The sequence below is a fragment of the Mustela putorius genome, unplaced genomic scaffold, assembly GCF_011764305.1.
Source record: "Mustela putorius furo isolate JIRA1106 unplaced genomic scaffold, ASM1176430v1.1 tig00000997_pilon_pilon_pilon, whole genome shotgun sequence".
NCBI classification, from domain to species: Eukaryota; Metazoa; Chordata; class Mammalia; order Carnivora; family Mustelidae; genus Mustela; species Mustela putorius.
This window is the reverse complement of record NW_025421527.1, coordinates 1,043,098-1,313,233: the sequence shown is the minus strand read 5'-3', so window position 1 is coordinate 1,313,233 and position 270,136 is coordinate 1,043,098. Positions and strand designations below refer to the sequence as shown.

Genomic DNA, 270,136 nt, shown 5'->3' with positions numbered 1-270,136 from the left:
ACTGGATCCTTATTTGTACGGCCTCTTGTTGTACACTCCCGGAATTCAGTTATTATCTTGGCAGAAGACTTCAGTCCTAACGCCCAGCACCAGAGAGTGCTGTCTATGGGCTACAGCAAGGAGCCCCTCCCCCAGGAATGCCCCGCTAATAGCATCCTCTTCTGTGTGGGCCGGGGTGCAAAGGTGTGGAAGCACTGACCCAGCAAGATTCAAAAAAAGGGGGTTGAATTAAATCAGATTCCATGAGTGAATTAATGAATGAACTCAAAGTACCAGCTTTGCCTCTTTTTTTTTTTTTTAAGATTTTATTTATTTATTTCACAAACAGAGATCACAAGTAGGCAGAGAGGCAGGAGGAAGCAGGCTCGGAGCAGAGAGCCCCATGTGGGGCTGGATCCCAGGACCCCGAGATCATGACCTGAGTCGAAGGCAGAGGCTTTAACCCACTGAGCCACCCAGGTGCCCCACCAGCTTTGCCTCTTAATAACTGCAAACCACCAGCCTCTCCAAGCCTTGATTTTTCCAACTGCAAGAGAAAGAATTTGCAGGGTTATGAGAATTAACAAGGAAGGGCTGCCTGGCATAAGTAAAAGCTATAAAACATTATGTACATTTAATTATTACCTTTGACATTCACAGTTACCCCACCGTTTCCCTAACTGACCACTCTCTTCACCCTCACTTCCCTGCCATATACCCTGCTCTCATCCACAAACAATTCTTCAGACACATTTCCCCCCCAAAATCTCTCCACATTAAAAACGTCATGGACAGCTCCCCTTTGCCTACTAGGTCAAGTCTAAACTCCTGCCATAAAGATCTTGGTCACCTGGCCGTCACTCCTTCTGTTTTCCATGAATCCCACATTGGATTCCATGAATCCCACATTGGAGGGGCGGGGGGGTTAGGGAGGGCTCCAAGTCCAAGGTACATGAGCCACTAGGGGCGATAAGGTCCCAGGGTCAGCCTATATTAGGCAGAAGTTCACCCAGGGAAGTCAGAAGCAATAGCACAGAGGGGCAAGTTCAGTAGATGAAGCAGAGAGGCTAAAGTCAGAGCAGCAGAAACAGCATCAGAATTGGATTTAGGTGGGGAACCTGGGTGGCTCAGTCAGTTACATAGCTGACATCTCAGCCCAGGTCTCGGGCATGAGTTCAAGCCCCGCATTGAGCTCCACACCCAGCATGGAACCTACTTTAAAAAAAAAAAAAAAAAGGCCACCTGGGTGGCTCAGTCGGTTAAGCCGCTGCCTTTGACTCGGGTCATGATCCCAGGGTCCTGAGATGGAGTCCCACATCAGGCTTCTTGCTCAGGGGAAGCCTGCTTCTCTCTCTCTGCCTCTCCCTGCCACTTTGCCTGCTTGTGCTCTCTCTCTCTCTGACAAGTAAATAAATAAAATCTTTCAAAAAAAGAAAAAGAAAAAAGAATGGGATTTAGGGGCAGGGGAAGGACATAAGCCATGTATTTTAATAAGGATGGGCTCAGTTATACTGTCTTAACAAACAACCTCCAAACCCCAGTAGCTTAACACAACAGAGACTTGTTATTTGTGAATGCAAAGTCAGCAGCGGGTCTGGTGTGGGGTGACTCATGGTAACTGTCTTCCATGAGGCAGACTTGACTGCGGAAGGGATGCTAACATTTGGCGGAGGGTGCAGACTTTGCTTTGCTTCAGCCTGGAAGAGAAACTTGTCACTTTTGCTCGTACCTCACTGTCCACAATTAGTCAAACCACCCCACCTTATTTGGGGAGGACTGGTCCATGTGGCTAAGGCGGTAGAATCCAAAAATGTCACCCACTGGGGGAGGGGCTCCATGGGGGATGGGTACTAAAGACAGGCACTTGTTAGGATGAGCACTGGGTGTCCATGTAAGTGAGGAATCACTGAACTCTACTTCTGAAACCAGTATTACACTAGATGCTCACTAACTCGAATTTAAATAAAAATTTGAAGAAAAAAAAAGTCACCCACAATCCCTCCCCTCCCTACACGGAGGTCACCCCTCCCATCAACAGTGCAGCCTGCTTCTCCTCTCCCTAAACTGGGGCTGGCGTGGTGACCTCCCTTGACCAAGAGAATGTAGCAGGAAGGACAAAAGTGCAGCCCTCAAGCCCTTCTGTTTTTGCTCTCTTGGAACCCAGCCCAAACCCTGGAGGCCCATGGAGGAGAATGAAGGAGCCCCCTCAGAGTTCCCAGCTGAATGCAGCGGCAGAAGCCACCTGTCTGACAGGGAATGAGATGCATCGCTCAGTCAACACACAGAATCCAGAGAAATAACCCAAATGTCCATCTGTCCCTGAGCTGACCCCTTCAGCTCGCTAAGCAACAGAAATCGACAAGAGGCGGGGGCTTCTGGATGGCTGGGTTGGTGAACTCTTGATTTCGGCTCAGGTCATGATCTCAGCGCTGCGCCTGAGATGGAGCCCGAGGTTGGCCTCTGCACTCAACGTGGAGCCTGCTTGAGGTCCTACCCCCACCGCCACCCCCGCCTCCACCCTCCACTCTCTATCAATAATAAATCAACTCTTTCAAAAAACAGAAAAAAGAAACTGAGAAAAGACCAAATGGAGTCTCAGGCAAGGCTTTATTGGGGTTTTTGCTTGAGCACAAGGGAGGCAGCACAGAGAATCTTCAGGCAGACTCCCTGAGGTGATCAGGGAGAGCTTTTAAAGAAACTTAGGTGCTGGGAATGCCATCCATTTCTGTGTCAGGAAGGACTTGGGGGGCTCCTGGGGGGCTCAGTCATTAGGCATCTGCCTTGGCTCAGGTCATGATCCCAGGGTCCTGGGATGGAAGCCTGCTTCTCCCTCACCCTCTCCCCCTGCTTGTGTTCTCTCTCTCGCTGTGTCTCTTTCTCTGTCAAATAAATAAGTAAAACCTTAAAAAAGAAAAAAGAAAAAAAAAAAAGGAAGGACTTTGGGTTTGAGCATCTCTTCAGCGTAGAAGAAAATAACAACCACAGCTTCCGGAGTTTCGATGAAACCTCAGATAAGAGGCCAACAGCCCCCGGGTCTGTGACTTCACATTTTGGGGGCATTCGTTGTATCCCTGAGGGTTCCAACCTTCTGTAAGTGTGGGGTGGCCACAAACCAGGAAAGGGCATACGCAGATTTCTATAGAAACGATGAGTCCGTGAAAGATTTTGAGAGACCAAGAGGCTGGTATGTTTCAGAGTGCAAAGTGATTTTGGAATGTGAAGAGCTTCTTTGGGTTGAGTTCCATTGAAGTTTGTCCCTGGCCTGTGTTCCTGAACTATGGAACGTGAGTACCGGGTTATGGAATAGCTTCTCTTGATAAATGAACAACTAACAAGTACTGTGGGCAGAAAAGGAAGGATAGAAGGAAAGAAGGAAGGAAGGAAGGAGGAGAGAAGAGGTGGGGAAGGTGACGAGGAAGCACGTGGATGTAGGGATTCGTCAGCACCCATGCGCTGAAGGGTCATGCCTCTTCATGCATGGTCATGTCTAACTAGCCTGTTAAATCTCCACCCCTGAGCATGACTTTTACTGTTATAATGAAGGGGAAAGTCCGTGAAAGATCAGCAGTAGCGTCCATCTGGGAGCAGACTGGTCTGGTCCCATCCTTGCCAGTCTTCAGAGCCCATGTGCTCCTCTCAGTAACCATTTTCCCTTTGCAGTCCCCCGAGATGCTACTCCAGAGCCCTGAGTTTCAGCCTTTTCTCTTCCTTATGGAGGCAGCCAAAGAACGCTGGATTCTGCGGTCGGGGCTGAGGGGACCCAAGTCCAGTCTCTCCGTCTCACAGATGATAGATAAATAAAATACGGCAAATCCACGACACGGAATATTATTTGGTGATTAAAAAGGGTTAATTTTCAGACACCTGCTACAAGAAGGATGAACCATTTATGTGAAATGTGCACAAGAGACAGATGCATACAGACAGGAAGTAGGTCAGTGGTTGCCTAGGCCTGGAGGGAGCTGGGAGCGGACACCAGGTGCGACTGCGGTGGGTGTGGGTGTTTTGGGGGTGATGGAAATGTTCTAAAACGGAGTATGGCCACGGTTACACGACGCTATGGATACACTAAAAACCATTAAATTGGGGGCGCCTGGGTGGCTCAGTCATTAAGTGTCTGCCTTCGGCTCAGGTCAGGATTCCCGAGTCCTAGGATGAGCCCCACGTCGGGCTCCCTGGTAGGTGGGAAGCCTGCTTCTCCCTCTCCCACTCCCCCTGCTTGAGTCCTTCTCTCGCTGTGTCTCTCTCTGTCAAATAAATAAATAAAATCTTTTAAAAAATGTCTAAAAGAAAAAGCAATTCACAGCTTTGCTACCCTAAGAACATTTTGTATTCATTCTTACCATCTCTCAATTTTTGACTATAACTTTTCTCACACAGATGTAATTATAAAATGGATGTTATTTTACATCCTCATTAGGGCCATGCATAAAATCATAAACATTATTCATGCTTTTACACGTTCTTCATAACTGTCATTTTTAATAGCTGCATATATTTCATTGGCTTTTGTGTTCTAACTTAACTTGCTGACTGTTGAGGATCTGGTTGCTTTCCAACTTTTTCCTCTTACAAAGCATGCTACAACTAATATCTTCCACATTTGTCCGTATAGGATCTTTTGCTTCTGTTTAATTATATCCTTAGGGCAGATTCCCAGGAGAGGGATTCCTGAACTTCAGAACGTGAACAGTTTTATGGCCATTGAAAGGTGAGGCTGTAATGCATCCAGAAAAAGGTTGTGACCACGCACACGACCTCCACCAGTCCACTGATGCGCCCCTTTCCCAAAGTGTCCCCACCCTGATGAAAGAGTGTAATTTTGTTTGTGTTTGTGTCTTGCTATAAACTAAGCCATGCAAAATAAGACTCTCAATTTAAATGCCGCTTATAATTTCCTGTCTTCTATATGAAGAAAAATGGGAGCATTTTTCTTCACTCTGGGTCACCTAACACAAGAAGGACTCCTCACGTGGAGCTCCCACATTGGACCAGAGGGACCCACCCAGTGGAAATGTAACCTGCAGAGGATCCCCAGCAGGGTATGCCTCCAAAACACAGGACTGGAGTGAGATTCCCGTGTGTGCGGAAAATCAGACTGCATTGTGAGTCAAGAATGAAGAGAAACGTGGACTGTAGCTAGCAAACTTCTCCTGCAGAAGCTACGACTGTGCTCAGGGGCACATCCTTAAATAGAGCATCACCTGTTTGCTCGGGCTGCCCTAACCCAACACCAAAGACTTGTGCAGAGCTTGTGCAGAAACTTACTTTCTCACAATTCCGGAGGGAGCTGGCAAGTCCAAGATCACAAGATGTGGGCACATTTGATTTCTACTGGAGCTTCTCTCCTTGACCTACAAAGGGACCTCCTTGACCTAGCAGTGTCCTCACAAGGTCATCCCTGGGTCTGCATTTATGTCCTCATTTCCTCTTATAAGAACCAGAGTCACACCGGGTTAGGGTCTACCCTAATGACATCATTTACCTTGATTACCTCTTTATAGGGCCTATCTCCAAACACAGCCTTCTTCACAGTCATCTTGCTGGGCTGGCAATCTGTGGTGACCAGCTGACTAGACTGTGTGGTGTCCCCATGGGTCCAAGTTTCCACTAGGACGAAGAGCCACCTGAACCCAGGGTCACCAGAGGGGCAGCTATGGGGGGGTGGGTAGAAGGAGGAGTGTGAGGAGAAGTGGTGCGAGAAATCCGCAACCGCGTGGGCCCCAGGGTTGGGGAAGTGCAGGCATCCTGTGGTGGGGCTGGTTTTAGATTGGAGATGTGTACCCATGGGTGGTGTCCTAGGAGTTTTGCCGCTGTGGGAGTTGTGAGAATAACAGTATGGGGGCCGGTCCACCTGGGCTGTAAGGACTTTGGGTGAAGTTCTCATAGGAGAACTTGGTCCCCAGGATTTAGGGCCTGGGGGAAAGAAATCTCTGCCAAGGCTGTTGGGGGCAGGGATGGTTGCATCTGCATGAGCCCTTAGGAGGGCTCTAAGAGGGTCAGATTGGGCAGATAGGATAGGAGGGGTGGGGGAGAGGCAGGCAGGTTGTGACTGAGTAGGAAGGGCTGCTGTACAGGAGCTCAACGGGGCTGAGTCCTAATGGGCTGCAAGGAGAGGCCCTAAGATGGGTGCTAGTGGGAGAAGGGTTGGCCTAGAGAGGCGGGTTTCAAGAGTGCATTTGGTGAGTTGTTCCTTGAGGAGGCCGTTGGCCTCTCGACCTTACCCGAGGATTGGGGGTGGTAGGGGATATGGAGTTTCCAGGTGATGTTGAGGCTCTCAGAGATTTGTTGTGTGATGCTGGAGATGAAGGCCAGTCCGTTGTCCGATTGTAGGGTTCAAGGGAGTCCAAATCTCGGGATGACGTGTTCAATGAGAACCGCGGCAATCACGCCTGCTGTTTCCCTAGTGGTGGGGAATGTCTCGATCCAGCCTGTGAAAATGTCCACAAAAGTTAGTAAGTATCTAAAGGTTTTGTGTTGAGGCATGTGAGTGAAGTCAAGTTGCCAGTCCTCCCCTGGCTGATGCCCTCTGAGCTGGTGGGTGGGTCCCGGTCTGAGGAGGTGGCCCTGGGCGTTGACCGCAAAACAGGTTCTGCAGGCCTGGTGTACCTCCTTAGTGGTCTTTTGGAGGAGGGGGTGGTGAAAGAGGTTAGAGAAATTGGTATAGGGCCTTTGGACCGATGCGGAGAGACTGGTGGATGTCAGTAATGAGGGTGTGGATTAGGCTGTTCATGTGGGCAATTTTGTCCTGGAAAAAATGCCATCCCTTGTCACCCAACCTGCCACCTAATGTTTTGGGGGCCCGAGTCTCCTCATCAGTGTAGGAGGGACTGCGGGGAGTGTTGAGAAAGGGGCTGGAGAGGAGTTTAAGGCCGTCAGTTGGGCAATAGAGTCGGCCTTGTCGTTCCCCAAAGAGATGGGTTCCTTGGAGGCCTGATGGCCATGGCAGTGGATAATAGCCACCCCGTAGGGTGATTGAGAGCCTCGAGGACTTTGGCAATAAGAGGCCCGTTGACTATGGGAGTCCCCTGATCGTGAGAAATGCCCTTTCTCACCAGAGGACACAGTGAGTGTCGGTAATAAGGAAAGCCTATTTGGAGTCAGTATAAATAGTGACCCATTGTCCCTCACATAAGTGAAGGGCCCTGGTGAGAGCCACAAGATCTGCCTTTTGAGAAGTAGTCCCAGTGGGAAGGGGGGCCGCTTCTATGTCAACGTCCAGGGCGACCACTGCATAGGCCACGTGTGGCTGTCCATCCGGCGCTGTGTGGGAGCTCCCAACACTGAACAGAGTGCAATCGGGGTCAGGCAGTGGCTGGTTCGAAAGTCCTGGATGGGAGGGACAGAGTTCTTCCAGGAGTTGAGAGCAGGAGTGGGAAGGAGTGTGGGTAGACGAAGGTGTCAACAAGAGAGTGGCGGGATTTAGGCGAGGGGAGACAGAGTGTGACCTGCGGGTTTTCTATGACTAGCAAGTGGTAGAGTTGGAGACGGGAAGGAGTGAGTTGTGCCAAGGATTTGTGGCTGACTAAGCCCATTAGTCGATGGGGGGCGAAGGCTGTGAGGGGCTGTCCTAAGGTAAGTTTGAGGGCCTCTTTTGTCAGAGAAGCGGCTGCTGCTAGGCAGGCAGGGCTGCCATCCCTAGGTGGTGACATCTAGTTGCTTGGAGAGTTAATGGGGATAAGGAGACCCTGCTGCCGGAGGCGGTCGATGATGGGCTTAAGTCCTCACCTGTGGGTTGCTACTATAGATCTGGAAATGTCCCAGACCTGCGGGTCCATGGAGGGGAGACAGCCTAGGATAGAGAACAAGTCAGAGGGGCGTAGAGGGAGCACGAGGTGAGCAGAAGTCGAGGGAGAGGGAGACAGACGAATGGTGGCCTGAGGTTTGTGGGGGATGTCCCTGCTTAGTAGGGGAACAGGGCAGGAAGGTATGAAGAGGAAGAAGTGTGAGAAGGGGAACCCATCCAGGCTGCACATAAGGGGTGGGGTGGCCTTTGGAGTGGAGAAGTACCATCGATTCCCATAACTGCAACTGGGGAGGGACGAGTAGGACCCGAGTAGGAAGGCAGGACAGAATAGGTAGCCCCCATGTCCAACAGAAAGGAAATGGACTTACCCACTACCTGGAGCGTGACCCTGGGCTCGGCATGGGTGAGAGGGGTGTCCGAGTCTGGGCTCCGTCAGTCATCCTCCAATATGAGAAATTGGAAGGCAAGACTTATCGTCTCAGGGTCTCCCCTGTGTGGAGACAGTGGGAATCCCCCGAGGCTGGGGCAGTCCGATTTCCAGTGGCCCATCATGCAGCATCGTGGGCACAGCCTAGTAGGCGCTTTTGGATTGGGGCAGTGACGGGCCCAGTGTCCCTCAGCTCCGCACTTGAAACAGGCCCCCGGAGGGACGCAGTTAGGTGCTCCCTTCTGTTGACCCCAGAACCTGCCGGCCTCAGGGCTGCTACCAGGGCTTAGGTCTGCAGTTGGACCTTCTGTTGGAGTCTGGCATGGCACTTAAGTTCTGCTGCCTCCTCTCGGGAGTTAAAGACTTTAAATGCCATTTTCACCAGATCAGAAATGGGAGTTTGAGGGTCCTCCTCCACTTTCTGACTGAGAAATAAAGTGGGTAGCTAAAACGGTCGCCCCTGCCACAGAGGCCGGGTCTAGGCGAGTGTGTTGAGTCAGCGCCTCAGTAAGTCGGTTAAGAAACATGGCCGGGTTTTCATTGGGTTCCTGAATGATTTCCCTTCACAAACCTTCTACAACTTTCCTTTGCATTCAGGTTTTGTCCCAAACAACCATCTCATTTAGGACAAAATTACCTCCTTTTACTTTCAACAAACTGTACTCCCGTTCCTTAAATCTTTCTTACATATCTTCTACTTTCCTACATACAGAGTTGCTTCCTTTATTTCCATCAGTCTTACAGTTCACAGAATTTTGTACTCTTAGAAAGACCTTTAGTTATTAACCTCGAGTCAGTTATTAATCAATTGTGAACGGTTACAACAGAATTCTTCAGATGCCAATTTATGAATCAGTTAAGCACAAACCATGCTTACCAACAGATTTAAATATTATTATTTGCTTTGCTCTGAGAAGTCAAAAGCACAAACCTATGTTCAGTAATCAATGACTTGGCATTTTATCCTCTTTGGAAAAGACCTAAATGTCCAACAAATTTAATCTCATTTGTCATCCAAGCAAAACTTTAAACTTTCAGGTTACCAAAGACTTTGAAAGCTATCTCAGCAATTACCCATTAAAACTTTGAGACAGACAGTTAACCATCAGTTTAGTCATTTCTTTGCTAATAGATTTTAACAAATAACATAAGCTTATTTGACCTTCAGTAAACTTTGATTGCAGTTTCACGTTTACTGCTAATAACTTTGTCAGGAGTTGGGATAGGAGTGGGGAGGGGGAGGGGGAGGGGTGGACGAGGGCGCCGGTTCAGAAATCCTGAACATAAGGGATCTTGGCCCATCTGCCTTGGTGTCTGCTGAGGTTATTTAGGTCCATGAGAACCTGAAAATTAAACTTGCCTGCTGGAGGCCATTGGGACCAATTGTCTAATTGGTATTGTGGCCAGGTGACAGTACAGTAACATCATTTCTCAAGTCCTGGTCAGTTCCAGGGTTCTGAGATTGGCCAACAGACCTAAAACACCCCCGGGATGTTTTAGAGTCAAATGTGGATTGGGAGTTCCCCATGATTCATTGCCAGGCAACCCAAGGGCTGGAGGAAGGTGTCTCCTCGTCCACCACTGGGTTGCAGAAAAACTGTGTCGACGACTGCCGTAGAGATTAGGACGCCTCCCAGCCTCTTGGAGTCAAGGAGGTCACCTGGTGACCGGCGGGGTCCGCCCTGACGCAGCCGCAATTAGGGCAGGGCTTTCCGGACGGAGGTGCGGAATCTGGGGAAACTCACCACAGCTTTGGAAGTGGCATTTGGAAAGGCAGATCCAGGTCTGGCTAGGAGAGGAAAGAGCCTCCTTACCGGGGTGGGGGCTCAATCTCCTCCCAGGTTTCATGGCACTAAATGTATAGTTTCACAGGCAAGGTGGGCGCAAGGCAAGATCTATTAAAGGCATCTCCAGCGAAGTTTCAGGGCTCAGGAGAAGGGGAGCCAGGAAAGTTGTTGCGCCGGGAGGAGGTGGGCACCCTCGGGCGATGTTCCTCGACTCCGGAAAGGGGAGTGGGGGAAGTCGCACTAGGAGGGAGTTGGTGGGGGTCTTTTATCAGGCCAAGGTAGGGCATGGGCTCACAACCATATATGGTAGGGTATTTGGTGATCAAAGGGTATGGGGTGGTGGGTCCTGATACTTCTGTTTCCTGCATAGGTATCGGGTTACCTATGGAGATGGGACCTGGGCACACATCCTTTTGGTGGGAGAGTCAGGGGTTTAAGGAAAGGGGGGAGGGGGCTGGGAGATTTCTGTAGTTCCTCCTGCACTCCCAGAGCCTGCCGACCCAACAGGGCTCAAACTCACAACCCCAGGATCAAGAGTCCCGTCCTGTACCAAAGCCAGCCAGGAGCCCTGAAATACTTTTATTTTTTAAAGATTTATTTATTTATTTGAGAGAAAGGGGCAGGGGAGGGGGCAGGGCAGAGAGAGAATCTCAAGCAGACCATGCTGTAATTGATGGTGGAGCTTATCCCAGGACCCTGAGATCAGGACCTGAGCCAAATCAAGTCTGGTGGCTTAAGCCACCCAGGCATCCTGAAAAGCTTTTTGTTTTTATTTTTGCTTTTAAGGTAAAATCATGGCTCCCGTAGAAATACAAAAGAAGGATGGAAAGAAAGAAGGGAGGGAGGGAGCGAGGAGGGAAGGTGTTAACTAATTAATGAATTAGTGTTAATTAATTAACTAATTAATGAATTAGTCATACAGGACAAGAATATAATTGATAGAAATCACCTCCTTTCTACAGAGGCAAACCCAATCAGATCAGTACCAGATAAAAATCATTCGCATTTCTTGGACCATCGCATCAACATCAGACTTCCCAGTTAACTCCTTTCCCCACAGAGTTGCAAAACAGTCAGAGATAATGAGGAATACACACTTCTCAGAGTCCACAAACCCCGAAAAGGGTCCTCTGGTCTAGACAGTTGCTCGGTATTTGCCATTTCAGAATCCTTCACAATTTTTCTTACCTAGCTGCAAGAATTTGGGTAGCAAAAGTCCCAAGCTGTTTCTTATTTTCTGAGTGTATTCCTTTGCCCCGAGCTTCCCTCCAAGCCCTGTTCCTCTGTATCCTGGTGGCTGGCAACAAAGGTCTCTGGAGCAGTGCTTGCTTTTGGCTGGTTGCCGAGGCCAATGGGCTATGAATCCTGTCACCATCTACCCACCACACGCATGCTCTAGGGCTTTGCCACCACACTGCCCACAAGAGCCAGGTGATGAAGACTCTCTCTTTGACCCCACTACTGTGAGATATTCCCCAACCCAGTAAAATAAGGGACTTGAAGTTCATTACGAAATTGTGTTGGGCTGGCAGGAAGGGGGCTACCAAAGATGGCGAAAGTTCCCACCACAAGACCTGAGCTCGGACAGGAGAACAAAGGCCCAAGCAGGAACCTGAGACCCCCGCCCCGGGCTCCTGTGGACCAATGGGATCCGGATGAGCGGCGGGATATCCAAATAAGGGAAACTTGCCCAAAGACCCCCTGAGCTTTCCCCAAGACCCCTTAAAAGCCCCCTCCTCCCTGCCTTGGGCGCGACTTCCGCCACTCTGCTTTCCAGAGTGGCGGAACCTCGCCCGAGGGTGCCCACCTCCTCCCGGCGCAACTTTCCTGGCTCCCCTTCTCCTGAGCCCTGAAACTTCGCTGGAGAGCGTTTTTAATAAATCTTGCCTTGCACCCACTTTGCCTGGTGTTGTGTTTATCTCGCCGGAAAAAACTTTACAAATTGTGTTCATTTTTGCTGTCCAATATGCCTTAATTTCTAATTTCCTGCTTCCGGAGACTTCTCCCTTTAATCAGTCACTTAGTGGTTCTTAAAGTTTGACCCCTCACCCAGCACATTGAACCATCTCTAGAAGTACCTTCTCCCAAAATGTGCAGCCCGGACTTGAGACCTTGGCCATGCTGTGTTTGTCTCTTGAGTGTGGTTTCCAGACTATCCTAGCCCAATCGTGACCAATGCTCAGCTCCTTCTCACAACTATGGGAGTCTCTTGGCAAGCACTCCCATGTAATTCCAGTTCTTTCACACTGATTTATTTTTTTTTAATATTTTACTTATTTATTTGAGCAAGAGAGAGGAAAAGACCACGAGTAGGGTGAAAGGCAGAGAGAGAAGTAGACGCCCTGCTGAGTGGGGAGCCCGATGCCAGCACCCTGGCACCATGACTGAGCTGAAGGCAGACTCTTAACTGATTGTGTTGGGTCCATAGTCAAAGGAGCGAGACTGATACAAAGCGAACGTCAAGCAAAGCTTTATTTCGCGCCAAGCATCAAGAATCAAACTGACTAGCGAGGGCCATCTCTTGCAAAGAGGCGACCCCTCCCAGCCTCACAGACTAACTTTTATAGAGTAAAGGTCATGTGGTTGAGCCTGGCCACACACAGGTGGCCAACTGAATTACAATTCACCCTATAGTAGCTATTTGAACTAGCCTATCACTCTGGTCAGAATTGGTGCCCAAAAGGCAGGGCCCACATTCTTGGGTGGTTAGGGAGGTGCTTTCCTGATTGGATGTCTCCACCTGGCTTGACTCAAGTGGCTTGACTCCACCTTGACTTGTATTCTGGGCTCTGTTACCTCCCCCTGACCTGACACGTTCTGGTATATGGGCTCTGTTATCAGGGTCTGGTCAGTCATATTTTTCTGGTTTCCCAGACTTGTTTCTAAGTAAGTTCCTCGGGGGGGGTGGGCAGCAGGGTCAATCTAAGTTTACTGCATAAACTACAAAATGGCTCACTCTGGCTAAGCAGGCCCTTACAATGGAGCCACCCAGGAGCCCTCACTGAGTTATTTTTTTATCTGCAAAACATTAACATGGTTCTGTTCAAAAGAAAACCAAATGGTGTCACTTAGGTTAAGGCCCCAAGTCAGTAGACCAAAACTTACTGCCTAAGCTAACAGTCATTTCAACCACCCCCAGAAATCTAACCTCTAACCAGTCAACAAAGGACTTCCGGGTCAGCACTAGGAATTTTACTGATGGACCCTTACCACTCTTAGGAGACTACCTTGCCTAAAGCAATAGATTCTTTATTAATTCCTTTTTCCCATGCCCTCTCTACCTTTAAACTAAGCACCAGACAAGTGTCTGACCAGACCGCTTTTTTTTTTTTAAGATTTTATCTATTTACTTGACAGAGACAGAGAGTTCACAGTAGGCAGAGAGGCAGGCAGAGAGAGAGGGGGAAGCAGGCTCCCATCTGAGCAGAGAGCCCGATGCGGGGCTCATCCCAGGACCCTGAGATCATGACCTGAGCCAAAGGCAGAGGCTTAACCCACTGAGCCACCCAGGTGCCCCCCCCACCTTTAAAAAACCTTTCAATTTCTGTAGCCCTTGCAAGGAGAGCGCCCCTCTACTTGGGAGAAGTGGTGCTTCCTATTCACGACTTGATTAATAAAACCCATTAGGTATTTTAAAATTTACTCAGTTGAGGGGCACCTGGGCGGCTCAGTCAGTCAAGTGTCTGCCTCTGCTCAGGTCAGGACCTGAGAATCCAGTCCCACAGTCCCACACAGGGCTAAGCAGGGGGTCTGCTTCTCCCTCTCCCTCTGCCTGCTGCTTCCCCGGGCTTGTGTGCTCTCTCTCTAACAAATAAATAAATAAAGCCTTTAAAAACATGAAATTTACTCAGTTGAGGGGCACTTGGGTGACCTGGTTGAGCATCCAACTCCTGATTTCAGGTCAGGTCTTGATTTCAGGGTCGGTGGTTCAAGCCCCATGCTGGGCTCCCTGCTGAGCATGGAGCCGAATTTTTTTTTTAATTAAAAAAAATTTTTTTTAATTACTCAGTTGAATTTTTACTATTTAACAGTTCCAAAAGTCAAAACTAGACAAACGGCAGCTCAGAGAAGTAAACTCCTTGTCCTCTTTCACCCTAATCTTATTATCACCTCTTATAGATAACCGGTCTCATTAATTTTATCATCCTGTGTGTTTCCGCAAAAATAATACAGTATGCCTTCTTACTTTATCTCCTTTTCTTACAACAAAGGTAGCCTTGCTTTTTTTTTTTTTTCATTTAGCAAATATATCCTGGAAAATACTTCAAATCGGTTAATACAAATGGTCGAGAAGGAAATTTTTTTTCCTTATTCTCTTCTAGGTTCTTTGTTCTAAAAATTAAATGGATATAAAACAGATTAACAGGGGGAAAAAATCAAGCAGAAGTTTACTGACATATACTTCCTGTATACAAGGGAACACCTAGGAAAATCACCTTAAAGGATAAAGAAGCTGTTGGGGGTGAGGAGTCCATTATCGGAGAGACCTAGAGAAGCACAGTAAACAAGACTTAAGGTTGTCATGCAGATTCACCTTGCTGGCCTTCTCCATTCAGAAATTTCTAAGAGTTTAGGTGATTCCCCCTTCGGGATACAAGCCCCAGAGACACCCTTACAAATGGAGATTTCCCTTATAAATGCAAATATCTCTTACAAAAGCGTCACTTCTCGGTTTTCACAGCTTCTCCTCGGCTTGCAAGTCCTTAAAAATAACCATTTTTTAAAAACCAGTATGCCGGAGGCATACTTTGGGGTGGGATATTTTCTCCCCTTCAAAATCTTTTTTTTTTTTTTTACAGTTGCATTGGATCTCATTGTATGAATATATCATAGGTAATTGAACCAAATGCCTACATATTTGAACTTTGGGGGGTAGTTTCCAATATATTGCAATTACAAATAATGCCGCGATTAAATAAATTTGTGTACATGTATTTTTGTATTGTTAAGAGCTCAAGCTTCAGAATCAATTCCCAGATATAGGGCTGCCAGGTTAAACGTTCAATGTATATGTTGTTTCATTAAGATGCTGCCACATTGCTCCTCGTCACAGTTATACCTTTCTGTATCCCCACCAACAATACCAGTACTTCTTTCCCCACAGCCTTGCCAAATCGAGCATCAATCACGTGAAGGGAAGCAGAATGTCACCGCCAAAAACGCCTCTTTGGCATAAAAATGACCTCGAGCGGGATGTTTTAAGGAAACATAGTCTGCAGGAAAAGCTCTGAAAAATTGGATAGATGTGACCTTTTGTAAGAGATATTTGCATTTATAAGGGAAATTTCCATATGTAAGGGTGTCTCCCGCACTGCACCAGGAAGAGGGGAGGGGCCTAATCACTAGAAACTTTTATCTTTAGAGAAGTTCAAAACTTAAATCTGTATAACCTCCTTACCCTGGTTTATCGTGCTTACCTGAAAAGCTTCCTAAAGAATGGCTCCTCCACCCCCACCCCCGCCGCCCCAACGTCTTTGTCTTTAGCTGGAGTATTTAAGATGCTGACTCAGCTCTCTTGGGGAAGTTACTCAGTTTTGCTGGGTATCTCAAGCACACAGGAGGTATACATGTTATTAAACTTGTTCTCCTGTTAAACTGTCTTCTATTAAAAAGGGGTCTCTCCCAAGAACCTAGAAGAGTAAAGGAAAGTTATTTTCCTCCCCTACACAAACATTTTAACTTTCCTCCGTCTGATGGGTGAGATGAACTATTTTTATTCCCTTTTGCTTAACTTACCTCCTGAAAACCCTGCCTGTAACTTAGCATCGCAAAGGAAGGGCCTTGCCAGAAGGGTCTAGCTCCCCCTGGTGGCAGCATCCAGTTGCAGGAAAAGTACCCTTTCTGCACGGATACCTGCCCTTGCACTTACCCTTACCTATTAAATTTCCTGTCCTTTCTTCTCTAATAAGCCTGCATCCCAATCCATTTCCCTGGGCTGCAGCACGTGCCACACTCCAAACTTTTTGAGTTGAGTACTAAACCAGTCTGCACCTGTGGGAGCAGAAGGCAAGCTGAGGACACAGCCCAAGCTGACACCCCGGAGACTCCCATCCCCAAACTCCCAGGTGACATTCCTCAGTCACTCTCAGCTGCCCTAAAACCAAGGGAAGGAAAAACAAACGGTTCGCTTACAGAGATCACAGTCCAGCAAGACAGGAGTCTCCCTCGGTTTACAGAATGTCTTCGTGATTTACAAGAAAAAAGCATTCTTATCAATAACTTAATTTCCAGAAGGGAACTCCCCACTGTCTTCATGTTAATGCTCTTCTAGAGGGAAGAACAACGTTGGCAGTTCAAGGCCTCCAATATCTTGTAGGTCCTCTTTAACATACAAAAATTCTTTTGAAAACCTCCCTTTTTCCTCACCCCCAACTCCCAAGAATATAATCAGTCACCTCTCACAATCCTGGGGCAGCAGCTCTTTCTGCCCACGGGTCCTGTCCCCCTGCTTTAATAAACCACCATTTTGCACCAGAGACGTGTCAAGAATCCTTTCTTGGCTGTGGGCTCCAGACCTCACCCCACCGAACCTCAGCTATATTCAAAAACCCACACCATTTGCTGTCTATGTTAGGTGACCTGACTATAAGGCCTGCATTATCAGACCTTAGTATTCTGCAAAACTCTGCCCAGAAGATGAAGTTGCAGGTAATTAGACATCCCAACTAAGCCTCATTAGAGTAAAATGGTTCTTCAAACAACGGTGGTTAGGAAACTCTCCCCTACCTGCTGCAGAGGCCCCACCACAATGACTTAGTTTAAACCAGACTCCAGGGGGAGACTCAGTTGTTAAGCATCTGCCTTGGGCTTGGGTCATGATCAAGTCCTGGGATCGGTCCCACATCCGACTTTCTGCTCTGTGAGGAGTCCGCTTCTCCCTCTCCCACTCCCCCTGCTTGTGTTTTCTCTCTTACTATCTCTCTAAATAAAATCTTTAAAAAAAAAAAATTTAAAAAAAAAAAAAAAAAAAAAGACTCCAAAACTCTCAACATCTTACCTTTGCCTGCCCCCGCCGAGCCTCTACTTTCTCAACGTTGTTCTTCCCCCAGCTACAGGAGACAATCAAGCCAGCTTCACTTTGTGGATGGTGATTTTCAGGGATTTGGCAGGGAGCCAGCATTCAACTTAAGACAGCAAGCAATAAAAAATAAAATTTGTGGTGCCTGGGTGGCTCAGTTGGTTAAGCATCCTACCCTTGAACTCAGCTCAGGTCTTGATCTCAGGGTTGTGAGCTCTAGCTCCACTGGGCTCCCTAGTTTAACAAAACAAAAACAAACAAAAAAAGACAGCAAGCAAGCAGGGCCTCTGTCACTAAGTTCCAGACTGGGAAAGGTACAGGAATTTTCCTTTGTCTTGCCAGAAATTGTGTTCACTTTTTTTACCAACCTTGTTTCACAAATCTACCTGCAGTTTTGTCCTTTTGCCTATAGACTCTTTAAAATGTTAGAGGATGTCTTCATCTATTAGGGCTGCCACAACCACAGAACATAGATTGGGTGGCTTGTAAACAACAGAAATTTACGACTCACAGTTCTACAGCTGGAAGTCTGGGATGAGAATGCCGATAGAATTAGCAAAGACCCTCTTCCAGAACACGGACTTTTTTGCTTTTGTTTTTAAGTAATCCTTTTACCCAGTGTGGGGCTCGAACTCACAACTCAGAGATCAAGAGTCACAGGCTCTTTTGACTGAGCCAGCAGGCACCCCCAGAATACAGGTTTCTTGCTGGGTCCTCACATGGCAGAAGGGGTAGGGAGTTCTCTGGCACTTCTCTGATAACGCACTAATCCTAGCGGCTCCACACTCAAGCCACAACCTCCTCCCAAAGGCCCCGCTTCTTCATACCATCCCCTTTAGAGGCTAGAACTTCCACAGAGGAATCTGGACAGAACACAACCAGCCAGACTATGTCAGAGAGCAACCTGTAGACCACCTAGAACTTAGCTCTATGCTAGCGTTGGGGGCTAGAGGTTGTGAGCACCTGCTCCCCCCATAATGCACTCTTCTCCTTTCTTTCTTTCTTTTATTTTTTTTACCCCCTGCTCAATTCCACATGCCCAAGGCCAAAGGTGACACCATCAGGCCATGACTTAGGACTAAAAAAATTTTTCAGTGAACAGAGAAATTTCCCAACATCCATAAGGAATGCTTTCTTGAAATCTCCAATCCGTCCTAGGATTTGAAGGCACTGGTGGGAGCCGCATGCTGGAGCCCCAGACTGTACTCCCCCAGGCACGACACTCACAATGAATTCTGGTAAGTGGTGCCTCAGGTCCCAAGTGAGTTTGTGAACCTGGGAGGTGGTGCCTCCCAACATGGGTTCTCTTATTTACCAATGGACCAAAAAGCATTCTGGAGTTTTGTAGAGTGACAGCGCTGGGGAGGCTTAGGAAAGCCTTCCTATATCTCTTTCCATACAGGTAACTAGCTTCTGTAATCTTGGTACAGGCAGCAAAGACTGTTCTTTCCAAATCGGGCTCTGGAGCCTGTCTATCCAGCTGACATTCTGGTACCACTTACATACAACTGTAGGACCCTGGGCAGAGCATTGAACCTCCACCTGCCTCCAATCCTCACCTGAAAATACAGATAATAACAGTGTCTCCTCTTGGGTGAAGTATTAAATGAGTTCATGCCTTTAAAGCACTTAGAACAGGGATGCCTGGGTGGCTCAGTCAGTGAAGTGTTTGCCTTAGGCTCAGATCATGTAGGATGGAGTCCTGCGTCAGGCTCCCTGCTCAGCAGGGAGTGTGCTTCTCCCTCTGCCTGCAGCTCCCCCTGCTGGTGCTCTCATTCTCTCTCTGACAATCAAATAAATAACATCTGTCTAAATAAATAAATAAGGCCTGTAGAACAGTGCCTGGCACTATTTGGACTCTAGGTTAACTACTATGCTGAAAGGCACTAAGCAAATACAGCTCCAAGCTCCTGCCCTCCAACCAGATTGTTGCTCCCTGTGGAACAACTTCAGCTACATCACTTCTTCTGTGACTCCTAAATTTGCAGCTCCATATAGGGAAAATAGAAGATGACCACTTTTCACCTAAATTGGCTTATCTCAAGCTCTAAAGAGTATGCATCCTTCTCACATCTTTTTTAATCTATGATGGTTCTTTCTTAAGATTTTTTTTTTTTTAAAGTAATCTCTATGCCCATCGTGGGGATCAAAGTTCCAAATGCCCCAATCTACTGCTAATGCCACCTTTCTCAGCCTGGACATCCTTAAGGATTTCAACCTGTGCTTCATAGAGTACTCCCCTCCAAAAAAATACACACTGAAGCATGGAAGAATATGCCACCCCAAAAGATGCCACTCAGATATATTAAAATTTTGAGCTGAAGGCAGCTAAGAAGTAGATACAAAAGAAGCTCTCTGCCCTTCCCCTATCGACTTAATGGCAGGACATCAATTTGTAAAATTGTCTCTCCCACCAGGAGGACAGAAGTTAATCACTGGTGACAGCTCTAGAACCTTAGCCCAGAGATGGCACCAGAAGAACTTACATAACAACCCTTACAAAACAGCCATTATCAGGGCTCCTGCCTGCTTAGTCACTAAAGCATGCAACTCCATCTTGGGGTTGTGAGTTCAAGCCCCATGTTAGGTGTTGTTAGGTGTAGAGATTAATTTAAAGAGAAATTAATAAGTAAAGTGATTACATAGGGAAGAAAAAATTATATATTAAAAAAAAATGTAGCCCTTATCTTCCATTCATTTTCTGCACATATTTATTTTCCCATAATTTGCTCCCCTAGAAATTCTTTTTCCTTTGTCTTGTCACATATCTAAAAATGTGTTATTCTTTTGTTAAGATGCTACAGAAGCCCAAGTCGTCATCGTCGTCATTGTTGTTGTTGTTGTTGTTCTTCTTCTTCTTCTTTAATAATCTTTTCATCCAACATGGAGCTCAAAATCACAACCCTGAGATCAGGAGTCACATGCTCTACCAACGGAACCAGTTGGGCACCCCACAGAAGCCTGAGTTCTAACCCACTACTTTGAGTTACTCATCTCAGAGGGCTCCCATGTAATTTCGTGATATGCCGGTTGATATACTTGTTAGTCTGGGGCCGCCTGAGTGGCTCAGTCAGTTCAGGGTCAGGCTCTTGATTTCAGCTCAGGTCATGATCTCAGGGTCATGAAATCAAACCCCATATCAGGCTCTGCGCTCAGCAGGGAGTCTGCTTGAGATTCTCTCAGTCTTGCTCTGCTCCCCACCCCTAACCCCTGCTCTCTCTAAAGTAAATATATTTACTTGTTAATTTGCCTTTTGCACTCTGAATCACAGGTCCCCTACCTGAGAACCTAGGAGGGTAGATGGAAAAATGCTTTTTCTTCCCCTACCATAGACATTGACTGCAGGTGTTCTGTTTGCAAATAATTAAAGTTACAACATCTTTGGAATGTTGCCCAAACATTGGTGGAAAGGGGTGAGGAAGGTCTGAACCTTGGGAGTTATTGTTGCTCCTCATCTATCCCCTTGGCTACACTCTCCCTGCCAAGGACCTTCCAAGGGCAGGTAAAGAGATCTCATTCTCAGCACTTAGATTTTTTGTGTGCAGGTAGTCTTCCAGGGAGTTTCAATGTGCTCCTTATTGGCCACCTAAGCAGAGGTAGGAATAGCACTCAACCCAGGAGCTCAGCCACCTAGAAAGGACTCCGTATGCCAGAGATAAGTAAATGAGTCCACTTCATTATTTTTCTTGGCCCTGCACCCTGTTCTGCTGTCTCCACTGCCCACAAACCAACAACAAAATGTTCGTGGTGCCAACCTTTAAAAATTCAGAGTCTGAGATCCTCTGTCCACCGTTCCCCTCCTGCTTATTTTCATTTGGCTTACATACAAATAACAAGAGGTAACAATACTGACAGCCAACAGAGCAGCTCTTTAGTTATCTCAATTTACCTCATTCAAATTTTGGAATGGGATACTTACTCATTCACCATTTAGTGATTGGCATAATGTACCAGACACTGGACACATACAATAACACAGGCTCCCCACCCTTAAGGAAGTTGGTGACATCATCTAAGGAGCTATAAATAATAGATTTATTACTGAAAACTATTGCATTATTTCCACATAGTTTAATAACTAACTAGGAATCAACTAGAAACAGAAACTGAATATAGGTGTTGTTCTAAAATGACTTAGGTGGCTGGATTGTTTGGGTAGCGCAGTTGGTTAAGCATCTGCCTTTGGCTCAGGTCATGATCTCAGGGTCCTGGGATCAAGCTCCATGTTGGGCTCCCTGCTAAGCGGAGAATCTGCTTCTCCCTCTCCCTCTGTTCCTCCCCCCTGTTCGTGCTCTCTCTCCCTCAAATAAATAAATAAAATCTTTTCAAAAAATAATAAAATAAAATAAAATGGCTCAGTCAGATGAGTATCAGAATCTTGATTTCAGGGGAGCCTGATTGGCTCAGTGGGTTAAGCATTTGCCTTTGGCTCAGGTCATGATCTCAGGGTCCTAGGATCGAGCCCCACAGCAGGCTCTCTGCTCAGCAGGGAGCCTGCTTCCCTTCCTCTCTCTCTGCCTGCCTCTCTGCCTACTTGTGATCTCTGTCTGTCAAATGAATAAATAAAATCTTAAAAAAAAAAAAAAAAAAACTAACAACTGCTTAAAAAAAAAAAAAAAAACGATAGGGGTGCCTGGGTGGCTCAGTGGGTTAAAGCTGCTGCCTTCGGCTCAGGTCATGATCTCAGGGTCCTGGGATCGAGCCCCGAGTTGGGCTCTCTGCTCAGCAGGGAACCTACTTCCTCCTCTCTCTCTGCCTGCCTCTCTGCCTGCTTGTTATCTCTCTCTGTCAAATAAATAAATAAAATCTTAAAAAAAAAAAAAAACGAGTGGATAAATCTTTTTAAAAATAAAATAAAATAAATAACTCAATGGGTATGGATCTCTCCATCAGTTAGACCTTCCTCCCCATCACTGCTCACTGGCATATTGATTTTTCCCTTCCCTCCTTTCTCTCTGCGCCCTCTGATGATTTCACTTTATACTTGTCCAGCTCCACCCACTCTGTCTTGAGTTCCTTTCTCCCTAGAGAGGTTACAGACCTGGACCAAAGGAATCTTAGTCTGCATTCAAAACCAAATGGAGTTACCTCTTATGATAACTGAGTGATGTATAGAATTGTTGAATCACTATATTGTATACCTACAATTAATACAACACTGTATGTTAACTATACTGAAATTAAAATGACTTAATTAGAGGGGCACCTGGGTGGCTCAATTAAGTGTCCAACTCTTGTCTTCAGCTCAGGTCATGATCTTAGGGTCCTGAGACTGAGCTTGGGATTCTCCCCCTCTGCTCAGGAGTGTGTACACATGCTCTCCCTCTCTCTCTCTTAAATAAATATAATGCCTAAGTAACCAAAAATCATTTAAAAATAATAAAATAACTTAATTAGAAAAAGATGGGGTCAGGCACTTTCTTTTAACCTCAAGTAAAATACTAATTGCTGTCCCATCACCTGTTCTTGTGCAGCCTAGGGTCTAAGATTGCTTTTTACATTTCTACGTAATGGGGAAAAAACCAAAAGGTCATTACTTTATGACATGGAAATTTTGAAATTCACATTTTTATGTGCATAAATGAAGTTTTTTAAAAAGATTTTATTTATTTATTTGACAGACAGAGATCACAAGTAGGCAGAGAAGCAGGCAGAGAGAGGAGGAAGCAGGTTCCCCGCTGAGCAGAGAGCCCGATGTGGAGCTCGATCCCAGAACCCTGGGATCACGACCCGAGCCGAGGGCAGAGGCTTTAACCCACTGAGCCACCCAGGCACCCCCATAAACGAAGTTTTAATGGAACACAGCCATGTTCATTCACAGTCTATGCATGTTTTCTTGCTATACAAAGTTGTATAGAGACTGTATGTCTAAAAGTCTAAAAAAATTTCTATGAAGGTATCTTTGAGCTTGCCGGGTGAATGCCCACATGCTGAGCTGGAAAAATTTATGGGCAAGAAGTTATCGTTGGAATTAAATGGTAGCAGCTACATCTAAGGAATATCATGATTGGACCCCTTCATGAAATCTGTGAGGATGAGTGTGCGAAGTGGCGGCCAGTGGGAGACAGAGCAACACTGGAATGATGATAATTGGAGGAATGACTATCATCACAGTAGGAGCCTTCCACAGAGTATGAACTAAACCAGAATATAAACCAGAGAAATCAAATGCGGCCATGTCTTTTTTCTACAGCACGTTTTAATGCAATATAAAAATTAGGTCAAGCACATTTCTTATTAAACTTTTTTTGTTAAATAAACTTTTGTAATACTTATAAAAATTTTATTCTCTGGTCATTTGCTGTAAATTTGCCAACATCTGGCTTAAAATACCCAGTTTGAAAGCAATCATGCTCAGCTCTTGTGTGATGTAACATAAAGTGCTTTCCAGATCTTGCCTCATTTGATTCTAAAAACGTCACAGGCTGGGTATTACCACCATTTGTTAGGTGACAAGAGACTGACAGAGAAAACTCTGCCAACATCAAAGGGGGGAGTCAAGCACGGTCCGCGACTCCAAAGCTGGCCCTCACCATGCTCCTGAGAGCTCTGAAGAGCACAGTCTGAATTATAAGCTGTCTCCTTCAGACATCCAGCCACTGGTCCTAATTTTCTTCCTTGAGCCATCCATACAGTAATCTTTAAAATCTATAGGCCATAATTTTGTCTTCCTAGAGTCTTTGACTCTTACCTTGCTGTCGACTCTTTTATACCATCCGCGTCATGTTTATGAACAGGTTCCAGTTGGTCTATAGTCCAAGATCTTGAAGTGTGGCACCTCAAGAAGCTGATACGGGGGTAAATGCCATCAGCAGACGGACTGCCTAGTTCCAGATGCTCTACATTTTCCCATCTTTTTTTTTTTTTTTAAAGATTTTATTTATTTATTTGACAGACAGAGATCACAAGTAGGCAGAGAGGCAGGCAGAGAGAGAGGAGGAAGCAGGCTCCCTGCTGAGCAGAGAGCCCGATGTGGGGCTCGATCCCAGGACCCTGAGATCACGACCTGAGCCGAAGGCAGCGGCTTAACCCACTGAGCCACCCAGGCGCCCCGAGATTTTATTTTTAATTCCAGTGTAGCTAATACAGTGTCGTATTATCAGGTGCACAACTTCATGTATTTCAGCAGTCAAGAGAGATGGACTCACTCCCCTTCACCTGTTTCACCCGTAGCCCCCACCCGCCTCCCCTCTGGTATCCACGTTTGTTCCATCGAGATGTTTTTGAATTCTCATTCTGCAAGCTGATGTTGCTCTTCTCTTTGCCGTCCACAAATATATGCATGCCTTGCCTCTGTGTCACTGGCAAACGTGCAGTGGCTTTATCCTTCATTCCAGAAGGTGGCACTCTTAAGCTATTCTGTCCTATAGGTGCTTTTGGGACGTCAGACTCAAGTGACCGTCACAGTTGGGGGTGGGGGGCAGGGAGCCCAGGTGGACATCATTACTTTCAATGTCCTCTCTCCGAACACCCACACATCCACTTCTAAAAAGAAAGTGAACTTGTTTCCAGCTCCTCCTCTTTTCGAATTCTTTCCCTTTCGGAACCTTCTCTCCCAGCTCTCTTGAATCCCAGACCTTTCACTTGCCGAATACTGGTTGTGAATTTGGTCAAGTTACTTAGCGTTTGTGCCTCTTTTCCCCACCTGTGCAATAGAGAAATTGGTAATACCAGTAAATAATTGAATGGGTGATAATAATCATTCAACAAGTTCCCGCTCAAGAAAGAAAAATTCCCAGTTCATTAAATTTTTACAGCTAATACCAAAGGGGTAATAAATCAAAGGATCTACAGAACTAGAGCTTTTTTTTCCTTAAAGTTGCATTTTTCTTCACTTATTCCCCTTAAGTTGTCCCTTCATTCTGAAATGGACCAAACCTATTTCCCTCCTGTTCTTCCTCTATAGATTCTGTTCTAAAGTTGTTTTTTAAGTAGGCTCCATGCCCAGTGGGCAGCCCAGTGCAGGCCTTGAACTCAGGACCCTAGATCAAGACCAGAGCTGAGATCAAAAGTTGGTCACTTAACCACCCCTTTTTAAGATTTTAAGTAATCTTTACATCCAACATGGGGCTGAAACCTACAACCTACAACCCCCAAATCAAGGGGTATATGTCCCACCAACTGAGCCAGCCAGGTGCCCCGTCTGTAGAATCTGTTAAGACAGAACACATCCTGGGGCACCTGGGTGGCTCGGAGAGAATGATCCCAGGGTCCTGGGATGAGCCCTGGGTCAGGCTCCTTGCTCAGTGGGAAGCCTGCTTCTCCCTCCCCCACTTACTCCCCACCACTCCCCCAACTTGTGTTGTCAAATAAACAAAATCTTAAAAAAAAAAAAAAAAAAAAAAAGACATCCTTGACAATCATTTTCTCCCCAGTCACACTGGGTTTGTCTCTCAAAACACCTGTCTCCATAGAACTGCTTCCCCCAGGTGCTACTTCAATTTAAGAGAATGTCCATTTGCATCAACCCCATTCAGGCACAGGCCAACTCTTAAGTTTAAGACACATTATCAGGCTCTGTGGAAGGATTCCTCAAATCTCTTAATATGGCTATCAGGAAGATTCTGAATTTCCAAGTCACTCCAAAGACCCTCTTCTTTTAACACAGACCCTCAGGATTTTAAACAAACTCAATGTGAAAAATAAACATTTATTACAAAAATGAGTTTTGACATTTCAAAATGAAAACAAGACAAGGTGTTTTCCAACTCATAGAGGCTGCGGTAAGCTGCAGAAGTAAATCCCAAGGCCGGTAATAAAGGACTCCAGCTCACCACAAGCCACTGAGGGAGTGAGGAACCCTTCCCCTCAGACTTAAAGGAACAATGAATCACCTACCTCTGCTTTCCTGTGGTGTTTTCTCTCTGCAACCCCCCCGCCCCCATCTCGCAAGCAAGACCCGAAGCTGAAACATACTTTAAAAATCTCACTTACTGAACCGTTCCATAATCCCTACTTTTATTGTTTCATTAAATTTTATTTCCATCTGGAATATTTACTTTTTATTGGTGCATGACCCTTAACTGATGGTCTGGTTGGTTTCGTTTTTCCTTTTGGATTCTTGATAGAACACTCGATTCTGTTAGGGATTTCCAGATAAGGGAATAAAACATGGCCAAGTGGGGCTCAGCGTCCTCCACAGAAAGAAGCAACGTCAGCCCTGGGAAACCCCGTACTTGCCCTCTTGCTGGTTAATGGACTGGGGGGGCCGTGGTAGATGGGGAAACAGAAATCTAAGGGCAGAAAAGGCTCCGGATGGACAGAAGGAAGCAACGACAGGCAGGCCGCCCTGCTCACTGCTGCTCACTCCCACCCAACCACCCAGTCTTCTGTCCTGCTCTCAAAACGGTCTTTTCCTCAAACAACCCCCCCCCCCCCACCATCCAGCTTAAATAAAGTAGTAATTGCTGCTTTAAACTACTACTAAAGAAGAACTTCTTCAAAAGGTTTGAGGAATCCTCCTGCCTCGGGCTCTGGAGCTTCCCCACAGCCGCAGATTAGTCTGTTAACGCATCTGGCTGGCAGAGGGGAGGTGGGCACATTCTCCTCCCACGCGGTGGAGGAGACCCTGCAGAAGCCCCGAGCACCGGCTCGGCTTCCCCGGGGCACCCTCCAGCAGAAGGCTCTGCCTCTGCCACAAGAGGGCTCTAGACTGAGGGTCGGACGCCCAGAGGCTCCACTTGGGACAGGAACCAGGAAGGGATGGGACAGGGAGCCGGGACCAGGCCAGGTTGCAGGCAAATGGCGCTTCGGGCAGCTTCCTGTTTGTACAACGGAGCCCGGGAACCTCACTTCCCCACTTCCCACAGCAAGAAGCTCTGATAAACCAAGGTTTTATTTCCAGCAACATCCAAACACACACCAACAAAATCTCACCGAAGAGCCACGAAGCCCTCCTGCACACACGGGATTTCAGCAACTGAGACCACGCACGCAGGCACACACGCGCTCCGCAAAGGGCTCAGAGCTCCTGCACACATTCCCACCGCCCTGCAGACGTATCCCAACAGCGTCCGCCCAGCTGCTGCAGCCAACGGCGACAGTCTGAGCTTCCAGCTCCAGCTTCCTTTTCTCTGTGGTTTTAAAGCGCTTCTGCTCCGTGTCCCCTGAAAGCTGGCTGTGCTCTCCACACAGAACCAAAGCTCCTGTTTTTTTCCCGAAGACACAGCTGGTGCCGGTCTGCTTGTGTCGAGGACAGTGCAAGAGGATCGCAGTGGCACTTCCCGAGGGAAGACAGAACAAACGGGGTGCGGTCCCCAAGCAACCTGTCAGCCGTCAGCAGCTCGGTCTCCAGTCTCCACCCTGGAACCGCAGATACCTCCTCAGCAGGAGGAAAGGGCCGGGGATAAGCTCAAGGTCACTACTCCTGGGCCCTGACACGGTTGGGGTGGGTGGGTAGAGAGTGCCTGCCACTGTTGCCGCCTGCCTGGAGGGAGGTCAACGCGTATCAATCAGGACTCCTGCCCGATCCCTCACAGGGTTGGGGATCGAAAGCTTTAAACAAGTCCCAGACCACTCAGCAGTGGTGGGAACAGAGGGGAGGGGCAGAAGGAAGGGGCCACAGCCGACATTATTAAAAAAAACAAAACAAAACAAAAAAACACATCCTAACTAAGATAAAAGTGGGGACCCTTGTGGGGCTAGAAGACACGTAAGGCATTCTGTGAAAGTACAGATATCATGGGCCAGAGTCTGGTAGCACCAGCGTAAGGCAAGCACAGAGGACAGGAGGTGAGCTGGACCAGGGTCACACCAGGAACGACGAAGTCTGTCTGAACTCCCCCTGGGGAAACAGAAACATCAAATCAACTCTATCCTGGCCTTTAGCTGCTCATCTCCCACGCGGGGGACACAGGCCAGAAGCCCCCTCCTCGTCCCAGGGTAGCACACTCACTTCGCTGCGGGCACTGGGCTGGCTGTAAATCGCCTTCTTACTCGAGGTCCTGCAGACAAGCCAGAGGATGGAGATGCTCAGTCCCTAGTGCTCCCCTTAGCCGCTGCTCGCCAGCGGGGGAGGCTGGACTCAGCGTCACAGAAGCACAGAGTTCTCAGACTACAGGGACAGGTAGAGAGCCGGATGTCCGCCCACACGGGGCTGCCCCCACCTCCGTCTCCAGCCCCTTCCCCTGGGCCCATCTCAGCTTCAAACCACAGGCGTCCACGTTCTCAACCTCAGGGATCCCCACGACGGCACCTCACTCACCCTTTCTTTGTTCCTGAAAGAGAAGAACCGGGACCATGAGCAAGAGCAGGGCAGAAGCAGGCCGGACACGCAAGAGAGGGGAAACAGCACGCAGGCGGTAAGTGGCGCTCACCCGGGAGAGAACCCCGCACGTGTGGGCTCACTATCCGCTCTGTGCTCAGGAGGCACCCAAGAACCGTGCCCTGAAACGGGGGCGATAAAAAGGACAGCCTCTGAGGGCAGATACTCACTGTCAAAGTAGCCTCGTCTATAGGCGAACCAGATGCCCAAAATCAAGAATCCAAGGAGAATGAGCGTCACAAGGACAGCTGCCACGATGCCCCCCACGTTCAACTCCGCTATGGGACACAAACGAGAGGTCAGGGCCCTGACGGCTCACTCCCACTGCTGACACCACCACCGACGCCAGGAGGGAAAGCAGACCCCGACCCCGACCCCCACCCCAGGTCCACGCGCCCGCCGCCGCTCCGCACACCCGCGCTCACCGGCCTCCATGCGCACAGCGTCTGACCGCATGGGGGTCCCGTGGCCGTTCTGTGCCTGACACATGTACTCGCCGGAGTCAGAGGCTGACACGGGGTTGAAGACCTGGAGGGAAGAAAACAGGTGGCTTCCTGCCCGAGAAGCCAAGGACCTACTTCTGCTTTTTCGTGTGTTTTTTTTTTCCGTGTGTGTTTTAAGTTCTACGCCCAACGTGGAGCTTGAACTCACGACCCCGAGACCAAGACGTGCAAGCCTCCAGTGACGGAGTCAGCCAGGTGCACCTCAGTTTTTGCTTCTTAACTGCACTAGCGGTGACAAATCACATCACGTTACTTTCAGGTGTACGACAGGATGACTCCACTGTTCTACGCGTTATGCAGTGTTCATCCCGCCATGTGTCCAAGTGCCCATCTTTGGTCTCTTGACCCCGAAGCCAAATCCACCTATAGCTACTCCTCCCCACCTTCAAGGGTTCTGTCAGTGCCCCCGCCCCCCCCCCCGCTACCCCAACCCTACCAGCTCCCCGGTCTTGTGATCCAGGCTATAGGAGGAGTTGCTGAAGGCGCGGCTGCTCTTGGGGTCCGTGGGCATCATGACCCCATCCTTGTACCAGGAGAACTCGGACGGGGGAGAGCCGTCCTTCTCCGAGCAGGTCAGCACTGCCCGACTCCCGATGGTGGCCGAGGACGGGATGCTGACAGTAGGCTTGGATGGAGGCACTGTAAGGGGACAGGAGGGGCTGAGCCCAGGTCAGAGGGCACTGCCTAGAGGCTACACCGCTGATACCCCATTCCTCAGCTCTGGCCTCCAACCCACACCATGCCCTCAGCCTCCCCCACCCAGGGGCTCAGCCCCTCTCTGCCGGCACCGGGACGCTGAATGCCCCCAGCCAGAAGCGTCCTCACCATCAGGGAGCTCCGAAGCTCACCAGAGCCTGTGAGGGTTTAGGGAAGCAATGAATGCCAAGACCACACAGAAAAGGTGTGGCGCATACCAAGCACGACGAGCTTGACGGTGACCTCCCCATAGGTGTTGCCGCCTTCGTCGGAGACCATACACGTATACGTGCCCGTGTCTTTCCGGGTCACAGAATGGAAAGTGATGCCACTGTGTGAGAAGGTAACTCGGTCCTCATAGGAAGCTACCAGGAGAGAGGAAGGACAGGCTGAATGAGTCGGGGAGATGAGAGACGCCGGTGATGGTGGCAGGACAGGCATGTGCCCCAGGCCGCAGCTCTCCCCTGGAATCCAGGCCCATCAGTCCCTCCACAGCCGGGACCATCAGAAAGGAAGGAGAACAACTCACCTGTGATCTTGTTGTTATAGCAGACGAGGCTGGTGATGTCACCTTGGGCAAACTTCCACTCCACGCGGGGAGAGGAGAAGCCGGAGTAGGAGCAGGACAGCTTGGCGGCTGCGGACGGGACAGAAGTGAAGAGGAGGAAGGAGCAGCAGCACATGGGAAAGGGGAAAAGGCCCCCAACAGCGGCCCGTGCTGGATGCTCTCCAAGTCCCTGGGGACCTGCACCTGCTCCCGCCCGCCCCAGACCCCCACCCCCGAGCTGCCCTGCACTCACGTTTGTTCTCAGCAACGGAGACTTCCCGATCCGACGTGTACACCGCCCCCCTGCTCAGCGCCGAGCCTGAGGAGGACAGGGGCAGCCCCATCAGGAGGGGACAGAAGAGCATCCCCGCTGACGGGGCTTCGGAGGCTGGGCACCTCCCATGGCTTCTCCAAGGTGAGGAGATTCTGTGATCCAAGCTCCTCCTGGGTCTCACATCGCCAATATCCTAAACATTTTCTTTAACTGCTTTCTGCCATAACCGCAGGCCAATCCTTCCATTATGAATGGAAATGAAGTATTTCTTTCTAATGTAATTTCTTTTACTCCTTCTGTTTCCCTCTACAACTCCCAATAATCTTTTTAATTTTTTTTTAAGATTTTATATATTTATTTGAGAGAGAGACAGAGCACAAGCAGGGGTAGATGCAGGGGGAGAGGGAAAAGCAGGCTCCCCGTTAAGCGGGGACCCCAACATGGGACTCGATCCCAGGCGCCGGGATCATGACCTGAGCCAAAGGCAGACGCTTCACCAACTGAGCCACCCAGGAGCCCCAGCAACTCCCAATAATCTAATTGGATTCCTCCTCATCCAAGAACAGCTTCCGCACTGACATTTCATGGTTCAGAGAAAGCTTCTCAACAAATAATTAATTGCAACCACTTGTCAGACACTCCTGGCAGGAAGCCAGCAAAGCTGGAGAAGGGGAAGGCGGGGAGGGGAGGCGGGGAGGGGGGGAAGGGGGAGGCGGGGAGGGGGGGAAGGGGGGAGGGAGACAGGAGGCAGGGAGTCGTGGAGGGAGGGAGGGAAGGAGCAATAATGAGGATAATAACAACACTTGACATTTGTAGGGCATTTTGTGCCTTTTTAAAGTGTTTTCACATGCATTACATCGTTTGATCCTTGAAAGAAGCGTGGCAGATCAGCAGGACAAGTGTTATTATCCAGTTTTACACGAGGAACCAAGCCAATGAGAAGGAAAGAATCGTGCCTAAGATCACACAGCCGGGCCTGAGAGGGAGCCAGGACCAGGCCTGGGCGAGATCCTCCCCCAAGAATCTCCTCCTGCCCAGTGGAGAAGGAAAGGAAGACATGGTGTGTACTGGGGGGAAGGGCTGGGGCAGGGGGGTGGGGGGGTGAGGGGGGCAGGGCTAACCAAGTGCGGCCACCACCGGCCAGTGGCGGGGAAGGGGGTCCAGCACTCGACAGGCAGCACCAGAGACAGACTCTGGGAGAGCCAGACTCGGCTGCAGACCTGCACTTGCACAAACATCCCATTCGGGGTTTCCACGCTCAACCACCAAGTGTGCGTTCGTTACAATTCTAAGAGTCCGTCTTCCTTAGATTAATGCGAGCACATTCTGCCTCTCTGTGATTACTCACGTAACTGAATTCAGTCTGGTGACTTCTGAGCCTCCTTTTTCTCACCTGAAACACTTAAGGTTTGAACTAGATGTTCTCTAAAGTCCTTGAGGGGTTTTGTTTTTGGTTTTGTTTTCGAACTAATATATAAAGAGTGCTTTTATACAGGGGTGCCTAGTAGCTCAGTCGGTTAAGCATCTGCCTTCAGCTCAGGTCATGATCCTGGGGTTCTGGGACTGAGTCCTGCATCAGGCTCCCTGCTCGGCACAGAGCCTGCTTCTCCCTCTGCCTCTGCCTCTGCCTACGGCTCCCTCTGATTGTGTTCTCTCTCTCTCTCTGACAAATAAAATAAAATAAAATCTTTAAATAAATTAAATTAAATTTTAGAAATACTTTTATACATTTTTCTCAACTTGACACAACACCGTGAATTAGTCCAGATTAAGTTTCTCTCTCTCCCATTTTACGTATGAGAAAATTATATATCTAAAAAGTTAAGGGGCTAGCCCATGTTTTCGTAACTATACAAGACCAGAGCTCAGATGAGCACACAGCTTCCCCCGTCACTCTCTTTTCTCCCTTTTTACTTTTATTTTTTAAAGATTTTTTATTTATCAGAGAGAGAGCGGGCTGGGGGAAGGGGCAGCTGAGCAGGGAGCCTGACTCGGGGCTCGGTCTCACCACCCGGAGATCATGACCTGAGCCGAAACCAAGAGTCTGACACAACTGCCTGAGCCACCCCGATGCCCTTTCCCCTTTTCATACCGCACTTTTATAAGCCATGCGGTTCCTCAGAAAAGCCATGGCTTAATGGGGGCAGACTACACAATAAATGTTATTCTTTTAAAAGTCAGGTCCGTTTCACCTGTGAATTATCTCTAATAGTATTATTACATTGTATCTGTACAACATTGGGCATTACATTTTAATGTCAAATTTACAACCAAACGTAATGAGAGACAAGAAACGAAATCACACAGCCTTCACTTAATTGAAAACTGGGCACGCTGACATTCTTACTCAGCTGTTATTGGGAATGCTGATAATGAAATGTTTTGATTTTCGCCCCAGTCAGCCTCCTCTGCTTTGATGATGGGAACTCTGTTTTTAAGATCCTCAAATGTTACAGCTTGCTACCTGTGATGTGCGGCAGGATGCTCGAGCAGGATCTCCCTTCAGGAATGAAGGACTAGTTTTCCAGCTGCTGGGACTTCTGCCAGATGAGGCCCTCGGCCCCCAGCCCTTCTGGGGACAGACAGCACACTGCCGGGCCCAGGGCATGCCTGGCACAAGGGCAGGGGCAGTGCCCCAGCAATGAATGAGAGCAGGAGGGCAGCTCCAGAGAGCCCCAGCTCTACTGCCCTGATGCCCCAACCCCCCAACTTGGGAAAACACAGAAAGGCTATTCCCACCCCAAAGCTCTGCTGGGGAACAGGCTGAGGCTTCGATACAACTGAACTTCTCCCTCTGCCCAGTCCTGCTTCCCTTCCCTTCCCTAGGTGTGGACCCCAAGAGCACTCCCTAATAAATGTCTTGGTTCAGTAATTGACATCTCAGGGTCAGTACCTGCCACACACCCCCCCCACCTCCCTCAGAGGCAGGATCGCAGCTGACCTCCTGTGGCCTGACCTCCAATACGCAAGCTCTACTGTGCTAGCGAGTCGCTGCATGCCCTGGCCCGGCCTCACACCACACGCCCTCCACACCTCACCATCGTGGACCACTCCCCAGCACCCCCCCCACCCGGCCTCCGCTCGTCCCTCCTGAACAAGCCTCTGGAACCAGGCTGCCTGACTCAAATCCCAGCTCTGGGACCTCCTAGGCTGAGGGACCCGGGCAGGCTACCTTAGTCACTCTGAACCTCGGTTCACCCATCTGTAAAATGGGGATAATAACAGTTTCTACATCAAAGGCCTGTGGTTAAGAGTTAAACAAGCTAATACAAATAAAGTGCCTACAACAGGAAGCACCAAGTAACTACTTTATCTTCTATTATTATTATTATTATCCTCATCTGCCCATAGATCCTCTGTACACACTTATTTTTCTGACCTCACAGTTTCTTCAGTAAGACATATAAATAGGGCACCTGGGTGACTCAGTGGGTTAAGCCTCTGCTTTTGGCTCAGGTCATGATCTCAGGGTCCTGGGATTGAGCCCCGCGTCTGGCTCTCTGTCTGCCTCTCTGCCTACTTGTGACTTCTCTCTCTCTCTGTCAAATAAATAAATAAAATCTTTTCAAAAAAGACATATAAATAAATATAAACTCTGCCTGCAAAATGCTGATGTCCCAGCCCACCAAACCACTGTCCTCTCTCATGGTATCTGCCTTGAAAAGGCTAACTCTTTTCTAGAACTTTCAGATAGACCAGCAGAGCAGAGAGCGGCCCTCACTGCACCCGACCTCCATCAGGACACTGCAGTCCCCCTCCGACTGTCCTCTTCTATTTCGTATTCCCCTTGCCCCGTCATGCCCCCCACTCCTCTGCCCTGAAGCCTGGACCCGTACTTGGCTCACGACACAACACTCAGATGCCCCCCACTCATGCATGTGCTAAACAAAGCAGAAGGAAAATTCGTCCTTTTCATGGTGATGCTTGATCTACTCTAAATTCACAATAAGAAAAGCCACAAAACTCAAAGGCCTCAGTCGATGTTTGGCCCTTCCCTGTGCACTGAGCCTGCCCTCAGCCTCCTGCTCCTCCCTCCACAGGCCTCCTGGGGGTTCCAGCCCCACACACTGGTTCACTGCTCAGCCTATTGCAGTAGTCTTGGGCTCTCACGTTGGAAGTAAAACTGCTTTTACTAAGATCACCAGCTATGGCATTCCTCAATTCTAAGAAGCCCTGATTATATGATTTACATTGATTTAATAACAGCTTCTTGGGGGGACATCGTATTAAATGCACGCCTAGGCCCTGCAGACGGCTGCCTTCCCCGAAAATGACTCCGGCGGCACCTGGGCAGCTCTGTCGATTGAGCACCTGACTCTCGACCTTGGCTCAGGTCATGATCTCAGGGCTGTAAGATGGAGCCCTGAATCAGGCTCCCAGCTCAGCACAAAGCCTGCCTGAAATTCTCTCTCTCTCTCTCTCAAAATAAATAGGCAGAGAGGTAGGCAGAGAGAGAGGAAGGGAAGCAGGCTCCCTGCTGAGCAAAGAGCCCGGTGCAGGGCTCAATCCCAAGACCCTGGCATCATGACCTGAGCCGAAGGCAGAGGCTTTAATTCACCGAGCCACCCAGGCACCCCTGATAAATAAAATCTTAAAAAGAAGTCACTCAGCCCCTAAGTTTCTGTGTGCCGCCCCCTCTGGTCCTCCCGCCGCTCTGAATTGGCTCGCTCTCCTTTTTGAATCTTGCTTCTTCTGTCAATCCCTTAACATGAGTGATTCCCAGCACTGCATCTCAGGCCTCTTTTCCCTCCCACACTCTCTCTAGGAAATCTCAAACACAGCCCGAAATTCATCTGCACCCACCTGGGGACAGCTCCGGTGCCCACCTCCCAGCACAGCCGCAGGTGCCTACCTGTCCAGGGCTGAGCCTCCTCCGGCCCTCTCCCCCAGGACTTCACACACCCCGTCCCGCATCAGCCTCCACCCCCGACCCCCGCTCCCCTCTCCAGGCTGGTGGTATCACCATCTACTACTTGCTCACTCAAACGGGAAGCCTTCCGCAGTCACCGTCTCTCCCTCACTCTTGTCAATCCCACAGCAAGCGCTGCGCCGTCCATTCCGACCACCGCTGTTTAGTACCACCAACATCTGAAGGATTGCGACTGGTGTCTCGGGTAAACTTGCTTTTCGTCTTCTTTAGTCTTGACCCATTCAAATCCGTCCTCCACTCCACTGCCTGAGGAAGAGCTGGTATTTCCTGAGCGCTTACTGTGTGCGAGGCACTGCTACAAGCATATTACCTGGATGTTCGTTTATCCCGACAACAACCTCGAGACTTGGGTGATACTATTATTATCATCTCCATTTTTCTTTAAAGATTTACTTGTGTATTTGAGAGAGAAAGAGAATGAACTTCCAGCAGACTCCCGCTGAGTGTGGAGCCCAAGGCAGAGCTCGATCCTAAGACCCTGAGATCATGACCTGAGCTGAAACCCAGAGTCTGCGATTAACCGATTAACCGACTGAGCCACCCAGGAGGCCCTGCCCTCTCTGTTTGCTAACCCAGGGAAACTGAGGCCCCAGGCAGCTAAGTGGTGGTGCATATTCAAATCGAGGCAGCTGGATACCATACACCCTTCCTAAAAACACTCCTCTAACACTTGCTTCAAGTTTTCAAGGATCGCATATTGCCTCTCAAGAGAAAATCCAGACTCTTCACCCAGGCAAGTGGTCTAGCACTACCTGCCCCTCTGGTAAGTCTCTACCCTTTCAGCTTCTCCTCCAGCGGCAGAGACTCCTTCAAACTCCCAGCAAAGGGCCCTTTCCCAAGCTCTGCTTTGCTCCTGCCGCTCCAGCTCTGCGGAGCACCCTTTCCCCTCTTTCTTCATCTGGTCAGCAGCTGCGCATCCGCACTGTTGCCCAAGGAATGACCCACCCACCCCCAATCCTACCAGAGCTGGCTTCAGACCTGGCTTCCGACCTCATTCCTCGTTCTGAGGCTTTAACTACCCCAGGCGAAACACTTCCCACTCTAATGACATCATCTGTGCCAGCGGACGGCTCCCCTACCAGACAGCAAACCCCCAGGGAGCAGGCACCGTGTGTTATTTATTATTCTGGGTACTCAGCACTTCAGCATAATGCCTGGTACGAGTTGACATTGAACAACTCAGAGTCTTAACAAATTAGGTCATAGCAGACCATTCACTACCACATCTACTTGTTAAAGTTTATCTACAAAGATAAGCCCATTTTTCAAGCTGGCAGACAGGGTAGGCCCAAATGAAAAACAAACTTGACCCACAGTTCAATTTTTTTTTAAAGTTTAATAAACTGTTCTACTTTCAGGGGGGGAAATGATGCTTTTCCATTAATTTATTTCTTTTCTATTTTTTTCTTTTTAAGATTTTGTTTATTTGAGAGACAGAGCAGGAGCGAGGGGAGTAGGGCAGAGGGAGAGGGAGAAGCAACTCCCTGCTGAGCAGAGAGCCCAGCTCGGAGCTTAACTCCAGGACCCCTAGGATCACAACGAGAGCCAAAGGCAGACTCCAGACTGAGCCACCCAGGTGCCCCTCCATTAATCTTTTTCTTCAACTTAGCTTCAGAACTTAATAATTAAATGGTCTGGTTTTTTGTTAAGATTTCTTTCATTTTTAAGTGATCTCTACACACAACGTGGGGCTCAAATTCACAACCCCGGGATCAAGAGTTACACACTCCACTGACTGAGCCCACCAGGTACCCCCCCAAATTAAGTGTTGTTGTTTTGTTTTGTTTTTTTAAAAGATTTTATTTATTTATTTAACAGAGATCACAAGTAGGCAGAGTGAGAGGAAGGGAAGCAGGCTCCCTGCTAAGCAGAGAGCCGGATGCCGGGCTCAATCCCAGGATCCTGAGATCACCACCTGAGCCGAAGGCAGAGGCTTAACCCACTGAGCCACCCAGGTGCCCCAAGTGTTTTAAAATCTCGTAGTTTTTAAACAGTCTCCAAACTTCTCTGCACATGCGCAATTCCCAACAGCCATTTTGCAACAAGGCCTGATTTCGGCCCCTGGTTGCAGAAGGTCTGTAGGCGCCCCCATGCACAAGGTAGAGGCTGCTTTTCTGCACCCATGCAAGTGTGCAAGACAGAAGTGCAAGTGCCAGGAGGTTGTTGATGCAAGCAGAGGGGCACCTGAGGGGCTCAGTCAGGGAAGGGGTTGCCTTCCTATCGGGTCATGATCTCAGGATCCTGGGATAGAGCCCTGCATCGGGCTCCCTGCTGAGCCCAGAGTCTAAGTCTCCCTCCCCCTCTCCCTCTGCCCCCCTACCCCTGCTCATACTCTCTCACTCTCTCTTTTGAATAAATATACAAAAGCTTAAAAAAAAAAAAAAAAAAGCATCCAACTCCTGATCTCGACTCAGGTCCTGACTTCACAGCCCACAAGATCAACAAGCCGGAGGCAGGCTCCGCCCTCGGTGGGGAGTCCCCCTGTCCCGCCCCCCACTCACACCTGCTCCTGCTCCTCTCTCTCTCTCAAATAAACAAATCTTTTTAAAAATGATAAAAAATAAAACAGCAGAAGAAAGTGGGGGAAGATGTGAATCCATTTAAAACACCTCCACCCTCTTCACGACAGATACAACCGAGAGGCGCCAAAGAAGCCCAGGTCAGTAGAGGAGGAGATCCTGGGGTTTTTTTTTTTTTTTTAAGATTTTATTTACTTATTTGAGAGAGAGAGAGAGGACACGTGGGGGTATAGAAGGCAGAGGGAGCAGGTCCCAACTGAGCACAGAGCCCCATGTGGGGCTCGATCCCAGGAATCTGGGATCATGACCCGAGCTGAAGGCAGACGCTCCACTGACTGAGCCTCCCAGGAGCTCCAGAGGAGATGCTCATCAGAGCACTGCCCCTTCTGCAGAGGGAGTCTCCACAATGGTTTATGCTTGTTAGGGACGGAACTGTGATCCCCCTAAACCTCCATATCTCAAAATAGGGCTGTATTTGGAGATGTGGCCTTTCACAAAATGATTAAGTTAAAATAAGGCCCTTGGGACATGTCCTAATCCGATCTAACCAGTGTCTTTTATACAGAGAGACAGCAAAGGTGCCTCCCGCAGAGAAGACCACCAGCGAAGAGTGTGGTTTCAGAGGAACAGAGGCCGTCAGCTCAGCCCTGTAGTCTTGAACTTCCAGACTGCAGAACTGTGAGAAAACAAATCACTGTTGGGGCGCCTGGGTGGCTCAGTCCATTAGGCATCTGATTTAAGCTCAGGTCCTGATCCCAGAGTCCTGGGACTGAATCCTGCGTCCAGCTCTGAGCTCAGCCCGGAGTCTGCTTCTCCCTCTCTTCTGCCCCTCTCCCGCCTCATGCTCTCCCCTTCTCAAATCAATAAATCTTCAAAAAAATTTTTAATTAAAAAAATCTTTAAAATTAAAAAGAAAATAAATAACTGTTGTTTAAGCCCCAGTCTGTGATCTTTTCTGATGGCGGACCAGGTGCATGAATACACAGGTCTACGTTGAATTTCAGCAGTGGACATTCTGGCTGAATCCCCAGTGACGACAAAGACAAACTTGACCTAGGTTTGTGATGACATTTCCACACAGTGCAAGAGTCAACATTCTGCAGAGCAAAGGAAACCATCATCAAATGAAAAGGCAACCTACTGAATGGGAGAAAAATTTTGAAAGTCGCCTATCTAATAAAGGATTACTATTCAAAAAATTGAGAACATATAAAGGACTCACAACTCAATAGCAACAAACGCCACAGAATCCATTTAAAAAATGGGCACAGGGGCACCTGAGTGGCTCAGTGGGTTGAGCCGCTGCCTTCGGCTCAGGTCATGGTCTCGGGTTCCTGGGATCAGGTCCCGCATCGGGCTCTCTGCTCGGTGGGGAGCCTGCTTCCTCCTCTCTCTCTCCGCCTGCCTCTCTGCCTACTTGTGATCTCTCTCTGTCAAATAAATAAATAAAACCTTTAAAAAAAAATGGGCACAGATCTGAATTGATGTTTTTCCGAAGAACTACAGACAGCCAGCAGGTACATGAAAAGATGCTCAACATCATGCATTTCAGGGAAGGCAAATCAAAACCACGATGAAATGTCATTTCACGTTATTATCAAAAGACAAGACATAACAAGTATTGGTAAAGATGCAGAGAGGGAACTCTCGTGCACTGCTGGCAGGGATGCAAATTGGTGCAGCCAACACGGAATACAGTTTGGGGCGCCTCAGGAAAGTAAAAACAGAACTACCCTAGGATCCAGCAATTCCACTACTGGGTGTCTCCAAAGAAAATAAAACCACTCCTTTGAAAAGATACACGCACCTCTATGTTGGCTGCAGTATTATTTACAATAGCCAAGATATGGAAACCACCTAGGTGTCCATTCATGAATGAATGGATAAAGAATATGTGGTCCATGTATACAATGTTTTATTACTCAGCCACAAAAAAGAATGATACCTTGCCATTTGGGTTAACATGGATAGACTCTGAGGCCATTATGCTAAAGGAAATACGTCAGACAGAGAAGGACAAATACCATAGGATCTCATGTATATGTGGGATCTACATTTATCTATTTATTTATTTTATTATTACTATTTTTTTTTTAGATTTTTATTTATTTGACAGAGAGAGACACAGCAAGAGAAGGAACACAAGCAGGGGAAGTGGGAGAGGGAGAAGCAGGCTCTCCGCCAAGCAGGGAGCCCAATGAAGGGCTCAATCCCAGGACCCCAGGATCATGACCTGGGCTGAAGGCAGACACCCAATGTCTGAGCCACCCAGGTACCCCTACATTTATTTTTTTTTTAATGACTGTATTTATTTATTTATTTGACAGAGAGATCCTGGAGTCTAGGCAAGTCTGATAAATCTCCAGGAGAGAAAAAGGGCAGGAGGAAAGGCCAGCACAGGTGACCTGGCGAGGACTGGAGCTGCCAGCAGTAGGTAGGCAGCGGCACAAGGGGGTGGAAGTGGAAGCGCAAGAGAAAGGGAGCCGAGGTGGTGATGTAGCCATTAATACTTCAATCAATCCCTGCATGCTTTCATACAATTCAGAAGAGAGCTGATGGTGTACAAATCTGTAAGACGGAGTGTATAGTTCTTGAAAATCGCTATGTATCTGAATAATAAAACTGTGACAAATTGTATTTTCCAAAATAGACATATGGATCTTCATGTTTATTTCATCCCACATGCTTTTCTTACACTGTGACTTGAGTCTCGGTTCCCTCCTCTTGAATCCTGGCAAGGTCTTGGGACTGCCTCGACCAATGGAGGTTCATGGCAGAAATGGCACAGTGAGCCCTCCCATTAAGGTTGGTGCCTTATGCATTTTTTTTTAAGATTTTATTTATTTATTTAAGAGAGAGAGAGCGAGCATGAATGGTGGGGAGTAACAAGGAAAGGGAGAAGCAGACTCCCTGAAAGGGGAGCCCAATGTAGGGCTCAATCCCAGGACCCCGAGATCAAGCCCAAGCTAAAGGCAGACACTCAACCAAGCCACCCAGGGGTCCGCACTGTCTCCTTAGATTCTTTTTTTTTTTTTAAGTTTTATTTATTTGTTTGTCAGAGATTGAGAGAGAGGAGCAAGAGCAAGCACAGGCAGCCAGAGTGGCAGCAGAGGCAGAGGGAGAAGCAGGCTTCCTGCGGAGCAAGGAGCCGGATGTGGGACTCGATCCCAGGTTGCTGGGATCATGACCTGAGCGAAGGCAGCCGCCTGAGCCACCCAGGTGTCCCTGTCTCTTTAGATTCTAATCACAAAAACGCTGTGAGACAAGTACTACTGTTATCATCTCATTTCAGATGAGAACACTGAGCTTAGAACAGTTGTCCAAAATCACACGGCTACAAACAGCAAAGTAAGACGGGCATCCTATTTCAATGTGGGGCTCAAACTCATCACCTGGGGATTAAGAGTCTTACAACTCTACCAACTGAGCCAGCCAGGTGCCCCATGGTGGAAAGGGAATCTTAACCCAAGTCTGTCTAATTCTGAGGCTCCAAAACTATGACACTACAGATCATCTCCATCAGACCAAGGAAAGCCCACCCAACCTCCAAGACCCTGTTCAAATGCCCCTTGATCCATGATGACTTTCCCCAGTCAACATTAATCTCTCCCCAAATTCCAGAAATGTAGTCTAAGAAAATAAGCTTAAAGATATGTGTACAGGGTGGCACCTGGGTGGCTTAGTGGGCTAAAGCCTCTGCCTTCAGCTCAGGTCATGATCCCAGGGTTCTGGGATGGAGCCCTGCTCAGCAGGGAACCCGCTTCCCTCTCTCTCTCTGCCTGCCTCTCTGCCTACTTGTGATCTCCGTCTGTCAGATAAATAAATAAATAAAAATCTTAAAAAAAAAAATAAAAGCAGCAGCTGTTTAAAAAAAAGATGTATGTCCAGGGACAATTTCACATTATTATTCATTATTCAGTATTCGTATTATTTAGCGCAGCGGAAGAAAAAAACCTGAAAGTCCGACAAAAGGTGAACAGTTCGTTCTGACATAGCCATGCAGTAGAATACTACAGAATGGAATTTGTTTAAAGCCCACTTTGCTTAAAAATACATGTACATATTATTTAAGGTATATATACATATATACTATATAATTCATAGAGAAGACTACAATTAAACACCAGTACTGTTTATCTCTTGATAATAGGATCACATGTAATTTTTAGTTTCTCTATATTCCCGTTTTCCCATTTTTCTGCACTGAACACATATTATTTCTTAATAAAAATGTATCTCTTTACTTGTATGCCCCCCAAACACTCTGTACTTTGATGACTGTGCCTGGCACATTCTGCTGTTTTTGGCTTAGTCAGTGCATGTTGTAGTTCCTTGGGAAGAGAATCCAAGCTCTCTGTGCTTCTCCGGCTCCGAGCACTGTGCTTTGCCCCGAGAAGCATTCCGTGCCCCCCACTGAAGCTCGCCGCGATGAGAAGGTGGTCACAGAGGGCAAAGGTGTCCACACTTAACAGAACCCACCACCAACCACCCCTGTACAGGCAATCAAACCCACCACAGGGAAGCTCCTCCCTTCTGCTGCTTTATCAAGAAACCTTATTTCCTTTATACATCCTGTTAATTATTAGAATGTTCCTTAAGCTGCTTTTGTGCCATGAGTTTGTTTAAATTCCGTGGGGTTTTGTTGTTCGTTTTTTTTAAAGGGAAGGAAAAGGAGGGAAACCAGCCGGCCGGCCTCTCTGGTTTTCTCTACGAATTCACCCAAACTTCCCCTCTAGGCATCCGAGCTCCACAGGACCCTCCCGCCGTAAGGAAGTTGGAGCGGTGGAATGAGGAGGAAGAGCCAGGGCATCTGGCTCTGAAAGGGTACTCCGTTTACCTAACGTGGGTTCCCAGGACCCACAGCTTCCCTCAGGACTTCTTGAGATGTTATTCACTGCTCTATTCCTACTCTCCAGCACAGTGCTCAAAACCCTGCAGACACCCATGTTTCCTAGACTAACAAATGCATTTGGCAAAGCAGTCCTATCAGAACCTGGACCCAGTCGGGGCGCCTGGGTGGCTCAGTGGGTTAAAGCCTCTGCCTTCAGCTCAGGTCACGATCCCGGGGTCCTGGGATGGAGCCCCACATCATGCTCTCTGCTCAGCAGGGAGCCTGCTCCGCGCCCCACCCCCCGCCCTGCCTCTATGCCTACTTGTGATCTCTGTCAAATAAATAAATAAAATCCTAAAAAAAAAAAAAAAAAGAGGGACGCCTGGGTGGCTCAGTTGGTTAAGCAGCTGCCTTCGGCTCAGGTCATGATCCCAGCGTCCTGGGATCGAGTCCCACATCGGGCTCCTTGCTTGGCAGGGAGCCTGCTTCTCCCTCTGCCTCTGCCTGCCTCTCTGTCTGCCTGTGCTTGCTCGCTCTCTCTCCATCACTGACAAATAAATAAATAAATAATCTTTAAAAAAAAAAAAATTTTAAAAAAAATAAAATAAAATAAAAAAAAAAGAACCTGGACCTAGGGCTTCTGCCCCCGGTTTCCCCTTTCCTCCCCACCAGTCACTCTGTAAAGAAGAAACTTGCTCCTGAAGGTTAGGGTAGAACAGATAAGGAATGCGTGGGCAAGAGGAAGGCTCTGCGAGCCCAGCAACAGGTGGGCTGAGCCTAAACCGCCCTTCTTGGCTGCACCTGGAGTGACGTCAGAGGTGGAACGGCCCTCAGGACAGCAGAAGATGGATTAGCAGTGTGGGACAGGAAAGCTTTCACTTCATGGCTCCCTCCTGCCCTCTCTCTGCAGAATTCCCATTTCTAGTTCTACCTGCTCCGCTCCTCCCCTTCCCCACCCATCTCCCCAGTACTAGGGAAGGTTGTGCCCCACCCGCACAGGGCTCTCTCCAGGGGCCTGGCGTCAAGCTTCCTTGTCAGCCAGCTGCTTCCTCCTGCCCTAACCCCAACGTTGCGAAACTAATGCCACAGCCGGACTTTAGACAGAAACCCTGCTTATCAGGGAGTCCCAGACAGATGAATTCTGGGTTTTCAATGCCTGGACAAGCCCAGTGTGCATCCACTCACGTGGCTTCCCACCATCCGCCCCCCCCCCCACAGTGCTGTACCCTCTTTCACAATTACATCTGACAAGTGGTCATCCAGATCTTTCCTGAACCACTGAAAGGGAAACAAATGAGTTTAGAGGCCCCCACAGTCTCTCAATACTAACAGATGTGAAAACTATGCTCCATTATTTCCTACTCAATCGTGCAAAATGGGTGTAGCTTTTCAATCTACAATCTTGAATCATAACAAAGGTGTCAGCCCTTTTGGTGTCCACAGAACAGGTGGCCCTTGACTGGGTGACTTGCAGGGGCACGGTGGGCAGCGGTGGGATCTTTTTTTTTTTTTTTAAAGATTTTATTTATTTATTTGACAGAGAGAAATCACAAGTAGACAGAGAGGCAGGCAGAGGGGGGGGGGAAGCAGGCTCCCCGCTGAGCAGAGAGCCCGATGCGGGACTCGATCCCAGGACCCTGAGATCATGACCTGAGCCGAAGGCAGCGGCTTAACCCACTGAGCCACCCAGGCGCCCATGGGATCTTAAAGACCAAGACCACAACGCCCCTAATGCCAACCGGGAAAGACCTCCAGGACATCCCAAGTGAAATAAACAAGGTGCCTGAGGTAACACAATGTCTGTAGTGTGTATCAATGTATCAACCTGTTCTAAGTAAATAAAACTTTTTTATTCTTTTATTTACAGGTGTTCTACCCCAAACCAAAACTGGCCTGGAGACCCCAGACATGCCCAGGTGACAAAGACACTAGCGAGAAACACCGAGAAGTGAAAGCATCCTGGAGCCGGGAGGTAGACAGAGGGAGGCACTGGAACTCCACTACCGCGCATTTGCACCATTTGCACATTTCCCAGTTCCTAGTTCCGGCTGAGCTCCGTCAGCCACTAGGTTTCAGGTTTCGAGGGACCGTCTCTGAGGAGTAAATTCAGCTGGCTAGCAGAGGGACGGAAGAGAAGTGACTCACCAGTTGTAGTTGGAGGCAAAGCTGAACAGCAAAGGTGAAAGGGCCTGAGTCAGAAGCATCAGCGGAGGAGACCAGCACACAGACTGACTCAGACACGGGGCAGCCGCTCCTGCCTTCTGGAATGTCAGGTGGGGTCCCCCACTCAAGTGGGATTGGGGGAGAGAACAAGGGTTCCAACCCAGGTTCTCCTTCTTCCCCTTGGTTACATGAGAAGTCATGCTATTCACACATGACCCTGTGCCGGGGAGATGGCTGGAAACTTTTCCAAGTGCAGGCTCCCCCGGGAGTGGGAGACGGTGCTTCTGGTCACTGGCTGTGCTTTCCCAGACCTCATTCCCTCAGTATGCGGGCTCCAATTCCTGGAGCAGCTCAGGCTTTCCTCTCCACAAGGCTTCCCAGGCTGGGGTTGGGCCTTTGCTTGACGTGAGCATATTCTGTCCTTTCTTCCTCCCTGATGGCAGGGCCCGCGATGAGCAATAGCCATAGTGGGAGAAGAAGGAACACAAGGGCACCCACATATGCTCCAGACATCCCAGGTCCAGAGGACAGACCAGACACCCAGGAAAGAACCCTTACCTTTTTAACCTTTGCCATTTGGGATCTAGCAGGGGGATACATTGCTTCCTTTGACCAACTCTCCTGGGGCAGTATTATTTCCTCCTCACAAAATCCAAAGGGGTTAACAGCTGCCCAATAATAGTTATCCCTTCCTGTACAGGTAATGTAGCTATTATCCTGGTCGACCCAAAGGGCAAGTATCATTACTCCTGCTCCACAGATAGAAAGACTGGGCACTAGCCTAAGATCACAAATAAGGCAGAGAGCCAAACTAGAACCCCGTGAGGTCACCTGATTCCTATTTCCATCCTCACTGTACTAATCAAATCACTCCCCCTGGGGTCCAGCCACATTGAAATGTGACATGGTCACTTCCCAGGACCCACAGTCCTGTCAAGCTAATGCAACAGGCCTCAGGCTCCATTTGAATCCCTGAACAGACTAGAGGACACTCCCAAGGTCAGGATGGGGGCTATCCCAACTCTTTCTGTGCCAGTATGTGCTTATTGGGGTAAGTCACAATGCCGAAAATGAGAGAAAAAAGAAAGAGGAAAAGGAAGAAAGATGCTGGCTTTGGAAAGCTTGTAAGCCCAACACACATGGTCAGACAATGCCAGTGATGGGAAACTTCAGGCCGGGGGGGGGGGGGGCAGGGAGGTGGGGGATGGGAGGTTGAGTATCACCAGGAGGACCACCCAGAACCAAAGAAGAACCATGGGTGTCCTGAGCAGTTTGAAGATACAGGCAGAAGTAAGAAAGGCGAAGAACAGGAAAAGAGCAGCAACTCAATCAAAGAGGAAAGTGGAGGCTGAGAATGAAAGGGACAAGGGAGAGAAGGCAGGAGAGTGGACCCGGGGCGTTATCCCAAGCTGATGTTTGAGATCATGGTTCCTGTGCCACAGGGTGCTTGAGATGCTGGATCCAGCAGTGGAAAAAGGAGAAGGGGCTCAGGAAAAATTGGTTCCATTCCCAGGTCCTTTCGTCAATCTGGAAAAGTCATTTCCCCTCTTCGGACCTATTTCCGTATCTGCACAATAGGGAGAGGATCAGACTTGCTTCTGGTCCAGTTTACCCCAAGAGCTTCTGTTTTTGTGTAGAGACAAAGTAGCTGTCTAAGAGCAGGGAATCCATTTCCACCCTTCAAACCTGAACAAAATGAACTGCCCTATTACCACCGATGCTGATTGTGACTGTTCATTTCTTTTACCTTTCCTAAAGCACAGACCTCGAGGGAAAAACAAAGATTCCTACAGATCACATACACAAGAATCCACGGAGGCACGGGCACTCAAGAATCTGACGGATCAAGCTGGGGACCCAGGCTGCCTCACGAGGTGACCCTAACCACACACTCGGTCCCGCCCAAACCTATCTATAGACAGCCGTGTGCCCCCGCAAGTGAGCCTCATTGTTCCACAGGAAAGGGAGTTTACAAAGGAAACAAAAACTCCCAGGAGCGGCTGGGGGAGGGCAGAGCCCTGGCTCTGAGAAGGACCCAGCCAACCCACAGGCAGGTCCTCCCCCTGGGAATAGTCACTCCGTCAACAACACTTAGGAAGGACTCTCGAGGTAGCTCCCCCAGGAAGGAACTTGAAGTCCCTGCTCCGAGAAAGGCGATATTTCAAATTTATTTCCTCTTCGGAGTTTGCAGCCAGACACTTTTCCCAGAGCAACCACCACCACCCCAAAGATCCAGGGGAGCTAAAGAGAGCCCCTCAGCAACAGCCAGGCAAAGAGATGCCCACCGCACCTGACCTCCATTAGACCTTCCCTGAGGACAGTCAGCGGTGCCAGGCTCAGGCTTCTCTCGGGTTGTGAGCTGTTGGTCGGGCGCCTGCTGGGGGGCAGGATGGCCCTTCCCAGGCGCGTGTGGAGGGGCACGCCTGGGTGGATGTGCGCAGGGCTCCCCCCAAGGAGTGAGGCTGGGGGAGGTGGGGCTACCCCCTCCGTAGTTTCTGGCTTCGTGCGGAGGCCGCGGCCCCCTCCCGGGGGTTCTAAGGGGACGGGTGTGGGGGAGGGGAGCCAGCCAGCGCCAGAGTGAGGGGGAGGGGAGGTAGCGGAGGGGAGGGAAGGAAAGGGGGACCAGGAGGGTGAGGCTGGCAGGTTTCTCAACTCCTCCCCTCCCGCGGGCGAGAGGCGTGGGGAGCGCCTCCTTCCAACCTCTGCCCCGACCCACCGATTCCTCCCGAAACTCCGGGAACTTACACAGGATGACCGATGTGAAGAGAAGCAGCTGCTTCCTCCCGGCTCTCGCCTCTGTCCCCATCACGATCAGGGTCCCGACACGACGCGGCCGCAGGAGCCCCGCGCAGAGACACAGCTTCAGCCACCGCCGCTCCGGGACTAAACTGCGGCCGCCAGGTTGGGCCCCGCCCGGCCCCGCCCCCCGCGACGACTGGCCGGCGCCCCGGCCCCGCGCGCTCCGATTGGTGCAGGGAGCCGCCACTCCGTTGAGTGACTCACCGCCGCCAGGTGCGACCTCTCGCACTCGGAGCGCCGGGCGCCCTGCCAAGCCCCAGCCGCCTCTGATTGGCCCAGGGGACTGTCGCGTCAGAGGCCGGGGCTCACCTTCCGCAGGTGAGGACACCCTGATTGGGCGGCGATCCCGAAGTCGGGACTTTCCGACTGGCTGGGTCCTGAGGCAGAGCGGGGGGCGGAGGGGCTACCTCGAAGGAGGAGGGAGGGGAAGCCGTGGACCCGCCTCGCCGCGTTTTCCTGGGTTTGTGTTTGGGTGTAAACTGTACGGAACCGTTGGCCGGTGAAAAACACACATTCATAGGCAGGGGTGGGGGGAGAGGGGGCGCCTGGGTGGCTCAGTCGTTAAGCGTCTGCCTTCGGCTGGGGTCCTGATCCCGGGTCCTGGGATCCAGCCCCGCGTGGGGCTCCCTGCTCAGCGGGAAGCCTGCTTCTCCCTCTCCCACTACCCCCTGCTTGAGTTCCCTCTCTCGCTGTGTCTCTCTCTGTCCAATAAATAAGTAAAATCTAAGTCAACCAGAGAAAGACAATTACTATATGATCTCTCTGATAGGAGGAATTGGGTGGGGGGTGGGGGGGTAGAGATAGGGTGATGGACCCTGGGACCGGTCTGTGCTATGCTGAGTGCTGTGGAATGTGGAAGCCTGATGATTCACAGACATGTACCCCTGGGGCAAATAATACATTATATGTTAATTAAAATATTTTTTTAATTTAAAAATAAATAAACAAGTAAAATCTTTTAAAAGGGGGGGGGGGTATGGGGAGAGGACTGGGACGTAAGTGGAATGATACCTTGACAGAATTCTCCAACCCCGGACCCCATTCACAGCATTAAGCTTGGAGCGGACTACACAGAAGAAAGGAAGGAGAAGGGGAAGGGAGACTTCAGCCCCAAAGTGGGTAAAGCAGGATTATATTCTCTCAAGAACTTTCAACACCCAATATATACACCAGACACACCCAGGTGATACAAATGGACCTACAGACAGATGTTCTGTAAACCTCGCTGTGAGTGACGGCAGTTGTCCCTTACCCATGTTCCATCCATCAGCAGAGCCCTGCATTTTAAAATTGTTGTTCTCTCTGTGACTAAGTTGGGTGCTACGCCCCCTCTTGCCAGAGGCTGTGTTAATACTCTAGCTTCCTCTTATATTGTGTCTCTTTTCATTGAAACTCATGCTCAACATCTTTACTATTTCTAGCTTTTATTTTACAATGGTTTAATTTTTTAAAATATTTTATTTCTTTATTTGACAGAGAGAGATCTCAAGCAGGCAGAGAAGCAGGCAGAGAGGGGGAGGCAGGCTTCCCGCTGAGCAGAGAGCCCAATGCAGGGCTCAATCCCAGGACCCTGGGCCCATGACCTGAGCCAAAGGCAGAGGCTTTAACCCACTGAGCCAGCCAGGTGACCCTACAATGATTTAATTTTAACAGATCTTGCATGTTGGACAAATTCCTGAACATTATTGCATTGCAAGTAAGAAGCCCACACCTTTATGCAAAATGGTAATATTTTTCAACCTTTTGCTTCTCCCACTTTTTCTATCAATCCTTGGTCCGCTCTAGTTCCACTCAGTTTAAAACAATGGTTATCAGGGCACCTGGGGGGCTCAGTCATTAAGCTCTGCCTTTGGCTCAGGTCATGATCCTGGGGTCCTGGGATAGAGCCCCGCATTGGGCTCCCTGCTTCATGGGAAGTTGCTTCGCCCTCTCTCACTTCCCCTGCTTGTATTCTCTCTTTCTCTGTGTCTCTATCAAATAAATAAAAATTTTTTTTAAAAGATTTTATTTATTTATTTGACAGAGAGAAATCACAAGTAGATGGAGAGGCAGGCAGAGAGAGAGAGAGAGAGAGAGAGGGAAGCAGGCTCCCTGCTGAGCAGAGAGCCCGATGCGGGACTCGATCCCAGGACCCTGAGATCATGACCTGAGCCGAAGGCAGCGGCTTAACCCACTGAGCCACCCAGGCGCCCCTAAATAAAATTTAAAAAAAAAATAAAATAATGGTTATCAAGCGCCTGGTGGGTGCTATAGGGAAGGAAATACAGATAAATATAAATCACAGTCTTTGACTTCAAATGGCTTACTCTCTACTTTCAAGACTTAATACAGGAAACAAGACAATATGTTACCAAAAGGAACCTCATGTTACTAAATCGAAACAAATCCTTGGGTGCCTGCCATGTGCAAAGTTCTGTTCTTTACCCTCAAAGGAATGTAGCCTTGAGATACAAGGGGGAGGGAACCAATCACTGGGGGCTGTGCGTGTCAGAGAAAACTTCAAGATGGGGAACTTGAGCAGGAGGTTAGAGGAGCTCCAGTACTGATCTGGAGTCTCTAGCAGGAAGGGTCATCTTAGAGGTTGAGTCATCTTCTTGCCCTAGATAGGAAGATCCATACAACCACAGAGAGTTTATACAGCCTCTGCTTAAACTCTTCTGAAAATTGTTAAGGCGGACCATTCTGCTTTTTGTACAACTCCTTTTTTTTTTTTAAGATTTTATTTATTTATTTGTCAGACAGATCACAAGCAGGCAGAGAGGCAGGCAGAGAGAGAGGGGAGGAAGCAGGCTCCCCACTGAGCAGAGAGCCAGAATCGGAACTCAATCCTAGGACCCTGAGATCACGTCCTGAGCCTAAGGCAGAGGCTCAACCCACTGAGCCACCTAGGCGCCCCAGTACAACTCTTAACTGTTAAAATATCCTTTCTGGAGTCTGCTTCCTAGTAACTTCCAGCCTCTGCTCTCTGGAGTTAGACAAAATCATCTCATTATTCTTTGCCAATGACAGCCCTTCCTTCAAATATTTTAAGATTCTTTTATGAGCCTTCTAAGTCTTTCCTTCTCCAAGCTAAACATCTTTAAATCCTTTGAAGAGTTTTCATTTGGTATGGTTTCAGAAGTCTCCCCCTCACTCCCACTATCCCCCTACCCCTATAACGCGCCCCCCCACCCCCGTGGGTCTGTAGATAATCTCTTGTTTTTTACTGTACCAAGATCTGAGCCAGGCACTGGAGAAACCACCTCTCCCTGAGAGGGACAGATCTCAATTCAAATCCAGTCCCCGGCTTCTAGCTGGTCTTCCGCCAGCTCACATCGCTGAAAATTTCTGCATCCCGAAAGTAGCTATGATAGTAATACCTTCCAGCAAAACAAGGATTAAATAATATAACATATATAATATGCTCAGTGCAGCACATGGTCCATTTTTAAGCCCTGCCATGATGGCTGTTTCCATCACTTGTACTTACAGCATGAGAATGCGGTCACAATTATAATAACCCTCACACCACTGAGTTAGCAACAGTCAACTTGTGGCAAACTAAAAGCCATGAGTGAAAATAATTATTTTCTCTTGGAGTACTACTAAATCAGGTCTTCCATACCCTATACTTGGGCAGTTGTTTCTTTTTCTGTTATTTTAAGATTTTACTTATTTTTTTGACAGAGAGAAATCGCGAGAGAGGGAACACAAGCAGGGGGAGTGGGAGAGGGAGAACAAGTGCTGTTGTTCCTTAGCTAAAGTACATTTGCTTTTAACCTTATTCAATTTCTTTTTTTTTTTTTTTTTTGCTTTGAAAATGAAATATTAAGAAAAGTAGACATAAAAGTACTGTCAGTGGGGGGCGCCTGGGTGGCTCAGTGGGTTAAGCCACTGCCTTTGGCTCAGGTCATGATCTCAGGGTCCTGGGATTGAGCCCCACATGGGGCTCTTTGCTCAGCAGGAAGCCTGCTTCTCTCTCTCTCTCTCTGCCTGCCTCTCTGCCTACCTGTGACCTTTCTCTGTCAAATAAATAAATAAAATCTTTGAAAAAAAAAAAGTACTGTCAATGATTAAAATTAAATGAAAAAAGTAAATACAAATAGTACGTATCCTCGTTATTTCTATACAAATACTTGTGTGTAAGTATAAAGCATGAAAGTAATTTTGGACCGTGCAAATGATTAGATATTCTCCAGGTTCCTTTTCCCATAAAGTTGCTTATGTAAATAATAAGTTCATAAATCTCATTGTCATTGACATTTGTTTCTTTTGTTTTTTTTTTTTTTAATTAGACAGAGATCACAAGTAGGCAAAGACATAGACAGAGAGAGAGAGGAGGAAGCAGGCTCCCCGCTGAGTAGAGAGCCCAATGCGGGGCTAGATCCCAGGACCCCGGGATCATGACCCGAGCCAAGGCAGAGGCTCTACCCCAATGAGCCACCCAGGAGCCCCAGACATTTGTTTCTTGTAGTTTTTTTTTTCCCCATTCCTTTTGGGAGGGACCAATCCAAATGAGACACAAGTCATATAGTCTTTTTTTTTTTTTTAAGCTTTTATTTATTTATTTGAGAGAGAGCACCAGCTGGAGGAAGGGCCGAGGGAGAGAGAGAAGTAGACACCCCACTGAGCTGGGAGCCTGAAATGGGGCTCAATCCCAGGATCCTGGGATCATGACATGAACTGAACACAGACACTTAACCGAGTGAGGCACCCAGTGCCCCCATAGACTTTTTTAAAAGGAAAAGATTTTGTAATTTTCAGACTGGTGAGTTTGCCTGCAAAATAGGAAATTCTGGAAGAGATTATTAAATATAAATCTCAATTCTGTGACCCAATACATTAGTAGTGGCCCCTGAAGTTCTGTTATATGCAAGCTTCGTAAGCATGCTTGCTATGGCATACTCCAATAGGTTAATAAAAATACTGAACAAGGGCGCCTGGATGGCTCAGTGGGTTAGGCCGCTGCCTTTGGCTCAGGTCATGATCTCAGAGTCCTGGGATCGAGTCCCGCATCGGGCTCTCTGCTCAGCGGAGAGCCTGCTTCCCTCCCTCTCTCTGCCTGCCTCTCCATCTACTTGTGATTTCTCTCTGTCAAATAAATAAATAAAATCTTTAAAAAAAAAAAAAATACTGAACAAGGTCCTAGTTGAAAACAGAATCCAGAAGTGACCTCCTTCCAGGCTGGCACAGTACACTAACACACTAACAGCATTCCAGGTACTGATACTCCCACACGCTCCTGTGGAGAGATGCCACGTTTCTGTCATATATATGTCTTGGGGACACCTTGAGTTTTACAAGCAATCCTGATAAGTCATTTTGCTTTGGTCTCTAGGAAAACCAAATCCAAATCCTCGATTCAAGTCCAAAAATTGATATGCATTCCTGACTCCATCCGACTTTATCCTGACTTCATCCAGCTCTCCTGACTGTGCTCTTCCATTTTCCCTTTGCCTTGACATATTTTTTAAAAACCCTTTTATCTTTTTTTTTAAATGCAAAGTTTTGTGCATGTACAAACACGGGTAGTGACATCCTTCCCTTCAGGAATAAGGACTGACTGCCCCAGTTGTTGGCTTCTTTGGGAGTTGTCTTCACTAAAGAGAGGCATCTAGTCCAAAGGCACAGCCCTTCCCGGGGTCACCGATATCTAATGACTATTGCCCGTGTGTCATTCACGGGTCATCTTGGAAGTTTCAGTGAAGTAGTGGCGTAGGCAATAAAACCTGCACGGAGTAGGCGGAGGAGCAAGTGTAAATTAAGGAAATAAAGACGGGGACTACAAACAGTTGAACCCAGACCTTGGTGGGAGGACAACAGAGAAAAGGAGCAGCCACCTGCAGGGCGGTGGCGGAAGTCAGAGGAAGCATTTCGTTTGCATGGAAACACTGTATGCAAATAGCAATGATCCAGCAGAAAGGAAAAAAATCCATCCAGGCTGTGGGAGAAAGAGGAAACAGTTGCAGTACCAAGTTCTTGAGGAGAAAGGAGGTAAGATGCTCAAGTTGAGTATTAAGAGGGAGGGGCGCCTGGGTGGCTCAGTGGGTTAAAGCCTCTGCCTTCAGCTAAGGTCATGGTCCCAGGGTCATGGGATTGAGCCCCGCATCAGGCTCTCTGCTCAGCAGGGAGCCTCCTTCCTCCTCTCTCTCTGCCTGCCTCTCTGCCTACTTGTGATTTCAGTCTGTAAAATAAATAAATAAAATCTTTAAAAAAAAAAAAAAGTATTAAGAGGGAGCAGAGCTAACCAGTCTTCGTAACAAAAGGGAAATGCTTGGTACAGTTGGTTCTTTTGTTCATGGGAAGCTGATTGATTTCTGTACTCCATGGAGTATAAGGCAAATCATTCGCAAAGAGTGCAGAAGAAAAAGGAAATTCGAGATATCTAAGGTGGGAGGACAGGGAGCGCTCTGGGCCACCACACTCCCACAAGTATGGTGAGCGTTCCTAGAACCTGCCAGACTTTCGGTGACAACTGCGGCGAGGACCAGCCCACAAAGTGACGCAGTAGGAGAAGGGCAGAAGATCCTCTGAAGGCTCGTAGGAAGTGACATGATGACAGGAAGCAGATGCAGATGGCCAGGGTGGGCAGACGAAGCTCATTTTCCAGTGAAAGGTATCAAAGTGCAAAGGAGATAGCATTGAGGTTTCAATGTGCTAAGCCCAACTGCAGATCTAAGAACATGCTGGTGTTAGGAGACTCCAGCATTTTGATTTGGGAGGAGATAAGAAGGAGAACCAGCCCTGAGGGAGCCATCCTCTGCTTTTGGCTGAGGTCGTGATCTCAAAGTCCTGGGATCAGCCCCAAGTAGGGCTCTCTGCTCAGTGGGGGGCCTTCTTCCCCCCCAACCTCCCCCTGCCCCCGCCTGCCTCTCTGCCTCCTTGTGATCTCTGTCTGTCAAATAAATGAATAAAATCTTTATTTTTTTAAAAAAGGTTTTATTTATTTATTTGACAGACAAAGATCACAAGGAGGCAGAGAGGCAGAGAGGAAGGGAGGAAGGGAAGCAGGCTCCCTGCTTAGCAGGGAGCCCGATGTGGGGCTTGATCCCAGGATACTGGGATCACGACCTGAGCTGAAGGCAGAGGCTTTAACCCACTGAGCCACCCAGACGCCCCTGTAACAACGCATCTTGAAGATTCTTCCCGAGTACAGGGAGAGCTTCCTCATTCTTTTCTCCAGTTACATAATACTCTGTTGTATGCTTACGATGTTTCTTTAGCCAGTTTTAACTTAGAGGCATCTGGATTACTTCCAGCCTTTTGCTAACGTGGGTAATGAAATGAGTAAACATGCACAGCTATCATTCCACGGGGGTGGAAGCTTGTTTGTAGGATAAATCTCCAGAAATGCGAACACTGGCTTGGTTAAAGGTATATGAAGATATTGACAAAAAGTGCTCCCTACAGTTTGTACCCATTTATAGTTACATAATCTATTAGTGTATCTATTCTGCCATAGTCTTGCAAGAGAGGGCTTTATCAAACATTTGCATTTTTGTTGATCTGATTAATGTGAATTAAAACTTCCATTTAGTTTTTTTTAAAGATTTTATTTATTTATTTGACAGAGAGAAATTACAAGTACACTGAGAGGCAGGCAGAGAGAGAGAGAGAGAGAAGGAAGCAGGCTCCCTGCTGAGCAGAGAGCCCGATGCGGGACTCGATCCCAGGACGCTGAGATCATGACCTGAGCCGAAGGCAGCGGCTTAACCCACTGAGCCACCCAGGCACCCAAAACTTCCATTTAGTTTTAATTTGTGTATCTCAAACTGAGTGTCCCCTAACTTAAGAGTTCTGTGTATTCTGTGAACTGTCACTTCACATGTTTTGCTCATTTTTTATTGGGGTAGTCTTCTTCTAATCCATTTGTAAGGGTTCTTTATACGTTCAGGAATTAGACCTTTGTATACACTCTGAGTTGATTTTTCCCCCAGTTGGCTGTTTGTCTTTTGACTCAATTTGTGTGATATCTGTCTATCTTTGCCAGGCAGGCAGAAGGCTTTCGGTTGCTTGCTTCGTACTTTATCTGCGTTTTCTTTTTTCTTGCTTGCTTGCTTTTTTCTTTTTTTTCTAAAGATTTTATTCATTTATTTGATAGTGAGACAGCGAGAGAGGGAACACAAGCAAGGGGAGTGGGAGAGGGAGAAGTAGGCCTCTCGCGGAGCAGAGAGCCTGATGTAGGGCTCAGTTCAAGAACCCTGGGATCATGACCTGAGCGGAAGGCAGACGCTTAACGACAGCCACCCAGGTGCCCCTTGATCAGTCTTTTCTTTAATGGCTTCTAAATTTTGACTCAAAGTTAAAAATATCTTCCCCACTTTAAGATAATGGAAAAATTCTTTGTGTATTAATTTCTTTGAGATAAACTTGACATATAATGTTAGGTTCAGATGTATAACAATGATTCCATATTTGTATATAGTATGAAATGACCTCTAATCTAGTTAATATCTGTTACCATATGTAGTTACGAATTTTCTTTTTCTTGTGATGAGGATTTTTAAGATCTACTCCCTTTACAACTTTCAAATATGCAAAACAGTATGAAAGAATTCTGGATAGTTTCCATTTTTACTTTAAATTTTTAATTCAGGGGTACCTGGGTGGCTCAGTGGGTTAAGCCTCTGCCTTCTGCTCAGGTCATGATCCCAGGGTCCTGGGATCGAGCCCCACATTGGACTTCCTGCTCAGTGGAGAGCCTGCTTCCTCCTCTCTCTCTCTGCCTGCCTCTCTGTCTACTTGTGCTCTATCTCTCTGTAAAATAAATAACTAAAAATCTTTTTTTTTTTAAAAAAAGAAGAAAAAAGAAAAAGAAAAAAATTTGTAATCCATATTATCCATTTGAAATTTAGTTTGGTGTATGGTGTGGGTTATGGATCTCATCTCTCTATCCATGGCCGTTGTTTTAATTACTAACAGTCGCTCCCCTTCACTGATGTTCTTTTTCTAGCTTTTCTAGCTATTCTTAATTTCACCTAAATGGATGTATTTAGGAAGTTGAATCTTCTCATCCAAGAATCTTTAAAGTCTTTTCTTTTGTATAAGACCTTTTTAAAGTTTTTTTTTTCATTGTGTTTTAACATTTCCTTTTTATAGGACTTGAACTTTTTTTTTAAGATTTTTTTTTTTTTTTTTTTTTAAGGAAATCTCTACACGCAACATGGGGCTCAAGCTCACAGTCCCAAGGTGAAGAATTGCACGCTCCACCAACTAAGCCAGCCAGGCGCCCCATGGTCTTGAACCTTTTTAAAAAGATTTTATTTATTAATTCAGAGAGAGTGCATGAGGTGCGGGGGTGGCGGGGGAGGAGCTGAGGGAGAGAGAGAATCTCAAGTAGATTCTGCAAAGCACAGAGCCAGTCCCGGGCATGATCCTACCACCCCAAGATCATGACCTGAGCTGAAATCAAGAGTCGGAGGCTTGGGACGCCTGGGTGGCTCAGTTGGTTAAGCAGCTGCCTTCGGCTCAGGTCATGATCCCAGCGTCCTGGGATCGAGTCCCACATCGGGCTCCTTGCTCGGCAGGGAGCCTGCTTCTCCCTCTGCCTCTGCCTGCCATTCTGTCTGCCTCGCTCTCCCTCTCTCTCTCTGACAAATTAAAAAAAAAAAAAAAAAAAGAGTCGGAGGCTTAACTGACTGAGTCACTCAGGTGCCCCTTGAACTTTCTTGATAAGTTTACTCCTAGTTATGCAAAGGAATGAGATAATGATGAACCAAACATAGAATCTACTGGAGTAGGAGGAAAACAAAAGAATAACTAAATAATAAATGGCAACATTTTGGTAAGGTCAATGGATCGGATGACTTGATAGGTTGCAGAATGATTAGGAATGAGAATGCGAGCAGAATGCATGAGTGGGAAGGCTATCCTATCCCACTGGGAAGTCTGACAACTCAACTTTTTTTTTTTTAAGATTTTATTTTTTATTTTTTTTTAAAGATTTTATTTATTTATTTGAGAGAGAGACAGTGAGAGAGAGCATGAGCGAGGAGAAGGTCAGAGGGAGAAGCAGACTCCCCATGGAGCTGGGAGCCTGATGTGGGACTCGATCCCGGGACTCCGGGATCATGACCCGAGCCGAAGGCAGTCGTCCAACCAACTGAGCCACCCAGGCGCCCCTAAGATTTTATTTTTAAGTCATCTCTACACCCAATGTGGGGCTCAAACCCATAACCCTGAGATCGAGAGTCACTGGCTCCACCAACTGAGCCAGCCAGGCACCCCAACAACCCAACTTTCTTGACTCAGATTCTCTTTAGAGTCTCTAGCCATGAGTTTGCTCACATTTCCTTTCAGTCTTAAAAATCTGCTTTCCTATAGTCCACTTCTTGTGTCTAACTGTGCTTAGTTTCTCCTCTTTGGGTAATAGGAATCGCAGGAGACATGAATGTAAATCCCATGTAAGCACTGACCAGAATGAAGCTGGTGTACTTGTCCTAGTATCAGACAAAACAGACTTTGGGGTGAAGTGAAGAGGACATAATGAGGAAAGGATCCATGAAGGCAGAAGCATTACAGTTCTAAATGTGTACAGTCTACTAACACAGCCGCCAAATAGAGATCAGAGAACTAAATGGAGAAATAGGCAAATCCCTATCATGGTGACAGATTTAAACATACCTCTGTAAGAAGCGGAGAGAACAAGCAGCCAAGAAAATTCTAGAGGGAGGTATAGATGTGAACATAATTAATTAACTGAACCTGACTGACATTTAGAGAACCCTGTAGCCCAAAACTGCAAAATATACCCTCTTTTCAAGTGTTCATGGAACATACACAAAAATTGACTGTACAATTGGCCAAAAGGCAAGTTGCAACAGAATTTAAATCCATGTGTACAGTGTAAGTTTTCTGACCACAGTGGTGCTAAATGAGTATGTCCACATTTTAAAAATCCATCCAGCTGCACACTTATATCTGGCTCTTCTATTACATATATTTTCTTTGTACTATGACATACATTCCTGCAGCCTGTCACAAGTTCCCTTCCACCAAGTATCAAAATACCTATGCTATTTTATATACCTCTTTGTGTTTATTACTTGCCTGTATATGTCTCTAAATCCCCATGTACATGGCACGTACTTTACATATATTGTCCTAATAAACTTCCACAACTATCCAAAGAGATGTCTTTTAACCCCCATTTTGCAGATAAAGAAAGTGAGAGTTGGAATAGCTAAAAAGTAAGTGGTGGTGGCCACTATGTAGCCTTTGCTTGTTACATAATTACACGCTACCCTTAGAAGTAACTCCTATAAGCCAGGTTCTGGTGGAGTTGTCCGCCATAAAAAATGGAAATCAGCAAAGGCAGAGAGCCATTGAAGTTACAAGACAGCATCCTAAGTGTGTACCGTATCTCGTTCTCCCAGTTTTCGTGTCCTTCATGGAATCCAGTTATATAATATTTTCTGGTTATTTTTCTCCCTTTTCCTTCAGTTTTAAAGCCCTCTGGATGAGGACAGCAAGTGTCCTGCCAAATACATTCTTCTAATTCTTGTGAAATTCAGAATAATAACAGAAGAGACTGGAAACTTCCCAAACAGGGGAAATGGTGAGCAAATGCCAGGGTCAGGAGGGAGTCAAGTCTATTTAGGCCACTAAGTGGTGGTGGCAGGTGCAGAACGAGAAGTTTGGATAGGCAGGGTGACGCCAGATTCCAGCTACCGATTGCTGAAAAGACCAGGCCAAGACATGTGCCTGAGCCACTAGGCAACAAGGACTTATTATAAATTATCAACTCCGACCAGAAGATAAAAATGTTATTTTTTAATTTTATTTTTTAAGATTTTTAAGTTATCTCTACACCCAATGTGATGCCCAAACTCACCCAATGTGATGCCCTGAGATTGAGAGCCACATGCCCCACTGACTGAGCCAGCCAGGCACCCCAAGAAATCAATTCTCTTTTTAAGTAAGCTCTATGTCTCCTGCTGAGACTCACCACCCTGTGATCAGATCTCATGCTCTGCTGACTGAGCTAGCCAGGCACCCAAAAATGTTATTTTAAGATTGTTCAGGTGGCGATGTTTCAAAAAGGCTGAAATTGGAAGATTCTGGAAGTTGGCAGGCTGATAAGGCTCGTCCAGAGCCTACTGAGAATTTGTGTCGTTGCTGTGGGGCTCTGCAGGTCAGGGACTGCTAGCTGGTTCCTGCCTTGAAGGAGCTCCAGTCAACTGGGAGGGGTTAACAACAAAACTGTCAGGTGGTGGATAGGGCATGGGTAGGGGCAGAAAAAGTCTGGGGAGAGGGAAGAGCTCGGTGTGGTCTGGAAAGAAAGGCAGAGAAGGCAAGGGGACGGAGATCTGGTAGACCCCGGCCCCCCAGGCTCACCTGCCAAAATAGTTAATGAGGAAAGGGAAGAACTTTACAGGGCAAAGTAATGGGTTGGAACAGCCTATCAAGATTATGAACGAAACAGTTAATGAGGGAGAAAGGAATGTTCTCTTAACATCGATGATCAGGCCAGAGGGCACGATCGGTCCTGCAGCAGGCCAGCTCGGTTTACCTCCAGGACCCTCTCTGACCCTCACTGGCTAAACAGAAGAATTCAAATCATGTAGGTTGGCAGGCTGGAATGGGAGCTAAAAAGCTAGTTTATGGTGATAGAAGACAGAAGAGATCAAGGATGTGGCACCTGGGTGGCTCAGGTGGTTCAGCATCTGCTTCATTTCAGGTCATAAACCTGGGGTCCTGGGATGGAGCCCCGTATCATGCTCCCTGCTCAGTGAGGAGTTTGCTCCTCCCCCAAGCTTGTTCTTCTGTCTCAAATGAATAAAATCTTAAAGAAGAAAGGAAGGAAGGAAGGAAGGAAGGAAGGAAGGAAGGAAGGAAGGAAGGAAGGAAGGAAAGATCCCCGTCTCTCTCTGTGCTTCTGCTCTTTCTCAAATAAATAAAATCTTTAAAACACACACACATGCACACACACACACAGTTGTTATAGAAAGAGAATCATCATCTCAGGAAACTGCTGAATGGAAGTGGAAAGGGTCTTCAGAAAAATTCTGGGGTTTTCTGTGTCCTAGATCTTATCAGGATAGTAGTTATAAGCGAGCATACAATTGTCAAAACTCAATGAACTGAACACTTAACTGCATTTTATTGTAGGAAAAATACACTTCAAAAAAGAGAGAGAGAGAGATTATAATATTTGAGAAGGGGAGGGAAGCGACCTCTTTGCAAACAAAGAGGTAAACTAGACCCCAGGAAAACCTTCCAACCAGTCTGAGAGCCAAAGGGATGTGGGTATTCAAGGAAGGGAGAACGGGTACCTTTTTGCCAAACCTTGGCCTAGACTCCCTTATTTCAATTTCTCTGCAGACCCAACACTACCCACCTAAGTTCAGATGGAGCGGCTGTGGTTTGCCCCGGGAAAGGAAGGGAGAGCCATGAGAAGCTAGAGAGCCCCGACGGAACGGCAGATTTTATGGTAGTGCAGGGTGGGCTGGGATGTAAAATCGTAGCAGGGCCTGGGTCCTCCAGCCCAAGAGTCAGAAGGGGAGAGAAAGGCAAGGAATGCAGGCTATGTCCAAAGGGATTTCTCGGAAACTTGAAAATTCAGAAAATTGGGCCCATCTGTAACCCAACTTTCTCTTCCACAAATAAAGGAATAGAATTTTATTCATTTATATTTTTTATTTGGAAGTAGTCTCTACACCCAACATGGGGCTCGAACTTCCAAGCCCCGGATCTAGAGCAGCATGCTCTACAGACCTGCCGGCCAAGCACCTCAAGGAATGAAAGCTTCTAATACCAAACTGAGGAAGTCAGAGCTCTGATGTGAAAATACATGAAAGGTCGGGGAAGACATGCATGGAATTGCGCTGCACACGCAAGGGAAGTTATACCCCGACTGCGTAGTGTTGAAGGTCTGTCAGCAAGCTTTCTCACTCCATCAGTTTTGTTCGATCCAGTGCTGGATCAAAGAGCAGCATTAATAGAAACTGGGGCCTGTCTTTGGTGGCGCCGGAGTCCCCCCTCCTCACACCTGCAATCCATGTCCGACAGACTTGTGGGCATGAAGAGTGACATCCATCGCTCACTACTGGGCACCGCCCTTTGGTTTCCTCAAGCCAGTGACAAACTCTCAGGGAGGTGAGGTTGGGGCTAGGGACCCAAAGGTCTGGGGCAAGGGCAGGCAAACTGCATCTAGGAAGGACTAGAGAGTAAAAATGTTAGGATCTGAAGGACATATAGTCCCTGTCGCTCTGTTCTGCCATTTTTGCAGAGAAGCAGCCAGAGACCATTTGTCACGAATAGTCACGGAAGCTGAGGGAGGCCTGTCTGCTGAGCTTGGAAGCAATGGGCTCGGCTCCAGACGGCGCATCACATTCACTGCAAAGGCTCACAAAACCACTACCACCCAGGTCCCACCCCCAAGATTCCAAATCTCCGATAGCGCCCAAACGTTTTTTGTTTTTTTTTTTTTTTAATTTGTTTGCTTTTAGGTACCAAGTGATTCTGATGTGTATCCTGGGCTGAAAACAATTGTTCTAGGGGTGCCTGGGTGGCCCAGTCCAGTGACGCATCTGCCCTCAGCTCAGGTCATGATCCCGGGGTCCTGGGATCAAGCCCCGCATCAGGCCCTCTGCTCACTGGGGAGTTGCTTCTCTGTCTCTCTCTGTGCTCCTGCTCTTTCCCAAATAAATAAAATCTTTAAAACACACACACACGCGCACACACACACAGTTGTTATAGAAAGAGAATCATCATCTCAGGAAACTGCTGGCGTTGGGTGGGCATGGGGAGTACAGGGTGCGGGACAGATGAATGGAGAAGGACCAGGGGCTGAACCGAAGCCCAGATCAAGATTAGGACTATTTGGCATCCACCTGACACATTCAGTGCTTCCAGGATTTTTATTAAATTATCTTTATTTGATACGCTTGTGTGCTCAGTGCTGTAAGGAGCTGCCCATTCTAAGTCTGCCCCTTCCCCACCCTTGGTTAGGGTTTTTGGCCATGGGAGTGGGGGAGAGGGGGTCATCAGTAAGCCATCTTCCACCTAATCTTCTTTCTGGGACCATTCTCTATAGGCTCCTGCGTAGTTTCGAGCGCTGTGGAAACAAAGTGGGTGAGGAAGGACTGGTCTAGGAGGCCGTCCCCAGTCCCTGTCCAGCTAGCACCGAGCCTTCCCCCTACCCTGTGTATCCAAGGCCTTGGGCCAGCTGCGTGGCCTGCAAGCCCCGCCTGCCCATCTGACAGAAGAAAATGAGGTTCTCCTCTTCCAGCTTCGGCTTCTCGGCGGAATACAAAGCCTGGAAAGCAGCGGGCTCCATCTGCAGGGCACTTTCCAGCTCAGATACTGGGAGGAGTAGAGGGGAGAGAAAGGAGAGCCGGCAGTGGGCGATATCAGGTTCAGACCCGGCCTGGAAGGACTGGGTCCTGCGGCCCCAGCAAATCTTCAGAAGGCCCTAGGAGGCCCACGCCCACTCCCACTCCCCTCCAACCTCCAGGACCAGACAGGCCCACCTGCGCGGGAAGGCAGCCAAAGAGCTGAACGGGAGCCCCCTCCCCAGCAGCGAGAAGCGGCGGGCGGGTACCCAGCCTTGGGGAGGTCAAGGTAGAAAAGCGGGTCCGCCCCTTCCTCGCCGCCTGTTACCCGCTCAAACTGGAAGAGCCAGTTCCGCTGCCAGGATTCGCCTCCCACCAGCCCTTCTCCAGGAAGCTGGGGTAGGGGGTCTTGAGAGGAATAAAGGCCCCCCCGGGACCGTGCATTCGCCCACGCGGCCCTAGGAGCCCCCTCCTGGACGGCCTCTAGGCCACCCGCGCGGGCGTCCCCTCTGTCCCATACCCGGGATGTTGAGCGCCCCCGGGATGGTCCCCGCTGCCGCCTCCTCCCGAGATCTCACATCGATGAGCCGGGCCCGGCCCGAGGCCAGGAGCGAACGCAGTTCAGGGAGCGAGACCGTGGGCGCTGAGGAAGGAGGCACGAGAGCCCTGAGCGGGGCGGGCTGCCCGGAACGGCCGCGCGGCGCCCCTCCATCGGGCGGCGCCCCAGCCCGGGGACGCGGGCGTGCGGGCCCCGGAGCCGCGCCCCGCCGCTGCACCTCCTCCCGCGGGTCCGCAGGTAGGTCGGGACGAGGTCCCAGGTTTGTCCCCGCAGGTACCTCCGGCCATGGTGCGCACCGCCACGGCGAGCCACAGGAATGCGGCGCCGGGCCGCCCCCTCGGTGCCCGCAGCATCTTCCCCGCCCTCCCGGAGCCGGGACCGGAACCGGAAGTGGAGGCCCCGCCCCCGCCGCACCTGTTCGCGGATACCAGCCGGCCGGGGACCGTTCTGCGATTGCCCCGCGCGGGCGGGGGTAACCATAGGCTGGTCCGGCCCAGGCACAGGCAGTCAGGGTAAGGACCACAGGAGCCAACACCCCACCCTAACCTCGGCCCAACCCTTACAGGGCAAAACGCAACGCGCCTCCCGCGCGCCCGCCCCGGGACCCACAAAAGGACGAAAACCAGGGATGACAGTGGCTCTGAACGTTTTATCTTAAAAAAAAAAAAAAAAAAGAAGAAAAAAGAAAGGAAAGAAAGAAAAAGAAAATGAAAATCCATCCCCACGAGGGGAAGGCCCCACGCGGGCCCCGGTCTGTTGTTCTCCCTGGCTCTGGAGACTTCTGCACAGGCCTCGGCTGCTTGCCCGCCGATCATCTCTTCCTGGGGCAACAGCCGCTGCTAAGCAGCCTGTTCCCCACTTCTGGCTAAAGCCTAATCCCCAGAGTCCTCAAGTGCACAGCTGAGCTCCGGGGGAAGTGGAAGCGCCCGAGTCCTGGGGCAAGCCAGAGCATCGCTTGTGGTCAAAGACCCATTGCCGGCACTGTCAGCAGGCACAGGGCGAGCCCCCACGTCCTGTGTGTCCGGTATCCAGCGCGGGGACAGCACATGCATCTGCGGGAGCACAAGGGCCCCGGGGGTTGGGTGGGGGGCTGTGTGGCGGGCGGGGCCAGGCTGTCAGTGCGCCCCCAAGTGTGTGTTTCACACTGGCAGGCAGCTCTGTCTGGGGCCTGGGTTCAAAGCCATGCCGTCTCAACTCCCCCGGAGCCCCCTCCAGAAGCGGGCAGTGAAGGAAAGGGGCAGGGGGTTATTAGCCTGTTGCTCCTGGGCTAGGTGCAGTTCTCGGAAAGGGGTGGCGGGACCCAAACCCCCCAAGTCCCCACAGTTAATTGCTGTCATTCTTGATGACGACCTCGACTCCGTGGTGCCGCAGCTGAGCTCGGAGCAGCAGGTTCTTGTTTTTCAGATCTTCCACCTGACATGGAAAAGGGGGCCACGGAGAGAGTGAGGAGAAAAACTGGCCCAGCCAAACCCCCGACCAGATTCAGACCCCCACTGGTGATGGGGAAAAAGATGACACCTGAGGCAGGTGTCCCACAGCAGCTCGCTGGCCATGGACTTGGGGAGGGGTCTGACCTGCTGTCGGAGCACGTCGTTGTCCAGCTGCAGCTGGTCAAGCCCCTGCAGTTCTTCTGACAACCGGTGGTTACTCTGTCGAAGCTCCTGGATGTAATCACAGGCTTTGGACAGAATTCCACCTTTACTCTGCAAGAAAAGGCAAGGGAAATGAGGATTAAAATAGGTGCTACCTGGTTCGCCTTCCCGTGGCGCACTCACACTCTGAACCTCATCTTCCCCTAAGGACAGCGGCAGAACGTTTCACAAGGATACAGGAACCTTGGAGAAAGGTCAGCAGGAATTCCTGCCATGTGCCCTCGCTACCATGTCTGGAAACACCACCAGGAGACAAAAGCCAGGCATCCTGCCCACTACCAGGGTCCTTCCATGACCTGGCCAGACTTGGTGCTCTCCATGGAGCAGTCCGGGACGATCTTGGACAGCTGCACTATCCAGTTGTTAATCTTGTCTCGGCGGCGGCGTTCAACTAGGGGGCAAAGGGGAGGACAAGGTGACTCGGTGAGAACTCACCACAGGCCTCGTCGAGCTACCGGAGCCCTCCTGCTCAGACACCGCGGCTGTCCCCAACCCCACCAACTAGTCCCCACCTTCATTGTGCTGAGCCCTGCGTTTCTCATCCCGAGTTGTCCTGGGAGCTTCTGACTTCCTGATGACAAACCCAGGGTGGCCAGAGTGAGGAAAGGACAAAAAATAAGATTAGAGGTTAGGGTCAGGAATGACACAGGAGTTGGTAGGGATCGAGACCACCACGGCAACGGAGAAGGAGCGGGGGCTACTCACGGGGAATAAGGGTGAGTCCTGGGGGCAATGGAGCGCTGGCTTCCTCCCTGCAACACTTCTTGGGGTGACATCATCACAAAGAATTGGCCTGTGAAGGTGGAGGGTAGGCTGTCAGGACGTGGGACTTAGGAACCGCATCACGCTCTGAGGCCAAGGTCCTAGGATCCTCCTCTGGAGGGATTCTCCTCTGGAGGGATCCTTCCTCCTAGGATCCTTCTGGATCCTCCTGCTGGAAGGGCAGCCCCAGACTCACTGCCTGCCCAGGTCTCGGTGAGCATTAAGGGGCCCCAGGAAAGGCCCACCCCTGATTCTAGCCCCTCCGGTCCGCAACCCCACGCAGCTCACCGGTGCCGGGAGGGGTTGCCTGCCCCAGCAGGGCCTCCGAGCCTTGGGTAGTAACAACAGCTGCTGTACTCCCCGATGTGGTACCCCCTGCCCCATCCCCCACTGCAGTGCTGGGGAAATAAGTATAGTGAGTCTCGGCGGCTGTCCCCTCTGTGTCAACAGCATCGTCACTGGTGAATGCACCCTGGATCACCGCCTGCGGAGGGGAACAACAGAACAGAGTCCAGTGTCTGTCAGGTGCTTCCCACTGAGCTACCCCGAAGCTTCTATCCCTGGGGGGAAGGAGGGAGAAACGTCCAGAAAGGGAAAACCTGGTGCCTTGGGACAACGCAACCCCACCTCGCCACCTCCAGCCCCGCCCCGATCTCACAGGTTTGGCTTCACCTTCCCCTTCGGAGCTCCAGGCCCCTCACCAGCCCAGGCCCCCATACCTGGGTCATGGACTGAGTGGCAGGATAGCCACTGATGGCGCCAGTCCCTTCAGTCTGGCCATCCAGCTGCCCCTCAGACACCTGGATCACCCTGTACATCACCTAGAAGCAGGAGGACATCGGAAAGTGGGGAGAGAGAATACAGGAGTCAATGCTGGGGACCCCAGGCTTCTTATAAAGCTTCTCTAGGACAGAGCCCCGAAATAAGAGTGCTTCAGGGACAAAGCTTCAGCCATTCCCTCTTCCGTCCCCAGAGGTTTTGGCCAAGCCTCCACCCCACTCGGATCTACTCCAAACCTCCTCCCCCTAGCCCCTCCCCCCCACCCCGCAGGCATCCCCGTGGTCACCGCCTCCTCCAAGCCAGGTCTCCCCCCCCCCCACACAGGCTCACTACCTCCCTCAACCCCAACCCCCCCGGTAACACCTGCAGGCAGCTGGCCCCCTCCCTTACCTGGCCCCCATTCTCAGTTCGGAAGACGTACTTGACGTTGGGGTCAGGGAAGGTGGCAGCTGACTGGATGCTGGCAATAGCCACGCTGGTGGGGTCCTCCCCAGTTGCCACTGCACCTGAGTTAGACGAGCGAGGAAGAAGCCTGCCCTGCGACTTACTGCCTCTCTCCCCCTTCCCAGCTGCAGGTCACTCAGAAGGACCAGGGTGCATGGCAGATGCGCCCATGGGGGATGGGGAGAGGCCAAGCTGGGCTCCTGGGCTCAGGTCTGTTTCGACCACTCACCCTCCTGAATCTGCACTGTCCCCTCTTCCGCTTCAGCTGTTTTCTGCTGCCTGTTTGTGACGGGACAAAGGAAAGAAGGAGGGAAGAAGGGAAGAAAAAGTTCACTGACCCAGTAACATACGGCTTCCAGACTCGATGGCATTCCCAACTGACGCTGGGTTAGGTTAGAATAACAACAGCTGGTATTTACTGAGTGTTTACTGTGGGCACAGCACTGAGCTAAGCACTTAACACACGTTATTATTCAGCACTCAGAACAGCACAGTGGGGCAAGCAGCGCATTCTGTGGATGAGACACCAGACCACGCAGCTGGTCAGCGACGGGGCTGAGATCAGAATCTAGGTCTGCCCGACTCCAGGGCCAGCGCTCTTAGCCGTTCTGCATCCTCCCGGCCTCCCGTCTCCCGCCCGCCGCTTCTTCACTCACCCCTTCATCTCTCTGTAAGGCGGCACATCCGAGGAGCCGGGCCTTCTTTGGAGTCTTCGAATCTCCTGCCTCACAGGCCTGAGTGCTAAGTCCTGACAGAAATCAGGGAGTTTGCAGCTAAGTCCAGGAAACTGAATAGTCTCTGTTTCAAGAAGTGGGGCTCCAGGAAGACTCAGCCAAGAACATAATGCAATCAATCTACAGAGGACAGTCGGTTTTCTCCATTCTGATGCTGAGAAGTGGGCTTGGGTGGTTGAAAAAGCAGCCCTACAGTGTTTCTCAGCCCTCCATTATCGCTTCAAGTCACAGTCTTTATACTTAAAGACGGAGGAACAACATATTTCTGGGGGGACCATGACTAAAGTTAGCACGATATGCCATGTTTAGACCACCACTATCAAAAACCAGGGCCACTGGACACTGGGGCTTCTTCCAGTTTCTGAGCCACATACAGGACCCAAAAATTTCTGTTCTCACACCTAGGAAGGGGAAACCTCCCTGAACCATAAAGAACATAGTTGGCCCCCTTGGGCCTCATTCTACTTGGCCCCTTGGGCTCCTGCTTTGGAGTGTCTGGATTTATGTCATTTGTTAGATACCCTCAAGTCCAAGTGTGTCATTTGCAAGCCCCTTCTGTTTCCTTCACCAAGCCTTCCCCTAGAACAACATGCTAAAATGTTGCCATGACAAGTCCAAGTCAACTGAACCTCAGCAAGAAGGGAAAAAACTCCAGGTTCAAGGTTCGGAAGGAGAGACAATGGAAAAGGAACTCATTTGCACGGTGCCCGCCTTAGGACCCTGACACCCAGCCAAGAGGACAGGAAAAACAATGAGCTGAGACTGATGCCTCCAGAGAGATACAGCTACCCTGTACAAAGGAACACATTTATCCCCGCACGAACGGTAAGATTTTGGTGTAGTCTGCACCCAGAAGGTCCCCGAAACCTTTCCTATCTAGGGAAAAATCTTCAGCGGATGGGCCCTGGAAAGTCCACATCGAAGGAAAGCGTTGACCAAAACAAACAAACAAACAAACAAAAAAAACCAAAACCCAGAAAACAAAAACAAAAAAGGAAAAAAGAAAAAGAACTGAAAGTGAAACTGTCCGGAGGAAGTCACGCTGCCAGAAGATCCCAGTCCCGAAGGGGAAGCAGCGCCAGCGCTGCGGGACCACCTACCTGTCCATCCTCCAACCGCCGGAGGCAGCGGCCCCCCGAGGCTTCTGCGCTGACCGCGGGAGGAGGCGAGGGGAGAGACGGCCGGGCACCGGAGGCGTCTCTACCGCCCACAGCTGTCAGCCGGGGGCGGCCTCGGAGGACGCCCAGCAGCCGGGTCAGGCCGCTTATTCCAATCTTAGCTGGACATCCGGAAGCATTTCCTGGGCGTTAGGGGATGCGACACGGAAACGCGGCCGGGCAGTCGTGGCGTGCGCGCTCGGGCCGGGAGGGCCCGGCGAGAGCCCCTGCTAAGTCTGGACACAAAGGGGGAACCACCAAGTCCCCAAGAAGCCCGGCGCCCCGACCGTGCCCGCGCGGGCGGCGTCTCCCCGCAGGGCCCGCGGCCGGCAGGCGCGAGCCCGCGAGCCCGCGAGCCCGGGAGCCCGGGCGGCCGCCGCGCTCGCCCCGCGACCCCGCGCTGCGCTCGGCGGCCAGGAACGGGCGCGGGGCTCGGCGGGCTCGCGGTCCCGGCCGGCGGCTGGCAGCGCAGGAGGGCGGGGACGCGCGCGCTCGGGGGCGGGGAGAGCGCTCGGCCCACAAAGGGGGGCGGGCGAGCGAGGAGCGGGCACGGCCCCCTCCCTCAAAACAAAGGCTTCCTCCCCGGGAGGCCCGCCGCCTGAAAACGAGAGCGGAGTCAAGGTTGCCCTGCCTACGGGCCCACCCGGCCTCCGGACCCCCGACTCGCGGCCGGGCCCGAACTCACCGGCCGAGGCCGCCGAGGCCGCGGATCTCCCCTGACCGAGCTCTGCCTCTCCCGGACTCGGCGAGCTCTCCATGGACAGCTGCTCATGCGCACTCCCGGCCTGCGGCCATGTTGGTGAGGGGCGGAAGTATCTCTCTGGACCCGCCCAGCCTCCTCAGCCTCTGAGCTGCCCCACTTCCGGTCCTTCCCTCCTGATGGGGCGGAAAGATGCCTATGGGTGGGGATGTCGCCGGGGAGGAGAAGAAGGAACTTCCTGGGATCCCCCGAGAGGGACATTGAAGACTTCGTCGCTTTCGGCAAGAAAGACAGACGACTAATGTGTGCTAGCCTCTTCCTACCGAACAGGGCGTTTTTACTGGTAGAAGGGAGCGAGGCTGGCTCCGATGGAGGGAAGGACGTCGGACGGAGGCGCCATCTTTAACAAGGGCTGCTTGGGAGGCCATCTTGGACCAGGACCCTGATTTGGCGTCCACTGGCGAGGAGGACGGTTCTGCGTAGGCTCTTTTGTACTAGCGTCTGCAGCTACTACCCAAAGACGCCCAGAGCTTCCAGTTTTTGCGAGGCTTTCCGCTGCTGTGAGAAGGACCTTGATTCCCAGTCTTCTCGGTTGAGACTTAGCCGTGGAGGCACCGGAGACCCGGAGTGTGCTGTGATGACAAGAGTTTAGCCTCTGGAGCCAGACGCGCTCGGATCTGCAACCTGCTTGATCAGCCTCCCTAACTGACCTCACTGTACAGGTCTCCTCTCCGGAAAATGGAGATCCCGGTACCAACCTTGCGAATTGTCACGTGGAGTAACTAAAACCAAGGGCACAGATTGTTTGCTTGTAGAGTACGCAGCCTGTGCTGATAGAGAGCGAGCATTATGTAAATACCAGTTTCTCTTCCTCGTTTCCTGGCCACCGTGAACCTAGCTCTAGTTTCTAGCCGCAGGTCTCCGTGACAACGACAGAGGAAGAGCACCCAGACAACTGCGAAAGGACGTTTTGCCAAATGTGAAAATGCGATCCCTATCACCTAAGACTCTATTAAGCATAATGAGACTCCACACTGTTTACATATAAAAGTATAACTTTTATTCTGAGACATTGCTTCTAACTAGAACAGAATCTGCAGCCCCAGCCTGTCTGGAGAAGCAGTCCCATGGCCTGAGTTATGCCGCTCCCCTTCCCCGAAATAGGAGGAAGTTATTCCGAAGGAAAAATGAGAAGCCAGGGAGATCCGTACAAGACCTCTCTTCCTAAAGGGGACTGGAGGCAGACAGTAGGGATGCTGGAAAGGGGGCCAGTCCGGCATTTGAGGCCCGAGGTCTTCAACGAGCCCCTTGACGTGGTCCTCCTAATCTAGAGCTAGGAGGGTCTGGAGGAATCCAAGAGTAGAGTCAGGATGGGCAGTTCAGAAGTGTTTGTGTGTGACAGGCTCTGATGTGGCCCTTTCCTCCCCTCCTCCACCCTGGACTTGCATGAAGGGAAGTGCACAGCCTCAGAGGAGGGCAGGCACTTTGCAGAGTTCCCTCTTCATTCTTCATGTTGAGAAACCTCTTAAGTATTCCGCCTACTCTTTGTTTCCTTTGACCAAGGCCCCAGTCCCTGGTAACAGGGTTTTGGTGACTTTCTTGGGAATATTCTAAGGGATAAGTGCTTTGTGTCTGAAACAAACTCAGGTAAACCAACTGAGGCAATGCTTCCCACAGTCAAGAAGAGAAGCTGGAGGGTCAAAGCCTATGGTGTTGGGCACTACAGCTGCTCAGGCTGCAGAAGAGACAGCTAGTTTGGGATCCTCGAGATTGGAGACCACCTACTACCCTCTTTGCCCAGTGCTATGGTCCTTCTCACAGTTCCTCACCTCTCCCAGGGGTAGCCTGTGTTTCAAATGCATATGATCGGCGCTGTGGGGACAGAAGAGGGTCAGGGGGCTGGTGTTCCCTGGGGGGCAGACTATGCCGACTCCGGTGTCCAGACCCTTCTGTGTCTTCGGGTGGGAGCTCCAGGCAGCTAAGTGGCCGAGGAGAATAGGCAGGGATCATACTACAGGGGGAGGTTCTGGGGATGAGGCTATAGTCCCCACCCCCAGTACAGGTCTGGGTCCGCCGAACTCCCTGAGCCTCAGTCCTCTGACGATCCCGGGCCAGGGCCACAGCAGCATCAAAAGAAAGACTGCCTCCATTCCTCCAAGAGGAACGGGAGGCTCTGGACCCCCAAGCCCTTTCCCCAGGAGTCCCATCGAGCCGACCAGGCCTTGGGCATGGGTTTGCAGGTGCCACATGGATCTTGCTACACATTGCACTAGGCATCTTGGCAAATTGTGGTTTGGGGGGCACCACGGGCACAGAGCGGATCTGTTGGACCTGAACCAGGGAGGAAGCCAGGCGCATGCCCACACCGCTAGGTGAGCCAAGAGGACAGGGGCACAGATTGCAGCCCTCTGGACTGGGCTGCCCCTCAGGCTCCATCTCCTCTAGCTGGGGTGGCTGTGGGGTTGCCTCAGAGGACTGGGAATTGCCCCCTTTGGCACTGTCAGTCTCCAGGGACTCTGCGTGTGACCCTTCAGGAGGGGAGTCCTTTCCTAAATGGTCACCTCCAGCCCTCTGGTCTCCCTCAGACTCTCCATCCCCACTCTCCCTGTCCATGCTGACCTCTCCTCCTCCTCCTCCAGCTGCTGCTTCTGGGCTTCTGCGATCTTCACCGTCTCCTCGGTCTTCTCTTACCTCTTGGTCCTTCTGCCCCTCCTGCCCTTTAACCTCATCCTCTCTGGCTTCTTCTGCCTCTTGTTTGTGTACAACTTCCCAGCTCTCCTCAGCAACTTGGTTTTCCTGGACCCCACACTCTGGGTCGCTTCTGGCTCGTACCTGGCCTTCCTGGCCTTCCTGAGCCTCTTCCTCTCTCTCAGTCTTCCTTTCCGTCTCATTGCCTTTGCTCAGCTCTCCTTCTGTTCCCTCCACATCCTGAGCTTCCTTCATACTCTCATTCTCCTGCTGGCTTTTAGACTCCTCTCCCTTGGCCTCTGTCTCTTTCCCACTCCCTTCTCTCAAACTGACCATCATCTCTTGGCTTTCCGCAGCCTTCCCTCCTTCCTCGCCGGTCTCTCCATCGTCCCCCTCGCTCTCCGGACTCCCCTCAGCCTCCTCCCTGAGGGCCCATGTGTTCTCAGGGTCAGCCTCCTTGGCCTCCCCTCCTTTGCAGCATGCATCTTCTCCCTCGGCCTGCCCTGGAGCCTCCTGTCTCCCACACCCTGCTGTCTCTTCCTCCGGACTTCTGGAACCCTGCCAGGTTGGGGGTTTGGGCATCAGAAGGGGACTTAGGTCATCATAGGCACTCAGGAAGACTTCCTCCCCACTTTCCTCTTCTCCTTCGGGCCTGGGGGCAGCAGAGTCCGGCGAACAGCAGCTGGGGGCCAAGACAAACTGCGCCTCATCCAGGGACAGGTCATCTAGGGGTGGCTCCACGGAGAACTCCTCCACCTGCAGACATAGCACTGGAGCTCAGGACCAGGTGGCCCTGTCCACCCTCTGGCTTCCTCACCACCCTCAAACCCAGCACAGCTCCTCCTTACCTGAGGCCCAACTCGCAAGAGCTCCTCCAGGTAGCCCATCCCAGGGTCGTCCTCCCCAGGGGAGAAGGCTGCTCCTGCTGCTCCTGCCTGGGCCACCTCCCCGTCCTCCACCCCCACCCACTCAGGCTCTGAGCTGCTTGAGTCCTCTAGGAAGGAGAAGGAATCCTGCACCTCCTGGGACAGGCAGTCCTCCAGGGCAGGGGCCATGTCCTCTGGGCCACTGTCAGCCAGGGGACCTGTGGCCGAACTTGCCTCCAACTTCTCATCTGTTGGAAGGAAAACGTGTCAGGAACACAAAGGTCAAGACCAGCCTTGACCCTTTCCAATGCAGATCTTCCTATCATTACTGCCATTTCAGGCCCAACCTCCCAGCCTAGGTACTCCATGTGGCTGACCCTCTCAGCTCAGTATCCCTGACTCCTGGCTTATAGCTGCCTTGCTGAGCTCCTACCAGGTGCCAGGCACCACGCTGTACCTTTCACAACACCTTATCTAATTTCACCCCCACAAAACAGCTCTATAATGTAGGATGTTTATCATTATTTTAAATATGAGGAAAATAAGACTCAGATTTGTCCAAGATCCTAGCTCGGTCACCTCCAACTGAAATGTATAACAAATAGCTTAACCTAGGTCCCCTGTCCTACTGCAAGCAACAATAACTGTGTCACAAGATTAGGAGAGAATGAAATAAGCTGATGCTTGCAAAGTCCTAATCATGGCACCCAGCACATAGTAAGCCTTCAGTAAATGTTAGCTGTTAGTATTAATACCATTATTATTATAACATCATCTATTGTATATCCTCACCTTGTACTTAGTGATCCCTACTGTATATATCTGACACAGACTCCCATTCTTGGGTATATCAGTGACCTGAAGGATGCCAGAGATCCCCTCTCCATGAACCACAGAACCTGGTGATATTACCAGATCCCTCCAACCCGGTATCCAGGAAGGCAGCTGAAGGTGACCATCCAAAGCCCGGGACCCGAGGCCTCTGCCATCCCCAGGACAGATCCCTGGCACCAGAGCTTCAGCTTAGGGTTCTAGCCCCTTCTCCCAGTTCTGAGAGATCCCTGAGTCCTCACCTGGGGGGCCAGGGCCAGGGCCAGGCCCAGGGCCAGAGGCAGGGCTTGGCCGGGGCTGTAGGGCGGGGCACTCAAGGCCACGGGTGAGTCTGGCCAAGGAGACGTTAGAGATGATATTTGGGGGCACGTTGAGGATGGAGGTGATGTGTAGTGGGAGGTTGACATTGTAGGGGTCTGAGATGTGCACCCCAACACAGCGCTCTGCACGGCTACAGCCCCCAGCACGGATTGCTGACCGCCCCGCTCGTGGCGTGCCTGGCTCAGAATTCGTGCCGCCCAGGGCCTCTGCCTCAGGCTCCTGTTCACCTTCTGCTGCCTCTGCAGAATCATTCTCCAAGCTATCCGGCAGCAGTGGGCTTGGCCGGGGACTGCCAGGTCCCACCAGCACCTCTGGCTCTGCGGAGGAGAGAGAAGAGAGTAACCTCAGCCGCAAGTGGCCCGGACACCTCGGGAAGGCTCTGGAGAATGCCCCCTGCTTTCTCAGGCCTGAGAGCCAGGACAGTTGGAAGGCACCCGGCCGAGCTTCCCTGGGCCACTCCTGCGCATGTTCCACAGCCAGCTCAGCACCTACACTTACTCAGGAACCCCCTTCCCTCCATGAAGATACACTCACTGGCCCCATCAGTGCCCCCCACCTCCACAAACACACACCACCCTGGACCTCTCTGTACACTCAGAGGCACACACCCACTGATCAGATGATAAACTCACTACTAACCCTAGCATCTGGGACTCTGGCTGGTGCATAACAGGAGCTCATTATGTATTTTTGCAAATAATGAGCACATCTGGCCACGTGTACAGACACACAAGCACACAGGAATGCACACACAATGGGCTCACCCATAATACTATTCCTTGGCTGACACATTCTCAGACAGGCTTGCACATGGGTATTCACCTGCCTACACTTGCACGTATGTATACACACACACACACACACACACACACACCAAGGGCACACCTAGACTCACCATCGCTGGCCCCAGCTGCAGCACTCAGTGAGTCCATGCTCTTGGCTGGCCGCAGAGTCCCCTTATCAGATTTGTCCTCTGCAAGACACGGATGTTTGTAGAGCCGGGGCCTCGTATGCCTTCAGCAGAGCTCCCCCTACCTCTCTTCAGACTCACCTCTGTCCTCAGCCCCCCGGGGGAGTTTACGTTTGGTCTCATGGCCAGAGCGACCCAAATTGAAGATAGATCTCCACTTCCTGACCTTCAAAGATCCCTTTCTCCTGGAGGGAATAGAGAGAACATGAGGGTTGGGCCTGGTGGTCAGTGCAGGAGAGGGGCCCAGGAAGGGGGCCTTACTTGTGCTCTGCAAGCTCAATGATAGTGTGGTAGGGCCGCATCTGTGGGGGTCCATCACCAGCCTGCAGGATGCTAGGCAGGTGGCAGGGCAGGGACCTGGGCATGAGGTCCTCGGGGCTGGCTGATGCCCGGGCCCCTGGAAGTGATCGCCATCCACTTTCCATCTCCCCACCTAGGAAAAGAAGAGGAATTGGCCGGGCAAGAACAGAGGTGAGAGAGGGCTTCAGGTATCCAGCTCCTCACAGCCCCCTCCCACTCACCAACTAACTAGCTGATTGGGGATATACTCGGAAGCCTTTGGAGGCAGATGCTCCATGTCTAGCTCCTCAAGAGGGAATCCTCAGTGGGAGGTTTGTGCGGGGAAGGGGGGTGTCTTGGTGGCTCAGTCAGTTCAGCATCTGCTTTTGGCTTGGGTCATGATCTCCAGGTTCTGGGATTGAGTCCCACATCAGGCTCTCTGCTCAGTGGGGAGCCTGCTTCTACCTCTTCCCCTGCTTGTGCTCTCTCTGTCTCTGTCTCTCAAGTGAATAAATTAAAAATAATAATAATAAAGGAATCCCAGGGATAAGGGGTAGGAGATCCCAGGACATTGGTGCGTTAGGGGTGGGAATAATCAGTCAGTAGCCCCGAGAACCCAGATGGTACTTAGCAGGAGGGGGCTGCTCAAGTACCGACCACACCATCATCTCCGTAGCGTCTTCTCCACGGGACCATAAGCAACATCCCTCTGTGACTCAGTTCCCTCACGTGCAGAACACGGAGACTGAACTAGGTGACCTCTAAGGCCCTCTGTCACCTTGACATGACTCCCCAGACAGAGTGTGGTGGCGTGGTGGGTGGCACACTGACCAGAGAGAGCGGCGCCCCCGAAGAGCTGGTCCACGTGCGTGAGGATGAACTCGACCACAATGGACTGCACACGCACCTCCATGAAGGCTGCTGTCCCGTTGAAGCCCGAGGCCTCTATGTCCTTGGACCTGTGGCAATATGGAGTTACTCCCCTGCAGTCCCGCCACACTTCCCCATCCGAATTCTCCAATAATAGCCTACCCCTTCTCCCCTGCACGCCCTTAACCTCCTCCCGACCTCTTGAACTACCTGCGTGATTCAAGTCTCAGTGCCACTCCCTTCGGGAAGCCCTCTCGGACACCCCCCTCAGAATTCATCTCTACTTCTTTTGCACACAGGAGTGCGCTGTTATAATAGCTCTCAGGACTTCTCAGAGTTGGCCCGGCACACAGAGATCTGCAGGCCAGTTCTCCAGGAGACTGTAAGATGTTTGCTCAACAAACATTCCACAAGGACTCTTCCTGTTCCAATCCCCGAGCTCAGTGATACAGTGTAAGAAGACACAAAGGCCTTGTGTCCAGTGGGTGAACCCCATCCCACTCGATGTACTTCGGAACCCTCCTGTTTCTCCCTGGGCCCCACGAGACCCCCGCAGCCCTCTCCAGTGCACCTGCGCAGCCACACCCATTCCTGGAGCCACCTCTGGGGGCTCAGCCTGGATCCCACCCGCTGCTCCTGCCGTGCCCACCTCAGCAGGTTGGGGGCCCACACGATGGCCAGGTTGCGGGCATGCATGTTGGTCTGAGCACTGAATGAGGCCATGTGCACCAGATGTCGCATGAGGAACTCCAGGGTCCTGCAGAAAGGAGGCATTGGGGCCAGGGGTCGGACGGAGGGATGGAGGTCGGGAGGCCGATGAGACCAGGGCTGTCTGGGCATGGTTGGGACTCCGGGAGCCGGGGATCCACACGCACCTATAGTTGGGGACAGGGAGTTCTCGAAGCACTTCTAGGATCTTGACCAAGCGCTCAGGCTCCAGCTGCACTCCCACGGCATCCTGATTGGGAGGAAGTGTTCAAGAAACAAGGAAGCACTGCCCCTGCCTACTCCTGGGAGCACTGAGCCCAACTCCCGCAAACAATGCTGCGCTGTGCCTCGCCCCATCCCCCACCCCAGATCCTTCAGAGGACACTGACATACCAGGCGGAGCTCAGAATTTGGGGCCCACAAGGCCTGCAGCTGGGTCTTGGCTATGCCACTCAGTAGCTTGGTGACCTCGAGCACCTTCCTGCCAGTCTCCCTCAGCACCCTCCTCAGAAGGCCCCGATTCAGGATCCCCTTAGCAACCCCTCCCTGTGGGTGCTCCCGGGCTATGGGGTTATTCCAAGGTGCCCAGGAAGGCAAGTGCCCACCCAGGCTAACCCGTGCGGGCTGAGTGCGGTGAGCTGCTGTTCTGGATTTCTAAATGCTATTCTGTTCGGTAAAAATGCAACTTATTTTTAAAATGTTACTGAATTCAAGAGAGCATTTCTGTCACATGTCTTCTTATTCAAAAGAGGCTCGACATACAATCTGCTCCTGGAGGGGCAGGCCTGAAAAAGGGTTGGCTTCTGAGAAGGGCTCCCATTCTCTTAAACGTAAGGACGCTGTGGTCTAGGTGATTTCCAAGGGCCCTCGGCTCTCGGCCTGGGTTCTGCCTTCCCCGAGTCCCACCCCTGTGCTGTGTGTGATCTGCAGGCTGATGGAGGAAGGGCCAAGAGAAGACAGACTCGAAGGCGCAGGTAGCAGCCCTCCCGGCCCCCCTGCACAACCCATGGAGGGACTTTGCAGGGAGGGACCTCTTCGTTCTCATGTGGTCTCAGTCATCGAGCATCACAGGACCCTGTCTGCCACTGGACGCACTCGGGAGATCAAAGCCTCCCCAGCGGTTGTCCCTCCGCCTTGGGTCCCGCCTTGCCTCGCCTCTCAACTCACCGCGAACTTGTCGTAGAGGCGGTAAGTGAGCAGGGGGTCTGGCAGCTCTCTGAAATAGGCCTTGCACAGGGACGAGACGCAGTGAATGTCTTGCAGGTAAACATCTTTGCGCAGGTCTGGCTTCCGCTCTGCCTCGAACTCCTGCCTGGGGAGGTGGAGCGTGGTCAGGAGTGGTGGGGCCAGGGCCCGTGCACGTGGGGCACAGCCGCCACGTGCACGGGCCCTGGAAGAAGGCTGTGGGACACGTGTGTAGGTGAGGCAGCGGGTGTAGATGGATAGCACACGGGGTTGGGGGGGGAGGACTAGGGACGTGGGCTGTGTGTGAACACGGAGACGTGTCAGGGATGGAACTGTGGGTGTTGCGTAGCAAGGTTGGGGTACGGAGGATTCAAGAAAAGCGGAGAGATGAATGTACATGTGTTTCTGGGTACGTGTAAAGATGGAGGCGTGTAACTCTCAGAAGGAAACATTGAGTGTAAATTTTCACGACCTTGGAAGAGGCAACAGTTTCTTAGATAAGACACCAAAAGCACAAGCAGCCCAAGAAAAAGCAGATACATTGAACAGCAAGTGACAAACTCCTGTGTGTCAGAGGACACGACGGAGAAAGCAAAGACAATCCACAGAATGGAAGAAAATCAGAGATTTGGTAAGTGTTTAATATGCGGAATATATCAGGGCACCTGGGTGTCTCAGTTGTTAAGCGTCTGCCTTTGGCTCAGGTCATGATCCAGGGGTCCTGGGACAGAGCCCCTTGTCAGGCTCCCTGCTCAGCGGGGATCTGCTTCTCCCTCTCCCTCTGCCCCACTCCCCCCGCTTCCGCTCTCTCTCGCTCACTCTTTCTCTCTCTCATAAATGAATAAAATCTTTTTTTTTAAGTGTTTTTTTATTTTTTAAAAGATTGTATTATTTACTTAAGAGAGAGAGATCACAAGTAGGCAGAGAGGCAGGCAGAGAGAGAGGAGGAAGCAGGCTCCCCACTGAGCAAGGAGCCCCATGTGGGGCTCGATCCCAGGACCCTGAGATCATGACCTGAGCTGAAGGCAGAGGCTTTAACCCACTGAGCCACCCAGGCACCCCAATGAATAAAATCTTTTTTTAAAAAATCCAGAATTTATAAAGAATTCTTACAACTCAAAGGAAACAAATAACCTAATTTAAAAATGAGCCAGGTGGGGCACTGGGGTGGCTCAGTCATTAAGCATCTGCCTTTGGCTCAGATCATGATCCCAGGGTCCTGGGATTGAGCCCCCCCATGGGGCTCCTTGCTCAGTGGGAAGCCTGCTTCTCTCTCTCCCACCTCCCCTGCTTGTGTTCCCTCTGTGTCTCTCTCTGTCAAATAAATAAAATATTTTTTAAAATAAGTAAGTGAGGGGCGCCTGGGTGGCTCAGCAGGTTAAATCTTTTGCCTTCGACTCAGGTCATGGTCCCAGGGTCCTGGGATCGAGTCCCGCATCGGGCTCTCTGCTCAGCGGGGAGCCTGCTTCCTCCTCTCTCTCTGCCTGCCTCTCTGCCTACTTGTGATCTCTGTCTGTCAAATAACTAAAATCTTTGAAAAAAAAAAAGTAAGTATGCAAATAAATTAAAAAAAAAAAAATGAGCCAGGGGTTGGAATAGAAAGTTCTCCAAAGAAGACATGAAGTATAAGTGACTCTTAATCTCACAAAACAAACTGAGGGTTGCTGGGGGGAGGGGGGTTGGGAGAAGGGGGTGGTATTATGGACATTGGGGAGGGTATGCGCTTTGGTGAGTGCTGTGAAGTGTGTAAACCTGGTGATTCACAGACCTGTACCCCTGGGGATAAAAATATATGTTTCTAAAAAATAAAAAATTAAAAAAAAAAAAAAAGAAGAAGACATGAAGTAAGTCATCTGTTCGCTACCAGAGAAGAGCCAAGAAGTGGAAACCACCCAAATATTCATCGACTGACGGACGGACAAACAAAGTATGATTCCGTCACACAAAGAGATGAAGGCCAACATCTGAGACAATCCGCATGAGCCCTAAAAACAAACTAAGGGAAAGAGCCAGACACAAAAGTTTCCAATTATACAATTCCATTTATCTGAAACGTGCAGAAAAGACACATTCGTAGAGATAGAAAGCAGACTAGTGGTTTCGAGAGGCTGAGGGAAAGGAGAAACATGGAGTGACTGCTTTTGGGTGTTTCTTTTGGGGTTGAGGAAATGTTCTGGAATTCGATAGTGGTGATTGCGGTGTGACCTTGTCATTGTAGTAAAAAAATCACTGAATTGCCCATTTTTAAAGAGTGAGTTTTATGCTATGTGAATTATAGCCCCAAATGTTTAAGCTGGGTGGTTGGACGGGGGAGCGGAGACATATGTGTCTGTGTAGACACATGCATGCCAGCCTGGCGGGAAATGGGGTGCATGGTTTCCGTCTTTCCTGAGGAGTCCGGAGCTCCTCCCTTAGACAGCACCCAGCACCCATGTTTCCTTCTACCCACTGCCCTCGCCCCTCTGGCTCCCTGGCCTCCCAGCCCATAGAGCTCTCCCCTCATTGCCTGACTCACCGGAGCTTCTGGATGTTGGAAGACACCCCCGAGAGGCGGTAGATGCCGTCCACCACTCCGTACTCCTCCACAAACTCCGCACAGCTCTTCAGCACCTGTGGCACTGGGGACACGGACGGAGCAGAGAGAGAGAAATCAGGTCTGGGAGGTCAGGGGACCTGAGAGACAGAGGGAAGGGGTTCGAGGGACTGGAAGCAGAGCTCATGAATAAAAACTTGTCAGACGGATTCTTAGAAGACATCAGCTCTCGCCTGTGCATCTCTCTGAGATCTCTCTGCCCAGGGAGTCCAGAGCCTCTGCCTAAATCCCCCCAAGGGAGGGGAAGCCCCCTGGCTCTCCAGGTTGCCCATTCCCATTAGAAAGCTCTGCCTTCGTGGAACTGAAATTTGTTGCTCTGTAATTACTACTTGGTTTCCAGAATTTTCCAAGAGGCAGCCGTCTGGTTGGAAGGGTGCTCAGAGTAGCAGGACAGGTCTCGGAAGTACACTTATTAAACACTCTGTGTATAAGATGAAGGAACATTCGTTGTCCTGACCCAAAAGGGGCAGAGCTGACGGGGACTATCGTGAAGCACCCCGTCTCAGAAGCAAGTGTGTGGGCGTCAGGTCTGTCACAGGAAAGTACACAAAATTGGGACAGGTCAGGTCAGGAGAGAAACACCTGTGTGCCAAGCGCTGTGCCTTAGATTTTCTAGTCCCCATTTTCCAGATAAGAAAACTGAGGGTCAAAGAAGTAACAAGTGCCCAGTACCACCCAGCTAGGGCCAGCATCCAAATCCAAGTGCGCAAAAAGTTGTATTCTCTCTCCCGACCTGGGCCCCCTCTGCTGTTACTAGACTGTAAGCTCCTTAAGGACAAGATCTCATTGTGACTTTTTTTTTTTTTTTTGGTCCCCTCTCTGAGTAACCAATCTGATGTCTCATGTTTTCTGACATGGTGTCTCAGACACAGGAAACTCTAACCCAGGGGTGAGCTCCCATTTTCACGAGGCCACATGTTTCTCCTTCTGAAGCCTTCCCTGCCTTAAATCATTGCTTCACCCCAGTCTCCACTGCTCACCTCACAGGTCTAGAATGAAGTATAAACTCAGCGCAGGGTGTTTAAACCCTTCACCAACCAGACCCCGCTGTTGTCCCGGTCTGAGAGCCAGTCACGCCTCCCACACACCCTCCCATCCAGACGATGGGAAAACCAGAGGAAACCCTCTCCTGTGTCAGTGTCAGAGCTGTTTCTCCTCAGCCATCTATTTTTTTTTTTTTTTTTCCTGCTGGGTTTTCTGAGTCTTACTCCTGACGATGTTTATCTCTTTACTCGAATCACTAGGAAGCTCAGAGCCGTATCCAGAAACCATGTAGCATTACATGATACGCATTTCCGGAGACCGATCTCACCTGCTCCTCTTGTTTCTCCTTCAACCCAATTCCCTCAGTCATTTTATTCCACCCTTTCATAAAATTTTGGGATTTGGATCACAACTTTACCACAGTTTTGTGTACCTCCCTGTGACAGAGCTGAATTCCATGCACCCGCTAACCGCCACACTTCCAGCCCAAGTTCTTGGTGGAATTGAGTAATTAAGTAAGATGGAAATAGAGGATGAAGGGAGAAATCCATGAGCCCATCAACCACGACTGTAAACCCTCCTTGTATGAGCCGGTGTCCACACCCTTTGTCCTCCTGCACCCCAGAGCCAGGAACTTGGGTGAGACCAGGAAGGCATGGGGGTGGAGAATTTCAGGAGGCACCCAGTCCTAGGGCTGTGCACGTGGCAACTGCGCGCACACACAACCTTGGGAGTGAGAGCATCCTTAAGAAAGAGCTGCCGGTCTCTAAATTCCAGGCCCACTCATCTCAGGATTGAGTTCAAGCTCCACACTGGGGGTAAAGACTACTAAAATAGGGGCACCTGGGTGGCTTGGTCAGTCGTTAAGCATCTGCCTTCAGCTCAGGTCATAATCCCGGGATCCTGGGATGGAGCCCCGCGTTGGGCTCCCTGCTACCTCCCTCTTCCCCTCCCCTGCTTGTGCTCCCTCTCTCACTGTGTCTCTCTCTGTCAGATAAATAAATAAAATCTTTTAAAAAAAGATTACTAAAATAAATAAACTTAGAAAGGAAAGAAAGAAAGAAAGAAAGAAAGAAAGAAAGAAAGAAAGAAAAAATTAAAAAGGCACCCAGGCACTGGTTGCAGCCCCAAGAGTGAGGGCTTTGTTAAATTTCATGCCCTGTTCCTTTCTCTTGTCCTCAGTCCTAGCGCTATAGTTCACTCCCCATCCCTCCTTCCAAGACCTGGGCCCCTTTGCCAGCCTCGCCCTACCCTCAGGTCCCCAACCCTGAATGCAGAAGCGGGGTGGACCCTTCTCCCTTGGCTGCTGCTTGACGCTCAGGTTACTAATGGCACCTCAGCTCTTTGGGCCACCATGACACTCTGTTGACGCATAGCCCAGGATCACCTAAAGCCTGGGCTCTCTCCACAGGACGGCAACCAAGCCAGATCTTCCCTCCTCGTGCCCTTGTCTGTGGATTTTGGATCTCCTGAAAAGACCCTTATAGGGGCACCTGTGTGGCTCAGTAGGCTAAGCATCTCCTGCCTTTGGCACCAGTTTTGATCTCAGGGTCCTGAGATGGAGCCTGGTGCCTGGCTCCGTGCTGGGCGGGGAGCCTCTTAATGGTCTCTCTCTCCCTCTCCCTCTCCTTCTGCCCCTCCCCCCACCTCTCTAAACAAAAAAAAAGAAAAAAGAAAAAGAAGGTATTCAAGAGCCTAAGGAATCAGAGCCGCAGAGGAAAGGAAGACAGGAAGACAGGGCCGAGGTATGGGGCCAAGGAATGGAGACGTCAGGGAATGCGGCCTGGGAAGAGGGCCCCGAGTTTAGAGACCGGCAGAATCCGAAACCTGAACAAGGCAGCCAAGAGAGAGAGTCTGGGAAAAGGAAGAACTCAGAACAGGTCGGGCTTGGAGAAGGAAATGACCACCTTCCTAGGGCCGGGAGCGGGGAGAGGGCGCTGAGACCGAGCAGATGAGCACGGGGAGAATTAAGCTAACCAGGGAGGATAAATTAAGCAGGAACACAGATCTCCACAAGTGTGGCCTTGATTCTGTGCGGACTCTTGGGTTAAAGGGAACAGCCATAGCCAGGCTGGCTCGGGCTCTGTCCTCTCACTTCCCACCTGTCTGGGGTTGGGGGGGGGGGTGATGGGGAGAGGCTGCCCCTGTTGCATAGGGTGCTGGACATCCTGCCACCCTTGAGCTCAGGTAAGGTTCTGAGGAGGGGCAGGACGGGCTTCTCTCCTCCTCCAGAGTCCTCCAGGACCAGACGTCTAAGCCTTCCAGAGAACGGGCCCCTCACCGGCCGGGAATGCAGACAGAGGCCGGAGGGGATACCGGATCCGGGGTGGGGGTCTATGTTTCAGCACTGGGCTGCCAGGGGCCACAGAGCAGTGCAGCACAGGGATGAGACCGAACTGAGAGTTTGCAGAAAGCTGGAAGAATGTCAGCCCCATTGAATCCTGTGGCCCTTGGCCAAGAGTCCTGGTTCTTAAGAGGAGTCCATGAGCCGGGCTCTGCAGGAGGGGAAGAGAAAGGCAGAGCAGGGCCTCCACAGCTGAAGCTGTGTAAGCTTCTACTCTGGGGCCCGGGGTTTCCCTTAACCTGGGCGGGTGGGGATGGGGGCCTCTGGGGGAGGAGAAAAGGGGAAGGAGGTGTTTGGGGACAAGGGGGCGGGGCTAAGGGCAGGAAATGAGCTAGGAACCACCATCACCTTCCCCTCCTCGACAGGAGCCACAGCCCAGAGCAGCAGAGAGGACAAAGAGGAAATGACAGATTGGGGTGGGGTGTTGGGGGGGGGGGGACGTGCCCTGCTCTGGGAGGAGCTCCAAGTGCCAAAAACAAGCTGGACTGGGCAGCCAGGGTCCCTGCGGTCAACTTCAAATCAAATCCAGCTCCGTTCACCAGGGGCTGCTCCATGCCAGATTGAGCCCAGGACTGCCCCTGCTCCTGCTGGCTTCCGAGCCCCTCTAGGGAACCCAGGGAGACAGTAGACAGGCCCCAAAGACAGCCCCACACCCACTCCTTTGCACCCTGTACCCCTACCCTCCAATCAGCCTCAGGCATCTCTTTTAGCCAACTAGCGGCCCCCCCCCCCACTTCAGCAGCTTCTCCCCCTGCCCTCTGCTTTGAACCTGTCCCTCCTGTGCCCAGGGAGGGCCATGGAGACTGTGGGAGGTCCCAGCCCACGCCCTCACCGGCAGCGCAGCAAGGCTGCATGAGGGTCGGAGCGCCGGAGCCCCTCAACCACGTTCCTGGACGCTCTTCTCCGACCAGGAAACCCCCGTCCTCCCGTGCGCCACCGTCAGACTCTCCTAAGAGCCCTTCTCCGGGCTCCTTCCAATTCAGGCCCAAGGATCCTCCCTTGGCCTTTCCATCACTCCTCCGCTGGCCGCGTCGTCCCCGCAGCCTCCGGCTCTGTCCCCAGCAGTGGTGCCGTCGCCTCTCTTTTGCCTGCTTCTCTCGGTCTCTCATCTCTCCATCCTCTCCGCGCCCCCCAGCCTCCCCATGCCCAGGTAGTTACACAAGGGGGCTCCCCGGCCTTCTCCGCTCAGCCACGTTTCCTGTAGCACCTGCTCCTCGGGCTCCTGGGTGCTGACTCCACACCACTGCCCCGAGCACCGGGGTGCTGCCTCTGCCCCTCGCTCCGTGCCCCCCACCCCACAGCTGCCCTGAGCCGCCTCCTTACCCTCCTGGCCCGAACGCTGCAGCTGCTCCTGCAAGTCACACCCGAACACCCTCTCCTTCGAGCTGCCCTTCTTCTTTCCCTTTTGCCGAGACTTCATGGCTGGAGCCCCCGGGGGCCCTGGCCCAGCCCCCTCTGCCCCCCCAAGACCTTTGCCCTACCAGTCCCCCATAGGATCCTAAGCCGGCCTCTGGGCTTGGCCCGGCCCCAGGGGGCAGGGCTCCAAACTGGGGAGGGTGGAGGGTGGCCTGGGCAACAGGCAGCGGCTCCTGCCTCTGCCTCTGGGGCCCCCGGCTACACGGAAGTAGCTGTGGAAGAGGAAGCTGCCAGGACCCTGAAGAAGCTGGGTCTCGTGGCCCAGGCTGGCACTCGCCCCTCTGGCCCAGCTCAGCCCTAGGGGAGCAGGAAGCTGTGCAGCTCCTCCAACCCGCTTCCTGTTAGAGCATCTTTGCAACCACAGGGCCTGGGGTGGGGGAGGCAGCTGACATTCACATCCTCAACCCATCACTGGGACTTCGCTCATTGGTCAAGGCCACGTGACGTCAGAGCCCCAGGGTGGGGTGGTGGCGCCTGGGGCGTAGGCAGGTGACTGACACCCTTAGAGACCAAGATTTGGGGGGTCGGGGCAAAGCCCAGAGGCTGGCCCAAGAGCCAGGTGGCCCAGTGCCCTGCAAGGGGAGGGAGGATGCCCAGGCTCAGCCCCAGACGGGCCCGTGACCTCAGCCCAGGCACGTTACCTTGCCGAGCCTCAGTGTCCACACGTGTGATCATGAAGAGGGTAAACTGGGTAACCTTTAATCCTTCCAGCTCTTTCTGTGGAACTCACTTAAGTGTCAGCCTCTTTGTCTATAAAGAATGGAATCTCCTGCCCACCTCCCAGGTCTGTTTTGGGGAGACTCCAATGTGACCCAGGAGTGACAGCACCACCCACGGGGGCGCTGGCTGTGCCGGAAGGGGCTTTTCACTCTATCCGCCTACCCGGGAACTCTCAGCGGCGGCCCAGGGCGTCTCGTTCCCTTCCCCTCCCGGCCACTACCGTCCCAGTCCCAGCCCCTCCCCTACGTGGGGCCACGGGAAGGCTGGTGCCGAAGGGTGCTGAGTGGTTCAGGGCTCACATAGTCCAAGGGTGAGAGACGAACCAGGCACAACAGCTTTTATCTGTTTATTTAAAAACAGAATATCATTTTATGTACAAATATGCACATATTTACACAAAATGTACAGACTAAGACCCCAGATCTTTGGGCTCCACATTCAAATTCCTGGGCTGGCTGGGGAGCAGGGGATGGCGTCTCTCTGTTGGTCCAGAAATCCAGAGGATTTCAGGCAAGCAGGGTTCGGGCACACAACCTAGGTGTTCTGGCTGAGCGTATTCAAGTGGATCAGGTGACAATCCACAGTGTCTGACCCCAGTCCAGACCAGCAGAAACCGTGGGAAGAGCCCCAAGGGAGTGATCCCGAGGCTCCTGGGGGAAAGGAGACATTCTTGTCCCCAGCAACTCCTTCACACCACCCTAACTCCCCCTCCCTCGGGCTGTAATCACTACCCTATTTCCCTGACACTACAACCAAACCAGGAGCCCTTGTCCCCCAGTCTCTGCAACCCCCCCACCCCGACCCCGAGGGACCACAGACCACTGTGGATGCAGTGAGGAGAGAGGCGGCTGGGGGAGGGGCCGGGACCCCACCCTGTCCTCCTGCAGCCAGGGACCCCACAGCGCCAGGCTCCCACCCAGGAGACCGCCTCAGTTCAAGTGCTTTCGAAGAAGCACCTTTCCAAAGCCCGGGCATGGACCCCTTGCCAGGGTCTGAGCAAGGTCCAGGTTTGCTGACTTCCCATGGCGGCTGGCCTCGAGCTAAGCCAACCAAGTAATAACAAACATCCAGATAAATCAAAAGTTTTTTTTGCTTTTGTTTTTGTTTTTAAAGATGTGTTTTCTCTTATTAAAGTATTCGGAGCAGTATTCCTTGAAGAAGCTCCCCCAGCAGGCTTAGGTATAGAAAATATGCACATGCAGCAGGCCCAGACGCCAGCAGAGGCCACCAGAGAACACCGGAAGGCCAAGGGCTTCTCCAGTAAGAGCGCTAGTCCCTGGCTGTCCCCTGGGCCGGCCACTTCAACATGTGCCCCTGGGCTCCCCAGTGGTGGGAGCCCGGCTCCCCAACTCAGGAGGCCGGAATCCAGTTCCAGCTCTGCCTGCACACCTGGGTCGGACCCCCAGTCTCCGCCTCTCGCCTCCAACCTCTGCGTCATTAATACTGCTCTGGGGTCTGAGGGGATAACCTGGGCTTCCAGGTAGAGGGCACGTGGCCACGCCATACACAAGCCAAGCCCATCTTAGTTCACTTGGCCTGTCACACACACACACACGCGCACACGCATGCACACGCACACACGCACAGGGTCCGTGAACAGTCACACAATCGTGTGTGTGCACACGCACACACCGGAGGGCGGGGAGGGCTCAACCGGCAGAGCCCCACCCCCGCCGAACAGGAGGGTTGGAGGAATAGGTCGAGCAGTCAGTGGGATGGGGAGCAGCTTCCTCAAGAAACAAGGTGTGTAGGGAGGCCCCGGTGATGAGTAGAGATTCCCCAGGTCAGCAGAAGGAGCCGGGTTCAGGGGAGGGAGGCAGGCCTGGGTCAGACCAGATGCCCCCGCCCATTGATGTAGATGCCATTGCCCGTGGGTTTGGCCCGCAGGGTCCCATTCTCTTGAACGAAATGGTTCATGGCGTGTTTGATGCCTTCATCCCGGTCTTCCTCCTCCTCGGCCCGCCCAGAGCCCGGAGACAGCAGTTCTGTCTGTGTTTCGATCTCCCTCACCGTGGTCAGTGTGGAGTAACTGCGGCCCTCTGGCTCTTCACTCTGGACACCGAGGGCGGAGGGAACGTCAGGAACCCAGGCGGGGCCACCAGACGGGATGGGCGGCGGGGACAGGGAGGGAGCCGAAGGGTCAGAGGTGAGGCGAAAGCTCCGGGGCTCGGAGCTGGGGCCCGGGAGCGAGTGTCCGGCACGGGGAAGGACGGCGGGAGACACAGGCACGGCAGACGTGCGGGGGCAGAGACACAGGGACTGGGGCGGGGCCGCTGGCCGGCCACCTCCGGGAGCAGGAGAGGGGCCTGAGGAGAGCAGTGGGGACGCCGGTGGGGCCGGGGGCCTCACCATCACAGAGCAGCTACTGTTGTCCTTGAGACTATCAGGGTGGCCCTCGGCTCTCAGCCCTACACTCTCCTCCGGCTGTGGGTCCCGGACACGGGGGAGGAGTCAGAACAGGGCTCCCCGTCCTCCCTCATCACCTCTTCCCCCAACCCGACCTGTGCATTCTCCCTGACACGGGCATCCCCCGCCAACCACTCAGCCTCACCCGGAACCGCGGCAGCGGATGGTGGCTCTCAGCACAGCCCCCAGGCCCGGGGCAGCCGCGCCCCCAGGTCCCCCACGCCAGCCCCCGCTGCGAGTCAGGGGCCGGACCCCGGGGAAGGCTGTGCTCCTGGTGTGCAGCCCCGGGGATGCACCCAACCCCGGCACGCACCTGGCTCCTGGGGTCCGCGTGATGGGAATGCAGCCTCCGGATGGAGTTCTCCCTGGTCAGGGTCAACTCCTCCTCACTGGGAAAGACAGGCTCCCGTTAGCTGCTGACGCAGGTCCTGGGCTCCCAGCGTGGGCCCAGCTGTGGCCAAGCCTATGTGAGACGGCGCTGGGGAGGGCGGGTGCTGTGCTGTCCCCACGCGTGAGTGAGTGGCTGCAGGTGACAGCGTGTGTGCGTGCGTGTGCTGGAGTGTATGTGCTCGGTGATGCCCGGGCATTCGGACTGGACCCTCACTCAGCAGTGCGGTTGTGCCCCTCCGGCTGTGGTCCAAACCCTTCCCACTTCCCGAAGCCCTTGGACCACCTCCCGACCACAAGCTCCCAGTCTCCCCTCTCTCCCCTGGCCTGGCCCCCACCTCCCGCTCACCTGGTCTTTGCTCCCAGCTTAGCTCCACCCGCCGGGGACAGGCGGTACTCACTACTTCTGGGTCATCTGCTGAGCCTTGCGCCGGTGGTACCGAGACATGAGCAGCACCACGACGACCAGGAGGCAGAAGAGGAGGGCGGCGATCACACCCACCACCACCACAGAGGCCGACACCAGGTCCACCTGCTTCCCGGGGGCATCCTGAGGGTCTGCCAGGGACAGGCCTCTGTCTAAGGAGGATGCTCAGACCCCTGACCCACCCGCAGCCCTCACAAACCCTGCAGCCTGGTCCTCCCCGAACACATCCCAAACCACCGGCTCAGCCTGACCCTCTGCAAAGTAGTCGCACAGCCCCGTCCCCCCCAATCAGCACTCCCACAGTTCACCCTCTCTGTCTGGTTTGCTAGTGGCCCTCCAGGCCCTTGGCCCAGCACCCGCCACCCCCCCCCGCCCCCGTGTCTGCCCTGGGTGCTCACCAAGAACATCCACAGTGACCTGAGAGTCCCTGGAGGAGAGCTCATTGCTGACATGGCACACGTAGATGCCACTATGCTCTGTGGTCAGCGGAGGAAAGCCCAGCGTGTCCCCTTCCGCTCGGACCCCGCTGGGCAGGGGCCCGTCCAACCTGGAGGACAGGGAAGCTGGGGTGGGTGGAGGCTGCCACCACCCGACGTGCCTGGGCAGCTCTCCACCTCCCTCCCCCATGACGTCACCCAGAGCCGCTGGCTGTTCCCACGGTGCCCCTCCCTCCCCTGGGCAGGTCCAGGCAGAGGCCCCTTCTCCCCGCCGCCCAGCCTGACCCGGGCACCCCCCACACACACCCGGGGAAGATCCACACGCGAGCCATCCCACAGGCTCCCACAGGCCTCAAGCCATCTGGCGCCGGGCACCAGGCCGACATGGTCTGAGGGCCACACGACAGGACACCCCTTTCCTATCTGGGCTCAGCCGTACTTGGAAAATGTGACCGCACGCCCCAGCACCCGGCATCCCTAACGTCAGGACATTGGAGCGGAGCCCAAGGCACGAGGTCACGTGCACGGCTCAGCGTACAAGAGCGCGCCTGTCGGGGGCTCCCATGGGGGCGGCTGACCCCTCCCTGAGCCCCTGGACGGCTCTGACCCGATCGGGCGGAGGCGCCAGCCATTCTTGGGGGTCATGGTGTCGCTTTAAGAGCAGTCACAGCCAGCTCTAGCTTTTTGTCTCGCCCACTTTAGGCACTCACCTAAATACATAAAATGCTAATATTTAAGACAGCGTATTGTATGTCATAATTCTAAAGTTAGGGGGAAAAAACCCCCAAGGACTTACTGTCTTACTCCCTCCCAGTGACCACGTATGGTAGACTTCCTGGTAGGAGTTAATGATAATGTCCTTGTGACCACAGGTAATCTTGCACAGGTCTGGGCATGGGCCCCCATGAATCTGGGGTTCAGGATAGATAGTCCCAGCCCATAAGGTGCACATGGCAGCCCAGTAAGGCAGGGACTGTCCCCCGGGGCTATGCCCTTACCGTGTCCAGTTGTACGAGGGTGGGGGGTGCCCTTCGCTCAGGCACTTGAGAGTGGCTCCTTCTTTGCCAACCTGCCACAGCTTCTGGTCTTCAAGGCCCCTCACCGAGGCCTCAGCGAGGACTGGCATGGGAGGTGGGAGGAGAAAGCAGGGGAATGAGGCTTTTCTCAGGCCATCAAGCTGTTCCTCGAAGGCGCCGAACCTGGCCTGCCCACCCTGGCTGGGTCCTTGCGGCACGGCCCCCTCCCCTCTCCGAGCTCCGTGTCCATATTGATTCATCTGGGCAATGAGCCTCCAAGTCCCTCGGAAAAGATTCACACTTTTTCTGAATCCCTGTGGTTGCCCGCGGTGGGCGAGTCACAGAACAGGTGTTGCATAAACGCTCCCTGATTTTCCAAAGGCTCAATGATCCTGCTCATTCACATATCTCTTTAACAACCATTTGCTGAGGACCTACTTTGGGCCAGATGCAGAGTTAGTATGAACAGAAAAGAGTCCTCCGCCCGAAGAGGCTGAGACCCGAATGCCAGGAAAACCCTATCTGCCACTCCCTGAGGACCATCTAAAGCTCTCTGTGTGTGAGGGCCTTGGCCTTCGTGGCTTCTGATTCCGATCACAGCCCTGTCAAGTCCATATAATGACACTCCTGCCGCTGCCGGGGACAAGGCAGACAAACAAGACTGAGTAACAGCTGGTAGGTAGCGGAAGGAGGGCTTGTCCAACCAGCACGAGGGCCACGCGGTGTGGCCGGCGGCCCTCGGCAAGCCTGTCTGTCTGCACGTATTTCAAAACGGGTTTTCAATCGTGTGTTTCTACCCAATTCTCCCCACAACCCTGCGGAGCAGCGCAATCTCCCTTGTAAATAAGGTCCGAAGGTCAGAGCGGTCTGAGTGATCCCTCAAGGTCATCCGGGACGGGCTCATCTCCCTTTGCACCAATGCTCTCTCGGCCACACAAGAGGGGGCCTTCGGGATCCAGCCTGGCCAGGCTGCGGTGGCTCAGAGTCTTTCTTCCCAAGATCCATGTACTCACAGGCCACATGGAGGACGTGGGTGATCCTCTGGTCCTGGAGCAGGCCGGGGTGGGACACCACGCAGGTGAGCGGCTGCCCATTCATGCTGCGGCTGGGCACCAGGTGGAACTCGGACGTGACAGCCGCTGAGCGGGAGTGCTTGAACGAGCGGCTGGACGCGGTGCCCTTGACCTCCGTGTCCCAGGTCACGCTGGGGGCTGGGCTGCCCTCTGCTGTGCAGGAGGCTGCGAGCGTCAGGCCCTGGCCCTCTTCTAGCGCGGGGCCGGGGTTCAGAGAGGGCAGAGGAGGCACTGCGGGTGGCGGGAGGCAAGGATCGAGGTCAGCACACCCACCAGGAGGCCCTGCCCTGTCCCAGCTGTGTCTTGCACAGGCAAACGTTTTCTGGCCCTTTTTCTTCTCTTATTTCACCAACATAGACACCAGATGAGTGGTAGAATTTCAGCTGACTTCGTACCTTTCTCTATTATTTGATTTTTTTTTTTTATCATGAGCATGGATCATTTTTTAATAAACTAGTGAAGTAAACAAAAAGCTAATCAGACAACATCTGTACCCTAATAATCACAGCCACCACCTCCAAAGCACTCATTATGTGCGGGGTATTGTGCTGAACACTTCATAAATGTTATTTCATTTAATCCTGTCAACAGACCAGCAAAATAGGGATCATTACCCCTGAGTTACAAGAGAGGACACTGAAGCTTGGGCAGGTGAAATCATTTGTCCCAGATCATCAGCTGTGAGGGGAGGAAGCCAAGATTCACACTCGGCATTTTCACCCCCAAGGCTAGTGTTACTAAGTTCCACGTGGATAAGGGGAAACTAAAGGTCTTTATTTTTTATCTTCCTAACATGTCCAGCTCAAGCTCAGAATGGAAAAGACTTAACTAGACCACAGGTCTGGGGCATCTGTGGACCACAAGTGCCCACAGTGCAGAGCAGTGGTTTAAAAGTGATTGTGATCTCCAATCCAGCCTCATTCACAGAAGGTCCAGACCGAGAAAAGTATCAGCCACGCTAGTCAAAGCTGGGTCTGTGTGTCCCTATCTCAGACCCATGATTTTGTTTGTTTGTTTGTTTTGCTTTATATTTTATTCATGTATTTGGGAGAAAGAGAGCACAAGCAGAGGGAGAAGCAGGCTACCCCAGTGAGCAGGGAGCCCAATGCGGGTCTTGATCCACAGGACCCTAGGATAGTGACCTGAGCCTAAGCAGACCCTTAACCCTCTGAGCCACCCAGGCTCCCATCAGCCCCATGTTTTAAAACCATGGAACCCAGGATGGCAAGAGAAGCTGTGAATGAGTGGTTTTGGTAGAACTGTCACAGAAACTAGCAAATGTAGCTTCCAGAAGAGGAGATGGGAGGTGGGCTGGGGAGAGGAAAGGCCTCTGGAAGGCCGGGGTGCAGGACCTCTGGAAGGCCGGGGTGCAGGACCTCTGGAAGGCCGGGGTGCGGAAGGCGGAATGAGTCTGGGCCTCCTTGCTTCGGAAGGCCAGAGTGACCAAGGTGTGAGTGCTGGGGGATGCTGTGAGTGTGCAGGTCAACAGAAGGAAGAACGTTCTAGTAAATGGATTCTTCCCCAAGGCTGACAGAGCTGTAGGTAGCAAGCTGTTGAGGTCACTTGGAGAGAATTTCGAGACTGGGTGGGAGGACGGACTGGGTGAGGCCTCCTCGCCCCCGCAGGGCCCTCCCCCTTAGTCTTGCTCTCCCTCGGCCCCGTGCAATTCTGCAGACCCCGTCTCTGCGTCCCCGGGCCCCTGCCTTCGAAGGCGCGCGCTGCGCGGACCTGGGGCAACTGCACCCGCGGCACCCCCCAACCGCCCCCGGCGCCCCCACTTACCCAGCACGCGGAGCCGCAGCCGCGCCTGGAAGCTGCCCGCGGGGAAGGTGCTGACGCGGCACTCGTATTCGCCCTCGTCGGCCTGCACCGCGTTGCGCAGGAGCACGGAGCCATCCAGGGGGCTCCGTGGCGGAGGTGGCTGCTCCACGCGGCCCTCATAGGCCGCGCCCACGTGCAGCCCGTATTGGATATGCAGCAGCGCTAGCTCCCGGGGGCCCTCGCCCGCGTCCACCCGAGCCCAGGCCACCTGCCCCACCTGCTCGCCGGGGTCCCCTCGGTAGAAGCAGGGCAGCTTGGCGTCCTGGCCCAACACCACGGTCACCAGGTCCGAGGTCTCCAGCTCGCCCGGCCGGCACCGGCCTGCAGGGGGCGGACAGGAGCGGCCAAGATTAGGGGTGTCGCAGGAACCGGGGTGGGGGGGTGAGGGTGGGGACACACTTATGCATGATAACAGAGAAGGCCACCAGAACTCACTTTGTGCTTGCCAAGCACCTTCTGTCCATTACCTCATTAGATCCACAAAACCTGCCCAAGAGGTGGGCGTCATTATCACCATTTAACAGATGAGGAAACTGAGACCCAGAGACAGGAAGTGCTTGCCTAAGGCTACCGGGTCCCTGGCTGCAAGAGTCACACCCTCTTCCAGCCCAGGATTGTGTCCCGGGGAATCCTGAGGTGGGAGGCGCTAACTGAAAGAGAGATACCCAGCTTCTGCCCTCGGGGAGCTCATGGTCCTGTCCCAGAAATGGTTTTTACGCGGAAAAGACAGGGGAAGCCTGCGACAAACTTTCACAGAAGGTTCCACCTACCAAGGGGAGGTGGGGCAGGGAAATGAATGTTTTCAGGAGGTGTGGCCAGGAGCCAAGGCAGGGGTGGAAAACAGCACTGGTCAAAAACAGCTGGCTTCTACGATGGGGCATGTAGTGTGGGAAGGGTCCAGCCCAAGAAGCCTTTCAAAACATTCTTTTCATGGCTTGAAGATGAGAGACCTGGATTCCCAGAGAGAAGAAGGTATTCTCTGTGGGAGGAATGGCACGAACCAAGGCTCAGAGACAGGAATGAGCAAGTCACAGAAGAACAGAGAGGCCCCAGGTCAGAGACCCAGAGAGATGAGGTCAGGGCAGACACACGGCGACAGGGTCAGGACCGGGGCCAGGAGCAGAGGACCAGAGACAGGGACCAGCGAGGAAGTGTGCATCCACGAGGCTCCCCGGTGTCGCTATCATGTCCCCTCATTTTCCAAGAAGGATCCCTTCCTTGCCCTCATGTCACCTGAGATCTGTTCAGAAAGAAGCAGTAGATTTGGGGACAAATATGGAAACATGGGACAGATTCGGGTCTAGTGCCCAGTGGTGTGTGGCAGGCTAGCTGTGGGATGGGACAGTCACTGGGGACCTGAGTCCTGTGGGAGGGCCGCATGCAGGCGTCAGGGAGGACCAGAATGGGGAGAGACCTGGAAAGGAATTCCGGGTGCGGGGCCGAGGTGGGCAGACCTGAGGGCCGGAGAGGCTGGCTGGTGCAGGAAGCAGAGAGGGAAGGACACCCCTCAGGCAGAGGGTGTGTGTGGAGCTTGAGTGGGACACGAGGTCAGGCCTGCCACACCAGGCAGAGGAGGTCCTGGGGAATCAGCGCAGTGAGGGGCCAGGGGCGACGTGCCCTCCAACGGGAAAGCAGGGACGCTGAAGACCAGAGACACTAGGAACGTTCGTGCTGTGTGACAGGGGGGGGGCGGGGGGGTGGCTGCGGGGGGGCGCCCCTGGGAGACTGGGCAGGATTTGATCACTGACCAGAAGGAGAGATGAAAGACAAAAGACAAAGACAAGTCCCTGGTTTCTAGGCTGAGTGACTCAGGAGGGAGGCAGGGCCTGGGGCAGCTTGGGGTCAGGGAGACATCCACGGGGAGCTATGGAATAAAGCGTGGGAAGCACAGTGTAGGGGCAGAGTAGGGGCTCTGCCTGGGGTGGCGAGAGCTCCTTGCCTTGGAACGGACATCCCGCAGCCCCTGCCTCTGGCCAGCACTGCACACGCCTCGCGCACCCTGGGCCCCTCCTGGAAGGCCCTCCTCCCTCTCTGTCTGGTAGCTCCGCTCGTTGGGGCTGGGACTAGTCATCCTTTAGGACTCCGCTTAGACATCACTTCCTCCGAGAGTCCTCCCTCCCCCACCCCCATCCCGACCTCGGGCAGGGCGAGGTGCCCTCCCCTGTTCTGCCCTGGCACCCTGCTCTTGCCTCACCAGAGTCCTGCATCCCCCGGATGGCGTTCGCTCTTTTCTTGTCTGCCAGTCCCACTGGACAGAGCTCCCCGAGACATCACGGTGGGAAACCTGGTTTCTGATTTAGCGCTCAGTGGCACTTAATGGGTGTCCGATTCATTGTATCGACTGAATGAATGAATGAGAGAGAAAGAGAGAGAGGCAGAAGAAGGAAAAGGTAGAAGGAAGAGGAATGAGTCTTCAGCTGGGCTGGGCAGACAGGGAAGGGGTTGGCACGGCAACCAGGGGTGTGGGCTGGATAGGCTGGCTACCTGGGTCTGCGGCTACAGGGAGCAGCTCTGCACCGCACAGAGGGAGAAAGAAGCGAGGCGGGGGTGGGGGGTGCAGTTCTCCAGGGAGAAGGTGAAGCCCCACGAGAGTGGACCAGAGGGTTCCAGGGACTCAGAGCCCGGGCCAGGGGCAGGGGGTCCCACGGCCCTGCCAGCAGGGGCGGAGGGAGGATGCCGTTGGGAGGACCCGAACAGGACGGGACAGACCTGCAGGGCCAGATACCAGGGCCCTGACCTGCCTAAGCTGGTCTTGGTCCCACCCAGCCCAGCCTGGGGAGTCCAGCTAACTACCCGCACCCCTTCCAGACACCTCCTCCCGGCACTGGGGTGAGCCAGGCTGCCAAGGAAGGGCTGGAGGTGGGCTTGAGATAGGGGATCACCCCCAGCACAAGCTCCGCTTCAGATGCTGCTGTCTGTGGGCGCCGGGATTCCAAGCCCTGGTCCACTGGACCGCTCTAACCTCCCTAAAGACTCTTTCTGGGATGATGTCGGATGGCATGTTTCCATCCCTATCCCTACCCTTGCCAACCATCTGCCCCTCTCCACAACTGATCAGCCAGGTTTTCCCTGACACATACCTTCTTTAGGGTACAAGGCATAAATGCCTGAGTCGTAACCCTCCCAGTCCCTCCCAGTCCCTCCCTGTGAGTCCAGGATCCCCGCTCCCCAGTAACAAGCAGGAGCCCTGCAGGATGAGGTAGTAGGCAAACAGGGGAGTCCCTTCAGGACCTCTCCCACAGCCCCCCACTGTCCTAATCCACTGTTCAGCAGGAGCACACTCTCCTCCAGTTCACGTGCACACACACACACACACACACACATACTTGCACACATGTACACGCAAGTGTGCTCCGGCTACAAAGGAAGAAGAGGGAACTTGGGATCTAGGATCCCTGCCTGGGATAACTGGACCCAGAAGCCCAGACTTCCAGGCCAGGGCAGGCCAGGACTGCCTCCTCCTTCTCTCCCCCACCCAGTGCCCGCCCGGCGTCAGCATGATGATGTCACCAGAGCAAAGGAGACACACCGCCTGCCTGGTGAGGTCACCCTGCGGGCATGTGGTTGCTGGGCCCGGCCAAGACCACGGACCCTTCTACTGCAGATCGTTTGCTGAGGCCGGTGGGCTGTGCTGGCTGGTCACTCCCCCCTCTGACCGTCCCCACCCCTCCTCCCAGGGGAGCCCCGGGACGCTGGTCAGGAGCCCTAGTGATTCAGACGCTGCCGCACGGTGCCTAGCCGCAGCCGCCACCAGCCACCACCTTGCGCAAGGGAAGGAACAGGCCCAACTGGCCAGACGGGATCCCTGCCCTCAGCCTCCCCCACCCCTGGCCGGGCCCCCACGGGCCTCTTTGTGGCCCTGCCCTCCGTGTACCCCGCCCGCTCCCAGACAAGCCCTCCATTCCTGTCCTGGGCTGGCTGCTGGCTCCCCTATACCAGGCCTGGGTCTCAACCTCCCTCTCTGGGTGAGGCCCCGCCTCCGATCTCCGGAGGGGACACTGAGGCAGGCAGCCACGGATGGCAGAGTCTTTGGGAAAGGAGGCTCTCCTCCAGGGGGGGGACTTTCTCCATCAGCATCCCGGCTGGTGCAGATGGGGTGGGGACACGCAGGGGGCCTGGAGGAGGGTGTGCCAGGAGGGGGAGGGAGTCCGTGGGAGCCCCCACGTGTAGGGCATCTTCAGGAGAGGGCCTGGCAGGTCTCAGCGTGGGGCTCACCGGTGAGGCCGGCACCTTCCGCGAACTGGGGAGTGTTTCACACGCGTGTGTGCTCACAGCTCATCGTTAGGGAAATGGAGGTGCTTGTCTGCGCGGGGAGAGGGGAGCCAGTGGAGTGGCAAGTGCGGGCGAACGTATGCGCAGACACGACTCCGTGCACGGCTCTCATGTCCGCGTGCACGGCACGCGTCCTCGGCCCGCGGGGCTCTGAACACCGAGGAAATATTTTGATGTCGGGTTCTCCTGGCTCCGCGTGTCTGGCTGTCTTAGCTGCCCTCCGTCAGGGGCATGTGGCTCTGTTTCTTCACCTCTGCATCTCAGCTGGAGTGTTGCCAGGCACCCCTCCCCACCTCACCCCAGACTTGAGGGCAGATTCATCTCAGGTGGAGGTAGGTACCCAGAGATGAGGTCACTGTCCCTCCAGGTGATGGGAAATTGCCATCCAGGACTCCCCAGCAGAGCAAAACAAAAGCTCACCCTACCCTTGCTCCTCAGGTTCCTACTAGAAGGACTCCCACCTTTGTCACCACTCCCCCACTCCCCAAGTGCCCCCCCCAGCCCCTGGGGGGGCCCCCCCAGGAGCCCTCTCTCTCCCTGGGAATCTGTCAGGCCTCTGCTGCCGCTGCTCCTGCCACCACCAGAAAAACCAGCTCTAGCTCCAGGCCTGGGGTGAGGGCTGTCTGGTGTGGGTTTGGTGGGAAGGGGGGGTCGTGCCTAGGGCTAAGGGGAGGGGTCCAAGCTGTGCAGGGGCTCATTCTCCTTTGTTAACACTTGCTGCCCTCGCCCCACAGCAGCGGCCTCTACCAGACAGAGCAGGAATCCGTGGGAGAGTCTGGGGTGAGACAGAGGACCCGGGAGGAGCCCTGAAGCCCCCCCTGTGGGACGGGTGGCAGCAACAACCTGGGAGCCCATTTTCTTCCACCCTTCCCCCCACAACCTTGGCCTTGGCTAAGGATCTCAGAAAACTGGGAGATTCTCCCTCCGCCTTCTTCCCAGCCCCTCACTTAGCCCCCATGGTCCTAAGCCCCCCAGCTTAGTGAGAGCTTCCCAACCCGGGCAAAGTGCCCGCCCACAGATTAGTGTCTGGGGAGGGGGCCACACCGATGCCAGGGGGGAGGCGAGAACAATGCGGGGGACAGGCCTCGAGGCAGCCCGGCTCTGGCCCAGACACAGCTCCCAGCGCAGATAAGTCCCCTAAACCCCCCCGGAGCCAAAGTCTGAGCCCGGCTGAGTCACCACAACAGCCACACTGTGGGTGGGAGACCCAGAATTCAGCGTCTCTCAAACTCCTGAGATCCTAGCCGTCCCCCACCTTGAAATCCTGCCACCCCCCCCCAAAGTGGGGGCTAGCTCTGCCTCACCCCACATCATCCCTCAACCCAGCTCTCGGGACTCAACCAGTTTTAAAGGCAAGCAGGGAGGGGGGTGCCCAGCGAACCTGGGGAAAAACTCCTGAGACCAGAGGCCCCCCGTCCCGTGGAAGATGGATCCAGTCCCCCTCCTTCACAGGCCCCCAGTTCTAAACTTGACCTTCAACCTTCGGTGAGATTCAGTGTCAGACCCAGCTCCTCTGCTCCTTTCCCTCCTGACTCAGGTCCACAGCCCACTCCCAGCCCTTCGCTCAACTAGGCTTTGGTCAGTCCCAGGGGAAGTCGTGGGGGCCAGAAAGTCCAGGCCCCTCCCTTCACGCGGCTGCTCCCCACGGGGGCCGTCCTCCTCGGCCTGCAGCACTCCAGGGCCCCGACACCCCGACGCTGCGGTCTAAAAGCTGGGACCATGGGCTAGGGGCAAACTCCTCTGCCATCTCTGGAGCTGGGGACCCCTTAGCCCAGCTCCCCTGAAACACTATGGTGGGACCAAGGTCACTGGGGACAGGGCTTCCGTGGGATTCTCCTAGTCTCCGCCACCTTGGGTGGGGAAGCTGGCCTCCCCTGCTGGCTTCCCTAGGTCTGGGTACCTCCTGCCCGACTAGGCCTGCCCCCCTCGGCCTGCCCCCCTCTGTAAACAGGAGTAGAAAAGCAAGGATGGGGCCCCTCCCTTTCTAGGAAACTAACCTCCGGTAGAAAGCTGATCCTAATCCTCGGAGGGCAGGCCATAGAATTCAGGGAAGCCCTCACCCTCTGGTCTTACAGGACCCAGTGGGCCCAGGCATCTAGTGGAGGGGTGCCTATAGATTTGGGCCCCTGGGCCCTGGGGCAGGAGATGGGGAAGGGAGAAGGGAGGGGACCTCACCCGGAAACTCATCCCATTAAGGAGAGACAAAGAGCTGTGGTGTCAGGCGTCTCCCTGGCAGGGGTGGGGCAGGGCCCTGAGGCTCAGAGCTCTAATGGCGGGGAGTTGGGGAGGGTGGGCACTGATTTGCAGCCAGGCAGGGGCAGAAGGCAGCATCCAGAGTAAAGGTCCCCTTGGTCCCCCCACCCAAGAGATGGGTCAGGACAGCCCTGCTGTCACGTGGCTGGACTGACCACTTCCTCCAGCACCGCACCGCCCCCCGCCCCCCTGCCCCAGTCAGGGGCTGGACAGCCACAAAGCCCTAGGCCTACAAAGCTGGAAGGTCCATGGAGATCAGCAGGTCCTACCTCCTGGTCTGCTGAAGTCCACACTCTCAGCTGCCCAAGGTCACCTAGCAAATTCATAGCAGAAATGGGGCCAGAATGCAAGACTCCTGACCTCCTGTCCAAAACTTTTTCAGAAACAAAAACAGTCCTGCTTCCTGGGGGGTTACCCAGAGAGGAGCCAGAATGGGGGTGGTGGTGGAGGGGGTCACCAGGCTGGGAACTGAGCTCCAGGCTTCAGAGTACCCTCCAACCCTGCACACGTCCTGGCAGCCCCAGCGGAGTGGTGGCTGGCTGGGCACCGGGTCCCCGGGATAATCCTGGGGCCAGGATGTTCCCATAGCCATAGCTCCCCCCCATCAGGCAGCGAGCAAGGTCAGGGTGATGCCCTGACTACAGGACGTCTCCTTGCCCCTTCCCTGGGCTTCTCAGCAAGAACAGCTTTGTGTCCTGGAGAACAAAAGCGGGGACCCAATGTGTTCCCCACTCTGTCTCCAGCAGCTAGCACCCCAGCTGCACCCAGCATCCACCCAGACGTGCGAGCCTTTAATGGGCAAGGTGCTGGGAGACGAGGACACTCACCTTGGTCATACTTCTAACACTCGTCATCTTTTTCTTTTTTTTTTTTTTTTTTTGAGGGAGAGCGAGGCAGAGAGTGTGTGAGCAGTGGGTGGGGGAGGGAGAAACGGAGGGGTAGAGAGAAAATCTTAAGCAGACTCCATGCCCAGTGTGAGCCCAGTGCAGAGCCCAACACGGGCCTCGATCTCACGGCCCTGAAATCATGACCTAAGCTGAAGTCAAGAGTCTGACGCTGAACTGACTGAGCCAGCCGGGTGCCCCTAACATACAGTCATCTTAAGATGTCATTTGCCTACCTTTTTCTCTTAGGTAGTTTTCCTGTCTGCAAAATGAGGCAGTTCTAGCGGGGGCCTGTCCAGCCCCTTCCATGTCCTGAGACCCCATGATGCCATCATTCCGGGGTGGGTAGATCCCACAGGAGAACGGCTGCCAATTTCCCTGGCCCCAGGGACCGGACCCCACCCTCTGAGCCTGAGCAGGTGAGGAGGGTCGTCTGGAAAATGGGAATTGAGATGGCGTGGGAGGCAGGGGTTGAAGCTCAGTATCCTGTGATTGGAGGCTGGCCAACGACCCGTCGCCCCCATTAGAAGATCAGAGAAAGTGTGGCACCCACCCACCCGCACATCTGTGCCTCATTCTCCCCCCAGCTTCAGCGGGGGACAGAGACGGGAATCACTGCAGTGCACTGCTCAACAATGAGATTCCTTTGCAGCTGGGCCTGGGGCCATCCGGACAGGGCTCTGTCTTCCAAGGACAAAGATTCCTCATTTACTCATTACCCTGGAAGCAGCCTAGGGAATCCCACTGTGGTCTCACTGTGCACCCACGGGCATAGACACACACGCGCTCTCTCTCTCTGCCTCTCTGAAGATTATAAATTCCGGTAACTCGTACGCATCAGGCAAGAGTAACAGAAGGCATCTAGTCAAGGAAATAAGGGGAGAGGGAATAAACAAAAGGAAGCCACACCCCGTCTAGAAGGTTCCCTACCCTAGATCCCCCTTCATCCAAGTATCACGCCCAACTGACCACCCAGATGGTTAACAGTGTGCCCAGGGAGAGAGAGGGGCCGGAGTGGAGGAGCTTCCAGCTCCCCAGCTGTCTCCCAGCAGGTGCTCTGGTCTCGGAACTCTCGGACATCAGGGAGCGGAGAGAAGGAAACAGGAACGCCCTGTCTCCTCTCTGGGCATCAGGCTTCCTACCTCTGATGATTCTAAACCGGCTCAGCCCTGAGTCAGCCCAGCACCAGTCAGCAGTTTTGGAGCCTGGGGGGCGGGCGAAGGAGCCTCCAGGGAGCCCTGGGGTGAGAGGGTCCCTACCTGCTCCCCCTACCCTGCCCACCTGCCCGGGCCACCATGTCTTGTTTCTTAGGCGAGGCTACGGCAGAGGTGATCGGGGAATCCAGACAGGGCGACATGGCCTGGGGCTGAAAGAGGGTACGAAGGGGAAGAGCGACCCCGGCTCTGCGGGGGGCCCTACTGGCAAGTGGGGGCGGGAGAGGCAGATCGGTTCGGCAGTCCAGAGTCAGAGGAAAGAGAATGTTTACGTGTATGCGCGTGTATGTGTGTGTGTGCGTGTGTGTGCGTGTGTAAATGTGTACTGGCTTGGCCTCAGAAGCCAGGGTCCTGATGGCTCAGGCAAGTCCTACCTGTAAATGATGCCAGCAGCAGCAGCAGCAGCAGGGCCTCGGGCCCCCACATCTCGGCTCCCAGGGACAGGGGCATCGTTCAGAAGGCGGAGCTGCCCGGTGTTTCTGAAGTTCCACCGAGTTCTCCCTGGGAGCCGGCTCTAGAGCTGGAGAGGGCACCGACCGGGAGACAGGAGATCACGGCGTCTTCAGGCCTGAACACACCTGCCTGTCCCTCTGGGGTCCAGCCCTGCTGTGCCCACCCAGCTAGAGCTACCCCCCAAAGGCCGTGATCGGGAGCTCGGAGCTCCCCTAGAGCTGCTTCCCACGCCGTGGCCAACAACGATGGCAGAAACCTGGGAACCTGCTCAGCAGGTCAGAACAGGTGCGTCTCCGGGGGTTGGGCCTGGCACGGAGACGCAGCAGCCGCCGCCCCCATGGCCTGGGCTAGCTAATGGGCGCCAGTGAGGGAGGGAAGAAGCCAGGACCTGGTGGGGAGGGAGGGGGGGAGGGGGATCCCGTCGTCGGCTCCAGGCTTTACCTGGCAGCATGGAAGAGGCTGAGAAGGGAGAGGCAAGGTGCGGGGCGGGGGGTGGGGGGCTGGGAGGGGTCGAAGAAGGCCCAGGGTGGCTCAAAGAGGGAGGCACTAGGCCAGGAGGAACAGGGGCAAGGCCCTTGTGGGTGGAAAGGAACCCAAGCATCCCACACCCCGGCCAGCTTTGCTGCCTCCCCAGGGCCTTGCCAAGTTCCCCAGTCACCTGGAGGGGTTCAGCCTGGATGCTGAGAATCAAAGACCGGAACTGAGAAGTCCGGTACTGGCCCAAATGAGAGAAGAGGCCCAGAGAGGGGACCAGGCTTGCTGGAGGACAGACAGCTTCGATAGTAACACGGTTTTCTCAGGCATCTCTATCCCTGAGACAGGGATCGAGTTCAAAGATCCCGGAGAAGGAGCTTAGGTGGGGCCCTCCTCCATCCCACATTCTGTAGCAGAAGCCGAAGGACTGACGGAGAAATTAGCCCCCGCCTCCTGGCCTCTCTAGCGGGACTCTCTCAGCTTCAGCACCTCCCGTCACCCCGCCAGGAGTCCCAAAAGCGCATCAGCATAACTCTCCATGGTTCATTTTACCCTTTTACCCCATGATCATGTCATGAGAGCACGTCCGGACTTTGTGAGGGTAATCTTTTTTTTTTTTATATAATTTTTTTTTTAAGATTTTATTTATTTATTTGACAGAGAGAAATCACAAGTACACTGAGAGGCAGGCAGAGAGAGAGGGAAGCAGGCTCTCTGCTGAGCAGAGATCCCGATGCGGGACTCGATCCCAGGATCCTGAGATCATGACCTGAGCCGAAGGCAGCGGCTTAACCCACTGAGCCACCCAGGCGCCCTGTGAGGGTAATCTTCATTTCAATACTCTGTCCTTGAATCCTTGTAAATATATGTACTCACACTCGTAAGACCTCGAGCATCAAATGCCACCACCAAGTCAAAGACAAAACCCTCCTGGCCAGTCTGGGGTAGGCAGGGGAAGGGAGCCAGCTCCCGTAAAACCGTAAAAACCGGGTGAAGGAGAGGGACAAGCTCATGGGCAGACTGGGGTTAAGAAAACCAGGTAAATACGGAGGGAAACATGAGAAAAGAAAATATAGGTTAAGTCTGGGAGCAGGACCCTTTTGCCCGGCCAGAGACGGGAAGGAGGACCCCAGAGCAAGAAGGGAACGTCATCTCGTGGGAGGGTCTCCCACACCCCACAGCCCACGCCCTCAACTCTGCCAAAATCAAATTCATCTTTCCAAACGGACCTCAAGGGCCACATCATTCACGAAGCTTTCTCAGCTCCTCCCACCCGAAATGAATCTTTCTCCCTCTGTTCTTCCCCAGTCTCTGCTAGTCCCTTTATTATAGCTTGTGTCCCCATAATTTGTGCACATCTTATCTCCTTTACTAAATGTAAGCTTTGGTTCACGAAGCATGGATTGGAGCCTGCTGCGTGCCAGGGACTCGGCAAATATGTGAAGCTTTAGGGACGGGACCAGAGCCGGGGTCTGTGAGCTGCTGGAACATCAGGCTTGTTTAATGACCTCATCTCCGTCACCCCTGCTAGGTCAGCCCGCAGCACTTGGTGGGCACTGAACACATTTTTGTCGGAGGCAAATGGTGAATTGGTGAGTGAAGGGAGGTCAGTATGGAATGGGTGGTCCAGGAGGGCCAGTAAAGGGGAGATCCCGACTCTCCTGAACCTGGGCCGTCACCCAGACTCGCACCCCCGCCTCTGGACCATGACCCCCTACTCCGGTCCAGATCCAGCTCCCGGCAGTGGCCATACTGGTGACCTCTTCTTCGAGGACTATTTCCAGCAGGTCAGGGGTGGCCTCGAGGGCCAGGCCAGATGCCCGAACTCCCCAGTTTCTCTCCGCCTCCACCTTGGCAAACCCCCTCCCCTCCTTAGGACGCAGGTCCCTGCCTGTGCCCGAGGAAGAGCCTCACCCCGATGCCGCTTTGAGATCCGCTGCAGCAGGGGTGGAGCAGGGCCAGGGGGGATGGGAGGGGGGAGCATCCTGTGTTATAATTATAATTATCACACCTTGGATCCTATCGCATGGTTTCAGAGGAGCTCCTTTCCTTCCCACGGATTCACCCCTCCTTGTCCAGGAAACCGGAGGAGAAACTGAGGCATGGGTGTGGGAGAGCAGTGAGGTCACAGGGTGGGCATCCCGCTCCTGTATCCCCCGCCACCCCTGCCTTCCCGTTCTCAGGATACCCCCACCCCTCCACAGTGCCACTGGCCAGAAGTCTGCGAGCCCCTCCGTTACTCACCCCTGCTCTGGCCATATGGAGCACTGAGGGGAGGTGGGACTTACCAAGGCCAGGATGTCCCCAGGGCAGTCAGGCCAGGCAGCCGCTCCTGGCTTTGGCTTGAGGTAGGAGTCTGGCCCCCCTCACCCAGGGATCCCCAAGTCGCTCTTCGTGCCCTGGTGCATCTCACGAGAGCCATGCTCTTGGGGGAACGGGTCCTCACACTTAGGCCTGCCCTTCCCTCCTCTGGGACGAGGCCTCGGGGAGGGCAGATTCCAGGGCTGGGGCTGGAAGAAAATCCTGGCTGGGGGAAGCCTTCTAGACCAGTGCCTGATTTCCTGGGTTCTGTTCTTTCTTCCTGATTGAAACCCTATTCCCCTCGTGCTTCACGCCCAGGCGGCTTCTTGAGCGTGTGTACCATCTGGGCGGCAACACCGTGCCTGCCTGCCTTAGTTTACCCACAGACACTCAGTGGGCACCTCTTTGCGGAAGCTCCAGGGAGGGGACAGGGACACCTCGCATGCAGTCGCTGCCCTCCAGGAGCCCTCAGGGAGGCGAGCTGGGAAACAAAGCACGGAACGCTGTACCCCGCCAACCTGTGTTCCCTTCGTGTCTCTGTGCACCTGCTGCGTCCACACTTGGGGCTGTTGCCGTCAGCACGATAGCCGACATGCACAGTCTGCGTGTGTCCAGGCGTCTGGTTACAGCTCATCTCTGTCCCCATGGCAGGCTGCACACCTAAGCCAAACCGGTCGGAGTGGGTTGTGCTGAAATTTTTTGTTTGTGTCAATGGGACGTGGATGTGAGTCAGGGAGGGACAGGGATGGGTGGGGTGGGGAGAGGAGTGAGAGTGAGGGTCAAGCCCTGGGAGGCTGGGGAGGAGCTGGTCAAGGCGGGGGAAGGGCCGGGCTGGGGGCGGTCGGGTGCGTGGGTTGGGGTAGGAGTCAATCAGAGAGCTCCTTAATGAGTAACAGCCCTAGTCCAGTGAGATCAGAGAAGAGTCGGAGGCTTGGGGGGCGGGACGGGGGGAGACCCTCAGGCTTTGGGAGAGAGGAGAGTGGATTATAAATCAGAGTGTCCCCCCAGTGGGGACAAAAGGTCTGTGACCCATGTCTGTCTAGCTTTGTTTCTCCGTGTCATAGAAAGCCGGCTCTGATCTGCTCATTGCCTCGGTCTCTCCGGTTTGTAGAGAAAGGGTTTGGGCGTGCTGACGGACACTGTGGTGGAAGATTGCGGATGCGGGAACTGATGCTGTGGCCCAGGACCAAGGCTGTTTCAAGCTTTAAGCTTGCTTCTCCTCCTTCCGAGGATGCCCCCCACATGCAGAGATCCCATACAGAGAACAGGTTCCGGCAGCTTTTCCTCCCCTGGAAAACACGTTTGCCCCCTGGGGCTGGCGCATCACGGTGCCCATGTTAGGACAGTGGCATCCTGTTTTCCAAGAGATTTCATCTGAAGCTTCCGTCCGACACGTGCTGCGCTGTTTCTATCTCCCCAGGCTGCAGGCTCCGTGAAGCCTAGTCCCCGGCCCCATTCCTTCCCGGCAGCCACACTTCCTGGTTGCCTCCCAACTCCCTTGGAGCTCAGGGGGCTGGAGTTGCTTGTCCCTAAAGAGGTCTACAGCTGGAGTGACCCACCGGGGGCCGTGGCTCAGCAAAAGGCACATGTGGACCCCGTTCCTTCTGGGATGGGGTGCAGAATCCCCTCCACCCGGCTCTCACTCTACGGGCTCCCCAGGCACCGGCAAGTACATATGAACTCAGGGACGGGGGCCTGGAGTAAGAGAGAGATGCTTTGATTCTTTGACCCTGGGTCTCTGGATGGCCGGGCACTTTTAGAAGGCTCCAGAAATAGGTCATGGCGGGTCTAGGACAAGAGAGGGAGCCCTCATGGAAATCAGAGTCTTCCGGGCGGTGACAGCAGCGGCATAGCTGCGGCAGGAGATACAGCAGCAAGCAGTAGGCGCAAAGTCAGGCAGGGTCCTGGGAGCCTGGTGAGAGAACGGCTCCTAGTGAGGACCCCAAGCTGGGCTCCCCTGCGCTCTCCCGGTCTCCACCCCAACCACAGAAGGCGCCAGGCTCCTCCCGGGAAGCCCACCTGCTGGGAAACGGGGAGGCAGCCCCCAGGGGCCAGCCTGGCTCGGCTCGCAGAGCCCACACCGCCAGGGGCGCCTTCGGGAAGCTCCAGGCCTTTGGCGCTTCTCCCGCTCATCCAAACCCTCTTCCAAACGCTCGGCTTGGACGCAGCGGGTCTGCTGTCTCTGCCAACCAGACAGCCTGAGCCACTTCCTGGCCACCGGCCTGCGCTCCTGTCACTCCCGACTCAGCCGCCCCCGCCCCCGCCCCCGGGGGGGAAGCAAGCCTGCCCAGGCGCTACAATCCAGCCTCAACCTGGGACCAGGCAGTGCGGGTGGCAGGGCGGCTGAGGAGTCCAGGAGGCCCAAGGCTGTGGGGAGCCTGGAAGGGCTGGGAGCTACTCCAAGAGTGGGGAAGGCCCTGAGGGCAAAGGCGAGCGTTCCTGGCGGGGAGGCCTGAGAGGAGCAGGGCCAAGGCAGAGAGGACGGGAGGGTGAGGGCGACACCAGTGGGCTGGGGGAGGAACTGGGGACTCCCGAAATTTGAGGGCAGAATTTCTTTTGAAGTGTGTTGGCGCATCTTCCTTCTGCGTGGCTCGGAACGCCCGCCTGCCGGTCTCATGAACCCAAGGTCCGTCCTGTTCTCCCCTCCAAGACCCAGACCCCGGGAAGCAGGGACCCGTTCTCCTAGTCCCCAGACACCCCCAAGGCCTCACTCCCACTGCCCTTGGATACGGGGCCGCAACCCCGCCTGTTTGCAGCCCCGCAGACAGTGAGGCTGGGAGACGTCCAGGTCTGCGGCCGAAGCAGGGGCAGGCCTCTGACTCCCCTCCGAGCAACCCCCCGCACCCAAGAGGCACCACAGGCCTCACCTTGCAGACAGCCCTAGTCCCTGCCCTCCAGCATCACCCTGAAGCCTTTCTGAGACTATTTCACTTTCAATTCTAGAAGTGGCATTTAAAAAAAAAAAAAGGGAGGGCTAGGGAACAAGAAACAAAGAGTTCCTTCCTGTGATAGTTTGCAAGATCCAGAGGCACTGGTCCATGAGCCAGAAGGAAAGGGTCGAGGAGCAGAGACGGGTCTAACTCCCCCTGCCAGCTTGCTTCCCTCCTGGGCCCGGGCCTCCCTGCTCTAAGGTCTCTTGTGGGTCAGTCCTACTCCCTGGAAAGGGCCCGTACACTGTAGCTCACTCAGTCCTCGTCAGGAACCCATACCCTAAGACTGTGCCCGGGGACAGTCCACAGTCTACAACACAGCCAAAGGGGAGACGCCTGGCCACTCCTGGAAGGTTCCAAAGCAAAGTCAGACAGTTGGCTCTGTTAACCAGGACAGAGAGAGAGAGAGAGAGAAGGGCAGACTCAGAGAGAGAAACACAAAAGTAGAACTGGCAAGAGACAGATCTCGGGGCACAGGGATACAAGCAGACACCAAGAGAAAGAAAGGACTGGGGCAGACGGAGACAGACGCAGAGGAATGGTGAGGGTAATTCAAAGAGACAAAGAAGCTGAGACAAAGTCTGAAACGGACCTAGGAAGACTAAAGAGAAATTTCTGAATGCCTCCTCCCTCCTGCTTCCCTCTTCTGCTCTCAATTTCAACCGCTCCACATGGACCCAGTGGCATTTACCTATTCAGATTCGCCAAGTCCCTTAGCAATTCAGGTTTTTCCCCATTCTTAGCGCCCCTCCATCGTCCTCGAATCTCCTGATTGCCCCCACCCCCACCCCTCTGCACACCATGCCACCTTTCTCTCGACGAGCCCTCAGGACCTGGCCTCTTGTCATCTCTTTTCCTAGCCATCCCTCTGTCCTTCTGTTCATCCCTGTCCTTATTCTGGCTGAACTAAGAGCAAAGAGCTAGAATTAGGGCCAACAAGGCATGGGGCCAGGCAGTCCACTGGCCAGAATGAGCTGGGGAAAAACACAGAAAGTCAGAGGACAAGGGAGAAAGGGGCGGTTGGGGGGAACGACACAGGCAGAAGGGTTGGAGTCTGGAGAGCATCACCCTGAACGGTGCTGAGAACCGGACACGGCTCCAGGGTCAGGGCGAAGTTCAGGGAACTAGAAAACAGAGTCGGAGTTCTGTGAAGGACTGAAGCGAGCAGGTGATGAGCTGGGGCTGGGACCGACGACGTCGGGGCCTGGGAAGCTGGGCTGTAGGCCCCGTCGCTCACCAGAAACAGCCACCTGAGGCCCAACTCAGAGGACCCTGTCGGGACGGGGAGACCGTGAGGACGATCTGCTGCCAGCCCCCTCTCCTGCGCAGAGGCTGTCCTTGTCCCTGGCCCTAGCAGGGGAAGCAGGGCCAGAGAAGGAGGGGCCCTTCTGTTCTCACACAGTCCCCTTTCAGATCTCCCCTTCACTTTATCCGAATGCTGCTTCCTTCCTGGAGCGCGGACAGAGCCAACGCGGACCGCTCCAGATGCTGCTCCGGGTGTGAAGTAGACGTCCGGCAAAGGCAGCCCGACTTTTCTTTTTTTGTCTTGTTCTTCCCTCTCTCACTTTCCCCTGGGTTCTTTTCCGCCTCCTCCAAGATACGGGCTTGACTCCGACCAGCCGGAGGAGGCAGGGGAGGGGAGTGACGGGCAGCTCATCTCCTGGGTCTCTGTCATGGAAAAAAGGCCTCTAAGACACTAGATGGACTGGGAGTGGGGGTGGGGGGCAGCCAAAGAGTGTGTGAGGTTCAGGTTCTACGTGCAAGCCAAGTGCTAAGGGCTGAGGCCGCAGAGTCAGAGTGGAAGCCCGGAGGAGGAACAGCAGCTGTGAGGGAGAAGCTGGAAAGGCCCCTGGGGTGGGGAGTTCCCTGTTCTACTCAGTAGAGGCAGAAAATGAGTCTGTGCCCGGGCATCTGGCTGGGTCGGTCAGTGGAGCAGTAACTGTTGATCTTGGGGTTGTGGGTTTGAGCCCCAGGTTGGGTACAGAGGTTACTTAAAAAAAATAAAAGCTTTGCGGGGAAAAAGGGAAGGAAATGAGCCTGGCAACATGGGCATATAGGCCACCAAGGGCCACCCCCCAGGCAACTCGTTGCCTAAATCCTAGGAGCATGACAGATTTCAGATGGGCTGTTAGGAGGGTGGCTGACTCTCAGATTTCAGTCAGGGACATTATAAGTTGGGGGTCTGGGAGGCACCTGGGTGGCTTTGTGCGTCTGACTCCTGGTTTTGGCTCAGGTCATGATCCGGAGGTCCTGAGAGGGAGGCCTGTGTCAGGCTCTGCCTCTGCCCTCAGTTCCGACCGCCTCTCTCCCTTGCCCTCTGCCCCTTGCTCACTCGTGCTCTCTCTCTCTCTCTCAAATAATAAATAAAACTTAAAAAAAAAAAAAGTTGGTGATTTTTTTAGAGATTTTGTTCCCATGATCTGGGAAAACTGAGGACCCTCTCTGTTAGACCCCGCAGACCCCGGGAAATCTGGAAATGAACGGGGAGTGACTTTCAAAGCTCTTATGGGGTCTCGGCTTCAGGGACAGGTGGGAAACAGGTACTGTGACCTTCCGGTCTCTGTCCCTTCCTGCCCATACTCTGTCCATGCTGTTTTCTCCGAGGGCCAGAAGCTAGGGTCAGAGGCCTGTGCCATCAGACCCCCGAATTCCACGTCCGCCGCACTGCAGCCCGGGCAACTCGATGCGTCCATCCTGGGGCATGATGGGGAATGAACTGATGCACAGAAACCAAAGGTAGAAGCAGCAGCCAGCCTCCCATCGGCAGCCCGGCGCTGGGGACACGCGTTCGGCTTCTGCCCCACACTGCTTCTGCGGAGGAGAAACCTGTCTGCCGCCAGATTTAGTCGGCTCGGCTCTGGGCCTCTCCGATCCTCACTGGGTCCTCCCGGAGGGACAGAGCTGGGAAGAGGCTCGGGGACCGGCTGGAATTAGAGGGAGACGCCGGGGAGGGGCGCCGGCCCTTCATCTCCAGTTCCAGATGCCACCGCACCTCAGTCTCCTGGCGCTGCGTGGGCCTAAGCGGAGATCGGGAAAGATTCTCCCCAGGGTTAGGAGTGAGTTCTCCGAGGCGGGCGCATCCTCCCTCACCCGCCCGCCAACCCCGCGCACGCGACGTCGCGCCCCGAGAGGCGGGCTCCGGCGCCCCCTAGCGGCCAGAGCGGAGCGGCTGCTCCCGCAGCGGCGCGGGCAGGGACCGGCTTCCGAGAGACCCCGCGACACGCAGCCCACAGCACGGTGACAGTGAGAACGCGGAGGCGGCCTAGAGAGACTCACCCTGAGAGTGGGGCGCACGGCCGGGACCAGAACCCAAGTCTCCTGACTCCCAGGCCAGCGCCCGGCCGTCCGCGGCCTCGCCCTCGCCCTCCTCCCTGGGGAGCGCAGGTGCGGTTAGAAGCCGGTGTCGCTCTCGCCCCTGCAGAGCCCCGCCTGCACCTCAGATCAGCTCGCAGCTCTGATAACGCAGCAGTCCCGCGGGGGGGCGGGGGACCCGGCCGCGATCGGACCGCCGGCGGCTGACAGTCTTCCAGGATTGTCCCGGACCTCGCCCAGAGGCCGGCGCCGCCGGCGGCTGACAGTCTTCCAGGATTGTCCCGGACCTCGCCCAGAGGCCGGCGCCCTCCCGCAGCGACCCGGGTCTCCGGTCTCCACGGTAACCCGTGCTTTGCGACCTTCACTTTGCAGCGGTCGCGCTGCCGGTGCGGCGGCGGTTGCTGGGCGACCAGGGGGCGGCGGGGAGCCAGGGACCCCGGCGTCCCGGGGTGGGGGGTGGGGTGGGGGGGCGCATGGCGCTGGAGGGGTCCCCGGGGGGTGCGGGCTGGACCTGGCGGCCGGTGGCTCGGGACGCGCTGCTGGCGAGAGCCTTCCACTCGTGCACTGAGCTGCAGGGCCGCTTCTACCTGGTGGGGGGCCTCCCGGGCGGGGGGGCGACAGAGCCGAGCGGCGACACGGTGGTCTTCGACCCGGCTGCGGGGCAGGCCGTGCAGCTGGGCGCCCGGGGCTGCCCGCGGCGCAGCCACCATGACGCGGCGCCCGTGGGCGGCCGCTGGCTCTGCGTGGTGGGGGGCTGGGACGGGGCGCGCCGCCTGGCCACGGTGGCCGCCCTGGACACGGAGCGCGGAGTGTGGGAGGCGTGGAGCGCGGCCCCCGGCAGCCGGCCCCCCGCCGGCCTCAGCAGCCACACCTGCACCCGCGTCTCGGACCGAGAGCTGCGGGTGGCGGGCCGGGAGGGCGGGACCCGCACTCAGCGCCGCTACGGAAGCATCTACACGTTGAGGCTGGACCCCAGCGCCCGCACCTACTGGTACGCCCCCCCCCCCAAACCCTGCCCCCAACGTGTCACCCGCCCTGCATCTCTGCTCTAGAAAAGCGAAGGCTCGGCGGGAGCGCGCACGCTCTCCGCATCCTGACCTCCCTCCCCCCGCAGCCACCCTGACGGGGAGAGCGGAGCGCGCTCCCTGCGGGTGTCCCCTCCTGTCCTCTGCCCACAGCTGCGTCCCGGCCTCCTTCCCGCGCTTGCCACCAGAGAGGCCAAGGGAACAGGCAGGACAGCCCTCCTCTCTTCCGGACAACCCAACTCAGGCCCGAACTTCTGCACACCCCCAGCTATAAGGAAGAGGGCTGCCACACAGCCTCCCGCTCGGGTCACTGCGCCGCCCTGCTCCCGACCTCGGGGCACCCCCCTGCTCACCAGCTGCTTCTCTTTGGGGGCTGCAACTCCGCGGAACCAGAAGTAGCAGGGCACTGGGGTCAGGGGAAAATTAAGGTAGTATCTGCTCACATGTTGCTGAGGGTGGAGGGGGCTGAAATGGCGAGGCCCAAATCCTTCCAGCCAACCCCTTCTTTCTCCCCGAAGGAGGAACCACCTGCAGCGCCCCGTTTGATGGAACAGCTTGCCAGGCTTGTGAGCACCGGGCAGGGCTCCGGGCAGGGGCCCCGGGGCCTGCGGCATCACTCATGCTCTGTGGTGGGGCCCTTCGCTGTGCTCTTTGGTGGAGAAACTCTGACCAGGGCCAGAGACACCATCTGCAATGACCTCTACGTCTATGACACCCGTGAGGGGCGCTGGTGGAGGGGGCAGAAGGTGGGGAGGTGGGAGCCCGGGAGAACCTGCAGGCGTGGAAAGGATGGGTGGGGTAGGGCAAGATAAAGGAATACACAGCGTATTAAACTGTGAGGAGGCCCACAATCAAGTGAGGAGGGAAAAAATGGGCAAACCTTCCGTCTTGTGAGGAACAGAAGCCCCACGGTGCCAAAATGCTGCGACCTCAATGAGCACTTTCTTACCCACCAGGCAAGTCCCCTTCTCTGTGGTTCCACTTCCCCAGTGCAGACCACGGGCTGAAACGTGTGGGCCATCGGACCTGCCTTTGGAACGATCAGCTTTACCTGGTTGGGGGTTTTGGTGAGGACGGGAGGACACCGAGGCCACAGGTTTGCGTCCTGGACCTATTTATCTAAAGAGCAGTGCCAAGACACAAGCCTCTGCTTTGTGGCAAACTCATAAAGCATCATCCCCAGAGCTATCTGCCTCACTTCAAATGCTTATTAAAATTTCAACCTGAGAGTCAACATTTGTCTGTGAGTCTTTTTGTGGGAAGGGCAGTCAACAAGCAGCCACATCTTTATTTGCAAGGGAAAGGATAAAATATGGGACCTCCTCTCGTTTGTGAGCCCGATGGACCCAAACTCCCCAAGTCCTAGGCTTGCCATGCCTCATGCAAATCCCACCCCTAACACTGGGAGAAAGCTTCAGGCTAGAGCTGAGCATTCTGACCAAAACATTTAATTAACAAAAAAATATTACAATAGCAGAGAAAATAATAATAATAACAATAAAGAGAAATTAGGAGAAGTGGGAGTCAGGGTAGAAAAAAATGCAAAGGCCTTGGTCCCTAGGAGACCAACACTCCCGCTGAGCTGGACTTCGCTCCGGCCCCTTCCGAGCTCTCCTTGGCTGGCGGCTTCTCATCTTCCCCCACCAGACGAATGTTGTGCTTTTCCCGGAATTCATTTAATTCTCTTCCCTTTGCCTGAAGCTGCTGTGTGAGTGCCTCAATGATCTTCTGTATCTAGAGGGCAAGCGACAGGGATTACAGAACAGGATTTTAGCACTCCCTGCCCCTGGCTGGGATGGCTGGCAGTGGCTGGGGACTGACTGGAAGGGTGATACCTTGGGCCTCACCCAATATTGACAGCAGAGCCCAGACCCTGGAAGTCTGCCTCTCTCAAAAAATCAAAACTGATTTATAGACTTTAATGTACATAAGAACCACCTGGGCTGTGGCTGTTTTTAAAACGCCACTCCATGGGGTACCTGGCTGGCTCGTTGGTAAAGCATATGACTCCTGATCTCAGGCTTGTGGGTTCAAGCCCCACGCTGGGCACAGAGATTACTTTAAAAAAAAAAAAAAAAAGCCACTCCACAGGCCCCACCTCTAATTGTCCTGAATCAGTGGGTCCAAAAATGGTATAAAAATATCATTTTTTAAGAAAGATTTTAATTTATTTATTTGAGAGAGGAGAGAGCATGAGAAGCGAGAAAGTCAGAGGGAGAAGCAGACGCCCCGTGGAGATGGGAGCCGGATGCATAACTCCATCCTAGGACTCCAGAATCATGACCTGAGTCGAAGGCAGTTGCTTAACCAACTGAGCCACCTGGGTGCCCCAGGAAGCTGCACTTATTTTTTTATTTTTATTTTTTTAAAGATTTTATTTATTTATTTGACAGAGATCACAAGTAGGCAGAGTGTCAGGCAGAGAGGGGGTGGGGAAGCAGGCTTCCTGATCCCCAAAGAGGCCGATGCAGGGCTCGATCTGAGGACTCTGGGACCATGACCTGAGCTGAAGGCAGAGGCTTTAACCCACTGAGCCAGGCGCCCCAGGAAGCAGCATTTTAGATGGTCGTCCAGAGGACCCGGATGCAGGCATCCACGGACTACACTGGGAGAAACACGGCTCTTGCCGCCTCCTCTCCCCCAGCTCAGCCAGGTCCCAGGGCGCAGGGCAAGAGGCTGGCAGCGCGCACTACTGCCGTCTGAGTCTAGACTTAGAGCATCCTAACAAGCACAGGCCGACAGGCTGCTTACACGGTCTTTAACGGGGGCTCCTACCTGCTCGCCTGCACCCGGCTCCCCTCCGCTCCCCTCCACGCCCCTCGGGCGGCTCCGCTCACCTGCTCCTTGTTGTTCTCCAGGGCCGGCAGCACCTCTTTGACCGTCCGCTCCACCAGCACGCCTCCCACCATGCGGTAGCACTTGCGGGCCTCATCCACCTCCTTCAGGGTGTCGATCACCAAGCTGCGGGGTGGGTGGGTGGGGGGAGCGGGCGGCTCTGAGCAGTTGGCCCACCCCGCGGCGACCGCCCGGCCCACTCTCCCGTCGCTGGCTGCTCCCCCACCTCCTCACCTGTGCTCGTTCAACTCCATCTCCAGCTCGGCGGCTTTGGACGCCAGCCCCCGCTGCTCCTGCCGAAGGCGGTTGAAGCCAGCGATCACCTTAGAAGAGGAGAAAGCGAAGTGAGAGAGGAGACGGCGGACATGGCAGAGGCTCCAGCAAAACACAGAAGGGAAGCTCTGGACACTACCTCAGAAAAGGGGTAGAATCCAAGTCTGTGATTCCTGCCGTTAATCTGTCCGAATTCCACTCTCAACGCTTCCGGAGAGCCCACTGCGACTGGGAGCTTGCCCGCCCCTCCTGCAGCTTCCAGGTGGTGAGGGACAGACGCAGGTGCTACAGATGGGGGGGTGCGGGGAGGAGAGCTCCCCCAGGAGCTCGGACTTGCAGGGAAAGAAGGCTGTGACCTAAGGCTCCGTAGTGAGGAACTCTCGTCGTAACCCTCGTTCGGGTCCGCCCAGGGCAACTGCCCTTCCTGAGCTCAGGGGCTGCTTGTGGGGCTACTAGTCACAGGACCCACGCTCCCTGGCCACGGGGGTGGCGACCTATCCTATACCAGAGCTTCTGTTCAGGAACTGATGGGGGAGAGACAAACAGGTTGGGAAGACAGCAGGCGCGAAGACAACTGTCGCGCACAGATGATCCTCGGTTCCTCTTCCTGAAATCCCCAAAGCTGCCCTAGTTCTTGAACTCGGTGTGACCCAGTTCTTGAACCTCTCCTTTCATTGTGTTCAATTCTCTGAAAGACCCACTAGCCTTCCGAAATACTGCTTAAAAAGAAACCCAAAAAGTTGGCCAGAGTCTGTTTCTGTAGCCTAGAAACCCTCACTAACACAGGCTCTTGGAGACGCACTGCCCTCCCTGAAGCCTACAGGATGAGAAACGGGGAGAAAGGGGGGCAGGGGAGGCGCAGGAAGTCGCGTATGTAAAAGCCAGAGGAATAATCACCGCCAGTTTCTTGCTCCCCAGAAAGGGAGCAGGGAATTAAAACGGCGTGGAAACCTGACCGGGCACCACGATCACCATCCCTGTGACTCTCAGTACAGGGCTCGGAGGACGGTTTGGCGAGAATATCACAGGAAGGGCAGAAAATGTAACGAGGGCAGAAAATTACAGGGGTGGGTGGGAGGGGAGCCGAAAAGAGAAGGAAAACCTGGGGCCCGGAGACAAAAGGCCAGGTTTCGGGGTCTGTCTCTGCCACGTACCAGCTCCATGGCCTCAGATACTCTATCTTCCGGCTCTCAACCCTGGCTACTCGTCAGCATCCCCAGGGGAGTGAAAGTGTAGAAAAGTGGCGCCTCTGGACATTTACACAATCACTGGGTGAGGCCCAGGCTTCAGTTTTTCTTTCTTTTCTTTTCTTTCTTTCTTTCTTTTTTTTTTTTTAAAGATTTTATTTACTTATTTTTAGAGAAAAAGAGAGAGAGAGTGCCACAAGCATGCAGGGGCGGGGCAGAGGGAAAGAGAGAATCCCCAGCTGACTGCACTGAGCCCGGAGCCTGGGGCTCCATCCCATGATCCTGAGATCCTGACCTGAGCCGAAATCAAGAGTGTGAGAAGTGGGACACTACCCTGCCCCAGACCTCGGTATTTGTCAAAGCCCTCCCACATAACCGTAACGTGCACCCAGAACTGAGAACCGCGGCTTGCCCACTCTGAGCCTTAGTTCCTACATGTGAAACGCACACGGGACCTACTCTATTGAGCTCGAGTATGAAAGGACTCTGTACGCAGTAAAGTACATTCGCTACTATCACGGCCCTCTCTCCAAACCCCCACCGCCCCGCTCCAGCCCCCGCCCTGGCTCCGCCGCCTGAACTGCTGCCGGAGCCTGCTCTCCTACTCACATCATGTCCAAGCTTACCACCACTAAGGACCAACCACCTGAACCTCACTAGGATCTTCTATCTCTAGCTCTCCCTGCAAGGCTCATCTACAGCTAGTAAGATCCTAATGGCCACCCCAACATCTTCTACTGCTCAAAAAGCCAAGGAACGGGTCTGACAAGGACCCTTGCCACTAGAGTGGTGAGCTGCCCCCAATCTGTCCATCTCCCTCCCCGCCGTCCACTCGTTCCAACAGATGCCTTGAAAATCTAAATCCTCTATAAGCCTCTCTCCCTTCGCCTCCACTGTCTATACCAAACTATTCCATTTATAGTTAGCTTTTTCTTCGCTGTCAATATTACAGATCAAAATAATTTTACCTATGAAAATTCCATAACTAAACCAGATTCTAGGTGCTCCCCTAGCGCCCCGATGACCCACTCTTCTGGACAAATGTTGTTAAATACACCAATGAAATCAGCTGAAGAGTCTAAGATTTCTGAGGCCTGAACTTCTTTTCCTTAATAATTAGTAAGAATTGGGGTGCCTGGGCAGCTCAGTGGGTTGAGCCTCTGCCTTGGGATTGGGTCATGATCCCAGGGTCCTGGGATCAAGCCCCAAATCGGGCTCTCTGCTTAGCAGGGAGCCTTCTTCCCCCTCTCTCTCTGCCTGCCTCTCTGCCTACTTGTGATTTCTGTCTGTCAAATAAATAAATAAAACCTTAAAAAAAAATTAGTAAGAACCTACTTCTCAACCACCAATTTAACATAACTAAAGGCAAAAGAGAGATTTTTTTTTTTTAATTCCAATTTTTCTTCAAACATTCTTGCTAATTAACAACCCCTATTTCCTCCTGGTCCAGTTTATGAGCCTGTAATCAAATGTCAAACTAGAATAAATCTATTTAAATGTATGAGTTATCCACAGTTACTATGGAAAATTCCAGCCATTGGTGCCCTTAAAGAAAATGAAATCTCTTAGCAGCTGACTGTAACCTAACTGGAAATTAGATGCCAAATAAACTGGTATTAATGTGCCATCTCTGGGCTCTGCCCCATAATGAAGACAGAGGCTGTGATGCAGCCCCACATTCTTCCTGTTAAAATACAACTTTTCTTTTTTTTTTAAGATTTTATTTATTTATTTGACAGAGAGAGAGAGATCACAAGTAGGCAGAGTGTAAGGGGGAAGCAAGCTCACTGCCGAGCCGAGAGCCTGATGTGGGGCTCCATCCCAGGACCCTGAGATCATGACCTGAGCCGAAGGCAGAGGCTTAACCCACTGAGCCACCCAGGCGCCCCCAAATACAACTTTTCTAATGATCTTCTCCCCTAGGGCTAGAATTAAATTTCCTTCTCTTTCCCTTATTTCTGTTCTCCTGAAGTTGTCTGCTATAATGAGGGATGGCCAGGTTACTGCTGACTCTCTCCGCCCTACTAAACTCATCATCTTACATTTGTAAACCTCCCTACTGAGAAAGAATCCAATTAAATTAAAATACCAGCTGTTTATTCTATTCAAAAGTAACTTCAATCCTGGTAACTACGCAGAGCTCTTCACATTCTCCTAACTGGAATGTACAAGCACTCCTTTTTATCCCCCGCTTTACTGAGATGTAACCGCCACATGACAGTGTGTGAGTCTAAGGCACACGAGATTATGATTTGTGTACATACCGTGAAATGATTACCAAAATAGAATTAGTCAACACATCCCGTATGTTAACCCCTTCCATGTGCTCACATATAAATGCGCATCATGTCTGGACGGTTCAGTCAGTTCAATGTCTGCCTCTTGATTTGGGCCTAGGGTCATAAGGGTCACAAGATGGAGCCCCACGTCAGGTTCTGTGCTGAGCGTGGAGCCTGCTTAGGGTTCTCTCTCCCACTCGCCCTGCCCCTCTTCCTCACTCGAGTGTATGTGGGACCCGCTCTCTAAAAATATATAATAATAACAATAATAATAATAATAAAAGCATATTAGGGCACCTGGGTGGCTCAGGAGGTTAAGTGTCTGCCTTCAGCTCAGGTCATAATCCCAGGGTCTTGGGATCGAGTCCTGCTTCGAGCCCCACATAGGGCGCTCTGCTTAGCGGGGAGCCTGCTCCTCTCTCTACACCTACTTGTGTTCTCTCATTCTCTGTCAAATAAATAAAATCTTAAAAAAAAAAAAATAAAAATATCAATCTCCCTGCTCAGCAAGGAGTCTGCTTCTCCCTCTGACCCTTCCCCTCTCATGCTCTCTCTCAAATATAAATATAATCTTTTAAAAATAAAGAAGAAAAAAAACCTAAAAATAAAATAAAACATATCAATTCCTTAAATTTTTGTTTAAAGATTTTATTTACTTATTTGAGAGAGAGAAAGTGAGAGACAGCATAAGTAGAGGTGGAGGGCTGAGGGAGAGAAGCAGACTCCCCGCTGAGCAGGGAGCCCGACACGGGACTTGATCCCAGGATCCTGGGATCACAACCTCAGCCAAAGGCAGATGCTTAACCACCTGAGCCACCCAGGCTCCCCCCCCTAAATTTTTCTGGTAGAAAATTTTTCCAATTCTCTTGTGTTCCTAATTTTCAACCATGCAGCCTGCCTTCAAAATAAGCTTTACTGTTAACCATTTTTGAAATTTTAAATATGCAAATACAACCTCTTTTTAAATACCTATTTTTTCCACAGTCCTACAGTAATATACCTTCCTCCCACAGTTTGTAAGTAAAAGAGCACCACTATCTGCCAAGCACTCTGCTCCTCTTTATCTCACTTAATTCTAAAATAAAAACACATTATAAGACATGTACTTCACTTTACAGATCAGCAGACCGAGGCTGGTGGGGTGTGGGTAAGAAAATAACACAGGGAGCCAGTACTTCCACCCAGGTTTGTTGAACTCTAAGAATCCATTTTCTACTGATGTATTTCTACCAGCTTGTCATATTATCACCTCTCATTAAGGTCAAACTGGGTGAGGGAAGGGGGGCGGCAGGCACTGGCCAGCTCAGTCAGCAAAGCCTAAGACTCTTGATCTCAGGGTTGTGAGTTCCAGTCCCATTCTGGATGTAGAGATTAGTGAAAAAAGAAAATCTCAAAAAAATACATCAAGGGCGCCTGGATGGCTCAGTGGGTTAAGCAGTTGACTTCAGCTCAGGTCATGACCCAGCAGGCGCCATGCTCAGTGGGGGGTCTGTTTCCCCCACTCCCTTTGCCCTACCCCTGCTCATGCTTTCTCTCTCTCTCTCTAATAAATAAATAAATAAATAAAATCTTAAAAAAAAAAAAAAAGTCAAACTATTTTCGTTTGATTTAAATGTTCCCTTTTCTCTCTCTCTTTTTAATTTAATCAATACCATATAGTGTTGGTAACTTCAGGAAAAATCTGTAATCATTAGCTTTACCTCCAAAATGTCCTTTGGTCTGCTTACCTACATGATGTTTACTCTTATAGGGTTCAGTGAAGAACAGAACAATAGGTCAAGAATTATGACTAGATTCACATGGAAAAGCATTTTCTGGGGTGTCACTCACTAAATATCCTCTTTTCAGTTCAGTGCCCCCTTTCCTGACATACTCAACTATGAAGAAAATGTCTTTGACCAGAGGCTCCTGGGTGGCTCAGTTCAGAGTCTCCCTTTGGCTCAGGACATGATCTTGGAGTCCTGGGATCAAGCCCCACGTCCTCAGGCTCCCAGATCAGCTGGGAGTCTGCCTGTCCCTCTAGCTCTGTATATGCTTGTGTGTACCCACACACACACTCTCTCTCTAATAAAGAAATAAAATAAAATCTTTTTTTAAAAAAGAAAACATCCTTGACCTTAATACTCCAACAAACAATGGTTCTCAGCCCTTCCCTTCATCTTCTTTTAGGATTATTCCGGACTCTCTGCCTCCTTTCCTCGCCTCCCATTCACTCCCAAGCCAACTCCCAAACTGCCTTCTCTCTATCACTGGCTATGAAACTATCGCTACTTAGTAAACTGTCCCCTCAAAAATCACAAATGGCCTCGTACCATGTTCAACAATTTTTTTCTCAATTTTCACTCTGCCTCTCTACTCTCTTTTTTAAAAGATTTTATTTATTCGACAGACAGAGATCACAAGTAGGCAGAGAGGCAGGCAGAGGCGGGGGTGGGGGCAGGCTCCTTGTCAAGCAGAGAACCCAATGCAGGGGCTCGATCCCAGGACCCTGAGATCATGATCTGAGCCGAAGGCAGAGGCTGGCCCTCTACTCTCTTCCTTTAAGGAGCAACACGGCAGGTGGAAATAGCCCAGACTTGGGTCCGACATGGGTTCATATCCTAGTTTTCCCTGTTGTTTGGCCAGTTACTGTTTGGCCAGTTACTAATTTTTCTCTTGGTTTCCTCATTTTTAAAATAGATCTCATATATGGATATACCATATATCCCGCATGGTATACCATAATGTTTCTTTTTTTTTTTTTAAAGATTTTTTTTATTTATTTTTTTGACAGAGAGAGAGATCACAAGCAGGCAGAGAGGCAGGCAGAGAGAGAGGAGGAAGCAGGCTCCTGCTGAGCAGAGAGCCCAATGTGGGGCTCGATTCCAGGACCCCGAGATCATGACCTGAGCCGAAGGCAGCGGCTTAACCACTGAGCCACCCAGGTGCCCCTACCATGATGTTTCTAAACATCAGCACTACTGATATTCTGGGCAGGAGAATAATTTCTTATGGGGGAGCTGTCCTGAGCAATGCAGGAGATTCAGCAAGCTCTCTGCTTCTACCCACTGAGAGCCAGAAGCAGTTCCTACTTGTGACAACAAAAAACGTCTCCAAGATTACCACATTTCTCCAGGTGCAAAGTCAAAGCTGAAAACCACTGCCTCAGGATAACAAGGAGAACTAAACTGAGGGAACATGTCCAGTGCACAATACAAGGAAGGTTCTCCTCTCTCTTTTATTTATTTATTTATTTATTTATAAAAAGATTTTATTTATTTATTTGACAGACAGAGATTACAAGTAGGCAGAGAGAGTGAGAGAGAGAGAGGAGGAAGCAAGCTCCCTGCTGAGCAGAGAGCCCGACATGGGATCTCGGGATCAGGACCCTGGGATCATGACCTGAGCCAAAGGTAGGGGCTTTAACCCACTGAGCCACCCAGGCACCCCCTCTTCTCTCTTTTAGCTTCTAGGGCCCTTCAGTTCTTTTGATCTCCTACCTCTCTTAATACTCCTTCCTGGGACGCCTGGGTGGCTCAGTTGGTTGAGCTGCTGCCTTCAGCTCAGGTCGTAATCCCAGGCTTCTGGGATAGAGTCCCGTATCTGGTTCCTAGCTCGGCGGGTTGCCTGCTTCTCTCTCGGCCTTTGCCTGCCATTCTGCCTGCTTGTGTGCACGCACTGTCTCTATGATAAATAAATAAAATCTTAAAAAAACAAAAACAAAAAAACCACTCCCTTCCTCTTTCTGAAGTTCTTCCTCTCATCCCCATCATGGAGACAGGATCTAAGATTCTTTTCATACTACTTTCTTTATGACCTAGACCATTTCAATTGGTATCTTAGCTACTTCTATAGCTTCAACAATTGCCTTTATTCTACTGCCTGCAAACCCAGGCCTTCTCAGAAATTCTAGACCCATAGTTAAATGTTAGAAGAAGGAGCCCTGAAGTCGGTCAGAAATGGCTTCACAATCTAACCATGAGCAAGTTATCTCTTATTCAAACCTGTTTCTTCACCAGTAACATGAAGACAGGGGCGCCTGGGGGACTCAGTGGGTTAAACCTCTGCTTTTCGGCTCAGGTCATGGTCTCAGGGTCCTGGGATGGAGCCCCGAACCGGGCTCTCTGCTCAGCAGAGAGCCAGCTCCCTCCCGCCACCCCACCTGCCTCTCTGCCTACTTGTGATCTCTCTCTTTCAAATAAATAAGTAAAAATCTAAAACAAACAAAAACATAAAGGAGGGGGAGAAACCTCCTTTGGAGTGTATCAAAGGATATATTCCATAAAGGTAATAGTAGTTAATTTTGGATACGAGAATCATGGGCAATTTATTTCTTATTTTGTACTTTTTCCTGTGTTCTCTACATTTCCACAAAGAACATATCTTATTTTATGTAACAGAAAAATAACAACAGTATACCAGACATCCTTCTGTGACCCCCTCACCGCTTACATTAAAAAGTTCCAAATTCTGGGGCGCCTGGGTGGCTCAGTGGGTTAAGCCTCTGCCTTCGGCTCAGGTCATGATCTCAGGGTCCTGGGATCGAGTCCCACATCGGGCTCTCTGCTCAGCAGGAGCCTGCTTCCTCCTCTCTCTCTGCCTGCCTCTCTGCCTACTTGTGATCTCTCTCTGTCAAATAAATAAAATCTTTAAAACAAACAAAAAAAAGTTCCAAATTCTTTGTCATGCAAAGATTCAGCTTGCTTTAAGGACATCTTTCTTATACCTCATGATTTAGCTAAACTAACCAGTCCCTGTACTTTGCATCAGCCTGTGCTTTCCCTAGCTCTCCTCTTATCCTATTCCCTAATATCCTATTTCCATTACCACCTGCTCAAATCTATCCAATCCTTCAGGCTTAGCTCAAACATCTCTAAAAGGATCATATATAAATGGGAAAGTATGTCTGTCTGATTCTCAAATCACTCCCTCAATTGAAAGCCCTACTCTTCCAGTTACTGACTCTGGGTAAGTTAAAGTGTCTGAAATGCAAATGTCCTTATCTAGAAAGGGAGGGCAATATAACCTACTCCAAGTAGCAGCAATTAAATAACAGATCAAAAAGCAAGTAAAGCACAGAGTACAGCGCCACTTCCTTCCACCTTGTTTACAAGGGACACGTGCAGCTCACATTTGCAGGAGTGATAAATGTGTGTGTGTGTGTGTGTGTATTTTTTTAAGAAGTCATCTCTAGGCCCAACATGGGGCTTGAACTCACCACCCTATGATCGAGAATCACATGCACTACCTACTGAGCCAGCCAGACACCCCAATAAATCTTTTATCTTTTACCCAGTGTTCTCTCTGGAACACAAAGGCCATAGAACATTAAGCAAAACAGCCTCAGAACTCAATTATCACAACTGCTCAATTTCTTTTGAGGGCTTCCTTTCTCCATAACCCTTAAATATTAGTCCCACCCTTCTTCTGCTTCTTTTTTCACTTTCTGTACAAAGCCTAGATGATTTTGCCCATAACCATGACTTTGTCTACCATCCATAAGCTTAAAATTCTCTAATCTGTATCTCAGACTCAGATTTCTGTAACTCAAGATTTATAAGTCAGGGGTGCCTGGGTGGCTCAGTGGGTTAAGCCTCTGCCTTCGGCTCAGGTCATGATCTCAGGATTCTGGGATCAAGCCCCGAATCCGGATCTCTTCTCAGCAGGGAGCCTGCTTCCCCCCCACCCTGTCTGCCTGCCTCTCTTGTGCTTCTCTCTGTCAAATAAATAAATAAAATCTTAAAAAAAAAAAAAAACCCCAAACTCAAAACCCCAAACTAAACTTACTTCCCCACCCCCACCCCGACATTTCCTATCCGCCTACATTCCCTATGACACCCGCATCCATCAAAGACAGAAATCTGAGAAACGTCCTAGATTCCTATCCCTTTTTCTTCACATTGAAGGTCTGCATTCCATCCTATATTTTAAGTCTGTCTACCTGCACCCTAAACACGCCCGGCAGGTTCATGCCTCAGTGATTTTAAGTACATGAGTCCCTCTACCCAGGAAATTCTCTACTTCCTTCTTTGCTTGACTAACTTCTCTCATCCTTTAGAATTGAATTGAAGGATTATCTCTTCCAGAAAAACAAACACACTCTATTCCAGTCACCGTGCAAAAACACTTTGCATGCATTTCTTGTCTAATAATCCAAACAGTGATGAGATATGCACCATTATATTTTTACAGGAGGGCAAGGTGAGAGAAGTAACTCATGGAAGGTCATCTACACATAATAAATAGTAGATATCTGATTCAAACACAGATCTGCCAAACCTCAGAGCACTTCTTACGCTCTTAGCCACCCCACTATACCACAGCTCCCGTTTCCCACCCACTCCTCAAATCCCATAACCTCCTACTTAGTTAGACAGTCCCTTTTCTAGCTGGCATAAAGAGGGGCCTGTGCAGAATATTGTACATCTCTGCTGTTTGGTTTCTCTTTTCTCAAATGAGTCTGTGAGCGATCCTGAAAACAAGGCCTACTTCATGTATCTGCTTCCCTGTACCAAGCAGAGGGCCTAGCACATAGTAGAGCCTCAGAAAATATTAGGTTCCTTCTCCCTTCCCTTCCACCACAACTCCCCACCCCGGAGGGTAGAAACTATCCTTTCACTCCTTCACAAAATCCCACAGCACTTTGTACCTGTTAGGACACTCATCCTCTGCCCCATGTTAGCATTTGTACGTCTTATTTTACGATGAGCTCCTTGACTGCATGTGGCAATTCGAAAAATCTTTATGTAGATGGCTTTGCCTGTAGTCACTGCTCAACAAATGACTGCTAAGTGAGCCTGTAATTAAAAGAGCCGTTCCGTTTTCCTTTCTATCATGTAGATTTCTTCCCACCTCTAGTCAACACTAGCCCCACCACTGGCAAACCATGGCTCCCACGCCACAAAAGGCTTTCTGAGTTATTTATCAAACGTCTCCCGATGCTAGACACTGGGGGAAATGCAAACTCGGGTTAGAAAAGGGTTTCTGGTCGCTAAAGAAATTCAATCTAATAATGACTTGCGAGTCAAAATAGTATGGAACGCTACACTGTTCAAGTATGTGCGTCACGTGGCTCTGCAGAGCGAGGGCGACTGTCGACGTGGTTTCAGGGTCACGTAACAGACCGCACAACCAGCCCGTCGACGAGTCCCCCGGGGTTCGTTACGAGCTGCCTGGCCCAGCCTATCCGGCTTGAGGGTGCGGGGAAGTGGGGAAAGCGACGACCCATCTCCCCTCACCACTGTGCAACCTCCCACACCCCGCATCTCCGGGCTCTGGGCCTCCCGCCGGCGCACCCAACACCCCAAGGGAGGCGTGGCCTTCACCTACCAACCCTCGGGCTCTCTCCCGGGGGGCTCGGCCGGCTCCTCCAAGGAGGAGGCCCCTCATTAGGCGGCCTCGCAAAGGTGGGGCCGGGGCGAGGCCTGCACCAGCCACAGGCTCCCCCCTCTCCCCGCATCGACTCCGGAGCCGGCTCGCTTTTCCTCCTTCGCGTTCTCCGCTCCTCACCTGCTCTGCCGACACCGCCCCTTTGCCCGCGCCGCTACCGCTGCTCTTGCCGGTGCGACCGCTGCTCTCCGCCATCTTCGTCGCCTGCTGGGCTTCCGGCGTGCGCGGCCCCGCCCCGCCGTGCGTCACATCCGGCCTGGGAGTTACCGCCCACTCGCCCGGGTGCCGGTGCTTGCAGGCTGCGGTTCGGTTCGGATCCTGCGGATGGTTGTGGCCGAAGCTTCATGTAGGACCTGCTGCCTATTCCGCCGGCCGCGGTGAATTCCGCCTGCAGTGCTTTAACTTGTGCCACAGAGACACTGCCCCTGGGAGAGGCGGAAAGGACGGGTTAACTGGAGCGTGGGGACGCGGGTTGGGATCTGCGCGGGTGCCAGTGCCCTCTGCCCTCCACGGGTGGCGGGGAACCGGGAAGGTGAACTTCCGCTCCGAGATGGCGGGGTGAGGGGTGGAATACGCTTGGAGCAGCAAAGCTCTGCAGGTGCGCAGGCGAGGAGAGAGGCTGGGGAAAAAAGCGAGGAAGTTTCTTGGAGACTTGAACCGCGGATGCGTTCCGCTCGGGAACAGGGCTTCAGTCTAGTACAGATCCCTGGAGGTCCAGGTACTCGGGCGCCGAGCAAAGCCCTTTCCTCCATCTTCCCACTTTATGATCTCTTTCTGTAGCCCATAATTACTCACACTAAAGAGGGTTTTGAAGACTTGGGGGGTTTTACTGGGAGGGCCCTGATTCAGCCTCACAGTATGAAGAGAGAGGTCAGAGAATCCTAGAAATACACTGCTTGAGGGAGCGGTTGGCTTCCTGATTTCTCACCTTCCTCAGGCTGGGCTTCATCGTCAGGCCTCCTCACCAGTTCCTGTCCCTTCTTCTGTGTCCTGGACTCCGGATACCTCGACTCTCAGTACTTTGTGCACAGCCCAGGTAACATGTTTTGCTCATTCCTCAGTGCCTGTCACTTAGTAGATGCTCCAGAAATGTTTGTTAAATGAATAGAGGGTGGGAAACACGGGGGTACCAGCCATTCACAGAACATTTCATCAGTGGGTGCCCTGAGGAGAAGAAATCAAAGGGCCCTGCAGCCCTCCTGCAAGCCCATTTGGGACCCTTACTATTCCATTTCCCCATTCTGGGATATCTGAGTCCTGCCTGTGCCAACTCACAGGGCCAGAGCCATGGCTACCTCCTCCTCTTCCTGGGAACTGCCGCTGGTGGCTGTGTGCCAGGTAACATCAACACCGGACAAGCAGGAGAACTTCAAAACATGCGCTGAGCTTGTTCGAGAGGCTGCGAGACTGGGTGCTTGCCTCGCCTTCCTGCCTGAGGCATTTGACTTCATTGCAAGGGACCCTGCAGAGACACTACACTTGTCTGAGCCACTGGGTGGGAACCTTTTGGGAGAATATACCCAGCTTGCCAGGTATTGGGGAAAAGGGGGAGGGAAAGATAGTTTCTCTGTTGGGCAGTGTCCCCAGATTGCTAGACAGGAGGGCAAAACATTGAGAAGAGTTGCCAGTGTTACCTCCTCCCCCTTGCCTTCCTCCCCCACCCCCCAGGGAGTGTGGACTCTGGCTGTCCTTGGGTGGTTTCCACGAGCGGGGCCAAGACTGGGAGCAGACTCAGAAAATCTACAATTGTCACGTGCTTCTGAACGACAAGGGTGAGACTTTGTAACTCTTTAGCCATCTCTTTCCTGGCTCTTCCAGCTAAACCAACATTCTGCAGAATTATTTCTCACCTCGGTCTGTTTTCCTTGGTCAAGAGTTTTAGGGGTGTTTGTGCCTCTGATCCTAGCTTATGAGCTAGCCCCCCTGGGAGGAGAGGAACTAAGCTGGGCTTCTAGAACACCAGCACTGAGTATTCCTTCTCCCTCTTCCTCCAGGGTCAGTGGTGGCCACTTACAGGAAGACCCATCTGTGTGATGTGGAGATTCCGGGACAGGGGCCTATGCATGAGAGCGACTCTACCATTCCTGGGCCCAGTCTTGAGTCTCCTGTCAGTACACCAGCAGGCAAGGTGGGAGCTGTGAGAGGATGAGGCGGGGAAGAGGAAAATAGATGTACTTCGAAGTAATAGAGGATGGCAAGCCCTAAGGAGTGGGGTAGGCGGCGGGTATGCCTAGATGCTATGACAAACGGTTCAGGGGCATTAGGCTGTTTTTCATTCCAGATTGGTCTAGCTATCTGCTATGATATGCGGTTTCCAGAACTCTCTCTGGCACTGGCTCAGGCTGGAGCAGAAATACTTACCTACCCTTCAGCTTTTGGATCTGTTACAGGCCCAGCCCACTGGGAGGTAAAAGGACCCCTCTTCAAAACACAAGGGCCTTCAGGGCGCCTGGAGGGTGCAGTCAGTTGAGCATTCGAATCTTGGTTTCAGCTCAGGTCATGATCTGGGGGTTGTGGGATCGAGCCCTGCATCGGGCTCTGTACTCAGTGCGGAGTCTGCTTGGGATTCTTCCTCCCTCTGCCCCTCCTACTTGGGCTCTCTCCCTCTCTCAAATAAATAATCCAATCTTTAAAAACAAAACGAAACAAAAAAAAAAAACCTCACACACAAACATACATGCCTTCTTTGAACTTCATTCTCCTCCCTTGGCCCTACCAGCTGAAGGGTTTTCTTCCCCTCTCCACCTAGTGGGAAAGTCATTCCCTAGACTGTTGCCTCTCATTATGCTGAAGAATAATTAACATAGTAAATCATTCCCAGGCAATTATCAGAATGGTCACAACGAATGGACTGGCCTGTAATGTTCCTCACCTATCAGTTACCCACTAGCTGCTGCCTACCTAAGTGAACACACATCTCCCCCCAACCCCCAGGTATTGCTGCGGGCCCGTGCCATTGAAACCCAGTGCTACGTGGTGGCGGCAGCACAGTGTGGACGCCACCATGAGAAGAGAGCAAGCTATGGCCACAGCATGGTGGTGGATCCCTGGGGAACGGTGGTGGCCCGCTGCCCTGAAGGACCAGGCCTCTGCCTTGCCCGGATCGACCTCCGTTACCTGCGGCAGTTGCGCCAACACCTGCCCATGTTCCAGCACCGCAGGCCTGACCTCTATGGCAGTCTGGGCCACCCGCCGTCTTAAGACTTTGACTTCCGGGAGTTGAGACTCCCGTGTGAGCTGGTGTGGCTGTGACTTGAAGGCAGGACCCAGGCGTGGCTCCCCTCACCTGGAGAACCTTGCCTCTCTCTACGGGCCATAGGCTCGGCTTCTTGGGAAAGAAGAAACTTTCACCTGAGCTCAGATTTCAGTTTCAGAAAGGTGGAATTTTATATAGTCACTGTTTATTTCATGAAAACTGAGGTTCTGCTGAGGGCTGAGCAGCACTGGCATTGAAAAAAATAGAATCATCATAAAGTCTGTGTCCGGACATCTCCTTTGGGAGCTCAAGGGGGAGGTGGTGGGGCACCAGTGGGACCAGGCTCTAGCGCTAGGCCTCCTGGCTCACTTGCCATGCCTCCCTACCCACATAAAAGTGCAACACTCAGTGCATGGCCCAGCCCCGCGCTCCGAAGCTTGGGGGTGGGGGTGGGCTAGAGACCGGGGAAGGAAAGAGAAGACAGGAGGTGATTCTCAACGGCTTCATTTGCACCTGTGATGCCCTTTGCCCCAGCCAGAAGAAAGCCAAGGGGAAAGGGCTGCAGGCTACATGATTTATTTTCACTTGAACATGGAAGGGATGTCTCACACTCCCCCTTCCCCTTCTCAGGGGGAGTGGACTTTAATCAGCACCCCCTTCTCCGTCCACCCTGTCGGGAGGGGCAACGTGGCTGACCCAGTCCTCTTACCCAGTCCTCCCTTGAAGAGGGTTTGGCAAAGGGGACAAAGGACAAAGCCGCCCCAGGCAGAGGTCTGCAGCCCTGCAACGGAGGGCCGGGGCGGAGAGGAGCAGCACCAGAGGCCAGGAGAGCGCGGAAAGGGCCACAGCTTCATTTTTTAAAAATTCTATAATTTGGGAGAGGGTGGTGATTCGTTTCCAAAATACACTTCAGAGTCCCACCTTCCACACAGCTCCCTTACTCACAGCCCTTTGGTTTTTTCAGACAAAACTGAAGAGCCCTCATAAAGCCAGAAGTACGGATAACCCCGCAACGCACCCAAAAGCAGTGTTCACTTCCGACCCTTACAGAGACTGACTACGTGCCGTAGCCTTGCTTCTCCCTCTGCGTTTGTCGTACGGCTCAGTGGCAAGGCGGCTGTAGAGACACACGTTAGGAGGGTACGTGGAAAAGGGAAACAAAGGGGAGGCCCAGGCATGTGGGTGCAGGGAGGGGTGGGGAACACCACTTCCATTTTCGTCTCTTCCTTTAGAAAAGAAAAAAAAAAAAAGGCAGGGGTGTGATTGGTCGGAAGGGCAGAGAACAAACCCCAGAACAGTATGTACGCCCCAGAGGCGGGCGGTGGGACTAGTCCCCCGAGCGGAGAGAGGGAAGGTCAGGGCAGTGCCTGCAGCATCAAGTTCCTCAGGAGCTTCTGCCGGCCCAGCTCGTAGTCCTCCTCGTCCACGTTCACCAGCAGCTTGATGGCTTCGTGGCCCACAGCCTGCTTGAGGGAGTCTGTGATAAAGACGCCTTTAAGCGCCTCTAGTAGCGAGCCGTTGATGTAGTCGCGCCAGAATGCGTCGAGGTAGGTGAGCTCGGAGAACTTGATGTCACAGATGATGGAGCCCAGGTCCCGAGACTTGAGGATGGTGTTGGCCTGGTTAAAGCGCTCAAACTGGCGCTCCAGTGGGTCCTGCTTGTTAGAGAACACGTTGCCCTGCAGAGCGGTCTCATGCTGGCAGTACTCGGCCCGGACCCGCAGTCTGATGTCTGGGGGGACAGAAGACATGTACACGGAGTTGCAGTGAGGGGGCGCGGACAACCCGCGCGCCAAAGGGGAAACTGAACACCTGGGCGGGGAAGCTGGTTGCCTCGCCTGCCCGCTTCTCTGCTTCTCCCCAGGATGACTTCTTCTCTATGTACCTCCGAAATCCTTGCCTTGACACCAGAGTTTCCCTCAAACGGGCCAAGCTTGGGGCAGGTTATGGCCACCGCTCACTAGCAGCACCTTACTTCTAGGAGATCCCCCTCCTAACAGGCACCCGAGTTCCTTCTAGTACTCGGTCATGCCTGGTTCACCCGACAGTAAGGATGTGGTAACGGCGTCCCTCTGCTGTGGTATTAACTAGACGGAGCCGAGAGGTACTGCCACAGAGACCGAGGAGTTCTCTCCCCAGAGACTCACTATTCCATTCCAGCAAGTCATTCAACCGCTCGACCCCAGCCTTACACCACCCGGTACCGCAGCAGTTCTGCCTCCCCCTCAGGTCCCCTCCGCCTCTAGAGCCCTCGCAGCAGCTGCGTTTCCCTTCAAGTCTACGCCGCCTCTAGCGCCCTTCAACTTCCTCACCACATGTCTGCTTTTCCTTGGGGTCCGGCGTTACTGACTTCCGGCGTTTTCGTTGGCTCCCGAGGGTGGCTCTCCCTCGAGCTGGCCGCTTGCTACACATCTGAGGGCCCGAAGTGGGGCAGCACACCACAGGATAGTGGGGAGGCACTGACCAGAGGGCAGAAGGGAAAAAAACAGTATGGTAAAAGCAGAAACGTAAACACTTCCCTTGGAATGAGAAAAGAATCGTTTAGACTTAGCACTAAAAGCTCTATCAGTAAGGTGACCTGAAAAGAGGACAAAACATGGGGACAGTTTCGGGACCCAGGTGACGCGTTAACACTTCACCTGATTTTTATGGGGTTAGATCCTGGGGGGTAGAGGGGGTGGGCAGCAGTGAGAGATACACAGTATCTTTTCAGGCTGGCAGAGCTGGGAAAAGGATGGGTTTGGTGTCTTTTTTTTTTTTTTTTTTTTTTTTTTTTTTTTTTTGGGGGGGAGAAAAAGAGTGTGTGCGTGCAGGGAGAAGGGGCAAGAGGGAGAGTGAGAAGACAGAAAATCTCCAGCAATCTCCCCAGAGAGCAAGAAGCGCAACGCGGGGCTCAATCCCACAGCCCCGAGAGCATGACCCAAGCCTAAACCAAGAGTCGGATGCTCAACCGACCGTGCCACCCAGGTGCACCCCCTTTTCTTTAAGGCCTACACCCAACACGGGGCTCCAAATCATGACCTCAAGATCAAGAGTCGTGCGCTCTACTGAGCGGGCCAGGCGCCCGGGTGTCTTCTTTCTTGGAGACGAACATTAGGAGAGTTACTGTTTTCTTACCTGTTTTGGGGGGTTGTGGAGGCCTCGGTTCTGGATCACTGAGGGCTCTGGGGGTCACATAGCGAATGGATGTCTCCTCCAGATACTTGTCTACAAGATCGGGGCACACTATAGGAGGGGAGGAAGTCATTCAGGAAAAGATCCAGCCCTCCCTCCTAACTCGTCTCCCCTCTCGTCCCAGGGAGCCCCCAGGGTCAACACCCCGTCCCGCCTGGGTTCCCCAGCTGCTCGGCCCGGCCTCCCCCAAGCCCGCGTGGCCCCCGGGCCCTGCTCACCAGCCCGCCTCCGCTTGAGGGTGACATAGGGCAGCAGGTCGTGGCGCGTGATGATGCGCAGCAGCTGCAGCACCTGGCGAAAGTTACTCTCATCACAGCGGCCCTGGCGCTCCAACGCCAGTAAGAAGTCACGTCCGTCGCGGATGAGGCCCCGCTCGTGGTCATCGATGACATCAACAAAGAGGAAAGAAAGGACGCGCACATCTCTGTGCGTCAGGTGGGTGCCCACGATGTCGAACATGCGGTGCAGGCTGTACAGCCCGTGCTCCTGCTCGCCGCGCTCTTCTGGCCACACCTGGCTCGCCCGCCGCTTCAGGCCCGCCATGCTGGGGGCTCAGGCGCGCGAGGCTTTCCAGAATCCCTGCGCGGCGGCTGCGATCCCCAGCGTACTGCAAGCACAAGGAGAGAACCTGTGAGCTACTCGAGGGCCAGAAATGGTCTCATTCACTCGTCTATCCCCAGCCCTGACACAGGGCCTGGCATGGGGTAATGCTCTGTAAGTATTGGTTGAAAAATAAAGCCTAGAGCTCGCCCATCCGACAGAGGTTGTCCTAAGTCCTAAGTCACTTTCCGTAAGAGAGAACGTTCTCTGCAATTTCCATGCAGCATATTCAGCGGGAGTTGCTATTAGATGTTCCCCCGATTGTTCTCCTGTGCCCCAAATACTCTTTTCGGTCCCTTGTGCTCTTCCTCCCACCCCCCAACTGGCTCACCTCTTAAATGTAGGCAAAACTGAAAAGAAGGAGACAGTTCACTCTAAACTAACATGGAGGTTGCAGCAGATGAACTTATAGACCAGAGGGAGACAGACAGTCTTTGGGCTGAGAACTAGTTTCAGGTCTGCCTGTGTCATTAGCAAGCCGTGGAGCTGAGAGACCTTACGTGAGTCACTGCCCCCCCACACCAAAACATGAATGAAAGTACTCTCCAGACTTGTCAAGGGTCCAATTAGAAAATACATGTGAAATCGCTGTGCCAACAGAAAGAGATTTCTTTTTTTTTTTTTTTAAAGATTTTTATTCATTTATTTGACAGACAGAGATCACAAGTAGGCAGAGAGGCAGATAGAGAGGGGGAAGCAGGCTCCCTGCTCAGCAGAGAGCCCGATGTGATCCCAGGACCCTGAGATCATGACCCGAGCCGAAGGCAGAGGCCTTAACCCACTGAGCCACCCAGGCGCCCCCAGAAGGAGATTTCATAGAGACAAGCAGCCTCGACCTCTGCGGCCCAGACCCATCCCCCACAATCCCATCCTCATTTTTCCTACAATCTAACCAAGTTCAGAAGCGTAACTGCACAGGAGGTTAATATCAGTGCTATTCACCCAAACTCATGGATTCAAATCAGCAAACATTAATAAGCTCAAAGCTCCCGCATGAGCTCTTCTAATTCTCCTATGCCAGGTGTACTCCCTTGATGTCTACACACCATGTGGCTATACCCCTCTTAACCTTCCCTCCTGGTTGGCATCTGCCCATTCCTTCACAATGAATGACAGCAGCCTGACATACGTTCTATAATTTTTTTTTTTTAAGATTTTTATTTATTTGACAGAGAGATCACAAGTAGGCAGAGAGGCAGGTTTAAAGAGAGCGGGGGAAGCAGGCTCCCTGCTGAGCAGAGAGCCCAATGCGGAGCTCGATCCCAGGACCCTGAGATCATGACCTAAGCCAAAGGCAGAGGCTCAACTCACTGAGCCACCCCTATCATTTGGTATTTGATTCACAAAGTTCCACTGTCAAGCTAGGTACTGTCAATGACCAGCCAGTAACCAAGCCTCAAGTTCGGAGGCTTCTGTGTCCACGCTGGTCATGCACGCGTGCCGCTCCGCCAGACCGTGCCACCCAACGCTGCTGCGCCCTGGCCACGGCTCCAGTCACACGATTCATCATAAGCTCCTGTTGAAGCCACTTCTGAGTATGTCTTCAATCCCCTCACCTTTCCACGGCCACTGCCCTGGTTCAGGTCCAATAATCTCTCTCCGGGACTATGGTTAATACCCTCTTCAGGGGCTCTCCTTACCAACAGTCTTAACCCACCTAAATCCATTCTCCACATCCCGCTGAATTAGCTATCTAAAACGCACAACCGAGGGGCACCTGAGTGGCACAGTTGGTTAAGCATCCGACTCTTGCTTTCTGCTCAGGTCATGATCCCAGGGTCCTGGGACAGAGCCCCGCATCAGGCTCTATGCTTAGCGCAGGGTCTGCTTGAGAGTCTCTCTCTCTCCCTCCATCCCTCCTGCTCGTGCTCGCTCTCTAAAACAACTAAGTAAAATCTGTAGAAAAATAAATAAAATGCACAACTGACCACATCCCTTTTCTGCTTAAGACCTATCTACAGGGGACACCTGGGTGGCTCAGTGGGTTAAGCCTCTGCCTTCAGCTCGGGTCATGATCCCGGGATCCTGGGATCGATTCCCACATCTGGCTCTCTGCTGCTCGGCGGGGAGCCTGCTTCTTCCTCTCTCTCTTTCAGCCTGCCTCTCTGCCTACTTGTGATCTCTGTCTGTCAAATAAATAAATAAAATCTTTAAAAAAAAAACTATTAAAAAAAAGACTTATCTACAGCCTCCTCCTTACCTACAAGAACACCGGTAAACTCCTTCCACAGCACACGAAACCTCTGAGATCAGGCCCTGCCTACCCCTCCAACCTCATAACCCACTTTTAATTTTCCCCCCTTACCAGTTTGTTTATAGCTCAAATATAGCATGCGGTTCCTTTCTCTGTCCCTTTCTTCAGCTTGCTCCTTTTGCTGGAATGCCCCTCTCCCTCCACTGTCCCATGTATGCCCCATCACCACCCTTTTGCAGATGGCTAACTCCTACTCATGCTTTAAAGGTCAGCTCAGACACCATCTTCAAATTCAGTCTCTGCACCTCCATGTGCTCCTACGGAACATCGTGTGTACTCCCTTTAAACCCCTATCAAAGTGTACTAAAACTATCCGTGTATTCATTATCCTAGTAGACCTTAAAGAACTCATGTAGATGGACTCAGTCATACTCATCTTTACATCCCCAGTGCCTAGCAATGGCTGGAGACTGGCACGTAGTACTCACGACCTCCTGAACTGAACTTAGTCTCCAGGACATCATCACAAGCAATACTGATAAACTCCTACAAGTCCGAGAGAGGACTCTAGTAGAAACCGATACACAGAACCTCGTTACCTGCATACACTCCAGTTAGCCTCCTCCACACTGTGCAGGACTACCCACTCCCCAGCACCTCTTCAACAACAGGACAGGCTGCCCTATTTTACACACCAAGAAACTGAGGCTAGGTTAAGAAAGAGAATAAAAACAATAAGCTGCTTCAGAAGAGTCAAGCTAATGGGCTCTGTGAAAACTAAAGAGCACGTAGGACCTGGTCCTCTCTTCCTCAATAATCCTAAAACAGACACAGAGACTCCTTCCCTTAAGAAAAGGGGAGGTGCACCCTGGAATCACTTAGCCCTGTATCATGGGCTCTGATATGTGGATAAGAAAAATAGCTCGTATCTGCTTGTAAGAACCCAGATGCCCCACCCCCCACCCCGAGTGTGGGCAACAGCTGGGAAAACCGCTGCCCTACTACGGGCTGGTTTTCTCTGCCTCCTCTCCTTTCACCTGTTGTAGTTTCTGGTACGAACAGGGGGGACGGGGTGGGGGACTGAAGGAAAGGAACTCCTGGCTCATAGCGGGCAACATGAGAAAACTGAGCCTCCCTAGGCCTCTCCCTGTTCCCCCTCCCACCTGTTCCTTTTGGCCAGCTGCTGGCTGCAAGGAGCCCAGAAAAAGCAGGTGGGAAGGTTTCACATTCGATCTATCCAAAGGGCAGGTGGCTAGAGAGCTCCCGAATTCAAAGGGTCCCGACTATAAACGCCCAGAAGGGAAGGAATATTGTCCCCACATACCTTCCCCCTGGAAAATGAGGCCAAATACAGGAAAGTGCTACGGTCCTAATCACGGATCAATGGATGCAATTCTCTAACAGGCCTCTCTCCTCTGAGGGTTAACTCTCTAGATTTGAGGGAAAAAACAGCCACCTTTAAGTTCTAGATCCCAGGCTGGATCACTCAAAGTGCCAGGAAATATCAGAGCTTCTAGGTCAGTGTTTCTCAACCAGGGAGGATTCTGCCCCCCCTCCCCCAGGGGAAGTGCAGCAATGTTGGGAGACATTTTAGACCATGACAACTGGACGGGGCAGGGGACCGGGCTACTGGCCTGCGCCAAACAGAGGCCGTGGATGCTTCTAAACATCTTATAATGCACAGGACAGCCCCCGCGACACAAAATTATCCAGCCCAAAATGTCGATAATGATGGATGCCTCGGTGGCTCGGTCAGTTAACTGTCTGCCTTCGGCTTGGGGCATGATTCCGTGGTTCTGGGATCAAACCCTGTGTTGTGGGGATCTCCCTACTCAGTGGGGAGTCTGCTTCTCCTTCTCCCTCTGCCCCTCCCCCGCCATGTTTACACACGCACACATGCACATGCATTGCTCTCAAATAAATAAAATCTTAAAAAAAAAAAATGCTGACGCTGAGAAACCCTATTGTAGATGGACCATGATGAAGGGTCAAAAGAAGAGAGACAGCATGTCACTTTCCACCCTAGATCTAGAGAGGGAAGCCACTGGGTCCTTCCGACCCAAACCCATCCAACAATATTCCAGAAGAAAAGCAAAGCCAGTCAGACACAGACTTATTTAACTCCCAAGTTCAAGAGCACTAAGGAGTTCCATCCCACTCCAACCCTGGCTTCTCTATCACCTGCTGTTGCCATTCAGGTGAGCAGCAAGTGGTGAGGCTATACTCTCTTCTGCCCCATCCCGGGAGGTCGAATGTGACCTAGTTCAAGCTGGACCTCTGTGAAGATAAGAGAAATGCCATCCTCTGCAAGACAAAAAGGATCTGGCACTTAACCCTCGCAGCCATCTTTAAAGTCCTGAAACTCGACCAGCTGCAGACCCTTCCTTGTTCAACTGCTGATCAGACATTCTGCTTACTCAATGAAGCAAAATGTAGAAGAAGTGTAAGTTTCCCAAGGCCATGTCCTTGAAAGAAATGTCAGGAGGCTGACATGCAGGCTAAGAGGCAGCCCCCCCACCCCCGCCCAGTTACTTATCGTCTAGGATGGGGAGTTCACTCATTTGGCAATCCAGATGGGGTTCCAAGAATCTATCTAACTTCAGCATTAAAAGAACATGGCCAACTTCCTCTTCAACCAAAATATACTCAGCTTTTTGTGGCAGTGAAGCTTGGGAACACAGCTTAAAATATACAGAGATCCTAGATGAAAGATAGCAGAGTAGTAAGAAGAACGTGCCCCCTGTAAATAGATTAAAAAGAACTCCTAAGTCCTGGTGTCTGAAATATGGCCAGATATCAAGAGACAAACAAAACACTCCAGTCAAGGAGAACTTATCCCGCCGGCTGGTTTGGGTCCGTTTGAGAACCTAATATGATTCCCCCGTTACAGTTTCCCAGTTTTTTTATTATTATTTTTTACCCCAAGAATAATTTTTTATTCCCAGGAATTGCTGCATTTCCTGGAGTTGTAGTTTTTTGTGTGTTTTCTTTAGGGAGGTCCAAACCAGCCAAGTGCCAACAGTATATGTATCTACAGAACAGCCTATCAGGTTTCCGCTTCCAAGCAGTCTAGTCTCATCCTAACCAGGAAGGACATCTGTGGTTTTTGAGGTACTTGACTCTCTTGGAAGCCCATAGAGGACAGTCATGTGGAAGACACACAGAAAAGAGGGACGCCTGGGTGGCTCAGTTGGTTAAGCATCTGCCTTGGGCTCAGGTCATGATCTTGGAGTCCAGGGATCGGGCCCCACATTGTGCTCCCTGCTTGCTGGGAACCTGCTTCTCTTCCCAACCTGCTCGTGCTTGCTCTCATTGCCTCTCTACAAAATAAATAAAATCTTAAAAAATATATATAAAAAGAATGATCTCTTGAAATGAAGACAAAACTCTAGTTTTATCTCAACAGAGATGACATCTATATTTTCAGAAAACCAGAAGTATTTGAATCTCTCTCTGAAGCCCTTAGGGAGGAAAGTCATGTGGAAGAAGTAAAAAAGAGTGATGTCTTGAACTTGGAATGAAAACATGGAAAAGCTTCAAAATGACTGAGAGATAGTCAGAGATTTCTTGCTGGTGGGACAGCGAAAACGTAACCAAATATCTGGAAGTCAGAATTACATAGTATGTGGGGCGCCTGGGTGGCTCAGTCAGTTTAGCGTCTGCCTTCACCTCAGGTCCTGATCCCAGGGTCCTGGGATCAAGCCCCACATCGGGCTCCCTGCTCGGTGGGGAGCCTGCTTCTCTCTCCCTTAGCCTGCTGCTCCCCCTGCTTGAGCGCGTGCTCGCTCTCTCTCTCTCTCTGCCAAATAAATAAATAAAATCTTTAAAAAAAATTTTTTTTAAAGAATTACATAGTATGTTTTCAATAGGAAGATTCCAGGAACCCTGAACAACTAGAAAAAAGTGTAAGCTAGAGAAAAAGCCTTCCCATGGAAGGTGCCCTCCTCACCCCCTGCAACCCTTCAAGGGTAAATTAGTAGCCGATTGTGTTAGAGTACAATGTTCCATATGTTAAACAATGTTTCTATCTGAGCTGACCAAAATGACTAGATAATAACAAACCAAAGCTGGGGGCTTGCAGCCAAACAGGTAACTTCTGCTCTGTTTTCCTTCCTACCAATCTCCAGTTACCCAGAAAGACAGTGACTGCAACAGACCTCATTCACTCTGCTGGGTAGGTGAAAACTCATTTTCCCAGCATCTAACCCATTACTGGGCTCGACCCCAATACATTTCTCACGCCACTGCCATTCATTCCCTTCCATTGTTCAAAAACAAAAAAAAGTTCCAGACTTACCTTTGCAAGAAACTTAATTTCCCAGGTCTCTTCCTAGCACAAGGGTGGAAGCCAGCAGCAAAACAAAAACAAATGGGGGGGGGGGGGAGTGAGTTTTCAAGCTTTATTTTTGAAACATCAAAGGCCCAAAGAGTTACTCTTGGTTACAAGAATACACAGACACCCTAAAGCCATTTCAATTAAAATGATCCACTCAGAGCTAAATGAAAGAACTCACCCCCAACCAACTCCCCAGGCTTCCCCTAACTCTCTACTAACAGAGTCACAAAACAGTACCAACTCCCAAGAATTTCCAGCCTCAGTGGTTCATGGCAACTTATGGGCAATTCAACAACTTGTGGGAAAACCAATTATCTTCCGCTACCTTCTCACCTGACCCCTCAATTCCTTAGGAGATCCACCTATTTTGTTACAATATTAACACTGACTTTCAACTTTAGGGAGAAGGGGGTGTCAGGGAAATGGTTACAGCTGAAGAAGGCGCTTTCTATCACTTCGCTTATCAGAGCAGAGCTATCCTCCAAATTCTGTCTTCCGCCCTTTCCCTTAGCACACAGTACGGACAAAATAGCCACCAGGGCTGCATCCACTCATACATCTACATTTCACCAGGGAACATTTTCTATATGCGAATACTGACCCCTCCCTCTTAGCGCTTAAACAGCAAAAGAAAGGTCTGGACATTAAAGCACTCATTTAATTATCCCGGTTGCCTAGATGCCACCCTGTTTTCTGTTCCCTTTCTCAGACTGCCAGAGCCTCCACCCTGGCATACAGGGGTCCAACTCAGCTCGGCTGTTTCCCCATTCTTACCCTGCTAATTGCTAGAAACTAGAAAAGTCCTTTACTCCTTCTACACTTTGGTGGCGGTGACACTGGCTTCCCCATTTCCCCTTCTTTGGGTAACCAGGAAAAACAAGGGAGCAGTAAGTCCGGGAGCCTTTGGAAAGCAAACCCAGTTGAGCCCTCATCCAACCCCAATTCTCTTGGCCATTCCCTTCTGCCCTTCCCACCCTATTAAAAGCTAAAGGCCTGGCAATTAGAATTGGTTGCAACTGATGCCGCTTAACTCTGCTCTCTCTTCCTTGGGGGGGGGGGGGGGAGGGAAACCCCCCAACCTCCCTCACCCGTGCAGCTCCAATGTCCTGTCTCCCAGCCCATTCCCCTTCCTCCCAAACTTTCCTCCTAGACTCTCACTTTCCCCATTCCCTCGTCACACCGCCCCGCTCTCCATTCCCCCAAACCTCCGTGCTCTCCTTTTCCACCCAAATTCTCCCCTAGGCCCTTCCCCCTCCCACCTCCAATGTAACACTTTCAAAACCTCCCCCCAAACGCCTGAAGTCCCCTCCTCACCCCTTCCCACCTCCTCACAACACCGCTCTCCAGAGTCCAGTCCCTCCCACCACATGCCACCAGCCCCTTCCCCTTCGCACCCCCGGCCGCTCCCTCCCGCGCCCACCGCCCTCAATCCGGCGGGATCGCAGCCCCACTCCCACCTCGGCCGCGCCAACACCCCCGGCCCGGCCCGGCCCTTGTTGACGCCCCTCCCCGCGCCCACTCCCCCGCCTCGCCCCTGCCCTCTCCCACAGTTGCCACCTCCCCCGCACGCCCCCTCGGCCGCTCCCCTCCCCCACCTCGCAGCGTCCCGTCACCTCCCTCTCTCGAGGTTCTCGGGCTGGACGTCGCCTCCGCCTCCCCCTCCACTTTCCTTCCCCAAGCCCTCCGCGGCCCCGCCCGGCCCCGCCCCGTCCCGCTCGCCTCCCCCTCCCCACTCCGCCGCCCCGCCGCCTCACTCTCGGCTCAGGCTCGGCGCCGCCATGTTGGATCCATCCGCGCCGCCCTCCCGTCCCGTCGCACGCCGCCGCATCCGGGCCCCGGCCGCCGCCGCCGCCACCGCCGCCGCCGCCGCGGGCGTGGGGGAGGGGGGGCGGCCTCGTCCTGAGCAGCGCCTCCCGGAACTTGGCCGGTTAGCGGCGGCTTCGAGACCATAGTGAGGCATGAGCCGGGGTGGCCATGCTAGGTGAGGGCAGCCTGGCAGCGGCCTTACCCGGGGCGTGGATAGCTTCAGTGTGGGAAGGGAGACTGGAGACTGGCCGCCATCTTGCTTTGGGGCAAGCGGGCACCGCAGGTTCTTCCTGACGGCGGCTTCGGGGCCCTAGTGAGGAGGCAGTGAGGGTTGCATCCTCGAGTGTGAGAACATTGGGGGCGCCAGAGCTGGCTCCGTCGACTTCAAGACCCATCGAAAGACTGGGACCAGCAGCCATGACTCATAAGGGCGGAATACTGCGAGGGGCGAACGGCCCCGCGAACTTCGGGAAAGGGTCACGATCGGGTTTGACCTTTGCCCCGAACTTCCGGTACATCCGGACGTTCGGTAAACCTCGGTCCGGAGCTGAAAGTGCTGCCCGCATGCCCCCTCGGATTTCGTTCTTTGAGCGTTTGCCTGTCAAGCGCCCGCTTCCCGGACTGGCGGGAGATGGGGCTGGGGGGCCGGGTACGTCCTGGAGCTGTCAGCGGCGTGTTGGTTAAAGGAGGTAATAAATGAGGCCCGTGAGAATGGGAGGGAGCGATTACACAAGGCCTTGTCAGTGCGTTGATTTTACCCGAAGGGCAGCGAGTCAACGTTGAAGAGCCTTGGCAGGGAAGTGAACAACTGTATTTGCATTTTTAAAAGATCGCTGGTTGCAGTGGGGAGAATGGGTAGGACGGAACGAAGTTAGGGGCCAGAACAGTTGGGAAGCTCTTCTCCAGCGAGAGACGGCTGTGGTCGGACCCAGAGGAGGGAGACTGCGGATGGGAAGAAACATCGGAAATGGGGATGAGGCAGAGCTTAGTCCCCAGTGTATTGAGTTGGGTAACCGAAGAAAAGTGATGCCATTTTTTCTTTGGTTTGGGGAGAGAGGATGAGTTTAGGGGCGCTATTAGTTTATTTTTTTTATTTTTTTTTAAAGATTTTATTTATTTATTTGACAGAGATCCCAAGTAGGCAGAGAGGCAGGCAGAGAGAGAGAGAGAGAGAGAAAGAGGGAAGCAGGCTTCCTGCGGAGCAGAGAGCCCGATGCGGGGCTCGATCCCAGGACCCTGAGATCATGACCCGAGCCAAAGGCAGCAGCCCAAACCACTGAGCCACCCAGGCGAGGGGCGCTATTAGTTTAGATATCCACTCATGGGACAGTCGAATATGAGATACGTGGGTTGGAAGCCCCAAAGTTTGGGGCGCGTGCGCGAGCGAGCGTGTGAACATAGGTGTGGAAGCCAGGGACGTGGATAAGACGGTCTAGAGAGGAGTATCTGCATCTGGAGAATGAGATGAGGGCAGAAAACAGAGAAAGGGACACTGAAAAGGGGCAGACAGGAAGGGAAAAAATAATCCAAGAGTGAAGTACCAGGGAAACCGGTCAGAGGGTTAAAGGTAACAGGTTAGGATTACAGTGTGTCCATTGGGTATTGCAAGAGGAAGTCCTTTGGTAATTTTGGAGAAAGTTGTTTCAGAGATACTGTGGGATAGAAACCAGAGTGAAGTAAACCGAGTGACTGGAAATGGACAATATAGAAAAAGTTTTCTGATGGTGTTGACTGTAAAAAAGAGGCTAGCCCGTAGGGTGTAGCATGAGTCAGGATTCCACAAAAAGGGGAGGACTTTTAGATCCCCTGTGGGACAGTCAGACCTATGGTACCAATGGCAATTGAATACACAGATCTGAATAAGGGAGAATTAAATGGAAATTACTAAATGGAAAGAAAAGCATGAGTAGAAGAATACGGATGGCACATTTACACAGGCATTTAACAGTTAACCATGGGGGCACCTCGGGGCTCCGTCGGTTAAGTGTCTGCTTTCCGTTCAGGTCATGATCCCAGAGTCTTGGGATCCCTCTAGCTCGCTCATGCCCTCGCTCAAATAAACAAGATTTTTTTTAAAGTAACCATGAAGAATGGGCCTGGGGAGGATGAAGGATGAAGATTTCTACTTATTATTTTAGATCCATCTTCACTGTTTGAATTTGTTTTACTATGTACATATATTACTTTTATAGAAAGCTACTTTTTTAAAACTCCAGTGATGTATAGGCCAGAAATTCTGAATCACCAACATTTCAGTGGCACTTGAAGCCGTGGATTTGGGCAAACTCCAGAGAACAGCAGAGGGCTAAGAAGAGTGCTCTGGGGGAATTCCAACATTTGTAATATGTGAAGAGGAGTCCTTGGAGAATCTTTGAAAAGGAACAGCCAATGAGAAGAATAAAAATTAAGTGACGATTCTTATAGAATCTGAGGGACGAGAGTGTTTTTTTTTTTCTTTAAGATTTTATTTATTTATTTGAGGGGGTGGGGCTAGGAAGAGGGAGAAGCAGACACCTCGCTGAGCAGGGAGCCCAATGCCAGCCTGGAGGCTCCATCCAGACCCCTGGATCATGACCTGAGCTAAGGCAGATGCTTAACCAACTGAGCCACCCAGGCACCCAGGAAGAGAGCGTTTCAAGAGGATCAGAGTTGTTAAAAGTGTCACATATCCCCAGAAAGGCAGCTAATAGGAAAGGTGGCTTTAGGTCCAGACCTAATTTTCCTCGAAGCTTGGTCAAATCCAGCTCGTGAACCTTCCCCCAGATATTACGAGGGATTTGAGCCCTGTGCTGTTATGCCCTTACGGATCATGGCTGCCAGTTACAGTCTTTCAAGGGACCTTGAAGCCACCTCTGACCCCACCAGTGCTGCCTCTCCTGATCCTTACTATGGCACTGAAGCTGCTATCAAGACGAACCGGAGTGGGGGCGGGGTGGAGGCGCCTGGGTGGCACAGTCAGTTGAGCCCCTGCCTTTGGCTCAGGTCATGATCTCGGGTTTTGGGATTGAGTTCCACGTTGGGCTCCCTACTCCGCGAGGAGCCTTCTTCTCCCTCTCCCTCCCTCCCTGCTTGTGCTCTCTCTGTCTCCCAAATAAATAAATAAAATCTTTAAAAAAAGAAAGAAAAACCTGTGTGAGGGTGCCTGGCTGGCCTAGTGGGTAGAGCATTCAGCTCTTCATCTCGAGATTGTGAGTTGAAGCCTCACATTGGGTGTAAAGGTTACTTGAAAAAATAAAATAAAAAATAAATTGGAGCTGGATTAGCTCTTTAGAAAAAAAAAAAAAAAGGAAGAAAAAAGAAAAGACAGACCTGTGTTGCAAGAACTGATGAAGATAAGGAATTTAAAGTATAGGTTGGAGTTGAGAAGGTCAAACAGTAACTAGGGAAAAAATACATGTAAATAAAAATAAATTCATTAAAAAAAAAAAGAAGTAACTAGGAGTCATACAGCTTTTCCTAAAACCACCCAGAATGAGAGGAAGAGCTGGCTGAGAGGTTACTGAACAAGATGCTGATGTCCACAAGCATGAGGGCTAAAGGGTAAAGGAGCCAGTGGCACCGGCTTCAAGGAGGAATGAGTTTTGCAAGAAAATGAAAGCACAGTTGTCTGGAGATGAACAGCCTCTGCTTTCGAAGGTTGCGTCCATTAGACAAAGTCGGAATTTCTACCCCACTCATTTCCCCCTGAGCCCACCGGAACTCTGTTCCTTTGTACGCAGCCTCCTCTCCAGCCGGGTGTTCTTCACAGAATGCTCCCTGGCTTTTCCCGGAGGAAGACTCATCAGGACGCAGACAGCTGTGATGTTCCTTGACTTGAGCTCGTAGCCCTTCCTTGGAGCTTCAGCCAAGAAATCATCCCTCTGGCTTTCCGACACGGGCCGCTTCAGCTTGATCCGATTCCCCTCCTCCTCTGCTTCTCAACACTGTCCCCACAGCTGTCTCTTCTTCGGTGCCGTCTGTAACCTTTCACGTGCTCCCAGTTCCACTGTGTCCTGCCTGTTGTTCGTTCGTAACTCGCTAATGCTCAGTGATTAGAAAGCATTTTTTCTGAACTTGGGAAAATCTCTATCTTTGTCACTTCTGCTTATTGGTCCTATTTTTCCCCCTTAGCTACATGTCAGTGCTCCAGATAGCTGCTGTGTCCCCACTAAATTTTTTTTTTTTTTCCAAATCAACGATCGTACCAATTCAAATAGTAGTTGTTGTACCTTTGTTGATCTGAATGCTCTGTTAGGACTGCTTGTCCCAGTCCACGCTGTTCCCCAGCTCTGCCAAAATTAAAATCTTTACAGAACAGACATTCCCTTAAAGAAGATTCCGCTGTTGTGGCGCCTGGGTGGCTCAGTGGGTTAAGCCTCTGCCTTCTGCTCAGGGTCTTGGGATCGAGCCCCACATCGGGCTCTCTGCTCAGCAGGGAGCCTGCTTCCTCCTCTCTCTCTGCCTGCCTCTCTGCCTACTTGTGATCTCTGTCTGTCAAATAAATAAATAAAATCTTTAAAAAAAAAAAAAAGATTCCACTGTTAACAACCCACTGTTCTAAGTATCTTCTTGACTCTTCCAGGGCCATTCTTTTTTTTTTTTTTTAAAGATTTTATTTATTTATTTGACAGAGAGAGATCACAAGTAGGCAGAGAGGCAGGCAGAGAGAGAGAGAGAGAAGCAGGCTCCCCACTGAGCAGAGAGCCAGATATGGGACTCGATCCCAGGACCCTGAGATCATGACCTGAGCCGAAGGCAGCGGCTTAACCCACTGAGCCACCCAGGCGCCCTTCCAGGGCCATTCTGACTCCCATATCCCTGTCCCCTTTACTCTTGAACTTCATCCTACAGCAGCTTACCTTTCTGTTCTCTCTTGTTCTTGGATCCCCATGAACTACAGGCTGTTCCTGTTACTCATTTTCACCCAACATTTGACTAGCTCCAAACTTCATTTCAGCTTCAAACCCAACTATAAGCCAAACTTTAAGCTAGAATTCCAGTGTCTCCTCGCTCCTGGATAGAAGAAGGAGGGCCACCGTCACTGAATCGTAATGATCTTCCTAAAACGCTCCTTAACCGGTTCCCTTTTTTTGTTCCCCTGCTCTGACTTTAACCAATAAGTCTTTGGACGAGTTCCTTAATTTCTCTGAGCTTTTTTCATCTGTAAAAGGGAAAATACAACATCCACCCCATAGGTCATTATTTTAATGATTATATGAAATTAACATATGAGCTTTAGCATACAGCCCAGCCCATAGTAAGTATTCTATAAATGTGACCCAATATTTAGGTACTACCCTTCTCCCTGGTTTCAGAAACTTCCCAGGTTCTTTTTCAGTGCTCTCTGCTGCCCCCGTGGGGACAACTTCTGAGTCACTGGTATCCGACAGGCCCTGCCGCAAAAGAGCCCTCTCTTATGCCAACCTCCCTTGCTAATTAGAGAATCAGTTCTTGGTTGGTTGGTCAAATAAAAAATGCTTTATATTCCAGCCCATTCTCTGTCTTTTTAAAAGAATGTGTCGGGGGTCGCCTGGGCAGCTTAGTCGTTAGGCATCTGCGTTCGGCTCAGGTCATGGTCCCAGTGTTCTGGGATCGAGCCCCAATTGGGCTATCTGTTCAGTAGAGAGCCTGCTTCACCCTCTCTCTCTACCTGCCTCTCTGCCTAGTTGTGACCTCACTCTCTGTGTTAAATAAATAAATAAAATCTTTAAAAACAAAAAAGCAAAACAAAAAAAAAAAAATACTGTCTGTGACATTCTCCTAGCTTTATTAATTTAGTAACACTGGCGAGGCACCTGGCTGGCATCAGTTGGTTAAGCATCTGCCTTTGGCTCAGGTCATGGCCCTGCGGTGCTGTGATCAAGCCTGGCATTGGGCTCCCTGCTCAGCGGGGCGCCTGCTTCTACCTCCCCTCCCTACCCCACCCCCGCCACCGGCCACTCATGCCCTGGCTCATGCTCTCGAAAACAAAATTCTTTTTTAAGAAGATTTTTAATTTATTCATTTGAGACAGAGAGAGAGCACAAGCAGGGCAGAGGGGCAATGGCAGACGGAGAAGCAGGCTCCCCAGTGAGCAGGGAGCCCAATGCGGGGCTAGATCACAGCATCCCAAGATCATGACCTGAGCTGAAGGCAGATGCTTAACTGTCTGATGCCAACCAGGCGTCCCAATAAATAAAATCTTAAAAAAAAAAAAAAAAAAGAGATTTGGAGCACTTGGGGGTTCAGTCAGGCATCCAACTCTAGGTTTTGACTCAGGTCATAGGTTGTGGGATTGAGCCCTACAGCTGTAGCCCTTACCCCCAACTTTGCAGGCTTCCTGATCAGTGGGGAGTCTGCTTGAAAGATTCCCTCCCTCTGCCCTTCCTCCCACTCATGTTCTCTCTCTTTCTCTCTCAAAGCAAATAAATTGTTCAGTTGGTTAAGCAGCTGCCTTCGGCTCAGGTCATGATCCCAGCGTCCTGGGATCGAGTCCCACATCGGGCTCCTTGCTCGGCAGGGAGTCTGCTTCTCCCTCTGCCTCTGCCTGCCATTCTGTCTGCCTGTGTTCGCTCTCTCTCCCTATATCTCTCTCTGACAAATAAATTTTAAAAAGATCTTAAAAAAAAAAAAAAAACCCTAGGGGCACTTGGGTGTCTCAGTCGTTAAGTGTGCTTGCTCAGTGTCCTTGCTTCTCCGTCTCCTGCTCCTCCTGCTTGTGTTCCCTCTCACTGTCTCTCTGTCTGTGAAATAAATGAGTAAAATCTTAAAAACAAAACTCTAGTAACACGGGCAAGGAAAGTCATTCAGTTGTTTATTTAATAAGTATGATAACCATCTACTGATGTCAGATGCTGTGATAGGCATACAGGAGGGACACACAGTGGTGAACAAAACAGACATGTCTTCATGGAGCTCACTAAGGAAAGAAAAATATTCTAAATTGAGATAGGGACTATGAAGAAAAGGAACAGAGGCTGCGACAGGAAAATGAATGATCTGGGAAGGTCTCCTGTTGAGGTGACATGGAAACGGAGACCAGAGGGCCAAGACAGAGCCAGTATCTTGCGGAGAATGGGGAGGGGTATCCTAGGCTGAGGACACCTGCAAAAGGTCCAAAGGCAAGAGAGACCCCACACCCTGGGAGCCTGGATGACCGTGGGCATCTGGAAACCACAGCCTTCTTTCCCATTGCTCGTAGATCACTCTTTAATAACTCCATAATTTTACTAAGAATCAATAATCTTTTTTTTTTAATTTTTTAATAATCTTTTCTTTAATTTCCAGAATTCACCATCTAGAATTTCCCTCTTTGAAAATGTGGACATTTGCCATATTGTGAGTTCTTTAGATTATATAAAGGGGACACAATATCACTTACATAATACTTCTGATTTCTAGAATACCATGTGTCCAGGGCCTGAACTCATTTAAAATGCTAAGAATCCTGTTACTATTTTAGTTTATCATTAATTAACTTACAACTAACAGAAATAAGTTTCCTCCTCATATTTCATCATTTCCTCATGTTCCAAGCTGTAGCTATTTATATACATTTTTATATTGCTAAAATAATAATGTAATTAGCTTTATTGCAGATGATATCTTATTTATCTAGGCAACTCATGAGAATCCACTTTAAAATTACTACAAATAATAGTAGAATTTAGTTAAGTGGGAGGAAAGTAACATGCAGAAATAAATATCCTTTACATATATAAACAGTAAGTTAAAGATGTAATTAAAGAAAAGACTCCGTAGCAACAAAACAGATAAAATGCCTAGGAATAACCTTAACAAGAATGTGCAGGATCTGTCTGAATTTTAAAATGCTACCCACATAAAAGAAAACTTGAACAAATGGAAAGTAACATCATGTTCTTGGATAGAGAGAATGAATATATAATGATGTCACTTTCCCAAAGTTGTCTATAAATTTAATATGATCTGTAGAAAAATATTGGCAGGATTTTTTAAAAGTAATTTTTAAAGATTCTATTTATTTATTTGAGAGCGAGAGAAAGAGAGTGCAAGCCGGTTGGGGTGAGGAGCAGAGGGAGAGATAAGCAGGCTCCCCACTGAACAGGGAGCCTGATGTAGGGTGTGATCCCAGGACCCTGAGACCATGGCCTAACCTGTAGGCAGATGCTTAACCACCTGAGTCACAAAGGTGCTCCTTTGCAGAATTTTTAAAATTAGGGGTGCCTGAATGGCTCAGTGAGTTAAGCCTCTCCCTTCGGCTCAGGTCATGATCTCAGGGTCCTGGGATGGAGCCCTGCATCAGGCTCTCAGCAGAAAGCCTGTTTCCGCCTCTCTCTGCCTGCTGCTCTGCCTACTTCTGATATCTCTGTGTGTCAAATAAATAAATAAAAAATATTTTTAAAAAGGATTTTTAAAAATAAAATAAGTAGGGCGCCTGGGTGGCTCAGTGTGTTAAGCCGCTGCCTTCAGCTCAGGTCATGATCTCAGGGTCCTGGGATCGAGTCCCATATCGGGCTCTCTGCTCAGTGGGGAGCCTGCTTCTCTCTCTCTCTCTCTCTCTCTCTCTGCCTGCCTCTCTGCCTACTTGTGATCTCTGTCAAATAAATAAATAAAATCTTTTAAAAAAATAAAATAAGTATATTTTAAGTTCACAGGGAGAAATAAAGAAGTAACAAATAGAAGCTAGCCCAACCAGAGAGAAAAAATGTATTCCAAAGCTACAATAATTAAAACAATGGGATAACACCCTATGGACAACTTGATGGAACAGAAGTGAAAAGACCTAAATACATATAGAAATTTTATATTGATAAAGGTGTCACCTTAGATCAGTGCAAAGAATCTGTGTTAGGACAACTGAATCAACATCTAGGGAAAAAATGTTGGATCTCTACATCACACCCTTCACCAAAACTAATTCCATATACATTAATAGCCAATCACAATTAATGTAAAGTACTAGAAACTAAAACATAAGGGCACAAAATGAAAAAGTAAAAGAATGGCAAAAGACCCACCATGCAAACAGAAAACAAAAGAAAATTATGTAATGACAGATACAGTAGATTTCAAGCCAAAACCAGTACTAGAAATAAAGGGCATTTCATATCAATAAGTTCAACTTACCAGAAACCTGTAAACTTAAATGCATTTAATACTTTCAAATTATATGGAGGAACAGAGCTACAAGGAAAAAACAATAGACAAATTACAGTCATTATAGGAGACTGAACACATCTCATGGTAAAGAGCATACCTCACTGATAGAGAATATTTCTTTTAGAATCAATAGACCAAAAAAAAAAAAAAAAAAAAATCAGTACGGATACAAACAAGGAGAGCAGCAAACTGAATTCAGCAAGCATAGATAGTTCACTGTAACCGGCAATTGCAAATTATAAATTATCTTCCTTTTTGTTTGTTTCATTTTTTTTTAATTTCAGTTAATAAACATATAGTGTAATATTGGTTTCAGGAGTAGGATTTAGTGATTCATTGCCTACATATAACGCCCAACGCTTATCACAACTGCCTTCCTTAATATCCATCAGCCACTTAGCTCATCCCCAACCCTACAAATTATTTTTAAGCACACTTGGGACATTTTAAAAAAAACTGACATATTGTGCTATAAAGCAAATTTCAACAAATTTTGGAGGATTTAAAATATACAGTGTTTCTTGCTCTCATACAGTTCAGCTACAAATCAGTAACAAGGTAACTGAGAAAGTCTATTTAGAAATTAGGAAACAATTTTAAATAACTCCCCAAATTATGACTGAAGTTAGAGAATAATTGGAACTCAATGATAATAAAAATAGTACGTGCCAAAGTTTACAGGATGGGGCTACAGCTGTGTTTTAACAGGAAAATGTGTAGTCTTAAGTGCACATATTAGGAAAAAAGAAAAGCTGAAAATGTACAAGGCTTGCATTATCTCTAGAACCAAGAATAGTAAATTAAATCCAAAGAGAGTGGAAAAAAGAAAGTGCGCACAAAAAGATGTCTGGAAGGATATATACTCAAAATGATAGCAGTTTTTAATCTCTTGGGGTAGGATTTTTTTTTTTTAAAGATTTACTTATTGGACAGAGGGAGACCACAAGTAGGCAGAGAGGCAGGCAGAGAGAGAGAGGAGGAAGCAGGCTCCCCGCTGAGCAGGGAGCCTGATGTGGGGCTTGATCCCAGGACCCTGGGATTATGACCTGAGCCAAAGGCAGAGGCTTAACCCACTGAGCCACCCAGGTGCCTCACTTGGGGTAGAATTAATTAATTTAATTTTTCTGTATCATTTAAGTAAGGCACAAGAAACAAAGCCATTTCCGTTTTAAGGGGGAAAAGCAGTAGAGGAAAACATGGGACAATCTTTTTGTTGTTGTAACTGTTGGTGTAGTCTCTATACCCAACGTGGGGCTTGAACTCATGATCCTGAGATCAAGGGCCACTCTCTCTAAACACTGAGCCAGCCAAGTGCCCTGAGGGATAATCTAGACTATTACGGTGACATACCCGAAGCTTTAAGCAAAAAGCCTGATAAACTCAAACTCATATATGAAAAATTTATACATGGTTAAAGATATCATGAAGGGGCTCCAGGGTGGCTCAGTCAGTAAAGCATCTGACATCATGGTTTTAGCTCCAGTTATGATCTCAGAGTCCTGGGATGGAGCCCTACTTCCGTCCAGCTCCCTGCCCAATGCAGAGTCTGCTTCTCCCTCTCCCTCTGCTTGTGTGCTCTATCTCAAATAAATAAATAAAATCCTTTTTATAAAAATATTTTATTTATTTACTTGACAGAGAGAGACACAGCAAGATGGGGAATGCAAGCAGAGAAGTGGGAAAGGGAGAAGCAGGCTTCCTGCTGAGTAGGGAGCCTGATGCAGGGCATGATCCCAGGACCCTGGGATCATGACCAGAGCCAAAGGCAGATGCTTAATGACTGAGCCACCCAGATACCACAATAAATAAAATCTTTAAAAATACCGTGAAGAGAAGCAAAGACTGATAATAAACTGGGAAGATTATTTACAACTCATCACAAATGTCTAATTGCTTTGATACAATAACAACAAACCCTCACACAAATCACTGAGAAAAAATGAATAGTAATTGAAAAGAGGTAAAGGATATAAGAATTTATAGAAAAGAAAAGAGGAAATACAAATGAATGCTAAACCTCTCAGAAGACACTTAGCCAGGGGGCCTCACTGGCTCAACTGGTAGAGCATGTGACCCTTGATCTTGAGATCTCAAGTTCAAGCCCCACGTTGGGCACAGAGCTTACTTATTTAAAACAAAACAAAACAAAAAACGATCTTGAGATTCCACTTCAATCAAGGAATTGGCAAAAACAACTGTTACTAAAAATGCTTTGTTTTGGAGGAAACCTTGTTATTTTTTTAATTGCCAATGGTAATATGAATTGGTTTAATCTTTATAGAGGGCCATTTGGCAATATTTAACAAAATTTAAAATGCACACATCTTTTGAGGCAACAGTTCCATATCTGAGTATTTATTGCACATGTGCAAAATGGTGGGTGGACAAGGCTATTAACTACAGAACTGTTTGTAATAACATGAAACTGAACACAGTCTATCCATTCACTAGGGTCTGGTTGAATAACTTATGGTGGTAGATCCCAACAGTGGGATGTATCTACTGCAGAAGAAGAGGGGGGAAAGAGAGAAGGAAAAGAAAAATGAGATAGTGTTAAATGCATTAATATGGAACAGCCTCCAAGATATATTATTCAGTGAGAAAAGGAAAGTGCAGAAATATGTATAGTATGCTCCCATTTGTGTAAAAGTTTTAAAAGAGTATATATGTGTATAGATATTGATTAGTGCATAGAATATTTTTGGAGGGATGTACAAAAAACTAGCTGGAGGAGGGGGCCCCTGGAGAAGGGAACTAAGCAGCCAAGGAATGGGATAAGAGGGAGACTAACATTTGACTCTATATCCTTTTGTACCTTTGAATTTTGAGCAGGTGCATGGGTTAGCTATTCAAAAGCAAATATTTGGGGCCCCTAGGTGGCTCAGTTGTTGAGTGTCTACCTTCAGCTTAGGTCATGATCCAGCTCCCTGATCAGCAGGATGTACTTCTTCCTCTCCCACTCCCCCTGCTTGTGATCCCTCATATGAAATATTTTCTCATGCCTTCCTGCCTTACTTGTGCTGTCTTTCTAGAATGACAGATTTCCCCCACTCTCTCCTTGTCGGTGTATCCAGTATACTCATCCTAAGAGTTCTAGTTCAAATGACATCAGCCTTACCCTATTCTCTGAGGCATTGTTACTCAGAATGCATTTTGTATGTTTCCAGAACAGAGATTTTTTGTTTTATGGTGATTGTCTACAAATAAGTTTCTTCCCCCCAAAGACTATGTCTTTCCATCTTTGTCAGCAACTTTCAAATATACAATACCATATTACTAACTATAGTTACCATGCTCTACATTAGGTCCTCAGAATTTATTCTTCTTATTAGATATTTTGCATCCTTTGACCTGTATTTCTCCATTGTTCCCTCACCCCATCAGCAAAGTCTTGTGACAATGAAATCAAAAGCCTCATTCCAAATCTCTGTACTCTATACCACACAACAGTGCCTACACCCGAAAGCGGACGAATTTTTATTTCACTTTGAAGAGTGGTGTCTAGTGAGATATTATAAAGTTTTGCCTTAGCTTTCTCCAATATAATTTTTTAAAAGACATTTATTTATTTATTTATTTGAGAGAGAGAGAGAGAACACAAGATGTGGAGGGAGAGGGACAAAGAGGGACAAGCTGACTTGGTGCCAGGCACTCACTGGATCCCACTGCCTGGAGACCAAGACCTGAACTGAAACCAAGAGTCGGACCCCCAACCAACTGAGGTTCCCAGGCACCCCCCAACATGTAATGTTTTAGAGAAAGTAACATATAGCATTCTAATGAACACAGAAAAAGCATTTGGAAAAAATGCAACATCCATTTATGATAAAAACCCTCACACCAAGATAGAAAGAACTTTCTTAACCCAATGAAGAGCATCTGAATAGCTTACAGCTCTCATCGTACTTAATGAAAAAAGATGATGCTTTCCCCCCTAAAATCAGAGTAAGACAAGGATCTGTGCTCTCAAAACGTTTATTCAACACTGTCCTGGAAGTTACAGCCATTAGAAATTAAGATATAGCATGCTTATAATTAAGATATAGCTTTGGAGATGGACTTCAGAATTTGATGATTAATAGAATATCCAAAATTACTGCTACAGGCTGGATGATTAACAGAATAAACCTCTCAGCAACTTTCAAATATGTAACAGTATGTTACTAGCTATAGTTACCATGCTCTCCATTAGGTCCTCAGAATTTATTCTTTTTATTAGAAATTTTGCACCCTTTGACCTATATTTCTCCATTGAAATATAAATTAAAGCCAAAACTAATGTATTTAGGTAGAAAAAGCAACAGGAAGATACAAAATTCTGCAAAAGCATTGCCAGTACCTACTGCGCGCCGTGTACTACAATCCTCACTAGGGGATTTGATTCCGGAGTTAAAAAAAAAAAAAAAAAAAGTCTAGGCAGGACTAAGGCAACTTTTCCTGCGACCCCTCAACTCCTTTAGCCCTGATTAAGAATTCTCTAATTCGATACTGTTAATTCCTCAGGACCCAACCTGTCTACCATACTTTGATTCTCCAAAGTTCCCAACAATTAGCACGAGTTTAATGCCCTTCTATCGGGTGGCCTCTGCTACCTGAGCCACACTACACGGAAGCTAACGAACCTTCTTCAATCTGTGAACAGCGCGTTTCAGGAAGACAGCGCCTGGCCCGGTGCCTCGAACAGCCGCAAATCGAACAACCCGGCCGAGTCTGGGAAGGCTTCCGAGTTTTCGGAGATCACGTCTCTGAGCATGAGCGGAAGTCACCTTTTGGGCAGTCCGTCTGCGGGTTTTTTTCAAATGTTAGGTACCATATTAAGGAGCAATCAACTTCACTCTGCTTTCCCCGTGGCACCCACAAGCAAGTGACCAGGTGACAAATTACTTTCGTTACAGGAAAATAAAGCCCGCACTCAAGGAAGTCCTCAGGCAGCCCAAACAACCCCGTCTTCCCATAGTAAAGATGGCGGCCCCCGGAGCGTAGACTGCAGGCAGTACCACTTCCGCATTTTCCTTGCGCCCTCGTCCAACATGGCCGACGAGGCCACCCGGCGTGTGGTGTCCGAGATCCCGGTGCTGAAGACTAACGCCGGCCCTCGAGATCGTGAGTTGTGGGTGCAGCGACTCAAAGAGGAATATCAGTCTCTTATCCGGGTTAGTTGTGCCTCTGCGGCCGGCCGCGTCGCAGAAGGGTTGCGGGTAATCAGGTGTCCTTAAGAATAGGCTCCGTGTGGAAGTCGCTTCCGGTTATAAAATTTAACTCCCAGATTCATAGAAGGTGGACAGTTGTGGGGCTGGGGGGATCTAAGGAGGTATGGGAGGGAGGAGGCCAAAGAAACTCAGTTTAGGAGCCCCGGTGCGGCCAAAACAGCTGTTATTTTGGGGGGCACGTCCTCCCGGAAGGTGACGTGTCCTTCTGGCTTCAGGTGTTCTGTCTCCTGGAGGTAGGGGAGGTGGTCCAGAGGAATTCCTGGGGCCCTAAGTCCCAGTCGTTTCTCTCTGTTCCCTCTTTTACCGTTCCTGTGAGAGAAGCGCGCTAGGCCTGAAAAGTAAAGTAAGCGTTAGTTGCAGAGAGTTGAGGAGTTGAGCTCACAGTTAGGAATGAGCCATCTTCTCGGCAAATCTCTCTTCTGTGGGAAGAGAAGACGGTCTGTCTTCCTCGCGGTGGCCTCTGCCTGTTTCAAAAGCCAGCAGCTCTCCTGACACGGGTATTTGTTTCCACTAAACCCCCCCCACCCCCCCACCCCCCACCCCCCCACCCCCGCCCCATGTGTACACCTAGCATCTGGGGACGGGGTCCAAAGCTCAATAGGGTGGAACCTACTGAGATAAATGAAACAAATCATTATAACATGAAGAGGAGAGAGAGGGAGGGATGGCTAGGATGTTCTGAGGGCAGAAGGTGAGATTCCTAAATCACCCTGGGTCTGGTCGGGAAAGGATTCATAAAAGAGGCAGTGCTTGAGCTTCAAGGGTAAACATAAGTTAGCCTGATAAACAGGGTAAGAGGGGGATGTTCACGGCAAAAGGAATAGCATGAGCAAAAGCATGGAAGTTACAAATGGCATGATGTGTATAAAGAAACATAAGGAGTTCAGAGTTGCTAAAGCATCAAGCGTAGGGCAGGGAGTGGTAGACAAGGCTTGAGAGATAGGCTTGAGTACTTGAGTACTTGAATACCTCGAAGGTGCTGGGATACATTTAAAGTATCTTAAGCTGAGGAGTGATGTGCTCAGATTGGATTTAGACCAATCACAGTGAGTAGAGAGGAACAAAGAATTAAAAGAGGTAAGATTGAAGGCAGGAAACAAATTAGGCAGCTGTCATTAAGCCAGGCAAAAGAAAGATGATGACCCAAACTGAATAGTTATTGTGAGGCTAGAAGAGGTAGATCTCAAGAACGTTCAGAAGGTAAAATCAGCAGTACATCCTGAAGGTTTGGTGTAGAGGAGAGGAGAGGGAAGGTCAAGGATGATTCCCACTCTTCGGCTTGCATTACTGAGCGAATGCTAATACTGTCATCTGAGATTGACGCAATAGAGAAATGGTCTGAAGAACCATGAGGAAGTCCTGAGTTTGAGGTACCTGTGAAATGAAGTTAGAAAGTTCAGTATATAATTGGATACTAGAGTCTGAAGCTCTGAGAAATGGTCTAGATTAAAATAAAGAGTTGGAAATCAACAGCACGCGGGTACTGGTCAAAACCTGGATGCTCTGAGGTTCTGCAGGGAGGGAGGAGGATACCATAAAATGAGTCGTGGGCTGAGGGCAGACACTATCAGAAGTGAGAAGAGAATCCCGGAGATGTCATATTTTGTCCTTGCTAAACCGAGTGGGACCCAACCATCCTATTCTCTTCTCGGAGCAAGTCTCCCACTTACCAGTTTAACTTTGTCTTCAGCTTTCCTCCTGTCAGAAAAGTGGGGTACAGGGGCACCTGGGTGGCTCAGTTGTTAAGCATCTGCCTTCAGCTCAGGTCATGATCCCAGGGTCCTGGGATCAAACCCCGTGTTGGGCTCTCTGCTCAGTGAGAAGCCTGCCTCTCCCTCTTCCATGACCCCTGCGTGTGTCCCCTCCTCCCAGTCAAATAAATAAATTTTTTTAAAAAATTTTTAAAAAGAAAGAAAAGCTGGGTACATACTAAGAGAGAAAGTAATCACACGCTTTTCTTTTGAGGGAAGAGGGACTGCCTTTGGTCTCAACTCTCCCCCTCAAAGACCTCATTTTCTGCTTTTAGTATGTGGAGAACAACAAGAATGCGGACAATGATTGGTTCCGACTGGAGTCCAACAAAGAAGGGACTCGGTAGGCAGACCCTCTTGGGAGTTTTGGGGGTGGGAATCTTAATGTGGCTTGAGCATTTTAATGTCCCAAAGCTCACGCTGGGCCTTCCCTGCCTCCTGGTAGCTGCCTCCGCTCCCACAGCTCCAGAGTTCTCTAATTCCCATCCCATGAGTCTCCCAGAAGAATGGGCAGGTTGGATTGAGGTTTGGTCTTTTTTTTTTTTTTTTTTTTTTTTTTTTTGGTCTTTGTTACAGATGGTTTGGAAAATGCTGGTACATCCATGACCTGCTCAAATATGAGTTTGACATTGAGTTTGATGTGAGTATGATGGAATGAGAAGTATGGAGGTTAGTGGAAGGGGAGGTGATGGTTAGCAAGCTAACCTTTCTTGAGGGGATCAAAGAAAGCTTTTAAAATGGGAGGGAAATGCTGAGGTTTGAAGCAAGCATAGATTACAGCTGCTCATCTCCATATTCAGAATTCCCGTGTGTACATGCTGTTTGGTGGGGGAGGTAGTGGAGGGTGTCAAACATTTCAGCTCAACCAAGAAATGGGCATTGATTAGATTAGTTCATTTCTATCCTGCTTCTGTTTCATTAAGGCCTTATAATTTCTCCAGATTCCTATCACATATCCTACTACTGCTCCAGAAATTGCAGTCCCTGAACTGGATGGAAAAACAGCAAAGATGTACAGGTAGGCTCAACAGGAGACAGGAAAAGGCCAAAGAGGACTTAGGAGAGAACTCTGAGTCTGGAATTTTCCCACAGTTGGCCTGCCTAGAGGGCCTTCTGGCCTCCCTCTGTCAAGTCTGGGCAAAGTACTTAGCTAACTTTGCGCTTGATTCTGCTCCCTACTACTTACCTTGTGCTTCCCAGAGGCTACTGTGCTTTATGGTAAACTTTACATGTCAACACCGTCTTCCTCTTGTCCCTCTCACAGGGGTGGCAAAATATGCCTGACTGATCACTTTAAGCCTTTGTGGGCCAGAAATGTGCCCAAGTTTGGACTAGCTCATCTTATGGCTCTGGGGGTAAGTTTGGGTTATTTGATGCATAAGGGGAGGGGGAGGAATTAGGCACGTAGCAATGTAAGAAAAGTAACTCAGAATAAACAAGGAGTGACAGTGTTTTCCCTGGGCATGTTCCCATAGAATCTCTCTGGGAAGGAGCTTCTGATGGAACAAGAGATGTTGACCAAGTAGTCGTAATCTGACAGGGTCTCCCTTGTATTGCAGCTGGGTCCATGGCTGGCGGTGGAAATCCCCGATCTGATTCAGAAGGGCGTGATTCAGCATAAAGAGAAATGCAGCCAATGAAAGATCAAGCCACTGAGGCAGGACAGAGGGACCTTTAATAGGCTACATTCTTGCTCTCTGTGCATCACTCTTACTCATCCAACCGCTTCCCCCCCCCATACCACTTCACCCATAATTGTTACTAAGTAGCTGCATCGGGCATGCTGAAAAAAAGAAACAACAGCATTGCTACAGAATTCCTAAGGCTACACAGGGAGGGGAAGGACTGGGGCAATTTGTATGCCTTCCGCAGGTGAAGCAGTGTGAGATCCAGAAAGGCTGGGAGGGCTGAAAGTGGGTGCATAGTCTTTTTGGTTTCTGGAGATAACTCTTCAATAAAAGCTGCTTCCTCTGGTAGTCCGTGGTTCTCATTGGTGGCTGTGAAGAGAGGGTGAGCTGGTTAAGACCCAAGGCACATATACAACTACATAAGTTTGGGAGGAAGGGGGAAATGGAGGATGCTGTGGTCGGGAGTTGGGAAGTGAAAGGAAATCTTGGACTGCTCTGCCTCCTGCTGAGATTTGCTTGCAGAGATCTGCTCGTGTCCTCTAGCGGGGTGCCTACTGCTTTGGTCTGCAAGATGCTTGAGGAATGGTTTTGCAGAACCAGCATTTCCCGTCCTCCAGGGATCTTCCCGTCCCTACGTGGAGTGCTGGATCCTACTCCACTGGTCTGCGAGCTGGACCCAGGCAGTGCAGCTTCCCACACTGGCACCCCTGCTCCCACGGAAGGATCTGTGCTGCAGGCCTGCGGGCCATACTACGATGATGGATCTACATCCCTATTGTTTGAAGCGACGGTTTTAAAACAGTTCAGGGCAGATCTGGGGACCGGCGGTCCTAAAGTTGGCTGCGTTTCCATGGTGTCGGCGGCAGAGCCAAGGGGGCGGGTTCACGCAAGCGCCGTGGAAGCAGGTGGGTGGATTTCGAGTGTGGGTGCGCAGGCGCTGTGAGAGGCGGTGAAGCCGGTGGCCGGTGGTCGGGCGGGACCAACAAAGATGGCGGCGGCCCCTGCGGCGGGAGAGATCTGGGCAACAGCTGCGGCTAAAGCTGCAGCCCGGCCCTCGGGGGGGCTGCACGGGGGTAGTAGGGGGTGGCCCTGAGCTGGGGCTTGGCCCCGGCTGGCCTCCCCCGCCGCCTCACCGGGGGACAGGTACGGGCCGGGGCGCTATGGCGGGGTGGGGGGGGCGCGGGAAGACTGTTCCGGACCCGAGAGGACGCCCTCCGCAAAGGCAGGGCGCGGGGGGCTCAGCAGGCCTGGGGGACCTGGGCTGGAGGGACAGCATCCATGGACCGCAGGGAATACGCCGCTGGACCCCGTAGCCAATCAGCGGTCTCGGCCTTTCTGCCCTCGAGGGGGGCGGACCCGGCTGAAGCCCTGCTGTGGTGGGAGAGGTGCGGAGATTAGGGTCGGGGCGTCGTTCGTCCTCCCTCCCCGCCACTGCCCCTGAGCCCCGACACCTCGCTGGAGCCTCAGGGGTGGGGGATGGAGTGATTCGCAAGTCACTCATTTAGTCTGCTTCATTTGCAGCCCGGAGGGACAGGGGTTTGAGGGTGGAATGCTGTCTTTGGGTTGTTTTCCTTACATCCACACCCTCATTTGTCCAGAGAGTCTAAGTGACCCAGGGCACATCCCACTTGATTAGCCAGGCGTGGGGGCCCTTGGCATGAGCGTTTAGATCTTAAAGACAGCCGAGATAGAGACTAATATTGGCTTTTCAGTAAAGCTGTATTCTGCAGGTAGAGCCTAAGGAATTTAGAAAGAATCAAAGCGGTGGGCTGCTATCATTCATTCATTTACTCGAAGGATACTAAGTATCGACTTTGTGTCACACACTGTGCTAGATAGTGGGGGTAGGTAGACGTGGTACCTGCCTGCAGTGCATGCAGAAGCTAGTGTGGTAATGTAGGTTCCCTCCTCCCTCCACACTCAAATGCTGACCCTCTCTTCTCCTCCCAGGTCCAGCCTGTGGTGTCCACAATGCCCCAGGCCTCTGAGCACCGCCTGGGCCGGACCCGAGAGCCACCTGTTAATGTCCAGCCCCGAGTGGGGTCCAAGCTACCATTTGCCCCGAGGGCCCGAAGCAAGGAGCGCCGAAACCCAGCCCCTGGGCCGAACCCCATGTTAAGACCTCTGCCTCCCCGGCCAGGTCCCCCTGAGGAACGGCTCAAGAAACTGGAGCTGGGACGGGGACGGACCTCAGGCCCTCGTCCCAGAGGACCCCTTCGGGCAGATCATGGAGTTCCCCTGCCTGGCTCACCACCCCCAACTGTGGCTCTGCCTCTCCCTTCCAGGACCAACCTAGCTCGTTCCAAGTCTGTGAGCAGTGGGGACTTGCGTCCTATGGGGATTGCCTTGGGAGGGCATCGTGGCACTGGAGAACTAGGGGCTGCACTGAGCCGCTTGGCGCTCCGGCCTGAACCTCCCACCCTGAGACGTAGCGCCTCTCTCCGCCGCCTCGGGGGCTTTCCTGGTCCCCCCACCTTGCTCAGTATACGGACGGAGCCCCCTACTTCCCATGGCTCCTTCCACGTCATATCTGCCCGGCCCTCTGAGTCTTTCTACTCCGATGACAAAATGGTGAGGACTTGCCAGCACACGTGGCCTTCCATGCTCATGTTCCTCTGTGCCTCCAGCTTTCTTGCCATCACCTGACTTTCTTTTCCCTCTTTTCCCCCAAGTTCCGATCTCAATCCCTCATTACAGCAGCTTGGACTCTCCACTCCCTCACTTAAGTACCCTCGAGCTTCCGAGACCTTTTTCGGGTTTTCTGCGACTCCCCAGTGTGGTGTGCCATTTCGATCCCCAGGGCATTAACCCAACCATTTGGAATTCTTCTCCGGGTCCCCAGGCCCTTACTCTCCCTTGCTTCACCTTCTCTCCCAGGATGCTGCCTGGGCCTAATTGATCTCTGGAGCTGAAGAGGGGCGGGCTCAGAACATCTGAGTTAGCGTGGTGGCCCATTTCTGAGCTAAGTGAGCTAGGTGGATTGCAGTTGGAGCCATCAGGAGAGGGTTCAGGAAGGGGCCACGGGGGCGGGAGGGGGCTTTGGGGGAAGCAAGGTGGGTGTGGGGAACAGCTGGGCGGCCATGCCTGTGCTCGGGGAGCTCCCCCAGGAGCTACAGCGCCGGCTGGCTGGGCAGAGGAGTAGGTGGGGAACAGGTGGGACAGCCATGGCCGAGTCCGTGGTACACTCAGCTGTGATGGGCTTACTGCTCATGGCCAGTGAGGTAGGGAGCCGCCAAGAGCCCCGTGAGGTACAGGAGGGTGGGAAAGCAGTGGGCAGCGTACTGTTGAAAGGTTCAAGTGCCGGGTGGGATATGTGGGAACCTGCTGACTCGCCTTTGACCTTCCAGGCTCATCACACGCTGCTTCTGGGCTCCGGTCATGTTGGCCTCCGAAATCTGGGGAACACGGTGAGAGCCATCCTCCTGTCTGTCAGTGAAATGGTGCGGGGGGTGTGGCGCTGACCTGGGGAAGGAGAGAGCTGAAGCTCTTCGAGGCTTCCTGTCCCTGGTCAGCAGAAATAATGGCAGTGGGTCTCCTCCCCTCCTCCCCCTCTCCCCCCGCAGTGCTTCCTGAACGCAGTGCTACAGTGTCTGAGCAGCACTCGGCCTCTGCGGGACTTCTGTCTGCGAAGGGACTTCCGGCAAGAGGTGCCTGGAGGGGGTCGAGCCCAAGAGCTCACTGAAGGTGCGGCAGCTGCTCCTGCTCCCACCTTTCCAGTCCTCTCCAGCCTCCGGGACCATCTGCCAATCATGGCAACCCCAACCCTCAAATCTGGCGGCTGTATCTGGTTGTGCTGGTGCCGCTTCCCTGGGAGGTTGTTTTCTACCCTCTGAGCCTCCCTGGGCTTGCCTCTTCCAGTCAGTGACCTCTGTTTCCCCACACCCACCCCAACAGCCTTTGCGGATGTGATCGGTGCCCTGTGGCACCCTGACTCGTGTGAAGCTGTGAATCCTACTCGATTCCGAGCGGTCTTCCAGAAATACGTCCCCTCCTTCTCTGGATACAGGTGGGAGAGCTGGAGGGTATGCTGTTTCTCTCTGGCCACGTCTGGGGCTCAGGCCAAGCAGGGGCCCTGGCAGCATGGCGCGGGACCTTCAGATGTTCTCCGTCCGGGAGAGGGGGACCAATGTCTGAGCACGAGACTGTCTTTGGACAGGGGATGTGGGGAAGGAGGGGAGGACGGTGTCCGTTGCCCACACCCTGTTTCTGGCTGTAGCCAGCAGGATGCCCAAGAGTTCCTGAAGCTTCTCATGGAGCGGCTACACCTGGAAATCAACCGGCGGGGCCGCCGGGCTCCGCCCATCCTGGCCAGCAGTCCTGCTCCCTCTCAGCCCCGCCGAGGAGGAGCTCTGCTGGAAGAACCTGAGCTGAGGTAAGGTCGCTCTTCCCGGTAGTTGCTCCTCAGCATGCCTCGCTTAGGGAACTGAGCTCGTCAAGCCTGAGGATTTGGGGTTCATAGAAACACTCAGCTTAGGAAGTAGTTTGAGAAGCAGTGCCGAAGTAGCTGGGAAAGGAGGCCGAAGGGGGGAGATGGGGTCAGGGGATAGGGTACGGATGTCCCTGGGCCAAGGGAGAGGGAATAGCAACTTTACAGCCAGGAGTATAGAGAGTTTAAAGCCCAGGGAAGTCAGCTGCTCTTTCCTTGTTCCTTCCTTTTCCTCTTCCCTTGGATTCCCCCCAAAAGTCTTCTGAAGCATCACTCCTTTGAGACTTCTCAGAAATGTCGAGAAGGAGCTAGAGTACGGGTGGGGTGCAGGACTGTGTGGGTCATTTCCGTGGTGCCTGGGGTGCCCAGGGATCCCCTTTTCTCACTGGGTGCTCTCCACGTCCCTTAATCTGTGTTAGTGATGACGACCGAGCCAACCTAATGTGGAAGCGTTACCTGGAGAGAGAAGACAGCAAGATTGTGGGTACGGAGGGGGCACGGTCAGTGTGGGAGGTCGTGGGCTTGGGAGAAGAATTGACACCGCAGGGGCGTGGGGACAGGCTAGATGTTGGAAGTGAGGACGGGGTGAGGGGTTTGTTAGGAGAGCCGGCGCTGGGAAAGGAAGGGTTGGGCTGAGGGCTGGGAAGAGATGGGAACCCAAGGAAGCATCTCGGGCACCTCACAGTGACTGTTTCTCCCGCCTCTTCACTTGTCTAGACCTGTTTGTGGGCCAGTTGAAAAGTTGTCTCAAGTGCCAGGCCTGTGGGTATCGCTCCACGACCTTCGAGGTTTTTTGTGACCTGTCCCTGCCCATCCCCAAGGTGGGATTCCAGAGGATTCCAGGGGTGGATGGGACATGGGTTCTGGGACCCTTCCCTACCCACCCCCAGAGCGTGGGAGGGAGCCCGGTGGGTCTCCGAAGTAGAACCGTAGCCTGGATTGATTGAAAAGAGTTGGAGACGGAAATTCAGAACATACTGACCTTTCATTCCCGTTTCCCTGCCTCAGAAAGGATTTGCCGGGGGCAAGGTGTCTCTGCGGGATTGTTTCAGCCTTTTCACCAAGGAAGAAGAGCTAGAGTCAGAGAATGCTCCAGTATGTGGGGTTTCACAAGGGGCGCAGTAAGGGTGGGAGACCTTGTGGGGGGGGGGCGGAGGGGCTAAGGATGGAAGGGGTCACAGGATGCTTTGGTATAGGGAATCGTATTTATAGGTCTGGGCTTGTGTTGGAGTCTCAGGTATGTCCTAATACTCCTCAGGCCGAGGGGAGTAGCCCAGAGGATACAGGAGTCACGGGGAGGTCAGTGAATTTGTACGTGAGTCAGGGAGTCAGAAAAGCCAGTCGAGGAAAGGAGCAGATTAACGTGACATTATTTGACATTTCTTCAGGTGTGTGACCGATGTCGGCAGAAAACACGAAGTACCAAAAAGTTGACAGTACAAAGATTCCCCCGAATCCTTGTGCTCCGTATCCTAATCCTCAAATTCTTCTTTCTCCTATCTGTACCCCCATCCCGCATGTTCCATTTGGGAGTTGACCTTTTTCCTACCACACCCGGGCTGTGTTCCCAGAGGGGAGTGGACAGGATTCAAGACCTCAGGCCCCTTCAGAGGCCCTCTGCCTCCCAAATGCTCCTTAACTAGGGCTTAGATCTTAATCGATTTTCTGCCTCCCGAGGCTCCATCAAGAAAAGTTCAGTAGGTGTGGATTTCCCGCTGCAGCGACTGAGCCTGGGGGACTTTGCCAGTGACAAAGCTGGTGAGTCTGGAAGGGAGGGACCTGAAGAGCTCCCCTGTAGGGGAGTGGGTGTGGGCCTGGGCAATTCTGCAATTCTTTGGCCTCCAAACCCCCAGGAAGCCCTGTCTATCAGCTGTATGCCCTCTGCAACCACTCGGGCAGCGTCCACTACGGCCACTACACAGCTCTGTGTCGGTGCCAGACTGGTTGGCATGTCTACAATGACTCTCGGTGAGAATAGCCTCCCACGCCATCCCCGCCCCCTTCCCACTGCAGCTCGCACACTTTGCCCTAATCTGCAGCAGCCCTGGGACAGCAGAATGCCTGGGGGCCCCGATGCTGGGGGGATGATCTGCCGGGGAGGTGGGGATCCACAGGTAAGAGGGGGTCCACGGCAGTGATCCCAACCCCCACCCCGTCTGCCTTCTCCCCAGCGTCTCCCCTGTCAGTGAAAACCAGGTGGCGTCCAGTGAGGGCTACGTTCTGTTCTACCAACTGATGCAGGAGCCACCCCGGTGCCTGTGACACCCCCCCACCCCCGAAGCCCTGGCACCTGTGAAACCCGTTCAACACCCTTAAGCTCCAGGCTCCCCATTTACCTCAGAGACGTCTATTTTTGTGTCTTTTTAACCGGGGAGGGGGGAGGCGGTGGTTGTAGCGCCCATTATTTTTTTTATTAAAAAGTACCCTTCCACCTGGAGGCTCCCTTGTCTCCCAGCCCCGTGTACAGAGCTCCCAGGCCCCTGCCCGTGTACAGCCCCCAGCCCCTCCACAATCTCACTTTTTGTGAATAAATTTATTAAGAAAAAAATGATGTCCTTTTCTGTATTTGTGCTTAGGGGGTGGATACGGAACTGGGCCCAGTTGGGGGCGCCCCCGGCGCCGGGGGGGGGGGGGGATGTGGGGGGATGTGGGGGGCGTGCCGGACCCGGACGCGCGGGCGCCGACGTTTGCCGGAGCAGCGAAGGTCTGTGTCGGGGAGGGGTGGGGGGAAGAGGGAAGGCGAAGCCGGGCCTGGCGAAGCTGCGGGGAAGCCGGTGCGAGCACTGGGGCGCCGGGTTCTGCCTGGAAGGGGGCTGTCCCCGGAGGGCGAGGCACCGAGGACCCCTGTTGACAAACACGCGGCACGTTGCCGGGCGGCCCCGGCTCCCGTAGGCCCGGGCTGTTGCTAACATCAAGGAGCTGTTTACGGCGCCGCCTCCCCACGGAGCAGCCCCAGGACTCTATCTGCTCTCCCTGCACCCCGCGCTCGCGGGGCCTCCCCCAGGGCCGTCACCCTCCCCGGGCCTGGGAAGCCGGCGGCGGGGCCCGCGGACCCGGCTCCAGCCCGCGCCGCCGCAGCCCTGGGGGCGGGCAGAGGCTGGCCGGGAGCCTTCCCCGGGCTGGCGCCGAAGCAGTTAAGCGTGGCTCCCGGCCTCCGCGGGGTGGGAGGAGCCGCCGCCAGCTCTGTGCTTTCATTGGCTGGCGCGATCCGGGGACTCCTGGGGACCACCAATCCGGAGGCGGGGGATCTCGGGGACCGCGGGGCGGAGCGGACGCCAAGTCCGAGGGTCCGAAGGGGGCTGGCGGAGCGGCGGCCTCCGACCCGCGGGCCGGAGGGGGCCCCGTGGCACCCCGAGCCCTGCGCCCGCAGATAACGTGGGCGGTGCCCTTATCCGCCTCCCCGGCGAGCGCCTGCCGAGGGCCCGGAGGCCTCTTTCTCCGGTTGCCTCTGCCTCTCGTGGGTGAGTCCTGGGCCCTGGGCGGGACCTCAGTGGCCCCTTCTCGTCCGCCGGCTCCGCCGTAGCTGCCCCCGAGGCGGTGAGTGGCAGGGGTGGAACGTGGGACCTGCGCGGGGGCTTCTGCAGAGCAGAGTGCCCCCCGGTCAACCTGTCCGATCGCCGCTCTCCCCTAGGCTTCCCAATGGGCCGGACCGTGGTCGTGCTAGGCGGTGGCATCAGCGGCTTGGCCGCCAGTTACCACCTGAGCCGGGCCCCCTGTCCCCCCAAGGTGAGTGCCCCATCGCTCCAGAGGGACCCCCTTTACTACTCTTTTCCCGTTTCCGGCTGAAGGGAGGGCGCCACGTCTTCCCTTGCGTACCCTTCACCCCGCGGCTATAGGCCTTGCGGCGTGTCTCCCCCCTCCCGTCCCCAGGTGGTCCTGGTGGAGGGCAGCGAGCGTCTGGGAGGCTGGATCCGCTCGGTCCGAGGGCCAGGTGATGCTGTCTTTGAACTTGGACCTCGAGGAATTCGGCCCGCGGGAGCCGTGGGAGCCCGGACCCTGCTCCTGGTGAGAGGACGATGGAATGCCCAGGAGGGCTTGCAGAGGGGCCGTCACCAGAGGACAGACTTGGGAGGAAGTGCTGGTGGGCCAGTCCCTTCCTTAGTTTCTCCTCTTCCTGAGGGTGTATGGAGAGCAGGTTTCTGAGCTTGGCTTGGACTCAGAAGTGTTGCCTGTCCGGGGAGACCACCCAGCTGCCCAGAACAGGTTCCTGTATGTAGGTGGTGCCCTGCATGCGCTGCCCTCTGGCCTCAGGTAACGCTGTCACCCCCTTGCTGCCCCTCGACCTTGGCCGCATCCTCTCACCCCTTCCACTTCCCCACCTCCCAGTCTGTCAGCCCTCCCAGCAAGAGGAGCCACACGAACGGAAATGACTGTGCCTTCCTCAGTGCAGGGGGCTCTTCCGCCCTTCACCTCCCTTCTCCAAACCTCTGTTTTGGGCTGGGCTGAAGGAGTTGACCACGCCCAGGGGCAAAGACCCTGATGAGACTGTGCACAGTTTTGCCCAGCGCCGCCTTGGACCCGAGGTAACACGGACCAGAGGCCCCCAAATCCCTCTCCTGCTAAACAGCAGCAGAGCCCCCTACTCAGACCTTCCACCTACGGACCTTTCTGTGTCATTTGGGAATATTCTCTCCTTCTCTTCACACCCAGTAGTCCCCAGAACTCAGCGCTGAGAGTGAATGCCTCCACTTCCCTCCTGTTTTTCCGTTATAGTGGGACTGCTCCCCTCCTCGCCCCCAGTCCTGTCCCACCTCCAGTCCCTACTTTGCAGGGGCAGTGGGAGGTCCTCTCTGTGGCTTCTCTTCCTTGGCCTCTCAATCCCAGTCTCGTCCTCAAGGTGGCGTCTCTAGCCATGGACAGTCTCTGCCGAGGAGTGTTTGCAGGCAACAGCCGGGAGCTCAGCATCAGGTCCTGCTTTCCCAGTCTCTTCCAAGCTGAGCAAACCCATCGTTCCGTTTTACTGGGGCTGCTGCTGGGGGCAGGTGAGTGGGGGTTGGTTCAAGGGGTGACGATATTAAGGACCACCGGAGTAAGGGACTGGAGGCCAGGGATGCTGTTTTAATGATCCTTCTTTCCCTCCTGCTCTGCAGGGCGGAGCCCCCAGCCAGACTCGGCACTCATTCGCCAGGCTCGAGCAGAGCGCTGGAGCCAGTGGTCACTGCGGGGAGGGCTGGAGACGTTGCCCCAGGCCCTTTACACCCACCTGACTAGTAGGGGCGTCACTGTTCTCAAAGGCCAGCCTGTCTGTGGGCTCAGCCTCCAGGCAGAAGGGCGCTGGAAGGTAGGAGAGCCCCCCGGTGTGTAATGTGTGTGTTTAAGTCTCCATCTTTGCCTAAATGGCCAGGGTTGTTAGGACTTGCTCGTTTTCTTGCCTTAGATCCTGTATGAACATGAGCTATCCTAGGGTCTTAGGCCTTATTAGTGGGCATTTCTCCAAGACCTGTTTGATCCAAGCCTGGGGAGGAGTGCTGTTGGAGAGCGGCTTAGACAGGGGAAGGGACAGCCCAGCTCCCCTGCACATCTCAGGGGCCACACTGGCTTCTGTGTGGCCCACTGCCTAGAGTGACAGCAGTGCGGGCTCTGGGCTGACTTCATCCTGGAGCGCACTTAGTCTCTCCTGCCAGTTTGGTGCCTGGGAATCTGAGAAAAAATTCCCATTATGTCTGTGTCTCACACACGTTTTTCATCCTGTCAGGTGTCCCTAGGGGATGGCAGTCTGGAGGCAGACCACGTGATTAGCGCTGTTCCGGCTTCAGGTAATGGGGTCGCCCCTGTCCCCAGCCAGAATGTGGCTAAGTGTAGCTTCCTGGGCCACCAGGACCACGCCGTGCCTGACCTGGTCGTCTCTGTGAGCGTCTGATCGCAGGGAGCGTCGGTGAGCCCGCCGGGCGCGCCTCCTGAAACAGGCCTCTGGCTGCTCTCCCCCAGTGCTCAGCGGGCTGCTCCCTGCCCAGGCCGCACCTCTGGCCTGTGCCCTGCGTGCCATCACTGCCGTGTCCGTGGCTGTGGTGAACCTCCAGTACCGAGGAGCTCGTCTACCTGTGCAGGTACGCGTGGCACAGACCAGCGAGAGCCGCCGTGTGGGGCCACTGGGCACCTTCCTTCCTGACCGGGTCTCTTCCTTCCTCCAGGGATTTGGACATTTGGTGCCATCCTCCGAAGACCCAGGCGTCCTGGGAATCGTGTATGACTCCATTGCTTTTCCTGAGCAGGATGGGAGCCCCCCAGGCCTCCGAGTGACTGTGAGCAGTGGCAGATTTGCTTAGCAGGAGTTTCCAGAGGGCTCCTCTGGGCCCAGTAGGTAAGGCCAGGCTGGTCAGTGCCACATTCTCTCCCTAGGTGATGCTGGGAGGGTCCTGGTTACAGACGCTGGAAGCCAGGGGCTCCGTCTTATCTCAGGAGCTGTTCCAGCAGCAGGCACAGCAGGCAGCTGCCGCCCAGTTAGGACTGAGGGAGCCCCCGAGTCACTGCTTGGTCCACCTGCACAAGGTAAGCGAGGAAGTGCCGCTCAGCTCCCACTGAAGGCAGGGACGGTGTATCTGTTGCTATCTCCTCAAGCTTGGCCATCAGCAACAAAAATGTCCCTGTATCCTCTCTTCTCTCCCCAGAACTGCATCCCCCAGTATACACTAGGCCACTGGCAAAAACTGGGTGAGTTGGGAAAGCGGCTGTGCTGAGGAGGGCAAGGAAATCAGACCCCCGGTGCTAACAGTCCCGTCATCTTCTCCTTCCAGAGGCAGCGACCCAGTTCCTGGCTTCTCAGAGGCTGCCCCTGACTCTGGCTGGAGCCTCCTATGAGGGGGTTGCTGTCAATGACTGTATAGAGAGCGGACGCCAGGCAGCAGCCCGGGCCCTGGGCTCAGAACCTAACAGCTGATCCCCCCCTCCTCCTGGCCATGCTGGCGGCACCTCTTTACCCACGAAAATAAAAGTTGCTGGAGCTTGGCTGGATCTGGTTGTTCCGTCACCTCTGGGCATACGGTGGCAGGGGAAGGAGCAGGTCGCAAGGGGAGGCACGAGGTGCCTGGGAGGCAGCAAGCAGGAGCAGAGGCAAGACAAAGTCCTTTATTAGAAAATATATCAAAATCCCAGCCCCCTGAGCCAGGTCCAGAAGAGGAAGCTACTCGAGCACTGGCAGAAAGTACCCAGGGAGGGGCTTCCTTCACCAAACATACTTCCTCGGAACCATAAATAGAATAAATATTCACAGAGGTCCCGGGAAAAGCCAGATCACTCTTCTCTCCGTGGAAGAGGAAGGGACTTGGGGTCCAGCCCTGCTCTTACCCAGGGGCCAGCGACTCTCAGGAGTCATCACATAAAATCATGACACCAAGGATTCACAGTCATAAGCCCTGGCAGGTGACCCTAGAAAGAGGGACCCCCAGGTCTGAAGGAGCCCAGCTCCAGTCCAGCAGTGAGGAGAGGCCCCGGCCTCCAGCACAGCCCTGGGGTTGCGTCCCCCGCATCCCTCCAAGAGCAGTGAGGACCTGAGGGTGGGGAGAGTACAACCCGTCTGATTCGGTTTCATGATTGAGGTGGGCAGGCAGGACGAGTCAGTGTGAACCGTTGGGGGCTGTGTGGTTGGCAGTAGGTGGAGGGCCGGGCCTGGCTGGGGGCCGGCGCTGCAGCATCTCTTGACGGAAGGCCTGGGAGGAACCAGGCGGGTAACGGGGACCAGAGGGAGTCCGGGGACCCCGAGGGTCCGTTCCAATGTCTGCTGTGATGTTGGTATAGAGAGGACCCAGCTCTCGAGCCAGCAATCGGTATGTCAGCGAGTTCATCCCATCTTGTGTCCAGGAATTCTGGGTACGGACCAGGAGGTCAAATCTGAGGGTCAGAGGTTGGAGAACTAAGGCCCAGAAAGAAACAGCCAGGGACCTAGAGAGCATCAGGATGCAGCGCCTTCCCTGGGGATGCAGCTCCCTGAGCAGCCGCAGCAGCAACCAGGCTGTCCCCCCTACCTGTGCGGGTTCTCCTCGTTGCCCTTATCACCACGATGCTTCACCATCTTGTAGTGCCCCACGGACGTGGGGGGGCGAGAGATCTTCATCCCAGCCAGGCGCACCCTGCGGGGAAAGTGGGGGCACCTTGGAGGACCCTGCGCGGAGGCAAGCGGCTCTACCTGTTTGCTCCGCCCAGCAAGGAGGCGGCAGCAGGGTTCTGTACAACAACTAGCACTAGCTAGGCAAGGAAAGGGCCACACACTGGAAGAGAGAAAGTCAAACAGAAGGAAAGGCAGGAGAATGTAAAGGCGGGATGCAGCCAAGTAAGTCTCGGCGCCTTGGGGCCTCTTAACACCTGGCAGGTAGGTCTGTACCGCCCGCCTTGTTATCTCAGTGGCTCCGAGAAACCGCCCTGGCATTTGTTGGAAAGGACAGGACTAGCCCAGGAGTTACACCCCCAAGCTCAGCAATCCCCACCTAGAACAGCGGCTGCCCTGCCTCGACTTCTCACCCCGCACCACGGGCCTCAGTGTTAGGAAAAGAACAGAACCAAGTCATCAGGACCCCACCTCTGACACACAGAAGCAGAACTGAGATGGCCTGGGCACGTGCTTAAAGAACACATCCATTTAGGAGTCGCTGGGCCCTTTCCACACATACAGAGGGCAAGAATTCAGAGAGGTCATCCCGGAGGACACGAGGGGGGAGGGGAGGCCATGAGTCCAACACAGCAAGCCCAAATTCTCACTCCACTGATAGGAAACTGGGTCAGCTGAGGCTGAAGGTCAAAATGTTTCACATGCTAAAAATGAGCTGGCATCGTGCCAATGGCACAGACTTAAAACCAAAAAGTGATTCTGGGTGACATGGAGCAGAGCCCCTCCTCCCCGGCCCCATAGGAAGTGGTCTGGAGTTATGTTAGCAGAAGGCAGGACTGACTTGTCTCTAGGCCCCATTCCAGCTCTGGAATCTCATGATACTACAGCCCATTGAACTTCTCCTCTCTCCCAGAAACAGAACTCACCAGATCTAGGAGATGGAAGGGTGACAGAGAGGGGAACAGCACGATAAAGCCCGACCTGGGCAGAGAGGAAAAGCTAAGGGAGAGGAATAGGACCAAGGAGCTAAAGGCTGGTGTGAAAGCGCGAGCGCCAGGGGTGGTCTCGGGGGACAGGGATGCAGGCCCCCCTGGGGGTGGGAAGCAGTGGCAGGAAGTCTGACCTGGTAGCAATGTCGTCATCCTCACCGCCCCAGCCCCAGTATTCATTGGGGAAGCCATTCATCTTCAGGTACTGGTCAGGAGTGAGCGCCGAGACTCCTCCAAAGTACTGGGGGTACGGGAGGCTAGGGAGAGAAAGATCCTTGGGTTCCACGAGTCTTTTGGGGAGACATCCCTACCCCACAACCCCTTCACTCTCCTCCTTCCAATGGAGGGTGGGTGTCCCTACTTCCCGGCACCCTCTCGTGCCCTCTACCTGTATCCAAACTTGTTCATGGCAACAGCAACATGCCGGGGTCCCCGGGGGTCACACACATACAGATTGTGGTCGTTCTCAGGCAGGAGGTCCACGTCATGCAAGAACAGGCAGTCCCACTCCTCATCACGTAGGGCTTCCCGCACCCCAACGTTTAGCAGCTTGGCCCTGTTAAATGTTCCATTTCCAGCCTGGAAGGTAACGGAGAAGAACCAGACTACGTCTATAGGTAGCAGCATGGAAGAGAGGGGGCAGAAGTACCCAAGTGAGAGGAGGGGAATCGAAGGGGGGAAGAGGGGAAGGGCAGTGAAGAGAAAGCCAAACTGCCAAACTGTCATTCTTCCTCCAACAAATCGTTTCAGAGCACCGGGATGGCCTGTTTACTCATGCGCGGCTGTTTAGCACTTAAACCTAACAACCACAGCCATGGAAAACAGGGGTCTATAGGTTTTCATTCTTAGACTCTAGGGGAGTCTAAGAATCTTGTTCAAGGTCACATACGGGACAAATGGCAGAACTGATTTTAATCCAACTCTGTCCAATTCCCAAGTCAACCAAGGAAAAATCCCAGAGAGTACAGGACAGTCAGAGTACCCCGAGCAGAGGAAGGAGGACTCGGGGGCCGACAAGCCGGCAGAGGAGGACCAGGTGCTTCCCCACATTCAACAGTCTCACCCTCTTAAAATGATCGCGGGGACCCACCATCTGAGAGCGGACTGGCATTTCCTCACAGAGTCCTTACCAGAAAGCGGGGGTGGGGGGCTGGGGTACCTGGTGGATGACGTAGATGCCGTAAGCGAGCTGCTGGCGCTGCAGGAAGGGGTGCAGGTGGTAGAGCAGCAGGCGCAGGTGGTGCTCCCGGGCCCGGTGCGGCACGATGATGGCCGTGCGGGAGCGGGGCTCACACCCCGCGGGGCGGTAGCGGCCCCCCGGTTCCACCCGGGGGTTCCTCTCCGCAATCTCTGCCAGTGATGGCACCGGGCTAAAGGACACGGACACAGGACCCACTGTTGGGAGGGAAGGGCCAGGTTAACGGTTGGAAAGAGGGACCTCCAGGGCCTGGGAACGCCGCTGGCCCCAGTGGTCTGGTTCTTGGGCTCTGCTCTCCCAACAGCTTACACCGAGATCACATACACCGTGAGTTTCCCATCACTGGGACAGCTTTGCAAAGTCTGAAAGGTGCGGGTTCTTCACTTAGCCTGCCTTATTTTAGGGTTCCATAACTCCAGCCTCACTAGGTTAGAAGGTCGAGAACACAGGACTTCCAACTAACAAAACAGCGGCCCATCTACAAAGGAAGCAATCCCCGGCCCAAGGCAGGAAGAGCGTAGGAACGGCCGGGCAGTGAAAAGCTGTGGCTCAACCCAGGAGCCCAATCTAAACTCCAAATCTAGAGGCTGCTTATCTCAGCCTCTGCCCACCTCTGGTGACCTTAACCCGGGTCCTAAGCCCCACGCCTGCGCCCTAGCCCTGTCCCCACACCCTGGCCTTCCCTTTCGTTCCCCCTCCCTCTGCACTCACCTAAAAGAGGAGATCGTTCTGGACAGTAGGGTAGACCTTGAGGAGCTGGAGGGGCCCCTGGGGCAACAGGGGCCCCAGGCAGGTGACTGAGGTTACTGTAGACATCATGGGGATGAGAATAGTCAAATGTCGGCCCCTGCTCTCGGCCAAATAGGGCACTGAGGCTTCGGAAGCCCCCCAGTGACAGGTACATCATGACAGCCAGCTGGGAGCCCACCAGCAGGGCCAGTGTGCAGGGCCGCTCCAGCAGCCTCCGCAACATCCTGGGCTCAGGTCTATGGAAGGAGAGAGGAGAACTCTGGGGGCAGGCAGGTGAAGACCAAGCCAGCAGAGATCATCAGTTAAGAACCAAGGTGGTGCCAAGAGTTAAAGAGGAAAAGACGCAAAGATCGAAGTCACAGAAGGGAGCACACAGGTGTACAGTCATGCGTGGAAAAGAAACAGAATGTAACCACCAGCAGCCCTACCTACCACCTGTCATTTCCAGCCCAAGTCTCACTCTCCTCCACCTCCTCCCTGAACCACTCAGGCCAACTACTCTCGGTCCCCACCCCCAAGGATGCTTACATCATTCAGGGCCTTTTCAAAGGAGTCTCTGGAGAACCTCTCTCCCAATTTTAGAGGGGGGTGCGGGGTGGACTCACCTAGGTTCAAGCTGTCTTCTTCGGGATCATGGGGACTTCAGGGGGTCCCGGGGGGGCAGAGATGTGAGGCATTATCTAAATTGGAAATGTCACAGAGGACAGAGCAAGTCTCCATCCAGCACTCCAACAGTGATCCTGAGACTAGCTGGAACAGAAGTGGTCAAGGATAACCACCCACCCAGAGGGGCAGAGATCAAGATCAGGGTGAAACTGGTTTCCCAAGCAGGGGAAGTGAAGGAAAGTGGTTGGAAAGAAAAGGGGAGGACCCAGAGATGCTAGGTCCCTGGCCTCTCCCCCAGCTGCCCTTGAGTGTCAGGTGTACGTAACCATTCCCCACCCTGACAGGACCAACCTGTTTGGGGACTGGGGACGGGACTGCTAATGGAGACATTTTTGCCAAGGGGTAAGGCAGTCACGACAGGATTGTGGAACGGCCTCAGGAGAACCCAGGGCAGACTAGGAAACGGGTTCCTTTCCGTTCTTCACGTGCCGAGGAGCCAGCCCCGCAGGTGCAGGGCGCTCGATCACTTGGGAGCTGCAAGCAAACAGCCCCGGAGCGCGACGGGGAGTAGGATGGGGGTGGCGTCCTCCACCTTTTCTATCCTATCCCAGTCCTAGCGGGGCGTAGGGAGGAGGGTTACCGCTAAAAGTGAGAGGGAGTGGGAGGGCCGGGCAGAGCCCGTTCGGGGTACCTGGGCTGGCTCACCTAAGGGGCGTGGTCAGCACTCTGCAGAGGGTCACAGCCCAGTTCTTTCAGAGCACCCCAACCGCCCACCCCAACCGCCCACCCCAGCCTCCTCTTGCATTTGCAATGTGAGCCCACCGGCCTCTGTCCATATTTCCACCTGGGACCCCCTCCCTGCTCCAGCTGGTCTCCAGACTTCCCCCGGAACTTCTCACCCTCCCCGTCGCCCGAACCTTTCTCCCGGGCCTCTCACCCCATCATCCCCAGCCCACATACCTGCTCTTCTGCTTCCCGTCGTCACCGCCACCCCGACAGCCTGGCAGGCATCGTCACCGCCATCTTGGAAGCGGGCGCCGCTGGGCGGGGCCTCGCGTCACGGGGCGGGGCCTCGCGTCACGGGGCGGGGCCTGGGTGGAGCCTCCCGGGCGGGCGGGGCGCGGGGAAGCTGGTGGAGGCGGGAGCGCGTCAGGGTGGAGCTGGGCCGCGGGGGAAGCCGGCGCGGGCGCTCTCCGCTCCTGACGGGATGCTCTTTCCCACCCCTCCGACTGGGAGGACAGCAGCTCGAATCAGGACTCTCGCAGGGCCCGGCCTGGCCCAGAGGCCAGTGCGATAGTTTCTGGCGCGTCGCAAAACCTGTCACCGCAGGCCAGCCCGTTCCCGGAGTGTTCGGTGTATCAGAATTGTTTCTTGCTCAGGGTACATTGTTTCGACTGCATTATTGTATCCCCATGATGTCCCGCAGGCCTTGATAGAAGCGATTAGTTAGTTAATAAAAAATGATGCACTGAGTGAGGAGGGAAGGGCGGCGTCTGCTTTAATGTAAAATTGTGTTTTCCCGGACATTACAGTAAAATGGACGCTCCGTTAGTTTGCAATATGTGTATCCTGTGGCTTCCACTATTGCCTTAGCACGTTGTGTTTCTTAGAAACAGATGTTCACACCCAGGAAACTTAGGATAACTCACAGCGTGTTCTTCCAAAAGGGAGGGATATAAACAATATAGTGAAATAAATATGATTGCCCAGAAATTGCAGCTCATTCACACGTAGACACTTGAGAGAGACTTCCCAGAAGTGATGGTTAATGGGGAACCAGAAGGACTCGTTCTATAGCACATCCATTTGCCTTAAGAGGTTCTGTTTCCCGGAGAGCAGTTCTGCAACTCTGTAAGGAACCGATCCACTTGCAGATCTGGACGGATTGAGGTTCAATGCTCAATTGCTCCCTACATTGTGCAATAAACAAAGTAAAACAAAACATAAAACAGTTTTTGCCTCCATGTTCATGCTCAATTCTGCATCCCTGATCCGTAAATATGTGTTCCTCGGATTTCCTTTAAACTACGTATCGGATTGCATTGAACAGACAGAGGTTTCTGGGATTTGTCCTGCAAAACCCGCCACCCCACCCGCAAGTTTGCAGGCACGCTAAGGAATGTTGTTTGCGAGACATAAGTGACCCAAGGAGCCTGGTTAATTGACATTAGTGGGCCTCCAGCTCAGAACTGGCCCTTCTGGTCTGGACGACAAGAGCTATAAATTTGCCTTGCATTCCCTCCATCTCCAGGCTGGGCTGCCCCCCCTCCGTCCCCCAAGGAATCCGGGAGGGGAGGCAAACACACCTAGCCCAGGCTCCTTGAATATGTGAAGACATGATAACACAGGAATGCAGCTCCCTCCAAACTGCACGTAGGCAAACAAATGCTTAATGTCAGACCCCATCATTTGCCCTACAAATACGACCCTTACGGGGAGTCCCCGCTGAGGGGCCTCTCCATCAGCACTCCAGCCTGGCCGACTCCACGGGCCACGCCCTCCCCACCCTCACCAGGAGGTTGGATGTCTTAAGTACCCGGTTTGAGATAAGTCTGTCTTACTCTCCTTTACTGCTTATGGTTGCCTTCATCTATACTCAGATTTTCCTCTCTCTTTTTTTTTTTTCGGTTTCTATTAGATTTTTATAATATCAATAAAGTGTTTTTTTCCTCTTTGAAACTGAGAGTATAGCTGCTGTGAATCTTTTCTTTAGAACACATATCTGTCAGTTCCTGCATGAGTTACATGTTCATTTTTATCTGGGTATTGATAAAAATTCTGTTCTTGGCCAAACTTTATTTTTCGTTGTTGTTGTTAAAGATTTTATTTATTTATTTGTCAGAGAGAGAGCACAAGCAGAGGAAGAAGCAGGCAGAAGGAGAACATTATGATCAGGTTATGATCTCAGAGTCATGCTGAGCAGAGAGCCCAATTCGGGGCTCGATCCCAGGACCTGGATCATGACCGGACCTGAGCCGATGGCAGAGGTTTTAACCCACTGAGCCACCCAGATGCCCCTTGGCCAAACTTTAGACAGGCTCTGCTAAGGCTTCTTTTTGAATAAGCCTCATCCCTGGACCACTAGCCGCTTTCAGCAAGAATCCAGCTATGTCAGGTTAGCCAGAATCTCCTCATCCTTGAGGTAATTTTCCATCTACTGACCCTCTCATTCCTCTCATTGGCCATACATATTCCCACGTCCTGACTGTATTCAGAGTCAAATTCAACCTCTCTCCGGTTGGGATAGTCTACGCACAGTAGTACTAAAAAAAAGTCTTCCTTACCTCTTGAACAAGTGTCAGAATAATTATCTCTTCAGCAGTGGGAGAATCATAATTTCACCCTTTTCTGAACATTCTATTTTATACATATATATATATATATATATAAACATTTTATTTATTTATTTGACAGATCACAAGTAGGCAGAGAGGCAGGCAGAGAGAGAGGAGGAAGCAGGCTCCCTGCTAAGCAGAGAACCCGATGTGGGGCTCCATCCCAGGACCCTGAGATCATGACCTAAGCCGAAGGCAGAGGCTTAACCCACTGAGCCACCCAGGTGCCTCTGTTTTATATATTTTTAAAGATTTTATTTATTTATTTGAGACAGAGAGAGCACGAGCAGCGGGTAGGGGCAGAGGGAGAGGGAGAAGCAGCCTTTCCACTGAGCAAGGAGCTTGATGAGGGGCTTGATGCCAGGACTCTGGAATCATGACCTTGGGCTGAAAACAGATGCTTAAACAATGGAGTCACCCCAGGGCCCCAGAACATTGTATTTTAATAGATGGCTAGTGTTCTGGATACAAGAAACCTTAAGTGCAAAAGTCTGAAAAGGAGAAGAAGGGAGGGAGTTTGGGAAATTAAAATGGATCAGTAAGCCTAGCCGGTCCAGTGAAGGGCCTGGTGAGCCAGGAGACAGGACAGGTGAACAGATGCGAGGCAGTAAAAGGTTCCATAAACTACATAAAAAGAGTGGGTTTTATTCTGAGGGAAGAGGAAGGCAAGAAAGTGCTTGAAACAGAGAGCGCTACTGTCAGAACTTTAGGAAGTTCACTCTGGTGGAAACATGGAGCTTCCACTGGAGTGGTCAAGACTGGACGCCGGGACTCCATTTCGGAGGTCACCACAGAAATCCAGGAGAGAGACGGAGCTCATGCAAAGGAAGGCAATATCAACTGCAGGAGGCAGGCACCTGGGTTGCTCAGTGGGTTAAGCTTCTGCCTTAGGCTCTGGCCATGATCCTGGGATCCTGGGATCCAGCCCCAGTGGGGCTCCTTGCTCAGCAGGGAATCTGCTTCCCCCACTCCCTCTGCTTGAGCTCACTTTCTCCCTCTCAAATAAATAAAATCTTAAAAAAAAAAAAAAAGGCATTATCAGTGGGACTAGAGGGAAAAGGTGGTCTTTGAGGACTTTACAAGGCCAGTAGAGCTTGGCGATTGAGCAGATATGCCTACTCAGGGAGTCAGAGGATTCCCCGATTCCTAGTGTGGGCCAGTGGGTGGATGGCGGCTCCTTTCAGTATGAAACAAAACTTGGAAGACGCACATTTGGGTGAAACAGTAGAGATGACAAGTTAATCTTTGGACTTGATGAGCTCGAGATACCAGTGGAGGCCCAAAATGAGACAAAACTGCATTTCAGTATAATCAGCACTGAACCCCACTGGCTGTGTGATGTTGAACAATACATTTTCTGGGTTTCATCTGTAAAACAAACCCCATCTTAAGGGAGGTTTGTGATAATTAGGACTATGAGACAGTGCCGGCAGAAGTTAGATATTCAGTATATCTGAATTTTTAAAAAGATTTTATTTATTTATTTGAGAGAGAAAGAGAGAGTGAGAGAGAGCATGAAAGGGGAGAAGGTCAGAGGGAGAAGCAGAGTCCCCACGAAGCTGGAGCCCAATGTGGGACTCGATCCCATGACTCTGGGATCATAACCTGAGCTGAGGGCAGTCGCTTAACGAACTGAGCCACCCAGGCACCTGAATTTTGAGGACGTATATCTGAATTCTGTACATCTGAATTTTGAGGAGAAAGTGGGAGCCAAGTTAAAAAAAAAAAAAAGCCTGTTATTTTAAGGAGCTCACTGGGTAGTAGCGAAAACAAACATAGAAAATGGAGGAGCACCTGGGTGGCTCCGTCGGCTCAGAGTCTGAGTCTGACTCTGAACTTTGGCTCAGGTTATGATCTCGGGTGGTGGGGTTGAGCCCCATGTGTCTGGCTCTGAGCTCAACAGGGAGACTACGTGAGATTCTTTCCCTCTCCCTCCCCCTCTGCCCCTCTCCCCACTCTTTCTGTCTCTAAAATAAAGGAATAAATCATTTTAAAAAAATGAAAACATGGCTCTCCCCGAAGAACTCTTGTTCCTCCATGGCGTTCAGTTCTCGTAAACTGACCGTCATCATCATCCTTTTTTTTTTTTTTCCTTAAAGATCTTATTTGTTTGTTTGTTTGTTTATAGAGAGTATGAGGGTCAGGCAGAGGGAGCGGGAGAGAGAGAATCCCAAGCAGGAGCGTGGAACCTGACTCAGGCCTGGATCGCACGACCCTAAGATCATGATCTGAGCCAAAATCAAGAGTCAGACATTTAGGGGTGCCTGGATGTCTCAGTCCTTAAGCAACTGCCTTCAACTCAGGTCATGATCCCAAGGTACTGGGATGGAGACCCGCATTGGACTCCCTGCTCAGTGGGGAGCCTGCTTCTCCCTCTCCCACTCCCCCTGCTTGTGTTCCCTCTCTCGCTGTCTCTCTCTCTCTGTCAAATAAACAAATAAAATCTTAAAAAAAAAAAAGTCAGACGTTTAATTGACTGAGCCCCCCAGATGCCCCCTGACCTTCATCTTCTACCCCAGCTCTCCAACTGCCACGTGCTCCAATTCCCCTGCCTTCATCTGTAAGCTTCCTGTTTCCAAGAGCTCGCATGCCCTCTCCACTCACCCTGGCCACTCCCGGGACTTAGTCATCACCTAGAACTGCTCCATCTCCGAAAGCTTAAATTCTAATGTGCTGGTTTTTACCCCAATATCCTATCTTTCTGTTCTGAATAAATCCTGGTGCCCCTAATGGCGCCGTCACAACACGCAGTGCAATAGAAGACACCCAGTCTAGTACTCAAAACTGATGCAGAATAATTTAAATCTCTATTTAGTTTCTCAAGGAAACATTGGAGGTTGGGAGAAGGGAGTATGGAGCAGGAGCCCATTGAATACACAGCCCAATGTCTTTAAAATCCTCTCTCCCATTCAGCATTGTCCATTGAGATGGTGGCTTCTCTCCAAGACTCTCCCTTCCAACCCTACTTGGCTCCTTACTGTATTATCCCCCAGCTTCAAGTCCAGGCACTTCATGTGTCTTGGGTTTTGCATAACAGAGAAGAACCCTGGAGCTGGCTTAGCAAGCAGAAACTCTTTCTTCCTCTATCACCATCCTGCTCTCCTTGGGGGCCTCCCAGTCTTACAACTCACTTCTAGAAGGGGAGGCAGACACCTCCTCCAAGAATCCTTCTGTGACCCCATATTCTGGGCTACGCACCCCTCATCTATCATGGCATCTGTCACACTGGTCTCAGCCACCAGATGGTGAACTTTGAGGACAGGAACTACGTCTTCCCTTTTATCATCCCCTGAATGTAACCAAGACCTTTTAGCACAAATGTGACAAGACAGCCCATCTTAGATGGGACCTAGACTCTCCCTTGGTAGAATTATTTTCTTATGCTAATGCAGGAGTAGAAGGGGGGTGCCTGGCAAAAGAAGAGATTTGAGGGGAAGAGAATCAGCACATACTGACACTTACTAGAAGCCATACACGGAGCCAAGCATTTACGCCACTGTATTCTTATGTTCTGACAATCTCTCCATAAGGTAGGTAGTAGTAACACCCATTTTACAGATAAAGAGACCAAGGCTCACAGAGATCAAGTAACTTAAGATCATATCATCACGGGTAAGTAACAAAGCTTAGACTAAGTCTGACTCCAAAAATCCATGTCCTTTTCCAACACTGTGAGAGGAGGATTTGATTCCAGTGTATGACCCAATGGCTTTATAACTGAACAAATGCGGTAAACAGTCAATTCTCCTTGGGAAACTAGGTCAACTAACGTGTTTTCCTCTGACCCATTTTCAGGCCAACATTCTCATATTTTCAGCATTTTTAAAAAAGATTTTATTTATTTGGGGGCCTGGGTGGCTCAGTGGGTTGAGTCGCTGCCTTCGGCTCAGGTTGTGATCTCAGGGTCCTGGGATTGAGTTCCGCATCGGGCTCTCTGCTCGGCTAGGGAGCCTGCTTCCTCCTCTCTCTCTGCCTGCCTCTCTGCCTACTTGTGATCTCTCTCTCTCTGTCAAATAAATAAATAAAAATTTTTAAAAAAGATTTTATTTATTTATTTGGCAGAGAGATCACAAGTAGGCAGAGAGACAGACAGAGAGTGAGGGGGAAGCAGGCTCCCCACTAAGCAGAGAGACTGATGTGGGGCTTGACCCGAGGACCCTGAGACCATGACCTGAGGCGAGGCTTAGGGGAGAGGCTTAACCCTCTGAGCCACCCACGTGCCCCATCATATTTTCAGCTTCTTAACACTTATTACCTTATCAAGAGAATGTGCTGGTGTATGTTTGTGAAGTTGGATGGGCGTATGTCTAAGTGTGTGACTGTGTGTGGACTTGTGTATTACTGGGTTTCTAAGGTCTACTGTTGGTTTCCCAAAGACTTTGAGGGATGACTTAAATGTCCCCCCCCACCGCCCTTTCCTTCCTAAGGCTACCTAAGTACTCTACACCTGTCCCTATATAAGGTCCTTTCTGGGGAAATTGTTCAGTATTGTTGCTCCCAACCCCCTCCTCGACCCCCCGCCCTGTTCCCCCAGCCTTTCTCTGAAGATTTTTAGAAGTGGTGGTTTCCCTCAACTGTCTGCTGGTTAAGTCTTGTTGCCAATGATTTTGGCTTCCCTGCTTAGCAACAGTCATTGGGGAAAGTATTCAGTTGGTTCAGAAGCATTCTCTTAGCCAACTAAATATGAATTCATTAAATTTCACTCTCTTCCCCGCTTCTTTCCCTCCAAGCCCTGACCAATGAGACACTGGTACTTGTCACTTGCCATCAATCTGGTATTTCAGAAGACACACTACTGTGATACTACGTGGAGATTAAGGAAGTGGAGTTAGGGATGGGGTGGCGGTGCACATGAGTAGCTCATCCCGAAACCTGGCTTTCCCACCCCCACCACGAAAAATAGAGGTTGAGCAAATGCCCAGATTTCCTTTGCTCTACCCGCAGAGGCAGAGAATCTGAGGGGCAGAAAGAGCTTAGAGAAATCAGCTCGGCTCACTGTTATTGTCAACCTCCCCACCCCAAACACACGCACAACACTCACCACCCCGTAGAATGGTTGTCCAAACTCTGCATGAACTTCCCCAGAGACAGGCCGCTCACGGCGCCCCGCGCACTCCCTGACTGGTCTCTCTTCAGCTCACCATTGTGCCCTCTTTTCCCCTTTAAGACCAGATACTTGGACGGCCTCAGTGCCTGCTTCCTTCCTGTTGCTCCTGCTTCTCCTCCTGATCACACACCCACACGCCAGCACTGGCCCAAGAAGGCAAGGGGTAGGCCGACTGGGGAGGCGGCATTCACTGTGGCTCTCGCAGGGAGGCATGAAGTCCCTCAACCCTAGCAGCAACTTGTTGGACCTCTGGGTTCAGGATATGAGGCAGCGTCTAGAGCCCGGCTATGGGGAGGCTGGTATGGGGGAGAACATTCCAGAAAGGGATTGGGCCTTGCCTGGGATGGAGGGCTGTGATGCCTGTCCCTTCTCTCTGGGGCGTTAACTCTCTCTTTCCTCCTCTCCCACACACACTCCGTCACAGACATGGCCACTCAATCCCTTTCTGGGAAAAATGTGATGCCGGTCAGAACCCTACTCAGTGAGTGAAGAGCTTCTGGTTAGAATAATACACATGAAAGTGATTTATGAGGCATGAGTTACCACCAGCCCGATGGGAAGACAGGAAGGCCATCGGGGTGACCCATTCCTCAGCCCCGCGGACACTCACCCTCCTTAACCCTCATGGCCACTAAGCCTGGGCTTGGGCTCAGCCTCTGCACGGTCCATCTGGGCCTCACCGTGCATTTCTTTGCATCATCCCACTGCTTGTCTTCGCGGGGGCGCAGCGTGCACCCTCCCCGGTGCAGCGAGGTCCTTCAGTCCCGCCTTGTCTGCGTCTGTACCTTGCATGCACCTGGCACAGAGCTCGGCTTATTGCCTGCCCCGTGAGCTCATAGTCCTTTGACCTGCAAAACACGCTCTTGGCCCAGCTTTGCTAACTAGATGAAGCAGCGGAAGAGCACTCTGACCTTGGCTCCGACTCCCAGTTACACCTCCTCCAGGCTGGCGGTAGGAGGACAGGAGGGAAAGACAGGCACCAAGCAGCAGGAAGGCCCTGTTCTTGCGGCTGCAGCCAAGGGAGGAGGCACCCAGCGGGCGACGGTAAGTGTGAGGCACCGCCTGGCACAGCCCTCGGGGAGCAAAGTCCAGCCCCAGGGCACACAACCGCAACCTCCACGGCCTGCCTCGAGCCTCTGCCCCAGCTCCACAACCCAAGAATGTCTGGAGGAGCTACGGCCTCCACGTGCGGTGCCTCGAGCTCCCCAGTCTCCCCTCTTGCACCCACCCCAATGTCGTCTTTACCCACGGTTCCTCCCTCACCTCCCCATCCAAGCCCTTCTCCAACCCCCACAGTGCCCCCCAACTGACTGCTGTTGTCCCGGGGTCCACCCGCCTCCCTTTCCCAACCCCGTGGCCTTCACGAGCCACGCAGGATGGCCAACGGACGTCGCCTGCTCAGAAAGAAAGGCTGAGCTCTGTCACGTGTCCCGTCCTCCGGTCATGTGTGCCACCTCCCGTGAACGCCCAGCTCCCCGCCACCAGAGATGCGCCCCTGAGTCGTTTTCGTGACCCGTTGGACGACCCCCGCCCCCGCCCACCTGGGTCCTGCTCTTCTATATTAAATCCCACTCTAACCTCACAGCTGCAGAGAAGCGAGCTGTGTTGACACTGGTGGATTCCGGGTGCCCGTCCCAATCACTCAGTAGTCATAAGGGTAACCTCTCACGTGGTTCAGCCTTTACTATTTTGAAAATACTGTATCATTTGTTCCCAGAACAAACTGGTGGGGACAGGCATCAGTAGCCCCTTACACATACGAGCCCCCCACAGCTCAGCATCAGTGACTCCCCCAACACCATGGCCAGTCAGACACTGAGCCCCAGCTCAGACTCAGACTCACGGGCTCCCTTGTCCAGCACTCCCCCTCTGAGGATGATGACGGCCTCAGGGTCCCCCCAAGAGCTTTCATTACTAAGTGTCCGGTGGCTTGGACAGAGCCAGTCCTGTTTTCTTTGTGCCTCCTTGTTCTGGTCAGCTGTGCTTAGAGCCAAGGGTCTATGACATTCTGTTGGTGGGAAGTCTCCGGTGATCAGGGACGCGACTGTCCTGTCTCCGATCCTTCCTGAGAATCCAGGACAGCAGTCTGCCAACCAGAGAAATTTGGCCTGGGGGCGAGGGCAGGTATGACTGGCAAGAGCTTTTCACCTTTGGGGCGCGGCAAACCCCACAGGCAGCAACGTGGGCCCCGCGCTAACCAAGGGCGGCCGCCCCGCATTGGGCACTGACCCAGGGCCAGGCATCATGCAGTTCTTTATTGACATCTTTATTGACATTATTCAGGCCTCACAACACATTTCCACGGGAGGTATTGTTATTGGCAAACGAGGAAACTAATGTTCAGAGACGGAGAGCCACGGTGCAATCCACCTCTGTCCGAGTCCAAAAGGAGCACATAAATAGCAGAATTCAATAGATATTTTAAAAATATGATAATCCCTTACTCCCTGAAGGTCTATCATACCCTTGACTCTTCCTTTCCCAGAAAGCAGAATTCAGGGAGAGGAAAGCAAGGGCGGGATGTACTTCATACCTGAACCCACCCCCACACACACGCGCGCGCACACACACAGATCAGTTATGCCTATCACCACCACCCTGGATTTCCTAGCCAGGGTGTTGGCTATGAGGGGGTGGAAGTCGTTTTTCCCAGGACCCTAGTCCTCATCCCCTTCCCTGGTGCTAAATAAAAGTGAATAAATACTAAATAAATACAACGGCTCCCCGGCCCCCTTCACCACTGGCTTCCCCCTCCCTCCCGTGACCAGCAGGGCAGAGAGGGCAGTGTAGATGCGGACAGTGTCCCAGCCCCTTCCATCCACCACCCGTCCCTGCCGTCCAGGGCAGGAAATCAGGGCAGGGCCAGCCTGCGCGTCGGGGGCGGGGAGGAGCGCGGGCCTCATGCTCTCCGCCCCTCCCCACGGTGTCTGCGTGTCCGCGGGTCTGCGGGAGGCAGCCGCGGAGGCCCCGTCTTTCTGCCAACCAGTCCGAGGCCCCGGTGCCCAGCAAGGCAGCGGGGAGGATGAGGTTATTTCCTGCCCGCCCAGGGGCGCCGCCGGAGGATCTCCAGAATCTGAGCCTTGCGGTGCAGCCAGTCCTGCGGAGGGGGGCGCGGTGTGGACGGCGCTGGCCGGGGCACGAAGAAGCTGTAGCGCAGGCGAGCGTTCTGGGGGTTGCCGGCCACCAGGACCTGCAGCGTGAGCGGCTGGGCCAGCGGCCCATGGCCGGCCAGCGTCTCCGAGGCTGCCGTGGCGCCGCTGTAGCGGAGGCTGACGCCCCCGGGCAGGACCACGTCCGTGGGCGAGGGCATTAGCGTGTACTCTCCGTTGAGGGCGTAGGAGCCATCTGGAAGCTTCAGGGCCAGATAGAGACTGCGGACCCCAGGGGACCCCTGCTGCCGGACCAGGATATGTGTGGCCCCCGCAGGGATAGTGACCACGTTGTTGTATCCATACCTGAGAGGAAAGAGAAGGGGGGGGGGGGCTTGCTCAGCATCTTCCCGAATCTCCTCAGCCTTTCTGAGCCGCTTGTCCGATTGTGTGTGAGTCTGTGTGTGCAGAGGCGGTCTCCCCAAACCTACATGAGGGATGCGGCCTGGATCTGAGCTCCTTGCCAATGCGCCCTCCTCCCTCTCACGTCGAGACCCCTGACTGAGGTGCCCTTCTGAGCCCACCTCTTCCCAGCCGGTCCAGTTCCCACTCTCCCTCCAGGAGCAAGTCACCCCCTCCCCAGGAATCACTCCCTCGGGCCCACCAGGGCCCTCGCAGCAGCCCCAAGCTGCCTGTTGAACACATGGGACACTGTGCTCGAACTCCTTACTCATCCGTCTCCCTCACTGGACTGTCAGCTCTCTGAGAAGGCAGACAATGTCAAGTTCACCTCTGTACCCCAAAAGGACCAGGAAGGAGGAAATCAATAGTGAATGAACCTGAATTTTCTGAAGGAGCCAGACTGTTTACTGCAGCTGGAACCATCCCCACCGCACACCATGCACTTGTCAAACTTCTTTTTGGAGCCAATGACACGGTCACAGCCTGCATGGATACAGCGGCCCTGGACACAGACCGATGAGCTGTCCGGGGAACAGGGAGTCCCATCTACCACCTGCCAAGAGAAGGAGCGATGCAAAGGGTTCTTCCTTAGTCAGGAGGGGTTCGTGAGCCAGACCAGACCCACATCCCACCCAGGAGGGGACGTCAGAAAGGCTGGGTGGGAGGGAACGAAGATGGGGTGTGGGGGGAGTCCCAGCCCTGTGAAAGGGGACTAATCCTAATGATACTAATTATAAAAGCCACCATTTCCAGAAGACTCCCTCGTAATCGGGCAGTGCCTTATAAACTAGAATATAGTTTATATTCTAAGTGCCTTATAAACTAGAATATAGATCTCCCACACTGTTGGAGGTTTCTAGACACAGAACACTGGTTTAGAAAGATGAAGAGGGCGCCTGGGTGGCTCAGTGCGTTAAGCCGCTGCCTTCGGCTCAGGTCATGATCTCAGGGTCCTGAGATCGAGTCCCGCATCGGGCTCTCTGCTCAGCAGGGAGCCTGCTTCCCTCTCTCTCTCTCTGCCTGCCTCTCCATCTACTTGTGATTTCTCTCTGTCAAATAAATAAATAAAATCTTTAAAAAAAAAAAAAAATAGAAAGATGAAGAGACTCTCCCAAAGATGAGCCCGCTGGCAAGCAAAGGGGCCACGAGGGAAATGGGCAGGTCTGAGTCTCAGCACCAGCCGGGAACCTTGATGGTAGCGACTCGGGCGGCCGCTAGAGGGCGGCCGACGAGCAAGAATGCTGCCCAGGGGAGAGCCCAAACCTCTTCGAGGGCGCGCGTTCTTTGGGCTTTCACAAGCCGCCCTCTCCCAGAGAAGGGGTGCAGGGATGCCACAGTCTCCAAGACCCCTGTCCAGTGAGCGTCCGGCCTCCCATGAGCCGGACGAGGCCACCCATGTAAGTGACAGAGGAGGCCCACAGAAAGGGGGTCAAAGACTTGCCCAGAAGGCCACATCTGTTCTCAGGCAATAGAGAGATGGGACCTGGGAGACAGAAGAGAGAGAAAAAGAACCCAAAGGAAAGGGGACGGGCTGGAGCTGCCTGACTGGGAACCGATCCAGAGTCTGGGGCCTGGTTTCTAAATATCTGCGGATGGGAAAGTGTGAGTGGACCCTGGGCGGGCCTGGAACGGCCGCGGGAGGGTCTTGGCCATCAGAGAGCAGGGGGCTTCGGGACAGTGAGCACAGCCGGGGCCCCGGGGGCACCTGGTCCTCACCCGTGGTTCCAACACGTAGTAATAGCCCAGGGCCCGGGCCTGGCAGGTGAGCTTGCACTGGTCCCGGGGGGCTACCCCCGTGTAGCGAGGGACCCAGTCCATGGGCCCCGGGAAGCTCTTGAAGAGGTCAGTGCGGTGGTTGAAAGCGGCACACTGCTCGTCACGGAAGGTCAGTGCTGTAGGGGGTGAAACCGGCCGTCAGGGTCCTCTTTGCTCACGACATTCCCCGTGAGCCCCTCCACCTAAGCCCCTCAGAGCTCTAGACAGCCTGGCACCTCTCTCCCCTGCAGACCGCCAGAGAAGGTTCCCGAAGGATGAAGTTACTCCCCTCAACAGCAGGGACTGTCCCCCCACTCCGCCCCGCTCCAGGGACCATAAGTCCTGCTCTACCAGCATCCCCTCCTAATGGCTTCTGCCCCTCCCGCTCCTCACCTGAGCCCGTTGGGCAGTCCTGGGTGTTGCAGGAACGGAAGCGGGTGCGGCGACCCTCGCAGTACTTGCCGCCATTCCGGGGGACCGGCCGCGTGCAGTCCCGGGACGAGAACTGGACGCCACCGCCGCAGCTCCGAGAGCAGTCGCCCCATGACCCCCAGGGGCCCCAGCCACCAGCCTGGGGGATCTGCAGAAGCACAGAATGGAGGGGCGGGATCAATACCCTCTCTCTGGGTCAGGGCAGGCCCCAGTCCTTCAGACCCTCTGCTGCGTCCCTGGCGCGGGATCTCACATTGAAGTCCTGCAGCTGGTCCGCGTGGAGGCAGCGGCCCCCCATGCAGGCCTGCGCCGGCCCGCAGGGGGTGCCGTCAGCCCAGGGTGAGTGCTTGGTCTGGCACATGGCATGGCCGTTGAGATGGCCGGAGCACCAGAGAGCAGCACAGGGCGGTGGCAGCTGGGGACAATGGCGTGAGTCGGGCCCAAAGGTCAGCTGGCACTGGCGATCGGCGTCATAGTCCTTGCCAGGGAAAGTCACAGGCAGATGCAGGGGAGCCGCTGGCTTGTCTAAGAGACAGTGCCCTGGGGAGGAGATGGGGCAGGAAGTTAGCAATGGGCTGAGGGAACATTCTAGACTGCTAGCTGAAAATGGGGACTCCCTGAGGCCTGATGGATCCTAGAATTCAAATCCTTGCACTGGAAAAGGTTGTGAATAGCTGATACAACGTATTGAGTGCTTATTACGTAATGAGCGTTAGCTAAATGCCTGACCAGCCTTCCTCATTAACCACGGAGAGCAGCTCCAAGGTGGTGATCGTTTCACGCTGGCTTTACCGACCAGCCACACGAAGCTCACACTCACACATCTACACTTGTCTAGGAACAGAATCAGACTGGGAACCCGAAGCGCTAAGTCTTCCGACCTCTTCTAACCGACCACAGACCTCCTGAGTTGGCTTAGTCTCCGCAGCCCTGCCCAGAAGTGGCCACGCTGCCAGGCTTGCACACCTCCAGCGACGGGCAATTACTCCTTTCCCAGCCAGCTTGTTCTCGTGTGAAAGGTTCTGACCCTTAAAAGGTCAGATCTCATTCTATAGCACCAAAAGTTGCCTCTCTTGGCTGTACTATTTAAGCTAGAGGAAGTGGGAACCACACAAAGACAGAGCATTTCTCACCCCATCCCTCACTGCAGAGGAAACCCACTGGAGGCAGGCAGTCTGGCCCGAGCAGAATGTGGCAGAAGAGAAAACACAGTGCAGGGAGCAGGGACGGGGCGCTGCCCGGGGCGGGGGGCTGCCATCTGCTTACCGTAGCCATTGTCCAGGAAGTCAGTGATGAAGCGGGCACTGCAGGGCGACCAGGGCTCCTCGGGGTCCACGTGGGCCATCACAGGAGCCATGACGTGGCGGGAGGCGCTCCCAGGCCCATTCAGACCGACGCATGGTTTTGAGTTGTCATGGAGCATGTTGAAGACGTGACCTGTGACAGCAGAGGCCTTGCTAGGGTTGTAGGGTCCCATCTCTGTGCCCTCAGGGGGCTCCAAGCCCCAGAATGACCTGGGTGCAGCTGTGGATGGTCAGATCTATTCCCTACCCCACCCACACTGCCCCCCATCTCCTTCTGGGGCTCCAGTCTGGAGCTCCCACAGCTGTCTCCCCTTCCCCCAAAAACATATGCAGGGCACCTCCCGACCCTCTTTTCCTTTGTAGCCAGCGTTCCTAACCCCGAACCCAGCCACTCCGTCACTGACCCTCCTCAATAACATCTCTTTCGATAGGGGGCCCTCCCCAGACATGCGGGTGCACACACAGCGCTCACGGTAAGTTTCCGCGCACTATCTCATTCAATCAAAAAAAAATCTAAATGTCTACACCCACAGCAGAAAAAGTTAATGGCCATGGAGCTAGGCCTGGGCAGGAGGAAGAATCACTCTGTGACCCCTTCCGCCCTCCAGTGAGCTAACTGTCCCCTTCCCCTGCCCTGACGGCTGTCCCAGGCCGCCCTGTTGCCCCGCAGCCCCACTCCCACGTTACCCAGTTCGTGAGCAGCAGTGAAGGCCGACTGGAGCCCGTCGTCCTCCACGATAGCACAGCTCCGAGCCGGGTCACACACAGTGCCCACGTCAGCCATGCCCAGAGTGTCGCAGGTGGAGACCCCACACAGGTCCTGTGGGGAGGTAGCATAGAAGGTGCATGAGGAACCGAGAACCCCGGTCCGCTGGGACGAGATCTAGCTTCATGGGGGACCTGGGCCCCGAGTAGCCAGCGCCGTTGGGACCCGGATGGCATACGGGCAGTGTGGCCGGGGCCGGGTGCCCCATGGAACCCCTCCAGGGGCACCGTTTCCAGCACAGCGGACACAAGGGGCTTCTTGGAGCGGACTGGGACCTCACCTGCCGGGTGAACAGGATGGCCGTGTCAAAGTGGTCAGGGTCCGAGTCCTCGGGGGTGTTGAGTCCCCGCTGCCAGGCGCAGAAGCTGCGCAGGGTCTGGGCGGCACTGGGTCCCACCTGAGGCCCTTCCTCGCCCGGCCCCAGAATCACGAGCCGCGTCACCACCAAGCTGACTGGGTTGCGGATGCTGGGGTGCTTGAAGGCCTTGGCGGCGGCGGCCATGACCGTCAGCAGGTAACGCTTCAGCCCTGCGCCGTGAAACGCTGCCATCTTGTCGTCCGCCACGACCAGGGTCTCCACAAATCTACTCAGCGAAGCGAAGCGCTAGATGGGGAGAGCGGAGGGGAGCATCCTGAGAGAGCCTCCCAGACCCGCGGCTCCTCTCCCCCGCCCCTGCTTTCTGGGTCTGCAACTCAGCAGAGCCAGCCGGGCCCCACACACCCCCGGGGATTCCTGACGGGTCTTGGTTGGCCCTCCCCACCCCCACCCCAAGTTCCAGGGCTTTTGTGGTAACTCAAAGAAATCAGCTGTTGGTTCCAAGGAGGGGAGGGGAAGGGGGATGCCACGTCCCAGGGCAGGGCCGCATGGGAGCCCCAGAGGTGAAAAGCAGCAGGGACTGCCTCTGGGAGGGGCTCCGGGGTCCCCCAGGCCGGAGTGCTCGGGCCCGCAGGCCTGGAGCTAGAGGGCCGGGCTGCAACGTGTCTGCCCTGTGTGGTTGGAGGAACAATTCAGTCAGCAGCTAGGGCCGGGGCCAGATCTCGGCGTGGCGGGTGTGGAGGGAGAGCGGCTGGTCTGGATTAAAGCGAGAGAGGGAGGGAGGGAGGGAAGAAGGGGGAGGCCGGCAGCGGGAGGGGGGAAGGATGGAGCTCAGCGGCCGCAGCCCTGCAGCCAGTGCGCAGCGTGGGAAGGGGACGGGGCAGGGCGCGCGGGCTGTCTTTCCTCCCCGTCTGCTTTTGCCCTACTTTGCAGTTTGCCAGAACTATTTGGAAGACAGCGCCAGAAGCCAGAGGCCAGTCCCTGGGGCTTCAAACCTCAGTCCTTTAGCCGGCAGTGGGGGCGAAAATCAAATTTGGGGCACGGAAAAGAGTCAAGGCCCAGGGGGCTGTTGGGAGGGCTTTCTGGCAGGAGATGGCTCCAGGAGAGTGCCTTGGCCAAGCAGGGCTGGAGTGGGCAGAGGGGTGCCCCTTCCCAGCAGAGAGTCTCTGACCCACCTCTGGGAGCCCTCCTGGGTGTCAGCAGCCTGGCCAGGAGAAGGGCTGGGGCAGGGAGCATCCAGAGCCTTCCCGAGAGAGGAGGCTAGCGGAGAGAGGAGAGGCAGGCAGAAGGCAGGGAAGGAGCAGCAGGGCCAGCAGTGGAAGTGGGTGGGGAGAGGGTGAATAGGGGTCAGTAGGACAGACATGGCGGGAGTGGCTGCAGGACACAGACTCCATGGCTGCCTACCTTGGCTCTTCGAGGGCTGGGGCTGGGATTCCCGGGAGGAGCCTTGACGTTGCACATGGGGCCCTGGCTGCTAGCAGGACTCTTCCGGCGGAGGATGTGAGCCCCAGGGCCCCCGGCAGAGTTAAGGGTGCCTCCCTCCAGGGGCTGGATGTGGAGTTCGGTCCCCCGATACTGCAGCACCCCTAACAGGGCTCCCCCGTCCCAGTGCAGAGATGCCACCGACTCCGGATCTCCGTTGACAGTGCCGGTGAGGTAGGTGCCTGGCTCGGCCCCTCCCAGCAGCTCCGGTGCTTGGCCCAGGTACTGCACCGTCAGCCCCTCGACCCGCACGCCAGGGTCCTGCTCCAGCTCTAGAAGCAGCGTCTCCCCAAAGGCTGGCAAGCGGTACAGAAGCCTGGCAGGAGCACCCGAACCGGGCAGGACGCTACCATTGAGCTTCTCTGGAAACACGATCTCCTCCTCCCGGGGGAGGGGGCTGGCCGGCCGGGCCGAGGGCAGGAGGGAGGCCAGCAGCAGCAGCAGCAGTTGTCCCACTGGCCGACAGTTGGGCACAGTGGGGAGCATTGGGCGGGTGTGGACCCCCCACAGCCAGCACCGCGCCAAGCTCCTCCTGGGATGCCAGTCTGTCCGGGACATGGCACTGGTGCCGCAGCTGCGAGGGATTGAGGCCGTCTGGGCACCCAGTCCTCCCTGCCCTGGCTTTGGAAAGCTCCTCTCTACAGCCTGGGGGCTTGGACTTGTGCCAGGCTCAGAGGCAGAGTTTTCAGAGGGGCTGGGGACCTTCAGAGGAGATGGCGAAAACTTGGCCCCCAGGCTCAGGAGAGGCGCCGAGTGGCCTGGCTCTTCCAAACTCTCCTCTCCTGGGTCTTTGTCGCTCCCTGCCCCTGTCTTCTGCAGCTTCTCTGGCCTCTCCTTCTGGGCTTCCTCAAACTGTCTGGCTTTGCCTCTGTGCCTGTCCTGTCTCTGGCTCCTTCTGCTGTGCCTTTGTCTCTGTCTCTCTCCTCCTCTCGCGCTCGCCCGTGTCTATGTGTCTGGGGGTCTCCCCGTGGGCTCTTCCCAGCCTCTCTCCGCGCCGGCTCTTTTAAGCGTCCTGAGCTTCTGCGATTGGCTGAGCTATAAGCCATTCAGCCAGGAGCTCTGTTGGTAGGACTCAGATGGGTGTTTCATTGCTTCCCAAAAATCCTAGTTTTTGTTTTCCTTAAAAAAAAAAAAATGGGACTTGCCCAGGGGAGGGGAATCTCTAGCAGCCGGATGGATCCCAGGCACAGGGCCAGCTGATGACGTAGCCTTTCCCCAAACCCCACGGTCGGCTCTCAGCTGTCTCTTTCCCTTTTTGGTGGGACAGAGCCCCAAGAGGGGTAGGAAGTAAGGGAAAAGGGCCTGGTCAACACGCACAGAAAGGCCACGGTCCCAGGAGAATTCTCTCTTCCATTCTCTAACCTGGCATGGCCTCCCTTTTCTCAGGGCTTCCTCGAGCTGCCCTCTGCCCCTAGAGGCTGGTTTCCAGAGCTGAGGCAGCTGAGTGAGCTGCCAGGGAAAGACCGTGGGGAACAGGTAAGGAAGCAGCAAGAGGGCAGAACAAAGGAAGGAGGTGGCTGGACTTGGCTCAGGACGGGACTGAGCACCGAGAGAGAGAAAAGCCTGCAGGGACGTGGGACAGGCGCGGAGACAGTGATCAGGGACTTTACTGCCGAAAGGTAGGACGGGTCTGCTTAGAATGGGCACAGGAGCTGGCAGAGCGGAAGGCAGGAGGGGTTAATGACTTTTCCTTTTATAGAAGGAGGATCCAGGGTAGCACCTCCCCTCCTTTCACACTCCTCTCCTTCAAGCTCCCTGCTCCTGAGTTGCCACGACCCACCCCCTCCAAAGCCCAGAACAGCCAATCCGACTCCATTCCCCCCAGGGCTCCCCCTCCCCACTTCCTGACTCCCCATTTCCCTGGCCCAGCTCCCAGTAGCTTCCCCCAGGCTCTTGGCCCTGTTCCTACCCACTCCCAACTGTCCTAAATCCTCCCCCAACCTCAAGTCAGCTAGCCCCCAGCACAGAAAGACTTGTTCTCTTAGGAACCCCGCTGCAAGGAAAGTCAGTCCATCCTAGGGAATTCCCACCTGGCTCCCTCCTTTGGCCCCACCTTGCCCTGAGAACACAGTCGTTCCTGGAAGATCTAGTGATTTTTTATTTCTCATTCCCCACGGGACACAGCGAAGGTGGAGGCTGCCCTGTGTATTCAGGGAAATCAGAGTCCTGAAAAATGGGAACCCAGTGCCCGAGGTGGGGAGAGTGTCTAGGAAGGCAGAGACAGTGGTGGGAGAAGGAAGCCAGAGGATTCCCTTGGTTGGGTTCTGGATGGGAGAGAACTCAGCAGAGAGGTCTTGGGGGTAGACGCTCGAGATAAAGAAGTTAAGGGTACAGAAGTAGAGGCAATTTCTGCCCACTCCATGCCACGGCCACTCCTTTCCCCAGGATATCCCCAGGAAAGAGAATGCAGTCAGCGGTCCCTTTCCTTTCCCAGAGGCACATCACCTGCCCCTACCCCCATGCCTCTACCCATTCTCTGCCTTGTCACCTCCTGTCTCCCAGATCATATCCGCCGGAATGCTTCCTTTCCCCCTCCCTTCCTGCTCAGGTCGTGACTACCTGCCCCCGATGCCCACCACTTCCTGAACTGCCCACCATGGCCAGACCACCTCTTGACCCACCATGTGCCCTGACTCTGGTCCTAACCCTGGAGGGGGCTGGGGCTGCAGGAGTCAGACAAAGGACAGGAGACCAGGAGGGGCAGGGCCAAGAGGAGCTATCACCAGAGGACTCTCACTGCCCCTTTCCAACCCCCCATCTGAGATGAGGACAAAGCGGGTGACTAAGCAGTGAAAGACAAAGGGCCTTAGAGTCACAGCAGCAGTGTGTGGGGGTGTCGGCCACAGGGAGAAGGCACAAAAGATGCAGTGTCCTAGGTAGCCTCCCAGGAGCCCTCACCCCAGTATCCCAGCTCAAGTTGCCTCCAGGGCCAAGCAGCTCAGGCTCTATCCTGACTTCTCCGAGGCTGCATTAGGGCAAATAAATGCAGTTCCCTCACCTCCAGCATCGCCCTGCCCCCTCATCCCGTTCACTGCTTCACTGCGTTCCAGCTACAAAGGGAGAGCAGGCTCAGGGAAAGGGTGGGGGGAGTGAGGGAGACAGGGAGGCAGAGCCTCTGCCTGGCTGTGGGGGCTGCCCAGTCCATCCCGGGTCCCAGTCGGTTCCCACAGCCAGAGATGTGGCCCCACCCTTTGGGACGGTTCCCATTAGGTCAACTCCCAGGCTCGAAGTCTGGCTTTCCCCTCTTTCTTCACAACTAAGAATTCCCTGTCTCTGCCACTCTCCTGGTCTGTCTGCCCCACCCTGCAGCACTGCTGGTGGGCTGTCTCAGGGACCCCGTTGGTGGGGGGGGGGATCTGGGGACCGGCCTCTTTCCAGGCTCAGAGTGGGAGGCCTGTGCAAACTCAACGGGTGGCCCAGCTGGAGCTGGGCTGGAAGGCGCAGGGAGCGAGCTGGAACTAGCCTCCAAAGCTGCAAAACTCGAGGTCTCTTCCATGCAGAATTGGGATCAGATTCCTGGAGGCACGGCGTTCCCATGCGAGGCCACTGGCCAGGGTCAGAAAGACAGGAGGGAAAAGAGGACTTGACCCAGGCCGGAAGTAGGGAATGAAACATCTCTAAGGGCGCTTCTGTAGCTTCTGGAAACCTGGCAGACATCAGGGTCACCCAGAGGGGACCTCCTCTCCCCAGCTGGGCTGAGGCGGCTGCTCCGCACCCAGCAGCCCGCTCCAATGCTGGTGGCCTTGGCGTGCTCCTCTTTCGTTTTGGTTTGGCGGGCGCTCTCAGACCCGCCCCGCCGCGCTCGGGTCCCCGTTCGCGAGCCCGTTCGGGCCATCTGGAAATGAGCTGGCTCTGTCCGCTCCCAATCTTTTGGCAAAGCCTGGGGCTGGCTGTCCCGGGAGGGCCGGGCTCCGACGCCGCCACCCGGAGCGCGGCTCGGGCAGGGGGCGGGGAGCCGAGCGCCGGGCCCCCCGCGGGAGCCGCGACTTGCTCCGGCTCCCGCCTCGGCGAGTCCGCCACGAGCGGCGAGCACCGTGCGCGGCCGCCGCTCCGAGAGCGAGAGCGAGAGCGGAGCCTCGGCGCGGACGCCGGACGCTGTTGGCTCGTGGCGGCCGCGGCCCCGCCAGCTGCCAGGACGGCGGCCCCGTGCGCCCATCCGCGGGAAGCCGCCAGGGGGCGCGCGGGAGGCACTTCCGCCCGTTCTCCTTCCCGCAGTCCGCGGCGGGGCAAGATGGCGGCGCTGAGGGCTCTGCGCAGCCTCCGGGGCGTCGCGGCCCAGGCGCTGCGGCCCGGAGCCGGGGGCCGGCTGCCGCTGCAGCCCAGCAGGTGAGACTCCCGGCGGCCCTCGACGCGTAGCCCCCGACGCCAGGATTTCTGGGGTCCGGCGCCTCCGCGGGCCTTGTGACCCCCCCTAGGAAAGAATGACCCAGGCCTGTGACCCCTCGCCCACGCCTGCTGTCCGGGGCTCCAGCATGCAGTGGCGTCCGCTCCGGCCGAGGGAGGGAAGAGGGGTGAAATCAGCTGGCGGGGGGGGGGGTCCTGCTCCCGAACGTTAGTGATAGTGTCACCTTGCCCTTGTGCCCTGCTGCTCCCGAATGTCGTCATGAGTGGCGTGTAGCTGGTGAAGTCTCCTTAAACGAGAAGAGGGAAGCACTCCTGGAGTTCGAGGAGGAACACAAACACAGATACCTTCCCCACGTGCCCCCCCCCCCCAACGCTGGTCCCCAGAACGACACTCAGGTCTCACCCGGGCTGAGCCAAGGAGTCATGCCCCTCCCCCCGCCCCTGGACCGGCACCGCACACCTCTTCGTCTTGGGTTGCCCTTGAATACACACCTTGCTTGCATTCATAATGCCCCCGGTGGAAATAAGAATGCGCTGAGAAGTTGAAGGAGCTGGGACCCCCAGCCTTGCATGCGTGGGGGTGATGGGTGTAGGGATCCCAATAAGTTGTTAGTAGGAATGGAGATTCTGGAGTTCCAGCTTGTTCTGCTAAAGCTACACTGTGTGCCAGTGACTTGGCATTGGGGCATCCGGGGGACCCTTCCCTGGGTCCACCAGAGAGTGAACGGGAACACAGAAACCAACCACCGTTGAGGCCCTGTGTCTAGGATCTGTCTTTAACTCCACAGAGGTGCTCGGCAGTGGCAGCCAGATGTGGAGTGGGCAGAGCAGTTTGGGGGAGCTGTCATGTACCCCACCAAAGAAACCGCCCACTGGAAGCCTCCACCTTGGAATGGTGAGTTCCCAGAGCCCCTGCCCCGACTCCCACCCAGCCTTGCCCTAAGCTGATTTCTGAGTGCTCTTGAACTCGATGGCAAGGCCAGTTTGGGCCCTCGTCCTTTTTGCTTCTTCCACCAGCACTTCAACACACAGTAACACCGATAATAGGGCAGGTGTTTGTCAGTAGAGAAGGAAAAGAAGAACGTTCCAGGAGAAAAAGAGTAGGTCCTCGTCAGCTTTTGGAGGTCCCTACCAGACTGATATTTTTAGCTTCAGCTTTTTCCAGAGGTTCAGTATATTTCCGTCTTCCTTTGGTAGAAAACGTGTTTTTTTCCCAGTGGTACCCAAATGCAATCTTCCAGACTACGAAGTATTTTTCCCCATCAAAAGTAGTTCTTCCTTGTGACTTTTTGATTTTGATCAGTGGTACCCACGTTTTCCTTAATTTCTCAGGAATGAAACATTTTATTTAGTTACCTTTGGCTCTTTTTTTCTCTCTTGTCCTCCTTAAGTCCAAGAAGTCACCAAACCATGCAGATTCTTTTATAATGTTCCACATCGGACCATCTTGTCCTTTCTTGGTCAGATCTGTTTTGTACTTAGTTAGTTACTCAGGCGTCTCCTCACTGGGTTCCTGCCCCTGATCTGGTCCCCCGCCAGCTTTGCAGCACAGTGTAATCACCCCCATCTTCCCCAAACACCATTTTACCATGGCCTTCATTCTCTTGCTCAGAAACCTTCAGAAGAGTTTCCATTACTTTTCAAAAATCTAATAGTAACAGTGGCCGGGTGTTTAACCACGTATCAGGCGTTTGATAGGCATTATTTCACCTAGTTCTCTCAACAACTCCGTGAGAGTGAGACTAGTGTTATGCTACTCTTGAGAAAATCGTGGTGCAGGGAGATCAAAACTTGATCAAGAACACATACATGGCGGGACGCCTGGGTGGCTCAGTTGGTTAAGCGGCTGCCTTCGGCTCAGGTCATGATCCCAGCGTCCTGGGATCGAGTCCCACATCGGGCTCCTTGCTCCGCAGGGAGCCTGCTTCTCCCTCTGACTCTGCCTGTGCTCGCTCTCGCTCGCTCTCTCTCTGACAAATAAATAAAGAAAATCTTTAAAAAAAAAAAAAAAAAGAACACATACATGGCTTTGTACTTGGGTCCGTCTGACTCCACTTCACTCCCTGGTGAAGAATTTTGGTTGAAAAGTTAAACTCTGGTATCAGTTCGCTGCTCTCCCGTTTACCGGCGAATGAAGTGCCTGTTTCGTAGCATCACTGTAAGGGTTAAATGGGATCATAACCATCAGAACCAGTCAGTGTAGTGACCGGCCCATGGGAAGTCTGCTGTACGTGTGGTTATTGATACCGATAATTGAAACACTAGCCGCTCCTGTCTGCCCACACTCATCTTCTGCTGCTTGGCACAGAAGGAGTTCCGCAGAGATGTCCCTGTTCCCCAGGTTTGACCTTTGTTGATTGCATAGCGTGGGAAGGCTCTCCTGTCTACCTGTTGAGTCATTCCCAGGCCCTGTTTTTAAAGAACCTCCTCTCATCCCGCCTCCAAGTCTTCACAGCGTTCCTCTCTTCCTTTAAATTCTTGACAGCTGAGCCACTTATTTGGTAACTTGTACATTTGGCCTCTGTTGCCCGTTCCTCCCACGGACTTATTTCCCAATTCAACTGTATGCTTTTTGAGGGTAGACGTTGCCATTCGGTAGTAGTCAGAATTAAGTGCACATTTCCTGATTGGTTGGGCATTCATCAGATAGATTTGGAGTGGATCGTTAGGGTTAAGAATGTGGACTGTGGAGCTGAACACGTTGAGATCAGTCCTGACTCGGCCACTTGCCTGCTCTCTGAGAAGTCATTTATTCTCTCTGGCTTCAGTTTCACCAATAAAATGAGGATAATAATAGTACCTACTACTCGTGTGGTTGTTAGGGGAATTAAGTTAATTAAAATCAGTGAAGGGCTTAGAGTAGTGCTTGGGACATAGTAAGGACTATATGAATGTTATTAGTACTGTCATCTTTATTTTCTTTTAAAGACTTATTTATTTGCATGCGTGCACACGTGTGTGGGGGACGGGCAGAGGAAGAAAGAGAATTTTTTTTTTTTTTAAAGATTTTATTTACTTATCGGACAGACAGAGATCACAAGTAGACAGGCAGGCAGGCAGAGAGAGAGGAAACAGGCTCCCTGCTGAGCAGAGAGCCTGACGTGAGGCTCGATCCCAGGACCTTGGGATCATGACCCGAGCCGAAGGCAGAGGCTTTAACCCACTGAGCCACCCAGGCACCCCGAGAGAGAGAATCCTTACACAGACTCTGCAGAGTGCAGGCCCAACTCAGGGCTTGATCCCAGGACCCTGAGATCATGACCTGAGCCAAAAGCAAGAGTTAGCTGCTTGGGGCGCCTGGGTGGCTCAGTGGGTTAAAGCCTCTGCCTTTGGCTCAGGCTCCTGGGATCAAGCCCCGCATGGGGTTCTTTACTCAGCAGGGAACCTGCTCCCCCCTCTCTTTCTTCCTGCCTCTCTGACTACTTGTGATCTGTCAAATAAATAAATAAAATCTTTAAAAAAAAAAGAGTTAGCTGCTTAACCAACTGGGGTACCCAGGGGCCCCAGTATTACCGTATTTAAAAAGGTATCTGGGAGACACGGAAAGAGGAAGGTTCATGCGTGGTCCCTCTTGTCAGGAAATTTAGATCTTCCTCCCCTTTTTCCTGCTGTCTCTTGGGGGCTCTCTAGGGAATTACCATTTGGCTCTGAACTCTTTCCCACTTCTCAGATGTGGACCCTCCAAAGGACACAATGGTGACAAACCTGACCCTGAACTTTGGGCCGCAGCACCCAGCCGCCCACGGAGTCCTGCGGCTCGTGATGGAGCTGAGCGGGGAGATGGTGCGGAAGTGCGACCCCCACATCGGCCTGCTGCACCGAGGCACCGAGAAGCTCATTGAATACAAGACCTATCTGCAGGTGTGGGGGTGCGCGGGGGCCTGCTGACGGGCCCCGGGGATGCCTGGCGCTTTGCCAGTTCGTTGCCCCCAAAGCCCCAGGGGCGGAGGGCGTTGAGGACATGAGGACGGTCTTGGTTGGGAGATGGGGATGTGCCAGGGGCGTGTGACCGCAGTTCATCAGTCCATCCAGATGTTGTTTTTGTTTTTTTTTTTTAAGATTTTATTTATTTATTTGACAGAGATCACAAGTAGGCAGAGAGGCAGGCAGAGAGAGAGGAGGAAGCAGGCTCCCTGCTGAGCAGAGAGCCCGATGCGGGACTCGATCCCAGGACCCTGAGATCATGACCCGAGCCGAAGGCAGCGGCTCAACCCACCGAGCCACCCAGGCGCCCATCCAGATGTAGTTTACCCAGCAGGAGTGTTTGGCTGCTGGAACCCCCGCAGCTTTGCTCCAGATGGCTTTTGGCTGGCCCCTTTACCCTTTCTCTGGTGCCTCAGTTTCCCTGCTCTTACATCGAGCTAGTACGTTAAAGCCGGTGTCCCCAGGGACAGAGGAAGCGGCAAGAGACGTCAGCTCCTTAGGAGTAACAGCCGATTCTTGTATCTTCCGGCCGTCCCTGGTCTGTTTTCCAAACACTCCGTGAGTCACAGTGACCGGGAGGGAGTTTGTGGCAGCGTGCCGTTTTGAGGAGAGCTCTGTGACCCGAGTGGTGAGGGTCAGATGGGAAGGAATTGGAGCAGGGACAGGCATCTGAAGTTTTTTCTTACTGTCACGAAGAAAGGTCTTGCTCACAGAGGGTGACGAGGGTAGGGTAGACGCGGCTGACGCGGACGTGATGGCCGCAGAGAGTCCAGGCAGGACTGGTGTCTGGTCCCGGAGTATGGAGCCGCAGGCTGCGGCGTTAACCCATGTCACAGTGACATCAGGGCAAGAACTGGCTGTCCCAAAGACGGGAGACCCAGCCCCGCCTCCTTCCTGGAAGCTGAAGCCTGTTGGGCAGGCGGCTTGAGTAGCTTTCTTGGCATTCTGAGAAAGCACCATTTTCTCCCTGACCAGAAGCCAATGCAGCCCTTCTCGGGGCTCTGTCTTCCGTCAGTCCCTCGCTCCCGCCCGGTTACTGCTCAGACTGGTCACCTCTCTCCCTCACTGCCTCACAGGGGCCGTCTCGTGTGAGACGGACGCGGCCGAGGTGCTCCGGAGCAGCTCCCGCCGGCCCGCAAGGGCGGGTGTGGGGATTTGTGACAGCCGTGATCACAAGTTGTAAATTATGTGAGCTCACTATTTAATAAATTCTGTCAAGGGCCGAGGTAGGAAGTCCTCAGAGCTTATCCCTTTCTTACTTCCATTTGCTGTGCTCTGCGGTGCTGTCACTGGGTCCGCTTCGCAGAAGTACCGTCCGGTGCCGTGTTCAGTTCGCGGCTGAAAGCGGGCCCCGCCGCGTGGATCTTCCCCGTGGAAACCGGCACACGCGGCACATCACGGTTCCCTCCCGCCCCTTCAGAGAGCTCGTTTGTAAACACTCCCCGCGTGTACAGCTGGCCGGAGCATGCTGCCTGCTTCGCTCCGGGGCCTGGAAGGCCTTAGGCAGCACGGACTCCGGAGCCAGCGGACAGCAGTGCGCTCGCAGGCTGCTGGGGGCTCCTGGCCCCACACGGGTGACCCCGGTTCTTGCCTCTTCCCAGGCCCTTCCGTACTTTGACCGGCTGGACTACGTGTCCATGATGTGCAACGAGCAGGCCTACTCACTGGCCGTGGAGAAGCTGCTCAACATCCAGCCTCCGCCCCGGGCGCAGTGGATCCGAGGTAAAGCCGCAGCCCTGCCCGTGGCCCTCCCCGGCCATTGCCTGGCTTGGGAGCATCAACCCCAAGCTTAGTACGCAGACCCCAGACGCTGCGCACAACCACCATGTCGGTGTCGTTCCTCGGCTCCTATATCCTTCTCTCCTTGTGGTCCCTCCCTGTGCGCAGTGCTGTTTGGAGAAATCACGCGGCTTTTGAACCACATTATGGCTGTGACAACCCATGCTCTGGACATTGGGGCCATGACCCCTTTCTTCTGGATGTTTGAAGAGAGGGAGAAGGTAAGAGAAGGAGAGGATAGGCATGGGGGTACAAGAAATGGAGAAGGTTCTTGAAGGAGACAAGATTAAAAGGAGAGAGAACATAGAATAGTGAGAGGAAGGAGGTCTTCTTAACTTGGGTTGTGTTCTTTCTTTCTTTTTTTTTTTTAAGCAGGCTCCTAGCTGAGCAGAGAGCCTTATTCCGGGCTCGATCCCAGTACCCTGGGACCATGACCTGAGCTGAAGGCAGAGGCCTTAACCCACTGAGCCACCCAGGCACCCCTCTTTTTTATTTTTATTTTTTTAAGATTTTTATTTATTGGAGCTCCTGGGCAGCTCAGTAGGTTAAGCCTCTACCTTTGACTCAGGTTATGGTCCCAGGCTCCTGGGATTGAGCCCCGCGTCGGGCTCTCTGCTCAGTGGGGAGCCTGCTTTCCCCTCTTTCTCCGTCTGCCTCTCTGTCTACTTGTGATCTCTCTCTCTGTCAAATTAATAAAATCGGTTTTTTTGGTTTTTTTTTAAGATTTTGTTTATTTATTTGACAGAGAGTGAGATCACAAGTAGGTAGAGAGGCAGGCAGAGGCAGAGGGGGAGGCAGGCTCAATGCTGAGCAGAGAGCCCAATGCGGGGCTTGTTCCAGGACCATGAGACCGTGACCCGAGCCAAAGGCAGAAGCTTAACCTACTGAGCCACTCGGGCACTCCTAAATAAATAAAATCTTAAAAAAAAAGATTTTATTTGTTTGTCAGAGAGCACAAGTAGGGGAAGCGACAGGCAGAGGAAGCGGAGCTTAATCCCTGAACCCTGAGATCATGACCTGAGCTGAAGGCAGATGTGCAATTGACTGAGCCACCCAGGGGCCCCAAACTGGGGTTCTGTTCTTAAGGAACCCAGTGTTGTGAGGGCTTGGGTGGGCACCAGAAGGCAGGGGGCAGGGGGGTGGACCAGCACATTGTTGGACTTGGGGCCCAGGACTTTGTCACTAATTCCCAGTGTGTCCTATCAAGATGTTTGAATTCTACGAGCGTGTGTCTGGGGCCCGGATGCATGCCGCCTACGTCCGCCCAGGAGGCGTGCACCAGGTGAGCCTGAGCCCCTGCCTTCCCTAACCTCCAGCCAGCGCCTATATCCCCTGTGGCCACTGGAGGGCAGCGCGGGCCGATGGAACCGCTGACCCTGTCCGTTGGGCGCGCAGAGGCCGAGTCCCGCTCACTACTCTTCTCCATTTGGCTCTTAGGACCTACCCCTTGGGCTTCTGGATGACATTTATGAGTTTTCTAAGAATTTCTCTCTTCGGGTTGATGAGTTGGAAGAGGTAAGATAGGAGCCAGGAGCTGGAGGGGAAAATCCCTCTTTTCCCCTCAAGAAAGGTTCATGGGGTTTTAGTCCTGGTTGTAAAGACGCCAGCGACCTCTGACGGGTTTGAGGGCGAGCGTTCATGTCCGGTTTCCCCGACCAACAGATGCTGACGAACAACAGGATCTGGCGGAATCGGACAGTGGACATTGGGGTTGTGACTGCCGAAGATGCGCTTAATTATGGGTTTAGGTGAGAGGAATGTGACTTCTGCGCTTGGGGGGCTCCAGCCTGATACCTTGGTTTGGGGAAGGTGTGGCGCCGTCCGTGCCTTGCTCTGAGCCCAAACCCGGCGCCTGGAGGGAAAGGGGAGACTGAGGAAGAGAGAGCGCCTCCTTTCCTGGTTCGAGGAAAGGGACCCTTGTTCCCGTGTCGTTCTCCAGTGGAGTGATGCTCCGCGGCTCGGGCATCCAGTGGGACCTGCGGAAGACCCAGCCCTACGATGTTTATGACCAGGTGGACTTCGATGTCCCTATTGGCTCTCGAGGGGACTGCTATGATAGGTAAGGCCAGATCTTCTCCGCTTGTCTTCCAGCTGTTTTCTCCTGTATGGCTTTTTTCTTGGCTACTTTCTGTATTCCTGAATTTTCCAAAAGCTATTGGAGCTGTTGTGTCAAGCTAGGTGATTTTCTAAAGCCATCTTTTACCCTCACTTAGCCTCATCTTTTAGATGGAACTAGTCTGGGCTGCATTTTTGTAGCTGAGAAAGCTAAGGCCTAGATGTTCGAGATCAGCCTGGGGTCTTCCTGTTCGTGGTGGTTGAGACCAGAGTCCTCCCGACCCCGTGCTCTTTCTACTAAGCTCTAAGCTTCACATTCCATTCCTGAATAAGATTGGCTTCTGTTTTCTTTCTTTGTTTTTGTTTTTTTTTTTTTTAAGATTTTATTTATTTATTTGACAGAGATCACAAGTAGGCAGAGAGGCAGGCAGAGAGAGAGGGGAAGCAGGCTCCCCACTGAGCAGAGAGCCCCATGCGGGGCTCGATCCCAGGACCCTGAGACCATGACCTGAGCTGAAGGCAGAGGTTTAACTCACCGAGCCACCCAGGTGTCCCTTCTGTTTTCTTTTTGAGTCGATTTGACTCTCCCCCATTCTAGAGTGCAAGAAGTGTCTAAGAGGGGAGGACCGCGGGACATGGGCCGAGAAGATCGGGAGGGCACTTGGGGCAGGAGCCACACCAGAGCCTGAAGACGAGAGGTTTTACCTGGGTGGCCAAGCCGGGCAGAGATGCGGCCCTAGGAGGAAAGAGGGAGGGAGCAAGTCAGCCAGTGCTCTGCGCCGGGGAAGGGGCACCTTGCCTCCTTCTCTGCCTCACGGCGGCTCCGACAGCCCCTCTCCTGCTCCGACCCCTTCAGGTACCTGTGTCGGGTGGAGGAGATGCGCCAGTCCCTTCGCATCATCTCGCAGTGTCTGAACAAGATGCCTCCCGGGGAGATCAAGGTCGATGACGCCAAAGTTTCTCCGCCTAAGCGAGCAGAGATGAAGGTTGGCTCGGGGGCTGAGAGGAGGGAGAGGGGCCCGCAGCGAGGGGGCAGTGTCCTCGGTTACACCCCGCTTCTCGGTTTTCCTTTTTGAAAGAATTCACTGCGGGAGTCTTCGCCTCTGGAGCTACCTCCGTTCACGGCAGGGTTTTAGTCTCCCGCGGGGGGGGGGGGGGGGGGCGGATTTCCCGCGCTGCGGGAGGGGCTGGGAGACACCGGGATCTGGCTCACTGCTGCTCGCTTCCCCTCGCTTCCCCTCTTCCCAGACTTCCATGGAGTCACTGATCCATCACTTCAAGCTGTACACGGAGGGCTACCAAGTCCCCCCGGGGGCCACGTACACTGCCATCGAGGCTCCTAAGGTGAGGAGAGCTGGGGACGGAACGGGCAGCCGGGGCTCTGGGGGCTGGAGACAGGTGAGCCGTCGTCGGCGAGAGGGAGGACCTGCGGGAGAAGAGAGAGGCTTTGTTGGCAGAGAAAAGTCTTCCTGTTAACGGAGGCAGCCGACCTTCTTCTCGGACAGGGAGAGTTTGGGGTGTACCTCGTGTCCGATGGCAGCAGCCGCCCTTACCGGTGCAAGATCAAGGCTCCAGGTTTTGCCCACCTGGTAAGAACCAACCCCAGGGGTTCTCTCTCCACTAAATGAATCAGTCATTAGGGACCTCGGGTGGGATTCTGATGACCTTCTGCTCATCGCACCGGACCCTGTCCCTATCCCTCCAGGCCGGTTTGGACAAGATGTCGAAGGGACACATGTTGGCGGATGTTGTTGCCATCATAGGTACGAGGCCTGTTGTGCGGCCGAGAGGCTGCAGATGAGGGGGTTGGGGGCTCTAACGGGGGCAGAGACTGAACACTTCTGGTCAGAGACAGTGGGCACAGACTCAGATCCTCGGTCTGCCGGGCACAGGAGTGAGTTCTGGATTTTTGGTGATACCACTTTTTTTTCTCCTCCTGCTGATCTCTTAGGTACCCAAGATATTGTGTTTGGAGAAGTGGATCGGTGAGCCGGGGAACAGCGTCCGGGACCCCTGCCTGTCTGCTTCCTCCTCGGAGCCCAGCCGTCCCTGGAAAGGGGCTCTGTGCGTGTGTGTGTGCGTGTGTGTGTGCGCGTGCGCGTGTGTGCGCACACCTGCAGACACTCAGCCGTCAGGCTTTCTGTGCATGTACTAGAAAAGGAGGAATTAGAATAAAGTAGCCGCCTTCTGGCCCCTCTGCCCAAACCTCTGATGTGTCTTTCTCGGGATCTTCCCGTCTTTCGCTTTGTTGGAGAAGTTGAGAACGTGCGTTAACCTACAGCTCTCTGTGAGTCTCCTCCGTTCTTGCCAGCTTTTCCTGTTCATCTCCACCCCCTTGTCTGACTCTTGGCCTTCCCACTTCTCCATTCCCCATTTCCTCTTTTCCCCACAGTTCCCCCCGCCCAGATTCGGCCGCCTCCACAAACTGGTAAATGTCTCCCATCAAGACGGGGGCACAGTTCCATGCGGCCGGGGAAAGGCTCTGGTGGGGTCTCAGGGACATTGAAGGGACAGTTCTTCCAGATGTGCCGGACATGGGGTGTCGGCCAGTTTAGATGGCCTTTCTTAGGCAGGGGTGTTCCCCGCCCCCCGCCCCAGCAACCCTTTCCCTGGTGCCTGGGCCTTGGTCACCCAAGGACTGCGGCAGGAGAGCCCAGATCTAACTCCCTTAGTTGGCCCTTCCGGGAGCCGCCCGGGCTCTGGTGCAGGAAGGGGAAGGGGCCAAAGCTGGGGGAAGGCGGGGCAGGAAGGGGGGGAACTCTGTGGTCAGGGAGCCGCTGAGCACAGCTGCGCAGTGCCAGAGCGTCCGATCGCCGGCTCGCGGCCCTTCAGCCCCCGCCCAAGATGGTCCCCGCAGTGGTCTTGCTCCTGCTCCTCCTGGTTGAACAAGCAGGTGAGAGTGTGGGCTGTGGGCCCACGAGCTGGGCCTAGGGTGAGAGCCGAGGGCTTGCGTCTGAGGGCCGAGGCAGGGGAAGACGGGAAAAGGCTGGCAGGTGGGCGCCGGGCTCAGACGGACCCTGAGACCTTGAGGATGGTCCCCTCTGGTCCCTGTCAGGGCACAAGAGTCCTAGTTCCCTGCTTTCACGTCTCCTCACTTTTTCAGGGTTGATCACGGGGAAGGCTTCAGTTGGGCAGGGGAGGTATGACATGAAAAGCCAGCCTGGGGAGAAGCTTCTTTTCCCATGATCAGCGTTTCCTGTGTGGTGCCTTTGGGCTGGCCCGCTGGGAGCTGATCTCAGGCTGGGCGACGAATTCATAAAGGCCCCCTAGGAAAGCGGGAGCCTGTTGTGTCCAGCTTGGCAGTGAGGCAAGGATGGTCAAAGTGGACCTGGTACCTGCTTCCAGGGGCCGCCACCAGCCCAGGCCACTCTGCCAACAGCTGCTGTGAGGGCCGGGGAGGCAGCTTGCAGTGCCCTGTTCTAGAGGCCTGAGCGCCAGCCAAGAAATGGAGGCAGAGGGACGCCTGGGTGGCTCAGTTGGTTAGGCGGCTGCCTTCGGCTCAGGTCATGGTCCCAGCGTCCTGGGATCGAGTCCCACATCGGGCTCCTTGCTCAGCAGGGAGCCTGCCTTGCTCAGCGGGGAGCCTGCTTCTCCCTCTGCCTCTAGCCTGCCACTCTGTCTGCCTGTGCTTGTGCTCTGTATCTCTCTCTCTCTCTGACAAATAAAAAAAAAAAAAAAAAAAAAAAGAAATGGAGGCAGACCCGGGCAGGTCTCAGAGGCTCTGAGGCTCCAGGCACTCGGTTTCTACACTGTCGCTTCTGGCTGCCTGGGGCCTGGCTGTGTGTTTGCATTTTGACGGGGGTTGCAGCTGGGGGCTGGGGAGATGGGGGGTTCGTGAACGTCCAGGGAGGTGGGAAATGGGAAGAGACTGGCGGGGGAGTCCGGCAGCCCAGCTGTGAGGTGGAGGGCAGGACTGGCAGGACTGGAGGTGCCAGCCTGCTGCCACCAGGGGAGGAGAAGAGCGGGGGCACCGAGGCAGAAAGGTCCGGACAGAAGCGCCAAAAGCAGAAAACCTGGTTTTGAGCTCCGGCTCTGTCCCTTAGCCTTCTGGCCCTAAAGGAATTACTTAGCTTTTCCGAGCCTGCCGTTCATCCTTGGTAAAATGGCGATAATGATGTTTCCCCCCCACCGACCCGCACCCGGTAGTTTTTCGATTTATGCAATATTGTGGGAAAGAGCGTCGGGCCACGTGCCGGTGAGCCCTTCAGAAAGGGACTCAGGGCAGACTGCAGCTGGGGCTCACACCCTATTTGATTTTTTAAGTTGCATAAAACTTCCTCTCTGTCCCAGAGTGAGTGAGTAACAGGGCAGAGTGCCTGGGGCTGGGATCGGGCTTGTGGTCATCCCCCTCCCCCGACACCCCGGGGCCCGGGCAGAGCCTCTCCCCCAGCCCTGCGCTGCCATCAGGATCGGGCAGAGGCTCTCCCCCAGCCCTGCGCTGCCATCAGGATCGGGCAGAGTCTCTCCCCCAGCCGTGCGCCGTCCGGCCGCCGGGATCCGTGAGGCCCAGGGAAGCAGACCCCTGTCCATTTCTGCGCCCACTCTAGCGGGCCAGAGATGCGGACGGAGGCTCAGAGATGACCGATAACCGGGTCCTTGCCTCCCCCCTCCTCGGTTCACATCCTTCCTGTCCAGCCCTCAGCCACAGGTCACAGGACCTAGCAGAGACACTCCTGTGGTTTCTTCAGTGAAATTTGTCGCTGCCTGTCCTTCACCCTACCCCTCTGGGCTGAGGTTTTGGTCTTCGCAGAGTGAACTCAAATGAGTCCCTTGAGGGCTGTGAAGTGCTCACTGGGGCCTGAGGAGCCGACAGGGTGGAAAGCAGAGGCCTGGGGGCCCCGGGCGGGGGCGGGGAGGGCTGAGGGGGGCTCCCTCCTCAGCTCTCAGCGCCTGTAGGTTCCATCGCAGCAGGCAGAACACCCCACACTTCCTGTCCCAGCCCTGCCCCAGGGTGAGAGAGAAGGGGGAAAGCCCAGAAAAATAGGATCCAGAGAGGAAGACCCAGTGTGTCTCCTGGGAGTTTCCCCGCCAGGCCCGGTCCCACCTGCCGGTTCGGTCCTCCGAGCGCTGGAACCTCCCCGATGCCCCTGACCCTGAGGGCACCCTCTGTCCCCTCAGCCGCCCTGGGAGAGCCTCAGCTCTGCTATATCCTGGATGCCATCCTGTTTTTGTACGGTATCGTCCTCACCCTTCTCTACTGCCGACTTAAGGTAAGGCCGGGGGACGGGGCCGGCTTGGCTTTGAGGAGAGGGAATAACTGGGGATCCCCGTGAAGTTGGGGGGGGGATGGGGCTGGGCCTCTACCTTCGCCCTTACCGATGACCTCTCTCCCCTGCTCCAGATCCAGGTGCGGAAGGCAGCCACAGCCAGCCACGAGGTATGGCCCCTTCCACGCCTGGGTGTCACTGCTACAGACTCCCACTGTCCAAGGTCGCCCCCCCTCCCCCTGCGCACCCTGCCACCTAGCCAAGCCCCAAGTAAAATACTCAGCAGGTGATGAGGGAGCGCGGAGAGTGACCCTGAGTATGCGGTGTGTATGCGCATTTGTAGTCCTACGGGCAAATGGGCATTCATGCCCCAGAGTCCTCACATGAGCGCCCTCTGGCCCCAGTGTCTGGCCAGTCCCAGCCACATACCTCGCTGGGTGGGGAAGAAGAGGCCGAGGGACCCTGAAGGAGGCATGCGTGTCTAATGCCTTGTCCCTTTTGCTTCTGCAGAAATCCGACGGCATTTACACGGTGAGTGAACCTGCCTTCCCCCACCCCAGTCTGGGGAAGTCAACAGGAGAGAGTGGGTTTTCGTGTGATCTTTGAAAGACATAGGGTCTATAGGGGGCCCGACAGGGGGCCCGACAGGGGGCCTGCAGGGTGCACAAGCCCTGACCATCCTCTGACCTTCACCTCCAGGGCCTGAGCACCCGGAACCAGGAGATGTACGAGACCCTGAAGCATGAGAAACCATCCCAGTAACTTGAGAATAGATGTCCCTGGCCACGTCCTTCCCCTCCTCGCTCTCTTCCTAACCCCCATGGTTGACATGACATACGTCCCCCGTTAGTGCCCGCCGACCTTACCTCTGAAATGATGCTACGTCCCCCATTATTGGACACCGGTGGGTCTTGCTCCCCACCAGACTTCTGCTCAGACGCTAACCATGAACGTGTATATTCTGATCTCACTGCCGTTCCCCACCCCTCTCCTGTCTCCCACTCAACAGTGGAAAGAGAGAGAGCATCACCAATAAAGCCGTCAGAACCTGGACTCTATTCGTCTATTTATCGTATCTTTATCACATCGTATCTTTATTCAGCCTCTACGAGGCGCTAGGCCGGGGACTGACCACGCCGTTTGGAGTAACGAGCTCCTGACCTCACAGAGCTCACGGTCTGGTAGACTTCAGGGCGAGGCTGCTTGGTCGAGGAGTGAAAGCTGCCTGTGGCTGGGCCAGGGATGAGACCGTCGGCCCCGGGTCCAGTGGCATGGAGCTGGAACAGGGGGCGCGTGTCAGGTGTCCAGGCACGTTCAGAAACCGCGGAACCTAAGAAATGACGTCTGCACCCAGCTTGGCTTTCCGTGTGTGGCAACTGGACTGAGGTTGGGCCGTGGAGTAGCCTGGCTGTCCCACCCCAAACAGTGACCAATTCGGACCAGAGGGAGGGTCAGGGAACAGCGTGGGGACAGCGCACAGTAGGCACGCATCTGGACATTAGCGTAGCTGAGAGCAGATGGCGTGTTGAAGCCTTGTGTGATGCTCCTGATGGAAGGTTTTATGGGAACTTGAGTTTTCAGTGGTTTCTGCGGGCAGGAGGAACCTTAGAGGGCCCGATGAGGGCTGGACGTGGGAAAGGCAAAGGGGAACAAAAGGCCTCTGGATGGGAGACGAGCTCCACGTGCCAGGGTGGGCGGCTAAGGAATCGCCCCGGGTCAGGTCCATGCCTGTCCTATTTCCTGCTCGGCCAGGAGCCGGGATTTCCTGTGGTATCTGCATCGCATCAGATGCCGCAGGTTCTACCTCCCAATTCTGCAGCCGCGGCAGAACGGGTCCTGAGTACCCACCCGAGCTGGGTAAGACTTAGCCCTGCACAGCGACTGAAACCCTCCACTATGTTTCCCGCCTCTCTTGCACGGTTGTATCTGCTCGCCAAGCCCGGGAGGAAGATCTGGCTCTTTGAAATTAATTAACCTGTTCAAGGGCATCTTGCAAGGGACAGACTGAGCTCTTTGTCCCCACACATCTTTCCGCCTGAGAGAAAAACAGAAACTGGGGAAGAAAGGGAAGAATGTCACTATGCATGGTGAGGCCCTTGAAGGCCAGACGAAGACTGATACACGGAGGAAATTGGGAGCCCTGTCCGGTGCCTGGGAAGCAGTGATTTCAGATGAGCTCTGAGTGATGAGCCAGGGTCCAGGGGGTAACTGCTTCAAGTGTGGAGTGGGAACCAAGTTACTGGAAAATGCCTCGTCTTCTTCGCGCCCCACGTTGGTATTGTGAGTCTCCCACATCAACCCAGCCTGATTTCCATCCCATTTTGATTTAGTCCGGGAGACCCGTCTGGCCCCGAGCTAACCGTCATGTCTGTGAGTTTCAGATCTGATCACCTGGCTGGTTCTATAAGGGGGTGAGGTTCGAAATGGGTGTTCCCTAGCCAGGGGGTCTAGGTGAGAGATTTTAAATGGAAGGAGGGTTTGAGCACTTTTGGGGGAAGAAAAGCGAATTCTATCTTTTCTGTAGGATGGGGGGAAGCATGGTATTCCCCTGGCTCAGAAGGGAAGCCAGGGTCTCAGGTGACACCTCTGGGCTCATTTATGGGAAGCCTTTTCCTCTTCATAGAATGATCGAGAGGAAGTTCTGGAGGTGGGGGTGCCCTCCTTTTCTGTGATCTCCAGTAGTCTAGGGACTCGGTTTATGAAACTTTCCTGCCTTTCACTGTCCCTTGTGCAGTGCACAGGCTAAGCCTCTGTGCCAAGCAGATAGATCCCATGCTCGGGAAAGATGATTTGGGCATGAAGAAGAATCATAGACACCACTCCTCTATGGTTTCCACCAGCTGTCGCTTCATCCCTCCCTTCATTCCGCACACCAAACCCCTCTCCTAGCAGGGGCAGGCCTCTTGGTCCTGCCCTCACTGATACCCGTTCCTCTCTCGGTCCTCCCAAGCACCAGGTTCACACCTGACTCCTTCAATATTTATTGTAGAAAACAAGGAGCGTGTAGGGGAGAGCACTCTAGACTGGACCGGTGGGTGTTCTAGTGGCCAGCTGGGATAGATGACGATGGTCTGGATGCCTCACTGGGTGGCAGGCTGTTTTTTGAAGTCCATGAAATTGCTCAAGAAGTTGATCAGGTCAACTCCGACCTTCTGGACCAGGGGCATTAGCTGCTCCTGTGTGTTCTCAAAATAAGCCCTGTGTAATCGAAGGATTAGCGGTCAGTGGGAGAGACCCTAGGCACTGGCAGGGGACTCACTGGTGCTGGGAGGTGAGACCCAGCTCCTCAGACTCTAGGGCCTGGGCCATCCTGTTAGGGTAACAGGAGGAGAGGCAAGCCCTCCATCTAGTAGAGGAACAGACCCTAGAGATAAAAATTTGAAGCCTGGTTCCCGCAGGCCCTATCTGTCCAAGAGGTCTGTGGATCTACGACATGGTGCAGGAATTCATCTCTCCAACTTAAACCTGATCCTCTCCAACCCCCACCCTCGAGCTCCAGCAATCTCCCAGCTTCCCTGCTTTCTCTCTAAAGCTCCCTGGGCCGCGATCCCCTTTCTTTCTTTTCTCTTCTCTTTTCTTTTCTTAAAGGTTTTAGTTTTTAGCAATCTCTGCACCCAGTGTGGGGCCCAAACTCACAACCCGGAGATCAAGAGTCACACGCTCCACCGGCCACACCAGCTGGGTGTGCTCCCCGAGCCCCTTTCGCTGAGACTTACTTGGCCTGAGCCTGCAACTCTGGGTCCTTGACCTTCTCCACCAGGTTCTTGCCATAGGTGGCCACCATCTCGGAGTACTGAGAGATTAGGCTCTGCAGATCTGGCTCCTCCGCCTGTCTCCTAACAAGAGCCCCTGCGCATACATGCACACAACACACACAGAGCTCATCAGCTGGGTCCCCAACAGGGACCTGGCAGAAGGCCAGGTCTCTGTTGGTAGCCAGCCCCCACTACGAGCCCCCTCTCCAAACAGGTTCCCAGCTCCAGGTCTTTGGAGGAGCTCTCTGAACCTTTGAGAGGGAGTGATCTTGCTCTTGCTAGGAGCACTGACAGATGGGAAGCCAGGAACCCTAGAACCTTCTCCTTCTTGGGACCCCTTTCCCTACGACACCCACCTTCAAGGTTACAGACGGCGAGGAGCAGCAGAGTCAGAGCAAGCAGCTTCATGGTGGTAACAGTGGGGATGGTGGCCTGGAAGCAGTTGGGAGTGGGGGAGGAATGAGTTTCAGCCCCTCTCCAGAGACTCCTACCTAGGTGCCCACTCCGACCCGTTTCACTCCCTTCCCACAGTTAAAACCGTGTCCTCTCTGGATCCTGGCCACCCCACTCACTTCCTTACCCTACCTGGTCAGCGTCTCGGTCCTTGCTGTGTCTGGCCTGGCTGGGGAGATGGGGCTATATACATTTCTGCTTCCCCACCCCCCTGTCAGGTGATAGGACTGTGGAAAGGCCCCATGGGACAGGGCCACGTTGGAGTAAACCAGTTGAAGAAATGGGGGAGGAGACGACAAGATTGTGGGAGATCATGGTGATGGAGGCGGGAGGCGTGGGTGTGGGTCTCAGTGGGCGGAGGCCAAGGGGGCATTCTTCGGGCTTACTGACACTCGCTCCTTCGGGGTCTGGGGCTGGCACTCTTTGGATTTGAATGCTGCAGGAAGCAGGATTCCTAGTTTTCTTCCAGAAAGCCCTGACATGTCAAACCCTCAGCCCTTGGTAACTTTGTCCCACTGTGGCCAGATTTCATCTCCCAGCCCTACCCCCTTCACTGCAGCTTGGCAGAGAGGTATTGGCGAACAGAACAAAGGGGAAAGGAATGAAATCGGGGTCAGGGGGCAGGCGAATGAGGATTAGGAGAATGTTGGAGGCCATGGCACCGCACGGTTGGAGTCGTGGATCAAACCAGGCCCTGACTTGTGTCTCCTTTAAAGTCCAGCCGCCTTGATAAGGGGTTAAGGACAGGAAAGTTGAGTAACACTGAGAAAGGGTCTGTGCTGTGTGTCGCGCGCTCGCCTACGTGACTTTCCACACGCTCTCCCTATCGAAGGGAACAACTGTGGTCCGGGTCCTGAATTCTTCGTTGGTCCTTGTTGTTCCTGTACTTCCCATGATCCACTCCATGGTTGACTGTAACTTCTTGTAGCTAATGGCATTAGCTGTGATTACCTGGCATCACGAGATTTGTTTGTAGTTAATGTAAGACTTGTTATAGGAACTTGCAGTTGTCTGACTAGATACTGATGTATTATTCCTTCTATTGTGATCTGCCTTATAAATGCTCGTAAGATGTGGAGTAAAATCAGCACTGTTGGACATCCTCCTCAGGGCTCCTCCTGCCCCCATCTCTTTGTCTCTTAATTTCTTTTCACCATCCTCTTACCCTCACGAATTGTCGTGCCCCAGGCGACAGGAGAATAAGGGTTAGGGTCAGAGGGCAAGTGTGATTGAATCTGTCCTGCTTTCAGTTAATGTGTAATGAGATGAGGGAGAAAACACGAGAGCCCAGAATAACCCTCTTGAGTGCTGATAAACGTGTAGACCCTACCTCCAATAAAACAAATTCAGAAAGTAGCCTCTGCCTTCCCCTTCCCAAATGGCGGGCCCTGGCAAGAAAGGAAGTGAATGAGAGTCTTCTACCAAGGGTAAACGCTGAAGTTCCCTGGTCACTGGATTACCTGGTCATTCTAAGGTGATGGTCAGCCAGTGTGAGTCAACGGGGCCAGAGCATCCCTCTGACCGAGGCCCCAGCCCCAGCGCCAGCTCTGCCTGTGAGGGATGACAAAGGTACATCCCCCAAGCACAAGGCATTTGCGTGAAATCACCTAAACAGATACCTGAAGCATTTGTATCTTTTACCCTTTTGCCCTCAAAGTATACATAGAACATTTTTTTTAAACGATTTTATTTATTTGACAGAGAAAGAGACCCCATGTAGGAAGAGAGCAGGCAGAAGCAGGCCTCCTGCTGAGCAGAGAGCCTGATGTGGGGCTCAATCCCAGGACCCTGGGACCATGACCTGAGCCAAAGGTAGAGGCTTAACCCACTGAGTCACCCAAGCACTCCATACACAGAACATTCTTGAGAAACGGAGATGGGGGTGTGAGGGCTAGTGAGGGAAGTGACCCTGGGCCAAAAAAATCTTACTCCATCTTCAGTTATTCCTCTGGAGTGCTTAGTATTTGAAGGACACCCCCATTGACTGTCCCTGGTTCTGGAATGGAGTGCGTTTTGGAGGCAGAGTCCATATTCCCAGATTTTATTTGCCTGAGCAATGACGGAAGGGTTCGTCAATGGGGGCAGTTGCTTCACCGAATCATCCTGCTAGAACTAAGGCTGCAAGTCCTGCTCCTCTACCCCAAACTCTCACCCACTCCCAATCCACCAAGAAACTAGAAGGTGAATTTGGAGAGGTGTAGACCTCCGCGTCTCCATGGGGAGGGCTGTACTTGCTAGTACCCATCTGGAGGTTGTGTGCTGTGTACTGTGGGGGGGGGGGGGCTGTGAGGAGTCCCTGAGGGGTTCGAGGTAGGGGCACCTAGGAGCCCTAAGAACCAGGGTTCCAACGCAGTATTCACAGTCATTCCCTCTGCTACCCTTCACAAAACGGAGGCCTCCAGGCTGTCCCGCGAAAGGACTTGCAGCAGCCCAAGCTCCAAGACGCTCCCTCTGGCGTCTAGGACGTTCCCAGCGTCTTCCCGACCTTCTTGAGGCCGGGCGACCTCAGGCCATCTACCAATCAAGCCCCGCCCGCCTCTGCAGTGCCTGGGTTGGAGCTCTCTGGACCCGACTCTGCCACTCCTTTGCTTCCTTCTCTCCCATTGGCCCCTGGGAGACGGAGGCAGGTTTTCTTTCTTTTTTTTTTTTTTTAAATCTTCTGGGCAGGGCCCAATCAAGGGAGGGTCGGGTCTTTGATGTCTTTTTTTTTGCCCGGTTCCAAGATGGCGCTCATGACCACGCTGAGAATGCAGCGTGAAGCCGCAGTCCTGCCATTACTCAAGATGACTGCCCCCATCAAGATGACCGGGGTGTGCCGGGGAAAAAGGGGCAGCATGATAGTCTGAGACGGTAAGGACTATTGCTTCGTTGCCAGTCTCGCCTTGGGGTCTAGGAATGAAGAACAGGAAGACTGGGAAGCTGGGTGAGGTCTGTGATTGGAGCTAGGATTAGATAATAGGGGAAGGGACGGGGTGACAGGTGGGGTGAAGAATCAAAGATGGGACGGGAGTGTGCCTGGGGTTCAGTCTCCCCACCGGTGCCCTCTCCCTGCTCTTCCTGTTCCAGGTCTAGCATCGGACCATGTGGAAGTTTCTGGGACTGGGGAGTCGGATGATGGGGGGTGGGACCCGTGCGGGGTAGAGGGAGCAATAGCGTCCTTTCTCAGGCTAACCCCGGCCCCTCCCCTGTTCTCTGGACTGAAATGGGGAACACACTGGGCCTGGCACCGATGGGGGCTTTGCCCCGCCGGAGCCCCCGGCGAGAGGAGCCTCTGCCCAACCCTGGGAGCTTCGATGAGCTGCACCGGCTCTGCAAAGGTGAGAACTTGGCATTTGGGTGTCTCACATTGAAGGGGCAGAGGAGGGGAGGGTCTCGCATGCTGGGTGTCCAGTGATGGGAGCAGGAAAGGGGAGAACCCAGCTGGGGCATCCAGCCTCAGGGAGGATCAGGTGCCCCCATGGAGTGGAACATTTCGTGGTAGGACTTGAAAGGAGGTCAGTTCCTCCAAAGTGCTTTCAGTAGGATGGAAAGGGGAGACTATGTCTTGGGGTAGGGGTTCCTTGTCTGTGCTCATTCCTCCGCTTCCCCTCCCCTCCACCCCCTTCAGATGTGTTCCCAGCACAGATGGAGGGAGTGAAGCTCGTTGTCAACAAGGTTCTGAGCAGCCATTTCCAGGTGCTCCCACTTCTCTGGCCCTCCTTAAGACCCTCCCTGCCTAGCCTCGGACACTCGCTTCCTTGCCTTTGTGCTCAAGCCTTAACCAGGCTCCGTGGGACGGATGAGGGAGGATGTGGGGCTCTCTTTACTTCCCTCGCCTGTGGGACTTGTTGCTTTTAGTTTCGGTGACCCTCTGTGTATGTTGGAATGTTTGGGATTCTTGCAAGGCCTTCTGGATGGGGAGGAGGAGAGGAGTGGAACGGGGTTCAGGTGGGTGGGAACATTTTCCTCCTCCACTGACTTCTCTTTCCTCAGGTGGCTCACACCGTGCACATGAGTGCCCTGGGCTTGCCCGGGTATCACCTCCATGCGGCCTATGCAGGAGACTGGCAACTGAGCCCCGCCGAGGTGAGTAGTCCTCACACCCGGGTCATCTCCCTAAAAGCCCACCCAGATCTCAGGTCTAGAGGAGGAGGAAAGCGGGTGTTATGGGGAAAAGCCCACCCAGGACTCGGGACTAGAGGAGGAGGAGTAGGAGTGTGTTACAGGGAAGAGAGTGCAGGGCACCTGCCTCTGTGTTTCCTCCGACGGGAGAGAGTGGGGGAAACGTTTGGGTGAGGAGCCGGAGCCTGTCTCTGTGGCTCCACTAGGGGGCGCTGGGTACTGCTAAAGACACCCTGGCCGGTTGGACGGAAGCTGAGCGTGCCCCCAGCTCAGCCGAGCCGCGTACCCTCTTCAACAGGTGTTCCCCACTGTGGTGGGGGATATGGACAGCAGTGGCAGCCTCAACGCCCAGGTCCTGCTCCTCTTGGCAGAGCGGCTCCGAGCCAAGGCTGTCTTCCAGGTGACCCATGGTTCCTGCCGCCGTCCGCTGAAGCATTTCCCCTTTCTCCATGAGTGTGCTGCGCTGGCGGGGGGCTCCCGGGGCAGGAGCAGGGCTGGAGTGATGGTGCGGGGTGGGAGGGGGAGGCTCTACTCCTTGTTCTGCCTACCCAGACGCAGCAAGCCAAGTTCCTGACGTGGCAGTTTGATGGCGAGTACCGGGGAGATGACTACACAGCCACTCTGACCCTAGGGAATCCTGACCTGATTGGGGAATCGGGTGAGGAACTGGGACGGGGTGCTTTGGAGCTTGGCTGCTCACTTGCTGATGTTGGCTCTGTCTCCTCCTCCTCCGTACTGTTGAGGGATTAGAAAGTGCTTGGGCCTGGAGGCTGTCCCCGCGACTGACTCCGCGTGACTCCGTGTCTCCCTGCTACCCCACAGTGATCATGGTGGCTCACTTCCTGCAGAGCCTCACCCATCGGCTGGTGCTGGGAGGAGAGCTAGTTTATCACCGGCGGCCAGGCGAGGAGGGCGCCATCCTGACACTGGCTGGAAAGTACTCGGGTACGGGGTGAGGGGGAATAGCGACAGGGAGGGCAGATGCTGACCTCGGTGGGGGTTCCTGGCCTGTGTCCTGCTACAGTAACGCTCCTTGTCTCCTGCGTTTTGGTTTTTACAGCGGTGCACTGGGTAGCCACACTGAATGTGGGGTCAGGTGGGGCCCATGCAAGCTATTACCACAGGGCAAACGACCAGGTGAGACTCCCGATGCCAATCCCCCACCCCAGCAAGCCAGTCGTGAGCTTGTGCCCCTGCAGACCTCCACAGGCCCCACTGCCCTGGGATTCTTCCCACCCACGCCACACAGATGCTTCGCGCCCGTGTCCGTTCCGCCGAGCCCCGGTCAGGACTCCTCTGGTCCTCAGTGACACAGATCCTTCCCCCATCCTTGCGCGTGGTTCTCAGGTCCAGGTTGGAGTGGAATTTGAGGCCAACACAAGGCTACAAGACACAACCTTCTCCTTCGGTTACCACCTGACTCTGCCCCAGGCCAACATGGTGTTTAGAGGTGAGGGTTGCTAAGATGGCGTTGGGAGGTGCCGAGGGACTAGGGGGACAGAGGGAGGAGGCAAACATCCTTCTGACCTTGCTCCTGACCCCCGTCTCTAAGCCTGTGAAATAACCTCGTGCGTATGCTATTCTCCAACAGGCTTGGTGGACAGTAACTGGTGTGTGGGTGCTGTGCTGGAGAAGAAGATGCCCCCCTTGCCCATCACCCTGGCCCTTGGAGCCTTCCTCAACCACTGGCGCAACAGATTCCACTGTGGCTTCAGCATCACTGTGGGCTGAGGTGCTCCCAGGGCCTGCCCCTCACAGACGCTGGAACCTCCGAGGCAGGTGCCCTAGGGCCAGAGACTAGGCCCCCTCTCCAGAGCGCACCTTGCCAGGTGACCTCTGGGTCCCAGGAGCAGAGCAGGGGATAGGACCGTGCCCTCCTCAGAACTGGAGCCGCCACAGGGGCAGCTGCTGGGGCCGTGGTGTGTGGCCCCCACCTCCGCCACCAGCTCCAAGGTCTTTTTCCCATGCTCTGTGGCTCTGGACTAAGGGAGAAGGAGTAAGGGGTGTGTCTGGCTGACTTTTCTCCCCTCACATCCCCCTTCTTCGTTTTCCTATCAATTAAAGCTCCTAGCTTCTTCCTCTTCAGAGCAGAACAGGCTGCGTGGGATTAGCTCCCTGTCCTGTTTTCCATCCCCGAGTCTAGGGCTGGGAGAGAAGAGCCGAAGGGCTACATCTTTGACCTCAGAAAGTGCCCCCCCAATTCCCAGAAGGAGCTTCTTTACCTCTTAGCCCTGAGGCTTCCTCCTTCCCATCTTCCGTGCTCCCAGAGAACAGCTCTGTCCCTGCGGTCATCCCGCACCAACCCCAAGACTGCATGAAGAGGTCGTTCACTGCTTTCGTCTTTCATTGCAACCACTGTGCTCCGTTCCTACCGGTCCCAACCTCTGGCCCCAGCATTTTCCCCTTTCCAGTCCAACGTGTCCAGATGGGCTGTGGAAGGAGGCATGCGGGGGCCTCAGCTGCAGATCTCCTGGAGCAGCGGCATCATGGCGGACAGGCCCTGGATGTGCTGGATTTGGTACCCGTATGCGTTGTTAATGCTCCGGAGCTCAGCCAACAGGCCCAGCAGCTTCGCGTACAGAAACCTTTGGAGGAGGTAGTGGGGTCACCAGGGAAAGAGGAAACTAAGGTAGCTGAGAGTCTTATCTTGAGGTCCTGCTCCCCTGAGCTTCCCTCAGTGAGGTTAGGTCTGAACACTACAGAAGATCATGCTCTGGTATGACAAATTAGCAAAAATTCCCAAAGTCCCTGAGGTCTTCTCTCCCCTGCCCTTCTTGAATCCAGAGGTCTCAGGGCCAAGTGTGAAGAAAGCCCCAGACTTGGTCAGAACTGCAGCTCTGTGCAATCTATGGATCTGGCCTTCTAGAGCAGGTTCTAGAAGGTGGATGTGTTCTGTGGTCTGAAGCGTCCCTCTTCTGGCCAAACTGGCTCGTTGAGGAACACGTGAGAACACGCGGAGCCTACCTCAGAGCCTGGACGGAGCATGGACGGCTGAGCCAGAGCCTGGCTTTGCCCAGGAATCTGAATGACCGTGATAACTTCGCGGGGGGGTGAAAAATTAAAGGAAGGGCCAATGGAGAGGGAGGGGAGGGCCACGGGAAGAGCGACCGAGAATCCTGGAAGGCTGCTTTTAGCCTGGAGTGGACGGCTAAGGTGATGGGTGTCGTCAGTCTCAGGAATGCTATCATACAGAGCCTGCGAGCTACGACTTTGCATCTCTACTGAATAAAAAAAAAAAAAAATCTGGAAAAAATCAGATGAAACAGCAGTAGGAGCGATTCGGATGCCAGACCCATCTGAGGTGCGAGGGAAGGACTCGGTGCCCCCAAGGAACCTGGTTTCCCAGAGGACAGGACGGCAGAGGCGTTCCCCTGAGCTCTGTTTCCCTTGCCTGCCTGCCTTCCCCGGGTGCAGCCTCCGAGCCCCCAGGCTCCCGCATACCGGTCCCCAGGCCTTGGCGGCTGCCCTTTGATGTAGCTCTGCAAGGTCATTGCCACCACCTCTTGCAGATGATCGATCTCCGCCCTCTGGGTAACCCCAGGCCTGTCTGGAAGACAGCGGGTGGGAAGGATGGGTGGGGGCGGGCAGGGATCCCCGGGGCTGGGAGTCCGGGCAGGGGTGGAGGAGCAGAAGCTTCTGGGCTTTGGGGGATGCTCACCGGGAGAGAAGAGGGCCATGGCGGCCATGAGCACGTACTCGGGCTCCTGGAGCTGGAGTCGTCTCAGTGTCCCATGAAAGCGAAAGAGCAACTCTAAAAAGTCTTGCTGGAAGCCCGCTGTGGGAGATGCTGGTCTTAGGATCCTCCCGGTCACACTGCCACAGGCCTTACTGCAAAGGACGCGCACCCGCCCAGGCTCCAGCCCCTCTCACCATGGACGCCGTCTTCCAGCGTATAGCAGAGCGGCCCGCAGAGGAAGTTTTGTGTTTGGAGACAGAAAGTGGTATTGAGTGCGATGTGACAGATTTCGACCGCTGCTCCCTTGAGCAGGGAGATCTGGTCCTCCATGGGCAGGGACCTGAGGGGGGCAGGCAAGAGCCTTTTAGAGAGGGAGAGGAGCTCCCAGTTCTGGCTGAGCTACTTAAGACCAAAGGAGGGAATTCAAGACCCCGTGCTTGGAAAGGCATCAGGAAGGGTTAGCGGGTCAGGGACTAGGGGTGTGTGTGTGTGTGTGTGTGTGACTATAATTTATTGGAGTGTTTTCCTCCTGGAAGGTAAGGGGAGGTCACGTACCGGAAGAGAGGCACGTCCTTGGTGAATTTGATGACTTGCTGTACCATGAAGGTGTTGACCTCCGCGAAGTGCGTGAGCAGGGGCAGTTCGGGGACCGGGACGGGCAGGCGCTGGTGATGGATGAACAGATGAGCAGGAGGCTGCAGAGATCAGGGCCTGAGTGAGTGGCCCTAATCCCAGGGGTCTCTCCAGCCCTGTCTTGGAAGGGCTTCGGGGCCTAGGAGCCTGTGGACGCTGGGGTTCTGGAGAAGCCTCGTCCTCTGTCTTGGGGCGTGGCACACTGCTGCCCCCTCCCTCCGGGCAGCCACCTCGGGTGCCCTTTTGGTCCTCTTTGAGCTCAAAGTCCATGCAAAGGCTCACCCTGAACTGCACGAACTGGTTGAACATGGTGCCCACGTGGCGGCTGTGCGCCCCCAGGAGTGTCCGCACCAGCTCCTCCTGCTCCTTGCTCAGCTGCGCAGGGACTTGCTGGGCCCGCCGCTGGGCCTGCTTTGCCCGCCGTGCTGCCAGGGCTTCTGCCGACAGGATCACTGTGCCCGGGGAAGATGAGGGACGATGCTGCTGAGGTCTGCAGAGGGCATCACTGTCTCTGCCAGCCCCCACCCTTACCCTCTGTCTGGGAGCCCTTGGGCACCGGGTACCCCGTGATGAAGGATGTGGGGAGGGAGTGGCATTCCTGGGGCCTCCTTGGGCTTGGCTGGAGTCCTAGAGGCCCCAGTGGTAAGGGATCCCTGTCCCTCTCCCCAGCCCCGCAGGCCCCGCTGGGGAAAACAAGGCACCACTGGGGGGTGGGGAGGGCTGGAAAATAAAGTAGTCACAGTGAAGGGAGATGTTTGGTTTCTGGGTGACCAGAGAAGAGGGAGAGCTCTTGGTTCCTAAAGCATCACTTTCTGTTTACATAGCCCTAAACGGCAAGGGTTCCAAGGCTAAATCTCACTGGATGAAACAACCCAGTGGGTAGAGGGTACACAGGCCAGGTGTTATTATCCAGATTTTTCAGACACATAAACAGGTCTACATTCCGGTGGCAGGTCCAAGGTCGCAAAACACTAAAGTGATGCAAGCCAAGATTTTTTGACTCCTACAGTATGCACTGGTCCATATTGAAGAGTAGTGCACTATCAGCAGAAAGCAAGGGCTTGGGAGTCAGAAGAGCTAAACATGGACACTGTAACTTTGTAGCCGAGTGAGCTCCAGTGATATCGTCTGTCAGGAGCAAAGCCTCATCACGGGGCACAGAGAAATGGCACGTGATGATTCCTTCAACAGTTACCACGTACCTACTAGGTGACATGTGCTATACGTGAGACACACACAAGTCAAGCCGTAGGGATATCTAGGGAAAGCATTCTGGGTGGAGGGGATGACCAGGGCAAAAGTCCCGAGGGGTGGGTGCTGGGTGTGCGTGACAGTGGCACTGAGATCACTGTGGCCCTGAGTGAGGGAGCAAGGTGGGCAGATCAGGAGATAAAATCCGGGAGGCTGTCTGTTGGAGCCAGACCATGAGATCTTGGACTATAAGAGAGATGAGGAGCAGAATAGAAACATCATCTGACTCGTTTCCAAAATCTTAACTCTTCTTGTGGGGAGAACACGCTTTGGGAACGAGGATAAAGCAGAGCGACCTCGTCTGTGGATGCTGGTGTTGGTAGGGGGCCAACTCACTTTCCTTCTTCATGCCAACGTCTAGGCATTTCTGCAACCGGCAGGCTGGGCAGTGGCGTCTCTGGGCCTTGCTGACCTCACATCTTCCAGCAAAGGGGCAGGTGAGACCAGTGCTTTTGTTGACTGTGCGTCTGTGAGAGATGCAGACTTTCGGGAGGGTGGTCACAGATGGCAGTGAACAGGTGGCTACATGAGGGGCTGAGATGACACGGTCTAGAAGGATCTGTGGGGACGTGGGCTAATCTGAGCTGTGCCCAAGGGTCCCTAAGGGTGGGTAGGATATACGCCATGTCAAGCACAGGGAGGGCACAGGATCCCTGACTTGGTGTTCGCAGGTCGTGGGTAAGGGGCTGTGTCCACAGGACCAACAGCAGCCTTCCCTCTATTATTCTATCACCGATTTATGCAGTATTGAGGTTGACGAGATGTACCACGCTAGCCACAAGGCAGTTAGCCTCTGAGAGGCAGGAGTAATGTAGGTGGACAAGCTCGGGCATGTGCCACGGCTTAAAGGCTGCGCAGTGGGGAGTCTGGGAGGTGGTTTCTCCCCGGGCGGGGGGCTCTTACCTGAAGAAGCCCTTGCAGCCCTCACAGGTCAGGGCGTGGAAATGGTAGCCTGTGGCTCGGTCCCCGCACACCACACAGCTCCTCGGCCCATCCTCTCCACTGGCCATGGCTTCAGATGTTTCGATGGCTGTCGCAGGCCCCTGGATGTGGGAAGGGTTAGCACCCTGGACGCTCTTCCCCCCTTCTGGGCGACCTCTTCCTGACCCTCTGCATGATCTGCACCTTACTGCTTCTAGTCTCTGGTCCCCAACAGATCCCCTACCTGCTCTTCCTAGGCCTGTCCCCCGCAGGCCAAGGATCTGGTGTGGGCTGCTTCTCCCCAGACTACCATCTGCCCCTGCTTTTCCCTTGGTCTCTGGAGCTGCCAGCGTTTGCAGTCAGGGATTATGACCCTCTGTACCTGGTAAACAAGGAACTTCTGCTATGTGAGAACTGCAGCTAGTCTCTGTGACTACATAGATAGGGCACAGACTCTGGACCTGGGACAAAGGCCCAGGTGGGAGGAGTTCCCAGCATGCCCATGGGGGTAGGTTGCTGGCACCTGAGGAGGGACCCTGTGGGGGAGAGACCTCATGACTAGAAACTGCTGCTCATCAGACCCCGGGGGATCTTCCCTACTGCTGAGCTCCAGGCTCGACCTGTGCTCTCTCTACCTCTCAAGTAAATTAAAAAATCTTAAGAGAGAGAGAGAAAGAGAGACTGGGGTCTGATTAAGAGCTCAAGCAAAGAGCTCGTGAGGTCTACACTTCCTCACTGAGAGGGCTGGGAATGAAATGAGGGCAGCCTCTTAACAAATTAGAGGTGGTGCTTCGGATTGATCTGAGGACTCTGGCCCTGGGCTGGCTTCATGGGCATGGGCCTGTGCAGTCACATAGGACCCTGGCCTAGAGGGATCTTTGATTTGCTTTAATTCTCTGCCATTGCTGTCTTGAAATTCTCCATGGTTTTTGAACAAGGGAATCTGCACTTTCAGTTTTCAGTGGGTCCCACAAGTTATGTTCTTTGTCCTGTCTTCAGCCAAGATGAAAGACTTCCAATTAATAGGTTTAAGAATCACAAGTAGGAGTCTTCGGCAGGGTTGTCTAAGTGTTCCATCAACACTGCAGAATATTTTTGCAGGTGTGAGGTGTGTGTGTGTGTGTGTGTGTGTGTGTGTGTGTGTCTGTCTGTGTGTCTGTGTGTCTGTTCTCCCAATAGCTATGAACAGCAAAAGTAACTCAAAAGCTATTTGGATATTTTGGGAATGGACAATATATTGGTTACATCTATGTTGGATAAATCTGGTATCATACACACGCTGGAATAAAGTCCGAAGCTGAGTCTTCTAATTTGAAAGGTCTTCACTGCAGATGTCCCCAGGGGTTTGCCCTTTCTGCACTTCTACAATCTTTTCTCACTAGAAATAAGCTTCTTCCTTCCTTCCTTCCTTCCTTCCTTTCTTTCTTTCTTTCTTTCTTTCTTTCTCTGGTTCTGTCTTTTTCTTCCATTAAGAGTTCAATTATAATTAACGTTGCCCTAAATTTGAGTTTAAAACCCACGCGCAGGTTGGAGTCATAAAAACAGAGACCGAGGAAAGAGACGGAGCCTTGTTTAGGTCCCCAGAATGGATTGTGTAAACTATTACATTTTGCAGCAAGCAGAGTTCCAGAGGACACAGGTGCTTAGGTCTGCTTCTTGGGAGATGCTGAGCACATGTCGGTGTGTGCATCTGTTGGTGTGCTCGCCTGAGTGTGGCTGTGAGAATGCATGCTAATTCATTTAATCAACAAATATTGACAGAGAACTACTATGTGGTAGACAGGAGGGATGGAAAGACGGACGAGATGCTCTTCTGGCCTTACAGAACCTCGGTGTGCTGGTGAGGAAGACAGCCCTTCGTGCAGATATAAAGAAACATGATCAGATCAAGGATGGTGCTGTGCACAGAGCATATGGGACCACAGAGGAGGGGTACCTAATCCGCTTTGGCAGGAAGGTGTTGAGGAGGAGGCAGGAAAGGCTTCCTGGAGGAGTGACAACTGGGCTGATTTTGAAAGGATCAGGAGGAGCTAGGTGAAAACAAAATGCAGTTCAGGCAGAGAGTGCAAGCTGAGAAAGTTCCAGAAGCCAGATACAAAAAGGTGTGTGTGAGGTCGAGCCACAAACAAGCTCTTCTGCTGGAGTCCAGCGTTTTGGATTGGGGGTGGGTGGGGAGGATTCTGGAGAGGTGGGTTAGCAGGCCGAGATGTGGCAGGGCCAGCTCATGGGGGAACCTCCGGTTTCCCAGACTAAGCAGCTTGAGTCCATCAGAAGGCTTTTGAAGAGGAAGCAGAGAAATGACATGAGCAGACCTATTCTGGGTAGATTGATCTTGTGCTAAATATCTTAGGTCGCTGGCTGTTTGGAAGACGGATTTGATGGTGCTGGACCCAGGCAAAGGGACCAGTAAGAGAGCTCTTGCCATAATGTCGTTGGGAGATTATGCCTGACCTAGCACGGCGGGAGGCTGCAGAGGAAGAGAGGGTTTTCAGAGATACATGGGAGGGGCAGTCTTTGGAACTTGGTGGCTACTAGCGTATGCTGAGGAAGAGGAAGAGGAGTCACAGATGACTCCAGGTTTCTAGCATGAGGGGTTAAATGGATGGGGGTACCATCTCCTGGCGGAGAGCTGACAGGAGGAGGGCGGTGTTCTGCATACACCCACCAGTTTGTTAGCTGAATTCACTTGGATGTCACACACGCATCTCAGATTTGGTAGGTGTTAAAATGGCGCTGTACAATACCTAAGGCACAAACAATGAAATTAAAAAATATACAAGTAGAACCGCATCAAACTGAAAAACTTCTCCACAGCAAAAGAAACCATCAACAAAAGGAGGGGTACCTGGGTGGCTCAGTGGGTTGGGCCTCTGCCTTCAGCTCAGGTCATGATCTCGGGGGTCCTGGGATCAAGCCCCGCATCGGGCTCTCTGCTCAGCAGGGAGCCTGCTTCCCCACTCCCACCCCCTGCCTGCTGCTCTGCCTACTTGTGATCTCTGTCTGTCGAATAAATAAATAAAATCTAAAAAAAAAAAAAAAAAAAAAAAGCAAAAGGAAAGGCAACCTACAGAATGGGAGACAATATTTGCAAAGGACACAACCAGTAAGGGGTTCCTATCCAAAGTATATAAGAAACTTAATAACAAAAAGCAAAACCCAAAACCAACCCCCCCCAATAATCCAATTAAAAAGGGATAAAGGACCTGAATAGGCTCCCCCCCCAATTTATTTATTTAATATTTAAATGGCCACAGGTACATGAAAAGGTACTCAGCATCACTAATCATCAGAGCAACGCAAATCAAAACCACAGTGAGATACCACCTCGCACCAGTCAGAAGGGCCGTCATCAATAAGACAAGAGGTAAAAAATGGTGGTGAGAATGTGAAGCAAGGGAACCCTTGTGTGTGGAAATGCAAATTCATAGCCACCATGGAAAACAGTATGGAAGTTCCTCAAAAAATTAAAAATAGAACTACCATCTGATCCAGCAATTCCGTTTCTGGGTGTATAGCCAAAGCAAATAGCACCTCTGTCCCGGACAGATATGTGAGTCCCTGCGCTCACTGTAGCATTATTTACAGTAGCTAAGATGTGAAAACTGCTTAAGTGTCCACCAAGAGACGGATATAGATGCAAACACACAAACTCACACACACTGGGATACTATTCAGCCGTAAAAAGAAGGACATCTTGCTGTTTGTGACAACATGGATGGACCTAGAGGGCCTTATGCTAAGCGAAATAAGTCAGGCAGAGAAAGACAAATGTGATTTCTTAAGTGGAATCCAAGACAAAGTCATAGAAACAGAGATCAGATTTTTGGTTGCTAGAGGTGGAGGGTGGAGGAGGTGGGGAGATTGGGTGAAAGTGGTCAAAAGGAGGGGAGCTTGGGGGGCTCAGTTGGTTAAGCACCTACCTTCGCTCAGGTCATGATCCCAAGGTCCTGGAATGGAACCCCATGTTGGGCTCCCTGCTCAGCAGGGAGTCTGCTTCTCCCTCTTCACTTGCCGTTCCCCCTGCTTGTGCTCTCTTGCTCGTGCTCTCTCTCTCTCAAATAAATAAATAAAATATTTTTTTAAGTGCTCAAAAGGTATAAACTCTTAATTAGAAGATAAAAATATTCTGAGGATGGAATACAGAGCGTGGTGACTCTAGTTAACAATATTGTATGTTTGGAGGCGGCTATGAGAGCAGACCTTAAAAGTTCTCATTATCAGAGGAAAACATTGAGGGCCAGTTCAGGCGAATCATTTCACCATACATACCTACATCAAATCATTAGGTTCTATATCTCAGACTTCTATGATGTTATGTGTCAAGTATATCTTAATAATACTGAAAGAAAAATAAAATGAAAACCATTGTCAACCCTCACTAACTTCTGTATTACATAACTTGGTGACTACCCCAGCATGAGAAAGTGGAAAGCGCTTGAGTTTTGGAGTCATAAGGACTTAGATTTAAGTTCTGACTCAGGCTCTTGACAGCTGAATTACTTTTGGTGCTCCTTCCCTATTTGATGTCACTGAGACCCAGCTCCGTGGGAGTCCGGTCTCACCAGGCTGGGCCAATCCCAGACATGGTAAAGGAGGTTGACGTCCTCCTCCCAGATCCTTGTGACAGGCTCAGGGACTAGTCCAGTTTGATGGAGAGATGCTCTGGGCCAGGGCTGTCCCTTCTCCTGGGCCCCGGGGGGATTATCCTGAGCCTTGTTCTTCTTGCAGGTGCCTTGGGGACCCGCCTCTCTGAGCACCGAGGGAAAGACAGAAAGGCTCCCAGCCTTGGGGCACCTGGCTGGCTCAGTCAAAGAATGAAAGAGCTCTTGATCTGGGGGTGGGGGGGCACCCATGAGTTTGAGTCCCATGTGGGGTGGAGAGAGTACTTAAATACAACTTAAAAAAAGAAAAAGAAGTGCTCCCAGTCTTGGAGTCTCTCCCACAGAGCAGGACTGAGGCTGGGAGCTGCTGGGCTCTGCCCCCGACCTCCACCGCGAGCAGCGTTCAGGGTGGACCCGTGTTCTTAGCCTTTTCCCACACGCCTGTCCCAGGGGCTGAAAAACATCTGTGTTGGTTATGGCCTGGTGGGTTAAACGCTCTGAACTTCCGTTTTCTAATCTGGAAAAAGGGGGTTAATACCCTCTAGCCAGGTTTGTTGTGAAGATTACGTAAAGGAATATATGTAAAGTTCCTCAGACAGCGTTTGCAGCGCGGAAGGAAGTCGATACATATTCATCCTCTTACCCTCTTCCTTCCCTTGCTCTCCATTGCCACCTGCTCCCAGATGCCAGGCCAGGAGCTGGGGAGTCTCCTCGCCTCCTTTCTCTCCCTTGCTCCCTGAACATGATCAGATGTCGCGCCTGCCGCGCTGCCTCTCCCCCTGACGTGCCCAGCACCTCTTAGCTGAGCTCGGGTCCTCCTCCATTTCTCACTCACTACCGCAGTAACCCATTACATTGTTCTCCCCACGCCCAGCCTCATCTCGTTCCAGCCCATCCCCCATGCCGTTGCTATTTCTAAAATGCAAATTTGATCATGTCTCTTTCCTGCTTAAAATTCTTCATTTGCTTCCCATCACCTTCAGGATAAAATCCAATCTCTTTAGCATGTCACACACGGTCCTCTGTGATCTGGCCCCGATTTCTCACTCTGGCCTCATCTGCTCCAACCCCAGTTCTCTCCCCTCATCCAACATGTCACATTTGGGCTCTCGATGTGCTGAGACATTTAGAGATCCCTGAACACGCGACGCTCGCTCACCTCTGACGCCAGCCCTTGTTTTTCCCTCGGGTTGGAGCGGCCAGACATATCTCCACTTCCAGGTCACCACAATCCTCCTCCTGGGTCCTCCTGATCCACCTGGCCCTTCAGGCCTGAGCACAGAAGATGGCCTCTGGGAGCCTGGGGGTCAGAGCCACACCTCTGCACACACATCTGTCACAACACTTACCACGTTGCAGAGCACTTGTCTGTTTCTTTCTGACTCTTGTCGATCAGCTGTGAGTTGGTGAAGTCAAGAACCGCCCCTGTCACTTTTAGATCCGTAGGGCTTATGTGTGAGTGAGCCGGCCAGGGTCTGCATTAAGATTCGACTCAAAGAGCTCACGCTCTTCCCACGTGGCATCACATGTTAGTATTCGGGAATGCATTCCTTCATGTAGCAGGTATTTAATGGAATCTGCTTTATGCCAGGCTTGCTCTAGCAGTGCAGTTCTGTGGGGTTCCTGGGATATATTCCTGCCTCCCTCTTCGGTCGCCGGCTTTCAGAGCAGATCCTGATCTTTTGCTATTCTCATTCTCTGATGGGATACTCGTTCGTCTTCTAGTCTGATTCCCGAATCCATTCTCTCCGCAGGTCCCACCTGCCATGTTTGCATTTACGTGTTGCTGACCTTGCGCAGGTAGGTGTCCATGGAGCCGAATTTCCAGGTTCAGCCTGCCTTATCCTGTACAGTACCGCTGCTCCCCGCTCCCCGGGTTCAGGCTCAAACACTTCCCTTCTCTTCTCTTACTTCTCTACACTCACCCAGAGTTATATACTTTGCACAACTGCAGGATCTCCACCTGTTCTCCCTGCTCCGGATCTCTCCCTTGCCAGATTAGTCCTGCTAGAGTAATCTAAACATGCTGTTTGGGCAAGGGTCAGGTTTATGGTCTTTGTTCTGATGTTCAAGGCCCTTCCACATCTCCTGTGGCTTCCCTGTCATCAAACACAATCTTCTTTCATCATTTTTCTCTTGTTAACACCCAGAGGACAGAGAGCTACAACTTTTTTTTTTTTTTCCTACTTCCCATTTCCTTCCACCCTTTGCCTAAATGTTATCCTTCCCTTAAGGCCCAGCCCCGATCCCGTTTTCCCGAGGAAGCTTTTGGCTCTTTCGGGCCAGGACCACGTCTTTCTTCTTTGATCTATTACCATCTACTCTTACACAACCTACATTGTAACTCACTTAGGTAAGGTAATCATTTATGGCCGGTGAGCCAAATCTGGCCTGCTGCCTCTTTTTTGCAGAGCCTATGAGCTAAGAATGGTTTTTACATTAAAATTTAAAAAGAAGAAAAAGAATATTTCATGACACATAAAAATTATATGAAATTCACACTTCCGTGTCCACAAATAAAGTTTTATTAGAACAGAGCTGCACTTACGGGCTTATTGTTTTGGACTGGTTTCAAGCTGTAGTGGGAGCCGTAAATCATTTCAATAGAGACCATCAGGCCTGAAAAGCTTAACATAGTTACTATTTGACTGTTACAGAGAAAGCTTGCTGATCTCTGATCTAGGATCTTCAATTTTCTTTCTAATTTTTGCACAGCTGCTTAAGAACTGTGGAGAGACCTGCTTCATTCAAGATAATCTTTTCAGTGCTAATTAGCCATTGATTAGAAAGGGTGGGGGGGGGACCCGAGGAGTAGGCTTCCTAGAGTGAGGAGGAGCTGGCCTAGTTAGAAATTGGCTAACTTAGGCAACCACGTCCCATTGTAAGTAAGTGTCAGAGGATCTCAGGTGAATGGGGGAAAATACTTGATCTTGTCCCCTTCTCTGTTTCGGATCTGGCAGAGAAAGTGTAGAAGCAGATTGGGTGATGTATAGAAGTGTTCAATCACCGTGTACAAACTAATATAACACTGTATGTTAACTATATTGGAATTAAAAAAAATTAAATTAGTGGGGCTCCTGGGCGATTCAGTCTGTTGAGCGTCTGACTCTCGGTTTTGGCTCATGCCATGATCTTGGGGTCTGGAGATCGAGCCCCACCCTGTGTGGGGCTCCATGGTCAGTGTGGGGTCTGTTTGACATTTTGTCTCTTCCTCTCCCTCTGCCCCTACCCCTTCTCACTCTCTCTTGCTCTAAAATAAGTAAAATATATATTTTTAAAGATTTTATTTTATTTATTTGACAGAGAGAGACACAGCAAGAGAGGGAACACAAGCAGGAGGAGTGCGAGAGGGAGAAGCAGGCTTCCTGAAGAGCAGGGAGCCCAATGCAGGGTTTGATCCCAGAACCCTGGGATCGTGACCTGAGCCAAAGGCAGCTGCTTAAGGACTGAGCCACCCAGGCAGCCCCTAAAATAAGTAAAATCTTGAAAAAAAAATTTTTTTTTTAAGTACTAAGGACAAAGAAAGAAAATGTGAAAGTATAGAGAAGCTAGCTAGAGAAGGGTTATTTGAGGTCTTATCTGAATCTGGTTGTTGAAAAGAGATCAGTGGTTCTTGGCTGAGAGTAGCTCAGCTATTAAATGACTCAGTTAGTACAGGCCATGGCGGAAATGATCAAAAGGGTGTCGTGGCCGAAGCTGAGGGTTTGGTTTTGGCTGCTGAAGCTGTATGTAGGCTAAGAGGTCTTACAATGTCTAGAAGGATCACAGGCAAGAGAGCTTGAAGGATTTCCTTAAAGTAGAAATGAAGGCTAGATATTTAGAGAAGCAGGACTGGCAGTTGAAGTGATCAGGGAGTTCACGACTTCTCCCTACATGTTCTGCTTCTCCTCATTCTGCTCTAACCATACTTTTCCCCTTGAAACTTACATGACATAATTATTAAGTAAAATTCCATCTTCTTGAAAAATACTCTCTACAGATTGGACTGTGGGCTTCATGTTTCACATCTGCTCCCTACACCCCACTTGGCTAGTGGACTCTGGTACTCAAACCCGGACCACCAGATGGGCTGCTCCTTGAAGTGCAGGAGGATGCAAGCTAGACTCCCGGAGCAGGACTTGGATATTGAAACCTATTTTAATGGGAACAATAGGCAAAAAGTCATAATAAGTAAGTTGTTGCATAATACGTGTGTTATACATAAGTAAGTTGTGGTAATAAGTGTGTCTCCTTTTTTTTATAGTCTTACCATCATGCCTGGTACAGTGGAGGGCACATTATCACAAGGAGACTGAATGCATAAACAGTTGTTGTTGTTTTTTTAAGTAAATTATGACATTTTTGGATTATTTATTTATTTATTATTTAAGACTTTATCTATTTATTAGAGAGAGAGAGATAGTGACAGGGATAGAGAACACAAGCAGGGAGGAGAGGGAGAAGCAGGCTCCCGCTGATGCAGGATTCAATCTCAGGACCGTGGGACTATGACCCTAGCCGAGGGCAGACTCTTAACCCACTGAGCCACCCAGGCTCCCCAGAATAAGCAGTTGTAAATTAACTTTGGTGGGGAGCCCATTACCTATTCAAGAGGATGCTAAGGTACCATCTTTTTTTCCCCTCCATTATATGGGAGGTAAGACTGATGGATTTTTTTAAAAAGATTTTATTTATTTATTTGACAGAGACAGAAAGAGAGAGATCACAAGTAGCCATCGAGGCAGGCAGAGACAGAGGGTGAAGCAGGCTCCCCGCCGAGCAGAGAGCCCGTTGCGAGGCTTGGTTCCAGGACCCTGAGACCATGACTGGAGCCGAAGGCAGAGGCTTAACCCACTGAGCCACCCAGGCGCCCCAAGACTGATGGATCTTAAAATGTCTTTCCAGCCCTCAGATCTGTCATATTCCCAAACATACAGGCGCTTCACAGTTTCCCTGTTCTTTGCCACGGAATACGGTCCCCTTGCTCGGTCCGTCTCTCTCTCCCTTCCTCTCCCTCTTCCTGCCCCTCCGCAGCAGGCTGCCACCCTAGACTAAGTCTTATCTGCAGCACCTCTTGGCTTTACCCTTTCCACTCCTGGTTGCCTGCGTCTCGTGGACCCTCGTGGTTTCCCTCCAGCCCTTCCTTCTCGCTCTCACAAACTCGCACGCTCCCTCCTTCCCTCCTTGGTGCGCGGCCCCTTCCTCTCCCTCCTCGGCGCCCGCTCCTTGGGTTTCCGCGCTCTCAGCCCCCGACGGTCTCCCCCTCCTCCCCGCTCTCGGACCGTCTTACCCTAGTTTGGAAATGCAGCAGACCTCCGGGCCCGCCGCCATTGGGTGCGAGCGGCCGTCACTCTGCGGCAGGAGGCGCTGCCATTGGTCGCGCTGGAGGCGGGTGCGGAGCCGACTATAAAAGGCGGGCCCGGAGGCGGCGCGCAGAGCGGCTCCGACAGGACGGGGTCGGGAGGGGACGCGCGGCGGGAAGCTCGTCGCCGGGAGTCGGGGTGCGGGTTCCGGAGCGGCGGCTCCCCGCGCGAGACAGACTCTGCTCTTCGGCCGGGGCGCGTCCCCCCGAGCCCGACCACCCGCGGCCGTCGCCCGCGCAGCCCCGAGGGCCCCTCGCCTCCCCTGCACGTGCCGCGCCCCGCGCGCCCCGTCCGGCCGCCGCGATGAGCGAGGTGAGCGCGCGCGCTGCCGGGTCCCCGGCTCCGGGCGAGCCCGCGGCGGGAAGGCCGCGGCCCGGGTCCCAGGGAGCGAGGGAGGGCGCGGCAGCCCGAAGCCGCGGAGACCTCCGGGGGCGTCCCACTGCCCCTCCGGGGAAGCTCCCATCTCGGGGCGCTGGGAAACGACTGGAAGACGGAGGCTTCAAGCCCCGCGCTGTGCAGGGAGCTTTTGCTGGGGTAGGGGGGAGACTTGGGGGCGCGGTGGCTGGAACCGGGTGTAAAGGGGACTGCAGCCTCGGGGGATAAGTCGCCTCCTCGGGATACCACCCTCTGCATCTGCCCTAGGGCTCCGAGGGCACGCGGGCTTCCCTTCGGTCCCCTGACTCCGGGGAGAAACGCTCTTCTGCATCGTCCCTCTCCGAGGGCGGTGCTGCTCTTGCTCTGGTTAGGTAGCCTTCGGCAAGAACGCCAGCCTAGCCCCCTGAGGTGGCCACTTTTCCCCTTTTGGGAAGGGGACATCCAGCCTCCTCTCATTCTGGTGGGAACCAGCCGTCGGAGGGGCCATGTCTGCTATTCCGGAGCCCCTGCATGTCCACTCCCGGGGAGCTGTCCCCTTCAAGAGGGACCTCCTTCTGCAGTACTTGTTACATCCTAGTTCTTCCTGTCACGATCCACCGTGCTTGTCCGAGCCAGAGAGAGTCCACTAATTGGCATTTTTCTCTCTTCCCAGAACACCATTCATAGGTTGGGGGTCAAAGCAGAGACTTGGGAAGACCTCTAACATGGTCTGAATGCATTGGTAGGATTCAGAATCCAGGGTCTTCCTTCCCAAGTGAAGTCAGTATGGACAGGAGCATCACAGGCTTGTTCTGTGCAACCCGGTTCCCAGCATCTTGTGATAAACCCAACTTTTCAGCTGTATGCCAGGTCTCAGCCCTACTACTTATAGCTGTGTGGCTTTAGGCCAGTTCCAAAACCATTCTCTGCTTCAGTGTTTTATCTATAAAATGGGGGGAATACAGATTGTTTTGATTCAATGAGATGATACATGCAAAGCACTTAGGACAGTGGCACAGAGGAGGCACTCAGTCTGCATTAGCTCTGTCCCTGTTTCTTCTTTTCTGCTTTTGAGTATGACAGAATATGACACAAGACTTCTCAAGAAGACCAGGCTCGTGGGCAGGGGGACAGGACCCTGGAGCCTAGGTCTCAGTTCAGATCTTTATCTTTAGTAGGAGCTCTGCTGGCTCCCACCAAAACTGTCGTCCAGGGAGCCAATTAGTGCCGACTGCTATGTTGTCTTGGTTGCCATGTCCACTAAGTTTATCCTGGAACATTTAGCTAGTCTGGGGGCTACAGATGAACTAAAGTGGTTTCTAGTCCCTCAGCTGGTTGTGACTGTGACCATGGCGGCCTTTCCGAGAGAAAAGGGGGAAAATGTATCTCTATCTCTGTCTCTATCTATCTATCTGTCTATCTGTCTATTTCAGCCTTCTTTCCTCTTGCTTCTAACATGAGCAGCCCTGATAGAAGAGAGGTTTTCTTTGCCCTCTTTCTCGCTGAGGGCCAGAGTTCAAGGCCTTAGAAAGTTGCAATTCAAGCCATCCCCTGGGAGTTTGTGATCTGAGGGCCAGGCCAACATGAAGATGTGTGGCTGGCCCGAGTTTTGGGGGGGAAGTGCACAGACTTTCTGTAGGACATGCCACAGGGACTGGCATTTATGGTGGTGTTTGCTGGAGTGACAAAGTGGTTTCGGTGACAGGGAAAACGGTTGGGTGTTTGAGGGGTAAGTCGAGTCTTGACTTACTGGCTGAACTTGGCTGGCCTCACTCAGGAGCTCAGCAGAATGATAACGATCAGACCCTTGGATGGGGACTAGCTCTCCGTGTGTGTGCCGGGCTGCCCAGTCTCCGAGGCTGTCAGATTGAGCTGGTTCTAACCAGCAATTTAGCTGTCAACTCTGCCTTTCAATATGGAGCTGAGCCTGGCTTCGGGGATGAGTCTTTACAAAATCCAGAAGCAGCCACCTGGGAGTACACATAGACTAGCTCTTTCTGAACCAGATCCCCAAAGGGGCTCTGCTTCCCTGGAGCCCGAGACCCAGCCTGTTTTCTTCCTCTGGAAAGAGCTCTGATAAAAAGCGGAAGTATTGCCCGGGGCTCTGGAGCTCTCTGGAGACTCCCGCTTCATTTCTCTCAGTGCATCCCCATGGGGCTCCTTGCTCAGGCAGAAGTGCCCAGCCCAGGAAAGCTCGGTGCACCCCAAATCTTATATAAGCTTCACCTCCCCCACCTGCTTATCTGCTTGCTTCAGAAAGACGGCCTGCCACGAGAGCATCTGGGATCTCATGGGGAGATGTCCATTTCAAGGGAGAGTAAAAGCTGGCGAGCAATCTTCAGACCCTGTGTGCCCGCAGAGCAGGGGTGCTGGTGGGGCTGCTGGGGAGGAGCTCCAGCCCTCTGCTTTGCCTCCGTGGCCGCTCGCTGTCCCTTGCTGTCCCTCAGTACTGCAGCCCGGCATCTCCCTGTCCATGTGCATGTGAATCCGTGCGCAGAGGAGCCGCAGGGCTCATCTCCAGCCTGTCGTATTCACAGCTGCAGGCAGGACCTGACTGCTGTGAATCACAGTCTGTCTTGGAGAGTTTCGTAACTTTTCTTCACCCGGTTCACTGAGGGACGGGAGAGGCGTTCACTCCCTAAGGGCTCTTGCCTCTAAAATCCCTCATCCGGTGCTGGAGCTGCTGCTTCAAGCACGGTCGGCAAGTTCTCCTGTGATCCTGTTGCATTTCTCAACTCAGAAGAGCTCTGCTGGAGGAAGCCCTTGGTGTGGCATTCTGTTGCAAGGGGGGTCTTGGATGGGAACCGCCCTCCTGGTGTCTGTCTCGTGTGTGTGCTGGCAGGGCTGGAGCAAGGAACGGATCCCTGAGAAATCTCCCTAGGAGAGAGCTTAGAGCTGATACCCCTCCTTTATTATTCTGCTTGCTGTCCTCTTTTTTTTTTTTTAAAGATTTTATTTATTTATTTGACAGAGAAATAGCCCAAGTAAGCAGAGTGGCAGGCAGAGGGAGAGAGAGAAGCAGATTCTCCGCTGAGCAGGGATCCTGATGTGGGGCTTGATTCGGGGCTTGATCCCAAGACCCTGGAATCATGACCTGAGTCGGAGGCAGCGGCTTAACCAACTGAGCCATCCAGGTGCCCCTGCTTGCTGTCCTCTTAAGTAATAGGAACAGGATGGCACATTTGGGTCACATTCTCTTTCCTGTGCATATCTGCACAGGAAATCCCCACAATGGAAGATTGGTCAGGTTGATATCTTCTGTGAGCCAGTTTTTAGGGAACCTGGTAGGGACTTGGAGGAACTCCCAGTGTCTCTCTCTCTTTCTCTCTCTCTGGTATTTTATTATGATTATGGTTCTAGTGGACATATAAAATAGAAGGGTTAGTTATTTAATATTGGGATACCTTCCACCTCTGGAAATGATCTGTCTTCCAAAGTAAGGGAAACCAGAACTTGGTTCTAGAACTTTCTTTTCCTTTTCTTAGTCACCCATCCCGGTTGTTGGCTCTGGCTGCTTGAGCAGGAGCCTGTCACTGGTGAAGGCGGATGACTGCTGTCTTCTAACCGGGAATATGGACGATTGTTTTTGCTAAGCAGCAGCTGTGATCTGTTACCTCTCAGAATGTCAAGTCTTTATAGGGGCAGGCACCTATAAATAATGTGGCTGGTGTCCAAATATGTAAATCTCATGCCTCTTTGTCTGTCTGTTGCGGGGGGGGGTCTCTGCTGATGAACGTGATGGAGATGGGGTTGAAGGGGAGAGGCAGGAGGATAGATCGGGTCAGCAATTGTCTTTTCAAGGTGGTGCTTCTATGAATGTCTTTCCCCATTTTCTGTTATTCTGTAGTTCCAAATTTTCTTTCATGAGTCTGTTTTATCATGGAAAAAAAGCTCAGTTTACAAAAATTCTTTAAGACAGAAATATAGGTATATCTTTTACCAAGAGAATCTCAAATAATATACCCAGACATTTTAGTGATATAATTTTAGATTTGTTAAGAAGCCCTAAAGCTCATACAATCCCAGATGAGGAAACTGAGGCCCAAACCGTATGTAAGATGTCACAGTGCTAGAGCCAAGACTAGGACACAGACTTCTCACAGCAAAAGAATTCCATAAGAGTCCTTTTTATGTGTTACCCTGGTGAGTACAGAATGCTTTAATTTATATGCAACTGTAAAGGAATAGATCACAAGTACTTTCTACAGGAAATCTGAGCAGTGTGATTCAATAAATGCTCAACTAGAGGGTAGAGAGAAAGACCAGCATGAGACAATAGTTAGCAGCAGCAGACATTTGGGTAGACTGCTAGGCAGGCCCAGTACTATCCTCCCTGAGGCAGGATAATGTCTGGTCATCCTGGAAGTGGGTGCCTGAGTGATGCTGGAGGCCCAGAGGCCCCCTTTCGTGGTTCTTAATTCCTGGTGTCCATCATTGATCCCCATAACCTGCAGAGCATCAAGGACCAGAAGGAGCGGTTTTCTTTCTGAAAAGAACTGAGAGCAATGCTCTTAACTCTAACATATTTGACTTGGAGGACCCAGTGCAGGAACAGATAGCTAAGTAAAGCTGGTGTCCCTACTAACTAAACAGGCGCTGAACATTGAGCCCTTCGCTGGGCTTCTTGACTTCCAAGAAGAGTACAAAGGCTTTGGGAGGAAAACTCTAAAAGGGGGAACAGGAGAATGTATTAGACCCGCAAAGTAACTGATGGGAGCCTGCTGGGATCCCGGGATCCTAAGTGTGTGTGGTTTTCTACATCCACACGCTGGACCGGCTGCTCAGAATGCCTTGACTTGTCCCAGAGTTGTTTTACCTGCAAGAGTAAGCAATGTGAGAAGCAGATCCAAAACCACTTTTCTTTTTTTTTTTACAAAAATTTTTATTTATTTAATTGACAGAGAGAGAGAGGGAACACAAGTAGGGGGAGTGGAAGAGGGAGAAGCAGCTTCCTTCCAATCCCAGGGTCCTGAGCTGAAGGCAGCCGCTTAATGATGGAGCCATCCAGGCACCCCGCCCCCCCAAACCATCTTTTTCTAAGAGACCCGCATGCCTTGCAGGTGCCTGTAAACAAGTGCCTTGAAACCTGGCCCTCGTCCGCTCTCCTCCCCAGGTCTGAGATCGGATCGCTTCATTCCAGGCTGACTCCTGACGGCCTGCCCACCTGGGCTTCCCGGCAGCCCCCGCGCCCCAGGGGAAAGAGGTGCCATTTATCACGCTGTTGTCCCTGGTGCTGCTCCCTCCCACACAAAGCCCTCCAGCTGAGTGTTTGCTCTGTGGGCTGTGGGGGGATTAATACGTTTATTTTGGGACATTAACGCCATGGGTGGGATGCACATTGAAGATTATAGTAATAAATGATGCTTTGGCACTCCCTGCTCTCCCCCACCCCCTGCCCGCGGTATGGGGTAGGAGGCACAGCTCCAAGCCGTGTGCAGAGCAGCACAAATAACCACTCATTAAACCGTGGCAGCCCGTGCTGGGGGGAACGGCCGGGGCTGTTGACTCACTGCATACCAGAAGCTGGCATGGCCAAGGAATTCTGCCTCGGACTCCCGGGGGTGGGGTGGGGGGGTTACTGCTATTCCAGGCAACAGGGCTGGGGTGGCTTGAGGGGACGACCGGGGCTTGGGAGCTTGGCCTCTGCTTGGGTTCTGTTCCCATCGCGGGAGACATCTGAGTTATAAGGTATTTGGGTTGTATTCCTTATTTGAGGAGAAGGATGTGTGTATACAGAGCCAGAAGGAAGCATTCCTCGTTCTCTCTCTGTTATTATCTGGAGGGTGACCTTGAACAAGTCTTTCCGAGGCTGTTTGAGGACTGCAGCTGGTTGCCGTGCTGGAGTGCCGGAAGAATTGGAAGGGCTCCGGTGGCGCTCCTCATAGCAGGCTGGGGTCGCTCCCGGGGCCCCTCAGATGCCCTCCAGGCACCACCTTCATCTAGCATGGAGGTGGGGGACACTCAGTAGGGCAAGAAGGGTCCCTGGAGACCCTCTTCCTCACCACTGGGAAGCAGATGCACTCACTCCCCCTTCACGTGCTGCGCCTCTGAAACAAGCTGGGAGCTGGCAGAGCCTCGGATTTCTGTCAGTACACCAGAGAGGAAGGGGTCTTTTGGGGATCCGATTAGCACTTTTAGGCTTTGGGCCCTTTTGAGGTTTCCCGCTCCTGACCCACAGGACGGGATTCAGAGCACCTGTGCCTATTCACGCGAGCAGAGCGACTGCCAATGAACTAGAATGTGGATACAATGTGTTTCGTTTGCAAAGCACCCCGGCCGGATCATGCAAATCCAGGCGTGCCAAGGTGCCCCTTTGTTCCTTTTGTTGCTGCTGCTAACACCCCGTGTGGCCGCTTTTCAGAGCCCTGTGGGAAGAGAAGAACAGGGAAACCTGGCTAGTTCACCTTCCCCAAGGTCAGGTCTAACCGAATGCTGGAGCAGAGGGGGTGACACTCTCTTGCCTCTCCTGGTGACACTGGTTGCTGTGGCAACACCATTAAACGATGACAAAGAAAGAAAGGAAGAAACACAGCCGGAGGAGGCAGTGGGAGTCAGGGCCCACAGCGAGAAGGTCCCTCTTTCCCAGTTACCAAGGCCTGACCACTCTCAGGTGCTTTGCCAGGACGACGCCAGCCAAGCAGCCTTCTGAGGAATGGATAGATTTGCACAACCATCTTTATGATAAAAAAAAAAATAGTGTGTGTGTCATGTCTTAGGGTTCTTTGAAATGAAATGTGAACCCTTATGGGGGTTCAGGACACCCCTGCTGTGCGCCTGGCGGTGGGGGGGGTGGTGCTCCAGGAGGCTCCAGGCTCCAGAATAGACAGCGGGACAGAATGCAGATTCCGCCCAGTAGACCATCTCCGGGTCCTTTCCCAGAGGCTTAGAGCCCTCGTCAGCTTTTCTGGGGACAAACACAGGGAAGATGGAGACTTTGATTTCCAGCGTCAGTTTACAGTAAAGAGTGTGGTTATGAAGTTACTGCAGTGGCAGGATAAGCCTCATGGGCCCTTAGAGCAATCCTGGGCATCGTCTTTCTTGTTCAGTTCTACATAGTGAAGATCGACTCAGTGGCAACTTTAGGCTTTGATTCCAGGACCTAAAACCCAGGGATTGCACCTACTTTTTGTTTTGTTTTGTTTTGTTTTAAGATTTATTCATTTATTTGGGGAGGAAAAGGAGATGGAGAGAGAGTCTGAAGCCAACTCTACAGAGCACGGAACCCTACGCAGGGCCAGTCTCACGACCCTGAAATTGTGACCTGAACCGAAACCAAGAGTCAGACGCTCAACGGACTGAGCCACCCAGGCGCCTCTTGCCCTCTTCTTCTGTATAACCCAGAGTTACTTCACTTCAGAACAGTAACTATTTCATATAAGCTAGGGATTCTAACATACATTGTCTCCAGCTCTTTCATCCTCTGAAATAGACATTATCTCTCTTGTGCAGATGAGAGATCTGGGCACAGCAAGGCCAAGCCATCTGCCCAATGTCACACAGCCGGGAACGGAAGAGCAGGGATTTGAAGAGGGTCAGTGCAGGTCCAGGATACGAACCCAGATCTGTCTAGCTCTACTTAATATGCTATAATGCTTCTGCCAGGAATCTGAGGCTTGCGAAATTTTCATTCACATAACTATAGAGTAACTTCTCTGTGCAAGACATAGGTTGTTGTTACTGTGACACTCTGATACATGGTAACTGTGGATGTTGCTTTGAAGGGAATGGCAGTCTGGGGAATAGGAAATACACTTCTGGAGACGTTCTCCTTCAACCTCAGCTCCTTTTCAGACACCTAGGTTGAGTTGAGGGAAAGCATTGACCTGACGTCTGATTCTCTTCATCTCTGAGGCCCTCAGCCATCGGGAAACCACTTTGACTGCAGAGACCTGGCTTAGTTGCCAAGGAGAGCAGAAGGGGAGGTCCTTCCACTCATCCCACAAATACGTGTGTATCCTGGGTAAGGCCTTGTGCTAGACCCTGGGGGTACAGCATAGAAGAAGACAGATACAGCCCCTACCCGCATAGGAACTTGCACTGAAGTGGAAGAGAATACATTCGGGTTCTAACTACGGAATCATTACTTAGTTACATAAGTAATAAGTGCTACCAAGAAGAAATCTGGGTGCTATTAAAACATAATGAAGGCCCTTGCTGAGTCTGGGGAGGGGAGAAGAGCTTCCTGGGAGATGGAGCCCTCAAGGGGAGCTCTGAAATAAGCAGGAATTAACCAAATAAAAGGGAAGCAGTGCTAAGAGAACCATGCCCCTAGGTCCTGAGGTGGGAAGGGGCAAGGTATGCTCCAGAGACAAGGTTACCGGAGTAATCAGAGGCTGCAAACGCAGGGTCCTGATGGCCCCGTGAAGGATTTTACTTATTCTACGGGCATCAGTAACCGCTTGGGCTATTGCAGTGGCCCATGTAGGAATCAACCGTCTGAGGGCCGGTGCAGTGGGGAGAAGTGAATGGGGTAAGAGACACTTAGATAAAGTTAACAGGAGTTAATAGCGACCGGATATGGAGTGCGTTGGGAGGAAGGTGTTAAGAAGGCTTTCCAGGTTTCTGGCTCGTACAGATGGATGCGATAGAGAATATTTGCAGAAGCCTCAATTGGGTCAGTAGGCTTATGAGTCCAGTTTGAGACACATAGAGCTTGAGGTTTCTTTTTTCTTTTTTAAGATTTTAAAGAAGATTTTAATTATTTATTTGAAGGAGGGAGAAAGAGGAAGAGCAGGAGCTGGGAGTCGGGGGCAGCGAGAGAGGGACCAGCAGACCGGACGCGGGGCTCGATCCCATGACCCTGAGATTGGGACTTGAGCTGGAATCAAGAGACGGTTTTCTCACCGCCTGAGCTACCCAAGCGTCCCTAGAGCTTGAGGTTTCTGTAAACATCCAGTGGAGGTGTTTTGAAACACGGAGGAGAGGTCTGGGAGAGAGAGATGCGCGTGGAGGCCTCAGTGGCGCTGTGTGCAGTGCAGTAGCCTCTAGCTGCACGTCGCTCTCCTCCTTATTAATTATTTGACCAACGATGATTGACTAATTAGTTAAAATTAAATAAAATTATAAGTCTCGGATGCCCGGGTGGCTCATTGGGTTAAAGCCAATGAGCTTTAGGTCATGATCCCAGGGTCCTGGGATCGAGCCCCACATCAGGCTCTTTGCTCAGCGGGGAGGCTGCTTCCCTCTCTCTCTCTCTCTGCCTGCCTCTCTGCCTACTTGTGATCTCTGTCAAATAAATAAATAAAATCTTAAAAAAATATATAAGTCTTGTTCCCCGGTTGCACTAGAAACATTGCAAAGTATTCAGTAGCTGCACGTGTCTAGGGGATCGCGTGTATTAGAACGCACAGATAGAAAATGCCACAGAACATTCTACGGCAAGCTTTCTCTGTCATGGGCTGGATACTAAATATTATTCGCTTCGTGGACCTATATGGCCTCTGTCGCAACTATTTAGCTCTGCTGATGTCGTGCCAAAGATAAGTTGTAAACAGTGGGTCCTGCTGCCAAACTGTATTTACAAAAACAGGCTAGAGGCCAGACTTGGTGGCTACCGGACAGAACTGGCAGAAATGATAACAGGTCAGAGGTCCAGGTAGCATCATCTAGGAAGAGAGAGCAGCAGGGGGCTAGCTCTAAACCTGGAGGGCCTCTGGTCCTTAAACATTGGGCAGAAGTGCCCAGAAAGATGGGAGAAAAAGTAGGAAAAAACCATGATGCCTCAGGAGCCAGGGAAAGACTATGGGAGAAGAAAGGTGAAATGATCGAGCCTCGAATGCTTCAAGAGGTCAAGCCAAAGGGAGATCACGCCTTCGCATTTGACTGGATGGCAGGGAGAGTATGGGTTATCTAGGGAGGAATGATTTCCGTGGAGCAGGAGGGGGAGAAGTGAGGCTGAAGTGGGTTGGAGAGCGTGGGAGCTGAGGATGTGGGAGACGGTAGGTGTTCAGAGAGCTCAGCTTTAAGAGAGGGGAGTGGGAGAGGCCGGGCCCCTCCTGCCACCCCACCTTTCTAAGTGGTCCTTCTCAGTCTTGGCCAGCCTGCTGACCGCTCCTTAACTGTTTTCCACACTTAAAACATTAAGGTCTAATTTTGATGCAGTAAAATTGACCTTATCAGTGTATAGTTCTGTGAATCTTTCTTTTAAATATTTATTTATTAAAAAAAGATTTATTTATATCATTTTTGAGACAGAGAGACAGAGCATGTGGGGTGGGGGTGGGCAGAGGGAGAGAGAGAATCCCAAGCAGACTTGTCACTGAGCACAGAGCCGACTCGGGTCTCAGTCTCACGACCCCGAGATCATGACCGGAGCCCAGACTGACTCAGATGCTTAACCGACTCAGCGGTCCAGATGCCCCAGGTCTGTAAACTTGACAAACACGTAGTCACGAAACCACCACCACAATCAAGATACAGAGCAGTTTCATCATCCCCGAATTCCCCACTTCTGCTTTGTAGTCACCCCTCCCGTCACCTCAGCCTTCATCAGGCATTGAGCTGATCTTTCGGTTTTCACTATAGTCTTGCCTTTAGAAGAATGTTGTGCAATTCTTTCATTTAACTTCATGCCTTTTTTTTTTTTTAAGTAAACTCAGTTGAGGGGCACTTGTGTTGGTTCCAGTTTTTGGTGATTAAAAGTAAAGCTATTACAAACATCCACTTACAGTTTTCTGGGTAGGGGCTTTAATTCCGCTTTGGTAGATACCTAGGAACAGGATTCCTGGTGTTAGCAATAAAGGTGTGACTAACCTGCCCACGTAGTTGCACCATTTTTCATTCCCAGCAACAATGTACGAGAACTGCAGACACTCTGTGTCTCTGCCGGCACTTGGCATTGTCGTTTCAAAGAACCATTCTACTAGGTACGTAATGGTATCTCAGCGTGGTTTCAGTTTGAATTTCCCAAATGACTAATGATGTCATGTATCTTTTCCTGTGCTTGTTTGTCATCCACGCATCTTCTAATGGGAGAAGTCCAAATATCCTGCCCACTTTTACAAACTGCATTCCTGTTACCAGACATTGAAAGGTCTTTATTTATCTGGGATACAAGTCCTTGGTCAAATATGTGATTTGCAAATGTTTTCTTCCAGTCTGTAGCTTGTCTCTTCATTCTCTAAGGACTGTCTTTCAAAGAGCAGTTCTTGTTAAATATTGATAAATAAATATCTATTCTAGTTAAAAATAGAGCCACCCTGTGATCCAGCAATGGCACTACTGGGTATTTAACCAGAGGACACAGAAATACAGATTCAGGGGCGCCTGGGTGGCTCAGTGGGTTAAGCCGCTGCCTTCGGCTCAGGTCATGATCTCAGGGTCCTGGGATCGAGTCCCGCATCGGGCTCTCTGCTCAGCAGGGAGCCTGCTTCCCTCTCTCTCTCTCTCTCTGCCTGCCTCTCCATCTACTTGTGATTTCTCTCTGTCAAATAAATAAATAAAATCTTTAAAGAAATACAGATTCAAAGGGGTACATGCACCCCAATGTTTATAGCAGCACTATCTGCACTAGCCAAACTATGGAAAGAGCCCAAATGTCCATTGATGGATGAATGAAAAAGAAGATGTGATACAGGGTGCCTGGGTGGCTCAGTGGATTGGCGCCTCTGCCTTCATCTTGGGTCGTGATCTCGGGGTTCTGGGATCGAGCCCTGGCATCAAACTCTCTGCTCAGCGGGGAGCCTGCTTCCTCCTCTCTCTCTGCCTGCCTCTCTGCCTGCTTGTGATCTCTGTGTGTCAAATAAATAAAAATCTTAATAAAAAAAAAAGAAGATGTCACACACACACACACACACACACGATGGAATACGACTCAGCCATCAAAAAGAATGAAATCTCCCCTTTTGCAATGACGTGGATGGAACTAGAGTGTGTTATACTAAGTGAAATAAGTCAGTCAGAGAAAGACAAATACTATATGATTTCACTCTTATATAGAATTTAAGAAACAAAACAGATGAACATGTGGGAAGGGGTAAAAAGAAAGAAGGAAGCAAACAGAAGAGACTTTTATTGATACAGAACAAACGGAGGGTTGATGGAGGGAGGTGGGGGGGGCTAGAAGGGCCATGGGTATTAAGGAGGTACTTACGGTGAGTACTGGGTGTTGTATGTAAGTGATGAATCACTAAATTCTATTCCCCAAACCAATATTACACTATATGTGTAATACAAAGAGCAGTTCTTAATTTTGACAAAGTCTAATTTATAATTTTTTTTCTTTTATGAATTTTATCTTTGGAATATCTAAGAAATCTTTGCCTACCACAAGGTTGCAAATTTTTTTTCTATATTTTCTTCTAGAAGTTTTATAGTTTTAGGTTTTGTATACATTTGGAGTTAATTTTCTTATGAAGTGCAAGGTTTAGATTGAGTTTTTTGGTTGCTGGGTTTTTTTTTTTACATGGCTCTTCATATTTTTTGGAAAAGATCCTCCTGACCTTTAAATATTGGGGTTCCTCAACGTGTGGTCTTAGACCTGCTTCTTTTCCCTGTAATGGTAGTTGAAGAAGGAATTCAGATTGAAGAAGCCTTCTTTTCCTGTTTTAAGAAGAGGGAGAGGTGTGTGTGTGTGTGTGTGTGTTTTAAGATTTTTTTGTTTATTTATTTGAGAGAGAGAGAGGGAGAGAGAGAGCGCGAGCATGAGAGGGGGCGGGTCAAAGGGAGAAGCAGACTCCCTACTCAGCAGGGAGCCTGATGCGGACTGGATCCTGGGACTCCAGGACCATGACCTGAGCCAAAGGTAGTCGCTTAACCAACTGAGTGTTGGACCTCCCAGGCATCCCAGAGGAAGATGTTTTATATATGAGAGTGAGGGGGGCTGACTCTAAGGAGTCCTGAGAAGCAGAAAGGGGAGTGGGACCCAAAGCTCCGACGGAAGGACAGGAATTCATCCGAACACTGATGAATGCCCTGGGAGGAGGTATCGTCCAGGAAAGGGAGGCCGTGTGGTGTCGGATCCCACTCTGTGCCCTCAGAGCCTTTCTTTAGGCTAACAGGCCTTGCCTCTCCTTTTCCTCCTCCTCCCGTGGGGAGGGAGAGTCGACAATTTTGAACTGCAGAGGAAACAAGCGTATACTCCTGGGGACCCGGCCGCCGCCGAGATGACGGAATGGAACACTGGGGTACGTCAGGCCCCGAGGGCAGGAGAGGAGGAACACGGGGAAGGTAGGCGAGGAAAGCAGGAGGGCCCTCTGGGGGAAGGTGGGGGTGGAGGGGCCTCGCGGCTGCTCATTAGTGTTTGCTGCATGTTGAGAAGTGGGAAACATTTCGTCCGTGTGCACCGTGGGGCTGGGCTTGAACCAGACAACACGCGCGCTAGAAACGCGGAGTAACAGACCTGATGGTGAGCGAGGGAGTCATTCGAAATGGAAACCAGTGGGACGGTCCTACCCACGGAATTCTCAGAACCTGAGCGGGCGAGCATCTGGCCCTGGGAGTGCAGAACATGCCCTCGGGTTATAGCTGTCCCCCGAGGCCAATCTACTGTGTGTCCAGACGCCCACTGCGCACAGGTCAAGATAAAAGAATCAGGGTGGTCAGCTCCGCGGGCGGAGTAGGACTCTGAGTCAGTAGGCATGGTCTGGGATCAGGCTCTATAATAAGATTTCGCCATAATGGGTGGACAGGACACCATTCTCCATGTTCCTGGTAGAACACGGGTGAAGTAGGGCTCGGGACTGGATTGAAAGACCTGCCCTTGACGGTGGGAATGGTGGGACGTCCTAATCCCTAGGACTTTCCTGCCTACCTTCCTTCCTTGGCTAGACTGGGAGAGACCGCATAGCAGCACGGCGTTTGAAAGTGTGGAGTTGAGTCAGACTGTCTTTTTTTTTTTTTTTTTTTTGATTTGGGAGAGAGTGCGAGAGAACATGAGCCCGGAGGCGGGCGGGCAGGTGGGGGAGGGAGAGGCAGACTCGCCACTGAGCAGGGAGCGCACATGGAGATCGTGATCTGTGCCAAAGGCAGACGCTTAACCAACTGAGCTCCCCAGGCGCCCCATGGAGTCAGACTGCCTTGATTCAGATTCTGGCTTTGCTACTTCTTAGCTGTTATGACCGTAGGCAAGTTAATGACCCTCTCTTACCTCAGTTTCCATGCCTGTAAAATGAGAATAGTAGCAAGAGCCATCTTATGGGGCTGCCACAGTGACTCAGCGTGCCAGTGTTTGTGGTGTGTGCAGACACGTGACTGGCACATAGGCAGTATTACACATGTGGTTACTAATAGGGCGAGGGGCGGTGGCGTGTGCAGGCCCCGGACTCCCTTCGAGATCCCCCGCTGAGTCCCATAAGGAAAAGGAAGGACCTGCCAGGTCACATCACTGTTGTTATTCCTGACCAGAAGGGCGCCCGGGAGTTCGTAATGCATACCTGGCTAGGACGTGAGGCAGAGAGAGTGGAGAAACCCTCCCTGGGCACCGCGATTTGTGGGGCCAGCATCGATGCTGGGGAGGTGGAGTTTGCGGGACAGGGACTCTGACCGAGCAGTGTCTGGTTCGCCCAGAGCGGACCTCGTGCCTCCTCGGTTCACCCACAGCGCAGGGAGTCTGACTGCTTACAGGTGATGTACCAGAGGACCTCGGTTCATCGAATAGCGCTGAGTTTCTGGAAAACAACCCGAGGGTTGGGGCAGAGACCAGGCACCAGTAAAGGGCAGAGAACTAGACAGAGTGTGGGCGCTAACAACCTGTGATCTAACTGTCCCCACCCCCAACCTCAGCAAATCACCAAAACTAAATCTAGAAATCCAGTGTTCCGAGCAGCTATTTTGAGAACTGGCTGGAGAGGGCGGAGGGGCAGGGGGTAGAAGCCTCCTCATACTACTTTCCCGCGGAAGGCGCCAGGGAGATTTCCAGGGGCCTTGTGAGCAACAGGGGTTTTCTCCTTACAACGCCCTTTTCGGGTCTCCCCGGCGCCCTCTTGTACATTTACGCCGAGTGGAGCTGAGAAGCCCTGGAGGACCAGACAGCTGAGCCGTGGCTCCATTCCAGGGTCCATAATCTCAGGAGAGACTCAGGAAGGGGGACAGCTGGCAGGGCAGAGGGGTGGGGAGTGGTGGCCTGGATGGTTCTGTCCTGACACATATTCGGGCTTGGGAGATGGTCAAGATTAGCTCACCCGGGAAGCGAAGTAGAGGAAGAGTCAGCCATCAGAGGGGAGATATTTAGAATTGGGTCCAGATTTTCCTCCAGGGGGGAAGGGCTGGGGTGAGAAGAATTGAGCTGGTGGGTAAAGGGATAGGCTTAGAGTCAGTCAGAGGGATAACAGTTAAAGCCAGGATCAGAGTCGGGGATTTGCCTGGCAATAGAGAAAGTAGGAGTTAACGTCAGAGATCATGGCACTATAGAATTTGCCTCACGACCCATGACTCTTTGGTCTGGACTGTGGACTGTTAGCCTGTCACCCACCCATGGCCTGCTTTTGCAGTGTGGACAAGCCTCTTGCAATGGCGGTGTACCAGAGTGAACCCGGTCACGCGGGTGACTGCTGGGCCATTGTATCGATCGTGTGCAAATAAATAAATAAATAAATAATGACTGGGACCACAGGAAGGTCACAGGGGAAGAAAGCAATGACCGGCCGGTGTCCCAAGAATGACCGTTCTTTTCATGGACCCTTTCTTTGGGCCAAGGGGGATTAGCAGAAACTCCCACAGAGTTTCCAGATTTTTAAATAAATAAACAGATAGATAGATAAGCAGTCTATATCCTTTACAAAATTGGACCATATCATTCCACAACCTACTTTTACAAATGCTTACTTTTTGTTTTCCTTTAAATTATTGTTGTCTCCCCGCCCAACTTTTTATTCAAAAAACTTATCCGAGTTGAAAGAATAATAGTTCAGTGTGCATCCAGATGCTTTTCACCTACATTTGGTCATTGCTGGCACATTGGTGTGTTTGGGCGAGCATGTGACAGTCCTTCAGCTTGTGGAAGTAGTACAGCCTGGTGGCTGAACGCCGAGTTCGTTGCTCTGCAGCCCGAAGTCAGCTCTGCTGGTTTCTAGCTCTGTGGCTTGACCTTGGACACTGTCTTTAACATCTTGAAGCCTCGTCCGTCAATTATAAAATAGGGGTGACACCTCGGAAATTTCAGAGGATTCAATAGGATAATGTTAGGTATGTAATAAATGCTCAGTAAATATTGTTTGGGCGCTTGTCTTATCTCTTCACTCGGTGTGGAAGTTCGGGACAGTCTCATAACTGGTTTCTCTTTACATCCGTGTCCATCACCCTGCTGCGGGCCCTGCGTGCTGCCTGGTATTCCTGCCTGCCGGGACTCACTGTTTCTTACTTTCTTACGTGATCGTCTCACTCGTTCGCTTTTCTCCTCAAACCTTTCCTTTTTTTAAAAACGTTTTCTTTTTTAAGATTTTGTTTATTTATTTGACAGAGAGAGCACAAGCAGGGGGAGCAGCAGGCAGAGGGCGAGGGACAAGCAGATTCCCCACAGAGCAGAAAGCCCAATGCAGGGCTCGATCCCAGGACCCTGACGTCATGACCTGAACCGAAGGCAGACGCTTCGCGGACGAGCCACCCAGACACCCCCAACAAAGTGATTCCCTAAAAACATGTCAAGCCATGTTTCCTTCTGTCCCAAACTTTGTAACGCTTTCCCATCACATCAGAAAAAAAGTCTAAGCCTTTGCTGTGGTCCAGAGACTTCCATATTCTGGCCGTCCACCCAACTTCCTAACTTCTCTCTCCCTTATTCACCCGGCTCCAGCCATGCTGGCTTTCTTACTCTTCCTTCAGTAGAGCCAGGCACAAAACCTGCCACAGGGACTTTCCATCTCATGTTTCATCCGCCTAGAAGGCTCTTCTCCCACACATTCACATGGCTCACTTTGATGTCATTCAAGCCTCTGCTCAAATGTCACTCATCTCAGAGGCCTTCCTAGACTACGCTCTTCTGTTTTCCTTCTTGAAGCGTGTCACAACTGGCATCGTTGTTCAATGAGTTCAGGAATTTATTTTGCTTGCTGCTGTGTCTAGAATAATAGTTGGCCTGTGGGAAGCACCGGTACAGTAGTTGGAGAAATGAATCTGATGTTTCTTCTATACTCGGTTAGTGCCTAGAACCAAACACGAGGAAGTGGTTGATGAATATTTATCAAAATTGGGCTTAAATGGCATAATCTACACAGCATGCTCTGGAATTTATCGACTTCTTAAAGCAGAGCCCTGATACCTGGCAGTCATTTCACCAAGGTTTGCTTCGGTAAAATGAGGGAAGATGCCGTGTACTCCACGGAACTATTCTAAGGATGAGATACAGAACCTTCGTGAGAAGCCCTCAGTTCCTGTATTTTAGCAAATAGCAAATACTCAGATTGTGAAATGAGTAAACAGACTCCACGTGTACCCAGGAGCCCACGGGTATGACTTGATCTCAAGATGAAGTGTGCTTGAGACAGGAGTGTCCAGATGGAGCAACTCTATTGATACGATTCCGAGGATAGGGAATTACTGTTATTTTAACTTGAACTCTCCATCTGGACAGAGAGGCTAGAAAAAACACACATATCAGTTGACTAATCTAATTTCAAATTCATGGCCTTGGACTTAGGAGGGGGCCCCAGTGCTTCCCAGCAATGCTGTACCATCAGTTCCATCACTTTCCTGCTTTCCTTAGACGAGTGTCGCAAAGCTTCTTTCCCCTTTCTTCAAGACCTCTTCCCTGCTCCTCTGGGATGATGACCTTGTTACTATTTTACTTCAAAAACAGAAGCAATGAGAAGAGACCTTGTACATGTCCCCACCTGCCTGCTTGTGGGCCCACAAGCTCTACTTTCCCTCCAGTTACTGCGGGTGATCTGTCCTTATCCTGTTCGGGGCCACCCGCTGCTCATGCACTGGATCTCATTCTTTCTCCTCCTGCAAGGATCCTCTTTCTGTCCTACCGTTTGTCCTTCTCATCTGAGTCATTTTCTTTCTTTCTTTTTTAGATTTTGTTTATTTGAGAGAGAGAAAGAGAGCAGGAGCACAAGCAGGGGGGCACAGAGGCAGAGGGAGAAGTAGACTCCCCACTGAGCGGAGAGCCTGACATGGGATTTGATCCCAGGACCCTGGGATCATGACCTGAGCCAAGGCAGATGCTTCACCGACTGAGCCACCCAGGCTCCCCTCTCCTGAATCATTTTCATAAAACACAATCATTCTATAATTTCTGCCATCATGCCCTGTATCCCCCTCAAATATCCCCTGCCGCCATTTTGGGGGAACTTGTTCTCTCTTCGCTGCTTCAGTGTCTCTCCTCCATTTTCCTCACAAACCCATTCTACCCAGACTTTTGCGTCTTGCGCTGTGACTTTTCTTGTCAAAGCCCCCGGTGATTTCCATACAACAAAACCCAGTGGCCCATCCCGGCTTATCTTACTTGGCCCACCTGCTGAGTTGGACGCAACCAATCACCCTCTCCTGCTTGAAATAGTTTCTTGACATGCTTTCTAAACCCCTATAATCTCTTGGCTTTCCTCCTACTTGACTTCTCAATTTTTCTCAATTTTTCCTCTTTTTCTACAACCTCTCATCACTGGAATGCCCCAGGATTTGACGCTTTTCCCTTCTTTATCTAACGGTGGTCCCCAGTCCGGTGGCTTTAAATGTCATCCGTAGGTAAATAACAGGCTCATTTATATCTCTAAGCCAGATCCGACTCCCTAACTCCTTTTGGATATCCAGCAGCTTATAAAAACATCTCCTCTTGAGTGATTAATAGGTTTCTCTTTTTCCTTAAACCTGCTGCTCCTGCAGTCTTCTCCATTTCAGGAAATGACAATTCTTTTTTTTTTTCAGTTCCTCGAGTCAAATACTTTGGAGTCATCCTTGACCACTTTCTCAAAAATGCCACTTCTCCCACCAACCTAGTTCCTTTGGCCATAGCTTGAAAATATCCCCAGGATTGAGGGGCGCCTGGGTGGCTCAGTGGGTTAAGCCTCTGCCTTTGGCTCAGGTCATGATCTCAGGGTCCTGGGATCGAGCCCCACATCGAGCTCTCTGCTCAGTGGAGAGCCTGCTTCCCTTCCTCTCTCTCTGCCTACTTGGGATCTCTGTCTGTCAAATAAATAAATAAAATCTTTAAAAAAAGAAAATAAACCCAGGATCGAAGCCCACCTCACCACCCCCGGTGCCCCCTGTGCAGACCCAAGCAACCGTTATTTCCTGCCTCGCTCTCTGCAGGAACCTCCTATCAGGTTTTCCTGCTTCCTCCCTCGTGCCCTCTTTGTGCAAAGTGATGGTCTCCAGTGCCTTCTCATCTCACTTGTGAAAGTCAGACTCCTTAAGAAGACTCCCAAGATCCTACATCATCTGCCCGCCCGAGTTCTCTCTGACCAGTCTCCGTCCCCTTCCTCCTGCTTCCTTCCTCCCTTACTCCAGCTGCATCGGCCTCTTGCTACTGCTCGGATAGGCTCCTCTCACTTCCCACGGCCGTCAGCACCTCCTGCCTGGACTCGGGTAACCCTTCCTCCTTTATCTCTTTTAGCCTTTGGCTCAAATGCCACTTCCAGACAGAATTTTCCTGACCACTCTCGGTGAAACTGTATTTCTCCATTCCCACGAGCACTCACGACCTGCTTCCTGGTCTTTCCTCAGCAACACTTATCACCCCCTAACCTAACATTTTGTTGAATAGTCTCTCTGGATACTAGAATGTAAACCCATGAGGGCAGGGTTTTTTCTGTTTTGTCCTCGCAATGTTCCTAGGACCAATAAATGCTTGTTGAATGAGGGTTTTTTTTTTTTTTAGATTTTTATTTATCTAACAGAGAGGGACACAGTGAGAGAGGGAACACGAGCAGAGGGAGTGGGAGAGGGAAAAGCAGGCTCCCCGCTGAGCAGGGAGCTCGATGTGCGATGTGCGATGTGCGATGTGCGCGGCTTGATGCCTGGACCCTGGGATCATGACCTGAGCAGACACCTAACGACTGAGCCACCCAGGCGCCCTTGTTGAATGAGTTTTGAGGACTTTTCTCCCTCTCTCTGATCTTCAGAAGACTGAGGAGTGCACCTGGTAAAAGGAGGACCTGAGAGTGTTGATGATGAGTCTATAGGGACGGCACCTTAATGATTCTATGAACATCTAATACTCGGATTTTTCTTTTCCAGCTGAATGCCAAAACATCCCCAGCAACCAACCAGGCACCTGGCCCAGAGGAAAAAGGTGAGTGGTGTCAGGTCTGTTGGTGTGTAGAGCACGTGAATATGGGGATGGCAGGACAGGTAGGGTCATAAGTCTGGATGCTCCTAGAGTCGGATGTAGTTGGAATAAGAATGTGGACAAGTGAAACAAAGCACTAGCAAGAACCACTATACCTGTAGGCTTTCTTCCACTTTTTCCTAAAAAGGAAATCTACTGGTATTTACTCCTTGATTCTGGCTCTGCAATGCTTGGAAACCGGCACCGTGATAGAAGGAAGCTCATGAGATTATCCAGCCACTGTCTCAAGCAGAAATTGGGGGAAAGCTGGGTAAAGTCAGTATGCTCTCTTTGAGTTGTAAGACTGAGGAATAAGTGATAATAGATGACATTTGTCCTCTTGGTCTAAGAGTGGCAAAGCTCCTGAGTAAGTTGAGCTACTTCTCAGCCTAGGTACCCCGACTAAGTCTTCCAGGAGAGTAATCAGACATTTCTGGTTCCAGCAAAGATTGTAGAACCTCCCAGAGCCCAGCAGGAAATGGACCCTAACCATCGTATTTGAGGCCTGGAGAAAGGGGCTGGGGCAATGCAGGTTTACTCGTCAGTGACTCTCTCTCAACTATCTGCAGGGAAAGCTGGCAATGCCAAGAAGGCTGAGGAGGAGGAGGAGATTGACATTGACCTGACTGCGCCAGAAACAGAGAAGGCCGCCCTTGCCATCCAGGGCAAGTTCCGGAGATTCCAGAAAAGGAAAAAGGATCCCAGCTCCTGAACCACCAGCCTTGCCCTTCACCTCTTCCCTCTCCCCTTCACCGCAGCCTGACTCCTATGTGTCTTTGTCTCTTGGTCCCTCCAGCCTCTTGTTGAGGCAAGTTCAACCCTTATATATTATTTTCTCTGGTCCCCCCTCCTGCCATCACAACAGTAGAGGCTCAAGGAATGTGGGGGAAGATGAAGAGTTCAATTGGCAGCCACTTGCCCAAGGGCGGACCAGTTTGTCCTTGGGGTAAGCCTCCTTGACCAGTACCCGTGCCTGGCCTGTGAGGTTGAAGAGCAGAGGCTGTAAGGCTGAGAGAGGGACCCTGGACAGTGCTGGGGGGAGGGGAGAACCTTCAGAGTAGGGTGCCGGAGGGTGGGCCTAAGCATCGTTCCACCAGTTGCAACAGTCACACTTCAGGTAACGTGTTTCTGCTCTTATGTCCTTCTGCACCAACACACCCACCTTCCCTCCTGTGAGCTAAGCGACAGGGGGGACTGGACCCTCCCTCTGCTCAAGGCAGACCCAGATCAAGCACCTTCCACATTAGTGCATGCTGCGTAGGCGAGTTCCAAGGAAGGAAGCGTGGGGTGGGTGGAGGCCCCAGGGATTTCCGTCACCGTCCAGTCCAGGACCATCGGGGCAGAGGAAGAAGCGGTTTCAGAGGAGCACGGGCAGGGAGCTGGGCCTAGAGTAGATTTGGGGATGAAAGAAAGGTAAAGGAGACACCCCTGCTGCCGGTAAATGTGGACGAGATGAAGGATTTCTGCTACCCTGCCTACCTCCAGTCTCCCAAACCCAGCCATCCCTAGAGGCCACGCCAACCCAGGGACCCCTGGAGTTCCCACCTCCCCCACTGTGCAGTCAGAGCAGAGTGGAATAGCCGCTCTGTGATTCGAGCATGTTGAATCATGATTAAAAACAACAAAACAAAACCCCAGTGGGGTCATCTAGCCTCTACTTCTGTTTTTTCTTGGGACGAATGCGCATGTGGCCTCGGGGAGGGTGGGGGCCTGACCGAGGGACCGACCGCGTAGACCACACCACAGCACAGGAACCAACACTGCCCAAGCAAGCTGTAGACTGAGACCCATCCCTGTCTCCCTCCCACCTCCCCCCTCCCTCGACCTTGCCCTCACCTTGATTCACCGCCCACACAGTCTCTGTATGCTGCTGTCACCAGGTCTCTGTATGCGGCTGTCACCACCCCCGGGCACACCTGCGAGGCTGCTAGCCGCCTTCCCGCTTGCCTTCCGCCTTCTGGCTGAAAGCACTCTTGGGATCTATCCTGTGGAAAACAAGCCCCACCTTCCTTGCTGCCTATCCCCAGATGACCGCCCGCTGTCCCTCCTGCTTTGGTTTCCTCCCACACTCCCTCTCCCTCCCACTGTTTCTCTAACGTAGGGGAAGGAGAAGACGACTCTGGGTCAGTAGAGAACACCACTGTCATGCTGAAGACTTTAAACCATGAATTAAATAAAATGACGGCATTCCGGGGAGCTCACACTGCTGAGAACTGGTCTCTATACATTGAGACCGGAAGCCGAATCCTGGAAGATCAAGCAAGAGAAGCTCATTCTCACACACGCTCTTCACGTCTTAGCACTCACCCTTGCTTTCCTGATTCAAGAATACAGGAGCTGAGGGGTCGCCGGGTGGCTCCGTCTGTTGAGTGTCCGGCTCTTGGTTTTGGCTCAGGTTCTGATCTCGGGGTTGTGGGATCGAGCCCCTCTATGGGGCTCTGTGCTCAGCGGGGAGTCTGCTTGAGATTCTCTCCCTCTCCCTTTGCCCCCCTCTCTCCCTTGCTTTCAAATGAATAAAAATAAATGAAAAAACAAACAAAGAATGCTGATGCTGAAACCACGCAGTGGCTGGGCGTAGAAAGCAAGGGACCATAGCCCTGGAAGGAAACCTATACCCGGAAGCTGACCGTTGCCTAGCAAGCCTGTGGCTGCAGGATATTCCATGGACAGGAGATGGGTGTTGGTTGTGCCTCACCTGGGTCTGGCCCTGTGGACACTGAGGTAAGATAGGTGCTCCCTGTTCCCAGCGATCTGGGCTTCTGAGAGCTGGGGTGCTAAGGAAACAGCAGGGTTGGCCATCAGCCCGCTCCTGTTGGCTCCGCTGCATGGGGGGTTATCAGCCTTTTGGGTTTTTTGCCACACTGATCTAGAGCGTGGTGCTGAAATGATTTTCAGCGTGGCTTTTCAGCCTTCACCATTTTTTGCTTTAGAAGCATTACACTTGCCCTCAAGACGTCTTAAAAGAAAGGGCATTGTAGCAAAAATGCAGTCTGTAGGTTTGGAAAAGACAGTTCTAACCAGAAAGATTTGGGCATCTTTCACGGAGCCAGTGGTAGTTCTCAGTAAAGGTTCTCGAAGCCAGTTCCTCTGGGCCAGCCTGCTTATTCTGGCTGCGCGGGACTCAAATTGACCCTCTTCTCCTCCTGTAGCTCCTCCTTGGCATCCCGGGCTTGGTCTGGGAGCTCTTGCATCGGGCCCCAGAGCCCTATTTCTCTTCCCTGTCCCTCTGGTTCCTGCCGCTGGAGACACAATCCTGGAGTATCCGTCAGTAAGGAATTGTTCTTGGGTGCTTTGATTTGTGGAGCAGAAACTGCAAGTCTGTGGGGACTGGTGAGTGCTCTTCTACTACATGGCTTAGCAGAAGAGGCAGGCAGAAACAGTCAAGGGGAAAAAAAGCAAATTCAGTTGTCACATGTCTTATCACTGACATGCCTTTTGGTGCTTTTCCATCTGTGTTGGGAGGGTGGTCGGGCTGGGAAGGCAACCCTGACGGAAGTGGAAGAGGTCTGGAGAGCTGAGCAGGGGGGATCTTCGGAACATGTCCCCAGAGCCCAGACTTGAAGGTGAAGGTTTTGGGAGAAATTCAGGCAGCTAAAGGGGACAAGGATCCTGCTTCCTGGGACAACCTACTTTCAGGGACTTGGAGTCCTTGCTGGGAAGGACCCTTGACCTCTCCTTGATCTGGTCCCAGTATAGAGGCAGCTTTCCCATGTCCATCTCTTTCTCTTGCACTTGACTCCTGCCCTAATGTCCTTTTGGGGAGCTGCCCTTCCTGCCCAATTCTGCCCTCTTATCCTTGCTGTGTTTCCTTTATTTCTGGGGCTGTTTGCAGTGTGTGTATATTTGTTTGCGTGTGTGTGTGTGTGTGTGTGTGTGCGCGTGCGTGTGTGTGTGTGTGTGTGTGTGTGTGTGTGCATGGCTATTCTTGGGAGCAAATTTGCTTCTGCTGTACTTGTTCCACGAGACCCAGCCCTTACGGGACTCACTCTCCAGCGACCTGTTCCTTCCTGTTCCTCACCATCTCCTCCCCAAATGCAGCACTTCTGCTGCCTGCACCTCTGAAGACTGAGGGTTCAGAGGTCGGGAAGTTTTTTTTTTTTTTTTTTCTGGTCTTTTGGGTAGCCGCTCGGACTCGAGATCTACAAAGGCAGGGACTCACAGTCCATAGATGGTCAGAAAGCAAGCCCTTTCTCAAGGGTGCAGGGGACACTCCTTCTTCCTTTCTGGACCACGACCCTCCTCCACCAGCCGTGTTAGCGACAGCACCCCCTCTTCCATCCAGCATTCTATTTTTTCCTTAGTGTGATGATGATGTTGATGGTGATGATGATGGTGGTGATTGGCTTTTCTTATTCCCCAGTCACCTAGACCTTCAAAGAATGAAACATGGGAGCCATCTCTGCTAGATTAGCTGCGAGCATTCTTACTCACACGCAACTCCGTCAGCTTCAGTTTCTTCGTAGCTGGGGTCCTTAGGAATGCTCATCCCCCAGTTTGGGGTACTCCTTAGCGTAATGCTCCCTGAAGGGCATGAATGGTCATGACCATGTTCGTATCTAAGATTTGTAAATGACTAGTGTCAGGCACTTTTACATGTATCAACTCATGTAATTCTTAGACCCCTATGACATAGATACTATTATCCCCATTTTACACACGAAGAAACTGAGGCACAGAGAGATCAACTAACCTTTCAAAGTGAAGCGAATGGTCAAGCCAGGACAGGAACAGCAGTCTGGCTCTAGACTCTGCTCCTTGTACCACCTTAGGGAGGTACTGGATGAGTAGAGGCAGATAGCCCAGAAGGCATGGATGTTGTCCAGCCAAGTCTGAGGGTAGGGCTCCCCTTAGCTGAGCTCAGGCATATCTACGTGGTCTCTTGTGGCCCACACAGCTAAGATCTGGATCCTCCCTGACCCCCCGCCCTCCTTCCAGGGAAGGACCAGATTTGGCTTTACCGGACTGCTCTGCCAGCCTCCAATCTAGAATTCCATCGGCCCCATCGATCTTATCCAGCTGCCTTCCCTGGTGCCGGATGGCCTGAAACGGAGACTGAAATGGGTCTCAGAGCTTGGGAGGTAGGGCTGGTACACGGGCCTAGGAAGGAGGGAGGGTCAACAGACTCACACGAAGTCTGAGGGTGAGGAGATGAAGGCATCGTGAAAGGAAATCCAACTCTTCCTTTAACTCATGGGAGCGTTCCAGGTCCCATGTGCTCCCCTCAAGCCACTTCGCAACAGGGGGACGTACTGCCCTCTAGGGGATGTTTTGGAAATCCGTCAGGGTCATTTTTTGTTCTCTTCATCTGTGGGGTTTGGGTGGGCATGGAGGAGGGTCTCCTGGTATTCACTCGTGCCTTGGGGCCAAAGACGCTAGGCGTACTGCAGTGACCAGGACAGTGCCGAGCAAAATGCCGCACATCTCACGTGTCTTTTAAAAGTCCCACCGGATAGCAGTGTAGGTGAGTGACCCCCTTATCTGAGGGATCCTCGGACTCAGCTTCATTTTACATATGAACACAAAGTATTTTTTGAGCCATTTTAAACACTGCATTTCCTAGAAATGCAACGAATGTGTAGATTGAAGGAACTTATCATTTGCTTTGTTCAGAACTTTTACCGAGAGTTGCTTACCATTTCAGAAACCCGTGTCACCAGGACACTGCTACCTGTGGTATTTGAGTGGCTGATACTTGTGCTTTTTTTGCTGTTGTGCTCACAAGGATTCTGTATTGGGTTCAAGGCTCTGACTGCTATATTATATGTGTAGTCATACCTGACGTGACATATTAAACTTCTGTCCATTTTTTGGGTGCCTAGGTGGCTCAGTTGGTTAAAATGCTTTCCATTTTATTATAAATTAATTGTTTATTTCACCTTTATAATAGAGTTAGAGTGTTCAATTTACTTTTTTGAAAGTAGGTATCATGGGGCGCCTGGATGGCTCAGTTGGTTAAGCAGCTGCCTTTGGCTCAGGTCATGATCCCAGCGTCCTGGGATCGAGTCCCATATTGGGCTCCTTGCTAGGCAGGGAACATGCTTCTCCCTCTGTCTCTGCCTGCCTCTCTGCCTACTTGTGATCTCTTGATCTCTCTCTCTCTCTGACAAATAAATAAATAAATAAATAAATAAATAAAAGAAAAAAGAAAGTAGGTATTCAGTTTGTATTGCATACGATTATTGTTCAGGAGAAAAAAAAAGGGGGGGGGCATTGGGAACTGTTGCCCTAAGCCTTTGGAAAGCCAGGCCCAGCACGAGCCTGAAGAGTCAGGACACTGTCTTTCTTCTGTTTGCACACCTTTTCTCTCTAAAAGAGACCCCCAAAGCTTCCAGCTCAGCTGTAAGTCTTTACCATGGGCAGAGCACTTGGAGAGGGACCACAAGATAAATAGTGGGGGGCTTACCTGGGAGCCACTCTTACTGCCTTGAAAGGAAAGTCTTTGCAAGACAAAATGTTCATGTCTGTTTTGTGATGGTGTTGAATTGTGAAGCAGACGGTGATAGACTGAGGTCCGGACCAGTGGATGGTGAGTTAGATCCTCCTCCCTGAGTACATTCTTCTGGGAGAAGCTTCCCCACTTCCTTCAACAGAAAAGAAAAGAAAAGTGACGGAGGTAGAGAATGGTGAGGAGCTAACCTAGTGACATGGCTTACATATATTCTCAATGTCTTCTTTGAAAGGCACCATAGGATAGCTATTAACTTAACAAAACACAAGGGTTTGAGGTCAGATGGTTTGTCCTTGGTTGCAGAGAGCTACCGTAGGAATCAAAACTAGGTCTGGTTTGATGCCAGTTTTAGGTCTTGCAAAAGACAGGGGTGAGTTCCTTCTCCAGACCATTCCCGACCTGTGGTTCTTTTAGAATAGCCAAAGGGATTTAAGTGAGTCAGATTCTGTTGAGTCGTTGTTCTACCTTAAAGCAATATTAAACAACATCCACATGCTAGAATCAACCTTCTGCTTATGAGATTGCTGTCTGTCTCTCAGTCTGTGTGTGTGTGTGTGTGTGTGTGTGTGTGTGTGTACAGATGCATTTGCTCAGTCCGAGATGTCCTACTCTTGTGAGGGAAACACACCCATGTGGCTTCATCCACACTGGGCAACTACTTCCTAAGGAAGTGTTCTGATCCCTTTTATTTCCTGGGCATGACTAACCAGGAGTGAGGAAAGCCAGTAAAACTATTATCTTGACGGAGCCTGGCTCAATGGACAAGACACTGCTCTTAGCCTAATTTCTCACAAGGGCTTTGTAAGCATTGCATGTTCCATTTAACTTACTACATGAAAACTGTCTTCTGGGAAGGAGTATGGAACATAGATTTTTTTTTCAAGATTTTATTTATTTATTTGACAGACAGAGATCACAAGTAGGCAGAGAGGCAGGCAGAGAGAGAGGAGGAAGTAGGCTCCCCGCTGAGCAGAGAGCCCGATGCGGGGCTCAATCCCAGGACCCTGGGATCATGACCTGAGCCGAAGGCAGAGGCTTAACCCACTGAGCCACCCAGGCGCCCCGGAACATAGATTTTTATATAACTTATTTTTTTCCAGCTTTTTGGGACATATAATTGATCTACAACATTGTATAAGTTTAAGAGTATATAACCCATTGATTTGATACATTGCAAAGTGATGAGGACCATAGTATTGGCTACATTCTTGCTTCATTACATAGTGACCATTTCTTTTTTATGGTGAGAATATTTAACATGTATTCCCGTAGCAACATTCAAGTATGTTAGTAGCTACTATCACCGTGTTGTACATTAGACCCCCAGACTTGTTCATCTTATATTGGCATAATTTTTTTTTTAAAGTAGGCTCCTTGCCCAGTGTGGAGCCCAGCATGGGGCTTGAACTCACAGCCCTGAGATTAAGACCTGAGCTGAAGTCAAGAATCCTATGCTTGACTAACTGAGCCACCCAGGAGCTCCTGGTATAGTTTCTTTTCTTTTCTCTTCTTTTCTTTTTTAAAGATTGTATTTGTTTATATGAAAGAGACACAGTGAGTGAGGGAACACAAGCAGAGGACTGGGAGAGGGAGAAGCAGGCTTCCCGCTAAGCAGGAGTCCCATCCGGGGCTCCATCCCAGGATGCTGGGATCATGACCTGAGCTGAAGGCAGTCGCATTCAACTGAGCTACCCAGGCGCCCCCTGGTATAATTTCTTAATAGTCATTTTGTTAATTCCATTTTTCTAAGAAAAAATACACTAAATTACATGGTGAGTATTAGGAGGGCTTCAGGACTAGAAAGAGAGATCTGATTTAAAATTTTCTAGGTGACCCCAAGGGCACCTTGATGGCTCAGTTGGTTAAGCATCCAACTCTTGATTTCAGCTCAGGTCATAATCTCAGTGTTGTGAGATCAAGCCCCGAATCGAGCTGTCTCTGGGTATAGAGTTTGCTTAAGATCCTCTCTCCCTCTTCCTTTGCCCCTCCCCCACCTCTCTCTCCCGCTCCAAAACAATTAATTTAATTATTATTTTTTTAAAAGGGGTATTTGGTGGTTAAGCCTCCAACTCTTGATTTTGGGTCAGGTCTTGATATTCAGGGTCACAAGATCAAGCCCCATGTCAGGCTCTGCACTGGGCTCACACCTGCTTAAAATTCTCCCTTTCCCTCTGCCCCCACCTCCCATATGCTCTCTCTCTCTCTCTCTCTAAGAAAAAAAAAAAAAAAAAGGGTAAGATCTTTTAGATGACCCCAATGCACTTTTTAAGGAAGGATGCTGTTATTGAAGTCTTTTCTGAATCAGGTAATAACTCTCTTTATTCTCACACCAATCTAATAATCTGACATTCGGTATTTCTCTTGTATGGGCTCAGCTCCCAATTCCAGCATGCTTGTGTTTCTGTGTATGTGATTGTTCTCACGCCACCAAGCAATTCTCGCCAACACTAGCTGGATGTCCTACAATCAACTCAGTTTGTACTTGGGGATAATGTCAGACCCCTCACGTTAAGGGTTTAGTCCTACGGAACTGCTTTCCACCCCCGTCAGATGCCCCTTGCAAGTCCCGGTTTTCATCTATGCCTCTGACCGACTTTCTCTAGGTCATAAGTTTCAACAACGTCCTCCTTGGATTTGATTAACTTGCTAGAGGAGCTCACAGAGAAATACTTTACCTACCAGATCATTGGCTTATGAAAGGATAGAACTCTAACACGGCCAGATAGAATAGAAATACAGGGCAGTGTATTACAAGGAATACACTGAATTACAAGTGGAATACAAGGTACTTCCGTGCCCTCTCCAACTACACCACCATCCCCATGTTTCCAAGTGTTTGCCAACCCAGAAGCTCTCTGAACCCTATCCTTCTAGGTTTTTATGGAGGCATGATTGGTAAACTCATTGGCCATTGGTGATCAGTTCAACCTCTAAGCCCTCCTCCCCTCCCTGGAGGTCACAGGGATGGGACTGAAAGTTCCTGACCTCTAATCATGTGGTTGCTTCTCCTGGCATCCAGCACTATCTTTAGGTTATGTAAGGGCTTTCTAAATGTCACCTCACTAACATAACAAATGATATCACTATTGTTCTCATCAATTAGGAAATTCCCGGAGTTTTGGAGCTCTATGCCAGAAACAGGACAAAGACCAAAGATGTATTTCTTAATATAAATGTCAAGATAACACATTGATTCTCATTAACAATTATACAACATCACACCCATTTAATAAATTCAGAGGGATTCAGAGGGGTTAGAAAACTCCTTTAAAACCTCAGACCTTGGGGCACCTGGGTGGCTCAGCAGGTTGAGGCCTCTGCCTTCGGCTCAGGTCGTGATCCCAGGGTCCTGGGATCAAGCCCCACATTGGGCTCTCTGCTCGGCAGGGAGCCTGCTTCCACCTCTCTCTCTGCCTGCCCCTCTGCCTGTCAAATAAATAAATAAAATCTTAAAAAAAAAACAAAAAACCTCAGACCTTTTTGACTCCCTAACTAAAGATTATACTCTGCTCCTCTTATTGGTCTCCTACACTCAGAAATCGTGTGTGATACAGAGCCCAGGCTTATAAGGCCAGGGCGGAACTCCCTTGAGTGAGCTTAGCAGGAAAAGACCCCAGGACATCAGGTGACTATGGGCCTGAGCTTCCCATCAGAAACCAGCTGTTGTTTTATCCACCGAGCAATAAGATTGGGGGTAGGCAATAGCAGTTTACTGTTAATGGAAGGTCTATATAAAGAACCAAGTTTGAACAGCTCTAGATGTAAGAGTAGGTCACCCAGGATCCTTTGACACTGCTCCTGTTTCTACCAGTGAACACAACGTTTCCATTACACTGGAGGATGAGACATTCACCAGGTCATCTGGGAACCGAGAGGTTCAGGGATGGCTGGTGTGACAGATCCTAATAATCTAGGGGAAATTTGGGTTGCTGGAGCACACTGGGAGTAGGGAAAGCTATTTTTAGCTCTTCCCTGCCTTATAGTAAAGGCTCATGGAAACATGAAGCAACCAAAAAAGAGCCAGGGCACGTGAGAGCTCAGACCTTGAATCAGAAATGGGAGTTTGGGTCACTTTACCCGGTTAAGACCGGGACTGTCTGACCTTCTGGCTGAGGGCAGGGAAATAAGGAATGAGTAGTGGAAGCAGGTCCTACATACCCATTATGGCTTCTTGACCAATCCCAGAAACAAGGACTGTAGTGAACTGACATGTTTTCTATTTGCTGGTTTTGGATATTTGCTTACTTGTCTAAGTCAAGCATTTCCTTCATCTTTTTCTTCTAATTTTTACGTGATCATAGAAATTGTTAAACTCACACGTTAACATCACAATTTAGTCTTCAGGTAACAGAGCATCTAGTGGGACTGTGTTTGAGTCTGAGGGGTGACTAGTGTGGCCAGAGTTGAACACCATGACTGGTCATCTGTTTGAGGGGCCATGAAGAGCTCTGAGAGTGTGTAGTTTGACTATAGCCTCCTTAACCCAACCTCACTCCCACCCACAATCTGTCCAATTTCTTGGACATTTCAAGACAGGGTAGCAAATTCATACATTAAGAGGGGTCAGGCATGGGGTGCCTGGGTGGCTCAGTGGGTTAAAGCCTCTGCCTTCGGCTCGGGTCATGATCATGATCATGGGATCTGCATCGGGCCCTCTGCTCAGCAGAGATCCTGCTTCCTCCTCTCTCTGCCTGCCTCTCTGCCTACCTGTGATCTCTGTCTGTCGAGTAAATAAAATCTTAAAAAAAAAACAAGAAGGGGTCAGGCAGGTAAGGAAATGAGTAGTAAGAATGCAGGCCTCACCTGGAAGGGGGGAACAATATTAGCTTAAGATGATCCTTGCCCTGGGACAATCAAATGCAGATTTAATTTAAATTAAAAAATATACATCGTGTGGGACAAACAAAAGATGTCTTCCAGGTTGTTTCAATCTCTTCTTTTTTAAGATTTTATATTTAAGTAATCTGTGCTCTCTGTCTCTCTCAAATAAAGAAAATCTTTACAAAAGGCGGGGTGGGGCTCAATCAGTTAAGCAGCTCCCCCCAGCCCCTGGAAACCACTTTTCTACTTTCTGTCTCTATGATGTGACAACTCCAAGTACATCATATAAATGGAATTACATAGTATTTGTCTTTGTGACGGGCTTATTTTACATAGCACAGTGTCCTCAAGTTCATTCATGTTGTAGTGTAAGTCAGAATTTCCTTCCTTTCTGAATAACAGTCAATTGTGTGTAGAGTCAATCAACCATGGATGACCATTTGGGTTGCTTCCACCTTTTGAGTATTGTGCATAATACTGCTGTGAACAGTATCTCTTTAAGACCTGGCTTTCCATTCTTTTGGGTATAAGTCTAAAAGCAGAACTGCTGAATGATATGGTAATTCTGTATTTAATTTTTTGAGGAACTCCCCATATTGCTTTCCATGGGGGCTGCACCATTTTACATTCCCACCTACAGAGTACAGGGCTCTAATTGCTCCACATCCTCTACAACGCTGGTTATTTTGTTTTGTTTTGTTTTGTTTGATAGTAGTCATCCTAGTGGGTGTGAAGCCATATCTCATTGTAGGTTTGTTTTTTTTAAAAGATTTTATTTATTTGATAGAGAGAGACACAGGGAGAGAGGGAACACAAGCAGGGGGAGTGGGAGTAACAGGTTTCCCGCTGATCAGGGAGGTCAATGTGGATCTCAATCCCAGGACTCAGGGATCCTGACCTGAGCCGAAGGCAGATGCTTAACGACTAAGTCACCCAGGTGCCCCTCTCGTTGTAGTTTTGATTCGCATTTATGCAGTGGAATCTATTAGCCTTTATATTAAAATGAATTTGGGTTAATATTTCTTTTTTTAAAAGTGGAAGATGCCCCTTGAAGTAAATGAAAGCACTCTGGTCTTTGGCAAAGCTGGTGTTGAAATCTTATCTTTAGGGTGCCTGGTGGCTCAGTTGGTTAAGTGCCTGCCTTCAGCAGAGGTCCTTTTTGGGATCGGTCCTGCATTTGGCTCCCTGTTTGACAGGGGTCTGCTTCTCCCTCCACCCCTCCCCCCTACTTGTGATCTCTCTCTGTCTCTCTCTCTCTCACTCTTTCTATCAGGTAAATAAATAAAATCTCTGAAAAAAAAAATCTTATCTTTAACCTCTTAACAAGGTGAAGAGATGACTTGTAGGAGGTTTTTTTTGGGTTTGGTTTTGTTTTGTTTTGCCACCAGTGACCTGCCCTCTTGTCCCCCAGGGAAAATGATATGTATATACGTCTTTCCACAATCATCTAAGTATTCCAGGATATTAATAGTGTGCCTAAAATAGAATACCAACAAACTAGATAGAGGTATTAATAGAATAGTTCAGATAGTGACCAAAGTAAAGTTGTATTTGTGCCTGTTGTAGGGCTGGAATTTATGCTAGTTTGTAAAGTGTAATACTTTAGGCAGGATGTAGAAACATTCTAAAGGACTGATCCCTAATATCTTCATCACACATCAATTTATAGTTTACCAAGTTTTCCATATGCAGGATCTCGTGTGGTTCTCATAAAAATCCTGGAATTAAGAAGGGCAGTTATCTGAGTTTACAAATGCAAAAACAGCCTTACCAAAGTCAAATAACTAGCTGTGGGTCACACAGCTAGTGAGTGGCTGACCTATTTTCAAAATTCAGATTCCAGGGGTGCCTGGGTGGCTCAGTTGGTTGTTAAGCAGCTGCCTTCGGCTCAGATCATGTTCCCAGTGTCCTAGGATCAAGTGCTCAGGTCATGATCCCAGAGTCCTGGGATAGAGCCCTGCATCAGGCCCCTTGCTCTGCGGGAAGCCTGCTTGCCCCTCTCCCACTCCCCTGCTTGTGTTCCCTCTCTCACTGTCTCTCTCTTTGTCAAATAAATAAAATCTTAAAAAAAAAAATTCAGATCCTGGGAAAGAGGGAGCCCGTGTTTTAGCTGTGTAAATGCAGAGCCTGACACACAGTTTAGCACGAATTTGTTGAATATGTCTTCTCCTCTGATTTCCGAGTTCTTCCACTTTCCTATGGAAGTCCATACCATAAAGCCAAATTCTTTTTTTTTTTTTTAAGATATTTTATTTATTCATTTGACAGAGAGAGATCACAAGTAGGCAG

The 270,136-nt window shown here is 52.3% G+C and overlaps 20 protein-coding genes and 1 long non-coding RNA gene across 54 annotated transcripts; 10 read left to right on the top strand and 11 right to left on the bottom strand.

Moving 5' to 3' along the window:
* Window positions 1–25,588: 25,588 nt before the first annotated feature.
* F11R (F11 receptor) lies at window positions 25,589–47,878 on the bottom strand. Of its 2 annotated transcripts, none has more exons than XM_004775887.3 (10): window positions 47,430–47,878; window positions 30,221–30,286; window positions 29,950–30,057; window positions 29,639–29,785; window positions 29,161–29,363; window positions 28,647–28,749; window positions 28,392–28,499; window positions 28,162–28,174; window positions 27,853–27,901; window positions 25,589–27,741 (listed from the first exon to the last, which is right to left on the bottom strand). In XM_004775887.3, the coding sequence occupies exons 1-10, from the start codon at window positions 47,488–47,490 to the stop codon at window positions 27,706–27,708; spliced, it is 894 nt and encodes a 297-aa protein (XP_004775944.1). In that variant the 5' UTR covers window positions 47,491–47,878; the 3' UTR covers window positions 25,589–27,705. The 2 variants fall into 2 exon arrangements, with proteins under 2 accessions (XP_004775944.1, XP_012902950.1); XM_013047496.2 differs by lacking the exon at window positions 28,392–28,499 and adding an exon at window positions 28,274–28,343 and having other exon boundaries at window positions 47,430–47,601.
* Window positions 47,879–62,320: 14,442 nt separating this feature from the next.
* Window positions 62,321–63,695, bottom strand: TSTD1 (thiosulfate sulfurtransferase like domain containing 1). 2 transcript variants are annotated; one of them, XM_004775888.3, is made up of 4 exons: window positions 63,574–63,695; window positions 63,258–63,380; window positions 62,606–62,768; window positions 62,321–62,520 (listed from the first exon to the last, which is right to left on the bottom strand). In XM_004775888.3, exons 1-4 carry the CDS (start codon window positions 63,647–63,649, stop codon window positions 62,469–62,471), a joined length of 414 nt encoding a protein of 137 aa, XP_004775945.2. In that variant the 5' UTR covers window positions 63,650–63,695; the 3' UTR covers window positions 62,321–62,468. The 2 variants fall into 2 exon arrangements, with proteins under 2 accessions (XP_004775945.2, XP_004775946.2); XM_004775889.3 differs by lacking the exon at window positions 63,258–63,380 and having other exon boundaries at window positions 63,574–63,690.
* A 230-nt stretch (window positions 63,696–63,925) lies between these two features.
* On the bottom strand, window positions 63,926–69,659 carry USF1 (upstream transcription factor 1). Of its 2 annotated transcripts, XM_004775898.3 has the most exons (12): window positions 69,511–69,659; window positions 68,769–69,061; window positions 67,591–67,682; window positions 67,164–67,213; window positions 66,881–66,996; window positions 66,430–66,531; window positions 65,999–66,194; window positions 65,654–65,741; window positions 65,461–65,519; window positions 65,245–65,339; window positions 64,871–64,999; window positions 63,926–64,709 (listed from the first exon to the last, which is right to left on the bottom strand). In XM_004775898.3, the coding sequence occupies exons 3-12, from the start codon at window positions 67,596–67,598 to the stop codon at window positions 64,620–64,622; spliced, it is 933 nt and encodes a 310-aa protein (XP_004775955.1). In that variant the 5' UTR covers window positions 67,599–67,682; window positions 68,769–69,061; window positions 69,511–69,659; the 3' UTR covers window positions 63,926–64,619. The 2 variants fall into 2 exon arrangements, with proteins under 2 accessions (XP_004775955.1, XP_012902942.1); XM_013047488.2 differs by lacking the exons at window positions 67,591–67,682; window positions 68,769–69,061; window positions 69,511–69,659 and having other exon boundaries at window positions 66,912–66,996; window positions 67,164–67,214.
* Window positions 69,660–70,562: 903 nt separating this feature from the next.
* Window positions 70,563–85,939, bottom strand: ARHGAP30 (Rho GTPase activating protein 30). 5 transcript variants are annotated; one of them, XM_004775890.3, is made up of 12 exons: window positions 85,488–85,939; window positions 80,759–80,861; window positions 78,226–78,370; window positions 77,226–77,308; window positions 77,000–77,107; window positions 76,312–76,439; window positions 75,463–75,634; window positions 75,283–75,386; window positions 75,127–75,204; window positions 74,153–74,548; window positions 73,062–73,327; window positions 70,563–72,969 (listed from the first exon to the last, which is right to left on the bottom strand). In XM_004775890.3, the coding sequence occupies exons 1-12, from the start codon at window positions 85,582–85,584 to the stop codon at window positions 71,341–71,343; spliced, it is 3,309 nt and encodes a 1,102-aa protein (XP_004775947.1). In that variant the 5' UTR covers window positions 85,585–85,939; the 3' UTR covers window positions 70,563–71,340. The 5 variants fall into 5 exon arrangements, with proteins under 5 accessions (XP_004775947.1, XP_044942512.1, XP_044942514.1 ...); XM_045086577.1 differs by lacking the exon at window positions 85,488–85,939 and adding an exon at window positions 84,997–85,427; XM_045086579.1 differs by lacking the exon at window positions 85,488–85,939 and adding an exon at window positions 84,997–85,427 and having other exon boundaries at window positions 73,233–73,327.
* A 692-nt stretch (window positions 85,940–86,631) lies between these two features.
* NECTIN4 (nectin cell adhesion molecule 4) lies at window positions 86,632–103,228 on the bottom strand. 2 transcript variants are annotated; one of them, XM_004775900.3, is made up of 9 exons: window positions 102,865–103,226; window positions 93,829–94,188; window positions 91,987–92,277; window positions 90,956–91,076; window positions 89,919–90,067; window positions 89,495–89,651; window positions 89,020–89,095; window positions 88,650–88,724; window positions 86,632–88,352 (listed from the first exon to the last, which is right to left on the bottom strand). In XM_004775900.3, exons 1-9 carry the CDS (start codon window positions 102,938–102,940, stop codon window positions 88,128–88,130), a joined length of 1,530 nt encoding a protein of 509 aa, XP_004775957.1. In that variant the 5' UTR covers window positions 102,941–103,226; the 3' UTR covers window positions 86,632–88,127. The 2 variants fall into 2 exon arrangements, with proteins under 2 accessions (XP_004775957.1, XP_004775958.1); XM_004775901.3 differs by lacking the exon at window positions 88,650–88,724 and having other exon boundaries at window positions 102,865–103,228.
* Window positions 103,229–112,409: 9,181 nt separating this feature from the next.
* Window positions 112,410–114,219, top strand: KLHDC9 (kelch domain containing 9). Of its 3 annotated transcripts, none has more exons than XM_004775970.2 (4): window positions 112,410–112,951; window positions 113,254–113,413; window positions 113,504–113,702; window positions 113,942–114,219. In XM_004775970.2, the coding sequence occupies exons 1-4, from the start codon at window positions 112,434–112,436 to the stop codon at window positions 114,106–114,108; spliced, it is 1,044 nt and encodes a 347-aa protein (XP_004776027.2). In that variant the 5' UTR covers window positions 112,410–112,433; the 3' UTR covers window positions 114,109–114,219. The 3 variants fall into 3 exon arrangements, with proteins under 3 accessions (XP_004776027.2, XP_044942507.1, XP_044942508.1); XM_045086572.1 differs by having other exon boundaries at window positions 113,230–113,413; XM_045086573.1 differs by having other exon boundaries at window positions 113,230–113,413; window positions 113,504–113,731.
* A 198-nt stretch (window positions 114,220–114,417) lies between these two features.
* On the bottom strand, window positions 114,418–127,177 carry PFDN2 (prefoldin subunit 2). The gene is made up of 4 exons (XM_004775906.3): window positions 127,048–127,177; window positions 116,055–116,143; window positions 115,823–115,946; window positions 114,418–114,719 (listed from the first exon to the last, which is right to left on the bottom strand). Exons 1-4 carry the CDS (start codon window positions 127,120–127,122, stop codon window positions 114,543–114,545), a joined length of 465 nt encoding a protein of 154 aa, XP_004775963.1. The 5' UTR covers window positions 127,123–127,177; the 3' UTR covers window positions 114,418–114,542.
* Window position 127,178: 1 nt separating this feature from the next.
* Window positions 127,179–130,404, top strand: NIT1 (nitrilase 1). 3 transcript variants are annotated; one of them, XM_004775903.3, is made up of 7 exons: window positions 127,182–127,304; window positions 127,865–127,963; window positions 128,205–128,459; window positions 128,596–128,699; window positions 128,922–129,055; window positions 129,209–129,334; window positions 129,862–130,404. In XM_004775903.3, the coding sequence occupies exons 1-7, from the start codon at window positions 127,252–127,254 to the stop codon at window positions 130,126–130,128; spliced, it is 1,038 nt and encodes a 345-aa protein (XP_004775960.1). In that variant the 5' UTR covers window positions 127,182–127,251; the 3' UTR covers window positions 130,129–130,404. The 3 variants fall into 3 exon arrangements, with proteins under 3 accessions (XP_012902922.1, XP_004775960.1, XP_004775962.1); XM_004775905.3 differs by having other exon boundaries at window positions 127,216–127,645; window positions 128,205–128,265; XM_013047468.2 differs by lacking the exon at window positions 129,209–129,334 and having other exon boundaries at window positions 127,179–127,304.
* A 213-nt stretch (window positions 130,405–130,617) lies between these two features.
* On the bottom strand, window positions 130,618–142,556 carry DEDD (death effector domain containing). 4 transcript variants are annotated; one of them, XM_013047470.2, is made up of 6 exons: window positions 142,436–142,556; window positions 140,389–140,421; window positions 133,516–133,904; window positions 133,241–133,348; window positions 132,436–132,582; window positions 130,618–131,855 (listed from the first exon to the last, which is right to left on the bottom strand). In XM_013047470.2, exons 3-6 carry the CDS (start codon window positions 133,838–133,840, stop codon window positions 131,479–131,481), a joined length of 957 nt encoding a protein of 318 aa, XP_012902924.1. In that variant the 5' UTR covers window positions 133,841–133,904; window positions 140,389–140,421; window positions 142,436–142,556; the 3' UTR covers window positions 130,618–131,478. The 4 variants fall into 4 exon arrangements, with proteins under 4 accessions (XP_012902924.1, XP_044942509.1, XP_012902923.1 ...); XM_045086574.1 differs by lacking the exon at window positions 142,436–142,556 and adding an exon at window positions 142,182–142,319; XM_013047469.2 differs by lacking the exon at window positions 142,436–142,556 and adding an exon at window positions 142,023–142,125.
* A 246-nt stretch (window positions 142,557–142,802) lies between these two features.
* LOC123393722 lies at window positions 142,803–144,650 on the top strand. The gene is made up of 2 exons (XR_006608524.1): window positions 142,803–142,922; window positions 144,426–144,650. It is a non-coding gene; the product is annotated as an uncharacterized LOC123393722 (long non-coding RNA).
* An 11,524-nt stretch (window positions 144,651–156,174) lies between these two features.
* On the top strand, window positions 156,175–160,269 carry UFC1 (ubiquitin-fold modifier conjugating enzyme 1). Its single transcript, XM_004775908.2, has 6 exons — window positions 156,175–156,485; window positions 158,569–158,636; window positions 158,870–158,933; window positions 159,235–159,311; window positions 159,558–159,648; window positions 159,853–160,269. The coding sequence occupies exons 1-6, from the start codon at window positions 156,363–156,365 to the stop codon at window positions 159,931–159,933; spliced, it is 504 nt and encodes a 167-aa protein (XP_004775965.1). The 5' UTR covers window positions 156,175–156,362; the 3' UTR covers window positions 159,934–160,269.
* A 108-nt stretch (window positions 160,270–160,377) lies between these two features.
* Window positions 160,378–166,898, top strand: USP21 (ubiquitin specific peptidase 21). Of its 3 annotated transcripts, none has more exons than XM_013047466.2 (13): window positions 160,378–160,826; window positions 161,872–162,492; window positions 163,269–163,328; window positions 163,485–163,605; window positions 163,816–163,927; window positions 164,138–164,293; window positions 164,767–164,831; window positions 165,065–165,168; window positions 165,356–165,442; window positions 165,736–165,814; window positions 165,998–166,105; window positions 166,201–166,315; window positions 166,519–166,898. In XM_013047466.2, the coding sequence occupies exons 2-13, from the start codon at window positions 161,893–161,895 to the stop codon at window positions 166,607–166,609; spliced, it is 1,698 nt and encodes a 565-aa protein (XP_012902920.1). In that variant the 5' UTR covers window positions 160,378–160,826; window positions 161,872–161,892; the 3' UTR covers window positions 166,610–166,898. The 3 variants fall into 3 exon arrangements, with proteins under 3 accessions (XP_012902920.1, XP_044942502.1, XP_004775964.1); XM_045086567.1 differs by lacking the exon at window positions 160,378–160,826 and adding an exon at window positions 160,848–161,064 and having other exon boundaries at window positions 161,872–162,231; XM_004775907.3 differs by lacking the exon at window positions 160,378–160,826 and adding an exon at window positions 160,848–161,064.
* Window positions 166,899–167,579: 681 nt separating this feature from the next.
* PPOX (protoporphyrinogen oxidase) lies at window positions 167,580–171,292 on the top strand. Of its 5 annotated transcripts, none has more exons than XM_013047512.2 (13): window positions 167,580–167,808; window positions 167,979–168,073; window positions 168,218–168,352; window positions 168,450–168,598; window positions 168,738–168,870; window positions 169,185–169,329; window positions 169,438–169,628; window positions 170,043–170,103; window positions 170,276–170,394; window positions 170,479–170,589; window positions 170,668–170,836; window positions 170,956–170,998; window positions 171,082–171,292. In XM_013047512.2, exons 2-13 carry the CDS (start codon window positions 167,987–167,989, stop codon window positions 171,143–171,145), a joined length of 1,407 nt encoding a protein of 468 aa, XP_012902966.1. In that variant the 5' UTR covers window positions 167,580–167,808; window positions 167,979–167,986; the 3' UTR covers window positions 171,146–171,292. The 5 variants fall into 5 exon arrangements, with proteins under 5 accessions (XP_012902966.1, XP_004775970.1, XP_004775971.1 ...); XM_004775913.3 differs by having other exon boundaries at window positions 167,582–167,808; window positions 170,687–170,836; XM_004775914.3 differs by having other exon boundaries at window positions 167,583–167,808; window positions 168,483–168,598; window positions 170,687–170,836.
* Window positions 171,293–171,392: 100 nt separating this feature from the next.
* On the bottom strand, window positions 171,393–177,041 carry B4GALT3 (beta-1,4-galactosyltransferase 3). 8 transcript variants are annotated; one of them, XM_045086570.1, is made up of 9 exons: window positions 176,892–177,016; window positions 176,283–176,465; window positions 175,931–176,075; window positions 175,287–175,561; window positions 174,537–174,772; window positions 173,766–173,956; window positions 173,512–173,634; window positions 172,309–172,413; window positions 171,393–172,174 (listed from the first exon to the last, which is right to left on the bottom strand). In XM_045086570.1, the coding sequence occupies exons 4-9, from the start codon at window positions 175,546–175,548 to the stop codon at window positions 171,901–171,903; spliced, it is 1,191 nt and encodes a 396-aa protein (XP_044942505.1). In that variant the 5' UTR covers window positions 175,549–175,561; window positions 175,931–176,075; window positions 176,283–176,465; window positions 176,892–177,016; the 3' UTR covers window positions 171,393–171,900. The 8 variants fall into 8 exon arrangements, with proteins under 8 accessions (XP_044942505.1, XP_012902973.1, XP_012902974.1 ...); XM_013047519.2 differs by having other exon boundaries at window positions 175,931–176,005; XM_013047520.2 differs by lacking the exon at window positions 176,283–176,465 and having other exon boundaries at window positions 175,931–176,005; window positions 176,892–177,041.
* Window positions 177,042–186,626: 9,585 nt separating this feature from the next.
* On the bottom strand, window positions 186,627–198,090 carry ADAMTS4 (ADAM metallopeptidase with thrombospondin type 1 motif 4). 2 transcript variants are annotated; one of them, XM_045086564.1, is made up of 9 exons: window positions 193,902–198,090; window positions 192,462–192,785; window positions 192,103–192,235; window positions 191,378–191,548; window positions 190,365–190,651; window positions 190,073–190,259; window positions 189,641–189,816; window positions 188,300–188,477; window positions 186,627–187,665 (listed from the first exon to the last, which is right to left on the bottom strand). In XM_045086564.1, the coding sequence occupies exons 1-9, from the start codon at window positions 194,535–194,537 to the stop codon at window positions 187,031–187,033; spliced, it is 2,727 nt and encodes a 908-aa protein (XP_044942499.1). In that variant the 5' UTR covers window positions 194,538–198,090; the 3' UTR covers window positions 186,627–187,030. The 2 variants fall into 2 exon arrangements, with proteins under 2 accessions (XP_044942499.1, XP_004775981.1); XM_004775924.3 differs by having other exon boundaries at window positions 187,273–187,828; window positions 188,302–188,477.
* Window positions 198,091–198,149: 59 nt separating this feature from the next.
* NDUFS2 (NADH:ubiquinone oxidoreductase core subunit S2) lies at window positions 198,150–208,286 on the top strand. The gene is made up of 14 exons (XM_045086565.1): window positions 198,150–198,305; window positions 199,112–199,218; window positions 201,994–202,184; window positions 203,849–203,969; window positions 204,135–204,247; window positions 205,234–205,308; window positions 205,464–205,541; window positions 205,689–205,774; window positions 205,966–206,085; window positions 206,938–207,067; window positions 207,330–207,425; window positions 207,587–207,670; window positions 207,787–207,844; window positions 208,033–208,286. The coding sequence occupies exons 1-14, from the start codon at window positions 198,211–198,213 to the stop codon at window positions 208,068–208,070; spliced, it is 1,392 nt and encodes a 463-aa protein (XP_044942500.1). The 5' UTR covers window positions 198,150–198,210; the 3' UTR covers window positions 208,071–208,286.
* Window positions 208,287–208,830: 544 nt separating this feature from the next.
* Window positions 208,831–212,341, top strand: FCER1G (Fc epsilon receptor Ig). Its single transcript, XM_004775925.3, has 5 exons — window positions 208,831–208,974; window positions 211,200–211,291; window positions 211,423–211,458; window positions 211,799–211,819; window positions 211,988–212,341. The coding sequence occupies exons 1-5, from the start codon at window positions 208,926–208,928 to the stop codon at window positions 212,048–212,050; spliced, it is 261 nt and encodes an 86-aa protein (XP_004775982.1). The 5' UTR covers window positions 208,831–208,925; the 3' UTR covers window positions 212,051–212,341.
* A 91-nt stretch (window positions 212,342–212,432) lies between these two features.
* Window positions 212,433–222,850, top strand: TOMM40L (translocase of outer mitochondrial membrane 40 like). 3 transcript variants are annotated; one of them, XM_045086566.1, is made up of 11 exons: window positions 212,433–213,568; window positions 218,220–218,346; window positions 218,563–218,813; window positions 219,104–219,171; window positions 219,469–219,561; window positions 219,896–219,997; window positions 220,150–220,255; window positions 220,420–220,542; window positions 220,658–220,734; window positions 220,945–221,047; window positions 221,189–222,850. In XM_045086566.1, the coding sequence occupies exons 3-11, from the start codon at window positions 218,699–218,701 to the stop codon at window positions 221,326–221,328; spliced, it is 927 nt and encodes a 308-aa protein (XP_044942501.1). In that variant the 5' UTR covers window positions 212,433–213,568; window positions 218,220–218,346; window positions 218,563–218,698; the 3' UTR covers window positions 221,329–222,850. The 3 variants fall into 3 exon arrangements, with proteins under 3 accessions (XP_044942501.1, XP_004776001.1, XP_004776000.1); XM_004775944.3 differs by lacking the exon at window positions 212,433–213,568 and having other exon boundaries at window positions 218,194–218,346; window positions 218,663–218,813; XM_004775943.3 differs by lacking the exon at window positions 212,433–213,568 and having other exon boundaries at window positions 218,194–218,346.
* APOA2 (apolipoprotein A2) lies at window positions 214,254–215,647 on the bottom strand. The gene is made up of 4 exons (XM_004775926.3): window positions 215,629–215,647; window positions 215,400–215,475; window positions 215,005–215,137; window positions 214,254–214,486 (listed from the first exon to the last, which is right to left on the bottom strand). Exons 2-4 carry the CDS (start codon window positions 215,449–215,451, stop codon window positions 214,369–214,371), a joined length of 303 nt encoding a protein of 100 aa, XP_004775983.1. The 5' UTR covers window positions 215,452–215,475; window positions 215,629–215,647; the 3' UTR covers window positions 214,254–214,368.
* NR1I3 (nuclear receptor subfamily 1 group I member 3) lies at window positions 221,924–226,517 on the bottom strand. 3 transcript variants are annotated; one of them, XM_013047499.2, is made up of 9 exons: window positions 226,323–226,516; window positions 226,061–226,200; window positions 225,494–225,624; window positions 224,189–224,358; window positions 223,829–223,968; window positions 223,468–223,613; window positions 223,256–223,372; window positions 223,039–223,144; window positions 221,924–222,182 (listed from the first exon to the last, which is right to left on the bottom strand). In XM_013047499.2, exons 2-9 carry the CDS (start codon window positions 226,165–226,167, stop codon window positions 222,053–222,055), a joined length of 1,047 nt encoding a protein of 348 aa, XP_012902953.1. In that variant the 5' UTR covers window positions 226,168–226,200; window positions 226,323–226,516; the 3' UTR covers window positions 221,924–222,052. The 3 variants fall into 3 exon arrangements, with proteins under 3 accessions (XP_012902953.1, XP_012902954.1, XP_012902955.1); XM_013047500.2 differs by having other exon boundaries at window positions 223,829–223,938; XM_013047501.2 differs by lacking the exon at window positions 223,039–223,144 and having other exon boundaries at window positions 226,323–226,517.
* Window positions 226,518–236,104: 9,587 nt separating this feature from the next.
* PCP4L1 (Purkinje cell protein 4 like 1) lies at window positions 236,105–258,235 on the top strand. The gene is made up of 3 exons (XM_045086563.1): window positions 236,105–236,333; window positions 256,488–256,542; window positions 257,148–258,235. The coding sequence occupies exons 1-3, from the start codon at window positions 236,325–236,327 to the stop codon at window positions 257,288–257,290; spliced, it is 207 nt and encodes a 68-aa protein (XP_044942498.1). The 5' UTR covers window positions 236,105–236,324; the 3' UTR covers window positions 257,291–258,235.
* Window positions 258,236–270,136: the final 11,901 nt, after the last annotated feature.

Bases quoted from the DNA above. Each gene is read 5' to 3' on its own strand.
- F11R (XM_004775887.3), bottom strand. From the start codon at position 47,490: ATGGGGACAGAGGCGAGAGCCGGGAGGAAGCAGCTGCTTCTCTTCACA. The intron at 30,058-30,220 runs GTGAGTGCAGGG...TCCCGTCCGCAG, and splicing joins CTCCGTTGCTGAGAACAAAC to CCGCCAAGCTGTCCTGCTCC. The intron at 29,786-29,949 runs GTGAGTTGTTCT...CTCTCCTGGTAG, and splicing joins CTATAACAACAAGATCACAG to CTTCCTATGAGGACCGAGTT.
- TSTD1 (XM_004775888.3), bottom strand. From the start codon at position 63,649: ATGCTGCGGGCACCGAGGGGGCGGCCCGGCGCCGCATTCCTGTGGCTC. The intron at 63,381-63,573 runs GTACCTGCGGGG...CTCCTTCCTCAG, and splicing joins GGTGCGCACCATGGCCGGAG to CGCCCACGGTCTCGCTCCCT. The intron at 62,521-62,605 runs GTAGGGGGAAGG...TTGTTTCCACAG, and splicing joins CAAGGCCTTGGATACACAGG to CGCTCGAAACTACGCAGGAG.
- USF1 (XM_004775898.3), bottom strand. The intron at 66,195-66,429 runs GTATGGGGGCCT...TCCCCTCCGCAG, and splicing joins CCACTCAGTCCATGACCCAG to GCGGTGATCCAGGGTGCATT. The intron at 65,340-65,460 runs GTGGGGACTAGT...TTTGCCCCCTAG, and splicing joins CAGGGCTCAGCACAATGAAG to TTGAACGCCGCCGCCGAGAC.
- ARHGAP30 (XM_045086577.1), bottom strand. From the start codon at position 85,273: ATGAGAGACCGAGAGAAGCAGGCAAAAGAGAGGCGACGGCACCACTGC. The intron at 75,635-76,311 runs GTCAGTGTGCCA...TTCTTTTCCTAG, and splicing joins CGGGGGCGCCGCTCTCTCTG to GTGGGGAGATGGAAAGTGGA. The intron at 75,387-75,462 runs GTAAGGCCCCCT...TATTCCCTCCAG, and splicing joins ATTGAGCTTGCAGAGCACAA to GAGAAAGGGATCTTTGAAGG.
- NECTIN4 (XM_004775900.3), bottom strand. From the start codon at position 102,940: ATGCCCCTGTCCCTGGGAGCCGAGATGTGGGGGCCCGAGGCCCTGCTG. The intron at 94,189-102,864 runs GTAGGACTTGCC...CGCCCCCTGCAG, and splicing joins GCTGCTGGCATCATTTACAG to GCCGGTGCCGGCCGGGCGAG. The intron at 88,725-89,019 runs GTGCGTGCCGGG...CGGGACCCACAG, and splicing joins ACGCGGACCCCAGGAGCCAG to CCGGAGGAGAGTGTAGGGCT.
- KLHDC9 (XM_045086572.1), top strand. From the start codon at position 112,434: ATGGCGCTGGAGGGGTCCCCGGGGGGTGCGGGCTGGACCTGGCGGCCG. The intron at 112,952-113,229 runs GTACGCCCCCCC...AACCCAACTCAG, and splicing joins CCCAGCGCCCGCACCTACTG to GCCCGAACTTCTGCACACCC. The intron at 113,414-113,503 runs GTAGTATCTGCT...TTCTCCCCGAAG, and splicing joins GGGGTCAGGGGAAAATTAAG to GAGGAACCACCTGCAGCGCC.
- PFDN2 (XM_004775906.3), bottom strand. From the start codon at position 127,122: ATGGCGGAGAGCAGCGGTCGCACCGGCAAGAGCAGCGGTAGCGGCGCG. The intron at 116,144-127,047 runs GTGAGGAGCGGA...TCCTCTTCTAAG, and splicing joins GGGCGGTGTCGGCAGAGCAG to GTGATCGCTGGCTTCAACCG. The intron at 115,947-116,054 runs GTGAGGAGGTGG...CCCACCCCGCAG, and splicing joins ATGGAGTTGAACGAGCACAG to CTTGGTGATCGACACCCTGA.
- NIT1 (XM_004775903.3), top strand. From the start codon at position 127,252: ATGGTTGTGGCCGAAGCTTCATGTAGGACCTGCTGCCTATTCCGCCGG. The intron at 128,700-128,921 runs GTGAGACTTTGT...CTCTTCCTCCAG, and splicing joins CGTGCTTCTGAACGACAAGG to GGTCAGTGGTGGCCACTTAC. The intron at 129,335-129,861 runs GTAAAAGGACCC...CCCAACCCCCAG, and splicing joins CAGGCCCAGCCCACTGGGAG to GTATTGCTGCGGGCCCGTGC.
- DEDD (XM_013047470.2), bottom strand. From the start codon at position 133,840: ATGGCGGGCCTGAAGCGGCGGGCGAGCCAGGTGTGGCCAGAAGAGCGC. The intron at 133,349-133,515 runs GTGAGCAGGGCC...CCCCTCCTATAG, and splicing joins CCTCAAGCGGAGGCGGGCTG to TGTGCCCCGATCTTGTAGAC. The intron at 132,583-133,240 runs GTAAGAAAACAG...CCCTCTGGTCAG, and splicing joins TCCACAACCCCCCAAAACAG to TGCCTCCCCACTATCCTGTG.
- UFC1 (XM_004775908.2), top strand. From the start codon at position 156,363: ATGGCCGACGAGGCCACCCGGCGTGTGGTGTCCGAGATCCCGGTGCTG. The intron at 158,637-158,869 runs GTAGGCAGACCC...TCTTTGTTACAG, and splicing joins TCCAACAAAGAAGGGACTCG to ATGGTTTGGAAAATGCTGGT. The intron at 159,312-159,557 runs GTAGGCTCAACA...TCCCTCTCACAG, and splicing joins AAAACAGCAAAGATGTACAG to GGGTGGCAAAATATGCCTGA.
- USP21 (XM_013047466.2), top strand. From the start codon at position 161,893: ATGCCCCAGGCCTCTGAGCACCGCCTGGGCCGGACCCGAGAGCCACCT. The intron at 165,443-165,735 runs GTATGTGGGGTT...ACATTTCTTCAG, and splicing joins TAGAGTCAGAGAATGCTCCA to GTGTGTGACCGATGTCGGCA. The intron at 166,316-166,518 runs GTGAGAATAGCC...CCTTCTCCCCAG, and splicing joins CATGTCTACAATGACTCTCG to CGTCTCCCCTGTCAGTGAAA.
- PPOX (XM_004775913.3), top strand. From the start codon at position 167,987: ATGGGCCGGACCGTGGTCGTGCTAGGCGGTGGCATCAGCGGCTTGGCC. The intron at 168,871-169,184 runs GTAACACGGACC...CTCGTCCTCAAG, and splicing joins AGCGCCGCCTTGGACCCGAG to GTGGCGTCTCTAGCCATGGA. The intron at 170,590-170,686 runs GTGAGCAGTGGC...TTCTCTCCCTAG, and splicing joins CCCCAGGCCTCCGAGTGACT to GTGATGCTGGGAGGGTCCTG.
- B4GALT3 (XM_013047520.2), bottom strand. From the start codon at position 175,548: ATGTTGCGGAGGCTGCTGGAGCGGCCCTGCACACTGGCCCTGCTGGTG. The intron at 173,957-174,536 runs GTACCCCAGCCC...GTTACCTTCCAG, and splicing joins GCATCTACGTCATCCACCAG to GCTGGAAATGGAACATTTAA. The intron at 173,635-173,765 runs GTAGAGGGCACG...TTCTCTCCCTAG, and splicing joins ATGAACAAGTTTGGATACAG to CCTCCCGTACCCCCAGTACT.
- ADAMTS4 (XM_045086564.1), bottom strand. From the start codon at position 194,537: ATGTCCCGGACAGACTGGCATCCCAGGAGGAGCTTGGCGCGGTGCTGG. The intron at 192,786-193,901 runs GTAGGCAGCCAT...CTCCCCATCTAG, and splicing joins CCAGCCCTCGAAGAGCCAAG to CGCTTCGCTTCGCTGAGTAG. The intron at 190,652-191,377 runs GTAAGCAGATGG...TCTCCTCCCCAG, and splicing joins CTTCCTGGACAATGGCTACG to GGCACTGTCTCTTAGACAAG.
- NDUFS2 (XM_045086565.1), top strand. From the start codon at position 198,211: ATGGCGGCGCTGAGGGCTCTGCGCAGCCTCCGGGGCGTCGCGGCCCAG. The intron at 199,219-201,993 runs GTGAGTTCCCAG...CCCACTTCTCAG, and splicing joins GAAGCCTCCACCTTGGAATG to ATGTGGACCCTCCAAAGGAC. The intron at 203,970-204,134 runs GTAAAGCCGCAG...CCCTGTGCGCAG, and splicing joins CCGGGCGCAGTGGATCCGAG to TGCTGTTTGGAGAAATCACG.
- FCER1G (XM_004775925.3), top strand. From the start codon at position 208,926: ATGGTCCCCGCAGTGGTCTTGCTCCTGCTCCTCCTGGTTGAACAAGCA. The intron at 208,975-211,199 runs GTGAGAGTGTGG...CTGTCCCCTCAG, and splicing joins CCTCCTGGTTGAACAAGCAG to CCGCCCTGGGAGAGCCTCAG. The intron at 211,820-211,987 runs GTGAGTGAACCT...CTTCACCTCCAG, and splicing joins AATCCGACGGCATTTACACG to GGCCTGAGCACCCGGAACCA.
- APOA2 (XM_004775926.3), bottom strand. From the start codon at position 215,451: ATGAAGCTGCTTGCTCTGACTCTGCTGCTCCTCGCCGTCTGTAACCTT. The intron at 215,138-215,399 runs GTGGGTGTCGTA...ATGTATGCGCAG, and splicing joins CGCCGTCTGTAACCTTGAAG to GGGCTCTTGTTAGGAGACAG. The intron at 214,487-215,004 runs GTAAGTCTCAGC...TCGATTACACAG, and splicing joins GAGTTGCAGGCTCAGGCCAA to GGCTTATTTTGAGAACACAC.
- TOMM40L (XM_045086566.1), top strand. From the start codon at position 218,699: ATGGGGAACACACTGGGCCTGGCACCGATGGGGGCTTTGCCCCGCCGG. The intron at 220,543-220,657 runs GTACGGGGTGAG...TGGTTTTTACAG, and splicing joins ACTGGCTGGAAAGTACTCGG to CGGTGCACTGGGTAGCCACA. The intron at 220,735-220,944 runs GTGAGACTCCCG...CGTGGTTCTCAG, and splicing joins ACCACAGGGCAAACGACCAG to GTCCAGGTTGGAGTGGAATT.
- NR1I3 (XM_013047499.2), bottom strand. From the start codon at position 226,167: ATGGCCAGTGGAGAGGATGGGCCGAGGAGCTGTGTGGTGTGCGGGGAC. The intron at 224,359-225,493 runs GTGAGTTGGCCC...CCCCGGGCACAG, and splicing joins CGTTGGCATGAAGAAGGAAA to TGATCCTGTCGGCAGAAGCC. The intron at 223,969-224,188 runs GTGAGCCTTTGC...TGATCTCTGCAG, and splicing joins ACCAGTTCGTGCAGTTCAGG to CCTCCTGCTCATCTGTTCAT.
- PCP4L1 (XM_045086563.1), top strand. The intron at 256,543-257,147 runs GTGAGTGGTGTC...AACTATCTGCAG, and splicing joins ACCTGGCCCAGAGGAAAAAG to GGAAAGCTGGCAATGCCAAG.